This window comes from Gopherus flavomarginatus, chromosome 3 (assembly GCF_025201925.1).
Source record: "Gopherus flavomarginatus isolate rGopFla2 chromosome 3, rGopFla2.mat.asm, whole genome shotgun sequence".
In the NCBI taxonomy this organism is placed as follows: Eukaryota; Metazoa; Chordata; order Testudines; family Testudinidae; genus Gopherus; species Gopherus flavomarginatus.
In genome coordinates, this window is record NC_066619.1 from 30,840,421 (window position 1) to 31,124,329 (window position 283,909).

General features: G+C 43.1%; 7 protein-coding genes and 2 long non-coding RNA genes across 23 annotated transcripts; 4 read left to right on the plus strand and 5 right to left on the minus strand.

Annotated features, from left to right (window-relative positions):
• Window positions 1-32,125: 32,125 nt before the first annotated feature.
• Window positions 32,126-61,499, plus strand: ZNF131 (zinc finger protein 131). Of its 5 annotated transcripts, XM_050946986.1 has the most exons (9): window positions 32,126-32,221; window positions 36,273-36,349; window positions 39,183-39,321; window positions 40,653-40,754; window positions 41,334-41,478; window positions 45,174-45,537; window positions 45,640-45,862; window positions 53,957-54,087; window positions 59,712-61,499. In XM_050946986.1, the coding sequence occupies exons 3-9, from the start codon at window positions 39,198-39,200 to the stop codon at window positions 60,375-60,377; spliced, it is 1,755 nt and encodes a 584-aa protein (XP_050802943.1). In that variant the 5' UTR covers window positions 32,126-32,221; window positions 36,273-36,349; window positions 39,183-39,197; the 3' UTR covers window positions 60,378-61,499. The 5 variants fall into 5 exon arrangements, with proteins under 5 accessions (XP_050802943.1, XP_050802941.1, XP_050802942.1 ...); XM_050946984.1 differs by lacking the exon at window positions 36,273-36,349 and having other exon boundaries at window positions 32,144-32,221; window positions 45,174-45,862; XM_050946985.1 differs by lacking the exons at window positions 32,126-32,221; window positions 36,273-36,349 and adding an exon at window positions 36,351-36,436 and having other exon boundaries at window positions 45,174-45,862.
• A 6,104-nt stretch (window positions 61,500-67,603) lies between these two features.
• NIM1K (NIM1 serine/threonine protein kinase) lies at window positions 67,604-137,682 on the plus strand. Its single transcript, XM_050947054.1, has 4 exons — window positions 67,604-67,698; window positions 125,739-126,895; window positions 134,770-135,038; window positions 136,829-137,682. Exons 2-4 carry the CDS (start codon window positions 126,604-126,606, stop codon window positions 137,576-137,578), a joined length of 1,311 nt encoding a protein of 436 aa, XP_050803011.1. The 5' UTR covers window positions 67,604-67,698; window positions 125,739-126,603; the 3' UTR covers window positions 137,579-137,682.
• A 2,626-nt stretch (window positions 137,683-140,308) lies between these two features.
• Window positions 140,309-156,020, minus strand: HMGCS1 (3-hydroxy-3-methylglutaryl-CoA synthase 1). 5 transcript variants are annotated; one of them, XM_050947014.1, is made up of 11 exons: window positions 150,828-150,922; window positions 148,017-148,474; window positions 147,372-147,497; window positions 145,756-145,920; window positions 144,904-145,072; window positions 144,597-144,767; window positions 143,298-143,404; window positions 142,800-142,925; window positions 142,110-142,273; window positions 141,608-141,714; window positions 140,309-140,726 (listed from the first exon to the last, which is right to left on the minus strand). In XM_050947014.1, the coding sequence occupies exons 1-10, from the start codon at window positions 150,842-150,844 to the stop codon at window positions 141,622-141,624; spliced, it is 1,596 nt and encodes a 531-aa protein (XP_050802971.1). In that variant the 5' UTR covers window positions 150,845-150,922; the 3' UTR covers window positions 140,309-140,726; window positions 141,608-141,621. The 5 variants fall into 5 exon arrangements, with proteins under 5 accessions (XP_050802971.1, XP_050802970.1, XP_050802973.1 ...); XM_050947013.1 differs by having other exon boundaries at window positions 140,309-141,142; XM_050947016.1 differs by lacking the exon at window positions 150,828-150,922 and adding an exon at window positions 155,913-156,020 and having other exon boundaries at window positions 140,309-141,714.
• A 9,901-nt stretch (window positions 156,021-165,921) lies between these two features.
• CCL28 (C-C motif chemokine ligand 28) lies at window positions 165,922-222,032 on the minus strand. Of its 2 annotated transcripts, none has more exons than XM_050947183.1 (5): window positions 221,955-222,032; window positions 194,662-194,722; window positions 176,709-176,796; window positions 170,467-170,596; window positions 165,922-168,669 (listed from the first exon to the last, which is right to left on the minus strand). In XM_050947183.1, exons 2-5 carry the CDS (start codon window positions 194,677-194,679, stop codon window positions 168,507-168,509), a joined length of 399 nt encoding a protein of 132 aa, XP_050803140.1. In that variant the 5' UTR covers window positions 194,680-194,722; window positions 221,955-222,032; the 3' UTR covers window positions 165,922-168,506. The 2 variants fall into 2 exon arrangements, with proteins under 2 accessions (XP_050803140.1, XP_050803139.1); XM_050947182.1 differs by lacking the exon at window positions 221,955-222,032 and adding an exon at window positions 208,154-208,497.
• A 4-nt stretch (window positions 222,033-222,036) lies between these two features.
• TMEM267 (transmembrane protein 267) lies at window positions 222,037-231,004 on the minus strand. Its single transcript, XM_050947162.1, has 3 exons — window positions 230,838-231,004; window positions 229,394-229,781; window positions 222,037-222,372 (listed from the first exon to the last, which is right to left on the minus strand). Exons 2-3 carry the CDS (start codon window positions 229,703-229,705, stop codon window positions 222,037-222,039), a joined length of 648 nt encoding a protein of 215 aa, XP_050803119.1. The 5' UTR covers window positions 229,706-229,781; window positions 230,838-231,004.
• A 1,943-nt stretch (window positions 231,005-232,947) lies between these two features.
• Window positions 232,948-236,279, plus strand: LOC127048009 (zinc finger and SCAN domain-containing protein 29-like). Its single transcript, XM_050947085.1, has 2 exons — window positions 232,948-233,740; window positions 235,679-236,279. The coding sequence occupies exons 1-2, from the start codon at window positions 233,218-233,220 to the stop codon at window positions 236,179-236,181; spliced, it is 1,026 nt and encodes a 341-aa protein (XP_050803042.1). The 5' UTR covers window positions 232,948-233,217; the 3' UTR covers window positions 236,182-236,279.
• LOC127048064 (uncharacterized) lies at window positions 233,764-235,007 on the minus strand. Of its 2 annotated transcripts, XR_007773539.1 has the most exons (5): window positions 234,953-235,007; window positions 234,427-234,794; window positions 234,322-234,374; window positions 234,007-234,111; window positions 233,764-233,901 (listed from the first exon to the last, which is right to left on the minus strand). It is a non-coding gene; the product is annotated as an uncharacterized LOC127048064 (long non-coding RNA). The 2 variants fall into 2 exon arrangements; XR_007773540.1 differs by lacking the exons at window positions 233,764-233,901; window positions 234,007-234,111 and having other exon boundaries at window positions 234,151-234,374.
• Window positions 236,280-245,584: 9,305 nt separating the features above from the next.
• LOC127048060 (uncharacterized) lies at window positions 245,585-248,351 on the plus strand. Its single transcript, XR_007773535.1, has 3 exons — window positions 245,585-246,218; window positions 247,072-247,183; window positions 247,898-248,351. It is a non-coding gene; the product is annotated as an uncharacterized LOC127048060 (long non-coding RNA).
• A 1,305-nt stretch (window positions 248,352-249,656) lies between these two features.
• Window positions 249,657-272,649, minus strand: C3H5orf34 (chromosome 3 C5orf34 homolog). 5 transcript variants are annotated; one of them, XR_007773523.1, is made up of 14 exons: window positions 272,555-272,649; window positions 271,732-271,959; window positions 271,119-271,208; window positions 268,931-269,595; window positions 267,916-268,017; window positions 262,449-262,572; window positions 260,992-261,083; window positions 260,620-260,689; window positions 258,668-258,838; window positions 257,839-257,966; window positions 254,759-254,836; window positions 253,390-253,430; window positions 250,614-251,027; window positions 249,657-250,221 (listed from the first exon to the last, which is right to left on the minus strand). XR_007773523.1 is itself a non-coding variant. In XM_050946964.1 (13 exons), exons 2-13 carry the CDS (start codon window positions 271,924-271,926, stop codon window positions 250,837-250,839), a joined length of 1,914 nt encoding a protein of 637 aa, XP_050802921.1. In that variant the 5' UTR covers window positions 271,927-271,959; window positions 272,555-272,649; the 3' UTR covers window positions 250,289-250,836. The 5 variants fall into 5 exon arrangements, 4 of the variants coding, with proteins under 4 accessions (XP_050802921.1, XP_050802919.1, XP_050802920.1 ...); XM_050946964.1 differs by lacking the exon at window positions 249,657-250,221 and having other exon boundaries at window positions 250,289-251,027; window positions 257,839-257,933; XM_050946962.1 differs by lacking the exon at window positions 249,657-250,221 and having other exon boundaries at window positions 250,289-251,027.
• Between the last annotated feature and the right edge of the window lie 11,260 nt (window positions 272,650-283,909).

Genomic DNA, 283,909 nt, shown 5'->3' on the forward strand with positions numbered 1-283,909 from the left:
ATCTGATATGACAAGGAATGAGAGGCTGTCAGCACTTCTGCTTTGGTAAGGGAGTTAGACTACAGTGATGACTTGTAATACATTGGATCGTGAGATCAATGACTGAAAGGAATCAAAAAGATGCTGAAATCTAACAATGGTTTTGAGAACTGGGATCTAAAATCCATCTTAAGTCCTTCCTCCGAGCCTGATTCTCCTCTTTATTTAAGATGGTTTTATACCAGTGTAACCTTTTGACCACAAAAGAGTTACTCCTCATTTACTCTAATATAAATTAGAACAGAATCAGACCCTCAGATTTTATTCAGTCCTTAACCAGGTGAACTCCCATTGACTCACAGGGCCTGATTCTCTTTGCTTAGTGGTGTAAATTGAGAGTAACTCCTGTAAAATCAATAGATTTACACTTGTGCAAAACTGGAGTCAGTGAGATTAGAATCAGGACAATGAGCTCAATAGCTGAAGTAACTCCTGAATGAAGGAAGGCAGGATTTGCCCTTATGTGCTGTATCATGGGAAGTTTAAGATAACATATGATAACCAGTCTCATACTTCTCAGAATCCAGGGGAAGCAGAGAAAGCTGGTATCCTTAGATATGGACCTAGAGGCAGCTCCTGCAAACTCAGCATTAGACACAGGCTGATATGTAGTGACACAGTTATGTAAGAACCCAGCTATCAAAATTACATGAGCCCAAGTATAAAATGAACTTCCTTCTCCAATCATCTGACTTGTTTTTCTGTATGAAAATTCTGATTATCATGGGCGTTCTTATTGTACTTTGGTTTATCTGTATCACAGTGTACTTGCCAACATTAGTCTTTTCATTAGGTGTGTCTCCTGAGACATAATCTTTGCACTTGTTATAAAAAAAAACAACTACCAGAACACAAAAGTTCTGGACAAAATTTTGTTCAGTTTTCTTTTTGGGTTTGTTAAATTTCTGCAGCTTGATCTGCAATGGTGTCATTAGCCTACAAATTGCACAAAGCACCTCTCTGGTTGACGGTTGAGACCCCTGATGAACCTCTCATTTGAAGGGAGACAGATGAGCCTGGCTGTTGCCCAGGGGAGTACAAGACCAGGGCTAGCAGAACAGCAGATACTGTAGGTCTTTCACACATTGACTGTGTTGTTTCCAATGGTTAGTGATACTCAGAAGTCATGTGGTCAGGAGAGAGGGCTTCTGAGCTCATTCTGTTCAGTCTGATTCTGCTCAGGTGTCTCACGTTGTAATAACCTTTACATATACTTCTAAGTATATAACTAACAGACTTTTACATTTTAAGAACACTTTTTAACTACTGAATTTTGGGAAACTCTCACGGGAGAGTGCATTAGCAACTTTATTAGAAGCTCCTGTGATGTGTTGAATTTTAAAATCAAAATCTTGGAGAGCTAAACTCCAACGAAGAAGTTTCTTGTTGTTTCCCTTGGCAGTATGAAGCCACTTTAGTGCAGCATGGTTAGTTTGTAGTTGGAACCGCCGTCCCCAAACATATGGGCGTAGCTTTTCCAGGGCGTACACAATGGCATAGCATTCCTTTTCACTGACTGACCAGTGACTTTCCCTCTCAGACAGTTTCTTACTGAGAAACACGACAGGATGGAAGTTGTGATCTGTTGCTTCCTGCATGAGCACTGCTTCTATACCACGCTTAGATGCATCCGTGGTTACTAGGAATGGCTTGGCAAAGTCCGGGGCCCTGAGCACAGGGTCAGACATGAGCATCGCCTTAAGCTGGGTAAAGGCCTTTTGACACTCATCAGTCCACTTAACGGCATTTGGCTGGGTCTTTTTGGTCAGGTTGGTTAATGGGGCAGCGATTTGGCTGTAGTGTGGTACAAATCGCCTGTAGTATCCGGCCAAGCCTAAGAAGGATTGGACCTGTTTTTTTGACCTTGGGACAGGCCACTTTTGGATAACATCCACTTTGGCCTGTAGGGGGTTTATGGTTTTTCGACCCACCTGGTGCCCCAGGTAAGTCACTCTGTTTTGGCCTATTTGACACTTTTTGGCCTTAACAGTTAGTCCGGCCTGCCTGATGCGCTCAAAGACCTTTTCCAGGTGTAGTAGGTGTTTGGGCCAGGAGTGTGAAAAAATGGCCACATTATCGAGGTAGGCAACTGCAAATTCTTTCAGTCCAGCTAGTAGACCATCTACCAGCCTCTGGAAGGTGGCGGGTGCATTTCGAAGGCCGAAAGGAAGGACATTGAATTTATACACCCCCGCATGGGTGACGAATGCTGACCTCTCCTTGGCAGGTTCATCTAGCGGTACTTGCCAGTACCCCTTGGTTAAGTCTATTGTAGAGATGAACTGGGCACGTCCCAACTTTTCCAATAGCTCATCGGTGCGTGGCATTGGATAGTTGTCCGGACGAGTTACAGCATTTAGCTTACGGTAGTTCACGCAAAAGCGTATTTCCCCATCTGGTTTGGGTACCAGAACCACTGGAGATGCCCATGCACTGGTAGATGGGCGGATTATACCCATCTGTAGCATGTTCTGGATCTCCCGTTCTATAGCAGCTTGGGCATGAGGAGACACCCGGTAGGGTGGGGTTCTGATTGGGTGAGCATTACCTGTATCAATGGAGTGGTATGCCCGTTCAGTCCGTCCTGGGGTGGCTGAGAACAATGGGGCGAAGCTAGTGCACAGCTCCTTGATTTGTTGCCGCTGCAGACGTTCCAGGGTGGTTGAGAGGTTCACCTCTTCCACGCCATCGTCTTTTTTCCCGTCGTAGTAGACACCGTCAGGCCACTCAGCATCATCTCCCTGGACTGTAAACTGACAAACCTGTAAGTCTCTGGAATAGAAAGGCTTGAGAGAATTAACATGGTACACTTTAGGCTTTAGTGAGGAATTGGGAAATGCTATGAGGTAGTTTACAGCTCCCAGGCGCTCTTGGACCGTGAATGGCCCTTCCCATGATGCTTCCATCTTATGGGCCTGTTGCGCCTTCAAGACCATAACCTGGTCTCCTACCTTGAAGGACCGATCTCTGGCATGTCTGTCATACCAGGCCTTTTGCTCTTCTTGAGCATCCTTTAGGTTCTCTCTAGCAAGGGCTAAAGAGTGTCGGAGGGTGCTTTGTAGGTTGTTTACAAAGTCCAGAATGTTAGTTCCTGGAGAAGGCGTAAACCCCTCCCATTGCTGCTTCACCAACTGTAATGGCCCCTTAACCTCGTGACCATACACAAGTTCAAATGGTGAAAACCCTAAACTGGGATGTGGTACAGCCCTGTAGGCAAACAGCAACTGCTGCAACACTAGGTCCCAAGTATTGGAGAATTCGTTGATGAATTTTCGTATCATGGCCCCCAAAGTTCCATTGAACCTTTCAACCAGGCCATTGGTTTGATGGTGGTACGGGGTGGCAACCAAGTGATTCACCCCATGAGTTTCCCACAGTTTTTCCATGGTCCCTGCCAGGAAATTAGACCCTGAATCTGTAAGGATGTCAGAGGGCCAACCTACCCTGGCAAAGATGTCTGTTAGGGCCAGGCACACAGTGTTAGCCCTGGTGTTGCCTAGAGCTACTGCTTCTGGCCATCGGGTAGCAAAGTCCACTAAAGTCAGTACGTACTGCTTTCCTCTGGGCGTCTTTTTTGGGAAAGGGCCCAGAATATCCACAGCTACTCGCTGAAATGGGACCTCAATTATGGGGAGTGGCTGGTGAGGGGCCTTGACCTGGTCTTGAGGCTTTCCCACTCTTTGGCATACCTCACAAGACCGGACATACTTGGCAACGTCCTTGCCCATCCCCTCCCAGACTTCCCCAACCGGTCCTTGGTTCTGTTCACCCCAGCATGGCCACTGGGATGATCATGGGCTAAGCTTAAGAGCTTCCCCCGGTACTTAGTTGGAACCACCAACTGTTTTTGCGGCTGCCATTCTTCCCGGTGTCCACCAGAAAGAATTTTCTTGTATAAAAGTCCTTGGTCTATAACAAACCGGGATCGATTAGAAGAGCTGAGAGGCGGTGGGGTGCTCCGTGCCGCCGCCCAAGCTTTCTGAAGGCTGTCATCCGCTTCCTGCTCAGCCTGGAACTGTTCCCTTGAGGCTGGGGTCACCAGTTCTTCCTCAGACTGTGGACTTGGGCTTGGTCCCTCTGGAAGCGATGTAGGTGATGGGGTTGTTTCCGTTGCTGGTGAACCGCTCTCCGCTGGTGCACCTGAGGGTATTTCAGGCTCTGGCTGAGCCTTTTGGGTATGGCTGTCTGTTGCTTCTGCCAGTTTTGGCTCGCTGGCGCCCTCTGGCGTTGAGTTTGAAGATGGGGTTGCACTTGCTGGTGCTGGTTGCTGTTCCAGTTCCGGGCCTGGGACTGGAGATGCTGGGTCTGTTTCAGTGGTAGGCATGGAATCCGGGTCCACTACCTCTGCCTGGGTCTCTGGTAACACAGACGGGGCCTCTGTGGACAGCTCAGGAACAGGAATGGGTCTGGAAGCTTGCCTGGTTTGGCTACGTGTAACCATTCCCACTCTCTTGGCCCGCCTCACCTGGTTGGCCAAGTCTTCCCCCAGTAGCATGGGGATAGGATAATTGTCATAGACTGCAAAAGTCCACATTCCTGACCAGCCTTTGTACTGGACAGGCAGTTGAGCTGTAGGCAAGTTTACGGCTTGTGACATGAAGGGGTAAATTGTAACTTTGGCCTTTGGGTTGATGAATTTGGGGTCAACGAAGGATTGGTGGATAGCTGACACTTGTGCCCCCGTGTCTCTCCACGCAGTAACCTTCTTTCCGCCCACTCTCAAATTTTCCCTTCGCTCCAAAGGTATTTGAGAGGCATCCGGGCCTGGGGATCTTTGGTGTGATGGTGGTGTAATGAATTGCACTCGCATGGTGTTCTTGGGACAGTTGGCCTTGATATGTCCCAGTTCATTACACTTAAAGCATCTTCCATCTGATGGGTCACTGGGCCGAGGTGAGTTACTGGAGACTGGTGAGGTTGAAGGGTAGGGTATCTGTGGCTTTACTTGGGTGGTATGTGGGGTCTTTGGCTGTCCTCGGTTGTAGGGTTTATGGTCTGTGTGCCCCCTGGGGTAATCGTTCCCCTTGACAGTAGCTTTCTTGCTTTCTGCCAGTTCCATCCATTTGGCTCCAATCTCCCCCGCCTCAACGATATCTTTGGGATTTCCATCTTGTATGTACCGTGTGATGTCTTCAGGAACACCATCCAAGAACTGCTCCATTTGTATGAGGAGGTTCAGTTCTTCCAAGGTTTGAATGTTGTTTCCTGTTATCCAGGCCTCATAGTTTTTTGCAATGCAGTAGGCGTGTTTGGGAAATGACACCTCGGGTTTCCACTTTTGGGTTCTGAAGCGCCGACGGGCATGATCTGGAGTTATCCCCATTCGGTATCTGGCCTTGGTTTGAAAAAGTTTATAGTCATTCATTTGCAGCTTAGGCATTTCAGCTGCCACCTCTGCTAAAGGTCCACTGAGCTGTGACCTCAATTCTACCATGTACTGGTCTTCGGGAATGCTGTACCCAAGACAGGCTCTTTCAAAATTTTCCAAGAAGGCCTCGGTGTCATCACCTGCCTTGTAGGGGGGAAATTTCCTGTGCTGTGGAGCAATATTTGGCGCCGGGTTGTTAGGGTTGGCTGGCACATGCAGCCCAGCTTTTGCCAACTCCAGTTCATGTTTTCTCTGTTTTTCCTTCTCTTCATTCTCTTTTTGTTGTTTTTCCATTTCTTTTTGGTGCTTTTCCATTTCTCGGCGGTGGGCCAACTCTTCTTCTTCTTGTTTCCTTCGGTGGGCGAACTCTTCTTCCTCTAGTTTTCTTTTGTGTGCTGCCTCTTGGGCTGCTTGTTCTCTTTGGTAGGCTGCCTGTTCTCTTTGGTAGGCTGCCTCTTTGATCTGTTCTTCTCTTTCTTTCATCTCCATCTCTTTTTGTTTTATTTCCAGTTGTCGCCTGTGTTCAGCTTCTTTGATTTGTTTTTCGGCCTCAATTTTTGCCTTAGAAGTCATGATTCCTGTTTTCTTGTGTTGGGGTGCCCTCCGGTGTTTATCTTCTGAACTGCAGGTTCTCTGTTGCCTCCTGAAGTCTGCCTAGCAACAGTGCCTTTAGCTAATTTTCCTTTTCTCTCTCTAGCTAATGTTCAATGAAGGGAAACCAGAAAAACCACTTTATTTGCATGCATATAAGTGCTGGTACTTGCCTCCTAATGGGAGGGCTATTGCATGACAAAAGACCCTCAACAGTCCCTTAATGGCTTCTCGCTTAACATGCAAGCCACAAACTGCCAGAGAGAGCAGAAAAAAAAAATTCTCTCTAGTTCCCTTTTAAAACCAACTGTTTCTCTCTGCTAAAAAGCCCTTAGCAGAGAAAAGAAAAATATAATATTTCTACTGGCTTCTGGATTCTGTCTATATCCCACCGCTGCCACCATGTAATAACCTTAGTCCCAGATTTGGACCTTAGCGTCCAAAATATGGGGGTTAGCATGAAAACCTCCAAGCTTAGTTACCAGCTTGGACCTGGTACCTGCTGCCACCACCCAAAAAATTAGAGTGTTTTGGGGCACTCTGGTCCCTCTGAAAAACCTTCCCTGGGGACCCCAAGACCCAAATCCCTTGAGTCTCACAACAAAGGGAAATAATCCTTTTTCCCTTCCCCCCTCCAGGTGCTCCTGGAGAGATACACAGACATAAGCTCTGTGAAACTACACAGAGTGACTCCCCCTCTCTGTTTCCAGTCCTGGAAGCAAAAGTACTTTCCTATTCCCCCAGAGGGAATGCAAAGTCAGGCTAGCAATCCAACACACAGATCTCCCCTTGACTTCTTCCTCCCACCAATTCCCTGGTGAGTACAGACTTAATTTCCCTGAAGTAAAGAAAAACTCCAACAGGTCTTAAAAGAAAGCTTTATATAAAAAGAAAGAAAAAATACATACAAATGTTCTCTCTGTATTAGATGATACAACACAGGGTCAATTGCTTAAAAGAATTTTGAATAAACAGCCTTATTCAAAAAGAAGACAAATTAAAGCACTTCAGCACTTATATTTATGCAAATACCAAAGAAAAGAAACCATAGAACTTACTATTTGATCTCTTTGTCCTTACACTTAGAAACAGAAGATTAGAAAGTAGAACTACTTCTCCAAAGCTCAGAGAAAGCAGGCAGACAGAAAACAAAGACCCAGAGACTCAATTCCCTCCACCCAAAGTTGAAAAAATCCGGTTTCCTGATTGGTCCTCTGGTCAGGTGCTTCAGGTGAAAGAGACATTAACCCTTAGCTATCTGTTTATGACACACGTTGCAGCTGTAGCTGATTGGAGCTCAAGATGGGGCTGCTCCCTGGCCCAAGAACAATATCCTGTGGTAGCAGAGCAGCCTGACAGCTCCTTGGCCTAAGATGAATATGATGCTTGGGAGATCTCTGGAAAGCAGTGATGCTAAAAAAGACTTGGTCAGACCTGTGAAACTTCATGCTGTCACATAGACAAGCCTGTGCCCCACGCAGAGAAGCAACTGTTTCCTGAAATAGCTCTGAGCTGAAAGATCATCATCCTATTGTTATCATTACAATATTGCATTGCTGTATCATGAAATGTGATGTAGCAGTGATGCTGCAATCTAGGAGATCTCAGCCACAGTCTTGCACCTAGCGAGGTGATAATTAATCCGTGGTGTTGATGCAACTGCACTTGGAATGCTACGTGCAGTACAAGAAAGATGCTAACAGTCTGGGAGGGATCCAGAGAAGTGTAAAAAAGGTAATCCAAGGCCTGTAGAAACTGACAACAAAGAAGAGTTTAAAAAACTATAATCCTCAAAAGAATTTAGGTGCCTAACTAATGGGGTCTACACATCCGGGAAGATCTTGGCCTAAGGAACTGATCTTGCAAGGTTCAGAGAGCTGTACACTGCTGCAGGAAGTGCTATACACCTCACAAGATCAGGCCCTGAATGTACCATATCTGTCCACAGTTACATGCACTCAACTCCCATTGGAGTTAATGTACCAGATAGTTCTCATCTCTCACTAGGTTCTCCTTGGGCTGTGATGAAAAATCAGCCTACCTAGTTTCTGTCTCTAAACAACCACAAAAAAAGTTATTTTTCTTCATGAATTTGTCTGTTACCTCAGCCCTCATGCTGCTTAACTTTCCTAGATGCACAGCCTCAAACCCAAAGTTCACCCTCTGCAGTGGAGACTGCAGACTTTAGGACCAGATCTTCAAAGGATGCAAATTGGAAATTACACGTGAAGTTAATGGCGCTCCATTGATTGACCGCAGCTGAGAATCTGCCCTATATGCACTCTATATTGGATATTGGTTTTGATGGTGTTTCCCAATTAACTGAATATGTCATCATCTAGAAGGCTGCATGCATGCCAGAAAAAAGTTCTGTGTGCCTTTTCGTAGGGTTAAAGTGTGTGCATTGCAAGTGACATAAGCAATGAGGCCATAGCCAGAAACACCAGGCCTTTCGGAGTCATCTGTTAGTCATCGGCCGTTCAAGAGTACCCGTCACTTTGGCATTTAAAAAAACCTATTTGTGCTGCATTGTGAGCTGCTGAACCACTTTGTGAATGGAGCACAAAAATAAATAAGCCAAAATGGTTATCAAAAGCAGCACTCCCTGCTAGTGCAATGCTCATCGCACGAGCATGGACCCACAGCCACCTATTCCAGCCGTAATTAAGATAGACCTCCTAATATCATGATGGCCTCTGAACCTAAATCTGATGTGAATGGTAGAGTTCTGCTGTGCAGAATCAAGGACACCTCAAAGATTTACTCTACAGTTAAGACTTACAGTGGGAACATTGAACTGTTTGTTAAAGAGAACATTTTTAACCCTGAGCTCCGTGTTTTTAGCGTGCACGAGTTCCCAGGTTCACTTCACCAGAGGTTAGAATCTGAGCAGACTGGCAGCAGAAGCCTCTTTCAATAGGCCAGACCTTGAGAGTTGTTGAACACCTTCTGTGAAAATTTGGTTGTGACAGACCCACAGCTGATGTACATGAGCATACGTCTACTGCCATCTTGGGAGCTATGCTGATTTTCACCTGCTGACTTACAAAATCTCAATCAGAGCTGTGGGAGTTTAACATCTCTCTGGATTTGGCCTGTGTTAATAAAATAATCTTGCCTTACATACTTTGCCTCTGATGGCAATACTTTGGCAAAAAGAAAAACAACACAACAATTAAAATATGAATCTTTGACAAGTGGCTGCATGGTATCTGCATTTTTCAAAGCTATCAGCACTCATAATACAGAATGGGCACTCCTCAAATCAGTTAGATAAATGGCACACCTTGTAGAAATGTTAAATATTTATCTATCTAATAGAATGCAGTAGCTCTGCCTTTTGGTTACATAATACATATTTGATAAGTTTGTATTTACCACATAAGTGACTGGTCTGAAGCCCAGTAACAAGGCTCTCATTGGCTTCAGTGGACTTTGGTGTAGAGCCTAAATCAACAACTCCAAAAGGTGGGTCTCTATTGAAGAGCTTGTCCCTGGTCCTACTGGAACTGTTAACTGATGTGTATTTGTTTTGTTTAAGTTTTTAGGATATATAAACTGTAGAGAATATAGAAATATTAGCCATATTTTGATGCTGTCCCTCTCTCCTATCTTTCACATGTCTCCAATCTCCTGGCTCCTGGGTCTGTCCATGGACCAGTCAGAGTAGTCCTGTGTGAGTTACAACAGTTTTACACTTGGCGTCAATGGCTCTCTGTGGGGCTGCAAGAAATTCCAGAATCAAGGCCATGGTGTGCATATGCCTACGCTCAGAGGAGGCAGCGGTAGTACTCCCTCTAATCAGACAGGGAGGGAGAGATTTAACCCCTTCCTGGCAATCTTGGTTGAGGTGTACACATGGCATCACACTTCCCCATGGGACTCACTAATCACTCCTACACCCCGACATACACATCACTGTGGCATTTAGTGATCACCAGTGCCCATCACCCCAGGTACATAGCCTTTCTTTAACATCTTGAAACACTTCAGTGAGCATTTTAACTTTCCTAATGATTCTGAGTGTGAGGCTGTCTCATATCCTCTCCTCTGCCTGAAGATCCGAAAGGTGAATGCTTCTGTTTGATCTGCTCACCAACCCATTCCCAAGGCATCAGCTCAACTTGCAAAGCTTGAACACTGGCTGATACCCTGCCCTGAAGAGGAACAGCAGCAGCAGCATGGAGCACCCTTGCAGAGTGAATGGCTACTTCCATAGCTGCCCACAAATCTTTCCTGACCCAGTCGGACATAGGAGCGTTTATGGAGCTGTAGAAGATGCCTGTGTAGCTTGCTGGCCTGAAGAAAACAGCAGTGACATAATGAGCCCTACTCAGTTCATCCCATTCTAGTTTTCCTTCCCAGCACACACAACTGGATAAAGAGCAGTTAGAGATAGCAAGTGAACGCTTCTATAAGTATCAGGCATATAATGTTCTTTAATGTCTCCCAGTCAACTGGTAAACTGCTTGTGTCTGCAAAAAATCCCCAAGCTCACAGCTGTGGTTTTGAACTAGTTTAAAGCTGCATTTCTCTGAACTTTTGCCAGTCAGCACAAGAAACAAACAGAACACGATTTCTGCTGATCCTGCATCATGGGGTCTTTGCCAAACTTCCTGTCAGGACTTGTGGGAGGGAAATAAAATGTGTTTGTGAAATGAACTGCTTGTCATCATTAAAAACTAACAGTGGGAGTAAAATCACAGGCTGTTTGCGGTACAACTACCACCCATCCAATGGGCGAGATATACCACAAAACTAAGTACATTAGAAATCACATTACTTTATTAATAGTAATAATTAACAATAAATAGCATTTATATTTTTCCTTTAATTCCGAAAGATCCCAAAGATCTTGATCCTGCACCCACTGAAGTTAATCATAAAACACCCATTGATTTTAAGTACAAACCTGGTCCCAAAGTGCATTACAAATGCAAATAATATATTACAAATAGATCATGAGGGAGTTCAGGTTTCCTGATACCAAATGTATGGCTGGGTCCTGCATCCTTTATTCAGGGAAAACGCCCTGTGCAGTCAGTGGGAGATTTGCTTAGTGAAGGCTGCAGGTCTGGGTCCATACTTTGTGTAGTCAGGAACTAAATTCAGCCCAAGTTTAACAATCATAGCTCCCATTGACTTCAATGGGTGGTGCATCTCCTTACACCAGGACTGGATTTGGTCCCTGGAATTTACTGTTCGATGGAAAATTCTGACATTTTGGAAAAAAAAATTCACTCTGAATTGTGATGAAAGCCAAAATGTCCTGTGAAACAAAAATTCTGAAAAACTTAAACCAAAATTTTTCAGAATCATTTCATTTTGATAAAAAAGTGTTGCTTTGCTAAGGTAAAATGTCTTCTTTCAAATTTGTATCCAGTGTTATTGTAACTGTGTTGGTCCCAGGATTTTAGAGAAACAAGATGGGGGAGGTGCTATCTTTCATTGGACCAACTTCTGTTGGTGAGAGAGACAAGCTTTTGAGCTACACAGAATTCTTCCTTGGGGCTGGGAAATGTACTCAGAGTATCACACAGCTCAATACAAGGTTGAACGGATGGTTTGGCATAAGTAGTTAGCACATACAGTAGAACCTCAGAGTTACGAACGCCTCTCGAATGGAAGTTGGTTGTAATTCAGAACTGTTTGTAACTGAACAAAAAGTTATGGTTATCTTTCAAAAGTTTACAACTGAAGATTGATTTAACACAGTTTTGAAACTTTACTATGCAAAAGAAAAATGCTGCTTTTAGCCATCTTAATTTAAATGAAACAAGCACAGAAACAGTTTCCTTAGTTTGTCAAATCTTTTTTTAAACTTCCCCTTAACTCTTTAATAATTTACATTTAACATTTAACTGTATTTGCTTTGGGGGCTGGCAGTAGGGGTTGTCTCTGCTGCTGCCTGATTGCATATTTCCAGTTCCAAATGAGGTATGAGGTTGACTGGTCAGTTTGTAACTCTGCTGGTCATAACATTGAGGTTCTACTATATTCTAAGGGATCATTCAAGGTGAAGTGGCCTGTTAACTATCCTGTAGTCCTAGGACAAAAAGGGAACAGATAGTGAGTTATATATTATTGTAATAAGCCATAAATCCAGTGTCTTTATTAAGACCATGATTTTTAGTGTCTAGCAAAGTCATTAATTAAAGCTCCCAGGCATGACTTTTGAAAGTGTTGTGCAGGTTTCCTTTGAATCAGATATTCAATTGCTTTGTGAAAATTATTCACTGACACGTGATATGATGTTTTTGTCTTTTATCATTGTCCTGTGTTAGTTCATTCGAGACAGTAGTGATTTTGTGTTTTCACTGACATAGTTGTTATGTTGTGATAGGCATGTCTCTCTTATTTCATCTTTATCATTTTGAATCATTTTGGTTTGATGTTTATATTATATGAAAATAATAAACATATATGTGAAATATAATATTAATATTTCATATAATGTAAAAGTCCAAAGGAATTGAATCAAAATGCTAAAAATAAACAAAAATATTTTGACTTTATTGACACAAAACAAGAAAGATGAAACAATTTGTTTATACCTTTCCCCATCAAAAATGTTGTCAGAATTGACACAGCGCCACAAAACATTTAGGTGAAAGAGCATTTTTCAATAGAAAACTGGTCAGTTGAATTTTTTTTAGTCAGTCACAGCAGAACCAGCGCCAGCAAGCAAATATCAGGAGAAGTTTTTGTAATCAGGGCATTCAAGATAGCATTTGCATCACTTTGCAGAGATGATACATGGCGTTAGATGAGAAGGGACGCTATGTTCAGACTTTGGTTTTGTTAGTGCATTTAACTGATATGTAGCACTGTGTTACTGTTGTGCATTGCATTACTGACAGATAACTGTAAGAAAGTAGGAGTAAGATACATAGCATGCTAAAATACATAGACACTGCAGTAAAGGTTTCCAATGTAACTAAATGTGGAGTGTTGCCAAGAAAATCTATGGAGTAGTTTTACAAGTCTGATAGTTACTTTACTGACTTCAGTGAAATTAGTCAGAGGGAATTTTACCTGTGGATTTAAGTGCTTTCTTAACATTAAAATCGTAACCCCTTTGACTCCAGTTGGATCTGCAAGAGCTCACTATCTCTGAAAATTACACCGGGCATCTCAAGTTGTGCACGCATAATCAGTGGTCACTTTTGGACCTTAATCTTGCATTGTCTCAGTTTCCCCATTGTAAAATGGAAATAGTCATATTTTCCACTGCACTCAGGTGTTGTGAAGCTAAATTCACTAACGTTTGTGAGGTAGTCAGGTATTATGGTATTGAGGACTATAGAAAAACACCTACAAATGATTACAAAAACAATAATGTAAATAGATGTTTGCATTTAAACACAAGGTTAGTGCAGTACAGGTCTGAATCTGTGGAAGAAGCAAACATTAGGCAACAAAGGAAGGGAAGAGAACCAAAACAAAGGGGATCAAGGTGAGCAGGACAGGGATTAATGCGAAGTGAAGAGAAAGGGACAACAACAAAAAAACATTGTCTTGCACAGGTGAGCAAGCCACCCGATAGCTAGACCTTCCCTGGATTATAATTTATAATACCTATGACTTAATTTCCTAAAAGTGCACCAAAACACTGTCAATAACAGCCATGTTGTATGGAAGAAGGACGCTCTAGTGGTTGAAGCACAGCATTGGCACTCTTAAGGAGTTCCATTTGTAGCTCTGCCACTGACTTATGAATTGACCCTAGGCCTGGCAATTAACTTCTCACCCTAGAACAAAGGGGTAACACCACCTCCCTACTTCAGAAGATGGCGATTATGAAGCTTAATATTTAATGTTTGTAAAGCACTAAGCATTTTTCTAGAGTTTTCCATAAGAACTTAAATATTAATGATTAAAATAAAAGTTTATAAATATTTAGAATAATCACTCTGAGGCAAATCTTAGAAACTGCACACAAGCCAGGTACTTGGGCTGTGTGTAGAAGTGCCCTTCAGGGGAAGGAATCCTGTCCTCCAGGCTTGTGAGCAGCAGCGTGTAGTGGGCAGGTATGTCCAGGCTGCAATTAAAAACCCACAGCTAGCCCATGCCAGCTGACTTGAGTTTGCATAGCTCAGGTTAAGGGGCTGATTAACTGAGGTGTAGATGTTTGGTATCAGGCTTTAGGACCCTGCGAGGTGGGAGGGTCCCAGAGCTTGGGCCTGAGCCCTGTAAGCAGAAGTTAGCTGGCATGGGCCAGCCACAGTGTTTAATTGCAGTATTGACATATCCAGGAAGTCTGACATGTCTGAGGTAGTTAGTTGGCAAGTCATTGAACCAAAACACTTTCCATTCCCCTGGCTTCTTTCAAATCCCTTCTTATTACTGGAGTGCAGGCAGGTGCTGCAGAGCTGTGCTCTGGCAATGTGCATTGGGTGCAGTCCCACTTAGGAACTCCCCACATCCTGCTTCTCACCCCAGTTCTATTTCGTTCACGGCTCTCCACACCAGCAAGTAGTGGGCAAAATTTGCTCATATGGACCTAATCAGTCCTTATTTGAGCAAATCCACATTGCTTGCAATGAGAATACTCCATTAATATTAGGTCTGGGCCCTGCAAAGTTCAATATAATGATTCCATGCCATCGTGGTTGTTCACAAGGAGCGCACCATACCCACAACCCTTATGATATGAAGAATATTTCAGCTCTGTCTCCCAGCTCCTCCACCTCTATGACCCATGGGCCCAGGAAATGAAAAGTTGTTTTTCTCTGCTGACAGCTGCTTTTCACTTCCAGCAGCACTGCCCTGGTTGAAAGGTGAATGTTCCACCTCATAGTGAAAATGGCAACAGTGAAGCCACATTTACTAAATTTCAGGTCAGGTGCAAAATATGTCACTTGTTTGAGAAGCAATTATTTCATGAACACATTCCTCACCTTTTGGCATAATGCTCATTTTCCTCACTTTGCTTTATTCTAAAAGTGGCAAATACAAAAGTATTTTAAATGTCACAGGCGAAAAGGTATTTCTCAACTATGTCCAGTATTGTTCTCCAAAAGGATTTTCTAACCGTCACCTCCCATGTGGCATTTTGTTTTATAAATGTAAAATTCAATAAAATTGAGAGAAACGTTATACAATAATACATATGGATTATAGAGGGGTTTCATGCTGAACTGTGGTTCTGTTGAATTCCCTGTCAAAGCTGCCATTGGTTGGAAATATTTATTGTTTTGTATGCACTGCCAGTGAAAATTGTCTAGATTTCTAGTGTAAATAAGGTTCTCTGTGAGCTGAGTCCCTGAGGCCACATCCTGCTCCCCCAATCCCCTCACGGACAACGCTCCAAACACTGCAGAGAGCATGGAGAACTCCACAGTCCCCATTCACCGCAAAGCAGTGCTCTGGGGCCACTCTCTGTGTGGCCCAGTGGAGGGGGAATTTGTGGGCTGCCCAGGGAAAGGGCATGAGCCTGGGCAGTGTATCACACAGCACAGATCCACTGGCCTAAAGCCTTACACGTGTGGGAGGAGGCTGTACATCGCAGCCCACATGTACTGTGGTACAGAGGAAAACCCGACTGTACTTGAAGCCTTTGAACTGAGGCTGCAGATAGGGAGTTCTGAACATAAGAACATAAGAACGGCCATACTGGGTCAGACCAAAGGTCCATCTAGCCCAGTATCCTGTCTACCGACAGTGGCCAATGCCAGGTGCCCCAGAGGGAGTGAACCTAACAGGCAATGATCAAGTGATCTCTCTCCTGCCATCCATCTCCATCCTCTAACAAACAGAGGCTAGGGACATTTCTTACCCATCCTGGCTAATAGCCATTTTTTGACTTAACCACCATGAATTTATCCAGTTCTCTTTTAAACACTGTTATAGTCCTAGCCTTCACAACCTCCTCAGGTAAGGAGTTCCACAAGTTGACTCTGCGCTGCGTGAAGAAGAACTTCCTTGTATCTGTTTTAAACCTGCTGCCTATTAATTTAATTTGGTGACCCCTAGTTCTTGTATTATGAGAATAAGTAAATAACTTTTCCTTATCCACTTTCTCCACATCACTCATGATATTATATACTTCTATCATATCCCCCCTTAGTCTCTTCTTTTCCAAGCTGAAGAGTCCTAGCCTCTTTAATCTCTCCTCATATGGGACCCTCTCCAAACCCCTAATCATTTTAGTTGTCCTTTTCTGAACCTTTTCTAGTGCCAGTATATATCTTTTGAGGTGAGGAGACGACATCTGTACGCAGTATTCGAGATGTGGGCATACCATGGACTTATATAAGGGCAATAAGATATTCTCCGTCTTATTCTCTATCCCCTTTTTAATGATTCCTAACATCCTGTTTGCTTTTTTGACCGCCTCTGCACACTGCGTGGACATCTTCAGAGAACTATCCACGATGACTCCAAGATCTTTTTCCTGACTCGGTGTAGCTAAATTAGCCCCCATCATATTGTATGTGTAGTTGGGGTTATTTTTTCCAATGTGCACTACTTTACATTTATCCACATTAAATTTAATTTGCCATTTTGTTGCCCAATCACTTAGTTTTGTGAGATCTTTTTTAAGTTCTTCACAGTCTGCCTTGGTCTTAACTATCTTGAGCAGTTTAGTATCATCTGCAAACTTTGCCACCTCACTGTTTACCCCTTTCTCCAGATCATTTATGAATAAATTGAATAGGATTGGTCCGAGAACTGATCCTTGGGGAACACCACTAGTTACCCCTCTATTCTGAGAATTTATCATTAATTCCTACCCTTTGTTCCCTGTCTTTTAACCAGTTCTCAATCCATGAAAGGATTTTATCCCATGACAGCTTAATTTACATAGGAATCTTTGGTGAGGGACCTTGTCAAGGCTTTCTGGAAATCTAAGTACACTATGTCCACTGGATCTCCCTTGTCCACATGTTTGTTGACCCCTTCAATGAACTCTAATAGATTAGTAAAACATGATTTCCCTTTACAGAAACCATGTTGACTATTGCTCAACAGTTCATGTTTTTCTATGTGTCTGACAATTTTATTCTTAACTATTGTTTCAACTAATTTGCCCGGTACCGACGTTAGACTTACTGGTCTGTAATTGCCAGGACCACGTCTAGAGCCCTTTTTAAATATTGGTGATACATTAGCTAACTTCCAGTCATTAGCTAACTTCTGGATTTGTCCTTGAGCTGTATATGTCTACTTATTAATTGCAAGCCAAATCTACTTGTGAAATCTTACTCTGTTGCCTGTCTCCCATGTTTGGAATTCTCAGGTTCCAAAGTCACAGTTCATCTATGATAGTCATTTTAAAAATGTAGCAGTCAGACTTTCGCTCTACCTGTTGATATTAAAGTCCATAGGCCAATGAGTTTCTAGTTAGATAGTAATGGAGTCACATGGCCTGAGAGAAAAGGCTGGGATTTAAGATTAACTATTATGTGTCTGCATGTATGTAGACCCGCTCCAGCCCTGAAGGAGTTGGAAAAGCCAGGGCCAGCTGTAGGCACCAGCGCTCCAAGCATGTGCTTGGGGCAGCACTTTCCAAGGGGCGGCACCACAGCTCCTTTTTTTTTTTCTTTTTTTGTGCTTGGGGCACAAAAAGCCAGGAACTGGCCCTGAGCAGAGGTGAGCTGCGGTGGGGGGGGACCCAGGGAGGGCCGCAGGAAATAACCCAGGGGGAGGAACTGCTCCCCCCCAGCTCACCTGTGCTCCACTGCCGCCTGCTCCCCTAAGTGCACTGCCGCTCTGCTTCCCCACGTCCCCGGCTTGCTGTGTGAATCAGCTGTTTTGTGGCAAGTCTGGGAGGGAGGGTGGGAAGCAGAGTGGTGGTGGCGGCGCGCTCATGGGAGCAGGCAGAGTGGAGGGGAGCTGCGGCGGTGGGGGGTGCAGGGAGGGCCACATGAAGTAACCCTGGGGGGGGCAGAGGAACCACTCCCCCCTCCAGCTCACCTCCGCCTCCTCCCATGAGCATGCCACCACTCCGCTTCTCCCCGCTCCCTCCCAGGCTTTCCTGGGAGGGAGGGAGTGGTAAGAGGGGAAATGCGGCATGCCCGGGGCAGGAGGCGGGGCTGGGGATTTGGGGAAGAGGTTGGAATGGGGCGGGGAAGGGGTGGAGTTGGGGCGGGGCCGGGGGGCCACAGGAAAAATTTTTTGCTTGGGGAAGCAAAAAACTTGAAGCCAGCCATGGGAAAAGCCCAGGAGAGAGAGAGCTGGGGCTGGGGAAGGGAGCAAAGCCCCAGCTGATTGGGGGAAGTGGCTGCAGCTGGAGCCATGCCCCAAACAGACTAACCAGGCCTTATAAGAAAGCCAGGGCAGCCAGAAGCTCAGGACAGTCTCTCTCTGCTTGTAGAGAGAGAAGAGCCTGGCTGCTAGGGAGCTGAGCAGGGTATTGGGAGTAGAGCAGGGTTGGGGGAAGGCTAGAGGAGCTGGGGAGCTCTGGCCTAGGAAAGCCCCAAGCTGTAGGCCTAGCTGAGGGCCTAAGACCAGTACCGGGGTTGCAGTGGGGCAGCCCAGCTATAGAGAGAGGCAGCAGGTCCAACCCAACCTTGCCTGTGATGAGTGGCGTATACTGCAGTCTGCCCCAGAGAGTGGAGCTAGATGGTGACTGGCAGTAGCCTTCCACTGAGGCAAGATGGGGTTAGTGGGTGGGGGTTCCCCTGGGTAGGGAGACCCAGAGTGTGGGGGTACTGCCAGGGGGGCAGCAACCCAGAGAAAAGGGCACTGGCGTCCTGGGAGGGACACGGTGGCCAGTGGTAAGCCAGATCACCAACCTGCAGGGGGTCTCCAGGACGCTAGAAGAGCTAATTCCCATGGACGACCAGCAGGAGGCGCCGCAGAGGTGAGTCCACTCGCTTACGATGTATAACATATGAAATGGCAGAGCTGACAGAGAAATAGTCCAAAACCTTTCCTGTACCCTAACCTTTACATCATAAAATAAAGTAAATATCATAAGGATTCAAATTCCTTGCCCCATTATTATCTGAAATGACAAAACTGGAAGATACACGTTTCCTAGTTCAACCACCTTTTTTGCAGGTAGTGTTTCTGGCTCTGGAAATCTTTGTTCAGAAAGTATCAGAGGGGTAGCCGTGTTAGTCTGGATCTGTAAAAGCAGCAAAGAGTCCTGTGGCACCTTATAGACTAACAGACGTTTTGGAGCATGAGCTTTCCTGGGTGAATACTCACTTCGTCAGATGCATGTAGTGGAAATTTCCTGGGGCAGGTATATATATGCAGGCAAGCTAGAGATAATGAGGTAGTTCAATCAGGGAGGATGAGGCCCTGTTCTAGCGGTTGAGGTGTGAAAACCAAGGGTATGTGTGTACCATCACATACAGTCCCCAGCTAAAACCTCTCCAACGCATCATCAGGGACCTACAACCCATCCTGGACAATGATTCCACACTTTCACAGGCCTTGGGTGGCAGGCCAGTCCTCGCCCACAGGCAACCTGCCAACCTGAAACATATTCTCACCAGTAACTGCACACCGCACCATAATAACTCTAGCTCAGGAACCAATCCATGCAACAAACCTCGATGCCAACTCTGCCCACATATCTACACCAGCGACACCATCACAGGACCTAACCAGATCAGCCACACCATCACCAGTTCATTCACCTGCACATCCACCAATGTAATATACGCCATCATATGCCAGCAATGCCCCTCTGCTATGTACATCGGCCAAACTGGACAGTCGCTACGGAAGAGGATAAACAGACACAAATCAGATATTAGGAATGGCAATATACAAAAACCTGTAGGAGAACACTTCAACCTCCCTGGCCACACTATAGCAGACCTTAAGGTGGCCATCCTGCAGCAAAAAAACTTCAGGACCAGACTTCAGAGAGAAACTGCTGAGCTTCAGTTCATCTGCAAATTTGACACCATCAGCTCAGGATTAAACAAAGACTGTGAATGGCTTGCCAATTACAGAACCAGTTTCTCCTCCCTTGGTTTTCACACCTCAACCGCTAGAACAGGGCCTCATCCTCCCTGATTGAACTACCTCATTATCTCTAGCTTGCCTGCATATATATACCTGCCCCTGGAAATTTCCACTACATGCATCTGACGAAGTGGGTATTCACCCACGAAAGCTCATGCTCCAAAACGTCTGTTAGTCTATAAGGTGCAGCTTTTGTTCAGAAAGAGGGAAAAATATTACGAAAGTTGTAGTGTAGTCTTACTAATGATAATATGGTACCATTTTCTCAACACATTTATCACTATCTGGTCACATTTTAGTATTTAAAACATTCTTAATAGAATCACTTGTATAAGAACTGATGAGGATTCCTCACAAACTTGCAGATTTCTTCAATTCGTTACAGAGATCTGTAACAATCTTCATTTCCTAAAACACTTTGTGCAAGCAAGCAACCAAGGACAAAACAATTCTGCCATCTCCAAAACTGCAAATCCTGGTATTGTCAAAGAATTTCCTTGTGAAAAATCGCATTTACCTCTGAAGATGCAATATTGTATATTACAGTTCATGATCAGGGATTACAAACACACACACATATATATTACAGTGAACATGCCTATAAAAATGACATGTTATCTATGTATCTTCTCTGAATTACCTATGTCCTTTCTACACTGGGCAGGTTTGCTGTAAAGGTCTACCATCCACACACTGAGCCAGGCATTGCCTGCTGAATTTATAAGATGTGTTAATAAAAGTAAATAACATCGAAATGTTTAGCACTTACAATGGCTTCAACTCATCAGGCTGCAGACAGCACTTTTCAAACACTAAAACATTGTATTGTTCCTTTTTTAAAGGTCTCATGGTTGTACAGTATTTACATTATTCTAAGCCTTTTTACCTTTTTCTGGATTGACAAGACAGAAAAAAGGATTGTTTAAAAGAAAATACCACCCTTTGGAGAAAAATGCTAGAATTGCTTCCTCCTCCCCCTCCCTTGTTTTGTGAGCACAACTGCTCAACAAAGGGAATAAAAATAAGAAGACCCAATGTTGACCTCACACCAGTAGAAATTGGGAGTAACTGCACTGATGTCAGTGGAGTTAACCAGTGTAAAACTTGTATATGGGAGATCAGGATCTTGCCCAGAGTTTGAAAAACAGCAGAAACAACTGAGTAAATATAAATGCATATCTTGTGCTAACCACACATTTCCTTTGAAAAATCTAAAGATAACAAAAGAACATGCTGACTCCTTTGCCTTACAGATGTAGCAGTTGATGATAGTCAACTTTCTTAAACAATTCAGTAAATAAATTACAATTTTCTAAACATTTCCTTTTACAGTATAACCATAATTTTGACTATCACTAATTCTACACTCCTCCTCTACTGAAATAGAAAGCACAGACTGTGGAGGAGAAAGTGAACTGAGATTGACCTCCTCTCTCCCCCATCACTTAACACTGTATGAGGCATAGCTCACACACGTCTCTTATTTCCTTCTGTAAACAATTTAAACTGCAATCTGAAACCTGGAATCTCTTCACTATAAACTGTTACTAAGGGGTTTTACAAAAAAGTATTTCCTCTGGCTTAACAGCATATGTCTGGTTTGCACTGGGGATGAAAATAAATCCAAGTCAGCCACAAAACAGCTATTCCAAGGTATGCATGAGACACATCTTGAGCTTTCAGATAACAAAAAGATTCATCACAAGTACCTGAGCTCACTACAAGGGTAACTGAGTGAAATTTTATGGCCTGTGCTGTACAGAAAGTCAGACTAGACAATCTAATGCTCCAATCTGACTTTAAAATCTACTAATCACTGCTTCTGGGAAGTGGTAGCCATGAAATTCTAGACCACAGATTGTATGGGGCTTCTAATTCAGCTCATTAATTCTTCACATTTCCTTAGATCAGAGAATTTTTGGCAACAGCTATGTCAAAATAAGTAAGGGAACTTTGACTACACTTTTTCTCCCTGTTACATAGATCATAGAAGTAGAATGTTTAGGTTGCTTTAAATGTTCATAGTTATCTCTCGCCATTGATTTTTTTTTTCATGTTCTATCCGCCACTCAATGGGAGAGGCTCATCACACTCAAGCCATATACTTTCTTCAGTGTTCTCAGAATCATCTTGCACCTGAAGGCAAAATCTTTCCTTACTGAGGATTGATATGTTTCCAAGATCCAGTTGAGTCCAGCTGCCCAGGAGTGTTAATGCATCGTACAAATGAATACAGCTTTCTCTGGATTTTTGCTGATGGCAGTTGGGGGAAGGTCATATGATCCTGTAGTAAAGGAGTGATAGAAAAATATAGAAGTGGTTAATGGTGACAAAAGTATCAATGGTAGGCTTGCAAAAGGAGGCAATGGAGGTTGGAAGGAGGTTTAATGAAGTAGGTGATTTTGTTCATATAGGTATAGAATAAACTTACTGAGCATAAAGATTAATGAGGTATTTCTCAAATTAACAGTTAAATTATAAAAGCAGCGAAGAATCCTGTGGCACCTTATAGACTAACAGACGTTTTGGAGCATGAGCTTTCGTGGGTGAATACCCACTTCCTCAGATGCATGACATCTGAGGAAGTGGGTATTCACCCACGAAAGCTCATGCTCCAAAATGTCTGTTAGTCTATAAGGTGCCACAGGATTCTTTGCTGCTTTTACAGATCCAGACTAACACGGCTACCCTCTGATAGTTAAATTATATTGGCTTCTAACAAACACCGTACAACATAAAATATATTTAAGCTCTGGCTCTGATTCTCAGGAGCAGTCAACCTATAAATAGCCCACGACACAAGGAGGGGCAAAGGTGGCACAGTGTACCTCAGTTATTCTTGGACCAGCCAGAGGCTTGGCTTGTTTGGCCCCCAGGGCCAGTTAGAGCAGCTTCAGGGCCTATGGCCTCAATGGGTCATTGCTACCCTGAGGTAGCCAGAGCTCAGTGGCACTTCAGCTCATCTTCTTTTAACCATGTCCACATCGCTGGCTGTGAGCAGGATAGCATAGAGATGTACACTGTCCCTACACCATGCTGGGACTCCTCAATGGCTGGATCCACCAGCTTTATACGCCCATGGTGCTGATTGAGCCTATAAAAGGTTGTAGCTCAATGATGAATTGTGCGCAATATCTTTTGTAAAAATAAATTAGTATTTGCTTGTGTGTATGATTTTATGGGCTTCCTAGTAAACTAGGCAGTGGGACTTGACACCTATCCTTTAGCTCTCTGGCCCTGGTTCTCCATCTGGTTCAGTCTCAGTTCAGCCCCTTTCCAGGTGTGTATTGCAGGGGAGGTAACACTTCCATGTACAGTCCCTTCCCTGGGCCTGTCTAAATTCCTTTTTCTCAGGGCATAATGGCTTCCCCAGTGGCTGTTGGGGGGACTCCCCAAGCCTGCCCATTACTTTGAGCCCCAACCCAGGAACTCTCTAAGTACCAGCCACATGCCATGACCCTTTAACTAACTGTGTTTCCTTGGGCCACTTCCCCTCAGCCCTTATCTTTGTCAAGTCCCAGGGGCACCTTCCATGTTCCCCCAGTTCCTTCCAGCAGACTGAATTCACTGTGGCCCCTTTATATGAGCCTGCTGGGCCCTGATTGGCTGCTTCCATAGCCTCTTTCCGGATTGGATTGGATTGTGTCCCATGCAGCTGCTCTAGGGAGCTTGGAAGACCCTCTCCACTGCCCATTTTCTGGGCCCAGTTAGCCAGCCTGTATTCTACTTTGGTTCCACAGACTGCCAGGTATATCAGCTGACAGCTCCTTCATGGAGCTGCCATGGGCATGTACCTGGCATGGTTCATCCTCATCCCCAATACCTGTCCTTTTTGCGGAGTGAGGAAGACCCTGGCATATGTCTGTTTGGAGTGTGCCAGGTGCACACTCCTCCAGAACCTTCTCCTAAGGTTCTGGTTGCACTTTTCCCTGAACCTCCTGATCTATGCACATCCAGTCCGTAGCCCCATGAAGTTGTGAGACCTCCTTGTCAACCTCCTCCTAGTGTTGGCAAAAGTGGCCATATAATATCAGCAGGGGTATGCTGGGCAAGGCGGGTGCTCTGCAACTGTGGGGCCTACTTTTTTTCCTCCTTTGGCTCTTGTATCCAGGCAGACTTCCTCTGGGCAGCATCGGTTGGCTCCCTCAGGCCATGTCTACATCTAAAATTTTGCAGCGCTGGTTGTTACAGCTGTATTAGTACAGCTGTATAGGGCCAGCGCTGCAGAGTGGCCACACTTACAGCAACCAGCGCTGCAAGTGGTGTTAGATGTGGCCACACTGCAGCGCTGTTGGGCGGCTTCAAGGGGGGTTCGGGGAACGCGAGAGCAAACCGCGGCGAAGCTGGTCTCCTTTCCCGGGTTTGCTCTCGCGTTCCCCGAACCACCCAGCAAACCGCAGGGAAGGAGACCTGCTTGTTCGGGGAACGCGAGAGCAAACCGCGGCGAAGCTGGTCTCCTTTCCCGGGTTTGCTCTCGCGTTCCCGGAACCACCCAGCAAACCTCAGGGAAGGAGACCTGCTTGCTCGGGGTTCGGGGAACGCGAGAGCAAACCGCGGCGAAGCTGGTCTCCTTTCCCAGTTTGCTCTCTCGTTCCCCGAACCCCCGAACAAGCAGGTCTCCTTCCCTGCGGTTTGCTGGGTGGTTCGGGGAACGCGAGAGCAAACCCGGGAAAGGAGACCAGCTTCGCCGCGGTTTGCTCTCGCGTTCCCCGAACAAGCAGGTCTCCTTCCCTGCGGTTTGCAGGGTGGTTCCGGGAAACGCGAGAGCAAACCGCGGCGAAGCTGGTCTCCTTTCCCGGTTTGCTCTCGCGTTCCCGGAACCACCCAGCAAACCTCAGGGAAGGAGACCTGCTTGCTCGGGGTTCGGGGAACGCGAGAGCAAACCGGGGAAGGAGACCAGCTTGATTACCAGAGGCTTCCTCAGGTATGCTGGGATACCTGCTTATTCCACGGAGGTCAAGAAAAGCGCTGGTAAGTGTCTATATTTGATTACCAGCGCTGGATCACCAGCGCTGGATCCTCTACACCCGAGACAAAACGGGAGTACGGCCAGCGCTGCAAACAGGGAGTTGCAGCGCTGGTGGTGCCCTGCAGATGTGTACACCTCCTAAGTTGCAGCGCTGTAACTCCCTCACCAGCGCTGCAACTTTCTGATGTAGACAAGCCCTAAGACACCTTTGAGGAGCGGCGGGTGCAGTCTGAGGTTCTCTATATAAGAACAGCCATACTAGGTCAGACCAAAATTAATAGGCAACAGGTTTAAAACAAACAAAAGGTATTTTTTCAAACAATGCACAGTGGAACTCCATGCCAGAGAATGTTATAAAGGCCAAGACTAAAGTGGTTCAAAAAAGAACTAGATAAGTTCGTGGAGGATAGGTGTATGATGGGCTGTCACCCCTGGGATGCAGTCTGAGAGCTGTGGAAACCGCTGGGCCCATCTAACCACTCAATTGGGTTGGCCCTGCTCATACTACTTGGGGACACAGCCAGCCTAACCCAGGCCCTGTTATCATCCAACATGACAGCAGGTGGCACAACACATCCAAGCTACCTGAGAGCTGCTTCACCCAAGCCACTCAAATACATGCAACAGACAGCAGCCAATTTCCCAGCTTTCCAGACTGACACCCCCCACTGGAGTATAAACCCAAAATTATACCCTCTTGCATTGCACAGGGAACTGTACAGCGCAAGGTCATAAAATTTCCTCCCTCCCTCAATGTGGAGAGGAATATGCAACAACCTTTGCCCCACGTTATGATTCCCACAAATTTCACTCCAACTCTCTGGTTTAAATAAAGCACAAACTAGTTTATTAACTAAAAAAGATGGATTTTAAGTGATTGTAAGTGATATTAAATAGACCAAAGGAGATTACCTAGCAAATAAACAAAAAAAGCAAACTAAGCTTAATATATTAGATTGGATATGAATAGCACATTCTCACCCTGAGAGATGTTACAAGCAGGCTGCAGATTCTTAAGGGGCCAGCTGCACTTGCTTTACAGCTTAGAATCCCCAGGTGTTTGATTCACAGGCTAGGAATCCCTCTAGCTTTGGTCCAGCACTTCCCCCAGTTCAGTCTTTGCTCCTCAGGTGTTTGCAGGAGTCTTTTTGAGTGGAGACTGAAGAACACCAGATGATGTCATTCCCTGCCTTATATAGCTTTAGCATATGGTGGGAACCCTTTGTTCCAAAGCTTTGTTCCCAGACCAGTCTGTGGAAAAATACTAAAGTGACCAGATGTCCTGATGTTATAGGTATAGTCCCGATATTTGGAGCTTTGTCTTATATAGGTGCCAATTACTCCTCTACCCCGACCTGATTTTTCACACTTGTTGTCTGGGCACCCTAAAAAATACTGATATCCCAAGATAGAGTCCAGGGACATGTGGTCTCATCACATGACTTTGTACAGTCAGAGCAGCCATTACTTACAGACTGTCTGGAGTGTTCTCAGGAAGGCTTCCCAGGTGGGAGATAAGCTTCTCCTGAGGCCTATTGTTTTTTCCTATTGGCCCATTGCCTTGAATAGGCCCTTCTCCATCCACTATCTAGACTGAATTCATTTTGTCTAGTGGGCATTACCCAGGTGTAACTACATTTGAACTATAGATACATAGTCACTATTCATAACTTCAGATACAAAAAAATATACCTGCATACTGTCAGGGTTCCTTCTCCACTCTGAACTCTAGGGTACAGATATAGGGACCTGCATGAAAGCCCCCTAAGCTTATTTCTACCAGCTTAGGTAAAAACCTGGTATGCTGCCACCACCAAGTGATTTAACAAGAAATAGGGAAAGGACCACTTGGAGTTCCTCTCCCCACAAAATATCCCCCAAGCCCTTACACCCCCTTTCCTAGGGAGGCTTGGGAATAATATCCTAAGCAATTGGTTACAAAATTAACAAAGACCCAAATCCCTGGGTCTTTGGACAATCGAAAAATCAGTCAGGTTCTTAAAAGAAGGATTTTATTAAAAAGAAAAGGTAAAAATCATCTCTGTAAAATCAGGATGGAAAATACTTTACAGGGTAATCAGATTCAAAGAGCCCAGAGGAACCCCCTCTAGCCTTAGGTTCAAAGTTACAACAAAACAGGGATAAACCTCCCTCTAGCAAAGGGAACATTCACAAGTTGAGAGAACAAAGATAAACTAATACACCTCGCCTGGCTTTTATATGAAATAAGAAGTTTGAAATATGAGAGACTTGTTCAGAAAGATTTGGAGAACATGGATTGATGTCCAGTCCCTCTTAGTGCCAAGAAACAAAGAGCACAAACAAAAGCCTTCCCACCCCCCACAAAAAACATTTGAAAGTATCTTGTCCCCTTATTGGTCCTTTGGGTCAAGTGTCAGCCAGGTTACCTGAGCTTCTTAACCCTTAACAGGTAAAAGGATTTTGGTGCCTCTGGCCAGGAAGGATTTTATAGTTATGACACATACAAATAGGATAATCATATTCAGCAAATCATAAATCATCTGACTTATCTTGCATAAAATACATTATAATTATATCATAAGCATATAATCATAATATCACTGCGAAGAATATGGGGTGCAGTGTCACAAGGTCTGTCAATTGCTATTAGGTAGGATGGGAAGGGATGGTGTCCCTAGCCTCTGTTTGCCAGAAGCTGGGAATGGGTGACAGGGGATAGATCACTTGATTTCCTGTTCTGTTCATTCCCTCTGGGGCCCCTGGCATTGGTCACTGTTGGAAGACAGGATACTGGGCTAGATGGACCTTTGGTCTGACCCAGTATGGCTGTTCTTATGTTCCACCCCATCACAGGGTTCTAAAGGAATTCAGTAAAAATACTGGGCAGGTCTAAAGATAACCTACCATAGATAGTTAAAAATTGATTAGCCACCAATAAATAAAATAATTGTTATGTAACTCAAAGATAGTCAAGTGGATATAGCTTCAACCTCATCCACTATGCTAACTGCAAAAGACAAGTACCATCTGTGATGTTCCAGATAATAGCAAGGAAAAAATTTTGGAGGACAATGGGAAGTATTGCGGGGGATGGCAGCTGGGTGGCCTCTGATTGCTGGACAGCACATCTTGAGAGAGGTCTGTCAAGTCCTAGCCTCGCTCTCATTCTCTTAAATTAAATTCTATCTTGTGGGTGGACTGGTATAAACATCCAACATCCAGCTGTCCCAAAATGGGGCAACTAGGAGGGTAAACCAGGAGGTGAGAAGGAAAGAAATAACATCTATGAAAGATGGGGAGGAGAATAAGATAGAAGGACAAAAATATAGACTAATAAACATCAGACAAACTTACCAAGATAGGGAGACGGGGATGAGCTTAAACTTGTTGTGGGAATGGTCAGTACTTCCTAATTATTATACAGCATTTTGAGCCCACAGTACTAGGTGTCTTAGTTGTATTTCAGTCAGCTTGATTACATGCCATTCACAATTCTAGTCTTTCAATAAAACTTAGACTCATTGTGATATTGAACAAACCTTTAGTTGCATTATTGTAAAAACAACTGAGTGCTATCATGAAAGGACTCATCATTCCTAATGCAATTCAGTAAATTAGAAAACAAGAAGGGGATGGTAGACAACTTCTAGCCTAACCAGATCCATTAACAAGATATTACTGAATTTCATTGCACCAGGAAATCCGCTATGCAGTAAGTGAGGAAACAGAAGGAACATAAATTTGATTTTGAATCACAATGGATCCAGGATATCTCTGGATCAAGAACTGAAACTGGCAGTAATAATGAAAATAACTTTACGAAACAGGCTCAGCTGGAGTTTTGGTTTGGTTTCAAGTTTGTAGCAGGGAAAAGGAGAAATGATGAAGAAAAGGAGGGGGGTAAAAAAATTAAAATTTCTTGGCTGAAGAGATGTAACTGCTCAACAGAGATACTTGGCCAAATCTATAGAGTATGTAAATTGACATAGCTCCAGTAACTTAAATAAAATTATGCCAGTTTACACCAGCTGGAGATCAGGCCTTTCTGTTTCTCTATGACCACATTTGAAAAATTAATTAGTCAGAGTTTGATTCTTCACTGCTTTCCACCTTGTCTGGTCATTTATACCTATGACAAGTGAGTGCCCAAAGGGTGTAAAATACTCCACAGTGAGAACTGCATGGACACTGGTGGTGATACTGCACCAGCATAAACAGGAGTAATTCCACTGAAGCCAATGACAATGGTGTTAAATGTATATGGTGAAATGATGTTAGATCAGAATCTGGCTGTGGTGGAAGTGGCGATGCTCTATAATAATTTACGATTACTGTACTGTGACCAGGTTATTGTGGTGTTTACTGTATGGATTATGATGATTTAACTGACTGTTGGGAAAACAAGCAAGAAATGGGAAAATGGCTTGAGAGACGCCCATTTGCCAAAACTTAAGGGACAATGCAAGAGCTATTCGCTTTTATGTTCTGCCTCTGCAGAGCTCACCTATCTGGTTTTGGGCAGCAGAGTCCAATCCTGGGAAAGTAAGAAGACAAAGGACTTCTGAGTACTGTATCAGCAGACTCAGGAAGGTAAATGGGGGAAAAGCAAATACATTTATTTAGCTGCTGTATTTTATGTCATTTATAATTACTCAAGAAAGCAACTATATATGTTGTCATTTCCAAAAGACTGAATTGTTTTTGCTTGTTTGTCCGTGTACATGTAAAATGTGGAAACTACATATACAAAATAAATGGGGTCCTTTTCAAGACTGAATCCTACTTTATGAGACATTATTTGTAAAGTACCAGTGTCAATGCAGTTGCAGTCACAAATTATATACAATAATTTGGTCATCAGGAAATTATCAGAGCCATAAAATCATTTCCTTATGGTTGAACTATTGCTGGTTTGACATTTTTCCCAGTACAGTACCAAGAATTGCATCTCTCCCGCTGAAGGTTAGTAATTTGACAATTACAATTTAGTTGACACAAATAAAGCTATGGCAACCATTCTGCGTTTTTGTTATGAACAAACAGGCTATTGAACAGCTGCTGGAAGCTGTGAATACCTAGGAATGCAGGTTTTGCCAAGGACTATTTAAAAATGTTCAGTTGAATTTCACTGAATTTTCATTTTGTTTGATGTTAGTAGGATTTGTTCACTAACTTAACACAGTTAAAGTACAAGAAATTATTCCATCTGTTAATGGGAAGCAGGGCCCCAAAGTAAGGGAGCCCAGGCAGCTATGGCCCTTGGGAAAGGAGCAACAGCCAAATGGCCATTAAAGATGAGTTCATTAACATCAATTTTGCAAGTGAGCACATACGAACTTGTCATAACAGCCCAGTCTGTTGGAATACTTATGAATGTGCTCCTTTTTTGTTAATAGCCTAGATGTGCAGCCTTAATACCTAGCTTCACGTTGCTGGGATTGTGACAGGGTGTGGGATGGTCAGTTGATTGTCATTTATAGTGCCTGTGATATTGCAATATTGTGCAGTAGCTTCAGGGACCGTTGTGGTATATTTATGAATTATTTATATATGACTGTGTTCTACTCCATGGGGGAGGATTACCACAACTCCACAGGGATTATTAAACAACTCCAGAGAAGCACCACCTTTTGGTGTAGTTTATATAGAATATCAGAGTTGGAAGTGACCTCAGGAGGCCATTTAGTCCAACTCCCTGCTCAAAGCAGGACCAATCCCCGCCCCCCCCCCCACACACACTCTGGTACTGGTTCAGACTGGGTTTTCCAAAACTAGGAAACAAAAAAAAAAAAAGGTTTTTGGTATAAAAGGGTGACCTGGAACTGACTTGCAGTCTTCCTTTGATTCAGTAGACAGGACCTTTGGTCCTAAACCGACCTCAACTCTGAAGAGCTCGAAGGGGTGTTGGCCTCTCAGGTTCCCCACGTGATTTCTGGTATGTTCAGTAAGAGTGCAAGAACTTTTTATTGTATTTTTGTTTTCTCTGTAATGCTTTTGTCCTATGAATAAATATACTTTGCTTTGGAAGAGCTGTGTGGTAATTTGTAATGGCTGCCCCACACTGGTCATTGTCCTCAAAGAAAGCACAGCCCAGAGTTGGTCTTTAGCAAATTGGCTTGCTGAGGCTATCACAGTGCATGGGACAGGGCTGTGCAGCCCTTAAACCCCAGTTAGAAAGGACTGGAACACAGGGCCCTGCCCAGAGACAGGTGACTGCTGGAGGCTTGAGACCTGGCTGGGCACTCCTGGAGGGGGAAATGGGAATACTCCTGGGCATTGAAATGTTATGTCCTTCTGAGTCGTCTAAGGCCTGCTCTATAGTAGGAAATTAGGTTGATATAAATACATCACTCAGGCGTGTAAAAATCCACACATCTGAGCCACACAGTTAAACCAGCCTAACACCAGGCACAGACAGCACTAGGTTGACAGGAGAGTTCTCCAGTGGACCAAGCTCCCATTTCTCATGGAGATGAAGTACCTATATTGACAGGAGAAACCCCCATCGCTGTAGGTAGCATCTGCACAGAAGCTGTGCAGCTGCACTGCTGCAGCAATTTAAGTGTAGACAAGCTGTCAACACGGCTTATAGCTACTAGTAGATGCAGCTCGTCTTTAATCCCCCTCTCCTGGAGGAATAATGTGCTGTTTAATGGGTGTGGTGCTACAGGGGAGAGGGTTAGGCACAGATGCCAATGCTGGCAGCAGGCTCATGGGCGGCCAGTGAACGTGGGGAGGCTGGCTCCCTACCCTTGCCTGAATGGGGGGCAAAACAAAATTAAAGTTAAAAAAAAGCAGAGCAGAAAACTTCAAACAAGCTGGAAATACTTTATCGCGGGGAAGGTTTTCGGCGGTGTAACGCCTGCGACTCGCGCACCGCTCAGCCAAACGGGCAGCGATGGGCTGCTGGAGTTGGACGAGAACGGGGACTGTGCCCTGTCACGACACACGTGGACCTTCGCCAGGGAACAGCAGCCTCCGGGGCACATTTACCCGCCGTCCCGCTTCCATAAAGCAGAATCCCCCGCCACAAACAAGGGCGCGGGCCTGGCAACTCGGGCGGGCGACACCGCTGGGAACCCCACTTCTCCCCACGTCATCCCGCAGCTCCCAGAATGCAACGCGACACACCATTCCTGGCGGGAGACTACAACTCCCAGCGTTCCTCGAGTCAGCTGGTCCCAAGCGTCCTGTTGCGCTGAAGGTCATCGCTCCGTCACTTCCGGTTCGCGGTGTAGGCCGGGAATGCGAGTCGTGATTGGCCGGCGCCAGCCCCGCTTTTCGGCGAGCTAGGGGAGCAGGAAGCGGCAGAGCCGGCGAGACGGGGCGAGGGGCTCCTCGCGGTGAGTACCAGGCGGAGCGCTCATCTCCCTTCGGGGCGCGCGCGTCTCCGGGGTGCGACCCCGGCCGGGAGAGGGATTGTAAAGGGATCGATTTAATGCGCGCTTTGATGACGTAATAACGACTACAGGGCCCGAGGTGCCGCCAAGTGCCTGGTTCGGGCTGTTCCTTCCGCCCGCATCGCGGTGGGGGCCCGGCTGCGCCCAGTCCCCCCTCGTAGTAGCGTGGTAGCCAGTCGTTTCTCGCTGACTTAACCGCCACCCGCGGGCGCTCCACACGCCTAGGCCTTCCGCCTTCCCCAGTTTCTCCGTATCCTGCCGTGGTGTCACCCACATCTCTGTGATTGGCTGGAGTGTATTTGATTGGCAGCAAGATTTCCCCATTGGGGGCGGGAGTTGAGGCCATGTGACCAGCAGTGGGCTGGGGCGCTGAGGTTCGAACCCTGTGAAGCTGTGTTCTTTGGGCACGTGGCAGCGCCGCCTGGCTCCGCGGGGCGTGAGGCAGGGGTGACACGTGACCTCCCTCACTGTGCTCCATGTTACTGGGGGTGCAGAGGGGGCGACACGCTCCCCTCCCAACTGTGCTTCTGGGCGCGGGGGAGGGGGTCACGACTTGGAGGGTGTGAGACGTGGCCTGTGCCACTGTGCTCAGTTCCTGCTGGGCAGTCACAAAGTAGAGAGGGGATATGACCTGTTCCTGCTCCCCTTGCCTACTGCATCCCTGCTGCAGGGTCACAGCACGATGGGGACCTAACACATCCCACCTTGCCTTATGCGCCATCCTTGCTGTGGCCTTGCCATGCAGAATAGGACATAATGTGCTTCACCATGCTCTGTCCCTGCTGCAAGGGGTCATAGTCAATTACCTCCTATCTCAGCTGCTTTGTGAGGGGAGATGATGCAGAAGGAGTATGACACCCATCTCCCCTCTGTTACCCCCCATCCTTAGGGAATAAAGTGAAATATACAGAGCTCTGTTCTTCCGTGATTTAGAGAATTTACCTTCAGAACAATGAGCTGGGAACAAGCCCAGTTTGGAAAGTTTTGGGGGGCTTTCAGACAGTTTTGAAGATAGGAAGCATTCTACCTCTTACCTCCCATTATGGAGATCACTTAATGTTCTTTGTTTCTGGGGATACTTTACATATGTTCTGCATTTTTGCACTTTGGTATCGCTTGGGGATATTTTGCATATAGTTTGAACTTCCACAAGAGAGAGACCTGGTGCACCATGTAATGGACAAGAACCTTCCAAAGCATGCAGTGAAGCATGGTTTCTTTGAGGTAAATTCACTGGTGATGTAGGTTGGTGAAACTCCATTAGTTTCAGTGAAGTTGAGACTGCTTATGACAGGAATTAATTTGTTCCCATTGCTGCATTTTTTTCAGTTTGTAAATATCTGCTGACCTGCAGCTATAAAGATAAGAAAAATACTAAATAAAATACAAAAAAAATCCAAATGAGTTATAATAGTGATCTGATGCCATGTGAGGAAAAGAACATTGTCATTACTGTCCACTCAGGCCAAACATGATAAGGCAGCGGTAGGCAACCTATGGCACGGGTGCCGAAGGCGGCACGTGAGCTGATTTTCAGTGGCACTCACACTGCCCAGGTCCTGGCCACCAGTCCGGGGGGCTCTGCATTTTAATTTAATTTTAAATGAAGCTTCTCAAACACTTTAAAAACCTTATTTACTTTACATACAACAATAGTTTAGTTATATATTATAGACTTATAGAAAGAGACCTTCTAAAAACGTTCAAATGCATTACTGGCACGCGAAACCTTAAATTAGAGTGAATAAATGAAGATTCAGCACACCACTTCTGAAAGGTTGCTGACCCCCGTGATAAGGCATTACTATTGTGTTCTATGGAAGTGGTAAAATATGCACAGAAATAAGGGGACAATGGTGTTAAAAAGGGGTTATATTACTTGTTATCTGAGTACAGCAAAGGAACTGTTTCTTCTTCACTTATCAAGCTGTCAGCTCCCTCCTCCGATCGACCCATGATGCCAGCCTATATTGCCCACTTGCTAAATTTTCAAACAAGAATTTCTGTGCTTTCTCCCATGCTGCCCCTTACATTTGAAGGAGTTTCCCATATACATGTGCAAAGTTACTCCGTTGTCCTTCTTCAAAACCCTCCTTGTATCTCTCCTTTTCCATGATGCCTATGGGCGTGAGACGCATCTATCATGCTGACCAATATTATTTCGTTCTATTTCCCCATCTCTCTGCATCCATCTTTTGGCTCTTTTAAACTTAGATTGAACTCTTTGGAGCAGGAATTGTCTGTTTTGTTTGTACTGCACCTAGCACAATGAGGTCCTGGTCCATGACTAGAGTTTCTAGTAATAATAATAAAAGTGTTATAAATTTACACCAGCACATACATATTTGACAATAAGTATTTACTTAAGTTATTCTGAGGTGGATTTGAGCTACCAATTACTACAAAAGATCTTCAGTCAGACTACTTTGTGGTGAGGTTTGATCAGATCATACAAATTAAGCACTAGTAAATAAGTACTTGTTTGGGAGACTTCCTAGGAAAACTTGGGTGGGGAGACAGAGTAGTTGACATTGATTTTGGAGTCAGTACTCAACACCATGCAGCTTTGTTGAGGAGATACTGCACTGCTGGAGATGCTTCTGCAGATGATAGAGAAAAGTCATTAAAGATTCCATCATGTGTTTTGTAGCATGAAGCACTGATACGCACCATATATCAAATAGACTAATTTAAATCCTTATTGGCTGCATATGCAGTGCAATGTATAAGGCCCAAGGAGACTCCTGGTAGATTGTGTGAGGACTTGCAAGCTTCAAAGTCTTGTAGCAGCAGCCTCGCTAACTTGAACTAATTTCCATTTCTGAGATAAGAGTAAGGTGTAATCCCTGTGTAATACACTGCTGCATTTTAATAAACAGTGAGAGAGAATCTTAAGCACTTGAGTCATAGAACTAGAGATACAACTGCAGCTGGCAGGAAGACCGCAGCACCCTAGAATAATCTCCACTTACTGCATAGACCCCTCAAATTGTATAGAAATAGGATATTTTTAGCGCCATTACTTAGTTTTTATAGATTCTTCATTGTCTCCTTTGAGTCTGGGAAATATTTGTGTCAGAAAAACCACTGTCACAATTGGCACTAGTTGGCACTCTTACTGGCAGTGTCATCAGTTTGTAAGGATTGAATGAGCATGGAGAATGGACTAATCTCTTACTCTGAGAGGTAGTCCGCCTGATGTGAGGGGTAGCTTTCACTCCCACTATGTTTACTGGACATGCTGTTTGGATAAATCAGTGGCTTTTGGCTTCCAGGGCTATTGGCCTGACACCTCTCACATAAACCAAAATCACACTTTTTTCTTTTTTATTATGAATGAGCTGAGTTTTGCAGATTATCTGTACTTCCTTTCACAGGAGTGGTGATAAGGAGCATAGTTTTAGCTTTAGTTAGCATTTTATCTGTATATTCCCACCCTTCCACCTTGGAAAATGAAAAATAATTTCACCCGTCAGTTAATTCCATTTCTGTTATACTGTGGTCTAACAAGAAAAGCTGCTGTTTAGAGAATAAATGTGGTATCTTTGGTGTCCTGTCAAAATTTCTGCTTTGATCATTCATGTTGTCTACCTAAATTCAATTTCCCCCTATTGGTACACTGAATACTTTACTTGGTATTCCAAAGTTTTGTTGTTTTGTTGTGTGCTTGTTATACTGTTGCTGTGCTTCAACTCAGAGGTTGCATTTCACTGGTATCATTTGGGATTTGGGATCTTTCAGGATGACGGTCACTATTAGTTTATCTATCTGCTGTGTTTTTTAGTTTACCTGTGAGAGACGCAATGATTTATGAAAGCCACAACAGACACATTGTTAATGAGGATCAGGAATAATGCAAGTCTTTTCCAAAATAATTTCAAAGCATTGTATTACTTTATGATAAATTATCACTTGCTATCAAATGCATTTCAACCTATGAAAATAAATCCTTCATAAGGTGTGAGTATGATCACCTGGCTTATGTAATTCACAGGAATTGGGGTACTCCTGACAACTCTGAGAACTAGTAATGGAAACATGGAGCTTACTTGTCAGACTGATTCTTAACCGGTGAGGCTTGTACTATTACTCCATGGATGAGGAAAATGCAGCAATGAGGAAAAGATACAAAAAGTTTGGAAAAAGCAATTTCTGGAGGTTAAACTGCTTTTGAATATATGGAAGTTATAAGAGCTGGGATTTGGGTTTGTTTCCTGTGGTTTTACATTAGCAGAATCCTTGTGGCATTTTACCATTCCAAGTTGCCTGTCTATTGTGTATCTTAGTTTCTACTTCTTATAATAGACATAGTGATAACAAACAGAAATAGATTTATTTAAGCAAACATTTTTATTTTTTTCTGTTTTGAGTTGGACATATTCTAAATAGGGCATTTTCCTTAAACAAACAAACAAAAAAATCAAGGAGGGATCTGTTCTATGGAGAAATAGGATAGCAACAGCTTTCCACCAACTTGGCATCTGCAAAGCCTAATCCTATGCCTTGAGACAAAATGTCTCCTTATCATAACAATCGAGTTTTGTCCCCAGGCTTCCACTACACCTTTTTATTTCCATCCCACTCCACTCCAAGACACAAGCGTGTTAAATACTTCCTCACCTCCAGCAGCCATGTATGTGGTCTTGTCTACACTTGAAATGCTACAGCACTTCAGTGTAGATGCTACCTATGCCAATGGGAGGGGTTCTCCTGTTGCAATAGGTCTCAGACTGGGGGTCATGACCCGTCAGGGGGTCACGAGGTTATTACGTAGGGGATCGCAAGCTGTCAGCCCTCAGCCCCTCATTTATAATAGTGCTAAATATTTTTTTTTAAGTATTTTTGATTTATAAGGAGGGGTCACACACAGAGGCTTGCTGTGTGAAAGGGCTCACCAGTACAAAAGTTTGAGAACCACTGCAACAGGTAATTTACCTCACTGAGAAGCATAAGTTAGGTCAATGGAAAAAAAATTCCGTTGATCTAGTGCTATATACAAGGGCGGTTAGGTTGGCTTAACTGTGTAACTTGGGTATAAATTTTTCACACCCCTAAGTGATGTAGCTGAGCTGACCTACCTTCTTAGTGTAGATCAGGCCTGAGAGTTAGCAAGCTTGGTAATGTCAGATGGATAGTAGTGGGTAGGCTCAAGGAATCTGCTCATGTTCAAAGGAGGAGGCCCTCTGATTCTGGTTGAGGAAAATCACGCATTTAGATTAATTATGAAGACTTTCTTCTAATCTTTCATGGAACTCTGTGGATCTCCACTTTGTGCACTCACACCATATGCTTCTGTCACAGCAGCCACCATGATACTGGAGCTGGCAATGCATCTCTAGTTTAATGTAAGATACTCTTTCCTCTGTTGTTCTCCCACTTGCTATTCCCCCAGGTACTTAGCACCGAAGTACAGATTAATCACAAACTATAGATATGAAGTTTCATGAAGGAAACATCTTTGATGTGACTATTGCCTGGCATCCTATCCCCAAGCAGGAGAAAAGGTACAAAGACTCCATAAAGACACATTCAAATTTGGTATCTTTGTCTTCTGTCTGGAACCAATTGTTCTTTGAGCTGAATTAAGTTCACTCAAAAGACATTAAGTTCCTGCATTGGTTCAGATTTGCTTCTGAAGAAAGTTTGGGGCTGCAGCAGAGGGCTTTCCTTTTGACGCCCTTCAGTAGTGGGAGTCTTCTTGAGAACTCATTTTATACAGTTCCAGAACTCAGAAAAGCCTTAGGTTAGGTGCAGAGGCTTATTCCAAATTTCTTTGCTGCTGTACCCCACAGAATATTTCTGCTTAAATAGAGTCTTAAAGGACTTAAGAAGGAGATCCTCCTCTCAGATTCACGTGGTTGAACTGAGCAGAATGATTTTATACTTCTAACATATGAAGAGTCCCATGGACCTCTGTGTGAGAGCCACACCTCTAGGGGGAATAGAACATCACAGATGGGTACTGTCATGCAGATCTGAAAGAAGAATTTTGCCTAAAGTTATTTGGTTGAAATGCTTGCAGTTGTAATTATCTGGACTGTCTCTCCAAAGATAGTAACACATACCCAGCATATTAACATCCATTGTCCATGTTTTAGGGTAGATTTTCATGATCTTTTCTGGTTGGTGACCCCTTACAGTCAAAAACTTTCACAGCCCTCTTCCATTTACTGTAAAAGTATCAGATAAGCCTGTATGACTTATTTGTGTGTATATTTTGAGAGGTTGACAGAGAATAGTAGATCCTGAACGGTAGGATTGTGCGGGAAGTGGGGGAGTGAGATTTTCTTTGCATTAGATAGTAACCAAATTTTCAATTCTTTGTAACTCCCCTGAACTCATAGATGAAGAAACGTTTCCTTAATGGATCCCTACTTCCTTCATTCCTTTACCTTCTTTAAACATCTTCTCTTCACTGAATAGAAAATTAACTTAATCTGTGAGAGTATTGAAGAGCCAGTCTGCCATCAAATGGGTTAGCAGACTTCCTCAAAGTAATCGTATCAAGATGCTGGTATTATCTTGCCAAACTTTTGCTGAAATTGTGATAATCAGTTATGTCCCTCCCCCACCCTTCTGATTGCTTTCAGGGAGGCAGATTTCTTTCCAATTCATAGAATGAAGAAGTAGACTTGCAAAAGTTTTAGTCTCTAATGTCTATAATAAAGCCCTGTTTCTTTTTTGTTTACCGTAGTACCTCCTATCTGCCAGCTAAATTGCGTTACACCTATTGTTGATCTAATCTGGTAGTTATTAACAATCATATTACTCTATTTCATGGCCCTTTTTTAAGCACTGAATTTAATTAAAGCATTATGCTAATTAGTTCATGTTTGTATGACACATTGAAGATGTAAAACATTGAGTACTGCAGTATTCTTACTTCATTATTAATCTTTTGTAGACCAGTCCATTCACTATGGAAGCCGAAGAAACGATGGAATGCATTCAAGAATTCCCAGAACATTATAAAGTTATTTTGGACAGACTGAATGAACAGCGTGAGCAGGATCAGTTTACAGACATTACTCTGATTGTAGATGGTACGTACTGTCATACTGAATCTGCTGATACGCACATGCTTTGGAATTCTTCATTTTGATTGCCGTAGATCAGACAATTGAAAATAAAGCATCAATGTATTTTATTCTCAGCCTGCACAGAACACAGACTAATGTCTTCCAGTTTTATATAGCAGTACTACAAATTGCAAGTAGACTTTCATCCTGAATGATGTAGAAGATGGATCCTTTCCCTAATTTTCAGATGTTATGCTGAAATAATCAGCAGCATTGAATAATAGTGGTGTTTGTTTACTAGTGTTCATAGCAAAACAGAAATTCAAAATTGAATTTCTTAATGCTTTGTCTAAACCAGCCTAGGCAGGAACACTTATGCCCACCATCAGCAGGTGTAGATAGAAGTGGGGGGAATAGCGAAACTCTTGTAACCTCATTTCCCTTCTTTAAAAGGACAGTCTGGTTGAACTCAGTTCTTTTCCTGTCCCTACCAGGTGGAGATAATTCTCTGTTACCAAAGAACTAAGATTTTTGTTTTGTTTTTCTACCATCTTTCTTTTGGTGAATTCCCTGCCTATAACCCAGTCCTTTTCTATCAGGATTAGTGTTTTACAGTGGAGTATTTAGTTTAGGGTTTTTTCCTTCCCTTTTCACTCACCTGAGCACTCTGAAGAGAGGAGACCGCCTAGATTTGGTGTGTTTGGCCTCTCAAGCAAAAATGTTCCCACATGTAAACAGTCCTTTGATTTTTATGTATCCTAATAGTCATCATTCAGTCATCAATACCTACATATTCTAGTAATTGGAACCTTCTCTTTGTTACATGGAAGAAGTTGAAGCTCTGACTTTGGGTGAACAGACCCTTCTATCCTTAGGACTAATGGAAATAAAGTGTGACTGATGTCTTATGAACCACTCTTATTAATCTGAGTTAATAGAGCTTCTTTTCCAAACAAGGAGTTGGATATATATTGATAGAAACTGTTTTGGAATAATTGTCCTGTTTGTCAATTGTGTTTTATTAATTATTTCTAAATAGGTGTTAAAGATTCTGTTGTGGAGGGGGTTGTGTTTATGTTTGTTGGGACTTTCATACCCGGGAACTGGAGGACTCTTGCATAACTCAGCCTGAGGAGAAGCAATTAAACATGCTGAAAACTATATGGGTCAGTGAAGGCCCAGGAAAATGTCTGCAGTAGCATGCCATGCAACAAACAGCATGCTCAGATTGCACTCTGCTACAGTGTCTTCACATACTGAATTCTGCAGCTTCCTTTATTCTGAACCCATTAACGTCTAGCATGAATGCATGTATGTTGACTCAAAACATTTCATTTTTATCCATTTCCTTTTAGGTCACCATTTCAAAGCTCATAAGGCTGTCCTTGCGGCCTGCAGCCAGTTCTTCTACAAATTCTTCCAAGATTTCACTCAGGAGCCTTTGGTAGAGATAGAAGGTAACCGGTTGATATGACTTGTATGACCAAAATACTTATAGTTCTGTAATGTTAGTGATACAGACTAATGTGCAGGCTTTAGTGGTACTAATCACCATGTGAAGACGTAGCTCCATGGTGGTTGTGAGGTAGCTAATGCCACTAGAAGGCAGCTTCTTTCAAAGATAACATCTGAAGGAACAATTTTGAGGAGAGGCTTTTTTCAGTGGCAGTAGACACATGATGGAGACTGCTGTCTCTCTAAACTTCAGTACTAGCCACTTTAGTAGAAGGGGACTAGCAACCTTTCCAGAGAGGAAGATAATGATATGTTTTACATTATGGCACCCATAGTTCTACTATTAAACATGGCACAAACCTGAAGAAGCTGCATCAGACTCCATTGCGTGCAGCTGTAGACTTTCTGAAGCCTATGAGAACATCTCATGAAGATGATCTGCAAAAGCCAATAAGCAGGACATTGTGAACAAAAATCTAGATGGTGAAAAATTTGTTAGCAAAATTTACTGCTTATCCACGTGAAATGTAACAACTAAAATCTGAAGAACTGCAAAAAAATATATATTTACTTCTAAACAGGTGTAAGTAACATGGCATTTCGACATTTAATTGAGTTCACCTACACAGCAAAATTAATGGTCCAAGGTGAAGAAGAAGCAAATGATGTTTGGAAAGCAGCTGAGTATCTACAGATGTTAGAAGCTATTAAAGCACTTGAAATCAGGTAAGCGTGTAGTTTTTCCATTCATATTCTAGAAACATGGAATACAATATCTGAGGAAGATTCTTGGCAGGGTTGGTTGCCAATATTGTACGGCACTGTTTCTTCTCCTCCTGGAACCTGAGTAGTAGCGCTAGAGTCCTCATCCACCTCTTCTTCCCAAAGTCTGTAGCCTCTTCCTATGAGGGTGAGATGGAGACTGAGCCTCAAACTCTGTGAACTGGAACTTAGTGTCAGGGGACATGGCTCGCAAAGCCTGAGAAGGTGTGAGGAAAACAAAGTACAGCCCTTGGGTGCCCTTCCCTTCTCACTGCTCTCCAGAGGACCTTCTCTGCCTTCCCATTCTTGGAGTTCTGCTGTAATCTTCCCTTTGGCTATATGCACTGTTTCTCTCTCTATGAGAAGGAAGCCCATGACAGCCACCCCTACTTCCCATTCTGGAATTCACACAGGAGTTTCTGCAAGCTTGAGAAACATAAAGGGAAGCTGCTGTTTCCTTCTTATCCCACCACAAGGGTCTTTTCCACACCAGATAACAGTTCATTAACATAGCATAGTGGAGAGCAGACATAGGCCTATAGTTCCTGCAGTAGTAGTATTTACACTTACTGTCTTACTTTGCTTTATAAAAAATAAATAAATAAATAAAGCTTGGTCACACTGCAGACTAGAAGCAGGGTTTTCAACATCAATATTTATTTTAAAATATTTGCCCTACGCTTAAACTTTGCTGCCAGTAAATATAGGGAAGAAGTATGGTCTTGTGGTAATAGCTGGGATTGGAATCAAGACTGCACAACTTCACTCTTGGATTGAAAAGACACTATCAGGATAAAAATGCATATAAAAAAGGGCAAAAAAGTTACTTATATTGCAAATAGCTAATATTACTACAGTAGAACCTCAGAGTTACAAACACCAGGGTTACGAACTGACCAGTTAACCACACACCTCATTTGCAACCGGAAATATGCAATCAGACAGCTGCAGAGACCAAAAAAAAAAAAAAAATCAAATACAGAAATAAAGGGAAAATAGCATTTTTGTTTTTTATAGTAAAGTTTCAAAGCGGCATTAAGTCAATGTTCAGTTGTAAACTTTTGAAAGAACCTCCAGAACGTTTTGTTCAGTTACAAATGTTTCAGAGTTATGAACAACCTCCATTCCCAAGATGTTTGTCACTCTGAGGTTCTACTGTATTTACAGTTCCTTTACTTAGTACAGTTCTCTCAGCTTGGAAAATAGAGAGAGTGTAGTAGAGTTTTATTTAGGGCCAGTTTCAGGATCTAAGGCAATAATGTATATGTTACAATAAAGTTGCAATAAAGAATAAAGTTGCAAGGAAATAACTATTTGCTTTAAAAAACAAAAAAACTTGTTTAGTAGTTTTAGGAATATTTTAATCTTGGATTTAGTTTCTTCAAAAATAAGCTTTTTACAACATTTTGGCGCTAAATTTAACTGGACAGTGTCCAGTTAATTTCACTGTTTTTATCCATCTCTAAACAAAGTGTTGAGGCAAAAATATTTTTATAATGTTACTAAAGCGGGGCAGAATTTTTCAGATGAAACTTTTTTCACTGAAAAATATAGCTAATGGGCGAATAAAGCATTTTGAAAATTCATATAAATTTTGGCAAATTGTTCCAGCAAAAATAAAAAAAATTGAATGTTGAAACAAACCATTTCAACATCAAAAAGGAACATTTTGATTTTTCAGGCTACATTCACAAAGGAATTTGGGCCCATTGATGGAGGTGACATTGTCCTCCTTATGCCATATATTCATTGGAGCAGGGATGGCACATGGATATTCCCCCTCCTCCCAGGTGAGTGCCCTAACCACAGGCCATCACCTCCTCTGTTTTTTGAATTCCTTTGCTTTTTATTAAAAGGCCCAAACAAAATGTTTCTGACTTCCAATTCACTGAAAATTCTGGAAACCTGAACTGATATTTTTTGTTCTGAATTTTCAGAATTGCCAAAAATCCATTATTTGCACAGCTGTAATGTTACTATGAGCTAAAGTCCTTTGGCTTAAATGGGCGGGGAGTGTGGAGAGGGGATGCGTAGTGAGTTCCTTACCTCACAGATCTGCTAGAACGTGCATTTATTGAGCTTCAAGTGATACTAAAAAGCTCCTCTTTCCTCAGGCATTTCTAAGATACTGTTTTCAATTTTATATGGATTTTATTAGTTAAATGTTATATCAAATAAAGCAAAGTACATTTAGATTCTCAAATGAAATGTGTGATATAAATGCATCACATTTATGGTTTAAGGCCTCATTAACATTTTATATAAAGGGGAAAGGGATAGGTTGGCCTTCGCTCTTTGCCTCTCTGTAAGAGAGCTGGATGCTCTTCCTTATCCTGGCTTCTTACTTACAGGCTGGGCTATCAGGAATTAGGGTTGTGGTAAGGAAGTACCACTTTACCGCTCCACCATGCCAGCACTTACCCCTATGTTATCATTCTGTGGACTTGGAACCAGGACTTAACCCCTCTCCTCCCGCCGCAACCAAAATAGTTGAATTGGTATACAACTGAGTGCGGACCAGTCTTAGACACCACACAAATACCACCCGGTTGCTATTTTGAGAGCTAAAGTCCTTGAGCTGGCCCTTCGCATAGGGGTGAATTTCACATTTAGTGCTGGGAGGTTTCGGTGCGCCGGTACAGTATGATGGATTTTGCGCTGCAGGCCTTGCAAACCAAATCCCACCACCACCATCTCCTGCGGGGGCCTTTTGGCTTCTCCACTTGTGTTCATCTACAGCAGCCTGATGTTCCTGGGATCCAACACCTTTGCTCATGGCCCTGGACTGAGGGGGGATGTAGTTTTCACAAACATCTTACCAGTTGCAGTGTTTTCTTCTCCTTTGGGACAGATGCATAAAATATGTGCACAACAGTAGTTCTCTTTAAAAGATGACTTATTAAAATAGAGAAAAAAGTGGAATTACACTGTTTACTCAATATCTCTAGATTAACACTTCACATAACCTAAACTAGATGAGGCATTCTGAGCTCAGTTACAGAGGTGATGGACAATCTTTTATGTTTAAAGACAGCTCTCTTCTTTTACCACCCTGTCAGAGATTCAACCCCATGCTCTCTCCTAAGAGAGGCAGAGTGAGTTCCCTCTCCTCACTTCTTTTTGACGTATGTCGTCCTGGGATTGATTCATTACCATATCATGTGAGGTAGTCACCTTTTTCCCATTGCCCCCATTGGAGTTTCTCTCCCCTGAAGCCTCATGTGTAGCATTTTCCAGGGCCTGAGAGTTTCTGTCTAACCGGTGAGACTGATTGGTTTCTGATGGGCCTGTCCATTCATTGTTCTTGTGGATGGGTATTAGATCAGTCCAGAGTGGATGGAGTATTTAAAATCTAAAACAAAACCTTGGTCATCTCGCTTAGTTATCAAATAGGGACAATGGTCCAGATCCTCCATCACAGGCCACACACCATTAGCCCTGATGGTTCAGCAGTAGAGATTATGGATTAAGAATTAGTGCATTCCTGAATCTACAATGTAACCATCTGCATGGTGTTTCACAACATGCATTCTCTTCGAACACTTTATTACTGATTTATTACATATTTTGAATAATCTCGTGTAATTTCAGTATATTGCAGGAATTATTATGTAGGTGGTTTTGGATCCTTACTATGTTATATTACACACACTTTACAGGAACAAAGAAAATTCAGCACCACTAGAATCAAATTCAACACAAGGTAAAAATAAAACCAAAAAGAGGAAGATAGCCGAAACCTCCAATGTCATCACAGAAACATTGCCATCTGCAGAATCAGAGCCTGTTGAAATTGAAGTGGAGATTGCTGAAGGGACAATTGAAGTGGAAGATGATAGCATTGAAACCCTGGAAGAAGTAGCTTCTGCAGAACAGTCTATAAAGTATATACAGACTACTGGTACATCAGATGAGTCTGCTTTGGCTCTTTTGGCAGATATCACCAGCAAGTACCGTCAGGGGGAAAGAAAATGCCAGATCCAAGAAGAAGGTGACAATGCAACTGATCCTACATGCAAACAGGTAGAAGGTATTGAAATTGTGGAACTTCAGCTGTCACACATGAACAATTTATTCCACTGTGAGAAATGTAACCGTTCATTTAAATTGTTTTACCATTTTAAGGAACACATGAAAACACACTCCACTGAGAGTTACAAATGTGACATATGCAATAAAAGGTACCTACGAGAGAGTGCATTGAAACAGCACCTCACCTGTTACCACCTTGATGAAGGTGGAGCCAGCAAGAAGCAAAGACCTGGCAAAAAAATACACGTATGCCAGTACTGTGATAAACAGTTTGACCACTTTGGACATTTTAAAGAGCACCTTCGGAAACACACAGGTAACATTTCTGTATTTCTAGTATACATCTATTCCTTTGGGTTTGTGTTTGCCTGTTTTGTGGGACTGGGGGAAATAAGAGGGGAGCGTGTGCAAGATTTTTTTACAAATATTTTTCTAATGCTGTATACAATCATGAGATTGAAGAATGCTAGAAATGCTGAGCTTCTATGTGTGAACAATCTATTTACATAGCAGTGAATGTAGATCTTAATAAATGCAACTTACTTAAAATATTGACTCACAAATTTCACTTAGCCACCTACTGAAAAATAAGCCTCCTAAAGAAATAAATGTGTTCTTAAATTTAGTATATTGTATTTGTTTCAAAGAAACAACATGCAAAGAGTGACACTCCTCTGAAAAAACAAGTATCCAATTCAGGAATAAACTTGTGGAAACAAATTAACTTCCAGTTCATCAAAAAAAATTATATTCAGTAGGAAAATTAGTTTGAAAAAAAATAAGTCCACTAAGCAAACCTACTGCACTGTATCATAAACCAGCAGAAAATTCTTAACAAATGCCTATTAATATAGTAGTTTGGGTAAGCAAGTTATGCAAATATAGAAAACATACAGTAGAAAATTAACTCTTTTGACACTTGGTATGTGATTACTTAACCCAGTGGAGTTACACTGATTTAAAAAAGCCCTATGTGACTGAGATCAGAATGTTACCTTTAGACTACAGTGGGTCATTTACAGGAGGTAACTTTTGCTCTTTAAATTACTGCTTCATTCCCCCTCCCTCCCCGTACAGAGATTAAGTGCCTCTACCATGCTCCCTGTGGTCCTGCTGTTAAAAGAGTTACATTTTTATTACTTTACCATATTTGCAGTATTGAGTACCATACAAATACTTTATTAGCCCTGAGAACGTGTGACAATTTGCATGGGCCTTGGTCCTTCAAACACTTAAGCATATTTGTAACTTTACCCAAATGAGTAGTCCAGTAACACGTTCATGGGTAGATGTGGGGTAGCAGAACAGGTCTTCCAAGGCTACTATTCTAGGTTCTGACCTAGAACTTCTTTGCACCCTTATGTGAGATTCCTGGCCACTGGAGTAGTGGCTGCACTCCTGTCTACTTACAACTAATGTAGAAAGGTTTTGAAAAAACCTCTTCCAAGTCCAAGCAGTATGGAGAGGGCTTCCATTGCACACAACTCCATCTACACCCTTTTTGCCACCACGCACTGCTGAGCAGAGACATCAGTGGGCTTGTATACACCCTTCTATAGTGTGGTAGATTTCATCCATTATGACCAAGCTATGTATAAACTGATTATAGGTTTCTCTCTTGGAAAATGTTCATTACAGCTTTAAGGACAATATTTGGTCAGACTGCCAAAGTACCAGGTATGTTGTTACACCTAGGCCTGGTCTACACTGAGGTGGTGATCAATCTAAAATGCAACTTCAGCTTCGAGAATAGTGTAGCTGAAGTTGATGTATCTTAGATCGAATTAAAATTACTTACTTTGTGTCCTCATGGCACTGGATCGACGGCTGCGGATCCCCCATCGACTTTGCTTCCGTCTCTCACGCTGCTGGAGTTCAGCAGTCGATGGAAGAGCGATTGGGGATCGATTTATCACGTTTACACTACATGCGATAAATCGATTCCCAATAAATCAATCGCTACCCGCTGATCCAGCGGGTAGTATAGACGTACCCTTAGTTTGGTGTTCTAACAAAAGGGCTTAGTTTAATGCCATTATACAGCAAGTATGTAGAAGTCATTTCCCATTTATTAATTACTGCCATATCTTTCTGAATTTTCACATTAACAAAATAATTATTAGAAAGAAAGCAAAGTTGGAATGTAAAAAAGAGGCAAAGTAAAAGTAGTTAAACCCTTATGTACGTTGTGCTCAACTGGATAGTAGCACTCCACTATTGTCCATTGAGATCCGTGGAAAGACTCTAGTTGATTTCAGTCATCTTTGGATCAGGCCTAGTATTTGGAGAGTACAGTGTGGCACATAGTATAAAAACTGAATTTGAAGCAGAAGATGTAATTTTCTCCCCAAGGTATTTAACACTAATAATGTCATGCATTAACAATGGCAAGATAAAAGCATATATAATGAAGTGACAAATTGACTTCAGTTGCTACAAATTAACAAATTTCCAATTAGTACTAAAAACTGCATACAACTTAATCGTGGAAAAAGCATTTCTTTTCTAGGTGAAGTTATAAGGCCAGCCATCAGCTGTCCTTGTCATAAGCTTCTAGAATATGCTCTATGTATCTCTAAACCTAAACTGTTTTTGTTTAGATTAATCCTGTAATGTACTAACTTCCAGGATTGTCATGGTAACTTACCAGACCAGGAAAAAGAATCCACTCACTCATCTCCTCTTTTATCATGATTTCTGATAAAGAGAAAATAATGAAATTTCAGTTGCCCATCATAAATTGCAATGGAGTAGACTTTTACTGAGCTAAATTAAAGCTATGTATGTATAGTAGGGCTAATTTGGTACGACTCAGAATAAGAACAGTAGTTTTTTATTTGAATGAAAAAATGTAGCTTTTGTACCTAAGAGCAATTAACTCATTATTTTTGCCCAAGCATGATCTTGCTGCAAAACATTTGGGTCAGCTGACAAAAAGAGGGCCTTGAACACCTACAACTCCCACTGCCTTTACTGGGAATTATGGATGCTCAGTGTCTCTCACCATTGGGGTCTTCCTGAATTATTAACTAAATAAAATTGATGGGGGTCTCTAAATCAGTTTTGGCACTTGATTAACAAATGAGAGTTAAATAGTCAGATGCACTGTAACTAGGATTGAAAACTTTTTGGAGGGTTTTTGTTTGTTTTTTTAGGACTTAGACTATTTGAAAAAACTAAAAGATTTTTTTTTAAAATGACCCTATTCATATCCTGTATTTATGTACAATAGCCTTCTAAAAGATTTTTGTATATAAAAAACTCCATCATTTCTAATGCTAATAATTGGGTAGGGCAAAAAAGATAATGTACAAAATTGGGGAGGAAAGACAGGTAATGAACAAAAGTAGGAAATGAGATTTAGAGAAGCTTTATAAACTTCCAATCAAGGTGAAAATATTAAAGACAAAAAATAGTTCCTGCAACCTGCAGCCCACAGGCCGAACGCAGTCCGTCAGGGTAATCCGCTGGTGGGCCACGAGAGAGTGTTTACATTGACCATCCGCACACACGGCTGCCTGCAGCTCCCAGTGGCCACGGTTCACCATTACTGGCCAATAGCAGTTGTGGGAAGCGGTGGCCAGCACATCCCTGCAGCTCACACCGCTTCCCACAGCTCCCGTTGGCCGGGAACAGCGAACCGTGACCACTGGGAGCTGCAGGCGGCCATGCGTGCAGACAGTCAATGTAAACAGTGTCCTGCGGCCCGCCAGCAGATTACCCTGATGGGCCGCAGGTTGCCCACCACTGCTTTTTGCGGAAATAGATCATATTCAGGGAAAGCTGGTGGAGAGGGCTTCTTGAAGTACAATAATCAATTTCTGTTTCTACTTCAGTAGTGAATCTATATAGTAGTCATAGCACAACGAGTACTCTGTCAAACTTGGATAAGATTGTCCATAAAAGCATGTGGGGAAAACCTGACAATTTGTGAAAACTTCAATTAATATTCCTAGAAACTCTACTTTATAAATAGTGTCACATATGTTTCTGAGAAATCCAAAATAACTGGGTTCACTGTAACTTTCCACTATCTAGATCTAATTTAAATATTAATACAGTAACAATGAGCAAGAGCGTAGTTCTAGTTTCACTTGACAAGCAGGTTGCAAACTTTTTGGGGGGGACTGAAGGGGCATCAGACTTCGCCACAGTTGTTCATGATGTTGTCATCTTGAGATTATTACTACAATGTGCTGTACATAAGAATATACTTGAAGACTGTTAAAGAACTTCAGATATAATAGAATGAGACTGCCCACTTATTGAGCGGTGGTTTGCTCCGGGTGCACGTGTAAATGAGTCCTGGATTTGATTGGATTATAGATGAAGTTCAAAGTGCGGGTTTGGCCTGATTTAATTTTGGTCTTGGTCTCCACTCTGGAACTTACTTTCCTTTCCTACATATGCTCCTGACATTGCTTCTGCAAAGTCCAGAATTGTTAACCTGCAAGACTGATGGCAATTTGCTGCCAGGGAACTGCAGTGGAACAAAGGTCCCCTGGTGTAGTCTTGGCACAGGGCCTAGGCGTAGGTTATCCCTGACCCCCAGCACATCCCCTGCAATCCATATAACTCTTTGGGCTGAGGATGAATAGTTGGGGTCAATTCCTTGTTTCTCTGGGGTTTCCAATCCTCCTGCATAAGAGACTATTTGGGCTAAAGTTCATGTGCCCAACTCTGTGTCCACTGCCATTCTTGTCTGATTAGAGATCCTGGGATTTTGATTGTATGTTGATGGTGAATAGATTCCAACAGTTCCTATGAACATTAGGATTTTACTCTTTAATAATTCACTATTTTTATGTAATGGTTTCCTTCTGATTATTCTTATTTTTACTGTGGTTCTCAGTCTCATTTTAAAAGTGATTTAGGCACTCCCTGGGACTTGCACTCCTAAGTCACATAGGCACTTTTGAAAATTTTGGCCAAGTGACTGACGGCCATTTAAATTTCAGTCCTAGCTAGAGTAACTGCAAATGCTGTTGTACGTGTAAATGTCTTATCCTCTTTGGAATTTTACTGAACAATTTGTTTCAGATATTCTAGAATCATCGAAATGTAGGGCTGGAAGGGACCTTGAGAGGATATCTAATCCAGGGGTCCTCACACAAATATTTTGGGGGCCCTAGAGTGTGGCCACCAGCTCCTGCTGGTGGCTGCTCCAACAATTAATTAAGTATTTTAGGAAAAACTTTAGGGAAAACAAATAAATATCCACATATACCTGTCCAAATCGTTGTGATTTATTTATGTATGGTTGTTGGGGTTTTTTTTGTTTGTTTGTTTTTTGAAGACTCAGTAATAACAATGTGCAGTTGCCTCTATTCTTTACTGGATCTAAACAGAATAGAAACACAGATAAGGTGGTTTGTCTTTTTGTTGTTTTCTGTTGCTTTTTTTGGTTGCTTATTATTTTTAGACTTGCTAGCTAGTAAGTCTGCTGCTGTGAAAAGTGATACTTTTATGTTAATATTACTTTTCACAGCTTCCTAGCAAGCTATTAAGTCTGTTGTGAAAAGTGATATTAACAAACATACAAATCTAACATTTCACAGCAGATTTACTCAGCCCCGGCAAGCCCGGAGACAAATTAAACCCCAGATGGGAAGGTGGGTAGGGAGGTATTGGGGGTCAGGGGCAATGGTGGAATGGATGGGAGGATGGGGGAGGCAGCAGGTGCCAGGGCCAATGGAAGGTGAGCCGTTGGCAAGCACCCACTGCCATGGGGCCGGGGTCAGGGGCCGCGTTGAGCCTGGGGCCCGAGCCCAAAATCCCGTGGCCAGATCCCGAAGCACCGCAGCTAGATCCAGGGCTGAGCCCAAATCCCTGTGGCTAGATCCCAGGGCTGGGGCTGAGCCCGAAGCCCTGCAGTCAGGAGACAGAGCCTGCCACCACACGGCTGAAGCCTGGGGACAGAGCAGGCAGTAGGAGCCAGATGAGATGGGGGAGGGGTGGTGAGCCCAGGGTTGGAGCCCACCACCACGTGGGCGAGGGATGGAATCTGAAACCGCACAGATGGAATCTGGGGCCCGCAGCAAAGTCCGAGGTCCCTGGCCCAGACAGTGAGTTCCACATCCGGGAAGACGGGGAACTCACCATCTGCCTGCTCCACCAGAGTTTGTCTCTCCGGAAGGAGGGCAGGGTCCAAAGCCCTGCTGGCAGCCCTGGGGGAGGGGCCACTGCTTCTCCCCCACCCTCCAGTCACCATCCAGGAGGCTTTGGCCACGAGAAAAACCCCTGGTGGCCAAATGCAGTGGCCATATTTGAGAAATACTCTAGTTCATCCTCCAGCACTGAGGCAGGACCAAGTTAAACCTAAAGCATCCTTGACAGATGTTTGCCTAACCTGTTCTTAAATACTTCCAGTGACAAAGATTCCACAACCTCCCTTGGAAGCCAGAATTTAACTATCCTTGTAGTTAGAAATTTTTTTCCTAATATCTATCCTAAATCTCCCTTGCTGCAGATAAAGCCCATTACTTCTCCAGGCCCACTAAAGATAGGACAAGAACAATTGATCACTGTCCTCTATATCAGTGTTTGTCAATGACCAGTCTGTGGACGGGCACTGGTCCCTGAGATTTCCCTGACACAGTTTAGGAAGGCAGTAAGCCAATGCTTGTTATAAAAATGTTGAAAAACACTGCTCTGTATAACAGCTATCAACTTATTTGAAGACTGTTATCAGGTTCTCAGTCTTCTTTTCTCAAGTCTAAACATGCTCAGTTATTTTAGCCTTTCCTCATAGGTCAGGTTTTCTAAACCTTTTATCATTTTTGTTGCCCTCCTCGGGGTTCTCTCCAGTTTGTTCACATCTTTCCTGAAGGGTGGTGCCCAGAACAGGACACATTACTCCAGCTGAGGCCTCAGCAGTGCTGAGTAGAGTGGAACAATTACTTCCCATGTCTTAGGTACGACTCTCCTATTCATACACCCCAGAATATTAGTCTTCTTCCAGCTGCATCACATTATTGGCTCGTATTCAATTTGTATGCCACCATAAACCCCAGGTCCTTTTTAGCAGTACTGCTGCTAGTTAATTATTCTCCAATTTGTATTTGTGCATTTGATTTTTCCTTCTAAGTGCAGTAATTTGCACACCTCTTTATTGAATTTCATTTTGTTGATTTCATACCAATTCTCTATTTGTCAGAGTCTTTTGAATTCTAATCCCATTCTCCAAAGAGCTAGCAACCCCTCTCATCTTGGTGTCATCTGCAGATTTTATAAACATATTCTCCACACCATTATCCAACTCACAAATGAAAATAGTGAATAGTCCTACCCCCAGGATAGACTCCTGCAGGATCCCACTAGCTACATTCTTCCAGTTTGACAGGGAACCATTGAAAACTAGACTTTTGTCAGCAAGTTTCATGGGTGGATTATCTATTGAGTTTCAGAAAATGTCTTATTTTAAATTTAAAATTTTCCACTTTTTAACTTCATTGCATGCATATAATTTCACTTCTGTGTGATGAGAGAGACAAATGTTCTTTATGTACCTCAATCCTAGCGTCTCTAATTTTTTTTATCCTTTTCATGCTAAATAACAGCCATCTTTTGAATCTCTCCTGCTGTGCAAGTCTCTAATCATGTTTTTAGTCACTGCTTCTCACTGGATTTTTTCTGCTGTATCTGGTTGAAAATGAGCTGACCAAACTGTACGTAGCATTGAAGGTTAGGATGACTCGTGGAATTTGTTGCTCTTGTTGTTTTCTCCCCCTCCTCCGAAATGGTCTCTGCTGCCTGCTCATGTATCTTATGGTCTTATTTTCTGATTATCGCTGCATATTGGGAGATGTCACTCAATGAACTGCCCATGACAGCACCTAGATTTCTTTCCTGGAAGGTTTCAACCAATTTGTTAAGAGGAGCCATACTGACTTCGTGTAACTCTAAAACAAAAAATAGTCTTCACGGTTCTTGGTACATGATGAATATTTCTGTATGTTAAACTGGACATGAATGAGTAATGCAGAGTTCTGTAGGGTTATTAGTTCCAGTCAGTGCTTGTATTTCATCTCAGCAAATCAAAATAATACTTGAATGTAACCAAGCTCTTATCAAAAATTAGCTTTTCATGAAACTAAAGATTCCATTTAAAATGTAATCAGCAGTTATGTCAAATTCATCACAGCTCCCAGCTGTGGAAAAATTGTTCTACTCAACTATTGTTTTCTTTGCCCTTGTGGTTTTGTATAAAATGCATTAAATGAAGTGGCTGTTTCTATTAGAACAATCCCAGTGACTGCCTCTGATACCTTTAAAAGATTATATTCAAATCTTTAAATTATATTTACCAAGTTACTAAAATCTGTATACACACACACACCAAAAAAAACCCAACTCCAATAGAATTGATTTGTTTTGCTATACCTCTATAAATTCTTATCTGTCTTAACAGGTGAAAAACCATTTGAATGTCCAAATTGCCATGAACGTTTTGCTAGAAATAGCACACTCAAATGTCATTTGACAGCCTGTCAATCCGGTGCTGGAGCTAAAAAAGGAAGAAAGAAGCTGTATGAATGTCAGGTATGTAATGGGAGCAACAGGAGGAGAGAGTCTTGGTGGAGGAGAGGGGAAATTTAAACCGTTGGATGCCAAATAATTTTGTTTTTAAAACTACTGCAGTTGTTTAGATTAGAGAAGTAAGAAATGTAGGCATTGTTTCTCTTACTGCCAACACAAGGGTGTGGCTCCCACTGTTTAGTCATAGGAGTTTTTACCTACCATAGTGGATACCATTATTAAGACCAAGACAAGCCATCACAATTATTAACCACGGCTCTATTATTATTATGGGTATGGGTGGGAAAAGTATGGAACGGGTTTTTTGAGCTTCCCCTAAGCAGACCCTGGCTGACCTCTAACCTCTTCCATTCAGTCAGGCATATCTGCCCCATCCCCATGTGTCCCTGTGCCCTCACCCAGCCACTCCCGTCTCTGTGTAGCTCTGCCCCCCAGCCCCATGTGTCTCTGTGCCCTCACCCAGCCACTCCCCTGTCTCTACGTAGCTCTGCACCCCTCCCCCATCACCATATGTCTGTGCCATCTCCCAGCCCCCCATCCCTATGTGTCCCTGTACCCCTCCCCCATCCCCATGTGTCTCTGTGCCCTCACCCTGCCACTCCCCCGTCCCTATGTTGCTCTGCCCCATCTCCACCTGTCCCCACATCTCCCTCCTCGCGTGGCCCATTCAGCCCCTGCCTGCGTCTGTCCTCCCCCACTAGCCCTTTTCCTGACCTGGCCTGACAAGCTCGCTCTCTTCCCTCGCTGGCGGGGAGCTGCAACTTTGTTCTATCCCCGCAGCACCCTCTGGCGGGAGAAAGGTGGAACTGCAGCAACATTCTGGCAGAAGCTTTTTTCTGTGCAAAAAATTAGAAATCTGCAGGGTTCATTAAATGTGCACACGCACAGTGGCGCAGATTTCCTCCAGGAGTACTATTCATATATCAATGATATCAGGCAGTTATGTATGAAAACTTTCATTTTAATAAAAAAGATGCTTTCATCTTTTAAGTGAAATGATGAGTTGGAAGTATTCAGTATTTTCTATAAAACACTTCCTACTATACATGTTCTCCAGGTTTAAAGAGTGGAGAATTGAGTGCCTTTACAAAAGAAATCAGTTTCAATAAGTTTGAGGTGAGTTTAAACTCAGGTTTTCCTTAGAAAAAAGAGGTGGGGATTGCTGGTATAGGCTCATTTTACAACCTAGATTTATGGCTCTTATAACACACCTTACATTCCTTTTTACAATTAGGTTTCTTCCTAAAAGTGTTTTTGAGGTTTATCTGCTTGATGTTTGCTTGTCCTTGAGAGAGAGAAGCAGAAACCTTCTGGAATTTCTTTGATTAGGTTTAGGTTTAACATGTGGTAATATGCCTACCTAAATGTATGCATTTGTTGTATTTCCAATCATCCTGGCTGTAACATTCTAGTAGGTATAGTTTAATGTTCAGTAAATGTGCAAACCAACTTTGCCACAACCTAATACAAATAAGTTTTATAATTTTTATTAATATTTTTGCATCAATATTGAGTTCTCTCCCCCTGCAGTCCTAAAATGGTCACCTGGTTCATGAGTTGACTGAGCTCAGAAGGTGGGGAAGGAAATGAGAGAGGGGTGGTATATCTCAAAGAAGTACCACAAGTAAAATGGATACAGGTGTCATGTTCAGAGTTCTGTCATGATATTCAGACAAGAAATGTCTAGATCCATAATAGTGTCATTTTAAAACAAGAGTACTAATAAGGAGCTTCATAAACATTTATTAATCATCACAACTCTCCTGAGAGGTAGGCTAAGCATTATCCTTTTACTGAAGAAGAAGCAAAGGGAACCAGGCCCTCTCCACTTAAGCACATGCCTCACTAAGTACTCGTAGAATCCTGTAATACTCATGAAATATTACTGAACTTTTGTTGCTGTCCTCTTTAAATGCGCAGTTTACTGATTCATTGTTTACTAAGTCTTACCTATGTCACATAAACTTACAATAACCGCATATGCTATGTATGTAGCATAGGTAAAAATGCTGTCAGATATGCTCAAGGGTCTTAGCTACCCATCTGTATTACATATGAAAAAAAACATGATAAAGCACTCAAAAATTAGGAAATGCCAGCATTAAGGTTGCCTATGCTATCTTAATTGACCCCATCTGCATTATGATGGTCTTGAATTACATGGTCACATCATTTTTCCACAGGACCCCTGCCTTGTTCAGGGCATAAAATGATTGTTGCTCGTTTCATGAGAAGCTATTCAATATTTAGTCGTCTTGTTATCAGTGTGTGATACTAGGCCTTATTTACTGCACACTATTCAAACAAACCCTGCTCTGAATATGGAATTAATACATTTCTTCATGGGGTTTTCTGCGGTGTTCACTACAGTATCTGAGTGCTTCCCAAACATGAATCTATTGCAACACCCCTGTGAGGTGAGGGGCTTGTGTTATCCCTGTTTTACAGATGGGGAGCTGAGGCAAAGAAATTAAGGCCTAAAATATCATATCCATTAATTTTGGATGCTCAATATGAGACTAGGAGGATCTCGCTTTTCAGAGTATTTAGTGTTATACAGCACTTTACATGTTCAAAGCACAGCTCCCACTGACTTCAGTTGCAGCTCTGTGTGCTCAGCACTTCTGCAATCAATCTCCAGGATATCAAGCTGGGCATCCAGAAAATGAGGAACACAGTGACCACTCCTGAATAGTCTGGTTTAAGTGACATGACCAGCATTTCATAAAACTCTGGTGTAGTCAGGGATAGGATCCAGTTCACAAAGGCAACATTAAACGGCCTTACCCATAAGACCATCTTTTCTTTTACTGCAACCCCTGCCTCATTCCGTATACACGTTCCAGCTTCTGTAACAAATAAACTAGAGAGGTCCTACACACAACATTCTCCTACACTATACAACCCTGATTCATCCCTAGACCAAGTCCATCCTTTGCACTGAATGAGGTTGGGGTCCTGTTGTAAAAATAGTATGTGATGTAATTAAAGACATGTCATAATACATTTGAACAAAGGAGCCGAATTAAGATTGCTTGTGTGACCTTAATTGTGGCATTTCTTAACTTCTGAGTATTTAACTTTTTGAATAGTCAATTGCTTGACCACTCTTTAGTTGGTTATTAAATATGTTCAAGAGACCAAATAATCAACATCAGTCAGGTTTATTGCTAATAGCCAATCAGAGTCTAGTCAGGAAAAAGTTTCTGTACAATGCCAGTCTCCAGGTAGCTATCTTGTGCAGCATTGTAATATTCATCTTGCACAGAAGGTGTGCTCTCAGTGTTACACCTCTGAAGCTATCTTTTTATACCCTACATGGTTACAAGTAAAAGGTACTGTGTACATCAGTGTTGAGCAACCTGCAGGCTGCATGCAGCCCATCAGGGTAAGTTGCTTGCGGGCCATCAGGCATTTTGCTGACGTTGACCGTCCACAGGCACAGGCCCCTGCAGCTTCCAGTGACCACGGTTCGCCGTTCCCGGCCAATGGGAGCTGCGGGAAGTGGTGGGCCACAGGGACATGTTGGCTGCCGCTTCCCACAGCTCCCATTGGCCGGGAATGGCGAGCCGTGGCCACGGGGAGCTGTGGGGGGCCACGCCTGCGGACGGTCAACATCAGCAAAACGTCTCGCAGTCCGCAATCAGCTTAACCTGATGGGCTGCAGGTTGCCCACCACTGATGTACATCATCTGAAATGAGATTTAACCAATCAACTCTCAACCATGTTTTTTCTGATACTGTGGTCTACCCCTTAGTTCTTTGTTCTGAACATAGGCATTCCAAGTATCAATGGGCATGATGGCACCTCCTAGGTTTCTACTAGGGTAGAACAATCACATGTCTTGTCCTCTTCCATTGGGGCATTCCAGTAGTGGCTTGTGAGAATATGTCCTCCTCCTGACAACTTTCCTATCTACTTAAGCCAAAGCTTAGTTCAGCTAATGCAAGGTGTTATGGGATAATTTAGGCTATATAATTGTTATAAAATCTGTGCTTAATGTTATTTGTGCTTAATGAATGTTAATTATATAAGTGCAGATATAATACACATTCATAATATGACATACATGTATATGCTAACCAGCATATGTTGGTCAACACTTTACAATGTTCTTTTAGCATAGTTTTTGTGTATATTTTCCTGTTTTGTAAACTAACTGAAAAAAACAAAAAATCCACTATATAGCATCAGTTGACACTCAAATGATTCATCAGTAGAGTTGAAACCTTTAGATCTCCTGCACAGACTTCTGCCTCTTGAACAAATGGAATAACTGATAGCAGAAGTAGTAGGTTGTCATCCTCTTATATAGACCAGCATGAGATAGGAATGGGACACTTTGCCAATGTGCTTCACAGATATTTGCTGATAGCAGGGGAATGATGAGACTCAAGAATCTTGAATGTCTTTCCAGGCTCTGGAGGGGAGTATGTTCTGACATGCACAGATTCTTGTGCCTGTTCCCCTCCCCAAACGCGACATCTTTTCCATCTCTTCCTCACTTCTGGCTCTTGTCTCATTCTCTTTCCCTACCTAGTACCAGTCTCTGCCTCTTGGACTTATCCTCCTAGTTTCCTTGCCCAGCCAGTCCCAGTTGAGAGGATAGAGCATGCTCAGACGCCCTGGTGATAGTGCATGTGCAGTCTGGTCAGTTGTAGCAGCTGTGAGAGGCTTGCATGTGCTCAGTGAGGATAGAATCTTCTTTGATTTTAGCCATTAAAATGAAGCCTCTACTGACCATTGGTGACCTGTGACTTTTTCCCCCAGTCTTACAACTTGGCCAAATTTGGGCAGATTTTCATGAGGATGACAAAAGGCACATCCTTGACACACAGGCCACCCCCTGCCAAATTTCAGGTCCCTGCTCCAAAGCGTGGAGGTGATAGAATTTTTAAACCTGGGCAAAACAACGTACTATTCCCTAGCTGCATTCTTGGAAACAGCTGAACCACTTTGGCTGAAATTTTCCAAAAAAGTCAACCAGCAATAGCTGCCTGGCATGGAAAATTTCAGCCCAAATGGTTAAAGTTTGGCAAAGTTATGAGCAACTGAAAACAGGATCTTCTGATGCAAAGCATTGGACAACCTTAATAATGCTGCCAGCCCTCCCTGTAATATCATTTTAGAAAAAGTGCAACATGCTCGGTCTATCTGTTTCATAACTTTCACACATAATATTTGTACATATCATTTCTTCATGCAGTATTATAAACCAGATAGCCAGAGCTCTAACATAAGATCTTTGAAGGGGGAGGTGGGATTCAATATAAGAATTGTATATTTTTGTTAAACTGGGGAACATTAAAAACACAGTACCAATCCATAAATGCCAAGGTTGTCTGCATCTTTATGTATATGCACAAGGCCAGAATTAGAGAGGCACTGTCAACTTGAAATATAATCACTTAAAAAAAATTCAGGTACTAGATCTAACCCCAAGTTCTGCCAGTTTTTTGTTTTAACAACCTGGATTTTTTTGGCTGATGTCCATGTAACTTGTTCAATCATAATAGCAAGAAACTACATAGTAACAGTCCGTAAGCTTGATCCAGAATGTACAATGTGCCTTACTTTATCAGGTTTTTATTAGCATTATTTAACATATTACATCTTGTTGTTTCAGGTATGTAATAGTGTATTTAACAGCTGGGATCAATTTAAAGATCACTTGGTAATACACACAGGTGACAAACCCAACCATTGTACCTTATGTGATTTGTGGTTCATGCAAGGCAGCGAACTGAGAAGGCATCTCAGAGACATTCATAACATTTCAGAACGAATAGTGACAGAGGAGGTTCTTCCAGTGGAAGCTGTGGAAACTGAACCAGTGACATCAATGACTATTATAGAACAAGTGGAGCAAGTCCATGTACTACCAGTAATTCAGGTACAAGTGGATCCAGCACAAGTAACTGTGGAACAGATGCATCCGGATCTGATTCAAGATAATCACATGAAAAGCGAACAGATGGATGATCTACAAGAACAGGTACAGATCAGTTATGTAGAAGTGGAACACATTCAGACTGAACAAGGTGCTGATGAACAGATGGAGGAGCTACATGTTGAACATGTAAATCAGATACAAATGGAAGAGGTACAGGCAGAACTTATAGATGAAACAGATCTAGAACAAGTGGAGTCTGAAAACATTAATCAGGGAGAGTTAGAGAGCGAAACTTGTGAAATAGGTGATGTGGAGACAGTTAAAGAAGATCATGAACAAGCTGAAGATTTAAAAACTCAACGAATAGTGGACACACAAGATGAGCAAGTGGATGATTAGGACAAATGACTGTACTGTGCAGGTTTAGGGATGAAATACCAAATTATTTTTGTTAATTTCTACATTGATTTTTGTACCAACAGTGGTCTGCTCTCCAGCTCTCCATCACTGTCCTTAGGAAACCAGTAGGTGGACCAAATTTAGGATATTTCATATACAATTAAAATCATCCTATTGTACTTTAAAAAGAACTTTTCCCCTTTCATGTAATGCCACGGAGCAAAAACTATCCCAGAGATTGGCAGCTTTATGAGAAGTGTAATAGTCGGTTGAATAGACAGTCGTTTGCCCCATATGTGTGCAGTTGTTGACAATGAGAGACTTCACCCCTCTCATTTACAAGCCCTTGATATATACTTGCAGGGGGGGGGGTGGGTGTGTGTGTGTGGGTGTGTGTGTGTGTGTGTGTGTGTGAGAGAGATGGCAAAATGCTAGAATATGGGGATTCTGATGTATACGTGGATATTTAAGGACAGATGATTGACCCGCTTAGAAAACACACAGATGTTTGTCATCCAGCAGCAATAGCAGGAATTCTCCATATACTTTTTCCTAATATCAACAGCCTTCTTTCAGTCCAGTTTGAAAATGCCAGACTGATGGTAACAAGTGTTGTCACTAAAGTTCTTGGAGTGCAAAAAGTCTTGTGCCTTTTCAGAATTGACTAAACTTCCAAAAAGCTCCTAGAATGTTTAAGAAGCTAGTGCAGTAAAAGGCAATGTAGATAATGCTATAGTGCTTTATATTTTTCTTATAATTGTCAGCTACCGGCTCTTGCTTTGAATTTAGATGGGGGTAGAATGGAGCAAATTACACATTGTGACGATTGTTGAAAGGGCCACTTACAATAGGAAAAAATCAGCTGAATCCACGATAAGTGGAGCGGCTGAAAGATTGTACCATCTTACCACTTCAAATTAAAAATGAATGCATTTAAAAACAGAGAAAATGTGTGTATGATATATCAGGTTCCTGTTTTGAAATGAAATTTTCTCTGACACTTGACATAAAGATCTTGTGCTAAAAAAGAATTAAAGCCATAGGTATGAGTGCTAAACTGTGGATTTAAAAGTAGGAGTGTAAATATTTTAATCAGTATTATTGAACAATAAAACAATACCAACCATGAAAAAACTGTGACATTACTTGCTTCAGTCACTATATTAGGAAACAAATGTTTTAGTCTGAGTACTTGTACAGTACAATATACACAGCAGGTAACAATGCAATTCACGTATCAGAGGGGTAGCCGTGTTAGTCTGGATCTGTAAAAGCAGCAAAGAATCCTGTGGCACCTTATAGACTAACAGACGTTTTGGAGCATGAGCTTTCGTGGGTGAATACCCACTTCTTCAGATGCATGTGGTGGAAATTTCCAGGGGCAGGTATATATATGTTAGCAAGCAAGCTAGAGATAACGAGGTCAGTTCAATCAGGGAGGATGAGGGAGGTTGAAGTGCTCTCCTACAGGTTTTTGTATATTGCCATCCCTAATATCTGATTTGTGTCCATTTATCCTTTTCCATAGAGACTGTCCAGTTTGGCCAATGTACATAGCAGAGGGGCATTGCTGGCACATGATGGCGTATATTACATTGGTGGATGTGCAGGTGAATGAACCAGTGATGGTGTGGCTGATCTGGTTAGGTCCTGTGATGGTGTCGCTGGTGTAGATATGTGGGCATGCAACAAACCTCGATGCCAACTCTGCCCACATATCTACACCAGCGACACCATCACAGGACCTAACCAGATCAGCCACACCATCACTGGTTCATTCACCTGCACATCCACCAATGTAATATACGCCATCATGTGCCAGCAATGCCCCTCTGCTATGTACATTGGCCAAACTGGACAGTCTCTACGGAAAAGGATAAATGGACACAAATCAGATATTAGGAATGGCAATATACAAAAACCTGTAGGAGAGCACTTCAACCTCCCTGGCCACACTATTGCAGACCTTAAGGTGGCCATCCTGCAGCAAAAAAACTTCAGGACCAGACTTCAAAGAGAAACTGCTGAGCTTCAGTTCATCTGCAAATTTGACACCATCAGCTCAGGATTGAACAAAGACTGTGAATGGCTTGCCAACTACAGAACCAGTTTCTCCTCTCTTGGTTTTCACACCTCAACTGCTAGAACAGGGCCTCATCCTCCCTGATTGAACTGACCTCGTTATCTCTAGCTTGCTTGCTAGCATATATATACCTGCCCCTGGAAATTTCCACCACATGCATCTGAAGAAGTGGGTATTCACCCACGAAAGCTCATGCTCCAAAACGTCTGTTAGTCTATAAGGTGCCACAGGATTCTTTAATGCAATTCAGTTTAGCTCTAATGTAAAACATTCCTGCTCTTTGCAGTGTAATAAATAACTGTGGGCTAGATTGTGATCTTGGTAATGGCAATGGAGTTAGTGCAGATCCACTTTGACAGAATAACCCATTACTACATACAGAACTTCATTAAAGGATGTTGGCTTGACTTTTCAAAGGTGGTGGTACTTTCAGCTACCAGTGACTTTAGTGGGATTTGGCACTTTTGAAAATCAGACCACTTTTTCCTCATATCTGAAAATGAAAACTTATACAGACGATTTCTCGCAGAATTCTAGCAAGCCTGCAGACCGCAGACCTATCTGGTTCATTTTCCTGAAAGTGCAGAACTATTCCCTCTAGTATGCTCTCAAGTGCTTTATCTAGTCTCAGTCTAATGCTTGCTATCTGCCACTATTTCCCTTGAGCGAATATTCCACTGTAAACAGGGATATATGTAAGGTTCTGAAAGACAATTTGACACAACATATAGTGGGTGCGCTCTTTCTATTTATGCTGCTTTACACCCATAACATTATAATTGTCTCTCTTTTTTAAAAAAGAGGAGATAATCAGTGGGGTTGTGTGGATACAACTGAGGGCAGAACTTGGCTTATTGCTCTTCACAAAAGAGTAGAAAAAGGAGTCAAATCTCCAATTTAGGGTTTCTGTCAAATCACTGCAACCAGTTTCTATTAATTTTTAACTGAAAGTAAGTCACTGATTTTTCTAATGTAAATGTTAGGAATATTAAATCTTAGAAACATTAAATAGGTAAGCAGTTAAAACAATCTTCAGAAGTAATCTTTTTGTCAGGATTTGTTAAAATACATTGGTGCAGGCGCTTTTAAAATTTGTTTTCTAGTAACCACTAGAAAAAAAACAAACAGTAAAGAGACAAAAATGAATATTTATAATGGCAGCCTAAATGTTTTGTTTTGTAGATATTTATGTGCTAATGCAAATGACTGTGTAAAAATGGCAAAGTGTTATGTATGATCAGCATGTGCAATGTAAGGAGTCTCCTACTACTGCTTATTTTGGGGAAAGAGCTTACACAGGTAAGAGTTGTGGGGAGGGGTTTGTCATACACAGAAAGCAACACTTAAGTCCAGAGGTAAATTCTCCATGAGAGAGTGTAGGGTGTATCTAGCCTGTAGCAGGCATCCGCTGAACACCCACCAGCAGCAGATAGTTTACTAATTTACAGAAACCAAAGGCTGGTCTTGCATGATTTTGTAGGATGTGTAAAAATGACCAGGGCTGCTATCACTTCCCCAGGTCATATGATGCCACCTACCTATATCCTTCAGTCACTCCTGCTCTCTAGACACACATTGCTCACATTCCTGTTTATCCCCCCGCATATGCTCTTTGCTAATCAACATGCTCCTCCACAGGGTAAGGAGCAGATCTCCAGGGGGACACCATGAAATACCTGATTCAGTGGTGGTGAAGCAGTGCTCTAGCAATAGAGGCAAGAATCAGAGGGGGAAAAAGAAAGGGATTGGTTTAGATGGGGGAAATTTGAGTGGATAAATGTACAGAACAAAGGGTATTCCTACTTACATTTTTTCATAATGTAAGAACCAAGAAGACACATGAAATAAAGGCAGCTAATTTTCAAATTAAGGAAACGAAATACACTTATGTAATGCATAACCAGTATGGGGAATGGATTAGCACTAGAGCTGAGTTAAAGAACCTAGTCGAATTCAAGAAAAAAATTGACATTAATTTGGAATAACAGCCCACAGTCATATTAGGCTAAAACAAAAACTGATAATTGAGGGGAGCAGGCAAAAGTTCACTTGAGGGAAGGTAATCCGTCACATCCCTCTATCAGATTTCTTGTATCCTCCTGCAAAGTTACAAAATATCTGTACTGACCACTGTCAGAAATAGGGTACTCAACTAGATGGACTACAGTGTGACCTAGTATGGCAATTTGTGTTACTACGTAGGGACAAAGGGTAGATGGGAGAAGAGAGAGATGTCAAGAAAAAATCTGCAGAGGCATCTACCTCAGCTTAAAACTCCAGTGATTTTCCCCACTCCCCTCAAACAAACTTAACATAAATACAACAGAAAGAAGGGGTGGAGAATATATATAATTAAAGATTATTGTAATGCAGAAGCACAGGGGCTCTGAATGAAGATTGTGCAGGCAATCTTAATTCTGGTATTTTTTAACTTTTAGGATCTTGACTTTGCATCCTTGTTCTTTTAATGTAGGGTTTCAGGTGGGTGGGGGTTTTTTTGGTTTTTTTTTTTATGTAACTTCCTGGGTTTTTAATGAAGCAAATAGAAATTCCATCATAGTAACACCCATATGATTCTGTGGCAGGGTTGGAACCTTGAGTTCCACAGTACAGACCACTGCTTGATGAGATAAGAGTAATGCTAGCAGCAGTAGGCTATTATCCTCTGTGTGGGCCAGTCACTAGAGGGCGATGAGAGCAACATTTTTCCACCGAGTTTCACAGTTGTTTACTGACAGCAGAGGAATGTTGAGACTCAGGAAAGCTGAGTTCCAGTCCAGTTCTGAAGGCAGTGTGTTCTAGTGGTTACTGACTCTTCTGCCCCTGTCCCTCCAGCCTGTCCTTCCTACACCCAGAGCTGTCCCTTGGGTAGGGCAAATTGGGGCAATTGCTCTAGGCCCCTTGCTTTGGGTGGCCTGATGGGCCAGTGCAGTGGGTCCTGGAAGAGATGAATCCACACCTTCTGCCATGGGCTCTGCACTCCCCTAGGGATGGCCCTCCCTAGCTTTTTGGCCCAGCCTTCCCCATGACCCTACTCCCAGGAAAGGCTCCTCACAGCTCTGAATTCCGGTCAGGCTGTTTCCTTGCTGCCTGGGCTCAGCAGATTGGCAGTGGGAGCACAGGAAAAATTATTTCTCTGCTTTCAGTTCTTGTGCCCTGTGCTATAGCAGTGCTTAGCTGTTAGGAGGAGCAATTCCAGGCTAACTCCGGCTTGGCTCCTGCAGGATGGAGTAAACTGAGCATAGATGGAATCCTCTGAGTATTTACAGGGCTGGTGCAAGGATGTTTCACACCCTAGGCGAAACTTCCACCTTGCGCCCTCCCTCTCCCCATGCCCCCAGCCGTGAAGCACCCCCTCCCCGTGGCAGCTCTCTACCCTCTGCCCTGAGGCACCCCTGTGCCCCAGCTCACCCCTGCTCCGTGCACGAGCATGAGCACCCCGAGCACACTATCCCTGCTTCACTTCTCCCGTTTCCCAGACTTGCAGCGCCTAAGCTGATTGGCGTTGCAAGCCTGGGAGGCAGGAGAAGTGAAGCTGCCATGGCGTGCTCGGGGAGGACGCGGGGTGGGGTGAGCTGAGGCTGGGAGTTCCCCTGCGGGCCGCCCTCCCCCGCCACTTGCTGCAGGCAGCCCTCCCTGCTCCATCTTCCTTCGCCTAAATGCTGGCTGCAACTGGGGCAGCCGAAGATCCGGCTGCCGCGGTTGTGGCCAAAGAAAATGGTGTCTCCTCCATGGTTGCACCGGCCCTAAGTATTTAGCTGCCAAACTTTTAAGTCTGAGCATGTGTGAACTGAAATTTTCACAGGGTCATAACTTGGCCTGGTGTACTGTTCTTTTCTTTTAACCCCAAAGCTTAATACATTTATGAGCAACTGAAAACAAGGTCTGAGAAGGTGTTGGACAACTTTAACTGAAAGCATCACTAACTGCTTCACCTATAATATATAGACTACCACCATTTATAGAGCCTCAGCGAGCAATCTGGACTTAAAACTTGAGCAGATACTTGTTACCAGAACTCCTGAAGCTATGCTAGGGCGCATGCCTTTGGGGTAGGAATCAGAAAAGAATGGTAGATTTACAAGACTTCTGCAACATAAAACAATCATGCTTTTGTGGGTGCTGTCTAAACCCTCTATTGTGTTGAAAACACAAAGTAAACTACATGCACCTGTAACTATGTGATTTGTAGCCCTACTCAGTAGAGCAAGAAGCCTGATTTTGCATACAAAGCAAGTGTGAATGCCAATTTTGTAAACTCAAGTTGAACCCATGAAAACGAGGCCACAATTTGGAAAAAAAAATTCTCTTTGCCCGAGTTTCCTTATCTATAAAAATGGGGCTAATACCTATTTATCCGGGTTAAGGGATTGTTGCCAGGATGATTTTTTTTTAATGAAAAGTGTTGTTTATTATTAGACTGTTGGGGTGTTTTGAGTTCCCCGAATCAATGCTGATCTTCAGTCCTAGTCTCTGAAACTCCTGATGAAGCCCACTGCGTTAAGTGATCGCAGTACCATGACGACCATGTTTCCCCTTGCCTAGAAAGCGTTGCCTGTGTAACGCAAAGCGAGCGAGCGGAGCTGTCCAAGGTCGTCGAGGAAAACAGCGGCTCGCTGGCTAATTGCATTGTAGTTTCTTAAAGCACCTGTTTCCCCCACCCCGAGCAGCTCAGCCCTATAAAAAGATGCCCCTGAGCTTGGTCCTCCTTGAGTCCAACGCGTTTCACCAGTTGCCAGCCTGGGCTCCCCGCGCGGCGAGCGCTCCGCAGCCCTGCGGTAGCCAGGCGGGCTGTGCGGGATATGCGGTACGCGCCTGCCCCATCCCGCCGCTCCCGGGCTTGGCGAGGGCCGCCTCCCCCAGCCCGGGGGCCGCCTCCCGCTGCGGCCAATCAAAGCCGAAGGGCGCTTCCCACGGTGCAAAGGCGGCTGGCTCCCCGCGGTGCTGCTGCACGGGGCCTCCCCGGGCTCCGCTTCGCCATGCCCCGCGCGCGGCCCTCGGCCATCCCCGGGGGCTGCTGCTCTAGTAGCTAGCTCGGCCTTCCGCTGCCCGGCGGCCCGCCCTCCCCAGGGCCTGCCCCCTGCCGCCCGCCCTCAGTCCCTCGCAGCCCCCTGACAGCTCTGGTTCCCTCCCTCCCCGCGGCCTGCGAGCCAGCCTGGTGCCCCCGGCCGGCAGGGGGCGGCAATGAGTGCCCCGCGCGGAACCCGCCTGGGGCAGCCCTGCAGCCTCTCTGCGCAGGTAAGGGGGGAGCGCGCTCCATTAGCCTGGGATGCGAAGTGAGGCTGGGTGGAGCAGCCCCTCAAGTGGAGGGAAGGTGAGGAGGAGGGCGGCTGGAGCGGAATGGGTGTGTAGGAGAGGTGCTGGGGGGTGTCTGTGTAAATGGAAGGGCTGGATACGTTTGAGATAGAGGCAGCAGTGGCTGTGGGGGAGCTAAGGGGATGCATGGGGAGATGTTGGGATCTAGGAGGTGTCGGATTTGGAAGGGTGTGGGGTGAGACTGAATGGAGAGTTTATGCTGCACCCTGCAAAACTTTCAGATGTATTTCAAACAGTCCCTTGTTATATGTTAGCATATTGAGATGTAATTAATTAAAATAAAAAGTTTGATGCCCAAACACCCCAATATTAGGGGCTTTGTCTTATATAGGCAGCTATACCCTGGAAAAACAAAGTGTCCTGCTTTTTCACACTTGCTCTCTGGTCACCCTAGCTGCCCTTACAGGGCTTACTGAGGTCATTGCCTCTAGCATCCCTGGCTGCAGCATGTTCCACAGCCTGTATACCAAGCCAAGCATTCTTAGTGTTTGTGGAGTCAAAGGGAGACAAGGTAACCTCTTTCATTGGACTAGTTTCTGTTGGTGAGAGAGACAAACTTTCGAGTATACAGAGAGCTCTTCTTCAGGTCATTTCTGAAGTCATGTTTTTCCTATGGAAAACTTAAAGGAGACTGTTGGCCTTTTTAGTTCTGCAAAGCATTTTTGAGATGTTCAGTCATCTGCAGTCGAGGGCCCACTTGCTCTGGTGGAGTGTGACGGCTGCTTTGCACTGTCCCACCAGTACAAAGCAGCCTAAAGCCGGCAGAGCCGACCCAGATGGGAGGGTGGAATATCTCCCTAGCATAAGGGGAATTCTCTGATGGCATAGAGCTGGCGTAGTTGCTTCTGTCCTGTCCTCCTTCCTGATGCTGACTTCAAGAGTATGATCAAGGTTTTCTGGGATCTGTAGAGTAGTTATGGACTCCCCCAACTGATAACAAAAGGTCTGAACCGGCACACAGCGAGCCTAGTATCGGAGGACCGCAAAGGCCACCTTTTGCATGTCCTCTTCCTGAGCTGAGCTGTGTGTTCCTCAGACATAGTTGAGGATCTGGGCTTATAAATGTATCAAAGAAGAAAAGTTTGTTTACGTTGTAGCAGCGGGTGACTGCAGTCATTATAGTAGAGTTATTTAATAGTTTCCATTCTAAACCTCTTTCTTCATCTTACACCTTTCTGTAAATTCCACCTTTTGGGCTGAAATATCAGGGCATTGCCTCTGTCCCCCATTGATTTTCTGTGCAAAATATTTAAGCAAAAACAGTTCAGCTGTATTTGAAAATGAGAATGAAAATGCTACTTTCCTCACTATTAAAATGGAACAGTACTACATTTGGAACCTGAACTTGAAATGTGACATGCAAATAAACCCGCTTGAGGAGAAATGCCTTTGAGTGTTCCTGGGAAATTTGGTTTTGATCAAAAATTGTTTTTTCATGTGACTGAGATAAAACTCTTAAGGTCACATCCTGCTCAGGCACACGTTGGCTGTTTCTTGGGTATTGACATAGAGCAGGATTATGAGAATGAAGCTAATGAAAGAAGAATGAAAAACAGTTGCAAGATAATATCTGTGAGAATCTACAGTTGGAGGGGAAATGGCACTGTAAATTGTGATGCAGTATATGATTTAATTAAGGATTGTACTGTAATACATACAAGGGGACAGTAACTTTAGAGTGCTTAATCATGAATCTTTAATGGTCTAATGTGGTATTTTTTTGTATGTAATGCAATCCTTCCCCCTATGTTTCTATTTTAATTTTCTCAGTCGTGTAAAATAACTTAGGGGGTGAACCAAAGCTCCTTGAAATGACTGGAATGATTCCCACTCACTTCAGTAGGCATTGGATCAACTTCCGTTTGTCTGTTCATCTGGAGACTCTTGACCATGGAAATACTTTGTTGTTTTAGTAGTTGTTTGGTGTTGTCACGAAAAATAAGAAAGATCTGGAGTAAAACCTTCTTTCTAAAGGGTGCCTAACAATTTTATGTCAAATTTCTAATGACTCACGTAAGACTAATACCTTACTCCACAAGTAGTCCTGCTGATTAAATGGAACTATTTTATCCAATAAGGTGGCACTCTAGTTCTCAGATTTTCTTTCACAACTCTGAGGTTGTGTTATGAATCCTCCTTGTTAGGCAGAGCAGGATTAAAAGTAAATATTGTCTAAAACAAACTGACAAAAATATCTTTCCCTTTGCCCTATGCCAACCTGAGTTTAAAAAAAAAAAACTGCTGCAAAGAATCTAATCATGGGTACTTAAAAAAATCTGTACAATATATTCCCACATGCTGTGCTTAACTTTAGAATCCAGTACTATAATCTATAATAAACACATTTCTAGGTTGCTCAGTTTTCATCTACAATCTAAGTACTTTGGGGTAGCATTCCTTTATCTCTTATAGAATTACTGATCTTTTTGGCCCCTGTAAACCAGATAAAATTATTGTTCCCCTGACAAGATTTGCCTCTTCTGTTTCTGCAAAGTGACTGGTATATACATTTCCTTTGTATTACAGTACATGATATCATAATGAAATATTTCTACATTATCCATTTGTATCCACATTTATCCATTTATAATAGTTATACTGTCTGTGCTTGAGTCTTTATTCAGCACTTCCATTCCCTTCCTCCTTCCTTGCCCCTAACATTTTCTGAGTTACAGAACAATTTACGAGACTGGCCAATTGCATTCAGAGCAATCGTCATTCTGAAGAGACATCTAAGCAGCTTTCTTTGTCTGTTACTTATACTTTGTTTTTACTGCTGTTCATATGGAGAAAAAGAAAGTGCACCCCAATCTCTTCAAGCTATCTGTGATGTAATGTTCCAGAGAGTTGACAGAATTTCAGGATTTGTCACACAAGTACAGTGTTCTGACGTTTGAAAAGAAACCCTGCTATTAAAAATGAAGATAAAGGGCCAATGTCAAGATGGTGTATATTAAAAATTATTTCTTAAACCACTGCAGATTATTAAAACTGAAATTTTTTTTGAAATTGAAATTGTAAATCAGAAGTAACTGCACTGAAGTTAATCAAGTTATATTTGCATAAAAATGATGTAAACGAATAGGGCCCCTAATTTATGCGTTTAGGCCATCAAAGTATCTATGCACATGCTCAGCTTTAATGATGCAAGTAGTTCCATATATGTTAATGGGACTAACAACATGCTTAAAGTTAAGCACATGGTTAAATGCTATGCTGGATTGGGACATTATTAATATTTTATATATGTAATTGGTGTATATGGCAGCATCTGATTGATGCAGTTATTTACAAGAAGATAGCATATCCCTGCCCCAAGAAATCTAAAATCTAAGGCTCTGATCCTGCAAAGACATACACAGAAATTTAACTTCACACACTATGTGTAGACTCATTGAAGTTGTGTGTGTGTTTAGTAATTTAATTTTCCCAAGGGTAAGAGGGAGGATAGAAGAGGGTACAATATTATATTAATACTATACAAAATTATATTGTTTGTATGTTTATAATGTAACAAACATAATTCAATCAAATAAAATTTACTTTTAGTCATACATACCTACATCCTCTGGCACTTCCTATCAGTACCAATTCATTGGCACACTTCCAAAAAGCAAGACCTGGTTTCTTGATTTTTTTTAAAAATATATTTTTATCACTTTTCTTAAATGATTTTTTTAATCTTAAATAGTTTATCTTCTAACATTTTCTGAGATTCAGAACAGTTTCAGAGACTGATCAATCCAACTGCTGAAGTTGAGAGAGTGTAATTTTCCACTATTTATTTACCCTGACTGACATTTGTATATAGTATGGGCCAAACTCTGTTAGCTTTTCTCCCATTGAGAGCTCTTCAGTAAGGACGACTTTACTTAAAAATAGTCCCACTGACTTCAAGCAACACACATGATGATGCCAGTCAATTAGACTATTTGGGGAAGAAGGTAATACTCATTGTAAGGGTATCAGAAAATGGGTTTATATAAAAAGGGTCTCATGAAGGCAGCTATTTCTAGATTTTGATGTACTAGTTTAGGAATTGTGAGTTTGGAATCTTATTGTAACATGTTTAAAAACTGCAGAAGTAATCTTAAACTTTTCTTTAAATTATAAGATCTTTGGGGCAAGGACTATCTTTTTGTTATGTGTTTGTACAGCACCTAGAACAATGGGGCCCTGATCCATGATTTGGGCCTCAGTGTGCTACTGCAGTGCAAATAAATAATTTTGATAAACTATGTTGAAGGCAGTTAAATTACACCAGGCATGAATCCACCGCACTTAATGTGGTGGCATCACAATAAACTGAGTGTATATCCTTTTGCTTCCAAGGTCAGGTTTTCCTGTGGGCGCTACCCCCACGTTGTAGAGTTTTCTGGACTCTTAGATAACATGTCCTCTTGAACAAGTATGTCAGCAGTTCCCACTACACAACATGATGCAAGGCACAGGCATAACCAGATGTGACATGTCATCCCGGGTGAAGTGCTGAGCCAGCAGAAAATAAAAACAAAACAGTGGATTATTCTGAGCTATGTTTTAAAAATGTTTGTTTTTCATTGGAGCAAATATGAACACGAGCGTATAAATTGTAGCCATACTAATAGGGGAGAGTCCCATACAGCTGGGAACAGCACACACAGCATCTGCGTGTACAGCCTTGGTCTCTGGCAAACTACTAAAATTAAAAAATTTGGGGAATTGAAACCCTCACATCTTTTGCATTTTTAGAAGGGACCTAAACCATATCCTTGATACTCGCCTCCAATAATGGAATGATCTTTTAGAAATTCTATGGGGAGAAACTTACAATTTCTCGTTCCCTATGTGGGTTTTCAGTATGTAGGACCAGAATATTCCTTAGTGCTTGTATTATGCTTTAGTATTTCAAAGCATTGTACAAACATTAATGAATTCAGTTTCTCAACACCAATGTGAACTAGGTAAATATTTATTATCTTATACCAATGTGATATCTGAGTCACAGACATATTCAATGATAAAGATTATATTAAAGCTCTACAGGGAGTCAGTAGTGGAACTGGGAATAGAACCAGGCATCCTGACTCCCTTTCTATGGCTTATGAACAAACCCTCTTTACCTTCAATGAAGCCAGGATATTGGAAGAATTAGAACTCTGCTCTCTAGTTCTGTGAGTGGGAAATAGATACTCCTGTCCCTTGTTTGAACAAGCAAGGTGCACCTCTTTCCTCATAATTTATGTCAAGAGTACTGTATTATTTCTAGGGTTGTCAATAAATCACAGTTAACTCAAGTGATTAATGCAAAACAAATTAACTAGTTAAAAAAAGTCATGATTAATTGCAGTTTTAACCACACTGCTAAATGGTAATTAGAATACCCATTTAAATTTATTATAAATATTTTTGGATGTTTTTCTACATTTTCAAATATTGATTTAAATTACAACACAGAATACAAAGTGTACAGTGCTCACTTCATATTATTATTTCTGATTACAAATATTTGCACTGTAAAAAAGATAATAGAAATAGTATTTTTCAATTCACTTCATACAAGTAATGTAGTGTGCTCTCTTGTATCGTGGAAGTGCAGCTTACAAATGTAGAATTATTATTATTATTTTTACAAAACTGCACTTAAACAAAACAATGTAAATCTTTAGAGCCTACAAGTCCACTCAGTCCTACTTCTTGTTCAACCAATCTCTAAGACAGATGAGTTTGTTTACATTTATGGGAGATAATGCTGCCCGCTTCTTATTGACAATGTCACCTGAAAGTGAAAACAGGCATTCACATGACATGTTGTAGCCGGTGTTGCAAAGTATTTATTTGCCAGATATGCTAAACATTTGTATGCCCCTTGGTGCTTCAACTTGTAGGCTCTAAAGTTTTACATTGTTTTGTTTTTGAGTGCAGTTATATAACCAAAAAAATCCTACATTTGTAAATTGCATTTTCATGATAAAGAGATTGTACTACAGTACTTGTATGATGTGAATTGAAAAATATTATTTGTTTTGTTGATCTTTTTTTAGTGCACATATTTGTAATCTGAAATAATAATATAAAATGAGCACTGAACACTTTGTATTCTGTGTTGTAATTGAAATCAATACATTTGAAAATGTAGAAAAACATTCTGATTAGATTTATAAAATAAGAGCCTGTCTGAATGCTCTATTTCAAAATACGAATAATCTCATGGAAGTGAATTATAAATATACAAATAATAACTAAAGGTCTCACTTTCCTTCCTTCCAATGTTGCTCTTCTCTCCAATTGTTAATTGCAATGCATTTGCAAGTACTCTGCTATTTATTAAGGTCTAAAGGGAGCTAAAGATTATACTTATCTAGGTATCTGAAATAAAATCATCCTAAGTATGTCAGTGCCGATGATAAATCCTGTTAAAGATACATGGAGACAGACTTGTTGAGAGATGACTGGCAGGATAGATTGTCTGTTGGTTGTCGTGACAACCATGACTCCATGCAGCTGTAAAGCAGCATTTTAATCCATGCAGGTCAATCTAGTTTCAAGATTGGCTCATCAATATCAAGCCACTAAATAACAGGTGGGTTAAATGCCTTTTATTCTTTTTCTTAAAAAAAACCCCAAAACCTATACAAATAACAAATAAATTATATGACCCAAGAAGGTATTTACACTTTGAATTAATTTGTTAATCCAAATTATTATTATTATTAATTACAGCAGTAACCAAAATGTGCTAGGTATTGTACATATATATGTGAAGACAGAGTTCTCCCTCACCCCCAAAGAGTTTGCAATATAAAATATCTAGGGTTGGGGATATGCATAAAATCAACTAGAAACGTGGTGAGAGAAAGGATGACTGGTTTATGTCTTCTTACTACCATGGTTGCCTGTTGTTTGTTTTTGTTCAGTTGTTAGGTTTTTCATACATGAATGTCTGGCTCATTTTTTATAGGTGTCATGGCAGAAGTGGATGTTGAAAAACAATTTGATATCCTGATACAGCACAGCACATAAGCATATGTTTAACTTTAAATTTGTGAACAGTTTACTTCAATGGGATTACCCACATGCATAAAAGTAAGCATATACTTAAGTGCTTTTTCAAGGATAGAATGAGGAATGGCCTGGTGTATAAGCTCAGGAAGAGTGCTCTGTTCATAGTGCTAGTGGAGAAAAGTGGGTGGCAGGCAACATAACAGATACCATCTAATCAATAGGGTGGAGCAGAGTTATGTAGCACCTGGAAGGCCAGGACAAAAAACTTCAAGTCAAGGGGCTCAATTTATGTGATGAAAATGAAGCACTTTGTTTCCATGTGAAGCAAAAGAAAATAGGAGAGTGAGAAAAGCTTCTTAGACTAATTAGTCTGGTGGTTTGGCAAAGCTGCAGACTTTGGCAAAGTTAGAACAGCCATCTAGGAATCTAGATTCTTGGGTTTATTCCTGTCTCGGTCACTGGCTTGCTTTTTATCCTTGAACACATCACTTAGGCCATGTCTACATTACAGGTGCTACAGCAGCACAGCTCTGGCACCGTACCTGTGCCACTATAGCACTGTATTGTAAATACACACTACAGCGATGGAAGAGATTTTCCCATTTCTGTAGTAACTCCACCTCGCCTGTGAGTCAACTGAAGTATTATTCCATTAACTTAGCCGTATTTACACTATGGATTCACGGGCTTTATCTATGGTGCTCTGGGGGTGTGGATTTTTCACACCACTGAGCGTGGTACCTATGTCAACCTGAGCTTTTAAGCATAGACTGGGCCTTAGTAGCTCAATTTCCCCATATGCAAAGTGGGTATATTAATACTTATTGAACCTCACAGGAGTGTTTTAAGGCTTTATTAATGTTTACAACGCCCTTTGCAATCCTTTGGTATAAAAGACCCTGCAGATATGTACATTGTTGTTCTTTGTTATTAATATTTTATTAGTTAATAGTCTGATATAACACTGGCACTACTTAAAAATGTTCTGAGCTATCGGCATGGTCTTGACTCTAATCAAAACAATTGAATACAACAAGCATTAATAATTTAGGCTAAATACAACCTAATTTTCTGAAATGTAGAATACGTATGAGTTTTTCAATGAGATAAAATGTATAAAAAGTTTGAAGAGTCTGCTATTCTGTTATTCAAATCATTCAAGTCAATGAGTGCTGATTTTTTTTTAAATATTTTTAAATGTTTATCATGGAAAAGTAAGAAAGTTTGTCATCCAGAAAATGAATTAGAAAATTCAGTTGTCCTCAGAGGCACAATTATAACAAATTTCCTATGAAATTCATTAATTAAACTATAAAGTATGGGTGTTTTAGTCTTGTTTTAAGTAGAAATCTCAACTCAGCCTTAACTGTTTCCTTTTTCTTTTTAAATCCAGCTTCATGAAGAAGAGGAAAACAAGGGCCTATATTTTGTGTGGCAAAATGGCCACTTTATGCCACCCCGTTGGTGTAAAGAAGCCATGAGGGATCCCCACAGAATACATTAATTAAAGCCATAGAGCAGTTCTTCATAACAATGCTATGCCAGCCCTTCTCCAGTGCTGCTCTATATTGTCCATCTGGTAACTGCCCTCTGTGGCTTGTTCTGCCAGCATAGAAAAGGTGGATCATATTGCATTCCAGTCACACTTCAGCCTCCTTCTACACTGGCGGTGGGGGACAGTGTAGAGCCACTGTGCCAGCTGTATGCTATATTGAGAACCACCCTTCAATGGAGGGATTCTGCAAGGACCATTTAAGACCTCCAGTTATGGCCCCTTTATACAGTGGAGTGTCTGTTTTTCCATATTGAAACTGAGCCCTTGTTTTCCTGTCTTCAGACAAAAACATTCATTTAACTGAAGACAAGGTTAAAAGTATTGTCAGTCCAGGAGGTGCAAAAGTAGGAAGAGAGCACTGAAGAATTTAGAACAAGGTCCCTGCTTGAAGGGGACAGCTCACTGTGGATAAGGGTGGCACAACTGCGTCCATGGCATGTAGATCATTTTGCAACATCAGTTACATTAATTGTTAGCTTTTTTAACCCAAGTAGGTCTTCCGGGTTAGTACTGTTAGGTGGAGAAATTGATGATGGAGTCTGGTATTTCTTTGGTACAATCCTGTTTATTTACAATGTATGTACAAAGTCCTGTTTCCCTGAACAAATCAAATGGCAGGAGACTGTTTCTTTGCTCACACATCTAAGCCTCTTTCAACCAGCACTCTACCCGAAAGCTCTCTCTCTCTTAGCTTCTTCTCAGGTTCATGGTGCAAGTGCTTCTCCAGGGCTTCCTTGCTTCCTTCTCTGTGTGCTTCTGTGTTGTTTCTGCTGCTTTTCTCCACACACATCCAGCCACTCTGCATTTGCATTCAGCCCCCAGTGAAACCCGTTTGCCTGCATAGCTGAGATTCTTCACCACCCTTGCATGTGGCCTGTATTTTGTGAGAGGGCTCCCATTATCTCAACTGTCTATTCCATAAAGGAGCTTAATTGTATTTTTACATTTATCCTGAATAACAAATGGTTGTCACACACCTCAGCTTCAGCAAGGTTTCACCCAACCTGCAGCGTAGGAACATAAGAATGGCCTTACTGGATCAGACCAAAGGTCCATCTAAGCCAGTATCCTGTCTTCCAACAGTGGCCAATGTCAGGTGCCCCAGAGGGAATGAACAGAACAGGTAATCATCAAGTGATCCATCTCCTGTTACTCATTCCCAGCTTCTGGCAAACAGAGGCTAGGGAATCCATCGCTGCCCATCCTGGCTAATAGCCATTGGTGGGCACAGCAATATATTTCCCAAGGCACATAATTTAGAGCCATAGAGTGAAATGGGAGTTTTTTCATTGACCTCAATAGGGCCAGGATTTCATCCATAATTTCTTTTTTGCCATAGGAAAAATTTTGTTTTTGAATGGTTTATGTTGTCATAATCCAACGGTATTGTGGAGTCATTTTACAAACAGTACAGTTCAAACTATATTACTCTTTATGTTTCAGACATATTAGTGTAGAATGTCTTAATTTTCCATCCGTTTTACTTGAACAGAATTGATGCTCAGTGCAGGTTTTAATGATAGGTTTGATCTCTTATAAGGTACCTCCTCTGCTAAGTGAATGTACCCCACTAGATTTGTGATGTGCTGGTCAGTGTAGTGACCAGCCCCTGTGCTTGTGTGCAACCTGGAAATCCTGCCCTGATGCTGTACTCTTCTCCCTCCAACCCCTCTCCTGAACGGGATAGGTTTTAACCCTAGGACTCTTGTGTTCTTGTTACAATTAAAGCAAATGTGACTTAAAGGGGTGATCATATTACTACTTATATCTCTTTCCAGATGCTGTAGGTTATTACAATTTCATGGCCTTGGTGCCCAATTTTGTGATTGCCTGTTTATTGTTTCAGTGTAGCACTCTTTGCTGAGAGCTCTGCATGCCTAATTGCTTAAAGAGCAGGTAATTTGGGCAATAGTTTTCTTTTCTTTAAGGCACTGTATTTATTAATGATTTAATTCATTCCTGCATATCTATTTTGCCATGAGTGCAGGGGACTCTCAAGGTCCCTTCCAGTTCTACGATTCTATTGCTAATAAATTAATCATGTTCACATTATATAGATGCGTGCACACAGACACCATATTCCTTTCTTTTATGTTTTGTATTTATGACATTTAAAAATATACTAAACTCAATCCAGGGTCTAGTAATCGAGAAGATGTTTTCTTCCACACACCCTCTATGCCTCAAAAAAAGTAATAATGAAAAGATACAACTATCCATTGCTTAATGACTTCAGTGTGCAGAGATAGGAATTCAAGAAAGAAAAGGTTTACCTTTTAGAACAGGGAGCAAGGGGTGGAAGGGAGAGGTCTATATCAAGTTTATTCTGGGCCCATTTTATACTCTTCAGTAATGCATATAGCCCGGTTGGATAGAAAAGCTGTTCTTCTGTGTCAATGGGCAAGTACCTCTTCCTCTCTTTTTACATTACTCTCTTGAGTCCCTTGCAATATGTTCTCTTAGGAAGCATGGACTTAAGATGAGTCAGGCAGTAAATCTCTTGAGTGTTAGTAATTATTCTCTCAGCTGTGTATCAGAATTGGCCTTTTTGCTCCTTAAACTTGCTAAAGGCGTAGGGTTATGACAATTTCATCATGGTTATGGGAATTTTTCAGCGTCTCTTTCACTGCGATACCCTTCATTCAAATGTCCAGACTTCACAATGCTAAAGGCCCTACTGGCAAGTTGCCACGAATCCAAGTCTGCGGCTGATTTACATATAAATGCATTGCACACTTATGGTACCATAAATAAACACTAAATAATAATCATACTACATGTGCATGTCTCTTTAAAAACAGCTAGTGCTCATGGGCATATCCTTGTACCTTCCTGACAGAGCAATACGAACTTCTTCCTGTCTGAATTCACCAACAATAAACCCTTACCCAACACTGTGCTGTTACAGCACAAGGAAAGCTGCATTTCTCATTTTAGGATGCTGCAAGCCATATTTGTCACTAGGCTGCATTTGAGCAACCCTAATCTAGGGACTGATCCTGCAGGGTGCTGAGACCTGGAGCTCCCGTCAATTTAAAGGGAGTGGAGAGCTCACAACATCTCTCAGGAGGTGTTCAGTACCTTGAAGAATTGGCCAGCTAATAAACATCAAAGCAAGCATCTATCTAAAAGGCATCCTAATGGAAACTGTGTGCAGCCACCCATTAGATAAGCAACTGTGATTTATATCATCTTAATTTTGAAGCATAATCAGAGCTTTATGTGAGGAGGAGTTTTATCTTAGTAGCAATTCAGTGGTAATTACTCTGACATGTTCTTGCTTCAGTACTAAGGATTTCCTTTTCTATTTTTCTCTCAGGCCTGCCCACCAATTCCCTCCCTGCTCACCATTTTATCTCCCCGCTTCATTTGGCTGTTAGATGCCATTGAAACAACTGATGTCCTGCGAGGTTAAGAGAATGATGCAGGGACTCCCTCCAGAGCCAAAGAGCCAGACCTCTTGTAAGAGGCAGGGCTGGCAACTTTCCCAGACACAGATTACATCCCCTCTTTGGTGTTCTTGGCCTCTAGTGACCCAGCATTTGATGAGCTTCTGAATGCTTGTTTGGAAGAACAATGAAAGTGCTGATTTGCTTGGCCACCACAAACTGGTCCCACATTTTACATGAAAATACAGACTTCAAGAAAAAATATATAAATTGCAGGTTGTGAGGCAGGACTAAGCTGGGCATTGCTAATATTCATTATCCATATTGGACATATCAAAAGAAGCAAATTAGTGATTAGTTTTATATCTAAATAGGTACTGGGATCATCCCAGCCCATATCCTCACAGAGAGCTCTTCTTGCAGTCCTTTGGCTGCAGGCAAAACTCCTGATGACTTCAAAGGGAATTTTCTTATGTGAGGACTGTAGAATCTGGCCCATAAATGCTGATGAAGAATTGTTATAATTAGTTTGAAATGAAATCAGGTGATTAGATCATCCTTTTGGAAACGGTGTGTCTGATGGCTGGAAAGAAACAGGCTTGTGTGTGTGTGAATTACAGTAAATCATAACACATAACATAAATCACAACATGAATCGAAGGCACAAAAGGATAGTTTCAAGCAATAAGCTCTCTTAGAGCTCTGCTTCTTTTTCACTATCCACAGGGAAAAGGCAGTCACACTACCAGCTTGGGCAGCATCCGTTCTTTTGTCATCAAGTAGCAAATCTAGTCCTGGTTCTCTCTCTGTCAGGTTCCCAGTCTATAACTAGGAAATAGCTCCCTTTACAAGTATGTTGCAGAACATCGTTTCCTTCAGAGAAAACCCTGTTTTAGCAGTTCTTCATTCTTCTTTGGCATCTTCTGCTATCCTGTGTTATCTGCGAGCTTCTGATTTCACTAGTTAAATTATACTTTGCTCCTTCTTAGAGACTCTTGTGTGAATTGTAAATCTCTAATTGGTTATATGGTTCCCTGAATTCTTGAAAGAGCTGCAAACATGCTGAGCTTTATTAACCCACTGTGACAGAATGACCTTTAATGAAAAGGTGCTGTAACTGTAAGTGCCACAAAATCCTGGGATTAGTAGTATAGCGTTTTTCACTAGTAGAGCTCAAAGTGCTCTGAAAAGGAGGTGAGTAGCATATCCCCATCCCTCACTCTCTGTATTCAAGTGAAGAGCAATGATTCAGAAGCTCTGGCAGGATCCATAGTTTGACATTACTAGCCAAAGGGGAGGAAACTGGGAAGCTTCAGTCTTGATTACGGACAGGAGCAGAAGGAAGAATCCCAGCGGATGCCATCTTTCTATAATTGGTGGCTTTCCTTGGCCGTCATGCACTCCTATGTATAAATCTGGGTATCTAGACAGTAAATTATATATTTTAATTAAAAAACCACTTAAGATACATAATTCATGAATTCATGAATATGTATATATATTCATGAATTATGTACCTTAAGTGGTTTTTTAATTACAATTTAGGGTTAGAATAGTGCATATCTTAAATACCTAAAAACCAGAATTGTATACAGATATATTAAAAAAACCTGGCCAAGAACTCCCTCAGTCACAGCTTGTCTGCTCACTCCATATGACATCTTTGGTCCTTTGGTATCAGTTAATGCTGAAATAAAGGGAGCATGCACTTTTCTTGTGTACTGTATTCATACCTGGGAAAAGCTTTCTTTCAGCTGGCTGTTGTCATTTAGGACATCTTATAGATGATCAATTGTTTATTGTCAAACAAGTGTAACTGACTGGAAAACTGCATGAGAAAGAGAATGATCAGATTCTGTAGTAGTTTGGGAACCCATATAAAGTCAAAACTAGGGCTGGACAAATGGTTCAGCACAGAGATGAAGTTGTTGCAGGCTGGAGTTCAGCAGATTGTAACCCGTGATATGTCTGTGTTGTAATATGATGCCAGTTGTGTCATTACACCATCTCATTGGAACAACATCGCACAAGAGCCTACACTCTTGAGAATTGAGCCCTAAAGCATGAAGAGAGGAATGTCAGTCCCCTCCCCCAGGCTGCAGGCTTTCTCCACTCTAGAGCTGAGATTTAGCAGGTAGGCATTATGACATCATGATAGTTAGTCTGCACTACATTATTGCAAGGAGTGTTGTACTCTTAAACCAGTTTGTCAGTCAGGATTTCCTGAATGCTAAACCTGGCTTGGATACTGATTCTCTCTGCAGTCTTAGGCAACTCTGTCAATCTCATTACCTCTTTTTCCTAAGTGGTGTGAGGAGACACAAAAGCATGCTTACATTTTATCTGATTCTCATAACAAATACATCCTTCCAAATAACTGGATTATCTGTTGGACCCATTTAAGAGAAGCTGGGGAAGGGGGAGCCTTCTCTCTATTTTTTTATTAGGAGTTATTTCCATCATTCTATCTTGCTTGAAACGGTATTTCAAAAATGTCCAAATTTAATATTCTTTTTGTTTTTAATTTCAAAGAGACTTTTGCTGAAACTCTTAAGGTTGGGATTCCTAAAATGGGGCTGAGGGAGTTAAGGGCCCATCTCCCACTGAAAGTCAATGGGTGTTAAGCACCCAGCTCTCTTAGGCCCCATTCAAAGTCCAAATCTAAGGGTATGTCTATGCTACGAAATTAGATCGATTTTATAGAAGTCGATTTTTAGAAATCCATTTTATTCAGTCGATTTTGTATATCCACACTAAGCACATTAAGTTGGCGGAGTGCGTCCTCACTACAGTGGCTAGCATCAACTTACGGAGCAGTGCACTGTGGGTAACTATCCCACAGTTCCTGCAGTCTTTGCCACTCATTGGAATTCTGGGTTAAACTCCCAATGCCTGATGGGGCAAAAACATTGTTGCGGGTGGTTTTGGGTACATATTGTCAGTTGCCCTTCCCTCTGTGAAAGCAACAGCAGACAATTGTTTCTTGCCTTTTTTCCTGGGTTACCTGGGAAAATGCTATATCACGGCAAACATGGAGCCCACTCAGCTCACTGTCACTGCTGGTGTTGCATCAGAGAGGCTTTGAAAACCAGTTTCATGACTGGCCAGGCTTCAGTGTGACGGTTGTGTTTCTCCTTGATACAAACCCGCTCCCTTTGTTGATTTTAATTCCCTGTTAGCCAACCACCCTGTCATAAACAGATAGCTAAGGGTTAATGTCTCTTCCACCTGAAGCACCTGACCAGAGGACCAATCAGGAAACCGGATTTTTTCAACTCTGGGTGGAGGGAGTTTGTGTCTGAGTCTTTTGTCTGCCTGCCTGCTTTCTCTAAGCTTTGGAGAAGCAGTTTCTACTTTCTAGTCTTCTGTTTCTAAGTGTAAGGACAAAGAGATCAGATAGTAAGTTATATGGTTTCTTTTCTTTGGTATTTGCATGAATATAAGTGCTGGAGTGCTTTGATTTGTATTCTTTTTGAATAAGGCTGTTTATTCAATATTCTTTTAAGCAATTGACCCTGTGTTGTATCATCTTAATACAGAAAGCCCATTTGTATGTATTTTTCTTTCTTTTTATATAAAGCTTTCTTTTAAAACCGGTTGGAGTTTTTCTTTACTTCAGGGAAATTGAGTCTGTACTCACCAGGGAATTGGTGGGAGGAAGAAATCAAGGGGAGATCTGTGTGTTGGATTGCTAGCCTAATTTTGCATTCCCTCTGGGGGAATAGGAAAGTACTATTTGTTTCCAGGATTGGAAACAGAGAGGGGGAGTCCCTCTGTTTGGATTCACAGAGCTTGTGTCTGTGTATCTCTCCAGGAGCACCTGGAGGGGGGAAGGGAAAAAGGATTATTTCCCTCTGTTTTAAGACTCAAGGGATTTGGGTCTTGGGGTCCCCAGGGAAGGTTTTTCAGGGGGACCAGAGTGCCCCAAAACACTCTGATTTTTTGGGTGGTGGCAGCAGGTACCAGGTCCAAGCTGGTAACTAAGCTTGGAGGTTTTCATGCTAACCCCCATATTTTGGACGCTAAGGTCCAAATCTGGGACTAAGGTTATGATACACCCTCCCTCCTTCGAAATAAAGTAACTATTATTTTGAAACCATGCATTCTTTATTAATTAAAACAAAAATTAGATAACAGACAAGGTAGCCCGTGTGGGGTGGGGGAGGAAGGAAAGACAAGGCCACATTGCTTATTGTAGCCACACCAATAATCAAAGTGTTTGAATGACAGCCTTCTGTTGCTTGGGCCATCCTCTGGAGTGGAGTGGCTGGGTTCCTGGAGCCACCTCCCCCCCCCCGTGTTCTTGAGCGTCTGGGTAAGAAGGCTGTGGAACATGGGGAGGAGGGTAGGCAGTTATACAGTGGATGCAGCGGGGTCTGTGCTCTTGTTGGCTTTCCTGCAGCTCCAAGAGACACTACACCATGTCCATTTGCTCCCCCATTAGCCTCAGCATCATGTCCTGGATTATACCCATTGTAGCATGTTCTGGATCTCCCATTCTATAGCAGCTTGGGCATGAGGGGACACGCGGTAGGGTGGGGTTCTAATTGGGTGACCATTACCTGTGTCAATGGAGTGTTATGCCCGTTCAGTTCGTCCTGGGGTTGCTGAGAACAATGGGGCGAAGCTAGTGCACAGCTCCTTGATTTGTTGCCACTGCAGACGTTCCAGGGTGGTTGAGAGGTTCACCTCTTCCATGCCACCGTCTTTTTTTCCCTTTGTAGTAGACACCGTCAGGCCACTCAGCGTCATCTCCTCCCTGGACTGTAAACTGACAAACCTGTAAGTCTCTGGAATAAAAGGGCTTGAGAGAATTAACATGGTACACTTTGGGCTTTAGGAAGGAATTTGGAAATGCTATGAGGTAGTTAACAGCTCCCAGGTGCTCTTGGATCGTGAATGGCCCTTCCCAAGATGCTTCCATTTTATGGGCCTGTTGCGCCTTCAAGACCACAACTTGGTCTCCTACCTTGGAGGAACGCTCTCTGGTATGTTTGTCATACCAGGCCTTTTGCTCTTTTTGAGCATCCTTTAGGTTTTCTTTAGCAAGGGCAAAAGAGTGTCGGAGGGTGTTTTGTAGGTTGCTTACAAAGTCCAGAATGTTAGTCCCTGGAGAAGGCGTAAACCCCTCCCATTGCTGCTTCACCAACTGTAATGGCCCCTTAACCTCGTGGCCATACACAAGTTCAAACGGTGAAAACCCTAAACTGGGATGTGGTACAGCCCTGTAGGCAAAAAGCAACTGCTGCAACACTAGGTCCCAATTATTGGAGTGTTCATTGACGTATTTACGTATCATGGCCCCCAAAGTTCGATTAAACCTTTCGACCAGGCCATTGGTTTGATGGTGGTAAGGGGTGGCAACCAAGTGATTCACCCCATGAGTTTCCCACAGTTCTTTCATGTTCCCTGCCAGGAAATTTGTCCCTGAATCTGTAAGGATCTTGGAGGGCCAACCTACCCTGGCAAAAATGTCTATTAGGGCCTGGCACACAGCGTTAGCCCTGGTGTTGTCTAGAGCTACTGCTTCCGGCCATCGGGTAGCAAAGTCCACGAAAGTCAGTACGTACTGCTTCCCTCTGGGTGTCTTTTTTGGGATCCAGAATATCCACAGCTACTCGCTGAAATGGGACCTCAATTATGGGGAGTGGCTGGAGAGGAGCCTTGACCTGGTCTTGGGGTTTTCCCACTCTATAGCCCACCTCACAAGACCGGACATACTTGGCAATGTCCTTGCCCATCCCCTCCCTGTGGAAGGACTTCCCCAACCGGTCCTTGGTTCTGTTCACCCCAGCATGGTCACTGGGATGATCATGGGCTAAGCTTAAGAGCTTTCCCCGGTACTTAGTTGGAACCACCAACTGTTTTTGCGGATGCCAGTCTTCCTGGTGTCCACCAGAAAGAGTCTCATTGTATAAAATTCCTTATTCTACAACAAACCAGGATCGATTAGAAGAGCTGAGAGGCGGTGGGGTGCTCCTTGCCGCTGCCCAAGCTTTCTGAAGGCTGTCATCTGCTTCCTACTCAGTCTGGAACTGTTCCCTTGAAGCTACAGACACCAGTTCTTCCTTAGACTGTGGACTTGGGCTTGGTCCTTCTGGAAGTGATGTAGGTGATGGGGTTGTTTCCGTTGCTGGTGAACCGCTCTCCGCTGGTGTACCAGGGGGTATTTCAGGCTCTGGCTGAGCCTCTTGGGTGTGGTTGTCTGCTGCTTCTGCCAGTTCAGGCTCGCTGGCGCCCTCTGGCGCTGGGGTTGAAGATGGATTTGCAAGCACTGTCATCAGTGCTGGCAACGGTTCTGGTGCTGGCTGCTTTTCCAGTGTCTGGCTGGGACTGGAAGCACTGTGGCTGTTTCCATTGTTGGTATGGGATCCGGGTCCACTACCTCTGTCTGAGTCTCTTGTAACACAGACGGGGCCCCTGTGGACGGCTCAGGAACAGGAATGGGTCTGGAAGCTTGCCTGGTTTGGCTACGTGTAACCATTCCCACTCTCTTGGCCCGTTTTACCTGGTTGGCCAAATCTTCCCGCAGTAGCACGGGGATGGAATAATTGTCATAGACTGCAAAAGTCCACATTCCTGACCAGCCTTTGTACTGGACAGGTAGTTTCGCTGTAGGCAAGTCTACACCTTGTGACATGAAGGGGTAAATTGTCACTTGGGCCTTTGGGTTGATGAATTTGGGGTCCACGAAGGATTGGTGGATAGCTGACACTTGTGACCCCGTGTCTCTCCATGCGGTAACCTTCTTTCCGCCCACTCTCAAATTTTCCCTTCACTCCAAGGGTATTTGAGAGGCATCTGGGCCTGGGGATCTTTGGTGTGATGGTGGTGTAATGACTTGCACTCGGTTGGAGTTCTTTGGGCAGTTGGCCTTTATATGTCCCAGTTCATTACACTTAAAGCATCTTCCAGCTGACTGGTCACTGGGTCGAGGTGGGTTACTGGAGACTGGTGAGGTGGAAGAATAGGGCGTCTGTGGCTTTCCTTGGGTTGTCGGTGGGGTCCCTGGGGTGGGGTCCCCTTAGCTGCCCTCAGTTATAGGGTTTATTGTCGGTGTGCCCCCTGGGGTATTCGCTCCCCTTGACAGTAGTTTTTTTCTTTTCTGCCACTTCCATCCATTTGGCTCCAATCTCCCCCGCCTCGATTACCGTTTTGGGTTTCCTATCTAGGATGTACCTTTCTATTTCCTCAGGAATACCATCTAAGAACTGCTCCATTTGTATCAGGATGTGCAGCTCGTCCAGATTGTTAACCTTTGTTTCTGATATCCAGGCTTCATAATTCTTTGCAATGTGGTAGGCGTGTCGGGGGAATGACGCATCTGGTTTCCATTTTGGGGCTCTGAACCGCCGATGGGCATGTTCAGGTGTGATCCCCATTTGGTATCTGGCCTTGGTTTGAAAAAGTTTATAGTCGTTCATTTTCTCCTTAGGCATTTCAGCCGCCACCTCTGCTAAGGGTCCACTGAGCTGTGGCCTCAGTTCTACCATGTACTGGTCTTCAGAGATGCTGTACCCAAGGCAGGCCCTTTCAAAATTTTCTAAGAAGGCCTCAGTGTCATCACCTGCCTTGTAGGTGGGAAATTTCTTGTGATGTGGAACAATCATTGGCGCAGGGTTGTTAGGACTGGCTGGAGCATCCTGCCTGGCCCGCGCCAAGTCCGTTTCATGCTTTCTCTCTTTTTCCCTCTCTTCACTCTGTTTTTGTTGTTTTTCCATTTCTTGTTAGTGTTTCTCCCTCTCTCGTTGGTGGGCTGCATCTTTGGCTGCTTGTTCTCTTTTGTATTCTGCCAGTTTGAGGTTTTCTTCCCTTTCTTTCAGCTCCACCTCTTTTTCTCTTTTTTTCCATTTGTCGCCTGTGGTCTGCTTCTTTGATTTGTCCCTCTGCATCCGATTTTGCCCTAGAAGTCATGGTTCCTGTTTTCTTGTGTTGAGGTTCCCTCTAGTGTTTATTGTCTGAACTGCTGGCTCTCTGTTGTCTCCTGGGGTTGGCTTAGCAACAGAGTCTTTTTTTTTTTTTAAGTCCTTTCTTGATAACTTAGAAACAAAAAAAACTTTTAATTTGCATCTGTGTTCTGCTGGAGTCTATTGACTCACAGTTGGAGTTCTGTTGTTTAACAAACGACCCTTGTTAAACCTTAATGGCCCTGCCTGAGGCAATCTCTATGCACAGCCAGAACGGAGCAAGGAAAGAAAAAAAAATCTCTGGCTGTAGTTTTGAAAACCCTCTCTCTGCTACAAGCAACTAGCAGAGAAAAAGAAAATTATAATCTTACTGGCTTTTGGATTCTTATCTTTCCCACACGCTGCCAACATGTCATAGTATAATTCCCAAATCTGGACCTTAGCGTCCAAATTATGGGTACTAGCATGAATTCCCCTAAGCTTAATTACCAGCTTAGATCTGATAGGCTGCCACCAATCAGGACTTAGAGTAGAGCGCCTGATAAACTCTGGTCTCCCCAAACCTTCCCTGGGGACCCCAAGACCCAAATTCCTTGAGTCTCACAACAAAGGGAAATAAACCATTCCCTCCCCCCTCTTTACCTCCTCCCAGATCTTTCCTGCCTGGGTACATTAGGAGATACCCTGCTTCAACTCCTTGAAACACAACAGAGAGAGATCAGGTTTCTCTCCCCCTTCTCCCAGAGGCAATACAGATTCAAGTTCCGTGAATCTAACACAAAGAGGAAATTTACCTTTCCCTCTCTGCTCTCTTTCTCTTCTCCCTACCAATTCCCTGGTATATACAGACTCAGTTCCTTTGAGCCTTAACTAGGAGAAAAAAATCAGACAGGTCTTAAAAGCAAAACTTTTAATAAAAAAAGAAAGAAAAAAGTAAAAGGTTTATCTCTGCAATTTAGATGGTAAAAAGTTAGTCTTTTAGCTTATAGAAAATGGATAAAAAGCCTTATCCAGAAAAAATACAATTTAAACTACTTCCAGCAAACTACACATTTGCAAATACAGAAAAACAATGTAAAAGCCTATATTGTCTTTCTACCGTTGTACTTACAAATTGGAAACAGAAGATTAGAGAGCCTGGAGATTCTTGTGGTCCCTCTCAGAGCCCAGAGAGAGAACAGCCCAAGAACAAAGGACCCACACCCAAACTTCCCTCCACCCAGATTTGAAAGTATCTTGTCTCCTAATTGGTCCTCTGGTCAGGTGTTGCAGGTCACTGTTTGTTAACCCTTTACAGGTGAAAGAGACATTAACCCTTAGCTATCTGTTTATGACACCTGCCTCTGCTCTTCGCGCTCACTTAATTCTGTCCTGGCCTCTGCCACTGAATTAAGCTGTATCCTATCAGTGCAGAAGGACTGCATGAGCTCTCAAAACATGTCATCGTGAGTGCGTTTTTTTTCACCTTCTAATGTGCAATAACCTCAGGGACTGAGATGATAGGGGGAGTGTAGAAACATTCAACGCTCTACGATTCTGGGGGGACTGCACGATCACCTGTGCTGCTGAATTTGCCACACTGACCAAACAGGATATGAAATTCAGAAGTTCCCGGGGCTTTTCCTGTGTACCTGACTAGTGCATCGGAGTTCAAAGTGCTGTCCAGAGCGGTCACAATGGAGCACTCTGGGATAGCTCCTGGAGGCCAATACCATCGATTTGCATCCGTACTACCCCAAATTCGACCCAGCAAAGTCAATTTTAGCACTACTCCCCTCACGGGGGAGGAGTACAGAAGTCAATTTTAAGAGCCCTTTAGGTCGACAGAATGGGGTTGGTTGTGTGAACGCATTCACTTTTAAATTAACCTGATGCAGCTAAATTCGACCTAACCCCATAGTTTTAGACCAGGCCTAAATGCTTTGGGACAACCTTAAAGGGATTGCAGTTGGTTTCTAAGAAAGCCCAGGATTTACTTTTAAATCTAGAGTGAAGCAGCCAACGTTAGCAAATTTGCTGGGGCCTCACTGACGCTGAGATTCATGCAAATGAGATTTATATGCTAGTGTTAAAACTAGTTACTCAGGGAAAAGGTAAAGGGATTTCCTTCTCCTAAATAATGAGACTGTGCCTATGAGCCAGGTATCAAACTAGTAACCTTATGCTCACACTCTGAAGATTAAGGAACCAAGTTCTACATGATAGTTATGGGAAGGGTATAAAGTTTTTTTATATATATTTGCAAATGTTCACTGAACCCAATTATTTTTCTGAAGGTAAATGTGTTCAAACATGCATCCGACGAAATGAGTATTCACCCACGAAAGCTCATGCCCCAAAACGTCTTTTAATCTATAAGGTGCCACAGGATTCTTTGCTGCTCCTATGTTCAAACAATTTTTGTTTGGATGATATGTATTTTGTTTTGCTGGAAAGATATCAGAAAACACAAAAGCTGACTATGTTGGAAGGAAGAGAGAGCATCATGTGAGGAGAAAGTTAATATGCAAACTAACATACAACCGCTAAAAAACAGTAACCATCTCTACGGCAATCACTGCCGTGCATCTTGTTAGCATGAAACCCTTTTTCAGTAAATTCCCTTCAATCCCAGTGAATCTGATCAATGTGCACGTATAGAAATTGCATCTTATCTCCTTTTCTAAGAAACAAGACAATATAAGCTTTGGAATCAGATTTTTTTCTGTTTTCACCTGATACATATACCCTAGATTTCTAACTCTTGGGTTGATTCACTAGTGTGTTATTCCAGTTTTACATTGGTGTAACTAAATTAAGTTCAGTGAAGATACACTGAAGTCTAACTTGAGTAATGCAAGGGTGAAGCAGATACTGTGCTTCTACCATACTTGCTTAACAATAAGTCGAAAGAGAACTGTTTAATTCCTGGCTTATCTCCATCAACTAGAATACAAGGTAAAGGATGGAGAATGGATCCAATGTCCATTGAATTCAAGGAGACTCTTCCCATTGACTTCAATGAATATTGGATTTGACCCTAAGTGTGTATGTAGTGACTCCATAAAGCAAGAAACTAGCACAATGTGGAAGCAGGCATTTTTTTGTTTGTTTTTTGTGAGGTCTACAATCTATGGAAACTTCCAGTTTTGTTATATATTTAGCAAAATTCTTCTGAGTTATCCATAAAAAGTTGGATCCACTGCTCCAGTTTTGACACTGAAACAAACTTCCACAATAATGGTTTCACATTTTTCTAGTTTTCTTTTTTAATTCTCCCTCTCACTTTTTAATCTGTAATCACTCCTGGATGTTCTCACTGTGAAACAGAATTCTCATGTTCTGTGCTATTAAAATCAAAATCTTGCCTAAATAGTTACCAGAAATGTAAACTTATGCTAAACCTGACTTTCTTTCCTTTAATCCTATTGCATGAAAAACAATAGGATTCTGCAAAAGACCACAACAAAAAAGTTTCTTAACTTTTGATTACAGATTAAAACACAGTTGCCAGAGTAACTGTTGTTCTTTGATTGGATCGTTTGTATGGATCTATGCTCTTGGGACAGGTGCAGCTAGGCATGAAAACTCAGAATCTTTTAAAAAGCAGTGCCTCTTCGTCCTTGTGTAGGTTTCCAAGCATATAAAAAGGGGGAATAGGGAGTTGTCCTAACTGCCCTCCAGTTCCTTCCATTAATTCAGGCCTTCATAACCCAGAGCTCCAAAGAAATGGAAAAGGTGGATCGATACAGGTCATAATCTTGAGAACATGACAGTTGCTATTTGTTTCACTGAGTTTTAGGGCCGGAAAGCGACCTATTAAATCATCTAGTCTGACCTCCTGTATATCACAGACCATTAATTTAACCCAGTTACCCCGATATTGAGCCCAATAACTTGTGTTAGGTTATAAAGCGTTTCAGTGCTCAGAAGACTTAACTGACAGATTCAGGAGAGACAAAGGTGCCACCTTGTCCTGCAGGTGAGGTAATCCTAGATGATTCTAGCAGGTGATCCATGCTTCCTGCTGCAGAGGAAGATGAAACCCTCCCTCCCAAGTTCCCTGCCAAACTGACCTGGGTAAAAATTCCTTCCCAACAACAAATCTAGTGAACAATTTGATCCTGAGCATGTGAACAAGACCCACCAGCCAAGTATCTAAAGCCTGGTCAAAACTACTAATTTACCTTGGTATAGCTACATCTCTTAGGGATGTGAAAAATCCACCCCCCTGAGAAAGACAGCTATACTAACCTAACCCCCAGCGTAGACCAGTGCTGGGTCAACAGGAGAATTCTCATATCAACCTAGCTACCATCTCTCAAGGAGGTGGATTACCTACACCAACGGGAAAACCCTGCTGTTGGCATAGGTAGAGTCTTTACTGAATAGCTGCGGCTGTGCCTTTGCAACATTTTAAGTGTAGAGCATTTTTCTTAAGTCCTAAGAAAAAGGATTCTCTGTGCCAACTCAGAGCACTGGTCCACCCCATCGGGTGTCCTGTCTCCAGCTCTGGCCAATCCCTAATGTGTTAGAGGAAGGAAAAAAACTAGCAAACAAAATACATCTGGCCAATTGTGCATTAGGTGGGGAAAAAGTCCTTCCTGACCCCGCACATGCCTGGCTGATGCCCTGAAGCATTAAATTTAATTATAGCATTGTATTATTGAAGAGCTGCAAGTATTATGAGCTTGTTAGGGGCAGTGCAGATCTTTCTGTTCTTCCCATGGCCTGTGAACAGAGGGGATGAACCAAGGAATTCAGATTCCAAGGCCAAAAGAGCACACCACAACCATCCAGCAGACCCACTCCACCCCCAACAAGACATAGAATTTCTCCAAGAAGCTGGATTAAAGCATGCCTTTTAGAAAGATATCTACTCTTGGTTTTTAAACTCCAAGCAATAGTGAGTTCACCACCATGTCCCCTGGCAAGCTGTTCTGGTGTTAATTACTCTTGCTGCTATTTCAAGGTTGAATTTAGCTGACTTCAACTTCCAGCCACCGGATCTTGTTATGGTTTTGTCTGCAAGATTGGAAGGGCCCCCACTATCAGATATCTCTTCTGTGTGTAAGCCCCTATACACAGTGATCAAGGCTCCTCCCAACCTTCTCTTCTGAATAAGCTGAATAGGTTGAGCTCCATAAACCTCACATTACAAGGCTTGTTTTTAAGCTCCTGGATCATTTTTGCGGCTCTTTTTTGAGCTCTCTCCAGTATTTCCACATCCTTTGGGAAGTGCGGACACCAGACCTGGACACAGTATTCTAGTAGAGGTCTTACCAATGCTGTGTATAGAGGCAAGAGCACTGCCCTATCTCTGCTCGCTATTCCCATTTTTCTGCATCCAAGCATCCCATTAGCCCTTTTTGCCACAGCAGTGTACTGAGCTCCTATTTAGGCAATTATCTATGATGACCCCCAAGTCCTCCTTTGAGTCACTGCTTTCCAAGAGAGTCTCCCATCCTGTAAGAATAGCCTTCATGTTTTGTTCCCAGATGTATTCCCTTGCATTTGACTTTATTAAATTGCATTTTGTTGGATTGTGAACGTTTAGCCAGGTGGTTCAGATGAGTCTGTAACAGCACCTTGTCAACCCCACCAATCTTTGTGTCATCTTCAAACTTTACCAGCAAAGATTTTCTATAATCATTTAGATTGTTGATAAAAATATTAAACAGCATTGAACCAAATTTTTTTCTCATAGCCGTTAGGTGAACTAATCAGATGACATGGACTCAAGTGCCAGTCATATGCAGATGATCGCCACTCTATTTATCATTCACCACATGTCCATACCACCATCACCATGATGGCCCAGGGCTTGGACAAGATCAGCGCATGGATGAAGAACAGCTGGCACAAGCTGAACTCGAGCAAGATAGAGGTGATGATGGTGAGCAGAGGACAGCATTTTGAATAGTCTACATACACAGAACAATCTCCTTTGGCTGAAGGTGCACATCTAAACAACAGACTGAACAGACCTATTGTGGAAGTGCTCTTTGATTCCTCACTGACCCAAGCTCTCACATAGAAGCACCCACACATAATACTTTCTGCCACCCCTAGGTGGCTAGGAGACTCCATCCCATTCTGGTAGATGATGTCCTGGCCTCAGTTATTCATGCCTTCATCATCTCTTGTCTGGACTACAGCAATGTGACATACCTGGGCATGCAGCCTTCAGCCCTTAGGAAACTCCACCTAGTACAGAATGCTGCAGCATGTCTCTTCATTAGCATTGGATTGTGCAAACTCATCAAACCTCTCCTCCACTCCTTACACTGGCTTCCCCTAGACCAGGGGTTTCCAAACTTTTTGCCGGCATCACCCCATTTTCATTAATTATTTCCTCTTGGGACCCCAGACAGCATGGGGGATACCATTTTGAAGAGCAAAATGGCAATCTCTGCACAGCGTGATCTCACTCACTGGATGTGTGAGGTCACATTGTGTGGAGGAAGCCATTTTTCACTACAAAATAGTATTCTCCACAAAGCGTGATCTTGTACATATGGTGCATGCGAGGTCATGCTGTGTGGGAGTTGCTATTGTGTAGAGCTTGCTGGCGTCCTCCATGCATCATGACCTCACCCACACCATGTCAGGGTTTCCTCCCCACTCTGAACTCTGGGGTACAGATGTAGGGACCCGCATGAAAGACCCCCTAAGCTTAATTCTACCAGCTTAGGTTAAAAACTTCCCCAAGCACAAATTCCTTCCTTGTCCTTGGTATCATTGCCACCACCTAGTGATTTAAACAAACATTTAGGGAGGGCCATTTGGAGCCCTACTTCATCCAAAATATCCCCCCAAGCCTCTACACACCCTTTCCTGGGGAGGCTTGAGAATAATATCCTAACCAATTGGTTACAGAGTGAGCACAGATCGAACCCCTGGGTCTTTAGGACACTGAAAAACAATCGGTTCTTAAAATACGTTTATTTAAAAAAAGATAGAAGAATCACCTCTTGAAAATCAGGATGGAAGATAACTTTACAGGGTAAGAAAAAGATTCAAAACACAGAGGATTCCCCTCTAGGCAAAACTTTTAAGTTACCCAAAAAAAACCAACCCAGGAATAAACCTCTCTCTTAACCTAGAGAAAATTCACAAGCTAAAACAAAAGATAATCTAACACATTTCCTTGCTATTACTTACTATTTCTATAATATTAGATGTATCATTTCAGTAGGAGCTGGATTACTTGTTTGGGGTCTCTCTTTGTCTCAGAGAGAACAGCAACACAGAGCACAAAGCAAAAACCTTCCCCCATAGATCTGAAAGTATCTTCTCCCCTTATTGGTCCTTTTGGTCAGATGCCAACCAGGTTATTTGAGCTTCTTAACCCTTTACAGGTAAAGGAAGAATTTTATGTTACCCTTAACTGTATGTTCATGACACACCATAAGTGCAAGGTCACTCTGTGAGGAGCAAAGTGACATCTTCTGCACACTCGGGATTGCAGCGACCCTATTCGCTGATGGCACAACGCCAGTTGGGGCATGACAAAGGATGAATATAAAGAAATAACACAAGAATGTAGGGACAAAATTAGAAATGCCAAGGCACAAAACAAGATCAAACTAGCTAGAGACATAAAGGGTAACAAGAAAACATTCTACAAATGCATTAGAAGCAAGAGGAAGACCAAGGTCAGGGTAAGCCCATTACTCAATGATGGGTGGGAATAATAACAGAAAATGTGGAAATGGCAGAGGTGCTGAATGACTTCTTTGTTTCAGTTTTCACCAAGAAATGTGGTGGTGATTGGACATCTAACATAGTGAATGCCAGTGAAACTGATGTAGGATCAGAAGAGGCTAAAATAGAGAAAGAACAAGTTAAAAATTACTTGGACAAATTAGATGTCTTCAAGTCACCAGGGCCTGATGAAATGCGTCCTAGAATACGCAAGGAGCTGACTGAGGAGATAGCTGAGCCATTAGCGATTATCTTTGAGAAGTCATGGAAGACTGGAGAGATTCCAGAAGACTGGAAAAGGGCAAATATAGTGCCAATCTATAAAAAGCGAAATAAGGACAACCCAGGGAATTACAGATCAGTCATCTTAGCTTAGTTTAGCTTAATTTAGGCTAGGTGTACACTGGGGGGGTGGGGTCGACCTAAGATACGCAACTTCAGTTACGCAAATAGCATAGCTGAAGTCAGAGTATCTTAGGTCGATTTACCTGGCCATGAGGACGGCGGCGAGTTGACTGCTGCTGCTCCCCCGTAGACTCTGCTTCCACCTCTCGTCATGGTGGAGTTCTGGAGTCGATGACAGAGCAATCGGGGATCGATTTTATCACATCTAAACTCGACACAATAAATCGATCCACGATAGATCGATCACTATCCACCGATCTGGCGGGTACTGTAGACGTACCCTTAGACTCTCATTGACTTCAGTGGGCTTTGGGGTCAGCCCACAGTGCCTTCTAGCACCTAACTGGGATATTGGTTTAATCTGGCCCAGAGCCTGTCTACACTACACAATTAAGTTGATCCATGTTAGGTGAATTTACAGCCACCGCATGTCCACACTGCCCTCCATAGGCAACATGTGGGGGGGGCATGTGGGATCAAATGCCCTCTAGATTTCTGCTTGGCCTGCTAGGGGGCAGGGAGACAGGCTCTGTCCTTCTCTCGCTGCTCCTACTCCCCAACCCCGGGCATGTTTGGCTCCTGTCCTTGGCAGCTGAGCACTCGCAGCGCATGGAGGGTGCAGGACCGAACTGCTTCTCACGCCAGCTGAGGGTGGATGCTCTGGGTCACTGCTCTGTGCAGCATAGTGGATACCTGTGAGAAACTTGCTGGGATGCAGGTACAGTTTGCCCCCTCCTTTCCCCATTTGGGCGGCAGCTGGGCTCCCAGCTGGAGCCCTCCACCCACTTCAGGGTGACAGCCCAAGCTGTGAGCCTGGTGCAGGCTTCACAGCATGGAGCCTACCAGCCTTTCTTGTCAATGTCACAGCTGCCTCAAGCTCAGAGCAGCAGTCTAGCTCACAGCTGTGAAACTGACAAGAAAGGCTGGCTAGGAACCATGCTGTGAAACTGAGTCAGGCACCAGGCTCACAGCTGGGGCTGTTACCCAGTGGTGAGGAGCAGTGACTCCAGCTGTGAGCCTGGTGCCCACTTGACAGCTGGGGGGGGGGGGGAATGGAAGCTGTGAGGCACATGCCAGGCTCAATTTCATAGCAGGGAGCCAATCAGCTTTTCTTGTTAATTTCAGGGCTCCAGCTGTGAGCCAGGTGGCAGAGCTGAGCTATGAAATTGACAAGAATGACAGCCAACAGCTGATATAAGTAATGCAGCATCTACAAGGACACTGCTTTTCCCTAACTACACCAGCATAAGCCCTATGCCTCTTGTGGAGGTGGAGTTATTATGTTGCTATAGTAGGGCACTTACATGTGTGACAGGTTGGATCACAGAAACCCTCTTGGGAGCTGCCAGCCGATGTGCCCAGACTACCTCTGCTCCCGCTTTCCCTGCCAGCTCGGGACCCCAGCACCCGGTCTTGCTGAGCCAGACACTCCCGTCTGCTCCAACACAGACCCAGAGTCTGAATTATTTGCCCCAAAGCTGCAGGTTTACCTGAAAGCAGCTCACATAAGTGTGCTTGTCTCTAACACTCAGATGCCCAACTCCCAATGGGGTCTAAACCCAAATAAATCCATTTTACATTGTATAAAGCTTATATAGGATAAACTCATAAATTGTTCACCCTCTATAACACTGATAGAGAGACATGCACAGTTCTTTGCTCCCCCAAGTATTAATACATACTCTGAATTAACTAATAAGTAAAAAGTGATCGTATTAAATACAGAAAGTAGGATTTAAGTGGTTCCAAGTAGTAACAGACAGAACAAAGTAAGTCACCAAGCAAAATAAAATAAAATGCGCAAATCTGTGTCTAATCAAACTGAATACAGGTAAGCTCCTCACCAGTTCCAGAATGCTCCCTTTTACAGACTAATCTCCTTTTAGCCTGGGTCCAGCAATCACTCACACCCCTTGCAGTTACTGCCCTTTGTTTCAGATTCTTCCAAGTATCCTGGGGGGTGGAGATGTTCTCTCTTTAGCCAGCTGAAGACAAAATGGAGGGGTCTCCCAGAGGTTTAAATAGACTTTCTCTTGTGGGTGGAGACCCCCTCCTCCTTCCTATGCAAAGTCCAGCTCCAAGATGGAGTTTAGGAGTCACCTGGGCAAGTCCATGCATGACTCACAGTTTTTACAGGTAGCATCCCTTGTTTACCTTGAACGTTCTCAAGCACACTTCTTATGTGGATTGGAGCATTCCAAGATCCATTGTCCTTCAAGTGTTTCTTGATTAGGTACTTAATTTCAACATTCCTTTCTCCAGGAACTGACCAAATGTTCTACTAAGGTTATTTAGAAATCAAGCCAGTACACAGCCAACATTCATAACTTCGAATAATGATACATGCATACAAGTAGGATTAACACATTCAGTAGATCATAACCTTTGAGATATGTTACATGGCATATGTAGCATAAAACACATTCTAAGCATGTTTCCATAAAGCCTTATGGGAGGTACCGTCACGACATGGGCAGGAGCAAGGCTATAGTGTAGACACTGACTAATTAGGTCCATGTAAGACAACTAACTCTGTAGTATAGACCAAGCCTCAAAAGGAAGAACACCACCCAGTGAATTACATGCACCACTACTTGCAGCTCCCAGATTATGCTTAGAAATCCCTCATCTCATTTGATCTCATTGGCCTTGTGTGACCCTACTTAGCTGTGAAATGTGAAGAGGTTATCCACCCCTATTTTCCAAATTTTCACCTGTTCACAGATTCAACCTAAAATCCCAGTCAGATTGAAAATGCTGATATATGTTTAGATATATGCAGCCATTGCTAGTAGTACTGAAATGAGCATTGCTTTTAAACCCACCACAATAAGTGGTTTAGTTCTTTGCTTTAATATTTAAAGAAACAGAATTTCCACTCATCCTTTATGTTGCTGTGGGCATGTAGCTTTGTGCAAATACATTTTAAACAGCTATTCTACTCATCTGTGACCTCAGCTACACCCACACCTATGGCTTTCACATGTTGTTCTCCAGTTTCTAATTTAGTAAATTATAAACATTTTTTTAGTGTTGTATGTTTCTAAACAGTTGCCACCATGGTAACTTTATATATCTTTTTAATGTTATGACTTTAAAACCCACATGCTAAAAAGTATATAAAAAACTAGTATGTATAATTGCACTGCATATTTTGTCAGATTATTTTCTCAGAAACTAAAGTGAAACTATAGAGGGTTTTTTTTTTTAAATTTTTGTTTTGTCTTGTTTTCCCTTGCAACTTCTCTCCATCTAATTCTGCTCCACTCATGCAGCTGCCTTTCCGTGTGTTGGTGGCAGGTTGCTTTGAAGAGGCACAGCATTAAGGAAATCCAGGATGGATTAGTCAGTGAATGAAGTGCCAGAAGCACTGTTAATATCTATGTAAAAATAGCTTTTGCTATTTCAGAACTTCCATCAAGCAGTATTAGCTTGTAGATTCTACTGCGCTTAAAAGACTATGCCTTAGTTCTCACAATTTCTTTTGAAGTCTGGATTGTTAGCCAGAACTTTTATTCAAGATCCTGGGGAGGAAGGGATTCTGAGTGACTTTTTTAAAAAAGATTTTTACACAAACTTTTGATATTGGGTCTGTGGTACGATCAGTGTTTCTGCAATTACAAAAAATGGCTTATAACTTCATCAGGTAAGTGCAAATATCAGCAAGAATAAAATGTAAGGATCTTGAGTGTTTGTAGACGAATTGGAGGTGAAGTACGGTAAATTTAAACATACTACTGTGAATCTCTCCTACCCAGAAGTAAGTGTATACCATTCATAGGCTGATCAATAAGAAACTTTAGTCTCTTAAAAATAAAGGAACTGATTTTGATCTCACTTGTAACTCCAGAGATTCAGTCAATGGATTTACTCCCAATCTGCACTGTTACAAATTAGATCAGAATCTGGCCCCAAACCTTTAGGAAGAGATTGTATTTTATTTTCAATGTAAAAGTTTAAACAAGTAGCATCTGTCCTACCCTCTAGAAAAATATACCTTCAGGTGTTTTTTATTGTTGTGTTTTTTGTGGCAGTTCAAATACTCTATTGTACAAATTTAGCAACTCCAACATCCTTTGGAATAATATACATAATCCATGTGTTTAATTAGAAATGGCTGGTCTCCTACAGATTACCCCATTATTGCAAGATATTCAGGCTAATGTTGCTCTTTAAGGATGTAAATGTGTAAGAGTCTTCAGTTTATCCAAAAATATTATTGGACCTCAGTTCTAGGACAGATACTCAGCTGTTGTAAATGGGTGTAGCTCATTGAAATCAATAGAGCTGCAGCTATTAATAGTAGCTGAGTATCTGGCACTCTGTTTTGTTTGATTTTGTGTTTTGGCTGCTCCTTTTTATTGTTAATCAAAAAATCTCATTCAGATAAAGCAAACTGTTTTATTGGGATTTTTAAAGTGTGACATGGGGAAACTGGATGTCTGTAAGGATTGGTACTGGATTATGGAGCTTTTAACCTTTAGTTACTGCTCTAGTTTATAGGTATATCTAACTGAATGCCATTCTAGCTTATAGCTGTACCTCTGATTGGTACTTTCCAATAGTCCATCTTTGGCAATGTGCAACAGTGACTCTTTGGTGGCCAACAGAGAAAACGTTTTTGGCACTCCTGCCCCTATCCCAGAGCTGCGAGGAGAAAACACATGTGCACATACCTACAGAGCCCCCTGAAAGATAGCGCCCAGAGTGACTGCTCTGCTTGCCCACCCCAGAACTGTGTAAAGTAAGTTTTAAGGTCTCAGTCCAGCCAGCAGGTTCTACATCACAAAACTCTTGACATTTAATTGGAACCTTTTGGAAACTGAACTGTGCTCAAACCTTCAGAAGTGCTCCAGCCAGGACAGAGTGGAGGCACAGTGGCAGGGCAGTGTGGGCAAGCTTTCATCACTGCTGCATGTGCAGAAATTGTTCTGTGGATAAATACAGGTCTTCAGTCTCTAGTGCCATCAATTCAGCATCTCTTTGAAAAGAAGTAAAAAATGTCAGATGTGAGACTTCTGTTGAACTTGTGACTGAGGAATGTTATATATTTCAGTATTTTCCTAACACTGGAAAGTATAAAATTAATGTCTATGTCCAATATGATGAAATGAGACTAGTGTCCTCTTGGAGGTCAAATGTGAAATTATATGTTTATCAATGAGAAGGTGCAGTATTTGATCTGCCTGCTTGGACATTATTAGAAATTAAATGGGGAGGTTAATCTAATTCTTTGATGGATGGAATTTATATTATTATATAATAAATGGTGTTCAGATTCTGATAATCTTTTCTCATGTTGAATTGTTCCGTGAATAGCCCCATTGAAGTTAATGAGTCTAATTGCGAGGCCCTTACCCACACTGATGCTCAGTTATTCAGATGTAAGCAAGGGGATTATTGTCTGGACCATTGGGACTACTTGTGAAATCAGAAACTACTCAACATGAGCAAGGCTATCAGAATCTGGTCCCTAAGGATGGAAAGGCAGCAATTCAAAAAATGTTGTGGAAGTCATCTTCACAGGTTGATACTCACCAGATAAAATAATAGTTTCTTCCTTCATCCTCCATTCACTGCAATTCTTTCTTCTTTTGAGTATTAGTCATTATCTCCTCACTCTCTTTAAAAATTTTTTGCAGACAGGTCAATCAGCTAGCATAGCAGTTGTCATAAACATACAGCTAAGGGTAGCATAAAATCCCTCCTTTACCTGTAAGGGGTTAAGAAGCTCAAATAACCTGGTTGGTACCTGATTAAAAAGGACCAATAAGGGAAGAAAATACTTTCAAATCTCTGGGGGGAGGTTTTGTTTGTGCTCTCTTTGTTCTCTCTGGGACAGAGAGGGACCAGGTCAGGAAAAGACATCTCCTAAAACCCTACCTGAAATAAGCATCCAAGATTACAAATATTGTAAGTAATAGCAAGGAAATGCGTTAGCTTATCTTTTGTTTTAGTTTCTGAATTTTCCCTATGCTAAGAGGAATGTTTATTCCTGTTTTTTGTAACTTGGAAGTTTTGCCTAGAGGGGAATCCTCTGTGTTTTAAATCATATTACCCTGTAAAATTACCTTCCATCCTGATTTTACAGAGGTGCTTCTTTGACTTTTTTTTTTTTATAATAAAGTTCTGCTTTTAAGAACCGGATTGGTTTTTAGTGTCCTAAAAACCCAAGGGTCTTGTCTGTGCTCACCTTGTTTAGCTATTTGGTTGGTATATTATTCTCAAGCCTCCCTAGGAAAGGGGGTGAAGGGGATTGGAGGGATATTTTGGGATAACAGGAACTCCAAGTGGTCCTTTTCCTGAATCTTTGTTTAACTCACTTGGTGGTGACAGCGATACTGTCCAAGGACAAGGAAGAATTTGTGCTTTGGGGAAGTTTTTAACCTAAGCTGGTAGAAATAAGCGTACGGGGTCTTTCATGCGGGTTCTCACATCTGTACCCCAGAGTTCAGAGTTGGGAGGGAACCCTGACAGCAGTGCATTGCATAATGCCAAGAAGAGCCATTCTAAAGAACTTGGAGGCAACATGGCATTACTTCCCTTGCAGGGAACACATAAATATTTAACATGCACCCACATTAAGTTCCGCAGTTATTATTCATTGCTAAACCAGATGCTGCTTCTGGGGAGCAAAGCAAACTGTATCTTGGTTTGCTCATTTGGGGGAGTGTTTTTCATTGTCACATTAAAAAGATTCTAATCAAATTTGTTTTTACCAAGCCAAAAATTTCCAAGCATAATCAAATCTCAAGTCATGGACACAGAATTCCTTTGAAATTAAACTGCTTCTTTGATATTTGTTTTGTAGGCTTTTAAAAATGTACAGAATACCTAACCGTGATAAGGTCTGAACTTTTGTTTTTAATCATTTATTGTGATGTTTTATTAAATATGTCTAAATTTAGCTCAGGGAGGGCCTGGGGTGTGAAGTCCTCAATCACAGAAGAGGTACAGCTTGGGTATCAGCAGCACAAGCTTCCCCTCACTACCTGTTAATGTGTCCCAGCCCTGCTATAGAGGCATTATCTGTAGGGATGAGATAACAGTTCTAGGTAGCGAAGGTACTTAGGTGGATCCTATTACCATAGTACTGGAACTTCTAACAATCTTTTTAATATATGTATCCTCGCTATGCCCCTGTGAGATAGGGAAGTACTGATTTTCCCGTTTCACCGGTGGGGAACTGAGGCACAGAGGGACAGACTTTGAAAGGTATTTAGGCACCTTAGGATGCAGTTAAGGGACTAGTCAGGTTTTCAAATGGGTGTTTAGGCACCTAACTACCATTGATTTGAAACCAATGGGAGTTAGGCACCTAGGCTCATTTGAAAATCCCACCAGGTACCAATCAGCATCTTTAAGCACCTAAAAACTTTTACAAATCTGGCCCAGAGAGACTCCAATTGAAGTCAGTGGGGCTTACTAACCTCACTTGCTTAGAAGTTTTTGAAAATCCCACTAGATGCCTATCTTCATCTTTAGGCACCTAAATACCTTTGAAAATCTGGCTCTGAATGTCTTGCCTGAGGTCACACAGGAAAGTCTGTGGCAGAGCAGGGAATTGAGTCCAGGTCTCCCAGGTTCCAAGCTAGCACCTCAACTACTTCCTCTCTGTTCAGTCTCTATAGCCCCTTCAGCCTTTGGACTCCATATTGCTACAGCGTCCCTGTTAGTGCTAAGCACCAACCATGGTGATGGTTATTGTGATTTGTCCACTAATAAGTATTGGTCTGAAACCACCAACTCATTTTGTGAAGGCAGTTGAATGATAATCAGTTAATAACAACTTAATAGTGACCTGGGACGGAATAAGACCCCCAAGATGGGAAGGACTCTGTATTTAAGGTGACCATATATTCGGTTTTACTGGGACAGACCTGGTTTTTAATATGATATCCTGATGTTTATATTTATATCTTGTGTTTGTATTTACATCTGTCAAGCCATGTAATGGCAAATTAGGAATATTGGGACCACACTATCTTGAAATAACACCAATATGAAAGAAAATAGTGCATTAATGTTTTCTCTTATTATCCAGTCATTGCAAATCACTGCAGTAAATTAGCATTGTATGTCGTCTTCTTCTCCTCACTTGCATTGTCTGTTAAATGCACTATCATTTCCTTAAATAAAAACTGTTCTTATTAAAAGTTAAGTTTCTTTTTTAATAGAAACTGAAGTGTCCAATATGTTCTCTACCTGAATGATTTGGAATGGACTCATAGAATTCTATAACCTCCATTTGTTCTGAAATGTCATTCTTCTTCCTGAGTCCCTGTTTTCTCATTTGAAGCCATGGGCTAAACTAATGCCTGGTATAATTCTAGAGATGTAATGGAGCCAGGTGTAAGTTTGGTCCATTACTTAAAAGGCTAACAAAGACTTTTATTATATATCTGTTCCCTTTTGGATATATGTTTAATAGAAGCTACTTTTATGTTACAGGAGCAATTCCATTGCAGACTGACCAAGGTACAATTTAAAGCAAAAAGCAAAATGACTGTCAAGGTTAAAGTTTGAGGAGAGTAAAGGACATTTTAAAAGGCAGTGGACACAGCTTCCTTTTATTAAAATTAGTCCCGGGCCCCCACTGTGCCACTGAGCGGACTTTTAACAGCTCAGTCAGCAATGCCAGCCGAAGCTGCCAGGATCCCTTTTCGACCAGGAATTCAGGTCAAAAAATGGACCCCTGGCAACCCTGCTGTGTGAGCTATTGTTGGTTGCATGATATCTCTACGACCTTTGGTCTACAGTCTCAACACTGCCAATATGTTATTGCTTTGTAAAGCACCTTGGGAATTTATAGTGTAATAAGTGTATGGTCAAACCTGAGTACAGATATCACACTTGTCAGCTAAACTGCACACATGAAATATTGAAAATAGAGCAGGTCTGAGCCAGTCCAGTAGAACACAATGTCATACAGTCCCTGTGTTCTATATCTTTAGTATGAATGGTGCTACATGAAATGATATTCAGGATTTTTTCAGTTCCAGTGTTACCTGGAATTATCTGAACCCAAAGCTATGGTAACTAATCTGTTTTCCAGGCAGTGTCAGGAAAGAAATTAGTGGGGGATGCAGTACCTCCGTCTGATAAATGATTGGTACACACCAGAGTGCTTCCACTCAAAAATCCTTGTTTTTATTGAGTACAAATCACATATCAAAACTAGCAATACTCTAGAAGCACATATAGTTACCCAAAGTCTAAGGTGGTATTGAGTGACAGAAGCAGGATTCCAGTGGCCAGCCTTTCTCCTCGCCTTGGGAGTTTGATTCCAGTCTCCTTGCTTGTAAAAAAATCTAAACTTCTACAAAGTACACTGTCTAACCAAACTCTGTGTAGATTTTCTCTAAACTAGGCACACAACTATCATAATGGCCCCAATAGGCTAACAGTCACCCTAGTATCAGCAAATAAAAATGTATTATTCTACTCATCAGCAAAGCAACTTTAACAAAAAAAATTTTATAGACATAGGCACCCAGACCAAGGTCAGTTTTCCACCTCCTCCCCATGAATCTGTCCTTTCACTGTATCTATCCTGTTAGTAATAGTACAGCTTTGTGCAGCTGTTTTTGTTCTGTTTGCCTAAGCCAAGGCCAGATTTTCTGACTCTGTGGCATCCTCGCTTCCAGTTTTAAGTGCATAAGATGGCTGCAGGATGTGTCAAATCCAGGTCTCTCATAACACTGATAGCTGGCTCTATGGATCAGAAAATAGTCCAGAACCTATGTACAGCTGCCATGGTTGTTCCATCCACTATAGATCCAGGGACAGTGCTGAGCCACAATGTTCCCATTGCTATGCTTCAAAGGGAATTGCAAACATTAGTTTCTTCTTCTGCTGATCCAGAGCATATGTAACGGAGCTGCCTTATTGGTAGCTAGGAATTGCATTCTGTGTAACTGGAAGAAAAAATCAGTGCCATCAGTAGAGAAGCAGATGCATGTTCTTGATGTCTGAACTCCTGGAGTAGGCTATTTATAAAGTAAAAAGTTCTCCTGAGACTTTTGAGAAAATACAGAATCCTTCTTGTGGCTTCATTGCTCACGTTCATGATGATGACTATTGATTCAGAGGGGAGAACATTTGTTTTGTAAGAATATTTAGTCTAAAGGTTTTTAATATTTTATGACAGGTTTCAGAGTTAATATTTTATGTCTCTTATGTTTTCCTGTTTGGATTATTGTTGATAATATGTGAGTCCATAAGCATGCTTTGTATAAAGGGCCATTTCTATGAAAACAATTGGATCTGCATAAAACTATGCTGTCTGGTTTTCTAAATCCAAATAATTTCAGTTTTATCGCCCTGCCTCTTACCACCACCCTCCTTATCTTGACTGTTTTTAAATGGTTTTTGAAATATTATCTTTCATGCTTCAATAGCTCAGAAATAGCTAAATAGATTTTCTTCAAACCTTTCAAAACAATTCTGAGCCAAAAAAAATCTCAATCCGAAAGGTTATTTGTGAAGAAACTGATGAAACTGAAAATCGGGCTTGAATTTAATGTCCCATCTTGGTTGTAGGCATAGTGTGACTTTCTTGTAATTCCATTGGAATAATCCATTGTATTGTTTTCAGACAAAACATTTTTATCCAAGCGAAAAGGATAAAATGTTTTGAAAATCAAGACAAGAAAAGTACCACTGAAAATTTATGCTAGACAGGGAAGTTAAACTGCAATGCAGTGATACAACCAGAGTATGAATGGCTGCAGGATAGCCATGAGATTCAAGTGTCTATGTGCACCTTGGCTGATCCATTGTCTTCAGGCACTCATCAGAATATACCCATCGTTTTTCAGGGTGGGTATACTGTTGTGTACAATGTATGAAATGCATCTTTGGGTAGAAGACCCACACAAGGGTCTATGTACCATTTAAGCCCTCAAAATAGGGGTTAAGTGGGATTTAATTTGTTCACAACTAGATCTCAATGATGTTTTTTGACTGAAACTTTTTTGGCAAAAAATGCAGATTCAGCAACCTGTCTGGACCAGGGGGAGCATGCAGCTGTCCTCTGTGGTCTAGGGGATGTGAGTGTCTGGGCCGGGGAGGGCCCCACAGCGGGGCTCAGTGGAGGAGGAAGGGTGAGTGTCTGGCCTCCCTGAGTGGGCTGTGGGGATGAGAGGGCAGAGAAACAGGAAATGGGTTGTAATAGGGGTTTCTTTAACTCTCTACTCCGGGTGGGAAATTTGTGTGTGTTTGTATTGTTACAGACATACTTGCAGACAGGTATTTTGAAATAAATTTCCAAAATAATTGAAACTGGTATGATTCTATAGTGTTATTTAGACAAATTTAAATTTGAAAAATTTTAAAATATTATATGGAGAATTTTTAATTTTTTGGCACAGAATTCCCCCAGGAGTAACATTAGCAGTTTGTTAATTCACTTTGATCTAGTCCTGTTTCAAAGAGGACTAGATCAAAGCACATTAACAAACTGTTAATGCACATCAGCAGGGTTCACACGGACAGTTAGTCCACGGCAGGCTAACGCAGGCAGGGTAGATTCACACCCTAGTTTGCCATGAACTAATTGTTCATGTAGGCAAGCCCATACATTCCAAGCCCAGAAGAGATCATTGTGATCATCTGGTTTGACCTCCTGTATAACAAAGGTCATAGAATTTTTAATAATTTCTCGAACAAATATTTTTAGAAAAACATCCAATCTTGATTTAAAATTTGTCAGTGATGGAGAATCCACCATGACCCTGGGTACAGTGTTTCAACTTTTAATGACCTTCACTGTTCAAAAATGTACACCTTATTTCCAGTCAGAATTGTCTAGCTTCACCTTCCAGCTATTGGATTGTTTTATATCTTTCTCTGCTAGAGTGAAGAGCCCATAATGAAATATTTGTTCCTCATGTAGGTACTTATAAACGGTGATCAAGTCACCCCTTGCCCTTCTCTTTGTTAAGCTAAATAGTTTGGGGTTCTTGAGTCCCTCAATATAAGACACTTTTTTCTAATTCTTTGATGATTCTCATGGCTTTTCACTGAACTCTCTCCAGTTTATCAACGTCTTTCTTGAATTGTGGACATCAGACTGGATACAGTGTTCCAACAGCAGTCACACCAGTGCCAAATACAGAGGTAAAATAACCTCTCTACTCTGAATCGAGATTCCCCTGTTTGTGACCTGTCCTCTTTATTATTTACCATTCCCCCATTTTTGTGTTGTCCACAAACTCTCTGCATCCCTTATTCATGATGAATTTGTTTTTTTCCAGGTCATTAATAAAAATGTTAAATAGTGTAGGTCCAAGTACTGATCCACGTGGGACCCCATGAATGCACACCCACTCAGTGATGATTCCCCATTTACAATTACCTTTTGAGACCTATCAGTTAGCCCTTTTTAAATCCATTTAATATATGCCATGTTAATTTTATATCATTCTATTTTTAAATCAAATGTGTGTTACCAAGTCAAGTGCTCTATAGACGTCTAAGTATATTATATCAATACTATCTCCTTTGTTAATTTGTAATCTCATCAAAAGAAGATAGGCTCCAAGGATGTTTTAGTTTGACAGGATTCATTTTCCATAAAAGCATGTTGATTGGTTATAATTATATTACCTTCCTTTAATTCTTTATTAATCGAGTCCTGGATCAGCCACCTCATTATCTTTTGTGGGACTGATCTCAAACCCCAGTGTCCGAAGAGTTACTGAAAATCGACATTAATAGTCCAACAAGCTCCTCAACCAGCTCTTTTACAACTTTCAGGTGCAAGTTATCGGGACCTGCTCGTTAATAAATGTCTAACTTTAGCAGCTGCTGTTTTAACAATATCCTTAGTTACTGTGAGAGTGGAAAGATTTCATTATCATCATATGATATGATTACATTGTCTGTTTTTCCCCCAAATACAGAACAGAAATACTGATTGAACACTTCTACCTTTTCTGCATTATTATTGATAATTCTATCATTTCCATCTAGTAATTGACCAATACCATTAGTAGGATTCCTTTTGTTCCCAGTATACTTAAATAACTCCTTATTGTGCTTAACTCTACTGGCTATAAGATTTCGCCTTGTATTTCTTTGCTTCCCTTATCAAATTTCTACAATTCCTAGCTTCTGGTTTATATTCCTTACTATCAACTTCCCCTTTATTTCATTTTTATATATTATTTTTTAATATTTGAGCTGGCTTCACTTCCCCTCTAAACCACGCTAATTTTTAATGGGCACGGCCTTCTTAATCAATTGTGGCTTTTTGGGTATAAAGTAAAGTGTTCTTAAACAATTCCCAATTATCATTCACCTTTTTCTGATTAAAAGCTTCCTACCAGCTGATTTGGCTTGTAATTGTTTTCAGCTTTGTGAAATTGGCCCTTTTAAATCTCCAAATGTATATATTATGTCTTTAGGCTTTATTCTGTTTGCATATTATAAATATGATTAAGTCATTATTGCTTATACCCAAGATGCCATTAATTTTTAGTTAATTTCCTCTTTATCTGTCAGAGTGAGGTCTAATGTACATTTCCCACATGTTGGATGCAACACTTTTTGAGTTAGCAAACTGTCATCTATAATATTTTGAAAATTCCAAGGATGTTTTAGTTCTGGTACCATGAGACCTCCAGCATATGTCACTCAAACTGAAGTCCCCATGATCACACAGCTTTTTTTTCCATTATAAATAGGTACTTAAGGAACCAGTCATCCTGTTCCTAGCATGATTTGATGGTCTGTAGCAGACACCAATTAATACAGCGTCACATGCTTTATCTATTAGGACATTGGTCCATAAGTACTCAAGTCATTTTCTTCTGAGTTGTCAGTGACTCAGAAATAGGTAATACTATTTTAACATAGAGTTACCCCGCCTTTTGCCCACTTGATGCTTCCTAAATATGATATTCACAAACTTTGTTACTACAAATGGAGTTCCCCAAACACTTCAGTCCAAACACATTCTGGCTTATGTAAAACAATAAAACATGTTTATTAACTACAGAAAGATAGATTTTAAGTAATTACAAGTAATGAGGCATAAAAGTCAGTATTTGGTTACAATTAAATAAAAAAACACAACTAATAGCTAACTTTACAAGCTAAAGTGAATTCAATGCAAAGAATCTCTCTCAGCACATGTTCTAGCAGTCTTACTGGCTGAATCTTTCAGCCAGGATCAACCTCCAGTCCAATGATGCTTCCTTTGTCTTTCAAGTGTCATTGATGCCATGAATAGAGATGAAAGGAGAGATTATTGTGTCCCCTGTTCTCAATTTTTATAGTTATTTTCTTATTTGAAAATCATCTCCAGCTGAGGTTCAGGAGACAGAGAGTCCTTTTGTACAGGAATTTCCAGCTGTTCCATTGCCAAAGAATGTTCTTCCTGCCAAAGAACAGTCACTTAATCAGGTGATAGTCCTTTTGATTTTGTTGACACCTGGTTGAGGCATCAGTTTACCTTTTGTCTCTGAGGAACTGGTTTGTGCCTACTTTTCTAAACTTGGAACATGTCTCAGTAAAGTTCTGTAGTAGAATCTTATAACTTTACATACAATATTGCCACACGTATTTTACCAGAACAATAATGACCAGCAAATTATGAGTTTTCAGATGATACCTCGCAAGGCATACTTTGTAAAAAATGCATCATAGTCTTATAAAAAGGATGAATGTAAGGGTACAGACTGTCACACAGCCCTAAAGTTCATCTTTAGATGGAAGGCCAGTAGGAAGAGTGTGTTAGCCCACAGTGGAATCTATGAGCCAAATTGCACTGGACTAGATTGGTAAGATTTTAACAGATCTGTGGACAGATAGGACTTCAGTTAGCACCTTAGCCACCCAAAATCCACAGAAGTGAGCAGGGATTGAACTTCTGTCCTTCTGCTAACTCACAGGCTCCTAACACAAGATCTAAAAATGAATCTTATTGAGGATTCAATCCTGCAAGATGCTGAGCAGTCTGGCCCTGATCCAGCAAATTGCTTAAACAAATTTCCCACTGTCTTCAGTGAGCTCAGGAAGGGCCTTTTGCCCAGTGGTGATGATACTTGGTTTACTGAAGGGGCTTCAAATTCGTCTAGGGAACACTTCCTTCTAAAAATGAAGGGCCTGGTCCTGACTGCAGCCAGAGAGCATTATGGGTTGTTTTGTTTTGTTTTTTGTAGATTCATAGAGTATAAGGCCAGAAGAGACCACTGGATCATCTAGTCTGAATACCTGTATATCACAGACTGTTAAATCTCACACAGTTCCTCCTGTACTGGACCCAATAATTTGTCTTTGACTAAAGCATAACTTGTATTTGGCAAGCACATATTTTCCAGAAAGGCATCCCTGCTTGATCTGAAGACATCTAGAGATGGGGAATCCATCATTTCCTTTGCTAGCTTGTTCCAATAAAAATGTGTGCCCTATTTCTAATTTGAAGTTGTCTGGCTGCAGTTTCCATTACATCTGCGCAGTTACCTTAGTGAACCAAACTTGTAATTTCTTCAGAGAATGAAATCAGGTTTTTTTGACAAGACCTATTTTCCATAAAACTATGTTGACTGGATTTATTATATTTCTATCCTTTAATTTTTCATTAATTGAATCTTATATCAGCTTTCCATTATTTTGCGTGGGAATGATGTCAGGCTAACTGGCCTGGTCATTCCACTTGTCCTTTTAGAATATTGACACACCATTAGCTCTCTTCTAGTCTTCTGGAATTTCCCTGGTATTCCAAGATCTATAAACAATATCAGTGGGCTAGAGAACTTATCAGCCAACTGTTTTAAGACTCTTGGGTGCAAGTTATCCAGGCATTCTGATTTGAAAAATGTTTATCCTAGTAGATGTTGTTTAACATCCTCCTTGGTTATTAATGGATTAGAAAGTATTTCATCCTCGTGTGATAAGAGTACATCATCCTGCTTCTTTTCAAATACAGAACAGAAATATTTACTGAACACTCCTGTCTTTTCTGCATCATTATTATCAATTTTAGTATCTCCATCTAGTAATGGATCTATACCATGCTAGGATTTCCCCACCCCCTAATATACTTTAAAAAATCCTTTTTATTGTCCATAACCCTGCCAACCATGGATTTTCCCCTTAATGTCTTTAGCATCCCTTATCACTTCCTAATTTTTAATTTATATTGATTTCTGTCTATTTCTCCTTTATTCCATTTGACATATATTGCTTTTTGATTTCTAATTACTGTCTTCACTTCACCACTGAACCAGGAAGGGATTATAGCCAAAGATGTCCTCTTTCCTGAGTGTGGAATCATGGCTTTTCGGCCATCTAATAAACTCTTCTTAAGGAACTCCTAATTTTCATTCACATTTTTCTCTCTAAACTATTCCTCCCAATCAACTTCACTCATTTTCACAACAAGAAATTAGCTCTTTTGCCCATTGTACCCTCCCCACCCCCCACACTCCTCTGATTGGATCTGTCTTCTGTTTGCACATATTGGATGTAATATTGCTGGTCCCTAGGCAACCGCCAACTTCCAGTCCAGTGATTAAATCATCTTCATACCACTTGGCACAGCTCAGAAGGGATGGCACAAAGATGTTCTTATTGTTCCCCTAATTCTCGGTTGTTCGGGTGCCAGAGTGGGTCCCAGCATGAGTTAGGACAGTCTGAAGGCTGCTCTAATTTATGCAAGCTATCTACAGCCCAGTGGGTTTTCTTGTCAGCCATGGATTGATGGAGCACAGAGATGGACTGTGCTCCTTTCCCACTTTTCTCAGGAAGGACTGACTCCCATTGAGCATGCTATATAATAATAAACAAGAGTCGTGTACTGTACATATGACATATGCTGTGAAAAATACACAAGATCAGGGTAACTACCTGGAGATAAAACCAGAAAATTCTCACTGAACGGCTCCAATTCAAGGAAACAGAGATTAGCCAAAGCCAGGTACTCTGCTAATCCTTCCTTAGCATCGTCCATCTTATTCTTGGATAAATTCTTTGCTAAAGAAATCCTAGGTAAGTGGTCTAATGAATCTGCTTATTAAGACATTTCTTTCTTACATGCATGCCAAATGTTTAGGATTTCCAGCTTCCTGAATTAGGAAAACCTTCGTTTTATATTTTTAGTGAACTGGGTTGTATTGGATAGTGGAATATGGGGTGGGTCCTCTCTCATTAGAGCAGGCCAGAGCCAGTTCTGGAGCCCAGTGCACAATACACATAGCCAGACTATGCATAGTGGTCTCTGTGGGACCAGTGGAGAAAGGAATCATCTTCCTCCAAGCCATGAAGCAGCAGGAAAGCCACCTCATGATCACTACTGCATCTTCAGGACAGCAGTCTGTCTGCATGCTCCTTATATGGGAGAGACTGGCTAACAGACCTCCGTGGCCATGTGGCCACTCTCCACTTCATGCACTGCATTTGTAAAGGGCAATTCTGTTTATCCTAGGGTGACCAGATGTCCCGATTTTATAGGGACAGTCCCGATTTTTGGGTCTTTTTCTTATGTAGGTTTCTATTACCCCCCACCCCTGTCCTGATTTTTCACATTTGCTGTCTGGTCACCCTAGTTTATCCTGTGAGCTATACATCAGAATATTCAATACACTACTAGAGATTTCACTTTCTATTAAATCACAGTGTTGAATTTCTTTGAGTTACATCAGTGAAAGCCAGGATTAATGTTACGGGCTGCTTTAAAGCAGATCTTGCCAACAACATCCAGAGATTAAAAAATTGTCAAAGAGATATCACTTGAGGTTTAATAATTGCTATATGAAATCAAGACAAAATAATGGCTATTTTTCTTAATATTTTCGTAGCTGGGTACGAGTGGATAAAAACAAGTCACAAAGAAAAGCTCCGTTTGATTTTGATTAGTTTTCTGGCTGCATACTTGTTTCTTGAAAATTGGAGTGAAAGAGCAAACAAATCAGTAAGGGCAAAATTACACTTTCCATTGTACATAATCTGCATTCAATCTGAATTAAATTCACCATGCCTGTAGAGAGCAAGAAAAAGACCAATACACTATTTTAGTTTTTAAATGGACCTTATGTGTGACGCATAGTCCTTGTGCTGTTTGGTTCTCTGTACAGTGTAAATATCCCTGTCTGTGGGCAGAAGTGCCATTGACACCAATGGAAGCCACATACATGGAACAAGTCCTGAGGAACGTACTGTGCAAGAATAAAAAAGTTCTCTGCAACAACAGCAACAACAAAAAATAATGATCCCAGCCTGTGCCCCATGTCGAACCAGCTGATTAGATTATTCATGGTCCTGACTTTTGGCAGCAGTCTGTTTTAGACAGTTGTGGTAAGGTAAGTCAAAGAGCAATCTAGTGGTACACCAAATGCAGACCAGTTTTGCTGCATGTTTCAGTCATTTTCCTTTGAGGAAGGTGTCTAACTCATGTTTAGCATTTGCATTGTGGAGGTGGAAGATGCTCAAAACTGTCTTAGTCACAGCTTGTGGATAAGCTGTTCCAGGACTTTGAAGATGACACATAGCAGAGAGATTGGTCAGTAGCTTACCGCATTGTATGGATCCTTTCCAAGTTTTAAAGGGCAATCACTTTTCTTTTCATTCTCCAGGTCTTTGGCAGGTCACCCTCATTGACAACCTAAATCAGGAATTTGGATAACCATTGATGGGCATTGGTTCCAAGGTGTTTCAGAAACTCCGGTATAATGTTGTCATATCTTGCTGCCATTCTGGGTTTGATATTGCTCAGTACACTGTCTAATTCAGCACTTGTGAATGGTGCTAAGCACAGACAAAGCCAGAAGTCATTGAAAGCCATTTGTTTACATCCAAGGGCAGAATTTGGCCTAGAGTCAATTAATATACACCTCTACCCCGATATAATGTGACCCGATATAACATGAATTCAAATATAACGAATTGGATATAGCAGCTTTCTGAGGGGTGGGGGGGGCTGCGCACTCTGGCGGATCAAACGAAGTTCGATATAATGTGGTTTCACCTATAACGCAGTAAGATTTTTTGGCTCCCGAGGACAACATTATATCGAGGTAGAGGTGTACAATAGTCACAAAATCATGTCTATAGACTTATTTTGAAAAAATGTCTTCCTTACATTTGGAGGAGTGGATGGGTTTTCCTGTGCCCTGATGTATGCTTGTGTTACTTGTTAATGTGCACATTGAGGGTGTGTCTATACTGTAATTAGCATAATAGCTAACTTGGGCTCAGGGAACTCGGGCTAAGGGGTTGTTTAATTATGGTGTAGATGTTCAGGCTCAGGTTACAGCCTGAGCTTTGGGACCCACCGACTTCGCAGGGTCCTAGAGTCTGGGTTCCAGCCCAAGCCAAAACATCTACACCGCAATTAAACATCCCCGTAGTCCAAGCCCAAGTCAGCTGGCACCAGCCAGCTGTGGGTTTTTAATTGCAGTGTAGACATACCCTAAGGGGCCAGCAGACTGCTTTGATTTGACTCAGTGTTTGGGTATGAATCAGAGAACTGTTTGATGTTAGAGTCTGTGTATACTGTAGAGTAATCCTAGTCGTTCTAGGAGGTTTACAGCTTGACTGGGCAAAGCATTAGTTAATCGGCTGTAAAGATCACTCCTGCATGGACGGGGTAGAGGATATATCCAGCTCCATTTTTTTGTTGTTCTTTGATTGCAAGTTAGGGGCATAGTCATGCTATTACATTTTTAGCAAATCTCCCCAGGCTGACAGTGTTGCTTGCATTTTTTGGATTTAAACAAGGCGCTTAGCGAAGTTTGAGGACAAACATTCAGCAACAAGAGGTTTATGTGGCTTCTTCTGGCTACCTCAGCCATGAACTGAGCCAATATAACACAAGAAAAAGAGCAAAATTGGGCTGCTTCACATACATTCCCTCCGCTTAGAAGAACATGCTGTGTGGTAACACAAGAGAGTTTTTGTGATGGTCTCAGCAGGTCTGGTCCCTCTGGTAGTGTGCTTTCACTTCCTGTAAAAGCTAGGCCTTCAAAAATATAAATAAACTAAGGAATCAGTATTTTCTCGAATTACCCAAATCTGGACTGCTGAATTTGGAAACTGGAACCAGTGTTTTCTTATTAATCCCATCAAAAACTGCTATTTGGAGTTCAGTTCAATTCCTAACTTGGTTCACAGTAAGTAGAGGGACAACTTCTGCAACAGCAGAAAGAAGTCCATTTGGCAAGGATCAGATAGCTAAATCTTAATCTCTTGGTCTCTGGAAAATACCTCCAGGATCCTGCTATCTTTAGAGACTGTGGTGAGGGACACTTGTGAAGTTAGCCTTCAGACCTGTGATCTCAGAAGGAGGGGAGTCAATCACCAGTGACCTCCTAAAGATCTCTGTGGCACCAAAAGTCTGTACTGTATTAGGCCATCTCGTGTGTTCTTCTGCATTTACAGTTTAAAAATATATCTGTGCAGAAACTGCTCCATTTTCATTATACAACAAGCACATTACATGCCATGAAATTAAAAAACAGTGACCAAGGTTTTCAGACCAGGTGTGACAGATACGGCAATTTCTTCTTCTAGTGCTTGCTCAAGTCGATTCCATTTTTGGTGTGTGTGCACCCATGTGCACAGTTGTTGGCGATTTCTACCTTAGCAATATCCATAGGGCCGGCTGTGGCACCCTCTGGAGTGGCACTTCCATGTGGTGGTATATCAGGCACTTCTGGCCCTGCGCCCTCTCAGTTCCTCCTTACCGCCTGTGACGGTTAGTTGGACTGCCTTGCCTTGCTTCGCAAGAGCAGTAGCAGTTTTTCCATTGACTTTGTTTCGTTGTTGTTGTACATAGTTTCATTGTAGTTAGTTGATACTGTTAGTTAGTCAGTGGAGTCTCAGTTGGGACTTTTTGTTTAAACCCTGTGCATCATGCAGGAGGATCATGCCGATCAGTGAGCCTCACGAAAGCTGTCTTCAGTGTCTCGGAGAAAGCCATAGAAAAGACAGGTGCTGCATCTATAAAAACTTTTGCCCACAGACTCCGAAGGAACGAGATATCTGCTTGAGGGCGTTATTGTTGGCAGTCGCTCTTTGTCCGGCGTTGGAACCCTCCACCGCAGCACCCACGCCCAGCATTTTGGCCTCGGTGCGCAGTGCACCACCAGCACCGGACTCAGCCCATCACCGTTCCATCTCGCCTATGCCAAAGAAGAGGCAGAAGAAGCAAAGCCCTTCGGCACTGAAGGACAGAGAGGCTTCAGGCAAAGGACCTATGTCAGGCCATGCATCCACTGCAGGGCTTCACGGGGATACCGCTGAGGTCAGACCCCCCCAGCCCAGCCAGAGACTCACACCCTACCCCGGGCAGTGGCAAGGACTCCCAGCTAGTTATGGGGCCTACAGTGCCTGAAGTGGTTCTGACAGCTAAAGAGGAAGGCCAACTGGCACCGCAAGTGCCCGAAACGGCTCAGCTCGTGGCACCAAAGGGGAAAACCATCGGGATGCTGCAGAAACACAGACTGGCAGAACACCCCAGGTCACCGGATCGCAGGTGCAAGTCGCCGTCACTGTGACCTCGGACCCCAGCACCGCAACCGAGTTCCCTGGCCACATAGTACGCCCACATCTTGAATACTGCATTCAGATGTGGTCTCCTCATCTCAAACAAGATACACTGGCACTAGAAAAAGTTCAGAAAAGGGCAGCTAACATTATTAGAGGTTTGGAACGGGTCCTATATGAGGAGAGATTAAAGAGGCTAGGACTTTTCAGCTTGGAAAAGAGGAGACTAGGGGGGATATGATAGAGGTATATAAAATCATAAGTGGTGTGGAGAAAGTGAATAAGGAAAAGTTGTTTACTTGTTCTCATAATAGAAGAACTAGGGGTCACCAAATGCAATTAATGGGCAGCAAGTTTAAAACAAATAAAAGGAAGTTCTTCACACAGCGCGCAGTCAACCTGTGGAACTTCTTGCCTGAGGAGGTTGTGAAGGCTTTGAGTATCTATATACTCATCCCCCTGCAGCATCGCTAGTCATGTCTGCAGTGAGTGAAAGGGACAGACAAGGCCATGTCAGCAGAACACCAAAAAGTAAAGATGCCAGAAGACTAGACTTGGGCAGGAAAGTTTATTCAATGGCCAGCTTACAGTCTGGGTCTCTAATTAGGGTCTCTAATTACCAGGCCCTGCTGGGACATTATAACTCTAACCTGTGGGACTCTCTTAATAAGTTCATGGATGCCCTCCCACAGGATCGTGCCCAAGAGTTTGCCGCATTGGTGAGTGAAGGCACAGTGGTGGCCCAGAGAGTTCTCCAGATGGTCACATTGGTAGTGGCCATGAGACGCAGCTCCTGGTTGCAGGCTTCTGAGCTTTCCCAGGAGAAAGCAGGCCACTATCTAGTACCTCCCATTTGAGGGTTTGGGGCTCTTTTACGAGCTAACTCCAGGCTCCATGGGCTCAAGGCCTCCCGAGCCACTCTCTGCTCCCCGGGCTTGCACACTCCTTAGCAGTCCAGGAAGCTGTTCCGACCTCTGCCACCTCCTCTTCCAATGCAGTCCTGGGAGGTCCCGAGTCAGGCTCCTACAAGTGGAAGGACAAGGACAAAAGGGCCTGTAGGGAGGCAGTGTGGTTCCCCGGAGCCCCGGAGAGCTACGAGCTCTGCTGGACACCAGAGTGGGGAGAGCCAGAGCTCTCCCAGCCTGCCCCCCAGAGGGTCAGAGGCCGGACAGGAAGTATAAGAGCCCAACCCCAGAGCTCACTTGAGAGGCAGCCACTGGAGGCCAGACACCTCTGGCCCAGCTCCCACTGGGGAGACTCCAGCAACCAGCAGCGGACCTGGAGATTGGCCTGACCAGCTGATACTTGACAGATCAGCATGTGGGAGAGTCGCCGAGCCTACTCCTCGCCAGCTACAGAAGAGTCGCTGAGCTTACCCCTCGCCAGCTACCCCGAGGATCCAATGGTGATCGACTCCCCTGAGGACACCACCTTGCCTCAAGTACTTCCAGAGTGGGAGATGGGAATTAGCCTGAGTCTGGCTGCAGCACTGCCAGAACCCATGTCAGTGTGTTGCGGACAGGATCCCCACTGATGCAGCAGCAGGCCTTTGGCCACAGCTAAGGCCACGGGCTGGGAAGCAGTGGAGTGGGAGGGCCTGTGTCCCCCCCTGCAACCCAACGCTTGGGTGGTGTTTCCCCCTCTCCCAGGCCATTCGCAGCCTGAAGCCTGAGTGTACTATTTACTTCTGTTTGCTGAGCCCCTGCCTGAGGGCCTGATCCTTGAACTCCTTGCTGCCCCGCCCTGACCCAGGGCCTGGGCTTAGTGACTGCTAATGGTACCTGTGTTTGCTCAACCCCTGCCTAAGGGCCTGAGCTGTGACTCTTTACTGCCTTGCCCTGACCCAGGGCTTGGGCTTGTTGTCTGCTAATTCTTACCTGTGGGTGCTCAGCCTCCTGCCGGATGGCTTGAGCCAGGACTCCTGTGAACCGACTGATGCCCCAAGGGGCCATACAAGGACTAAGGAAGGTGGTGTGGTTCCCTGCCGCCCTGGAGTGAGACGAACTCCAACAAACCCTCTCTACAAGGCCTAAGAGACGCTACCTGTCCTCTTCCCACTCGGCTGCCCAACCTGACCCTCCCAGAAGGCAGGGAGGCCAGAAGCAGTCATTTTGAGGATGCGCTCAAGGATGATCCCCCAGCCAATGTACTGGATCTACTCCCCTCCTTCCTCAACCTCCTTTGCCCTTTCCAGTCAGCCTGGTCTGGTGTCACCTTGGACCGCTGAGTGTTCAGTACAATTTCTTCAGGATACACCCTGCAATTTATAGCCAACCATCCTTCCCAATCCCCTTCCCTGTCCCTCTTCAGGGACCTTTCTCATGAGCAACTCTTCGTTCAGGAGGTTGAAAACCTCCTGTGCCTGGGCGCAGAGGAAGAGGTTCCTCGAAATAGAGAAGGAAGAGGATTCTACTCCTGCTACTTCTGAAGGCAAAGAGAGGGGAGGCTCTGACCAATTCTAGACGTGCATCGCCTCAACGAGTCTTTCAAGAAGTTGAAGGTTCACATGGTCTCCCTGGCCTCCATCATTCCGTCCCTGGATCTGGGAGACTGGTACGCCTCCCTCGATTTAACGGACACACATTTCTATCTTCCTGGGGCACCAGCACTTCCTCCATTTCATGTTGGGCGAGCGCCTCTTCCAGTTCACAGTGATGCCCTTTTGGTCTCTCATCAACTGCAAGAGTCTTCACAAAGTGTATAGTGACAGTGGGCACTTCCCTGCAACATTGGGGAGTCCAAATATACCGTACCTCGATGACTGGTTGATAAGGGGCTGGTCCCCAGATCAGATGCAGAGGCATCTTGATCTGGTCTGTTCCACCTGTCGCGACCTGGGGTTGATAATAAACAAGACAGAGTCAATGCACAGAATTCATTGTAGCAGTCCTTGACTCCACTCGGGCCAGCGCCTTCCTCCCAGACTCTTGGTTCCAGGCCATAGCGAACCTTATCTTGGGCCTATGGACCCACTTGCTCACCACCACCCACACGTTCCTGAAACAGTTGGGCCACTTGGCAGCATGTACGTACTTGGTGTGGCATGCACGACTCCGCCTCAGACTCATACAGGTGTGGCTGGCATTGGTCTATGACCCCAACCGGCACAGCATGGACTGAGTGGTCAGGATTTAAGACAGTGTCCTGTCATCTCTCATCTGGTGGCAGGATCCCACGTCAGTGCTGGAAGGAATTCCAGCCTCATCAGTGGGCCATTGTCTCCAACACCTCGGACCTGGGCAATCTCTGGACTCAAGATTGTTGGTCCAGATCGTTCCCTGCATATCAACATCAGAGAACTCAGGTCGGTTCGACTATCATACTGCAAAGTGAGAAATGGAGGCAAAGGACACTGCCTAATGTACTATGGGCGAGCGGGATGGGGGATTTTTGCTCATGGTCAGTTATGTTTAAATCATGGTTATGATGTTTTCCCAAATTAATGCCAGGTTCCTTTCCCCTTTTAATAAAAGTTTTCTCTGCTATACACAGACTCAGTGCTTGCAAGTGGGGGAAGTATTGCCTCTTAGAGGCACCATGGAGTGGTGGTTAATTTTCCCAGATTATTGGGTGGGGGCTCAAGCCGGTTCTGTGTTGTATTGTTCAGAGGAACCCCTGGATATTGAATCCATCCCTTGTTGCTGCCAACTCCACCTAGCAGAAGGAATTACAGATGCCAATATATGGATTTAGAAGCCTACGTTTATGCATCCAAGTCTGAAAAATATTGACCTACATAGTATTTGCAAGTTAAAAATATTTTCATTCTTGGCTTTCTCCTTCTTCTGTTCATTCTAATGTGATGTAAGGCTTGAGCTGAGCCCTCAAATGCTGGTGGCGTCACTGATTGAGGGTGTAAATGTTTGAATAATGGGGTCAAACACTAACGTAACAGCAGTGCTGGCTTTGAAGATTTCCTAAAGTTTGATGCCTTCATTCCTTTTGTCTTGCTGGTGGCTCTAATATCACTAGTATTGTTTCTTAGCAATGAGCTAAATCAGACAGACAGCAGACTGGCCAACTGTTGTGGATCACTGAAGTACTTTGGGGCATAAGTTGCCTTTCAGAACATGTGACTCCTGGCTGTGGTAATGACAAACTTTCAGGCTGTCTGTCTCTTTCCTGGAATTAGTATTATTTATTATTATAGGCATCTGGGAAGTACCCCTCCACCACAGTATTTGGGTGCATTCTACATCAGTGGTTTTCAACCTGTGGTCTGCAGACCCCGGGGCGGGGGGATCCACAGACTATGCCTGAGGGGTCCATGAAAGGTTGCTATTACCATAAAACAGTGGTTTTCAACCTGTGGTCTGCAGACCCTTGGAAGTCTGCAGACATTATCGAAGATTTCCAAAAGGGTTTGCACCTCCATTCAAAATTGTTTACAGCTCTGCAATTGAAAAAAGGTTGAAAACCACTGTTCTACATGATTTAGATTAAAGAGTAAGTCAACATTGCCCACAGATGAAGAAAATATACACCATTAGCTCCTGCAGCACTGAAATAGCTCATCTTAAAGGACTGAGGAACCCTAGCCAGTGGGCTAAGTGCCAGGAGATTGCAGGTCCTGCAATTAGCAGGAGGGCTGGAAAAATAAATTAATTTTAGGCTGTGTTCTAAAAATGGTGATCTTTGGGCTCAAGCAAATATTTGGTAGGCGTAAATTCCAGAAGGACCTGGTGCTGACAATGCCTTGACCCAGTTTTCTCTTTGTCTGGACAGACAGAGAGCTCTGGGTTAAAGCATTCTCATAGCCATGATGTTGAGCTTCCATATACACCCCTCTAGCTGGCCTCTCTTTGCCCATAATGAACATTACACAAGAACTGTTCACATAGGTCTGTCTGACAGGCCATAAGAAGGATTTAATTCAGCTCTTTGTACAGCTGGTTGGTGCAAAAGCTTAGGTAATTCTTGCAGAAAATGGCCTTTACTGTTGACTATCCTCTGTGTGCCCCATCAGTATAAGTAGGCTGATTCTTTCACACAGGCTACCAAATGAGCTGACAGGCATAATGATGAGCTAGATTTCTGTGGTTAATTTTCTTTGCCATTAGCACCTTAGTGAATCTGTTTTTGCATTTCTGGTTTCTGCTCTCTGACTCCAACAAACATAATTTTGACAGCAAACAGAACTTCCATGTTGGCAGCCTCAGATAGCAGAAATATCCAGGGTAGAGCCTGGGTGTTGAGGGGAGCATACTTAAAATGGTTTTGCACCTCTGTTTAAGGACCCAGTAAGTGCTTTTAAAAAGAGAGCAAGCCCTACTGGTGCAGCATATGCTCTGTCCCCAGCATCAGACCTACAGCTGATTCTGGGTGGGCTGGGCCCTAGCTATGCTCCATCTAGGGTATGTCTACGCTGTGTGACAGACCCAGGCCAGTGTGGTACAGGAGTCTGGTAGAGGGCAAATATACTAGTCACTGGCTGAGTAGTTTTCAGTTCCCTGAGTGATTAGAGCAGAGGCTGCACTGGAGTAATCAGGGCATCTGGGTTTAAAAAGGAGCTCACTCCAGTCAGGGAGGGAGGAACTAGAGGAGAGGAAGTGTATGTGAGGAGCTGGGAGCAAGAGGCGCAAGGAGCTGAGAGTGAGAGGGTGTGCTGCTGGAGAACTAAGGAGTACAAGCGTTATCAGACACCAGGAGGAAGGTCCTGTGGTGAGGATAAAGAAGGTGTTTGGAGGAGGCCTTGGGGAAGTAGCCCAGGGAGGTGTAGCTGTCACACAGCTGTTACAAGAGGCACTATAGACAGCTGCAAATCCATAGGGCCCTGGGCTGGAACCCGGAGTAGAGGGCGGGCCCGGGTTCCCCCCAAACCTCCCCACTCCTGATCAGACACAGGAGGAGTTGATCCAGATTTTGGGGAAAATCACTGAAGTGAGCAAATCTGCCAATAAGCGCAGGACCCACCAAGGTAGAGAAGGAACTATGTCACAGCTGCAATTAAAAACCTGCAGCTGGCCTGTGCTAGCTGCCTTGGGCTAAGGGGCTGTTTAATTGAGGTGTGGATGCTTGGGTTCAGGCTGGAGCCTGTGAGGTGGGATGCTCCCAAAGCTTGGCCTGCAGCCTAAGGCCAAATGTCTACACTGCAATTAAACAGCCCCTTAGCCTGAGCCCCACAAACCCAAGTCAGCTGGTACAAGCCAGCCATGGGTGTTTTATTGCAATGTAGAGATGTCTCTAGTCACTCCCTATTCAGCATACCCTGTGTATGTGCTCTCATGTGCTCCTGAAGTGCAAGCCCTGACTGCTCCCATAGCAGTTGCACAAGGGAAGGAAGGGTGGGTTATCTGTGCCCTCTCACCACTCTTGTGCACCCATGCCAGAGAGCCAGAACCTAGTGATGAATAGCACCTATACTGCTGTGATGTAATAAAGATTTTGGTTGGGTTACTGTCAGGAGTTTAATTAAATAATAATACTTAGTTCTTATTGCACGTTTCAGCTCTTTACAAAGGCAGATGAGTATCATTTCTGGGCACAGAGAGGTGATGTGGCTTTGTGTAAGGTCTAACAGCAAAGCAGGAAGAGAAACCAAGTCTCCTAACTCCCAGTCTAATGCCTTATCCACAATACTTTCCATTTCTCCACCTATCCCCAGTGGCACAGGGAACTTGTCTTTGAGCCAGCCAGCTTCATCCTGCAATATATGCAGGACATGAATGGTAACACCCCTTTAAATGCAGCAAAGAATCCTGTGGCACCTTATAGACTAACAGACGTTTTGGAGCATGAGCTTTCGTGGGTGAATACCCACTTCTTCAGATGCATGTGGCGGAAATATCCAGGGGCAGGTATATATATGCTAGCAAGCAAGCTAGAGATAACGAGGTCAATTCAATCAGGGAGGATGAGGCCCTGTTCTAGCAGTTGAGGTGTGAAAACCAAGAGAGGAGAAACTGGTTCTGTAGTTGGCAAGCCATTCGCAGTCTTTGTTCAATCCTGAGCTGATGGTGTCAAATTTGCAGATGAACTGAAGCTCAGCAGTTTCTCTTTGAAGTCTGGTCCTGAAGTTTTTTTGCTGCAGGATGGCCACCTTAAGGTCTGCTATAGTGTGGCCAGGGAGGTTGAAGTGCTCTCCTACAGGTTTTTGTATATTGCCATTCCTAATGTCTGATTTGTGTCCATTTATCCTTTTCCGTAGAGACTGTCCAGTTTGGCCGATGTACATAGCAGAGGGGCATTGCTGGCATATGATGGCGTATATTACATTGGTGGATGTGCAGGTGAATGAACCAGTGATGGTGTGGCTGATCTGGTTAGGTCCTGTGATGGTGTCGCTGGTGTAGATATGTGGGCAGAGTTGGCATCGAGGTTTGTTGCATGGATTGGTTCCTGAGCTAGAGTTATTATGGTGCGGTGTGCAGTTACTGGTGAGAATATGTTTCAGGTTGGCAAGTTGTCTGTGGGCAAGGACTGGCCTGCCACCCAAGGCCTGTGAAAGTGTGGGATCATTGTCCAGGATGGGTTGTAGATCCTTGATGATGCGTTGGAGGGGTTTTAGCTGGGGGCTGTATGTGATGGCCAGTGGAGTCCTGTTGGTTTCTTTCTTGGGTTTGTCTTGCAGTAGGAGGCTTCTGGGTACACGTCTGGCTCTGTTGATCTGTTTCCTTATTTCCTCGTGCGGGTATTGTAGTTTTGAGAATGCTTGGTGGAGATTTTGTAGGTGTTGGTCTCTGTCTGAGGGGTTAGAGCAGATGCGGTTGTACCTCAGTGCTTGGCTGTAGACAATGGATCGTGTGATGTGTCCGGGATGGACGCTGGAGGCATGAAGGTAGGCATAGCGGTCGGTAGGTTTTCGATATAGGGTGGTGTTAATGTGACCATCACTTATTTGCACCGTTATCTCTAGCTTGCTTGCTAGCATATATATACCTGCCCCTGGATATTTCCACCACATGCATCTGAAGAAGTGGGTATTCACCCACGAAAGCTCATGCTCCAAAATGTCTGTTAGTCTATAAGGTGCCACAGGATTCTTTGCTGCTTTTACAGATCCAGACTAACACGGCTACCCCTCTGATACTTGACCCCTTTAAATGTGATACCTTAGATCTGCCAAAACTCAAAGCCTTGAGTCATTGGGGCATCTTCACCATCCTTACGTACCTCACAGACTCCACATACTTAAAGTGATAATCATTTTGTTGATCTAATTCTATTTAATCAGTTATGTAAGGATATTGCTCCTGTGTCTGAGCATGGGCAAGGGAGGCTAGAGGCAGCAGTTTCTTCAACATTTCCACGCCTTCTGTGCACAAACTGGTACTGCTGGGTATGCAAATGATTAACAGTGTCTGATAAAATTCCTCTTCCTGCCCAGTTATCAGCAGGTAGAGAGGAAAGAACATCTTACTATTATCATGTTAAGTGATTGCTTGTAAGTCTGTTTTAGTACAAGCTGTAATTTGTATGTGTATCAAAACCAAACAGCGTGGACTGTGGAAATAAAATTGGTAAATGATCTATGCTGTAATGTAACTCAGTGAAACATGAGGCTATTTATATAAAGGGTTTAATGACTTTCTTCATCTCTCTTCTTAGGAAGACAATGCGTCTTGCAAAATTTTGAGAAGGCTCAAGGCTTTAAAGAAGGCTTGTCTAAATAAAGGAGGGTTAAAGTGACATTGCAGTTACTTAATCCTGCGCTTTCCTTCCATGTGACTCGAACAAGACTGAGGTGCAGCTTTTCTTTTTCCCGGTGCACAGATTATACTGCTCCTAGCATCCTCCAGCAGCAGTTCTGCACATCAAAGTAGCAATGGAAATTAAACAAATCAGTGGCAAGCGTTTTACAGCAGGGCTACAAGGTAAAGGTCAGGCATTTCCAAATCACAGTGAAAAGCTTGCTGGCTGAAAAATGAATCAAAGGAAAATCCAACTTTCAGCTTTTGGACTGAGCCTTGAACCAAGAAGGATTGCATCAAATCCTACCGAAGGTTAGCTGTTCGAAGTGATCTGAAAGCTTTTGGACTTATTCAAAGTAGTTATTGAGCTACCAGTCTGAGATGTGCCTGTCAGTGTTTTCAGGGCAGCAAACTAGAACCTGAAAGTTAAAGAAGTGTCAAATGTATTGCATTTGTTTGCACTCCATTGAGAATGGACTCTTTTTGCTTTTATATGTGTACAGTTTACAGCTCTAATTATCAAGCCTTTTTTATCTTACAAATAAGAATTTAAAATTGCTCACTGGAGGTTAAAAGCCAATTTGCTTTTAACTTTACTTCTGATTTTGGCTAGAACCAGCAATATATATATGATGGCAAATTTGGTTGTTAAGTCATTTCCACATTGATCTTTGGACCTCTGGCAATTTTTGTTCAGATTATCACAATTCTATTATGTCCATGATTGTATTCCACTGGAACATCTTGTTAAACCAAATGGAAATGTGATTGCTCTGTGGACTATGACAACAAGCTATATGAATGGCGGAGGTCTTGGAAACCACCGATATGCCAGGTGGAATCGTGAGGACAGCGGAGAGGACTATGGGCGGGCTGAGTGCTATGGAGAAGATGAGGAGGGCAGGAAGCGCAGGCTGACCCCATTTGAGAAGCTAACCCAGGATATGTCCCAGGATGAAAAGGTGGTGAAGGAATTAACTCTGGGGAAGAGGATTGGATTCTATCGAGTGAGAGGGGAAATAGGAAGTGGGAATTTCTCACAAGTGAAGCTTGGAATTCATTCTCTAACCAAAGGTAGGCAATGCCATTTGCAACACGTTATGATTGTGGTGATGCTGTGTAGATATATGGTGCAGGGTTCTTTGGAATGAAAGGCACTGTGTGAATCCTACATACCTATACAGTTGTGGCAACATATATTTATAGGCAGGGACACAGTTAAATGCTTAGGACTAGATTATCCCTTACTCTTGAAAAGGGGAAGGATCTTTCCTCTGTCTAGCACCTCTGTGCCAGATTCAAGGAAAATTGTGGTCTCTGTGTTCCAGGGCTTGCACAGGCTGCATCCCTTGGCTTCCAACCACCCCAAATAAAATGGAGCCTTGGGCCTGCCCGCACATCACACAATACAGATCATTAAAGAGTGGTTCTATGTGCACATACCATTGAATTCCTTGGAGCACTTGGAAGGATTGTGCCTCTCCCTAGCGTCCTCCTGATCAGTATTGCTCTGCAAGCCTTGCTCCAAACCAGCGGAGCTAGTGTTAGCAACAGCGGGAATTTTTTACAGAAAGTTTCCTTAGTGTAGACGAGGCTGTTGCATACAGGTAACGATGAGCCTGCTGGGAAATGTTATGTGTGTTTTGCTCACTCAGTACTTTATTCCCCCAGCCACAAGTGAGGGAGATAGGTTGTCTTCCTAGAAGGCCACTCCCAACATGCAAGCTTAGCCGTTCTCAGAGAGGAATGCTAGGAGTATCCAGGCCTGGAGGAGATACTTCAGCTAGGTTTTCATAATTCACAGATTTTAAGGCCAGAAAGGACTGTAATGAGACCTGCTCTAACCTCCTGCATAACTCAGACCAAAGAATTTCACCCTGTAATTCCTGTGTTACTTCATTTTGAATTCCTTTTATGAATAAAGCCAAACTCTCAGAAGGGGGAAGTTTTTTGACCTGCTGCAGCTTATGTGGGCCCTGTATGGAGCAAGGTGGGAAAACCAACAGCCCAAACCGCACTGAAGCCAGTGGCATCTGCAGCCATGTGAGAGCTGAATTAAACCCCAAATGTCAATGCTAACCTCAGCTTTCCTTCTTTTTTGTTTTGAGTGAATGTGTCCATTTTAGTCCCTTTTTGTTGTGAAGTTAGCCCCCGGTACTAGGGCTATATGTCTGCATGGGGAAGTCACAGCTTGCTGTCTTTGCCACAGTGCAATGTGACCAATGCTACAGCAGTGAACAATAGCCCTTTTGGGGAAAACAGCCTTTTCAATTGTGTTTTGGTCAAAGCCAAAGGTCTCAATTTTTTCTCTTGGGCACCATCTTACTGTTCTTGCTTCCTGCACCAGTCCACATGAGTAGCTGGGTACCCTTAGAGCATCTAGCTCTACAGCTATGTCTACACTGCAATTGAACACCTGTGACTGGCCTGTGTCAGCTGACTCGGGCTCACGGAGCTCAGGCTACAGGACTGTTTCATTGCAGTATAGATGTTTGGACTCAGGCTGGATGGAGTCCAGGCTCTGGGAGCCAGTGAGCAGGGAGAGTCCCAGAGCCTCAGCTTCAGTCCTGGCCCAAACATCTACACCACAATTAAACCAGGGATGCCCAGAGGGGGGGCAAGTGGGGCAATTTGCCACAGGCCCCGGGCTCCACAGGGCCCCCCAAGAGAACAGCTGAGACTCCCGCCCCAGCCCTGGCCCAACCCTGCCTCTGCCCCTCTCCTGGAGCCTCAGTGCATCCAGGAGCGTCCCTGAACAGTGGTGCAGCGTGGCTCTGGCAGGACCCCTGAGCTCTGCCCCGCTCAGAGCCGCGTGGTAAGGGGGCGGGGCTGCAAGCTCCAGGCTGAGTAGCTCCTCCCCTTACCACGTAGCTCTGAGCGGGGAGGGGCTCAGGCCCCACCGGAGCCACGCTGCACCGCTGTTCAGGGATGCTCCTGGATGCGACGCACTGAGGCTCTGGGTGAGGGGGGGTCCGGGGGTAAGAGGCTGGGGACGGGGACGGGGGGGTTGGATAAGGGGCAGGGAGTCCCGGGGACAGGGAGGGGGCAGAGGTTGGGGAGGGGTAGACAGGGAACGGGGAGGGTTAGATCGTGGGCATTCTGGAGGTCTGTCAGGACAGGACTCAGCGGGGCAGTCAGGGGATAGGGAGCAGGGGTGGGGTCCCGGGATGGTGGTTGGGGAGGGTCTCTGGGGGACGGTGAGGGGACAAGGAGCAGGATGGGTTGGGGATTCTGAGGGGGGCGGGCAGTTGGGGGACAGGAAGTGGATGGGGGTCGGATAGGGGGCAGGGCCAGGCTGTTTGGGAGGCACAGCCTTCCCTACCCTAAAGCTCATTCAGCAATTTGAGGCTTGCAGAAGAGCCAAGCTGTTAGCTTTTCCATTAGGGCTACCATCCCTTTCACTTCTCAAATGCCAAATTATAATCTATATTTAATTTCAGTGCCATAGGGAGATTCGTGTCAGGAGAGGGTAGCTTCATTTAAAATTAGCCACTGGGGGAGGGATCACATGAGAAGAGCAATATCTTACACCACCTAGCTCCTTCCCAACCCTACCAAGGGAGACCCCCCTCCCCTGCATTCCCTGAGGCTTCAGAGGGATTAATTCAGTGGTTCTCAAACTTTTGTCCTGGTGACCCCTTTCACACAGCAAACCTCTGAGTGCGACCCTCCCCCTTATAAATTGAAAACACTTTTTTATATATTTAACACTATTATAAATGCTGGAGGCAAAGCGGGGTTTGAGGTGGAGGCTGACAGCTCGTGACTCCCAGTAATAACCTTGTGACCCCCTGAAGGGTCCCGACCCCCAGTTTGAGAACCCCTGGGTTAATTTAATGTTAGTACTTTGTGTCCATTCACATGCATGTGCTATTTTGAGCATTTCAGTTTTCACAACATAGGCTTATCCCAGATTCTGGAACAAGCTCAAATGCTCAGTTCATGGAGTATGTACATAAGCTGTACTAAAGACAAATCCACAGTAACCGTCTCCAGTTTGTGAGGGACCCCATGGAGCCAGTCTCTAGGAAACAGATAAATGCATGGAGGTTAAGTCCATTAATGGCTATTAGCCAGGATGGGTAAGGAATGGTGTCCCTAGCCTCTGTTTGTCAGAGGGTGGAGATGGTTGGCAGGAGAGAGATCACTTGATCATTACCTGTTAGGTTCACTCCCTCTGGGGCACTTGGCATTGGCCATTGTCGGTAGACAGGATGCTGGGCTGGATGGACCTTTGGTTTGACCCAGTACGGCTGTTCTTATGTTCTAACCTAAATGAACCCAAAGTTATGGAGACAGACATGAGTCAAGGAAGCCAGCAGAGTATCAGAAACCTGGAAAAATCTCTGACTGGATGGGCTCAGGTGTTTGGTCACAAGCTGAGGTGGTTCAAAAGTTTTGGCCCCTCAAGGATTGAGCTCACAACCCTGGGTTTAGCAGGCCAATGCTCAAACCACTGAGCTATCCCTCCCCCCTTTCCTTCTCTGCATCCACCCCTCCATCGCCTAGGCCCCCACTGCCTTCCCAGCCCACATCCATCCCACCATATCCCCCACTACATCTACCACTGATCCCTCCCCTCAACCCAGGGCTTAAATTGTCCTGGGCCTTGCTGAGAAAAGTGATATTAACAAACATGCAAGTATCATCTTTCACAGCCTTCCACATAGCTACTAAGTGTCCTGTGAAAAGTGATTGATATTACCAAACACAAATATCACTTTTCACAGTAATATTTTTGAATCTGCAAAAAAACCAAAAACCCTACATGAATACATTACAATTATGTGGATATGTATATGTGCTATTTATTTGTTTTTCCTAAAGTTAATCAAGCATTTTAGGAAAAAGTGTCAGGGCAGCCACCAGCAAAAGTTAGTGGCCCCACTCTCTGGCCACCAAAACACTTATTGCGAGAACCCCTGCTCTAGGATGAGCGATATAGGTGCCTGCATTGGGGATGTATAATGCTGGTCACATCAGCAAGTAAACCTTTACCACTTTGCCAGATATGTGACCCTAGTGGAGCGTTTCCTGCTGCTGAGTAAGACCTCTCTTACCTGTTCGAAGCACAGAATCAATATGGAGTTCAAGCATGAAGCTTCCAGGCAATGAGGTGGATGGACTGGAGGTTGGAGTGATGAAGATGACCATGGTCTTGCGTGATCAAGTTGGGGAGGAGTGGCAACGTGATCGGGGCATCTACTGATGGCTCCAGGAGTGTGGTGTACAAACATTGGCGAGGCCACGCTGATGCCAGCAGAATTATCTCTGCCTTGTCCTAGGGGACCTTGAGTAGGACCTTATGCATGAGAGGGATCGGGGAAAAGGTGTACAACAGATACCTCACCCACCCACCCCGTGTAGCAGGAATGCATCCATGATTGAGCCAGGGCTGTGTTTCTGTAAGGAGCAAAACATTAGGCACTTTCTTTTGCCCTGGGTGGCGAACAGATCGACCTGGGGTAACCCCCACCATTGGAAGATGGAGTGTATGACATCCGCCTGGATGGACCACTCATGATTGCGGAAAGATCTGCTGAGCTGGTCCTCCAGTGTGTTCTGAACTCCTGGTAGATAGGATGCTTCCAAGTGAATGGAGTGGGCTGTGCAGAACTCCCACAGCCAGAGGGGTTTCCGGCCTAGGGGAGAAGAACGGGCTTCACCCTGCTCATTGATGTAAAACATGGCAGTGATGTTCTCCATCATAACTGCCACCCACTGGCCTTGTAGCCAGGCCTGAAAGGTTCTGTGTGCTAGTTGTACGGCCCTCAACTCCTTGATATTGATATGGAGAGCGAGCGTATCCTGAGACCATAGGCCCTGCATTTGGAGATCTCTCAAATGCGCACTACATCTCAGAGCTGATGCATCCGTTACTAGGGACAAGGAAGGCTGGGGGATGTTGAAGGGTCTCCCTTGCACAAAGTCAAGCCACCATTGGAGGGACTCAAGTACTTGCTCTGGCACCATGATCACTTAGTCCAGGCTGTTGCGCCCTGGGCGATAGGCTGAAGCGAGCCATGGCTGGAGTGGCCTGAGCCTCAGTCTGGCATGCTGGACCACGTAAGTGCAGGCTGCCGTGTGACCGAGACTCAGGCATCCTCTTGCTGCAGTGGTCAGGTACCGCCTGAGGCCTTGAATAATGTCTGTTATGGCTTGGAATCAGGTCTCTGGCAAAAACGTTCTTGCCTGTACTGAGTCCAACACTGCCCTGGTGAACTCAATTCTTTGGGTCGGGAACAAAGTCGACTTGTTCACATTGAGGAGGAGACCCAGTCTCTCGAAAATGGATCTGACTAATTGGACTTGAGACTCCACCTCCTCCCTGGTGAGGCCCCTGAGCAGCCAGTCGTCGAGGTAGGGGTATATCTGCACCTGCCTACTTTGGAGGAAGGCTGCTATGACTGACATGTGCTTGTTGAACACTCGAGGCTGTCGACAGGGGAGGACTGTGGACTGATAATGATTGTGGTCGACGACAAACCCGAGGAATCGTCTGTGTGCAGGCTGTATAGCTTTGTGAAAGTACGTGTCTTTTATATCAAGGGCAGCATACCCACCTCCTGGATCCAGAGAAGGGATAATTGTACTGAGGGAGACCATGCAAAACTTTAACTTTACCATGAACTGTTGAGTCCTTGTAGGTCTAGAATGGGTCTGAGACCTTGGCTCTGGGAATTAGAAAATAGCGGGAATAGAATCCCTTGCCCCTGTGCTCCTGAGGAATCTCCTCCACTGCTCCTATGGCGAAGAGTGCCTGCACCTCCTCGATAAGGAGTTGCTCGTGAGACGGGTCCCTGAAGAGGGATGGGGAAGGTGAGGGGCAGCAGAATTGGAGAGAATATCCCACTTCTACCGTGTGAAGAACCCAGTGGTCCAGTGTTATTTGGGATCAAGCATGGTAGAAGGGGAATAGATGGTTAAAAAAGCATGGGGAAGGAGCCGGTGGTGAGGCAGGTGCTCCATCCTCAGGCGCACCTTCAAAAGGCCTGCTTTGGGCCTGACCAAGGTTTGGTCAGGCCCTGGCCCTGCCCAGGAAGGGAGTGGGAGAGCTTGCACCTGCCATTCCTGCCCCAACATCTGTAAAAATCCTGCTTCAGCCGAGGAGGATATGATCGCTGTTGTTTCAGTAGCAGTAGCCTGGCCCTGCATCAGGACTTGTGCTGGAATCGTCTTGGCAGCAAGCTGGACAGGCGGTGGGGCTTCTGTCAACGTTGTCTCGGATCCCCAAGGTGTAGGCCGGTCCTTGGATGGCTGAGGTGCTCAGGTCTCAGAGGTCACTGAGCGGGAGCCCCTGGAGAGGGAACCCTGGGCCTAATGGTAAGCCCAGGGGGTCCAAAAGGGCCATTGCATCGGAGGCTGCCACTGGGAATTCCATGCCATCAGTGTCTCCCTCTGTCGCCAGTCCAATCTGTGCCTACTGCGGCAGAAGTAGGAGTCCCCATCAGAGTCGGACAAGACCAATCTTGAAGGATATTGTGCTGGGCACTGGTGCCTAGGTGTCTGAGCTGGGAATCTGGTGCGGATAATCGGTGTTGAGAGTACAGTGCCGGGGATCGGTGCCGCTCCTCTCACAGTGCCAAGGATCTGTGCTGCTCCTCTTGCAGTGCCGGGGATCAGTGCCGCTCCTCTTGCGGGGCTGGGGAAGGGGAGCATTGCCTCACTGGTGCCGGGGAGCCATGCCCGGAACCCGGTGCCAGAGAACAGTGTCTTGGCGACAGTGATCAGGAGCAGCGCCAGGGCAAATGGTGCCAGACTGGCAATGGTGATCTCCTCAGCATGACCGGCTTGCCTCTAGACAGTGCCGGATGATGCAGCACTGGAGGCTTATCCCTGACGGCCGGGGCTAGAGGACTGTCATGTCATTGACATCCCTGGTGGCTTCAAAAGTGTCCACTGTGAAGGGCAGCTCTAGCTCCTCTACCTGGCTCTGCTTTGAGGAGTCGCTGGGCACCGGACTCGACGGTTCCCTCAGGGGAACCAAAGTCAATGGTGCCAACTCCTCCTGTTTGAGTACCAAGTGCTCCTTCACGAGACGGACTGGGGGGTGCGCCTGCCGGTCCCGCTGTCTTCAGCACCAGGGAGCGCCCCCTGTCAGTCTTCCTATGCCGCTTGTGTGGCACTGGTGAATGGGAGCAGTGCCAGGCCAAAGCTTGCAGTGCCAGGGAGCGCCAGTGGTGAGGGTCTCTTAGGCTAGAGTCGTTCCTCGGCACTGTGTCACATACTGAGGCCGGGGCACTCCGTACACACGTGCTCAGTGCCGCGTCTTGATGATCCACGGCATGCTGGGGATGAAGAGCAGATTCCACCAGCAATTGCTTCAGTCAGAAGTCTCACTCCTTTTTTGTCCCGAGGCAGAAAGCTCTACAGATTTTGCACTTATCTGTTTTGTGTGCCTCCTCCAGACACTTCAGACACGAGTCATGGGGGGTCATTCGTTGGTATTGGTTTGCTGCAGGCTCCGCAGGGTTTGAACCCTTGAGCTAGTGGCATGCCCCGGAGTCCAAGGAGGGAAGGGTTAGGGATTGGGAAAAAAAACCCCACTCCCCAACCTTATCTATCACTATATACACTATTACTATTAACTAAGAACTAAACTACAACTATCAGAAAGTACACTAAGGGAAGCACTTGCTAGGCAGGCGCCCGTAGTTCCAATGACAGTCACCAATGGTAAGAAGGACTGAAGAGGGGCTGGGTTGGCAGGGGCATATATTCAGTGCCATGAAGGCGCCACTCCAGGGGTCTCCACAGCCCACCTGAGGGGAGCTGCCAAGGGATAACTTTCCGACGACTGTGCACACACCTAATTGGAACCTATCTGAGCAATCACTCGTAGAAATGAGATTTTTAAACGTTTTCAGTTAAATGAGGATTGTTTTAAAGTAAGAGTGTTGATATAAATTTTGTTTGCCTAATACATTCAAATACATTTTTCTTTCCAGAAAAAGTAGCAATTAAGATTTTGGACAAGACCAAGTTAGACCAGAAGACTCAACGCTTACTGTCCCGTGAAATTTCCAGCATGGAAAAACTGCACCACCCAAACATTATCAGACTTTACGAAGTGGTGGAAACATTGTCGAAACTGCACCTTGTGATGGAGTATGCAGGAGGTGGGGAACTCTTTATTAAAATCAGCACAGAGGGAAAGTTAGCAGAAATGGAAAGTAAATTAATTTTCTCCCAGATAGCATCTGCTGTGAAGCACATGGTAAGTTGTTTTTCTGTAGGCCTAAGTTACCCTTCATTACTTTAGCAGACTTCATGTATGTATTTTTGTTTTGTTTTGCACCAAGTAGGAGTAGTGCTAATGAAAGGTTCCTGAAAGGCAGCGCTGGACACTAAAGTCCCCATAGAACAGATACCCCCATGTGCAGTGGCAATGTAGACTTCCCCACATCACTGTTCTTCAGCCTTTGTCTAGGGCTACCACTTTCAGGAAGAGACAGTGCTGTTGTCTCTATGCCCATTCAACTCTTGGCCTCTCTGTTTAATGCCTAACTATGCTGCCTTTGTGGTGTTTTTTTCCCGATATTGTCACCTCTTCTTTGGGTATTGGACTGAGAGCACAAAACTCATTTCACATACAGCAACACACCAGTATGACAACTTTCTTTGCTTTTGTGCAGCACTCTCATCCACATGTGAAGTCATGACCCAGGTCTTACATCTGTAAGCACACTGAAAGAGGTAGTCTATATCATGCCAACTATTGGAACCAAAAATCAGCATGTTAGAGCAGGTTTCTGTTTTTGTAGGTAATGGAAGTGCTAATAATGGGGAGAGAGAACACAGCAGATGAGCATAATGGCACTTGTTAGCACTGCCTTAGTTTTAGAATAAGTGATAGTCTAAAAAGTGATCATAGTCCCACTTAGAAGATCTTTATGGATCAAATTCAACCCTGGCCTAAACTTCAATAGAAGTCAATGGGAGTTTGGTCTGCTTTTTATCAAGACTAAAGACTAGAGCAGGGTTCGGCACGCTTTCAGAAGTGGTGTGCCAAGTCTTCATTTATTCACTCTAATTTAAGGTTTCACATGCCAGTAATACATTTTAACGTTTTTAGGTCTCTTTCTATAAGTCTATAACTAAACTATTGTTGTATGTAAAGTAAATAAGGTTTTTAAAATGTTTAAGAAGCTTCATTTAAAATTAAATTAAAATGCAGAGCCCCACCCCCAGACCAGTGGCCAGGACCCGGGTAGTCCTCACATGCATCTGAGGAAGTGGGTATTCACCCACGAAAGCTCATGCTCCAAAATGTCTGTTAGTATATAAGGTGCCACAGGATTCTTTGCTGCGACCCGGGTAGTGTGAGTGCCACTGAAAATCAGCTCATGTGCCACCTTCGGCACGCGTGCCTAGGTTGCCTACCCCTGGACTAAAGGTTGCTCAGGTATTCTCCACAGAAACATTCAAAAAGAGATTAAAGGATGTTCTGTTTGGATACAAGATAGGCCTTTATGCACTATCGCATGCCTTTTGGCATTAAAGTCTATCCCCACACAAACACAGCAGTAAGATGGAGGTATGGTTAAAAGTACTTATCAGTAATGTAAGGTAAAAAACATGGAAGATTATAAGTTATAAATTCCTTAAAAGAAATCTAAATATTAAGATTAGGAAATACAGGTAGTTTGTTCAGGTGCCTTTAACTGTACAACTATGATTAATGCATGTGTTGTTATGGTGTCAGATTACACTAAAAACACCTTGCATCTTTTTCTCCCCCACCTCTTTGGTGTTAGCACAGGTCAAAATTAAGTTTGTTTAGGCACCTAAACAACTGTAACCTAAACTTTCCATACTTTACATCTAGACTTTCCTATTCCAACTATAGGGAAACAGTGGAGGACCTCAGACCCACTGTATGGTAACTTGGCAAATGTTGACTTTTTAAATGGCAATTTCTGTATAGCAAAGCTACAGGGAAAAAATGAGCTGGAATAGCCTTTGCATATATACTAATACTTAGTTTGCTTTCCTTTTGCTCTATAGCATGATAACAATATCATTCACCGGGACTTGAAAGCAGAAAATGTATTCTATACCAGTAACACCTGTGTGAAGGTGGGAGACTTCGGATTCAGCACAATAAGTAAAAAAGAGGAATCTTTAAACACTTTCTGTGGGTCTCCTCCTTATGCTGCCCCTGAGCTCTTCCGAGATGAAAACTATGTTGGTGTTTATGTGGACATATGGGCGCTAGGCATCCTTTTATATTTTATGACAACTGGTACAATGCCATTTCGTGCGGACACAGTGGCCAAACTGAAGAAGTGCATTCTTGATGGGACATATAGCCTGCCCCCATACCTTTCAGACACTTGCCAGAAACTGATCAGAGGAGTTCTTCAGCCAGTCCCAACTGCACGATACTCTATTGAATGTATTATGAAGAACGAATGGATGCAAGGGATACAGCATCCAAAAGCCTTGGATCCATTTAAACTGGATCCGAAGTATTTAGCAGAGACTAGTACCCTCAAAGAGGAGGAAACTGAAGTGAAAAATACCTTGCAAGATTTGGGAATCACAGAAGAACACATTCAAAATAACCATGGAAGAGATTCTCGAAGCTCAATAACTGGTATCTATCGAATTGTTTTGCACAGAGTGCAAAAGAAAAGAGCCCTGGAGACTGTTCCTATAGTCACGCACCCAGAACCCAAAGAGCAGGATTTAAAGAAAGGTCACAGTTCACACCGTGGTATCAGACATACATCCAAGTTGTGTTCAATTTTATGAATTGCATACAGCAGACTTTACATTCAGTAACTTTAACAAGGGGTTTTATTCATTTCACAGTAAGCTTTGATATTACATTTTTGTAATTTTTAAATAAACCAAAACTGCCTTAAATCTCAAAATGTATTAGTTCATCCAGAGGACTGATTTGCTCACACAGACTTGTTTGTGTTTGCACTTCGGCCCACAGACCTCACATGTAAAACGGAAGATATACTAATGGATTAACAAATACAAGTTGTTTAATAGATGTTGTCTTTTAATAATTGAGTAGAATTACTCAATATACTTGGGCTGATCTTTTAGGACAGCTATTTATAATATATGGCCACTTGCAGAAATGTTACGTTATTAGCCTGATGTTAAGTCACAACAGAACAGTAATCTAAATGACTGCCAATTTGCAATGGACAAAATCTGGTTATTTAAAGAGACTGATTCCTGAACAGCAGTGAATATTTATTTACAAGGACTCTGTAACTATTACTTAAGACAAGACTGTTAGGTATTAAATGTTAGCGCTTCGTTTTTAGCTATTACACCTTGACAGACAAAGAAGCTCTAACCGTTTTTTCTTTTCTCATCATTAGTCCAGGATCAGCTTTTGAAAAATCCTGAAAATTGCTATAATGTATCACAGGTTATCCTGTATTTAAAATGAAACCCTAACATGATGCTCCACTAACTCAAATCAAACATTTGTCACCTTTATTTTAGTACCACTGTGAGAAATGCTGCTACTCCTGGGTCCACTCAGCTATGCTGCCATCTACTGAAATTTGTATGGTTTGATCATTGGGTAAATTAATAAGTAAGGCTATAATTTTGTCATGAATATTTTTAGTAAAAGTCATGGGCAATGAACAAAAATTCAAGGAAGCCGTGAGGCCCCTCGCCCCTGCCCAGTGGCTGGGAGCTTGGGTGGGTGGCTGGAAGCTGAGGGGGGGTCCCCTCCTGCAACTGGACTGCTGAGGGAGAGAGTCCTGCTGCTGGCAGCAGTGGCTGGGCAGCTGCAGGGCCCCAGTGTCATGAAGGTTGGAGAAAGTCATGGAATCTGTGACTTCTGCTACTCCATGACAAACTTATTAATAAGGCTACAAGTAATGAGATGAGGCATCAAGAATGCAGAACTATGGCATATCTAGCCCTGCTCCAAATGAAGGCCATGGGCTATTGCTAACAGACCCAGACTCCAAGTTTATCTGGCTTTAGCTTCACTTATAGATTCAACACTCATGTTCTTGCATAGGGCATTAAGGAAACATACCATGATGCATTGCTTCTGGCTCATGTTACTTTAGCAGTAAAGATTAGCACCGAAAGCCAAAAGGTTTTTTTTGTTTTACTTCTAATGGTCACTGGTATCAAAATCAACCACCAAATACTGCAACCCATATGCAAGAGTGGGGTAGGGTTGTTTTGGGAGTTTTCTGATAGCCTAGTCTTCTGTAGTAGTGGTCTCCTTGCCTTATTCACATTCCTATGTACCCTTTTAATAGACAGTTGCCCTATGCAATCCTTGTAAGTAAGATAGGCGACAAACATACCCCAACTTCTGCTTAAATCCAAAGTTTTGGGCTCTGCTCCCCTACATCAACTTAAATGCAAACTGTAAGAAAGGTTCCCCAATAGTTATACCACTATGAGCTGGCACAGTTAAAATAGCTATTTTGACAGCTAGAGGTAAGCCCCCGTTAGGTTAAGTAAAAACTGAAGTTGCACAGCTGCCGTTAGTAATACAAACGAACAACCAGACCTTAAGTTTAGATGCAGCTTTTCCATATTTACACTGGCATGGTAGGTTTTTAAATAGCTCTTTTTCTACATTAAAAATGAAGAGGGGTGGTTCATTTGCTTTTATGTAGTAAAGAGGAGCTTGGAATTTTTTTAAAAGAAACAGGAAACTGCAGTCACCGTAGTCACAGATGAGTGCAGAGCAAGACAGCCCCAAGCAGTCAAGAAAAATTAAGTCTTTTTCGAAACACTGAAGGAAAGGGGATGGGAGAAGAATTGCTGCAGACTACAGCTGTGTTAGAAATGGTTTGGGTTTAAAGAACAAGCAGTACATAATAGTGAAAGATACAGTCTCAAAACATGATTCTAAATATTTTTGGGTTAGTGTCAACTAGACAGTCTGATTCATTTTCCTCTTATTATTCCACTATAGAATGGAAAAGTGAAGCATTTATACTAGAAAACGTGCATAGGTTGGGTTCCCTGATCAGTAACCTGTACACTCTCCAGTGTTTGCTGGGTCATTAGATTCTTCCTAATCCATGTAAGAGATGTATTCCACACCAGTTCAGCACTGCACCAAACACCGTTTTGAGTATCTCTAAAACTTTATTTACAAAAGCAGCTGCTTCAGTGTTAGTGAGGATGGCAAGTTAATTTTTTTGTGCCAGTAGTTCTTTGCCGGTCCACTGCCAGCAACAGACTTTATTCTGTGATAAATTTGTCTTCTGGCAGTAAAGAGTTGCTCTTATGAAACTAAAAACCCAAACACTTGGAAAAGTATCTTCATGCATCACTTTCCGTAAAAGCACTTAGACCATTAGTCTACATCAGTTCATATTAAATGAAATTTTAGAAAGTTGACTGTACAAGTCCAACAAAAAATGTTATCAAATCCTCATGAGTGACATAGTGTATTATACAAACACTAGTTACACAAGAACCTGCATTTCACAACATGTCATTTCTGCAAGTTTATATTAGACAATTAAGTTTTGAAGTGGACAGTGAAATAAAATTAAACAAGAATTAACAAAAATTAAACTCAGTCCTGTACATTAGAACAATTTAAATATATTTTACAAACTAGCAAGGCTCTTGACAGCTCAGAATGGTCTCCCCACTAGTTTTGGGCATTTGCTCCTTGCATGATGAACAGCTTTCAGACTGGAAAGATGGAAGAAGGTTTGTGTGTTTTCCTGCAACAGTCTTGTTATAGAAGTACAAGGGGAGTGTGAAATATGAAATCAGTTATGGAGTTCAGAGTTAAAAACTGTCATTAAGAAAAATACAGTAGAAGAGCCAGGAGTCAAGGAGGAGCTGTCACATCTTTTCCCTTTGTGGTTTGTCAGTTTCAATGAACTCCCCCATTGTATTTGGAAATCGAGGACTAGAAGTCTGCGCTGTGATCATTCTGACAAAAAAAGAGTATTAAACCTAAATGCTTTTTAAAAGGTGCCAGATTGAAAGAATTAAGGAATTAAACCCTTTATTTGACAGATGCAGCTTTCTTCCCACTGCCCTGCCAAGAACTGCTCAGTGGAGGGACAACAAAAAAGACTCCAACTTCATTCAGTCCTTGGCCTCTGCTCATGTTGCCAAAAAAGTATAGTGGTGGGCTTTAAGGATGTGGCTAAAATTGATGTGATTCGGGCACTGGAAGTTAGATGGAGATCAAATCTATAAGGTGGTCACGGATTTTTGATCACTTAATACCTATTCCTATCTTAATTTTTTTAGCTGGGGAAGAAATGGGTATATTGTATTTAGAAAACTGACCACTTATTGTCAATGCAGTGAGGACCCCAACATTGAAAACCAAAGTGACTTCTGAAAAAGAAAGAAAGAGAGAGAGAGAGAATGGCTTTTGGTTAGTTTTTGGGGAGAGGAGGGAACCCATTCGTTTCCCCCCCCCCCCTTCCATTTAGAAAATTTTACTCCCAGGGTGAATTTGTGCATGCACATTTAAACCTATTTTAGAAGGTTTAACTTAAGTTGGGAAGTCAAGCAAAATTCCAGTTTTTCTGTGTCCACTTAACAAGATCTTGTAATTGGTACACCCATTCCTGAATCTTTTTTTAAAACCACACCAACATCCAGAGTTATGAAAGCCCTCAGAACCTTTGCCTTTTTCTTTTCCAATACATTCATGCTTTAGTGTTATGAAACCAAATTAAACAAAGCCTGTCAAGGAGTTTAAACAGTTTTCCATGCTCCAATTAGAATATTTCTGTACAGTGAAATTTAGATAATATTTAATCCCTTTTCCTTTCCCACCACACGCCCATTTCACACCTCACAGAGGTATATTAATGCTCTCCATTGGAAACAGAGACAGCAACAGCTTCAGATTCTGTGGTTGCAGGGATTCTTGGCACTTTCTTAGCAGGGCTCGGGATAAGCTGAGGAGGAAAAAAAAATTTTTTTTTAAACACAGAAGTTTCCAGTTCCTGCTTAGATTTCATTGCTTCTTCCTAGACTCCCAGCATTATCTCCCAGACAAAATTCATGCTACACTAGTTAGAAAGTTTGGTTTTAGGTATTCACATTTGATTGGATGTTTCTGCAGTCTTGGTTTATATACAAACTGGCTCAACCTCTCTTGCACCAAAACTTACATTCTGCATGTGGGATTTTTTTAAAATGTCTATCTTTGATTTTTTGGCTCCTATTTAAACAAATTAGATGGAAATAAGTTAGCAGCCCCTTGTCCTCCTTTTACAGGGGATTTGCATAGTGCCACCATATAGAAATAGTTTTGCTATTTACATCATTAACAAAAATACAGAATTTTCACCTCATGAACTATGCTTGGATGGACAACCTCAGCTCCTGCTTCCAAAAGCCCATCACCCAGCACTGGACGTCGAGCATAAGTTCTTCTGTGTTTTTCATCCACTCGCACTAGGTACCACGTTCCCTCGAAGAGATCATCCACTGAACACTGTGGAATGTAGTTGGCTATGAGGAAACCAGTAAAATATTGTTAACTGATTGCTGATGGTTAATAATGAGGAGTCACTTTAAAGATGGTAAGGCATCTTTTCTTGTGCTATATAGTTATGCCTGCCTACTGTAATTTTCTCTCCATACATATAAAGAAGTGGGTCACAGCCTATAAAAGCTTATGCTAATAAATTTGTTAGTCTTTAAGGTCCCACAAGGACTCTTCGTTGTTTTTGCTGAAACAGACTAACACTGCTACCCCCCTGAAACTTGATGGTTAATGTTTATTGTAATATTCACTGCCCCTTTCCAAACTGCAATAGCAGAAGAGCATGTGTACTAATACCAAAGTATGGCCTTCACTTTAGCTCAAATTGTGCCATGAACTGCTGCAGTGCTTAACTGAAATTAATGTAAAACTAGGAAGGTATGAAAGCCTCGGACTTCGATCCTTAACTGAATTCGTGGATTTGATAACAAATATCAGGAATTTACTTTGTTAATCATATTGTAATTTACTTTATATGGAAAATGCTTTTACCCAAGTGATGCGTTTCCTGTCTAATCTTCATGTTTTCAGCGAAGACATCTGGTGCAATACACTTTCTTGAGTCAAGTCTTGTTTTCAGATCAGATAGGTTAGCAGTTATTTTATCCAGAGAAGAACCTGGAACACACAAGACCTCCACTAAGTCAGTGCTAACATCATAAGTAAAGGTCAATGCACTAATATTTCAAAAGGACTTTCGTACAAACTGGAAGACTATAGTTGTATTTTAATATGCAATTTCCATGATCTCTGGGACACAAGATTACATTATTATAGCTTTAGTCATTATAAGTGATAAAAAGTTATAAAGCTAGCCTTTTAGGAGTTAAAACATGGTGAGACAGCATCTCAAAATTTAGTCTTTTCCCAATGGTACAGAAATATATCTATCACTGTTAGCCAGTCTGTTGCATTTCTGCTTATACCAGTGTTTTAGTGTAGCCAACTTTTCAGGTGAGAATGAGAAATGCTATAGTCAAATTAACTTACCAGGTGTGGCATCCTGCGTAACTCTAATGGAGTAGAGTGTAGCAGCAAAACCAGAGCCATAGGAGAACACACCAATTCTTTGTCCTGCTAGCTGCAGTGGGGAGTACCTGTACATCAAACAACAGAACTACGCTTAAATGCCAAATTTTAAATAACCAAGTATGATATTTAGCTTCCAGGAAGAAGCCTGCTAAGACCAGAGATTATTGGATAGCAGCTCACATCTCGGACTACAAGCCACAGTTCCTATACATAAAACAAGTGACACAAAGAGTGATCCTCACTTCTTGTTTTTTCACTTCTCATGGTGAGACATTTACACATTGCATTGCCTGTATTAGACTGTATGCATCTCAGGGAATGGGTCTTCTCACCTTCTAATTGCAAAGTGCCACATACATCTACAGCACTATATAATGATCTTTGAAACAAGATTTAGGACTCTGCGGTGCAGCTACCATCAAACTCATTTAAATGAAACATTACAATCCTCAGGTTATTTGCTTTTTCCATGCCTAAAGCGTATCACCACCTCTTAGAAAACTTAAAAGCCCAGGCCGAGAGAAAGCTGATGCTAAAGAGTGGGCTTGCTAGAGTTCCCTTTGGTATTGTCACAGGCTCAGTGGCTGCACCACAGCTGATGCTAGCTGGAACTATCTGCAAAGAAACAAAGGAAGTTGCTCTTGGGTATGCTTGTTTTGGTGGCGAAGAGAAGATGTCTTAATTTCTCTCTTCTTAACTTTTCTGGAGCCTGGGAGAGGGGTGCATTTGTAAATGAGAAGTTTAGTCAGTGGCTAATTAGTTTGGATAGTAGGGAAGCAGCTATTTCTGGATGCAACTCACGAAAGATGGACAGATGAAGTACAGTAACTCCTCCCTTAAAGTCATCCCAGTTAGTGTTGTTTTGTTTCGTTGTTATGTTGCTGATCAATTAGGGAACATGCTCATTTAAAGTTGTGTAATGCTCCCTTCTAACTTCGTTTGGCAGCCGCCTGCTTTGACTACTGCTTGCAGGAAGAGCAACCCGTTGGAGCTAGCCGGTGGGGGCTTGGAACCAGGGTAGACCCACTTCATTTGCAAGACTAATGTATCTAGAGCACTTTGCTATACTTATGTTTGGGTTTTAAAAAACAAACAACAAAACAAAGTGTTACCTGAACTTCATCCAAGGGAAACAATTTTTGGGGGACAGTTTGTTTTGGTTCCAGTAAAGCTGTTGAAAAGCTCTAGAAACATAACTTATTCCCAAGAGTTAACAGATCAAGTCACAACTTCTAACTTTTCTGGCTTTATACTTACTGTGCTAGAAGAGAAACAAGGCAGCCATAGACTGAAGGGGTGTACATGTTTCCATTTTGATTGGATAGAAGTAATGAAGCTTTGGTTTTCTGATTAAAGAGTTCAGCACTAGCTTTCAGAAACGCCTTCTCCACATCTCTGTCAAAATAGGTATCCTCCAGTTTTACATCCCTATTTAAAAAATAATGAGGTTTAGAAACTGCTGCTACTCACTGAAACAGCTGAAAGGGAGAAACCTACAGGATATGTAGCACATTTTAGATTCCCTTCTTTCGAGGACTAATTAAGTGATAGTAGCAGTTCTCACCTGAAAGCTTCCAAGCCACTATAGATACCATTTTCTGTTTTAGAGTTCTGGTCACTAAGAAAGTCATTCAACAACAGTCGAGCCACAGATTTCTGTACAAGTTTACAGTACGGAGAATGGAAGATCATGAAGCCAAAGTCATTCAAAGTAAAGTCTCTGTCACTTCCTTCTGGAAAAGGCAAAAAGAGGCACAGTAAGTTGTAACAATATGTGTACAATTGCTCACTTAGCCACTTTTTAAAAAAAAAAAAAAAAAAAAAAAAAAAGACAAGCTATAGTATGGTAGCATCCAGAAAGTTACCGTAGAACCTAGCCTTTGCTGGCAAGTTACTAGAAGCACTGCAGTTATTTGCCTTTCAAAATATATGAATAAATAAAATAAAAAGTTCTTCTGATAACAATTGGCAAGTTGTGCCTGTATTGTAAATTGATGTATGGTTGTGGTGCTACATAAAAAAAGAATGGTATTTTGGCACATTGGTAAGATTTAGCAGAGGCAGGAGGTCGTTATTTATCTCCAAAACAGTACTGCTCAATAAATATGAAACAAAATGCTTATATTTATTCTGTATAGTTGTTGAACAATTGAATACAAATGTCAGTGTCACAGGATTAAGGGATCATTAAAAAAGCAACACACACTTACATCCTGTCAGGCAAGTTACATTGGAGGTAGAAACTAGCTGAAGTCCTGGTCACAATGTTGCTTCCCTGAGGTTTTATTTAAAATTTCCTTAGGCTGGATATACAGATATATGTGGTTGTACATATATTGCATTCTCATTATGTGCTATGGCAAATAGAATTGCAGATTGCCACCGATGCCTGTAAACATTTTACAGTAATACATACCTTTTTGCCACTGAGCACGGATTTTGTTGCGGTAGACAAAATAGCAGCGATCTAATGCACTGAGGTAGCACTGAATAGATAGTTTACCATCAACTACAGGATATTCAGACACCATATCTGGCTTATAAAAATCATATGCATGCTGCATGTGGGTCCCACGCAGTCCTATTTAACAAAAAAAAGTGCTTAAGAGACTCACTTTGTAAGTCAACCTGAATACACGTCACCCCAGGTTAGTGGCATGCAGATAAAATTTGGTGCTGGCCAGACAGCTTAGTAGTGCACTCTCTCATCCATGGTGGTTTGACATACAGCTCCAGATCACTCAATACCCAGGTGAGAGTGGAAGTGCTGGCAAAACACCAGGCTAGATTCACAAAAGGATTTAGGTGCCTTAGTCCCAGAATCAGGCCCCACTGTGATCCACAAAAAACTTTCACATCAGCTGTTGCCAAACCTTCTAGATGTCTAAACTCACACAGCACCTGAATTTGTGCAGTAAAAGTTCCCTAGGTGCCTATGTTTCTGTTTGAGCATGTGAACTGCAGCCCTACTCTGGACCTTTTGACACCTAAGCCCCAATGTGATTCATGAACTGAGGGAAAAGAGGCATTTCTCAACCTAACTCCCCTGTGGGGTCCAACTCAGCAGGTGTCCTCAGACTTCACCTACAACATAAGGCCCATATAAGCAGGCATACACCAATCTGGCATTGGGGATAGGGGATGACTCCCCCATTACTTTTGGCCCAATGGTTAGGATAGTCACCGGGGTTGTGAGAGACCTCAGTTCAAAGTCCCATCTCCACCAGGAGGGGAGAAAAGGGATTTGAACGTGGATCTGGCCCCTCTCAGGTGAGAGAACTAGACACACTATTTCAGTTGAGGCCTAATCAGCACGGAGTAGCACTTGCTTACAACATTCATGCTAATTCATCCCAGACTGATGTTTTCTTTTTTTGCAACAGCGTTACACTGTTGTTGACTCATATTTAGCTTGTGGTCTATTATGACTGCCAGATCCCTTTCCACAGTACTCCTTCCTAGATAGTCATTTCCCATTTTGTATGTGTGCAACTGATTATTCCTTCCCAAGTGCAATACTGTGCATTTGTCCTTATTGAATTTCATCCTATTTACTTCAGACCATTTCTCCAGAGGTGCCTAAGCCAGGTTTTGTTAATCCCAGTAATTTTCTAGGCTCCTAGAAGTTGGGTGTGCTGAAGCGTAGTGACACTACGCTTCAGCACACCCATGAATCTAGCCTATCCTGCCTGTAACAAGTTGATTTTCATCATTTGACAGTCCCACCCAGTGAGAAAACTGCGCTGACAGGCACTAGATTAGACAGTACAGCCCTTGTATTTCCATTGGTGAAACTCTGAAGGAAGGCAGGCTGTACCTCCTACTCCACCCGCAGGTGAATCCCAACAGGAGCAGCAAAAAGGCAAGTCTAGATCGAGATAGAAGGTGCCAGTTCTAACACCAGAAAAGTTAATCTGACTCCCTGGAGGCCTGGAATGACAGTAACTACAGTACAGGACATCCTGGAGTTGAGGGTGTTCTGCAGGCCCCATATATGGTATCCGTTTTAAAATCTTTCCACATGACACTCACCTCGCTCAAAAATTAAAGGAGCATTTGGACCAATTAACATAGCAACAGCACCAGCTCCACCAGTTGGCCTGGCATTCCCAGTGGCATACACAGCTATGTCTCCAGCAACAACAAGCGCATAACGACCTGGAAAAGATAAGAAATAACTATGGAAAGAAGTCCTTGGGAAACTTCATTTTTAGCTTGCAATGCTTAGTTTTTCAGTTTCCAGGAAGAGATGGTTGCAGGATTGTGCGAGCTCTAATAGCTGACACTTCTCCAAATTTATTTCTGCCTTTTATTTTCATTCCTTGGAGCATTCCAGATTTCCAAGAAAAGATCAATGATAAATAAGTGTCTCAGAATCACTTTGTAAAGCATATACAATACATCTAATTTCACATTTACACAAGATGTAACCTAGACATGTAAGTCATCTTGGAAGTATACATTTTCTGTCTAGCGTATTTCCCAGGAAACCTCTCTCAAGTCCAGTGTCTGTTTTACTTAGCATTTTTTAACTATAGAAAGGAAATCTTATGAAGTATTTTTAAAAGGCTTGCTATCCAAGCCTAAAGTTATGTGCTGTGTATTTAAGGTGGTTACCAGGAAGACTACTGGACAAAGACTTAAGATGTAGCTTTCGAACAAAGACATCAAACTTACCATCCCAAGAACTGGACTCAACCCAGTTAACAGCATTAAAGATAGCAGCAGTGCCTCCATAGCATGCATTTATTGTGTCAATCCCTTCGACATCTGTATTACCAGAATCCTCAAAGAGCTGCATCAGGACAGTCTTCACAGATTTTGACTTGTCAATGATTGTCTCTGTTCCAACTTCTAATCTCCCAATGCAATCATACGAGAGACTATTCCTCTCCATAAGCTTCTGTACCACAGTCAAGCAGAGCGAGTTGATATCTTCTCTATCTGAGCAGAATCCCATCTTCGATTGACCCAAGCCAATGGTGTACTTCCCAGCATCCACACCATCAAATGCTTCCAATTCTGTCTGGTCAACATACTGAGAAGGAAAATAAATCTCCAGGGCAACAATTCCCACATCTTTTGGCCAACAGGCTTCAGCATTCACAGGTAGAGACCCAGGCATTGTTGTAGAGCTTGAAGGAGGAGAAAAAAACAAAACACCACCAAAGCTTATTTAGACACATTCACTTTAATAAGTAATTGTGCAGTAGATTTCTAATTTCCTACAAACTCCTTGAAAAACTATTTCCTAAATATTCTCTCTAATGCTGTTTGCTATGACATGTCCTATCCTCTCATACCAATATGGGAGTACTCATCTTCCTTAGAGGTGCACTTCACAAATATGCTTAACTCCCCAAAAGATATTATCCTTTTTTTTTTTAAACAGTGTAATTAAATTTAAAATTAAGGAAAAAAAATTAAGTTTCTATTTATGTATTGCTAGTTATTTATTTTCTCCCCATTTTATTAGTGGATGCTTTGTACTTGTTTGATTTCATAATTGTCAGCTGAATTTCTGGTCTGACATCACTAAGAATTTTTGTAATTATTAAAAATACAAATTTAGTCCCTGAGGATGCAAACACTTATGCGTATTAATAAGCCCACTGAAGTCAACTGGATGATTCATGTGAGGACAAGTCTACCAACAGAAGGTGGCTACAAGCAGAGGTCTGCCATAGAGATCTAGGCTCAGAGGTCTACCCATAGGGCAACTACTACATGTAGAATTTTTTTTTAACTGAAATCTAGGTTAAGTAAACAAGACACAGAATGTAATTATACTGGTATTCTAATTTGTCTACTCAGGAGCAGAAACTCTTTCAGTTAGTCACCTTTTGAACAATGCAAATCAGGGGATCTTTGCAGTACTGATGCCACCTTTATTGTGGAAAGTGTTTCCCTGATAAATTAATAAAATGAAATTGTCACTGCAGTAACAATAGGTACCAACGTTTAATCTGAGATCTTGATCTTTTGAATTGTACATCCCTCCTGGAGACCTGTCATAACCCTTTACAGATACTTGGATCAAGATGTGCATTGTGGGGAGGGACTCATCAGCTCTCTGTGTCTGAAGAAATAAACATCAGACCCCTTCATAACAGGAAGACGACCAAAGCAGACAATTCCATGAAGGCCTTTGGATCCCAGCCACCTGCCTATACACTGCCTGTAATAAATAAAGTGTGAGGATAACTCCCTTTAATGGACACCCAGCCAGCCAATTAGCTGTAAAATCCCTCTTGGTAGCTATTCTTAACATGCTTTACCCCTGTAAAGGGTTAAAAAGTCCCCCAGATAAAGAAAAAAAAAGTGGGCATCTGACCAAAAGAGCCAATAGGAAGGAAGAACTTTTTAAAATTGGGAAAGAAACTTTCCCTTTGTGTCTCTCTGGGTTGAAGGGACAGGGCAATCACGCTATAAGCAACTAAGCCAGGTATGATTATAAGTCATCAGATCGTGCCTAGAACTATTTATCTGAACTCCAATGTGTAAGTAGATCAGAAGGTTTAGCTAGATGTGATTAGAGTTATTTCTTTTATTTCTTATTGGTTTGTGGACTCCTCTGTGCTAACCCCAAATGCTTTTGTTTGCTTGTAACCTTTAAGCTGAACCCTGAAAAAAGCTATTTTGGGTGCTTGATTTTTGGAATTGCTGTTTTAAAATTTAGCAAAAGCTTAAGTTCCAGATATATTTTCTTTCTTTTTGTTTTTAATAAAATTTACCTTTTAAAGAACAGGATTGGATTTCTGGCGTCCTAAGAGGTTTGTGCATGTTTGATTAGCTGGTAGCCACAGCTAATTTCCTTTGTTTCCTTTTTCAGCTCTTCCCCGGAGGTGAAGGGTGAAAGGTCTTGAGAGCCCCACTATTAATAAATAATTCATACCTAGCTCTTTTATAGCACGTTTCATCACTAGTTCTCAGAGCGCATTACAAGAGGAATCAGTGTCATTATCCCCATTTACAGAGAAACTGAGGCAGAGTGGTGGACTTTCTTGCCCAAGGTCATCCAGCACGCAGAGTTCCTGAGTCCAAGCACAGCGCTCTGTCCCCTAGGCAACATGGCACTCAGACACGCTAGTCAGTATCCAGCCTCGGGGTCCTTCTGACTCCGGGTTATGGATGCCCCAAAATGGACGCAACTCCCCACCCCTCCTCTGCCCGCCCCTCCCACAAGCACTGCCATCTGCAAAGGGCAGCAAAGAACAACAGCTGCACAGCACCCAGCCTCCCCGGAGCCATGCGGCCAAGCCTGCCAGTATCAACCCGGCACTCGGCTCCGCGCAGCACGGGGCAGGCCCGGCCCATGCCCGCAGCCGCAACCGCGAGGCCCAGAGCAGCCGGAGCGGGCCCGCGGGCTCAGCCGCCCCCCAGCAGGGCCCGGGAGCAGACCCCGCCTAGGATAGGCTGCGGCTCCTCAGCCACCCCCGGGGGCTCCCGTCGCCTACCGCGCCCCTCCGCAGCGGCCCCCTCGCTTACACGTTACGGAATCCCATCGCCGTCCCGCGCAACGGGCCGGACGGGCAGACCCGAGGGCGCAAGCGCGCGCTCGGCTGTCACCTAAATGCGCACGCGCGCTCTTGCAGCAACCCACGCGGCAGCCCCCAGCAGGCTACTCCACCCCTGGTAGTGCTGTGACGTAGCGCCGGTTAGTGGTGCAGTGCAGAGTCTGCCCTGCCCAGCCCGCGCGCGGCGGCGAGCACAGCGCCTGCTCCTTGGGGGCGAGGGGCCGCGAAGTGCTGCGCTGTGGGCGTGCAGACAAGCCCCGGTCCTGCCCGGCAGCCTTCCCTTTGTGCGGGGTCGTGGGAACGGAGGGAGACAATAGTAGCCGCCGCCCCAGGGCTGCGTGCGACACACCCGAGGTGGCTGCTTGAGTAGCTATCACCCCCCCTCCCACAGCTGGTATTTCTGCTGCAGCCTCTGGGTCACCCCACCTGAGCCGTGTTGTGAAGTAGGAGGGGATCCCCAGCTAGCTGAGCCTGAAGCTTTCCCTAGCAGTAGGACCCACAGTAGAAGAAGCTTTTTTTATTTTGATGGAAATAGAGGCTATGCAGTTTCCATTAAAATAGTCATCCACAGTGGTATGCCCAAATATTGCGTACTGTGTGCAAATCTGATTGTCCCATTTCAAAAAAGATATAGTGGAAGTGGAAAAGGTTCAGAAAAGGGCAATGAAAATGATTAGGGGTACAGAATAGCTGCCATCTGAGGAGAGAGTAATAAAATGGGGACTTTTCAGCTTGGAAAAAGAGACGATGGGATATGATAGAGGTCTACAAAACCATGACTGGAGTGGAGAAAGTAAGGAAGTGTTGTTTTACTTATAACAAAAACTAGGGCCCATCAAATGAAATTAATAGGCAGCAGGTTTAAAGCAAGAGGAAGTATTTTTTTCCCACACAACACACAGTCAACTTCTGGAACTCCTTGCCAGAGGCTGTTGTGAAGGCCAAGACTACAACAGGTCAAAAAACAAAAAACACCACAACACATCACTAGATAAGTTCATGGAGGATAGGTCCAGCCTATTAGCCAGGATGGGCAGAGATGGTGTCCTTAGCCTGTGTTTGCCAGAAGGTGGGAATGGATGACATGGAATGGCTCACTTGACAATTACCTGTTCTGTACATCCCCTCTGGAGCACCTGGCACTGGTCCCAGCATGGCCATTTTTATGTATGTTTAGGGTGTAGTGCTATGCTGTGAAGTGCAGGCTACACCTGGATCCTACAGACACAGGGGGTGTAGATGAGTCATCACTGTGTGTAGTAGGAGCAAGGATCAGCATGTTTTTCCCCTCCCCTGCCTTCATTCCACAAAGGAAATAGTAGCCTGACCTGAACAGGCTAGGATGTGACAAGGTAATTAGGCACTGTAGAAGTTAGAAGTTGGCTAAGTCTATGTTGCTCAAGCTTTTTGATACCAGGGACTGGCTTGCTGCTTTTCTAAACAATATAAAGGGCATTGGTCCATAGCCCAGACGTTGAGAAAAACTGGGTTAGGTCCCTGACCACCTAAATAAAAAGGTGTGGTTCCTGCTGTGAGGTGCTGGCACTCTCCATTAGACAGAGAGGACAAGTAGGAATAACCAGAGAGGGAAAGGCTGAGATATAACAGGTTATAACAAGACGTCTTTGTTTAGCTGAAGTGAATTTATGTAGTAACACCTACCTGTACTGTGTGATAAAGGGAAGGCACAGACTAGTCTTTATGAAAAAGTTGCATGGATAGAATCCAATTTGTTAATTTAAATCTATAGTGCCCTATTTAGGCCTGATTTACATTAGATGGTTAGATTGACATAAGCTGCTTCACATTAAGTGAAGGTACTTCCACAGCTAGGTTAAATTTGGCCCCTGCCCAGGGAAGTGCCTCTCTAAACTGCTTTAGAAACACTACCTCTCTGAGCATCCCAGAATCACAGTCAAGGTAATTAGGTCTATGCAATGTCAGTGTAGACACTATATTGCTTATGTCAACTGTTACTGGCCTCCAGGAGCCATCCTACAATGCCCCACATTGACAATACAACTGATACAAGCACTCCTGGTGAGGGCATGCACTGTGGACATAAAGAGCTAAGTGTGCACACACAGAAGCAATTTAATAAATTGTGGCTGTAGGTCAACACAATTTTGTAGTGTAGATATGGCCTTTGGCCATGATCCTGCAACCATTTATACAGGTTCTTCATTTAAACTACTTAACTTGAATAGTCCCCTTTAAGTCAATAGTTCTACTGGAAGTATGTGTTTGCAGTATTAGGGTTTTAGTTTAGAGTAAGAGTACAGAGGCATGGCCAGGCAGCTCTGCGTGCTGCCCTGTCCACAGGCGCTGCCCCACAGCTTCCATTGGTCACAGTTCCCAGCCAATGGGAACTGCAGGAGTGGCTCTTGGGGTGGGGGCAATGTGCGGAGCCCCCTGGTTGCCCCTACATGTAGGTGCCAGAAGGGGGACATGCCACTGCTTCTGGGGGCTGCATGGAGTGAGGCAAGCCCCCTATCCCACTCCTCAGCTGGAGCACCAGAGCGGGGCAAGCCCCAGACTTTGCTCCCCAGTGAGAGCTTGAAGGCCAGATTAAAATGTCTGGAGGGCTGTAGTTTGCCCATCCCTGCTCTAACTCCTACTACAAGCATTCCCTTCAGGAATGGAATGAGGCCCATTAACAGGAAAGTATGGGTAGGGTTTGGAAGATTATAGTGCTGCTTGTAATGTTCCTATTCTATGGTAAAAAGACTTCAGCCTTCATAAGTGAATGTTCAGCATCTTTCAAACCAGCTTTATTCAAAATGACAGCAATATTAAATTAAGTCTAACTTTTGTATTTAATAGGCTTGGAAGACAAGATGACATAACTGATACCAAAACTGATGCATGTAATAACCCTTAGAACAAATCTAAAACAGGCAGCCAAACCAGTTCTTAGAAAGATGAATGCCATCAGTATCAAAAGGAATTTGTGGCACTGATGATAATTAGTTATGTTCCCTCACACTACTGGAAGGCCTTTTTTAAAGAATCTCTGAGGCATAATGTGCAAACTACAACAGTCCTTGCCTTGGTTGCAAAATGCTACTAGCTCAGTTTTTCCATAATGGGAGACACATCATATGGTGGCACACACTGTTTTGTTTTTTAAATTAGAGCAAGCTCTGCTAGTTTGCTTGAGATCATTCTCTAGACTTTTTAAATGATTTTTATAAGAATCTGCTGAAAGCTACAAAACAGAATAAGATTTCATATCTTTGGTTCTTGCAGGCAACACAATTGGTCATTCACTTTTTTCCTTTTATTCCTGAAATGTTTCATAAATAAAACTCAATAAAAACTATTATTTTCATTTCTGAAGAAATACTGCTATGATGAATTTGATAATCAGTTAATATGCTCTTTAACTTAATGTAGTTCCTTTCTCCACCTATTTCACCTATCAGTGTGCATTGAATACGGCATGTACTACGCACTGACCAAACCACAAGCTGATATTTCTACCAAACATATCAGAAAGGTTATCTGCAGATATTCAAAGATTTTAAGAAGGCTGCTGTTAAACCATGAAGTATTCATGAGGTACAGCACTCTTCTGGTTACAGCTAAGGTTTTAGGCAGCAATATGCATTTATAAAAAGTGTAGTGCATGTACAATTTCTCAGAGAAATATTCTCTTCCCATATCAGGTTTTATATTGCTAATGTAGCAAATACAGGATTTCAGTTATTAAAAAGCCCCTTGCATAGCAACACATAGGCTCAATTCTGTGATTAGGTTTGATCCTGGGCACTCCACAGAGTTAGAAGAAAAGCAAGGGAGACACTTAGCAAGCCTACTATATGATCAATGGTAAAGAGGGCTGAAGTAAGGAGATGAAAAAAAATGGTTTTGGGACCTGGAGTTCTGACCACAATGAAGTGGAGCAATAGCAAATGTATTTATGGCACACACAAGGCTTATAGGGTAGGAAGAGTCAGTGACATTATCCACTAAAGTCATGCCTTGCACTCATTCCTGCTTTTGGTTACCTGGTCAGTTCAGTTCCTGAATCACTGAAGCCAGATACATTTCTAGAGTTCGTGTAGAAAAGACATTCAGGTGAAAATTCAGCTACATGTTTTAAACGTGTGACTGAATTTCAGTAGGACAGTGCCTCCGACTCCTTTGATTTATTTCTTTTTCTTCTTTAAGACATACAAAATCCCTTCAATTTTCTGCCTCCAAAAGCCCCATACTTGTGCAAGCAAAATTCCCAGTGACATCAATGACATTCATACCCAGGTGGATCAAAGATAGAGTATGACAATCTATATAGTTTTATTAGCTGAAAAGCATTCTGCAGAGGTTCTGGCCGCACAAAACACCATGCAGTAAAAGACGGTCCTATACCTTACAGTGATAGCCACTGCGGATACTAGGGCAGTGACTACTGTGATCTGCGCCTGTACAAGCCTGGCACATTTTGTATAGTACTATAATACACAAAGCCACCACCATCGCCTCGTTGGCCTATAGCCTTTGTATTCATAGTATGTCCCTATAGCTTCCTTGATCCGCTATGAGGGGGATACACTAAATCTACGGAGGATGCCTTTTATTGCCGACCCCAAGTACCTGGTACCTGGGCTGGACAGGCACCGCGGGGTGAGCCAGCGCCCGCGGTTCTGATGCCCCGATTCTGGGGGACCGGCTCCTTGGCATGCCAGACACGGAGAGTCCCCATTTAATCCAGCCACAGACCGCGCAGCCAAAGGCAGGGCAGCGCCCACCCCAGTCTGTGCGAGGCAGCTGGGCGCCCCTGGCCCGCCTTGCGCACGCCGGGCAGCCGAGGAGATGTGACACGGCGCTGACGGATGGCATCCAGGCGCCTGCACCCAGCCCACCACCGCAGCCCCTGCCCAGCCCGCCGGGGGGCTAGTCTCACTGAACGCCAGGCAGCCGCCAGCCCCGCCGCACGGAGCGGGACGGGGGCGCGGATCTCGCGGGTCCCAGCCCCGCGCGGAGCCGGACATCTCAGTCTCGCCCCGAGCGAGCGGCTGGGGTGGCGGAGGATGCGCCTCTGCCCAGCTCTCACCTGCGTGATGCGCCGGTCCCTGCTAGCCGCTTCGTTCTCTCTCCCTCAGCCACTGGACGGGGCACGGGAGTAGGGGCGGCGCCTTTAAACCAGCCCCGCCGCCCAAGCAGCCGCTTGCAATGTGAGCGGCAGCTCGTCCGCCCAATCAGGGTCCCCCCGTCGCTGGGTCCCCCTTTGTCACCACTCCCAACCAGTCAGCGGACGGCGATCGGGTGGTGCTGGCGCATGGTGTGAGAACGTGACGCGGCCTGGGCAGATTGCTGTTCGCCAATGGGAGCGCGGCTCAGGGAGAGGCCGCCCAGTGGGAACCCCGCGCAGGGCCCAGCTGACCAATGGGAGGCGTGCTGCCGACTACGGGTAAGAGTAGTGTGGCCGCGCGAGTCCCTGGCGCACAGAGGAGGATGTTACCTAGCAACGGGAGTGAGTCTCAGCCCAGGCGGAGGGAAACCAGAGCCTCATGTTGCCTTAAGGGGAGAGGCGCGCCCCTGGGTAGGGGAGCTCTGGGAGCGCTCATAGAGAGGCTGCTATGGGGGAAAAGGGGAAAGACATAAAGGTGGACAGGGTCAGGAGGTGGCAGGCAGGGGGATGGATGGAGGTTCTCATGGAGATGGATGAGGCACAGGCTTCCTTAGGGAAGGGATGGACCAGAGACTCCCAACGGCAAGAGGAATAGCAGTGGGTGGGGGAGGAGGCAGGTGCCAAGCATAATTTCTGTGAGTTTAACATTAGGATCATTAGGCACCTAAATGCACTAAATCTTATCGGCACCTAAGTCCCCATTTCGATCTGCAGAACTTCTGCCGAACCCTGTAGGTGCCTAAAAATACTGTGTCTAAGTTTTTCAGAGTAAAGGTTCCCTAAGTGTTTATGTTCTTACCTCTGGGCCTGCCTAGTGCTGCTTCCCTTAGGCATCCAAATGCCTAGATCCCTGCCTAAGCCCCAAAGTAATTTACAAACTGGGGGAAGACAAGTATTGGCAGCCTAACTCTGTGCAAGACCCAGTCTGACATGCTTAGAGGTTACCTATCAGGTCAGCACCCAGCCATAATACTAGGGTGGAGAATAGGTGGTGCACACACCATAACTTTTAACCCAACAGTTAGAGCATTTACTGGGAATGTGGGAAACCCAAGTTTAATTCTGCCCTTCTCTGCCTGAGGGTTTGAAAGGATTTGAACTAGCAGTCTCCTGCTGCACTATTTAAAAGTGCTGTCTAACCCCTGAGCTATGGGATATTCTAATGTAGCATTCCCTCAGTCCCTCCTGTTGAAGCTGTTGCACTCTGGATATATAATGAAAGAATGATGGGAACGGGGACTGGACCCAGGGTCTCAACTCCCTGATGGACTACAGAGTCACGTTCTCTCCCAATGACTGATCCACTGTGGATAAATACTTAAAAAATCATTAGGCTAGAGAGAGAGAGAGAGAGAGAGAGAGAATGACTCCCAACTTTTGCATCAGTGGTAAACATCCATGCAAGATTCAGAATTTGTAATACCGGTCTTCCCACATAAATTACATATCACCTAGCTGTTGCACTAATATTTTTTTCCAAATGCAATCTTCTGGTTCTTTAATCCAAGAACTGAAAACAACTGAAGTGAAAGCTCACTGTGACACTAAGCACCCCTGTATTCACACCCAGCATGCTGTTGTAATAATCTTTGTACAAAATATGCCTTGTGTTGTATAATTTGAAAACTAACAACTCACTGATCATTAATATTCTTTCATGATGTACATACATGGTGGGTCTCAAGAGTTATGACTGAAGTGTGCATAAACCAGGTATGTTGGGGAGCTGGTAAACAGGTCTGCACTAAACAAAGACATGAGTTTTCCCTAGCTAGGAGTTGCTTCCAAAGTATTTTGAAGGACAAGGAGAATGTATTTACATATCATGTAAACAGACCCATCAAACTAACAAGGGACGGAGGCAAACCTCAAACTAACACACGGAGGAAAAGACAGCATGGCATCTACACCCAGCAGGAGAGAGAGAAGCTTGGTCTGGGTTTTACTTTTCAAATAATGCATTGCAAAGGTTTCCTGGACTAAAAAGACAAGGGAGGGCTGAACCTCAACTGATAAATGATTGTATACAATATTACTGAATTTATATATTTTTAAGCCAGAGTTGGGCTGTAGGCAGGCTCCTGGGGTCAGAACTGTTGAACTAGGACTATCTGGCATAGGGTTGCCAACCCTCCCAGTTTTGCCAGGAGGCTCCTGGAATCGGGCTCTGTCTCCTGCTACTGATGCCAAACTGGGAAATTATAGGCTGCTAAAAGTCCAGCAGCACAGCGGAGGTAAAGCCTGCCTGTCCTGGCCCCGCGCCATTCCCGGAAGCGGGTGGCACACCCCTGTGGGGGGACCAGGGGTCTCCATGCACTCCCCAAGCGCCGACTCCACAGCTCCCATTGGCTGGAAACTGTGGACAGTGGGAGCTGCAGGGGTGGTGCCTGCACGCAGGGACAGCACGTGGAGCCCCATGCTCCCCCTCATCCCCCCAGGGGCTGCAGGGACATGCTGGCTGCTTCCGGGAGCGGCACGTGGACGGGGCAGAGCACAAAGCCTCCTGGCCCCACTTACCTCAGGTGGCTCCCAGGCGGCAGCACAGGGGCTAAGGCAGGCTCTCCCCCAGGCTCAGCCCAGAGCCCCCTCTCACACTCCAAACCCCTTTGCCCCAGCGCAGAGCCACGCCTCCTGCATCCCTGCCTCAGCCTGGTGAAAGTGAATGAGGGTGGGTGAGAGCAAACGATGGAGAGAGGGGGTATGGTGTGAGCAGGGCGGTGGCCTCGGAGAGGGGGCGTGCCTAAGGGAAGGGAGCAGAGCGTGTGTGATTAGACAAAGAATCCTGTGGCACCTTATAGACTAACAGACGTTTTGGAGCATGAGCTTTCGTGGGTGAATACCCACTTCCTCAGATGCATGTAATGGAAATATCCAGGGGCAGGTATATATATGCTAGCAAGCAAGCTAGAGATAACGTTATCTCTAGCTTGCTTGCTAGCATATATATACCTGCCCCTGGATATTTCCATTACATGCATCTGAGGAAGTGGGTATTCACCCACGAAAGCTCATGCTCCAAAACGTCTGTTAGTCTATAAGGTGCCACAGGATTCTTTGCTGCTTTTACAGATCCAGACTAACACGGCTACCCCTCTGATACTTGTGATTAGACAGTTGGCAGCCCTAGTCTGGCACTCCACCACTCATCCTGGTAGGCTGGTTGTGAGCAGCCCAGGTTGGGAGCTACAGCAGCAAAGCATTGTGTAGCACCCAGGGTTACAGGGCAATTGCTGACACAATCCCTCACTGGTCTGGGTTACACCCTGCACCCAACTCTGTGACATTCACACAGAACTTTTCTATTTTCTGTAGGTTCCTTTGGTGGATTTAGTTCACACTCATTGTATGGAGAAGATCAAATTCCATTTTTAATTATGTTCTATAAATAGGTAAAAAATAGAAACTTTCATTCAAAAAATAGTTTAGATCAGGGGTCGGCAACCTTTCAGAAGTGGTGTGCCGAATCTTAGTTTATTCATTCTAATTTAAGGTTTCGTGTGCCAGTAATACACTTTAATGTTTTTAGAAGGTCTCTTCCTATAAGTCTATAATATATAATTAAACTATTGTTGTATGTAAAGTAAATAAGGTTTTTAAAATGTTTAAGAAGCTTCATTTAAAATTAAATTAAAATGCAGAGCCCCCCGGACTGGTGGCCAGGACCTGGGCAGCCACTAAAAATTAACTCGCGTGCCGCCTTCGGCATGCGTGCCATAGGTTGCCTACACCTAGTTTAGATTCTGAAAATGCCATGCAGACCGCAGATATATCTTGCAGCTTGTATTATACCTACAGGCTATATGTTTGACAACTCTATTTCAGTTTACTTCTAAGAGGATGACTGCCTAGTCAGAAACATTAATTTTTTTCATACTTTGTTTAGCTTTTAAAAAAAGAAAAAAGGAAGCATGTTTTTTCAGTCTGGACTTCAAAAGTTGTACCTACTTCAGCATCTCATCATATACTTCAGTAATGTGGGTTCCTTCACTTTCAAAAACTTTAACTGATATGGTTACAAATTCTCATGTACCTGTCCAAGAAAAACATTAGACATTCAGCAAGAGTACAGTAGTTGTCATCGCTGAATTCAAGAAGAGAGAACGATTTTTTTTTGCAGTTCATAGATGCATTGCCAGCAATATGTGCAGTTTTGTTGTGCAGTTTTAAGGGTTTTCTTTTCCAGTTTGGGTTGAATTTTTATGCATTTAATTTGAAAGAGGTGTTTTCAGTTTGAGATAGGGAGCTGGGTGCCAAGTAATTTCAACTCAAAAAGACTAAAGTTACAACCTAGACCAAGAGGAACAGAGATCAGGAAGTTCAAATTATTAATAATTGTTTTTCTGCTATAAGTTTCTTTCTATGCCTTCGGAGCTGCCATGACTTAAATGAGAAAGAGAACTTGAAGTTATTTATTATATTTAATTTATTTTGTAAATAAACTAATAAAACCAGGAAATTGAACAGTGTTAGTTCAGTTACACTTTTTCTATTGTCACTCTTGAACTTCAACTAAAATTATACCCAGCTGCCATTGGGAAACTTTTTCAGAAATAGTGGTTAATTATATCCAAAAAAACAATAGGTGGATCCTGTAATAGATAGTTCTTACAGTTGATTGATGAGGAAGAATTTCAATATCTAATTACAGTCAGTTTCAGTAACAAAAAGTTAACCAAACCCTTGGCAGTTGTATTGCAAGATTTCATCTCATCATTTTAGGTGGCATCTTCTTGCAGCTGTGATAAATTTGGCCTATAGATTCCAGAAGAGACAGAAAGTCCAAATTATATTCAGTTTACAAATGTAAAGGTGCTTGTTTTTTAAAAATTTAATTGTAATTTAACTATGTAAATTCAGCCTGATATCTGAACGTCAAACTGGATTCTCTCTTGCTCCCCAGTAATACCAGATCAGATGTACAAAGGGACTTGAGAGCCTAAAGCCCAGTTTTAAACACCTGTGTGTGTACAACAACCCCTTTTCCGCTGCCATCTCACCCTATAGATATTGAACTCACTCAGTGCTTACATTTTCACTGTAAAAGTTCCCTGGGTTTCTGTCACTGGGCATGTGCATTGCTGCTTCAGGCAGGAGCTTGGGCACCAGTCTCATGCCTAGGTCCCAGCACATTTCTCAAACCAGGTGAAGATAAGCATTATGGTACCTAGCTTGCCTGCAGGGTAGGTTTTGCTCAGAGCATACCTAGTTCCACACAAAATGGCCACTGAGGATGAGGGCCATCCATATAACCTTTAGCCCAGCAGTTAGTGTATTTATCTGGGATGTGTGAGACCCACATTCAATTCCCCCATCTACTTGATGAGGAGAAGGGATTTGAACAGAGATCTCCCACCTCTCAAGTGTATGCCATAGCCATTAGACTTAGGCTATTCTGATGTGGTTCTCTCTCAACCTCTCTTGTTGAAGCCATTCCACCTTAAATAAATATTAATTGGGCCAGAGACAGTGTAAGAAACACTCTATATTCCAGTGGTTAGGACACTCATCTGAGAGGTGTTGTTTCAAAACCCTTCTCCTCAGGCTGAGGTGGGAACTGAACCAAGGCCTCTCCCTTCTAAGGTGAGTTCCCTAACCACTTGGCTCAGGTTTATAAGGGAGGCTGGTGTTGCCTCCCCCGCCCCCCCAATTCTCCTTTTTGCATGGAATCAGGTAAGCACCTTGTCATGGAGTGTATAGACCAGGGGTCGGCAACCTTTCAAAGTGGTGTGCCAAGTTTTCATTTATTCACTCTAATTTAAGGTTTCACTTGCCAGTAATACATTTTAACCTTTTTAGAAGGTTTCTTTCTATAAGTCTATAATATAGAACTAAACTATTGTTGTATGTAAAGTAAATAAGGTTTTTAAAATGTTTAAAAAGCTTCATTTAAAATTAAATTAAAATGTAGAGCCCCCCGGCCTGGTGGCCAGGACCTAGGCAGTGAGAGTGCCACTGAAAATCAGCTTGCGTGCCGCCTTCAGCACCCGTGCCATAGGTTGCCTACCCCTGCCTTATAGCAAGGGATTCAAAGATCTCAATTTGTTTAGCTTCAAAAAGAGAAGGTTAAGGGGTGACCTGATTACAGTCTATAAGTACCTACATGGGGAACAAGCATTTAATAATGGGCTGGCTCTTTAATGTAGCAAAGAAAGGTATAACATGATTCAATGGCTGGACGCTGAAGCTAGGCAAATTCAGAGTGGAAATAAGGTGTAAATTTTCAACAGTGAGAGTAACCATTTACCAAGGGCCACGGTGGATTCTCCATTCTTGACAATTCTTAAATCAAGATTGGGTGTTTTTTCTAATGGATCTGCTCTAAGAATTATTTTGAGGAAGTTCTATGGTCTGCATTATACCAGAGGTCAGACTAGATGATCACAATGGTCCCTTCTGGCCTTGGAATCTATCAATCTATGGGGGCAGGGGTGGGGGAATCAATGGACGTTAAACACTTAAATACCTTTGAGGATCTGGGCATAGGTCCCTATCTGCATCTTTTGAAAATCTAGCTCCAAGACCCTCCACTCAGCAGAAAAAACATACATTAATAGGCCACAGGACCCTCTTTTCCTCTGAAAAAACAAAATGCAGAGACAACTTTATTGAAAGAAAACTATTGATTTTAATTTTGTTTCCAAGTAGATAAATAGCAAAGCTCAAAAAATAACATAAAGGAATGGACAAAACTTACTTCACTTCACTGGACTCACAGAAGTGAGCGAGATTTATCCAATGGAGCGTTTTGTTAGGAAGTGGACAAGTGAGGTTTATCCCAATGCTCAAATACTGTTTTAATAGGTGACAAAATGTCTTACTCCAATGGTTTACACTAGCATGTGGCATTTAGAGTTCACAATGGGTTATTTTTTACACATCTGTGTGCCAATGTTCAAGCGTGTTGGAGAGGGCATGTGAGGTCACATGCCCCCCAGATTGCTTGGTCATATGGTGTGACCGGGCCCTCTCCCTGCAGAGCAGCTGAGCCAGCAAGCTGCATGGGGTAGGGACAGGCAGAGGCAGGAGCAGAGGAACAGCTGGGAGCTGCAGGAGGGGCCATTGCTTTCTGGAAGGGGAGGAGTTGGCGGGGGAGGGCAGCAACTGAAGCTGTTCTGGCTGTCAGCAGGCATGAGGTGTCCATGCTGATAGATATAATTTACACCTAATTCCTGCCCCAAACAGCATACACGTTAGACCAACACATTCACACTCGATTACTGACATGTAACTTACACCACCTCACATGTCACTTTTGAATTTGCCCTACTGAGTCCAAAGGAGACAGGTTGTAAGTTGTACTTAGTCTCAACATTGAATTGGTCCTGATAATGTTGCTTAATGGAGCAAGTACTGGGCAGGGACTCAGCAGACCTTGGTTCTATTCCTATCTGCTACTGGCCTGCTGGTTAGTCACTTCACTTCTCCATACCTAAGTTTCCCCATCTGTAAAATGAAGATAATTATTTGTAAAGCCCTTTGTGATCTACTGATGAAAAGTACTGTATAAGAACAAGCTATTATTAAGTGAAAATATTTTAGTGGTGTCTAAGGACTTAGCTCTATGTGATTCTTACAATGCCAATGGCTTTGAAAACGTAAGTCCTCATGTCTTTTTCTAACTATACCAGTCATCAGCAAGTGGGAAAAGCGGGTTTAGGCACTCTCCCCACAGAAATGTCGCTCAGCAATTGTCTATTAGATGGCTTTTCTTAAATGTTATACACAGTTTTTGTTGGTAGAGGCTGTTTTATTTTAGAGAAGAACCAAAGGCAGATCCAGCTATGAATCAGTAATTTCTCAACACAAAAATTCAGGAGATGAAGACAGAGGAATCTAGCGACAGAGGATATGCAACATAAATAAATAAAGTACAAAGACAATCACCTGTAAAATCCTTTATCTGGCAGACCTTACTCCCTACACCAGAATTGGCATTCCATTATAACATTGGGCCAAATCCTCCCATTGTATTTTGCCCTCAATACAGCAGAGCTGTTTTTGCAAAACCTGTTGGGGTGGCGGCCCTGCAGGCTGGAACATGCCCTCTCAGGCAGGCAGGTTCCAAACCATAAAAGAATTGTTGCATCCTCAAAATGCTGAGCATGTTGGGTTCACTGACAAAAACACTTCTGATGCCTAGCAGAATGCCCCATGCCCCGTCTGCCAACCAGAACTTCATGGAACTTCCCACAGGCCCATATTAACCTCTCCATTTGCTGAAACACCCATCACTCTTCTTCCCTCTCTGGGCAAGAGAATGGGAATAGTTGTTTGGGGAGGGTCCTCTTCTCTGTTTCACTGCTACTCACCTGGATAGGATTGCATCTCCAGGGCGTCTTGGGTGCCTTCTCTCCCCTTGCTTGTGGGTTCCAGGACTCTACTCCAAGTGTCTGCTGCTGCCTGCTGCCCCTGCTGGAGTTGCAGCTTTACCACTCCTCATTCTACCTCTACATCCTCCACTCTTCTCTTCTCTCACAGCCTGCCTCTGCACACTGCTGTCTTTGATCAACCATGCTTTCTTGGTTTGCATGTACAGTGTGAGAAGACTGAATGACTGCAGGGGAGGAAACAAATCAAATGGGCTCATAGAGGACCTAGGACATACCTGAACCAGCGTTGTGAGACAGGTGCATAGGTCAAATCCTGTGAAGAGCTGAGCACCTCCTATAGAACCTCAGTGGGAGATGAGGACACTCAGTAGGAACAAGCCATTGATGGAGACCACTTACTTACACAGATTGATAGGAAACCCAAAGAGGGCCTGAAAGCCACCATAACCCTGGCCAAGAAAAATGCCTAGCTCCAAAGGGAAGAGTCCAAAGATACGTGTGGCAACTGGCAGCAGAACACAGGCCAGGGAATACTCTCATGGCCACGGGAACTAACAAGGTACATTATATAGGGCTCAATCATACATTGAAGTGAATAGGCATTGAGAGTATTCAGTACCTTGCAGCACCAGGCCCTACAGCATTGCTTTCATCTAATATGTTCAATATATTCAAGTAGTTACTCAGGGCCAGCCCTACTGGTGGGCGACATGCATGACTTCCCAGGGCACCATGGTCAAGAGGGTGCTGGCGCCCAGGCAGATTAAGAGGTGAGAGGCCTGTCAGCTGGGCTCCACTAATGGATGGCTTTGTTGGCCCACCCAGTGTCGCGGCTCAGCAGAGGGGACAGGCAGGTAGGACCAACTCTCGCTGGGGAAAGGCTGAAGTTGAGGGGGTGTTGTTGCAATTTGCAGCTGGGGAGGGTCTGCCCCAGGGCGAGCTGTGGGAACCCCAGCAGGCACAAGGGAGCACCCTGCAGGAGAGGCTGGGGCCAGGTCTGGCCTTGCCCCGGGGCTGTGCCGTGTGCCAGTCCCCACTGGGCTGGGTGAGGCAAGGAGAGCACCAGAAAGAGATCTGCTTCTCCCTGGTGTCTCCTGCACTCATCCCGGGCTGCGTGGTGCAGCCCACCTGCCAGAGCAGCCACTCACCTGCCTCCAAATGCCCATGGAGCAGGAGCGGACAGGGCATACTTGGGCTAGTGGTGAGCACTCCTGGGGGCATACAGCGATGTCTGGGGTTGGGCAGTGCTAAGGAATGGAGGCAACAGGGCTCCCTGGGCAGGTTTCTGGCAGCTCAGGGCAACAGACCCCATGCCAGGTGTGTGCTGTGCTGGGCTTCAGTTAATGCCTCACAGTGCTGCCACCCCCACACACCCCCAGTGCTTCACATGGCTGTCAGCCGGGCGTTCTCATCGCTGGTGCCAGAGGCTTGGATGCTTCAGTCAGCCAGTGCTGAGCATATGGGCTGCCCGTGCCGTTTGCGGTGGTCTCAGCTATAGGTGAACACAGTCCCTACTATAACTTAAAAAGCTTCTCCAGTGAACTCAAGATGTGTGACCATACTGTGTATCTGTACTTAAACTCAGAGAAAGGGCACAACAGTACAGCTTTACCCAGGTTGCCATCTTCCTTCAGGCTGGCCCTGTAGTTATTTATTCAAGTCAACCAATGGAAAAATGTGAGGTAGAGCAGATTTGTTGCATACATCAGGCTCACATCTGTATAACACAATATAATTTACAACATATATAGCTATGTCATTCATGTTTACAACATGTTCCATATTCGGTAGTCTCAAAATGGTATTTTTATTATATTTAGCATATACTGTACATGCTGAAAACATACCGCAAAAATAGCCTTTTCAAATCATGTACGTACTATGGCTGAGGCATTTTCCCTGGCCTAGGTCTGTGTTGTGGGCTCCATTTAAAAGAGTCAGATTTCTAAAGGTATTTAAGTGCCTAAAGATGCAGATAGGCAATTCTGAAAAGCCCACTAGGTTCCCATCAAAAATCACTGGTATTCTGGCATCTATGTACTTTTTAAAAAGACCATTAGGCTCCTATTTACATCTTTTAAGCACCTAAATACCTTTCAAAACCTGCCCCACAGTGACTATTTGTACCCTGGCTAAAGGTTCACCAAGCCAGAACTTTTTGTTCCTTCTGTCTCAATAAACAAAGCTCAAAGTTTGTAAGCACCAGATCCTCACCTCTGATAAAAATCCTCCGGAGGCACCTCTCCAGTTGTACAAAGGCTTTAATCGGACAGCTGAGGATTTCCCCAGAATGGTGGAATTCTCAGGTGGTGTAAAGCTGACTATGCCAACTTTGCTCCACCTGCTTTCCCACCTTGGTGTAGAAGGTATCCAATGGGAAGCATTTCCAGGTGCATCAAGGGTTGGGGAACAACCCTGGGCCAGTAGAACATTTTCTAGCAGGCGTAGGTGAGAGTTATGGCTGCTCTAAATTGTGCCAGACGTGGATTCAGCCCTCATCGTCCTAGAGGATTGGAGGAAGAGTAAAGGTGGCCTAGAGCTACCATCCGCGCTGCTCCCCCTGCACTGAATTGAGGATCCAGTCCTTAGTTTTTTCTTACCTATTGCTATTTCAGGTGTGAATTAGTTTCTTCCAGCATTGTGCACATCAGCAGCTGAAGGAGCTGGGCTGTTATTTAGCTGTTTTTATTTTGTTTTGGGGAGACTTGCTTGCTTCTTGTATCTACCATCCTACATGATTTATCATATGTTAGTAGTTTTAGTTGTTTGTATTAATAACAACTGCAATGTACTTTACACAGTCCCTACCCTCAGGGAACCAACAGTCTAATTTTAGATGTGCTGCAGTGAGACCAAAAACAACTGGAGAAGAGAGAAAAGATTTATAACACCACATGATAGTAATTTAGGATTATTATAGGTATACCCTGATGAGCATAGTGCTCTTACTTGATTTTAAATCTCTACCTTCCTTCACTCATTACTTCTTCTCTCACGTTATGTTGGGGCAGAAAGAGTGCGTGTGACTGACGTAGCTTAGTATTTCTAGGCTGTGTGGAAGTAGTAAGTCTTCATGAGGGTTTTGAATGAGGAGGGAGAGGACCTGATGATTTGAGTCTGGAAGGCTGCTCCACGCATTAGGAGGCAGCAGGAAAGATGGCAGTGGAAGGAGGGACATGTCCTGTCTAGCAAGGCTGGTATCACTGGCAATACTAAGATAATGAGGTGAGACAAAAGAAACAAGATCAAAGGTGTAGGCTGGGGCAAAGAGGTGCAGGCCTGTGATGGCCAGGATGAGAAATTTGGTACAGTAGGCAGGAAGGGGCTGAGGGAAGCACTTGAAGAGGGGAGTAACATGATCAGAAAAAAGAGTAATGAAACTGGGGAAGTGATCTTTGCAGCAGAATCTTGGACCCCATAATTTTGAGTCTGAGGAGCAGGGAGGACAGTGGTATTGCCAGCAATAATGAAGAAAGTTTAGAACCAAAGGAAGCTTGACATGGGGAGAGAGAGGTCATTTTTGGTCATCTTGAGCTTGAACTGGTGGCAGGCCATCCAGAATGTTATGTCAGAAAGAGCAATCAGATACACAACTGAGAAGCAGAAAGCAGGTCACGTGAGAAGAAATCAGTTTGTGAGCCAGCAGCAGAAAGATCATAGCTGAGTCTGTGCAAGCAGAGAAGGATAAGGTATAAAGAAGAGGAGGGTGACAAAGGCAAGACCCTGAGATAAGCAGAGGAGGGGGAGAAACTCCCTAAGGAGTTGTTAAAGCAGCAGTCAGAGAGTGAGAAGGATATGAAAGCCAAGTCAGGAGAGGGTGTCAGAAATTAGAAGTATTGACAAATACAGAGATATCAGAGGATGAAGTGGAGTGAAAAGCACAAGATGTTGCCAGGAAGATATTGTTGTTCCTAATGCATCAACTTTTGCCTTTATCTGGCCAGGATGATTCCCAAAGAACAAGATCCTTTCAAGATGCATATTAAAGGTGGTAAAGGATGTGTACAGCTGACATCTGTCACTGCTCGCTCTGGGAATTTAGACATTTGGGAAACTATTTTTAAAGCTGTAATTGCAAAATGTTGAGCAGTCATTGTATGTGAACTCCTAACCAAACATTTGTCTATTGCAGAGAACACAATGCAGCATTCACAGGTAACTCTGTCCTGGGTGTTGTTTCAGCACACTACTGCTTCACCACAATTTGATTTTTCCTTTTGGTGTTCCTTTTCTTCCCAGAATGAAGATTTCCATTTCTTCTATGATCTTTGATTCTGTTCCTTTTCATCCATTTCTTAACGGTTTTATTATGGGAGCTTACACATAACTTCTTGTGCTTTACATGAAGGCTGCCAGAAGAAAAAGAAGTTATGTTGTCTATTGCAAACTCATTTAAAAAAAAAAAAGCAACTCTTAAAAGGTAACTAGCCATATTTGAAAGCAACAAAACTACTCTCATCTCATGTTTTGGAAGACCAACTTTTGATCACCATATTATCTTCCAAACAGAGCTAGGCACATATCTGATTTTTTTTCTGTTGGCTTGTTTGCTGTCAATACTGCAAAAATAAATAAAATGTTCAGTTTGGTTTGAACCATACTCAGACATTTTTGGCTAATAGAGGAAGTCCATTTTGGGTCAAATGCAATGCTCCATTAGATCTGAAATATTTTCTTTCTGGGCATTTGTAAAGGACTGTATTTTAGGAGAATGAAGTAGTGGTGATGCCACCAGGGCTTTGGAGCTGTGCTCTGGCTCTGCTCCAGCTCCAGGCAAAAACCTGCAGCTCCACTGCTCCAGAGCTGCTCCGCGCTCCAGCTCCGCTACAAAGCTCTGGATGCTACCCTCCCATTCTAGCCCAGTAGTTAGGGTCCTCATCTGGGATGTGAGAGGCTGAGGTTCAAATCACTGCTCTAAAACAGTGATTTGAACCAGGTATCCCCCATCCCAGGTGATTGACCTAACTGCCAGTCTACAGAGCCATTCTCACTCTCTCTGGTCCAATATTATTCAAGTATTTTATCACAAGTAGGACATCTTCCACAGAGAGATTGAAAGACATCCATGCTGGAGTACCCTGTATCCGATGAGCAGGTCACCTAGCTGGGAGGAGGAGACCCAAATTCAAGTCCTTGCTCCAATGACTAGTAAATTCTTTATAAGACATAGAAGAGCTTCAACAGCACACATTGAGATCTAGCTAGAATGACCTGGGAGGGGAGTCCTGGGTTCAAATCCCTTTTCCAGAGCACAGATTCAAAGCTGGGTCTCCCACATCCTATGGGAGTGGACTAAAGGGATGAGAGGGGCACACACACCCCATTTTGTGAACTGTGCCTAAGTGTCCTTGAGAATCTAGCCCCGCCCCCCCTTTTTTGGCCAAAACTATTCAATGAATTTAAATCAAATTAACAAATAGTTTTGGGTCAACCAAAACTGCATTTTTCAGTAAACAAACTATTCATCCAAAACGTTTCTTCCAGCTTTACCTTCCAAAGCAAAAGTAGCTTTAGTGCATAATTATTCAGTAACTCCTGACCTGAAAAAGTACAGAGCAGAAGGGAAGCATCTTTGCTGAGGCTGAAGATAAACACAGTGCAAATTAGTGCATTGGGAATGAAGTGACACAGTCAGGTCTGTTCAAGTGTTATAAAAACAAAAGACTTACAAAGCCGAAGATGAACAGGAATATTTCCACGATTTTTAACTTAATTTAATTTATTTGGATTTTAAGCACTCCCTTGAGATACTACTGACCAAACATTGTGTTATTTTGCTAGTACATGACAGCAAAAAGTGAAACTGAGTAGGAATGACTGTAAAAAAGAAGAAAATCTGGTTTGCTAAGTTTATGCTCATTTTCCATGCTGAGTGAAGTGCAAAAGCAACAAAACATTAATGGTGAAATATAAATTAGATTTTAAACAATTAATTCAGTTTTAACAATCAAAGGTATAATGCAGAGAAGGAAAGTTTTTAAAATATACAGGGTCTGTTTCTCCACTGTGACATCAGTTTTATGCCAAAGAAATCAATGGAATGATACTGGTATAAAATTGGAATAACTCAGTAGAAAACCAGGCCCAATAATTTTTAACTTTTGACAATGTCTCTTTAATATATGATCACACAGAACTTCACTTACATCACAGCTGGTATGTTGCACACTCCATCATCTTTCTGGATTTCAAATTTTAGAACTTTTCTTAGAAGTCTTCTGGATACATGGTGCGATACTTCCGTGCAACAGTTAAAGGATACCAGAAATAGAGTAGCTGAAAGAATCAAAGGGGAAAAAAAAAAGTCTTCAAGGTTGAAATGAATGGGACATTGTGTTGCCCATCTTGTCAAATCCATCTTGTTTAGTGAAAGATTGCAGTCTTTGCGATCAGTCAGTATTTCTTCCTCCTGTGTCTTATCACCACCACCACCACCACTCCTTCAGGTAGTGTTTCTTCCAACTATCCCTGTGGATATGTATTTAAATACCATCATCAGGAGATTTAATAAATAGCTTACACTTCTGGAGGGACAACTCTGAAAGCAACTGTGATGCTGGTAAACCAAGGCTATAGGTGTTAGTTAAGAACTGACAAATTCATAGCTGGAAACCAGAAAACACCTATTTGTTAGTTTTGTTCAAAATAGGTATTAGTCTTATAAGAATGTATTTAGTGTTTAATTCTATGAAATGCTTGTAAATTGCTGCATGCGCTAATCTCACTTGTTATGTCTGTATTCAATACTACAAAGAAATATGTAAGTTTTGCTTTTTAACTTTGAAAATATTTGCTCTGAACTTGTGAACCCAGGCACAGGAATCATCCCCTTGCCCATAGAGAAGGAATATCAAAATCAGATGGGCCATTAAGGAACATCACAATACAAAGGATTGGTTAATGGCCCTGTCACACTTTGGAAGTGCTGTGTGCCAGGTGGCAAGAGTCTGTGGACTGTCTGTGACTCCACAGTAAGGGCTTGGCTACACTGGAAACTTCAAAGCGCTGCCACGGGACAGCTGCCGTGGCAGCGCTTTGAAGTGAAGGTCGCATCCACCTCCTCATGGGGATTAGCTTGCAGCACTGGGAGCCGCGCTCCCAGCGCTGCGGCACTGTTTACACTGGCGCTTTGCAGCGCTGTATCTTGCAGCGCTCAGGGGGGTGTTTTTTTTCACACTCCTGAGCGAGAAAGTTGCAGCGCTGTAAAGTGCCAGTGTAGCCAAGGCCTAAGACTGATATAGCTGTCCAGGAGTTCACTTTTGTTACTGAGTAGGTGAAATCTAATTATAGACCATGCCACCAGTTTGGATGTCCATCCTGCTGTAGACAGCCTGCCCTGAGGTAGGCACTGACTGTTGTGACCACAATGTGACAGCAATCACTAATGACTGTGTGTTTGGGTCTGATTTTAAAACTGATCGTGCAGAGGCAAATCAGGATCAACACTTTCAGTCTTTGAAGCTGCCACTGCTAGTACAACTGTTTTGAGGGCTTGAAGCCCCAGGAATGAAGCTTGGCTCTCCGCTCTGGAACCACCTTCTGCAGCTACTCTCCTTATCAATCTGCAGACAGCTTCCCTGGCTGACAAACCACCTAGAGAGCCAGAAGAGGTTTGTTGATGGAAAGGGGAAGCATGTATTTTGCCCCCAAGATGATATATCCTTGAGTTATGAGACTGAGGGGGTCCAGTACTGGGATAAGCCTGTGTGCCCCCCTCCCCAGTATTTCCCTCTAATGGAGAGATTGAAGGGAGAAGGGGTACTGCAAAGTGTTCAGTGGAGATCAGAAAACCCAGAGAGGACATGTAAAACGCCCCCATTATGGCCTGCTTGGACTTGGGAAATGTACTTCCCTTCCCCTCTCCTGGGATCCCCTTTATTCAGTATCATTCAGCTCCCACCAAGGTCTCTTTTTTCTCACCCACAAGGTTTAGTGTCCCACAGGCCTCCTTTAAATTCTGGCCTTCCTGGCTCATAATTCACCCTTCCAGTTTAGAGGTTGCACAGCCCTCCTTCCTGGGCTGTGTTGGTTGACTTCTTTCCACCAGCCGCCATCTCTGACTGGGCTTGGAGCTTCCTTTGATTCCCCTGCACAGTCTAGTCAGGATCCCCCCTCCTGCTCTGTCAGGCAGATTTTTTAGTGGGTGTAGAATTTGTGTGTTTTGTAAAGACCTGGAACAAGCATGGGCAAATAAGGAGTAGCTTTCTGTAAGACATCACTCTGAAGGATATAGGAGTGTGGGATATTGTTGTGATTTCACAATTAAAAAAAAAATTTAAGAAAAGGGACCAGGAGGGGTGAGGCTAGTTAAGGAACCCACCGTCCTTGCTAAATTGGTAGTTGACCAAAGCCTGCTACGACCGAGGATATATTCACCTATGCAATTTTTCCCCGACAGACGGGTAGGAGCAAGGACTCTTATCCTCCCCCTTATGGCCCAGCACCTCTCTGACCAGGGGTGTGTATAGCTAGACAGTTTGTACAAACAGTTTATATCTGTATAGTTTTCCCTGACAGATGGGTCGGAGCAAGGACTCTAATTCTCCCCCTATTGCCCGGCACCTCTATGACCAGGGGTGTGTACACCTGAATGATCAATCACTTTATACGTATGGGATACCTTTTATTAGTATTTAGCAGTATTTTCAACAATCACAGTGCACATCTTCCCCTTTTCGCAATTCTCCACCAAAAATGTTATGCTTATAGGAAGCACATGGGATCTTTTTCAGGGGAAAAGGCAATATAGTGCAGTGGCTGAACTAGCAGAGAGACTTGTGCCCTCTTCTTCGTGCACCCAGGAAGACTTGCCCTTAAGTTGGATTTTGGTTCAGTCTAGTCCAGTTGCTAAAAGAAAAGAAAACTGAAGTTTGGCCTGGCCTTTTTCATTCCTACAGGCATTCCTCCCGCCTCCTCCTCCCATGTTTTGCCTGCCTCTGTCGCTGTCAGCAGCACAGACAGCAATCCCTTTCTTTACTGCTTCATCCAGGCCAGGATTTACACTCAATGTGGTAACACAGTCACAAGATGTATTCCTCAACCAGCAAGCTAGAGCTAGTGGCTGTGTGGGATTAGCAGCTGCAGTGGCAAATCTCCAGCTTCTTGCTTCCTCTCTGTCACGAGGGACATTGCCCTGTTGGTGTCATTATTTCTACAAATTATATTATCCATGTTGATCCTTCCTCTTGCCTGGGGACTTTCACCAAGGAGACATCAACGGTTTGTTAGAAGCTTTGTTCCCTTTATTTATAAAGAGCTGAATCATACAATCATGCAGAAGAATCCACCAGATGGCTATCCAAGAAATTCAATGCAGTTCCTCACCATACAGAGCTCCTAATTTACGATGACAGACCCAGGGAGGAGCAAAGAGCCCTTCAACCACATCTACATCCCAAAATTTGCTGGAAAATCCCAGGGATTTTGCACCATCCAGTTCCAAAGCAGTATTTCTTGGCCTTCCCCATGACAGCAAAACCCACTGAGATACTGTACCAGTCAATACGTGTGGTCAGTTTTCACCCATCTCTGATGGGAGCTGAAAGCCACTTAGGGAGGATTTCTTGTTCCGAAGCCTTGCTGGAATTTCCAACTGGAATTCTGCACTTTTTCCAGGGCATAAGAACAAAGGAAGAAGCAATAGCTCTGGCCACCCTCCAACTGCTGTCAAGAAGCTACATTTCTGGGTGGGCCATATGATGGAGGAGGTAGATAGGCACAAATGAAGGGGTGAGGGTAAGGAACGGTAAGAGAAAAGCAAGGAGGAAACTAAGCAGGAGGTCAAAATATGAAAGCAAAGAAAGAGGAAAAAACCCACATCTCCCTCAACCATCTGGTTGGACCCTGGCAGATCTCCCTGCGTGACCCCAGTAAAGCCCAGGAGTGGGAACCCAACCCCCCAATTTTATCTTTAAACACGTAACCTCTAATCTACCTCTTTTTGCAGATCCCACTTCTTTATGCGATTGAGCTACTCTTTTCCCAGGCAAGCATTTCCACATGTGTTAAGTTTGAGTTCAGACGTCACTAAAATTTTTGCTTTAGAAAAGTGATTTAATGTTTGCAGTGCCCCAAATGTGCTAATGTTCTTGCAAACACATGTGAGACTCATCCCTGCCCTGCAGAGGTTACAATCTGATCCTGCAAACACTTACTACTGAGTATGACTTACAATGGGACAATGAGACTATAAACCACAGTAAGCACTCCGTTTGGTACAAGCAGGTAATTGTAATGATGCAAGTAGATCATGCAAACAACTCAGTTGATTAAGTGTTTGCAGGATCTGGTCCTAATTTAAAAACATACAGGATCACATAAGTAATTTCTACTTTGAAATATAATTCTCCTCCCTTGCCCATTCATGTTTATTGCCATTTGCTTAACTTTAGTTGCTTAACTCACTCACTCTCGCTTTATGACTGGCAGTTTGGTGGAAGCCCTTACCACTTATTTTTAACCCTTCCTTATTTTCAATATATTTGAGGGGGTGGCAAGGTGGTTCTTATTTTCCACAAGTTTTTTAAAATTTTTCTTTTTTGTATCTTAATTAAAAATTATTGTTCCAACCCTTTACCATTTATCATGTATTTGCTAATCTTAAGCAAGTAATAGTCTCCCAAACGTCTCTTCCTTTGGCTGGGGCAGTCACATCCCAGAATACCCAAAAGACACAACCAGCACTTCTCCAACCTGAAATGCAATAAACCAAATCTGAATCCACTACCTTTGAAATACTTTGAAGATTCCTTATCCATTAGGCTGCCTTGATTCATGAGACTGCACAGGTATTATTTTGGCCACCAGAGGGCTCTCGTGTATTCCACTGACCAGAGGTCAAATATACGGAAAACCACAAAGAAAAGAAACCCACATAAAATTGAATATTAAGAGCTAGGTCTTATTCTTACATCTGTGCCACACCAGTGAGGTAAATGCGGTGTAGTGGAGGCAGACTTTGGGCTCAAAGCTATAAAATTCCTACTGTATTCTCTAGTTCCAAAATGGGCTAGTATGTTTGCTAGACTTTAAGGAAATTTGCCTTTAATTACTGATTTGTTGTTAAATGCAGAGTGTGTTTGCCTTAGTCACCTAATTATTTGTCTCATACATACTGATCCATCTGGTATACAGAATAAAAGAACAAATTTAAGACAACTCCCTCTATGCCCTTATTTGAACACCCTGCCCCCTAGCATGGAAGCACATGCATTCCCAGCAAGTACATCCAGATTACAGCTCACACAAGCCTGCGCCATCCAACAGGTGCAGAGGCCATTTTGGCAGGGTAGAATTTTAAGGCACATTTTACCCATTTGTGACATGATCCTGCAAGGTGCTGAGGGCTTGTCTATACACAGTTAGTGCACAGCAAGCCAGGGTATAAATCTGCAATGCCCTAGCTTGCTGGGCACTAACTGGCTGTCTGAACCAGCTACCATGCACTAAAAGTTCTGCAGTGTGGTTTGATGTACTGCTATTTAAAACTCTACTCTCGCTGAAGTCAATGGGAGTTGAAAACACTCCGAATTTCACAGGATCAGGCTCTTGGATCACCTCCTGAATTTGGTAAAGATTTTAACATCACAGAGTTTAACAAGATTATTTTGTAATATAAAATTACAAGGAAAACAATAAAATATTGACTAGATGGGCTAGAAAATTCAAACAAAGTATGTGGACTCAACTCATGTATGCACCTAGCATAGCTGTCAGTAAGCATGATGCAAAATGGGAGATTTAATCTATTGTGCAATTTGCTACAGTTAAAATGTGAGACGATGAAAATCAGTTTTTCTACATTTTAGCTATAAAATCCTATTTAAACTTGGCACCTATCACACACAGTATACATGACTTTAGAAAGTGCTGGTTAAGTCTGCAAGTAAAGTGTCCTAGAGACCCTCCTGCATGTGAGTAACTTCAATAAGATGAATTGTCCCAGTTGCTCTGAAGTGCAGTTAAAATGGTAGCATTTGTTGTCACAAATACCTTGTTGTACTGGTCCTTTCTAAAGACCTGGCATTTCCTGTTTAAACCATTTTACAAAAAAAAAAAAAAAAAAAGTTCCCCAGTCTAAATATCCAACTGCCCTTGATTTTACAAATGGTAATTAGCTAAAATAGAGTGAAATCTTAACCCCAATGAAGTCAAGGAGAGTTTTGCCACTGATGTCAGTGGAGTCAGGATGTCATGCTTAAAGGTCTCCCAGTTTTCTGTATAGAAATTAAAACCAAAAGTGATAATCTCCAATTACTCACAATGCTATGGATATAAAACAGCTCCAATTCCACATAGAGACGCTTTGCCTTATGTTTTTGGTTGTTTTTTTTTTTAAAGATAAACCTATTATAAATGTAGCAAATAGATAATGTACAGGATGACTTACCCTCAGATGTTTGGACAACCACAAATGCAAAAGCAGCAAAGAGATTGACTAACTTCAAATCCATTCCTTCCAACTGCTGCAGCTCTTCCTGTAACAGACCAGGTTGTAAACTACAGGAAACAAAGGTGATCCTACCTCCTGGACTGCAGTAAAAGAAACTAACTTTAAAGCCCCACCCTTCACAGATGCTGCAAGTGGGCTTGAACCTGCAAGGTACTAAGCAGTCTGGCCCAATCTAGCAAAACACTTCAACCCATGCTCAAAGTTTTATTGACTTTAATAGGACTACTCACATACTTAACTTCAAGCAGAGGCTTAAATACTTTACTGGATCAGGCCAGAGTATTCAGAATCTTGCAGGATCAAACCCACTTCTGTGTTCTTACTTCTCTATCTCTGTGATGGATCTGGCAGCTGCCAGTGCTTTGGCATTAAAGGTGCTAAATAACTGTGGGTTAAGAAGAACCAAAGAATCAGAGTTTATCGTTGCTTTATACAATTCACATGAGGGCCAAATTCTGTTGTCAGTAACAAACATGCAACTCCATTAAAGTAAATGGGCCAAATTCAGCTGTGACACAAACAGGCACAACTCCAAAGAAGTCAGTGGAGTTGCGCCAGTGCTGAATTTGGCCCATTTGTATGGGGAGATTTTGGCAAACCAGTAAAGTGCCTGAAACCACTATCGCTTATTGCTAAAAGCGGTCAAGTCAGCAAGCTGTAAAGTGGCCATGCAGCAGGCTTAGCTTAACCAAGACAGGAGGGGAGGTGGTTTTGGGTGCCACAAAAAGGGCAGCTTGACCCTGTGTTCTTCCTGATAAGAATTATGTTGAAGTTGCTGATACATGCATTTTAGGGGCCTCAAGGTTGCAAACTCTGGAAAAAAAAACCCCACACCTGGTTAATCAATAACACTGCTCTACAGCCAAAATGCTTCTGAAATAAATGTAGTCCAACTTTAGTAATTCTGGATCACTGAGAACGAAAATGATGCTTAAAATTGTTGATTGGCTCTAGTTTTCAAGATATGCTATTGGGTCAGTATATACGACCCTTGACTTGGGAATGGCGGAGGATAAGTGAGTTGTAAAGGGAAGGAATCTCAATTTAAACCAGAAATGACTAAAATACATCTTTGACTGGATCTATGAATAAATCTATGACTGAGTTTGGACAGTACTTGCTTTTTAGGCAAAACAATGAATGATGCAATCTGAAGCTGGTATTGCATCATACATGATATGAATTGCATCATGTTATTCCTAGAAGTCATGGATGATGCAATCATAACGAAGCTTACATCACTCTGCTGAACAAATTGCCCTATATCAGCTCTAGAAATCATACAGTGTCGTGCTCTCTTATTTGTCAGTGTTTGATTTTGCAAAGGGACACATTTCTGTTTAGCCAAAGTGAGCAGAGATGCCTCGTACTCGTGTGAACAGTGCAGATAACTTCTGCTATGTTTGTGGTGAAGTGACTTTTGCATCTTAAAAGCGCAGTATAACCACTATGGTTAAGAAAGCCTATCACCTTTATTTTGGTTGCAAAATTGGAGATCAGGACAAGAGGTGGGCCCCACACATATGCTGCAACACTTGTGCAACAAATCTTCACCAGTGGTTGAACAGGAAAAGGAAATCTATGCCTTTTGCAGTGCCAATGATTTGGAGAGAGCCAACAGATCATACCAGCAATTGTTACTTCTGCATGGTGCTCCAATTGGGAAAAGTGTGTCAAAGAAGAAAAAGTGGACTGTGCATTATCCAAACATTCCATCAGCTATATGCCCAGTACCCCACGGAGAAGGACTGCCGGTTCCTGATGCACCAGAATCATTCTCACTTGAGTCAGATGAGGAAGAGGAAGAGGAAGAGGATGAAACTTCTGGCCCTGAACCATCAATGTCACAGGACCCACATTTTCTCCCATCCTCCTCCTCTGAACCACACCTCATAACACAAGGTGAACTGAATGACCTTGTCAGGGATTTGGAACTACCCAAGAGTAAGGCAGAGCTGTTGGGCTCCAGACTACAGCAGTGGAATCTCCTGGCAGGCTATCAGGGCAAATGGAGCCCATCAATGCTTGCAGACTTTTGCTGGACAGTGACAAGAGATGCTCCATTTCATTAATACAAGAGACAAGCCAAGAAGCACCGAGTAGACACTGAATAGGACTAAACTATGTACATAATAGTTTTTTGCCTTTTGTTTCATAATAAATTTTATTTATATAACCCTTTTGCTGATTTTTAAAGTGTTACATAAACAGGACAGGTGAAATATTATCATGTAAAGCAACCATAAACACATGAAAAGACCTAGGTTTACAATTTATGATTAAAACTCTACCTACACAATATACATAGACGTAAAATGTAAAAACTTAAATATCTTAGAAACAGTAGCCAATCAGTTGTTTTAATTGTCATATTTGAATTCAGCACATCAAAATACATAATAAATATCACTTTTTATCTCTGAAGCAGACGACTTCTCAAAAATTGTAGACCAGTGTAATCAGAAGGAAACCTCTTGCTTGACCATTGAAACTGCTTGCTTAACAAAGTTTCTTTAAGGGTATGTCTACACTATGAAATTAGGTCGATTTTATAGAAGTCGATCGTGTATGTCCCCACTAAGTGCAGTAGGTTGGCAGAGTGTGTCCTCAATACCGTGGCTAGCATCAGCTCACGTAGTGGTGCACTGTGGGTAGTTATCACACAGTCCCTGCTGCCAATTGGAATTCTGAGTTAAGCTACCAATTCCTGATGGGGCAAAAACATTGTCACGTGGGGTTTTGGGTACATGTCGTCAGTCTCCCCTTCCTCTCTCCTTGAAAGCCATGGCATACAAATCGTTTCACGCCTTTTTTCCAGGATTACCTGTGCAGACACCATAGCACAGCAAGCATGGAGCCTGCTCAGCTCACCGCTGCTGTTGTGAGCATTGTAAACACCTCGCGCATTATTCTGCAATATGTGCAGAACCTGGCTAGGAGATGCCAGCACAAGGACGATTGTGAGGAGGACATGGACACAGACATTTCTGAAAGCACGGGATGTGGCAATTGGGATATCATGGCAGCAGTGGGGCTAGTTGATACAGTGGAACACCAATTCTGGGCCCGACAAACAAGCACAGACTGGTGGGACTGCATACAGGGCCAGCTCCAGGGTTTTTGCCGCCTCAAGCGAAAAAAAAATAAAAAGCCATGATTGCAATCGGCAGTAGTTCCACTGCTCCGCTTTCTTCTTTGGCGGCAATTTGGCGGCAGGTCCTTCCCCCCGAGAGGGGCCAAGGGACCCACCACCGAAGAGCCCGATGTGCCGCCCCAAGCACCCGCTTGCTCAGCTGGTGCCTGGAGCGGCCCTGACCGCATAGTGTTGCAGGCATGAGATGATTCCCAGTGGCTGCAAAACTTTCACATGTGTAAGGCCACTTTCATGGAACTGTGAGAGTTGCTTTTCCCTGCCCTGAGTGCAGGAATACCAAGAGGAGACCTGCCCTGACAGTTGAGAAGCGAGTGGGATAGCCCTGTGGAAGCCTGCAATACCTGACTGCTAACAGTCAGTTGGAAATCAATTCAGAGTGGGCTAATCTACTGTGGGGCTGCAAGGCAATCAGTAACCTTCTGCTAGCAAGGCTAGTGACTCTGGGAAATGTGCAGGTCATAGTGGATGGCTTTGCTGCAATGGGGGTCCCTAACCTTGGTGAGGCGATAGATGGAACCCATATCCCTATCTTGGCACCGGACCATCTTGCCAACCAGTACATAAACTGCAAGTGGTACTTCTCAATGGTGCTGCAAGCACTGGTGGATGACAAGGGACATTTCACCGACATCAACATGGGATGGCTGGGAAAGGTGCATGATGCTCAAATCTTTAGGAACTCTGTTTGAAAAGCTGCAAGAAGCGATTTACTTCCCAGACCAGAAAATTACCACTGGGGATGTTGAAATGCCAATGGTTATCCTTGGGGACCCAGCCTACCCCTTAATGCCATGGCTCATGAAGCCATACACAGGCAGCCTGGACAGTAGTAAGGAGCAGTTCAACTATAGGCTGAGCAAGTGCAGAATGGTGGTAGAATGTGCATTTGGACGTTTAAAAGTTCGCTGGCCCTGTTTGCTGACTAGGTTAGACCTCAGCACAACCAATATTCCCATTGTTATTGCTGCTTGCTGCGTGCTCCATAATATCTGTGTGAGTAAGGAGGAGACATTTACGGTGGGGTGGGAGGGTGAGGCAAATCGCCTGGTGGCCAATTTTGAACAGCCAGACACCAGAGCGATTAAAAGAGCACAGCTAGGTGCTCTGTGCATCAAAGAGGCTTTGAAAAGCAGTTTCATGACTGGCCAGGCTACAGATGTGACAGTTGTGTGTTTCTCCTTGATGCAAAATTGCCCCCTTTGTTGAATTTACTTCCCTGTAAGCCAATCCCTCTCCCTCCTTCGACCACAGTTGGCAAAGGAAATAAAGTCTCTATTGTTTTGAATCCATGCATTCTTTATTTTTTAAAAAGTGAGATCACTGACAAGGTAGCCTGGATGGAGGGGGGGAGGAGGGAAAAACAAGGCCACATTGCTTATTGTAGCCACACTACAAATTAAAACTGTTTGAATGACAGCCTTCTGTTGCTTGGGCCATCCTCTGGAGTGGAGTGGCTGGGTGCCAAGAGCCCCCCCCCCAATGTTCTTGGACGTCTGGGTGAGGAGGATATGGAACTTGGGAGGAGGGCAGGCAATTGTACAATGGATGCAGCAGTGGTCTCTGCTCTTGTTGCCTTTCCTGCAGCTTCACCAGATGCCTGAGCATGTCCGTTTGCTCCCACATTAGCCTCAGCATCTCCTCCTGTGTGTTTTGATCATGCTCACTGAATGCTTTCCTGCCTCTGCCATTGAATGCCTCCATGCATTCAGCTGTGCCCTATCAGTGCGGGAGGACTGCATGAGCTCAGAAAACATGTTATCGTGAGTGCATTTTTTTCACCTTCTAATCTGTGATAACCTCAGGGACGGAGATGATACTGGCAGCATAGAACCATTTGCACCTACAGGGAGGATAAAAAGGGAGAGTTAAATTTAAGATACATTTCTGAGAACAAAAGGGAGACTTTTTCACAGTGAATCAAGAAATTCACAGCAGACAGCACATGTGCTTTAGGTACATCATCGCATTTTGCCTTTTATATTGAGCTCCTGCAGGTATGGTGACACATCACACACGGCTGGGCAACAGCATTTGGTTTCCAGGCAGCCATGGTAAGCCAAAGCATATGCGGGGTTGGCTTCTTCCACCCCCGTAACATCTGGGAATGGTTTCAAACTGCAGCGCCCTCTCTTCCCATAGCAAGCAATGCCAGTTGGGTTTGCCATTTAAAAGGAGGGGGCTGTAGTTTTGGGTTGGATGTGCAGCACACCCCTCCCCCACCACGTGGCTAATCTCCAGGATGATCCCTTTTAGCCAAATGCAAACAGCCCAGCATGACCGGGGTCCTTTTACTGTTCCCTTACAAAAATTTCCCTATTTCAACCAGATGACCATGAATGATATCACTCTCCTGAGGCTGAGACAGAAAAGTAAAGACCGAATGTTGCATGAATGCGACCATAACCCTGGACCATTCGCTGCCATGCTTTGTACTGCAATGATTCCAGTTGCTTCTGGCTTGGAATGGTAAAATGTCCTACTGTGGAGGACAAAATAAGGCAGCCCTCCCCAAAAATCTTCTGCAAAGGCTTTCAGAGAACCTCCAAGAGAGCTTCATGGAGATGTTCCTTGAGGATTCCCGCTCCATCCCCAGACACATTAACAGACTTTTCCAGTATCTGTACTGGCTGGGAACGAATCCCAATTTTTCACGGTAAATCAAACATTAAACACAATTGCTTTTAACCACTTTTACAAATGTGCACTCACCAGAGGTGCCTTCTCTGCCTTCAGGGTCTGAGAACCCACTTTGGGAGGGTATTGGCTCCAGGGTGATGAAAAGGTCCTAGCTGCCAGGGAGAACAGATTCTCTGCTTGCCTGCTGCACATTCTCCTCCTCCTCCTCTTCCTCATCCACAAAATCTCCTCCGTGTTGCAGGAGACTCCGCCCTGGCAGGTGTCCATGGACAGTGGTGGGATAGGGTAGGGTTCCCACCTAGAATGCCATGCAGCTGATCATAGAAGCGGCATGTATGTGGCTCTGACCCGGAGCGACCATTTGCCTCCTTTGTCTTGTGGTAGGCTTGCCTGAGCTCCTTAACGTTCACGCAGCACTGCTGTGTGTCCCTGTTGTAGCCTCCCTCCACCATACCATGTGCTAGTTTGGCATATATATATATTAGCATTTCTTCTTTTTGATCAGAGTTCTGCCTGCACAAATCTTCTCCCCATACAGCAATCAGATCCAGCATCTTCCATTCGCTCCATGCTGGAGCTTGTTTGTGATTCTGGGACTACATTGTCACCTGTGCTGCTCAGCGCATCACACTGACCAAACAGGAAATGAAATTCAAAAGTTCCCAGGTCTTTTCCTGTGTACCTGGCTAGTGCATCGGAGTTGAAAGCACTGTCCAGAGTGGTCACATTGGAGCACTCTGGGATAGGTCCCGGAGACCAATACCGTTGAATTGTACAACACTGCATCTGCACTACTCCAAATTTGACCCAAGAAGGTCGATTTTAGTGCTACTTCCCTCACCGGGGAGGAGTATAGCAGTTGATTTTAAGAGCCTTTTAGGTCGATGGAATGGGATTGGTTGTGTAGCCGCATTGCTTATAAAATCGACCTAATGCAGTTATTTCAACCTAACCTTGTAGTGTAGACCAGGGCTAAGTGACATGTCATTGTATTACTTAATGTATAAATAAGGGGGAAAAGTTTGAGGTAGTTGGACGGGTCTCTCCCTCTGGATGCATCTTGTGTTCTCCACCGGCAAACGGGTTGCCGTTGTGTCACTTGAGAGCCACACTCAGTTTCGGTAATTATTGAGGGCTGGGAGTGTTTTACTAGCCTGTTGCAGACGTGTGTAAGTGCTTGAGACTAAGTAAAGTTTAGCTTTAAGTGAAAACACTTGTGTTGTCCTGTTTGTGCCAGCCATCTATCAGTCAGATGGCCGTCTCCCCCCGATTTATTTCCTGACACCACCTCATACAGAGTAAAAGTTACCAAGAACTTTGGGTTGAAAGGACCTCGGGTAACACATTGACTTCCAAAAGGTTGCATGGCCATAAGTGAGGGCAGAATTGGACTGCCCCATTTCACCCTACCTCTTACTGCCTTTCTGAACTGTTAATAACAGCAGTAACTGAACTGGAGACCGAAGTTACACTGTAGGAGCACATCTTCTCTGCCACCACAGAACCAGAGCATCCCAGGTGAAATTATACTTCTGACATCAGTCTGTTTACATTCCCTGCACTCTTATTTCTGAACCAAATATAGAATTTCCATTTGGTGGGGGAACTAGGGGTGGAAGAGGAGAATATTTTGTGGCAGCAATAGAACATCCAATCTGAACAAAAAGTGGGGTTTTTTTTGTTTGTTTTTTGGTTAATCACTTCAAGCTAAACTGGGAGACTAGTTTCTTTCCATATTTCTGTGGGTTGCATGAAAGAAGGCCATTTCCTGATGCTTGCACATAGAGGAAGTATTTGCCTACAGAAAAAATCTCCTGATCTAACTTTCTACCATTTCTGGTGCACAAAATGTTCAGACAAATAATTTGAAACAGTTCATGCTTAATCACCACTTGTGCAGAATGATATCACTGCATAAGAAGGAAAGCAGTGCTGTACCTGTTCAAGAAAAATGTTTCCTTTCCCCCTTGCAACTAGAAGTTGCCTACTTACCCCTCCCTCTCAGGTCTTTCTTGAAACTTAAATTGAACAAGAACAACTAAATTTAATAATCAGAGGGGTAACAACGTTAGTCTGGATCTGTAAAAAGTGGCAAAGGATCCGGTGGCACCTTAATAAACTAACAGACATATTGGAGCATAAGCTTTCATGGGTGAATACCCACTTTGTCAGAATACCCACATGCACCTGAAAATTGGGTATTCACCCACAAAAGCTTATGCTCCAATACATCTGTTAGTCTATCAGGTGTCACAGGACTCTTTGTTGCTAAATTTAATAAGATTCTTATATGGTGCCCATCACCGATCAACAAAAACAGGCAATCTGTGAAAAAACTGAAGAGGAAGTTTTCCCACCTACCTGTTAGTGCCTCTCCTCTGCTAAAATGTATCCATTTGCCAGTCTCTCTCCAGTCTTGTAACATCACCCTTCTCACCTCACTGTGCCTCTACACCCTTGTTACAATAAACACTTCCAGCTTCTTAGGCTCTCCCTCTCACCACAGTGCTGCCATCTGCTTCACAGCATCTCTTGTCCCCTCTGTGCTCCCACAGACTTCTTTCTCCCTCCTACACTCCCCTACCCTTTGCACTGCAGTGGCTCCAGGTTTACTTCTTCCTTCAGTCTTTTAATTTGAGGTCACAAGAGCTGGTTGGAAGTTTCCCAAAAGAACGTTACTCTTGTCAGAAACTGCCAATTCACTGAAAGCAAAAAGTTTCATGGAAATGGATCACTTTTAATGACATTTCGTTTTGAAAAGAGAACACATTTGATTTTTCATTTTGAAATGACATTTTATAGTATGAAAAAATGTAAAATGTCAAAATTGGAAAAATACTTTGATTTTTTATGAAAACAATTTGATCTGAATTTTTTTCCTCCTTTAGAATTTCATTTTTCCAGACATTAAAAAAATTGTTATTGTTCTGTTTCAGAACAAAGAACAGTCAAATTCAGAGAATTTCTTATGAAATGGAAAATCCGCTTCCTGCCCCGTTCCAGGTGCTGATTTAGTAGGCAATCCCTATTGAGCAAGACACAGAAGTACACAAAACCGATGTGGAAATATGTGTATGTTTTTCTTAAGAAGAGAGATATGATAGAACATGTTCATTTACTTTTGGCATGAAGGAAGTTACTTATGTGTAACTCAGCAAGTTGATATGCACAAGTCACGCAGCGAGCACCTGCTCTGTAATACTGTTTGTGCAATAGAAGCCAGAAAGGGACTTACAACATTTAGAAACCTTTGCCAATCTGCATCGGTACCAAGATAAGGACTTGCAGCAGTTTTGTATACATTTTAGCTGTTCTTTACCATAACACACAGAGAAACAAATGACTGAATAATAAGAAGAAACCTGATAAAGTAAATGTTACAGCATTAGTCCCCAGGTTAGGAACTTGGTTGTAACAGATTTAAAGGAGGTTCTGTATGCCAGCTGCTGGACATAGACGGGCCCCTTGGGTGCTCTCTAGCTCACAGAATAACTGAACAGCCATGTCCTTAATGCTAAGGATCTGCCCCAGCTCCTGTTGAAATCAATAGCAAAAGTCTGAGATCAGTGGGAGTGGAAACAGATCCCTGCATAGGGGGTTGCAATGGAAGAAAGACAATGGAGGACCACGTTCTCAACAGTTCCATAAAGTTCCATATAGCATGAGATCAACAGTGTTTCCTGTGCATTACTCAGATATATGTGCATCTCCAGTGTTTTCAAGAATACAATTAACTGGTTTTACTTTTCTGCAGGGATACATTTTATTTCCGCTAGCAGACAGAACTACTGCATGCAGAATAAAACCAACTGCTTCAAAAGTGTTACTATGATTTTGCTAAAGTTTCACAGTATCATGTTCTTGCAGAGTTTGCAAAGCCATTTTTCTGTATTTCCAGGAGCCAAAGCAAACAAAATGTTTACTTGCTTCAACAGCAACCTGCAGAAAAGGAGATGGGGTTGGTTCAAACACAATACTTTTTTTATCCTTTAATATGGAGATATACCTATCTCATAGAGCTGGAAGGGACCTTGAAAGGTCATTGAGTCCAATCCCCTGCCTTCACAGCAGGACCAAGTACTGTTCCTGACAGATTTTTGCCTAGATCCCTAAATAGCCCCTTCAAGGATTGAACTCACAACCCTGGGTTTAGCAGGCCAATGCTCAAACCACCGAGCTCTCTCCCTACCCCCTTTAGAGCTACTATATTAAGGAGCTTATGCTAGCAATTTTAAGTATCATAAAACTATTTATAGGTGGATACTTAATAGTAGATTTAAAACCAACACAACCCATGCTTATGTCACTGAGAAATTTAAGAACAAAATCAGAACCGAGAAACAATATCAGAATGTGTTATTGCACACTCATAACTATCACAGTCTAACAACCAACTATCACAGGAGAACATGTGAACCAACACCACCTTTTCCCAGAATTGTGCTAATCAGGCATAATGTTAGACATCTGATTGATTCAAAAATAACTGATCAACTGATTGGTCAAATATTTTAAAGCACTAGTTTATTAGAATAGTAACCACCATAAAAACAACAACAAAAAAGAGAGTAAGAGTTATGGTCTCCAATAAGCTTAGCCTTTCGATAGTTACAGATGCCTAATTTAAAAAACCAAGTTACTTAACTGAGCTCTTATAACTCAGAAAAATGTGAAACAATGAAATGAAGCTCTAAAAAAAAAGAAAGAATAATAATTATTACCTTTTGAGCAGTTACATTAGTTTTCAAATGTGAACATTATTCAAGACTGAACAGTTGAAAATGAAAAGAAATTAAATTACACTGAACTAAAACAAGCACTTAGTAACTATAAAAGAAAAACACAATTAAAATGCATTTATGCTTGTTAGGCAGCAGGTGAACTCTTCAAGCAGCTTCTTGGCCATGCATATTTTGTTTTTGTGTTGGGTGAGGATTTTATATGATAACTCTGACACATACCAGGGTATAATCCAGGTTAATGAGTAGCTGTGTCACCCTTGGTCTGTAATCTCAGGTGCCCTTTACAATGCCTTGCTGCTGTATCCTCCAACCTGGACTGCTCACAAACTGACTCCAGCGTGTAAGTCACTCCCAGCTATGTCTGTGTGCGTGCTACAGCCAGCCAGCCAGCCACACCTTGGCTCTTACCAGCCTTGGTTATGCTGCAGGGTGACCCCAACAAACACCCTGTCATGGATTTTCCTCCAGAAACGTAGGTCCTGTACTGCCCAGCCCTCTCCTGGCCAGTAGAAGTATACTGAGTATGTTATCCCTTTAAAGGAATATGCACACAACTTGTTACCCCAGAGTTACCCAGACACTTCAACTTGAATATACTGCATTAGATAAAACAATAAAACAAGTTTATTAATTACAAAAGAGAGATTTTAAGTGAATACAAGTAATGAGACACAAAAGTCAGAAATGGTTACAAAACAAATAAAGATAAAATGCTTACTGGTGCCTAATTTAACTCTAGTAGATTCAAAGCTAAGTTTTCTCACCACATGCTTTCAGAAGTCTTATTGAACAAACTCTTTAGGTCAAGACCCTTCCCCCAGAGTCCAATCGATGCTTCCTTTGCCTCTTCAGGTAGAGTGAATGCAATGGGTCAGGAAAAGAAAGAGGGGTTCAAGTCAGGGGCTATGTGTCTTAGCTTGTTTAATGTGCTTTGTAAACTGCTATGTACATTGATGGGCTGTCTACATACATACAGTTTGGTCTGCAAGATCCCAGCCAGTCAAGATGATCAGTTTTCAATGTATTCACCTTTTCCCCAACAGGTGGCATTAACTTATAGCAAAGTGAGTGATCAAGACATTTTAGTAGGCTTGCTAAACAGACGGTACAATAAGGCAATCAAAAAGGTAGGCCACTGCCTACATCAGGGCATTTTTGCTGGAGTATTTAACAATAATTGACTGTGCTCAAATACTAAGTGGTTAGTTGACATTATTTGAGTGGTCAATTGACCAGCTTGCCAAGCCTAGGCTGGCAAAGCTTTAGTTACAATTTTGATTAAGGGGATGTAAATAATCTGTTTGTATGTTGGCTTGTGCTCCATACGATGCTAAAAAGAAATCACTGAATGGCAGACAAAAAAATATCCAGCAATTGGATTCTAACCTGGTACTCATAACAATTGTCATGGGAGTGGGGGGAATGAAAAGCAAACATTTAAACTCTACATCAAGTCCTTTTTGAACGTTTTAATATTGTGTGTGTGTAAATGGAGTGCTGGTGAGGGGGCCAGATTCACAGCTCTTTGAGTCTGAAGCCTTTTCTCTTTTGAGAACAGGGAAAAGCAGCACAGACTTCCCCACGCTGCCATGGGCAACGTGCCTCAACTTGGAACCGCAAGGGTGAGAATTGTTAGCTGTGGAACTGAACTATCTGTGGTCTCAGGCTTCCAACAAGGATGCTAATTAGTGCCAAACAGGATGTGGACTCTTGAGTACTAGGTACAGAACTGAAACTACCAGCTCATTGTAATGAGGCCATGAACAGCTGTCAAATGACAGTTTTTGGTCACTACTAAATTAGGTAGGATTTGAAACAGAGACTATGAGAAGAAAGGTCTCAGATCCCATTGCCAGTCACAATTACTTCACCACTTTACTGTCCTATTAGAGCTAATGTTAATCAGCTGACTGCTCTCCTATGTTCCAAAATTACTTAAAAGCAATGAGCAGACAGAGGTGTATAGCTTACAGTTGTGTCCTGCATTTTCCAGACAGTCCTACAGTTATCCCTCTACATGGGAGGGCTGCTTATTGTGTTCCCACGCAGCAAGACACCTCCTGCAATCCCTCTGAGCAGTGCTGCCTCACCATCAATGCCTACAGCACCTGGTGAAGTAGAGAGCTGACTGGAGGAGCATCACCAGCAATGCATGACAACAGGGAGAGTTCCCCTGCTCAGCGCTCCACTTTGCTCAGATGTTTCAGAAGTGTAGTTCTGGGTAGATGCCCTGCAGGAGCAGGATCCTAATGGGCAAAGCATACTGTTTGGACACTGACAGAGACCAGAACTGGGGTGGCAGAAGTACCCGACAGAGGCCAAGAGAGGGTTTGGAAGTGATCATGGTAAAAGCACTTGGGGATTGAGCCAGGAGGATGGTAGAGAGGGGAAAACAGGTCGGGCCGCAGAATGCTGGAAAGGCAAGGGATAGGAAAAAAGGGATGTGTAGAGTACAGAGAACACTGGTGGGGGGAAGGAAGGATTGGAGGGGGCTAAGAGCGTGTGGGGTAGGAGAGCAGAGACTCAAGAATGGAGGATAAAGAAATATCCTGTTCATAGAAGATTTTCATTGCATATCTACTCAAACACAAGCACAAAATGATACAACCTGCCTCTCTGGTATCTATTCAATTCAAAGTCCGTAAGGAGTTGATATCTGGACTTTGATTAAATTTCAGTTCCTCAGACATGTTTCATATCAAGGATTTTCTCAATGTTTATAAGGAAATATAAGCACCTGCGAACTGGGACCTGTGGCTATTCATGTGAAGCAAAAAGAGTAATACTGCTGTTAGCTAAAAATGGGCACATCTCCAATCTGACATTTAAAAGCAACTCAGGCTGAGCTACTGCCAAGCAGATTTGGAACAGCAGCATCACTCACTGCATAAAGAATTGAAGCAAAATGAAAACTGGAGATTAAAATAGCTTCTCAGTCCAAGCAAAGAAAACTCTCCAGGGTTACACAGAATGGCTGATGGAAACTAGATGACGAAAAAAAGGCTTTGTGTCTCTGGTTCTAGAATCTGGAAAACTTACAGTTGAGATTGGATCCCAGTAATATTGTTTCCCAGCTCCAACTATTTGAAGTACGATCACAAATTAAAAATGAGATGGTGGAGTGTGCTGTTACCTGAAAGACAGAGGATTTGTGGGGCAGCAGCAGCTGGAAACCTTGGTGATATCCTTTAAGAGTAACCTTGTCAATAGACTCCAGAGCCATACAGCTGGCCTTGGAAAGAACCCAGTGCCTGGATACAGGTCCTCACTATTCACAGGCAGAACCAAGAATATTGTAGCTTATATTTCATAGTCACAAAAATAGACTATGAAAATGGAATAAAATTCAATAGCTACAAACTTTCCTATGATTTAAGGCAAATTCTTCTTGCTACTATACCTGACACATTCTTTTAAACAAAGAATGTAAAAAGTCTTGCCTGCATGAGTGTGGGTTTTATTTCCATAATCTGGACTACTTCTCTGAACTAGAAAGAACGAACGAAAGAACAAAAGAAAGAAGACAGGAAATTAAACAAACAAACCTATGTTGAAAGAACATTACTAAGCTGCGACATCAAGCACTCAAAAGGGCACTGAATGGATGGTGCTCATTTAACAATCAGCTGTTCAATATTTTGTTTTCTCCTCATTGTTCAGTATGTGACCTCCATGCCTTATTTAGAGCACATAGACTCTGCTCGAAGAATCATTCATTTCTTCATGGGCTTTTCTAGGGTGTTCAACACTATAATATCTGAGTGCTTCACAAATAATCTATCTTCACAACACCTTTGTGAAGTGAGGATGATGGGAGTTGAGGCACAAGAAGATTACAGTAAAAAAATATCCACTAACTTTGGGTCTCCCATTTGAGATGACAAGGACCTGATTTTTCAGAGTACTTAGCATTATATAGCACTACATATGTTCAAAGCACAGCTCCCATTGACTTCATTAGGCATGGAGTGTGCTCAGCCCTTCTGCAAATCAGACTCCAGTGTATGAATTTGGGCACCCAGAAAATGAGAAAAAACAAAACCAGTAGATCTCCTGTGAAAAACTTGGTTTAAGTGACTTGCCTAGCATCAAACAGGCAGTCTGTGGTAGAAGTAGGTTTGAGCGTTGGCTTGCTAAATCCAGAGTTGTGAGTTCAATCCTTGAGGGGGCCATTTAGGGAACTGGGGTTAAAAAAAAAAAAGTCCAGGGATTTGTCCTGCTTTAAGCAGGGGGTTGGACTAGATGATCTCCTGAGGTCCCTTCCAACCCTGATATTCTATGAATCTAAGCAGGGATAGCATCTAATTCTCCTGGGTAGCATTCAACTGCCTTTGTTAGAGGGCTTTCCCTTCACTCCCTTCCCTGGTTCTTGTCATGCAGAAATCCTAAGCGCAGGCAATGTGGTTTGCCTTGAACTAAAAACCCCAATAACATATTCCAAAGTCCTTCACACTAGTTGGGCTTATCTCTACACACCGATAGAGTTTTCCCTTTCCCCTCCCCACTCCCAATTACAGTTCTATACCCTAATAGAACCTCTTCTTCTTCTTTTAACCCCTAGCTCCACACACCGATGGAGCTCCCTCTTTCCAGTATCCTGTTTCCAGCTTTGATGCTGCAGAGCATTTACCTGCATCCCCCCTTCCCAGCTCTGACACTGCAAAGTCTTGCCTGTGTCCCTGTTCCTTATTCCCCTATTCCCAGTCCCCCATTACCATTCTCCTTCCCACTCTCATTCCCCATTCCCTTTCCCCCTCCTTCTTACAGGCCCAAACATACCTGCAATGCACACCCTTAGTCACACCTGTTATAACTTATGGTCATGTTCTGTTCTGGAGGGTCAGGAATTGAGGTCTTCATCCCACCCCTTTTGTACACCAGGGGAGGGGTAAGAAGTGAGGTTGTGCTTTGGTCAGGGTAGGTATTTCTCTGGTCTTAGTGTTTTACCTCTCCCCCACCCCCAAGCCCTCCTTGCCCGTCCCATCTGGCTGCCTTACCTTACTTTGAGATAAGGAGTCAAGTGTGCGCTCATATTTAAAATTTTTGTTACAGCTAATGTTAAAAAATTATTAAATAGATAAGTTGAGAAAAGAGTGTCTGTACATCTGGGCATAGTGCTTAGATTATCCACAAATACAAAATTTGTTTTTAAAAGTCATATGATACATAGAACACAATCAGCAGTAACCCACATTTAGGTGAATAGATTTAACAGTACAGTTTAGATATTAGAATCTGATTACTTGGGTAGATCACTCATGAAAAGTTGTACAGAGATTTGGTTGTGGAAAGCAAAATATATAAATGAGTGGAGACTGTCCCTCAGTAATTGAGAATTAGATAGGTTGTCCATTTAGATTAAAAAAACTCACAGTCCATCAGGAAAGTATTTGAGTTACTTTCCAGATTGCACTACTCATAGGCACTCTAGCTCATTCCTCCTGCTATTGCCGATGTCCAGTGATGTTTTCTATATAGATGTCCCTTGACCACCTGACAGTGTCTGACACCATGAGTTGCCGTATCAGCCGAACACAGCATTGACCAACTCCACATTCTCTCAGCATTCGCTCGTTACCGCGGACCCATACGCCGATGATCAGCACATGAATTTGGACCTCATGGTCCCCTAGCTCTCAGAGTGTTGGCCAGAGGGGCATATTTTTCCAGCTTTTGAGCTTGGGCTTCATGAAAGGCTGGCGTCCTGTTTCGAAAGGCACTGTGATGTCCACCATGATGACCATCTTCTGGTCCTTGTTGGTGATGACAATGTCTGGTCACAGTTGACTGTTGGTTCCAGGGATGGCAGAGTTTACGGCAACCTTCCCCACGGATGGTGGAATGGCTCTGACCAGGTGATCCTGGATGGCATTGTGTCAAGTTCTCGAATGGGGCTTGCAGCTACACAGGACGTGATGTAACCGCACTTCCTGCATCGCTCGTCCTGATTCCCATGGTGGACGGCTCCATTCAGCGGGACGCAGTTGAGCTGGGCCCAGTGGATGAACCTCAAGTTGGAAAATCAGGTGAAGCTGCCCCTGGGGATGAAATTGTTGCTGAACATCACCTCAGACATCACCTCAAAGGCCTTGCCCTGGTTCGGCTTCCATTTCAGGTTTTCCACGTGTTGGCAGTGGATGGTGTCCTTCAGGGTCCTCTCCAGCATAGTTCTAGCTCTTGGAATGATGATGGTGCACTCCATGTTCTTCACTCCCAGCTCCTGGTGTTCCTCACACCATGTCCAGTGGCAGCCGATACACTTCTCCAGTCATTGCGTAGTGTTGCGGGCACGAGTTCAGAGAGAAGCAAAGTCTCCCCTGTCTCTTCCAAATTCGCCTTCCAGCGAGTCGCTCAGGTAGGTGACTACATCTTGGCTGGAGTGGGTCCTGGTGATTCACTTCTTCATGGCATCCTGCAGAGCACTTTCTGCGATGTTCCTCACCATGGCATCTGGGCGCGTCAGAAGGCGTGAGTGATCACTGTAATGTTGCAGAGATCACCCATACGAGGGACGATGACACCGCTCTGCCTGTGAGAGATGTACTCCAATTTATTGCTGGCCCTCTGGGGAAGAAACATCCACTTCTTCATCAGCTGCCCAATGGTGTGGTCTGCCTTGTTCAGAGGTACCTTTGCCATGGCACATCCCCTCAGAAAAAATGAGATATGGGGGATCAGGAAGGTGTTCAAGGCATTGATCTTCTGCCACGGTGTCAGTAGGGAGGAGTCGATCCTTGCCAGGATCCTCGTAGGATCTCCGCGATGGTATCCTCAGGTGTCTGCTGGACACGGAAACCCGTCATCGTGTTGAGATGTTGGTATACTTGCCCGTCCTCAAAGATGATCATGGCTTCACTCTGGATCTGAAATGGTGTTGCCTGGACTGAATCCCTTCTACTGCCATCGATATGCAGAGATGCACATTTCCTGGCACTGAAGTGGAGTCCCATCCAGTTGGCAGCCTAGCTGGTGATGTCAAACATTTGTTGGAGACTCTTGGAGTTGTAAGCGATCAGGACCAGATTGTCTGCATAGGCCAGGATATTCACTCTGTTACACTCCCACCATACCCTGTAACACTTTTAGCTCCATCCCTTATCTGTCCCATTGTACTAAAAGCCCCATCTGGTTGTGGGAAATGCAACACACAGCATCTTTGTCCTTCATACATATTAGTAAGGAGGTAAGAGAATTAAAAGTCAAACCCAAAATACTATCTCAGGCTAACAAACAGGCTTACATGCTAATAGCCTTAATCTTGAAACCATCCTATCTCTTTTTGCCATCCCCTGACTCTTTCATGACACACCTTCGAACTTTTTCAACAAATGAAGAGGGGTTCAACAGACAACTTTACCTCACAACCTTGATTCATCCCCAGTGTAAGTCCATCCTGTGCACTGAATGAAGCAAGAGACCTGTGGAAAAAACAGTATGTGATCATGCAATTAAAGACTATCATAATGCATATGCACAAGAGGCTAAATTAAAGTTGCACAGCCAATTTTAATTCTGGCACTTTCTGACATTTGAGTGCTTGATGTTCAAATCTTAATAATGCTCTTTTAACATAGGTTTTTGGTGTGGGTATATAGCATTTTACAAGCATTAATCAATTATTTCTCAGAGGTCTACTGAGAGCTAGGTAAGTATTATTACCCACATTTTACAGTGAGAACCTGAAGGAGAGAGATCAGGAGACTTGGCTACAACTACATAGGGAGTTGGTATAAGAGCAGGGATTAGAACTCAGCAGTTCCTGGCTCCCAGTGCCATACCTCAGAGCACTGGACCATGCTTTCCTATTAATTTGTAGCCAATGTAATAGACTTCAGTAAGAATAGAATCATGCAGTATGATTGCTGTTGCTGCTTCATTGGAATGTGATGTTTCTCACATAGCCCTTACCAAACAATTTATTTATGAACATCAAGCTGATTTTCATTCATTCATTTTGCCACACACCTTCCCAGGTTATATGGCTCTATGTGGTACAAAGGACTGGCTGTTTCACAATCATTTCTTCTACCTCTCAGTTTTGGAATAGATTCATATCTCTTTGTATTATTTTCTCTCCAGTCTCTCTCTGAAGTGTTGCAAATCCATATCATACAAATCGGAATATGAATTTACTGCTGTCTCTCAACAACTCTTTACTCCATAATTTCATCCAAATCTATCATATCAGCTGGTGAGAAGATGGGAACTTCTGTTCAGGATACAATGGAAGACTGAAGGGATGCAAAAGGACCAAACATTTGCTAGCAATTTACCTGAAGCTAAACAAAAACCAGCACTGCTTCCTTTGTTTTCAGACACATATACAACACATTTTCTTTTTAAACAGGTACATAGCCTGAGGCCAACCAAATATATTACCATTCTCTTCCAGAGAATTACATGTACCAGATACAGTTATCCACTTTAAAATGTTACTTATAATATGTAAATACCAATTTTTTCTCTTCAAAACTTAAGTGGGCTTTGTGATGGACCTTGGCACTGGGATTAATTTTATCATCTCTTTATATATAAATGTATTGATAATTAATTGCACATTATTTATGTTCAGTATGATAAGGTATCTCCCCAGCTGTAAAAGTTTGCACAACTATCAGTTCACATGTTTTAAAACCTTAAGCAAGGAATGTCAGACAAGAGGTGAAATGCAAAACTGGTTTGATGTTAATGTGTAGGAAAGTAGATAAGCTTTATGCAAATTGTTTTTTATTGGTACTTCCAGGGAAACAAAAGTAAAACTACACTGTAAACCCTAGACACCTCAGATCTATACAGCCATGAAAGAATATATCCTCTGATGGTCATGGGGTGAGAGAGGCAGTAAAATAGACCATTAGAAGTGCTAATAATGCCTCAGTAGCTCTAGAGTTCACACTTTGGTAGAATATTAATATAAATTACAGTCCACTCTGGTTTATATTAGGAATTACTCAAATATTCTGTGCATCATTGATTGGAAAGGGACTAGAACCACCTGAGCACTAAACTTGCTCCACCGGAGCACTAAAAACAGTCTACAGACCACAACTTAGGCAGCTTGTCAAAGGGGGTGGAGTCTGATTTGAAACCCATTAAAAAGAATGGAAAGAGTCCCATTAATTTATCTGGGCTTTAGATCAGACCCAGGGAGAGGGGTGGTCTCTGATGTTGGCAGGTCACTGAGCAACGGAGAGTCTGATTTCTTGTCTAAACTGGTATCTTCAATGACATCAATAAAGTAATTCTTGGCAGGAAAAGTTCAGAGCTGTCCAGAATGAGGAAATGTCACCAGGGAAATAACCTACTTTCTCCCTTCAGTACAAAAACATTCCTCCTTTTGAGATACTTCCTTGTTTACCTTGCAGCAGTGGGTATCAAGTGCTAGCCAGCAGTTCACTAACAGAGCTTGCATATAAGGATTCTGTAACTGTTCTGTGCTTTTGCACTTGATCATCTGAAACCTTTAGTGTAAGCAATTTATACTATGTGGTAAAGTAAGCAATCTAACTACGAAGCCCTTCAGCAAATTGGGAATGTAGAACAAATGGACAAAGAAAAAAAGAGAGATGAATCTCTGTCCTTAATACCCGATTGGATGAAACCCCTCTTTTTAGTATCATTTGTCTTTTCCTAGAAAAGGTATACCTATAGCCTACTGTGTATGCTTTTTAAACAGATACTGATGTGCTGCCCATCTGCTTAGTGTGATATTTAAATAATAATTGTGTCACCCTATTGTGAGAATGGTTTCAACAACGGGTCAGAAATTTTTCTTCTTTGCAAAAGAGTGCCCGTAAATCATCCAGCATAAGCAGAGTGAGATACACTATAACTGCTGACTGTACAAGAATTCTGGGGAAAATGCACTCATGGGAGACAGTCTTGGTGACTACAGAGTCCCAGTTTATTAGATGGATATGAAATCAAACCAAGAACTGATTAAAAGAAAAAAAAATCCTGCGACATTTATCAGAATACGTTTGAGACATAAACAGGAAGAACCTGCTTCCTCTTAATCCAGCCACAGCAGGATTGAGCTATACATATTAGAATCAGTTTTTCATAGTAACTGACCACTCATCTTACTCCATTCAGGCATTGCTTCAGCTGCAGAAAAGTCACAGGGAAAAAAAATCACTGACCATTGGGTTAAAATCCTTTTCACAGGATTTAATGTCAATATAGCATCTTTGAATACTCCAAAGACCTTTCTTAGGTTCATAGACTCAAAGGCCAGAAAGTTCCATTGTGATCACAGAACTGGGTGACTGCGTCTCAAAATGGCTGATAAAAATCAGATAAGTGCTAAGTAATGCATACTGGAAAACATAATTCCAACTATATATACAGAATGATGGGGTCTAAATTAGCTGTTAGCACTCAAGAAGGAGACCTTGGAGTCATTGTGGCTCAAAACATCTGCTCAGTATGCAATGGCATTCAAAAAAGCTAACAATGTTAGGAATCATTAGGAAAGGGATATATAAGAAGACAGTAAGAATCATAATACCACAGTATAAATCCATGATATGCCCACATCTTGAATATCGTGTTCAGTTCTGGTCACTCCATCTCAAAAAAGATATATTAGAATTGGAAAAAGTCCAGAACTGGGGAGGCCAGCTAACTGCATCACAGGTGGGGTTGGACCCATCTCCCCTTAAAGGGTCAATCACCTGGTGACAATTAGGAAAAAATGGTTACTTATCTTTCATAACTGTTGTTCTTTGATATGTGTTGCTCATGTCCATTCTGTGTTAGGTGTGTGCACGCCCATGTGCACAGCTGCCGGAGATTTTTCCCTTAGAAGTATCCATAGGGCCATCTCCAGTGCCCCCTGGAGTTCAGTGCTCATGCATCGGTACATGGGGCACCGTGGTCCCATGACCTCTCCGTTCCTTCTTGCTGTCAACTCCGACAGAGGGATAGGTGTTATATCAATATAATAAAAACTAGCAGGATCTTATTAAGAGGGATAAGGCAAAGATGCACATTCATTGTAAATATAATAATAAAGCAAAAGATAAAAGTAAACAGCGTTGTTTGACTACTTATTCCTATTACTACTTATTCCTTATTCTCACACGCAAACACACATATAAATATATTCATTCACACATTCATTCATTCAAGTTCTGTATAGGTGTTATAGTTACCAGCCTAGAAGTTGCTCATGCCAAGTTACTGGCTAGGTATCTTGGTCATGAGAATGGAGCAGAGTCTGTGTCAGATGCACCTGATGCTCCTGGAGGTTGGCAGCAGAACCAGAGACTCAAAATCCTCAGTCTTTAGAGTCCATACTTATAGGAATTAATTCCTATGTTAGTTTATGGGAGCTGTTTTATCCTGCTGTTGCTGACTCAATCAGCAGATGGCACATTACTGGTGGCTCCACACTGTCCAAAGTTTGTGTTTCTCATCCTTCCAGGTGTCAGGGTGGATCTCAGTTTACCCTTTGGGGGTTGTCTGGTGGTCCACTTGACACATTCTTCAGCCGATGGATACTCACTTTCTAGGCTGGCACCTCCCTAATCATTCATGTACATCAAGCATTCATCAACATACATTCCATATCTTAACCATATTTTAATTTACTGTCTCCACTACTTTCGGAGTGTGTGCTAATTTACAATGAAGTTGTCATAAACAGATAAAAAAAGTTAATAACACAGAAGTACTTTATATCTCTGACTGTAAAGGGTTAACAAGTTCAGTAAGCCTGGCTGTCACCTGACCCGAGGACCAATCAGGAGACAGGATACTTTCAAATCTTGAGGGAGGGAAGTTTTTGTGCTGTGCTGTTAGTTTTGGTTGTTGTTCACTCTGGGGGCTTAGAGGGACCAGATGTGCAACCAGGTTTCTCTCCAATCTCTCCAATACAGGCTCTTATAAGGTCAGAATAGTGAGTACTAGGTAGATAAAGCGAGTTAGGCTTATGTTTGTTTTCTTTATTTGCAAATGTGTATTTGGTTGGAAGGAGTTCAAATGTGCATTTGGCTGAAAGGAGTTCAAATTGGTATTTTGCTGAAAAGATTTTAATTTGTACTTGTATAGTTAGGCTGGGAGGGTGTTCCCAGTGTCTATAGCTGAAAGACCCTGTACCTATTCCATTTTAAATTTACAAAGATAATTTTTACTGTTTTTTCTTTCTTTAATTAAAAGTTTTTCTTGTTTAAGAACCTGATTGTTTTTTTATTCTGATGTGAGACCCCAGGGGACGGGGTCTGGATTCACCAGGGAATTGGTGGGGAGAAAGGAGGGAAGGGGGAGGGAGAGGCTGATTTCTCCCTGTGCCAGGATTACTGTCTCTCTCAGGGAGAATCTGGGAGGGGAAGAGAGAAGGAGGGGGGAAGGTACATTTTCCTCTCTGTTTTGTGATTCAAGGAGTTTGAATCACACAGTGATCTTCCAGGGTAACCCAGGGAGGGGAAGCCTGGGAGAGGCAACGGTGAGGGAAAGGGTTTACTTTCCTTGTGTTAAGATCCAGAGAGTCTGGGTCTTGGGGGTCCCCGGGCAAGGTTTTGTGGGGACCAGAGTGTACCAGGCACTGGAATTCCTGGTTGGTGGCAGTGCTATGGGTTCTAGGCTGGTAATTGAGCTTAGAGAAATTCATGCTGGTACCCCATCTTTTGGACGCTAAGGTTCAGAGTGGGGAATTATACCATGACAGAAGTGAAAGTCACTTAACGGCTTATAGCATTTGTTTACATGGTATCAATTACAGCTTAAGGCTCACAGCATTCACTTCAAGAACAAAGTCAATTAACCTGTTTGTAAGTTTTACATAGTAATAGAGTATCTTTCACAGGACAGATACAATCAATGTTTTCTGCAGACAGGACCTTACAAGTTTTAACAGAAGAACTAAAAGATTTTTGTTCTTGATGAAACTGGGGGGTCACTGTCACTTGGGGGAAATCACTGTTAGTACCTTCTTTAATATCCCTACATAGGAGGGTAGGTAATGGAATGGACATTATCAGCACATCTCAAAGAACAGCAGCTATGAAAGATAGGTAACCATCTTTTCTTCTTCTTCAACTGCTTGTTCATGTCAATTCCATGTTAAGTGACTCACAAGCAGAACCCCTGGAGGTGGGCTTGGAGCTCAAGGACATGCTGTTTGCAATACTGCTCTACCAAAGCTGGTGTCGTCCTGCGCCTGCCGAATGATGGTGTACTGGGGTGCAAAGGTATGGACCGAAGACCAAAGGGCAGCTCTGCAGATGTCCTGGATCGGTACCTGTGCAAGGAAGGCCACTGACCAAGTTTGCGCTCTGGTGGAATAGGCAGTCTGGTGGAACGGTGGTGACACCCCTGCTTGTTCATAGCAGAACTTGATGCAGGCAGTTATCCACGAGGAGATTCTCTGAGAAGACTCCAGCAGACCTTTCATCTTATCCGCCACTATGACAAAGAGTTATGCTGATTTCCAGGAGGATTTTGTCCCTTGATGTAGAAGGACAAGGCCTGCATAACATCCAGAGAATGTAACTGAAACTCCTCGTTAGTCTTGTGAGGCTTTGGAAAAAAGACTGGTAGGAAGACGTCCTGATTATTGTGAAACTGACACCACCTTAGGTAAGAAAACTGAACCTGGTCCTTGTAAAACACCGTATAACGGGGTTCAGACATCAAAACTCTGATCTCAGAGACCCATCGGGCTGAAGTGATTGCCTCCAGGAAGGAGGAGACCTTCCATGAGAGAAGCAGCAGAGAACAAGATGACAGCAGCTCAAAGGGGGGGCCCATGAGCCTTGACAGCTCCCAAGGAGGGATAGGGTCATGAACTTGCAAGTACAGCCTTTCCAGAACTTTCAGGAGTCTTGATTGTCATGTCATGCGAGAAGACTGATCTACCTTGCACCAGAGGGTGGAAGACTGAGATGGCTGTCAAGTGAACTTGATTGACAAAAGGGCCAGGCCTGGTGCTTGATATGAAGCAGTTAGTCTATGATGGATTATAGTGAGAACCAGAAGGGAGAAAAAGACTGTCAAAGGCCAAACAGGTGAAGCGTTTCCACTTAGATATGCAAGTCGCCCTGATGGAGGGCTTCCTGCTACCCAATAGGATGTGCTGGACTTACACTGAGCAGATCTTCCTCCCCTTCCCCTGTGTTCAGCCACACAGAAGCCACAGATTCAGGTGCAGGGACACTAGGTTTGGGTGAAGCAGACAGCCTTGGTTCTGCGAGAGCACGTCTGGTCGGAGTGGGAGTGCTAACAGGGTTGTTATCGAAAGTTCCAGCCACATGTGGAACCAGAGTTGGTGAGCCATGCCGCAGCTGTCAGATTTATCTTTGCCTTGTTCCGTTTGACCTTCAGGAAGGCCTTGCGAACCAGGGGTACTGGCAGAAAAGGTGTATAGTAGTCGGACAGGGAACATCTGGCGAGCCCGCATATCAAGCAAAATTGCTTACGTTTTCTGTTCTGTCTGGATACAAATAGGTCCTCGTGGGGAGTCCCCCACCTCTGCAAGATCACATTGACAACCTCTGGGTGGAGTGACCACTCGTGGCAAGAAGAGAAGGATCTGCTGAGGAGATCTGCCACATATTCTGGGCACCCGGGAAGTGCAACGCCACGAGATGAATGGCATGCTGCACACAAAAGTCCTATAACTGGAGACTCTCTTGACACAGGACCGACGAGCAAGCTCCACCTTGCTTGTTGGTGTAGAACATGCAGCAGTACTGTCCATTAAGATCTGCACTACTCTGCTCATCAAGTAGGGAAGAAACACCTGGCAGGCCAAGAGTATCGCTCTGAGCACCCCGACATTTATATAGAGGGAAGAGATCCTCCTGGGACCAGAGACCCTGCAAACTGAGGTTGACAAGGTGGGCCCCCCACCCCAGATCCGAAGTGTCTGAGACTAATGTCACTGATGGGGATGGGACTACAAAGGGAACCCCTTCCAACGCTGATTGTGAGTCCGCCCACAAAGTCAGGGATGACAGGTCCTATAAACTCTGTTCTCTGAACTGGGGTCAGAGTTGATTTCTGTTTGTTTATAAGGAGGCCCAGCTCTTAACAGGTGGCTCATACTAAAGTGAGGCTGTGCTGGACTCGTGATCTGTCTCTGATGAACCAGTCATCAAAGTATGGACAGATCTGCATGATTTGACATCTCAAGTAAGTGGCCACCACCACCATGCACTTTGTGAAGACCCTCCAAGCAGACGATAGGCCGAAGGGCAGTGCCATGAATTGGTAATGGTGCTGACCTATCATGAATTGGAGGAATCTCCATGGAAAATAGAAACATGGAAATAGGCATAATTTAAGTTGAACGTGGCATACCAGTCTCCTGGATTCAGAGAGGGAATGACTGAGGCCAGGGAGACCATGTGGAACTGCAGCTTCTTGAGATATTAGTTGAGGCGATGCAGATTTAGAATGGGCCTGAGGCCCCCTTTGGCCTTTGGGATTAGGAAATATCGGGAGTAAAACCCCTTCCCCTTCAGTTCTTGAGGAACTTCCTCTACAACTCCTACCCATAGGAGCGTTTCCACCTCCTGCATGAGGAGTTGTTCATGAGAAGGGTCCCTGAAGAGGGACAGGGAAAGGGTGTGGGAGGAAGGGGTGGAGGAAAACTGCAGGGTGTATCCAGCTGTTATGCTGTTGAGCACCCAATGAGTTGAGGTAACCTGGGCCCACGCAGTGAGGGAAGAAGATAAACAGTTCAGAAATAAACCGGGGGAGGGATCCTGAGGCACACCCTTCAAATGCCTGCCGTGGGCCACCTGGCTGTTGTGCAAAGCCCAACTGGGAGGTCGAGGAAGATGGAGCAGGTCAGCAGAATTTAAAGTCTCTGTCTCTTTTCTTATACAGTCCTTGCAAGGTGGACCTGAGAATCTAGGCAGTGGTGGTAGATGGAAATGTCTCCTAATGTCCAGGCCTAAGGAGCACACAGTGGCCCTGATGTCCTTCAGGACGTGCAGCTTGGTATCTGTCTACTCTGAAAACAGAACATGGTCCTCAAAAAGGTAGGTCCTGAATAGATTGCTGCACCTTGTAAGGACTGCGGCCACGAACTGTGCCACATGGACACAGCTGAGACCATTGACCTGGCCCCCAAATCAACAGCATCCAATATTGACCGGTGCCGAGGAGATGGAAACCAACATTGTGAGGCCAGGAAAAAGGCTCTGGCTACTGTCTAGAACTTGTCCATAATGACCAGAAATTCTTGCCTCGAATCCTGAGACAAAGAATCCTTAAACTTGGCTACGTAGTCCGGCAATGCCGGAGTTGGAGGCTGGCTGTCGAATACATTTTTCTCCCAAACAAGTCCAGCTTATTTGCATCCTTATTTTTGTGTGTGGTGCTCTGCCTGTCCTGCTCATTCATGGCAGACACTACCAGAGATCTAGGGGTGGATGAGAGTACAAGTACTCATAACCTTTGGCTGGAACATAAAACTTCTTTTCCTGCCCTTTTCAATTTGGAGACAGAGAAGATGGGGTCTGCTAGAGGGCCTTGACCAATTTCAACATCACTTCGTCAACTGGCAGCACAATCTTAGAAGTGGCCACAGCCACCAGCATGTCAGAGAAACATCTGTAGACTCCTTCAGCTCCTTTGCCTCTAATTCTAAATTTGAGGCAACTCTTTTAAGGAACTCCTGGTGAGCCCAAAAGTCATCTAGTGGGAGCCGGTGAGCAGGACCAGCGACTGCCTCGTCTGGAGATGATGAAGACAATGGTAATGCTGGGGGAGTGACTGGAATCCTCTTCAATCAGGGTAACTTCCCCCAGAGACAAGGTCTGCATCTTGGTACCGGCATTGGAATCAGGCTCCTGCATCTGGGCAGGCGAGTGATGCCATGATCTGCTTCTCAGATGTGGCTGTTGATGACCTATAGGAGTAAGGGGAGTAAGGCCCTGGTATTAGAGGAACCTCCCACAGGTTCCAATATTGCCAAATGTGCTGGTCATTGCCCTAGTGGCCAGACTCCCACCACAGGGCCAGCACCAAAGTCTGGTGCATACAGCGACCAATGCTTCTATGGTTGGGGAGGACTCCTCTCTTGGAGACCATGGTGGGGCTGTCAGTGCTCCTCTACTGGCTATGATGGGGAGCTGGGGAGTCGTGCTGGAGGGAAGGGGGTCCTGCGATGTGGCTTTGTGGATCAATACCATGGAGGCAGGGATCAGTGCTGAGATGGTGGAGAGCGTGGAGGAGTTGGGGATTGAGGAGTCGGGACCAGTGCTGGAGTCGGTGACCCATGACGAGAGGTTGGCAACCAGTGCCAATATAGCAGAAATCAACATTGTGAGGCCAGCAATACGTGTCATGGAGCCAGTGACTAGGAACAAGCAGGGATGGCTTTATGACCCACAGGGCCCCAACTGGAATACTCAGCAGCAGTCCGTGGTTTCGGTGGCATTTCAGCAGCGAGGGGTCTGCTCCAGGTCTTCCACAGCACCGAAGGACACTCCACCGCTGAAATGCCACTGAAGACCCCTGGAGCGGGGCCCCTTAGGCCTGGGATAGGGGCCCTCTTCAGCACAGGGCCTAATTCTGGGGAATCGGCGGAATCGGCACAAAGCCCGCCATGGGAACAAGGAGCTGGGGATGGGGGGGTCACAGAGTTGGAGACTGAGGTCACGATGTAGGAGGCATCAGAGGAGGCGTAGGCTTGTGACAGGCAGCATGCAATTTGAAACCCAGAAACTGAATCATGCCCCGTTCCTGAAACAACATCCCTGATGGAACCACTATCTATCCTAACTTATCTAACTACTAACACTAAAATATAACTATATACATGAATTGTATAATGAAAAAACACTAGGAGCTCTTGCAAGTGGCAAGAAAGAGAGGAGTTCCAGCAACCATCATGGGTGGCAAGAAGGAATTGAGAGGGTGTGGGCCTGGCGGCACCCCATATACTAGAACATGAGAATGGGGTTTTAAGGAGTGCCAGAGCCGGACCAACAGATACCACTAAGAGAAAACTCTTCGGCAGCCATGTAAATGGGCACAAACACCTAACACGGAACTGACATGAGCAAGCACTCTAAGAACAACCATTTTTAGACAGAAAAATTAGTTTTTGGAAAAGCAAAAATTTTCCATGAAAAGCAGACACTTCTCGTGAAAACTTTCATTTATTATTTATTTTAAATAAAAAGATCACTCAAAAAGTAAAATATTTTGGCCAAAAACTGAAATATTTGGCTTTAAAAATGCTGCCATGGTGCCTAATGAGAGTTGTAGCTCAGTGATGTTACATCTCTATTCTCTATGGGCCACGCTTCCTGGCTGAACTACATCTACCACTTTCCTTTTCCAAAATGGGAGATGTAGTCTGTTCTGGGAGACTGGCCTGTAGAGGAGAACAGAAGCTTGAGGCATGCAAACTACAGCTCCCATGAGGCATCATTTTCAAATTGAAATATTAAAATATTTGAATTTCTGCTCAAAAAGTAAAAAATTTGTGGAAAAAAACCTCTAACTTTTCAACCTCTCTATTCACTATGTATTCACCTCCAAACAAAACCAAAGCATCTAAAAAGTATTCCTAGAAAATAATCTGTGCAAGTTATCAGTGTAAAAGAAGACCACCAGAATTTTCTAGGCGCATTACAAAAACACCAATGAAGGTTTATTAAAAATATACTGACTGAAAAAATAATTCAATATTTTGATTCTCCATTGCTGTTAATGGAATAGCTGAAATATTAAATGTGAAGAAAAATATTTATTCACTGAGCCTTGGCATTTTTGGGATCTGCATAGGGAGTCTGTATGTCTATTCTTGACCGTTAACCATTTTTGTAGAGGAGAGTGCTGTGTAATGAAATAGATTAAGTCTCCTCTCAGTTTTGCATGTCACAAATGAACTACTGCTGGTCTCAACCTAACTCCTGCTGGATAGTGTCTACTTCATACAAGCAACTGACGAGCTATAGTTATTTGGCAGTTACTGCTCACAGTTTTGCGCTGCTAAGAGCAGAAAAAGCAGAGTTGCTGGAGATTAAAGACAAAGAGCAATCTTCCTCGACTGGGAGAATTTGCAGATCTCCTGTACTCAGGGCCGGCTTGGGGCGGCAAAAATGGTAGAGCTTGGCCTGACTGTACTTGCACTGTGGGCATAATCCAAAGCCCAGAGAACTCTGTCGGAGTTTTCCCATTGACTCCAGCGAGCTTTGGCTCATACCCTACAATCTAGCTTTAGCCAGTGTTGTCACTTCTCATTTTGATGAGTGCTACTCCCACGTCTTTACAGGTAAAAAAACCCCACTCATGCAAGCAAACTGACTCTTGCTGAATTTAGTCACTTTAAAGCACCAGAGTGCATAACCCTTATTCCTTATATTTGAATTTAGTGTTGAGACTTATGATGCAAACTACAATTATAGGTACAAGGTTATGAAAGTTAATCTACATCAGTAAAATAGTCTTTTAAAAAGTGTTGCATTCTAACAGCAAATTAGCACAGGTAATCACCATTTCAAGAAATATATTCCACTTGCCCCTGAGGAAGCACCAGTACCTACTGCCAACAAAATAAAACCACAGCTTTTTGCAGCGAGTACCATTAAGTATCAGTACCACATATGCACTGTTGGCCCCATATTGATACAATTTAAAATACAAAAGAGCTGTAATGAGCTTGTGACATTGTCTGGACTGGCTCACAAGGATGAGTGCCAATCTTAGGGCAGACTGTTGAGAAATAGGCAGGGGCATGCCCAGAGAAGCCCCCCAATCAGTGGTGGCACAGAACTCCTCTGGGCTGGGGCGGGGAAAGTGAGCTCGTCCGGCCCCGGGCTGGGGGGGATGACCGCTCCACCAGCCCTAGACTAAATCAGCTCTTCTGGCCGCACGGGGGTGGAAGAGAAGGGGAGGGGAAAAGGAGGGGAGCCAGCTTCTCCAGCCACAGTGGAGGATTGCGGGGAAGAGAGGCAGCTCCTCTGGCATGCGTGGGAGGGGAAAGGCAGTTCCTCTGACTGCGGGAGGCACAGAAAGTGCCCCTCCAAAAGCAGCCAAGTTTTTATTCCTGTGCATGCCCCTGGAAGTAAGGCACAAACCCCAAATTGATTGTGAGTCCTATACTTAGATTTCACCAACCAAGTAGCAAGTATGAACATCTCAAGCACTCATTTTTATTTCCTTCCCCAGAGTTCAAACTGATGGGAGTGTTCACCTGGAGGTCTCTCTTAGCTGTGTGGGTGTGTGGGAGGGGAGCAATCAAAAGTCTGTACTTTCGTGTTTCACAATGGCTCATTAGCTTTCAATGGGGCCTTCTTGTGTGCAACACCAGCACTTTACATTAATTAATGCTTCTTTCTTGTTTGGTGAGTTACACAATTACAGTGGTTTAAACTGCAAATACTCAATATAACTTTACACCATGGGATATAAATAATATAAGTGAGATTACTACATGCAATGTCCTGCAATCATTTCATAAACACTAACCACATTCTTATAAACACAATATCTGTTTTAACAATGCTAACACGGTTGAGCCAAACTGTTTTCCAGCTCTGCATTTGTCAATGTTCAGTGAGACCCAGTGGCCTTGGCATGAGCTGGCACTTGGTATGTCAGTGTCACAGAGGTCAATAAACAGTTTCACTTTACCAATCGTAATGCCCAAGCCTTTTTTGTTTTAAATCCCAGCCTATAGCAGGTCTTACCTTAGTATTATTCATTCATTATATCAAATAGTAATCTACCATCTTTACATGAATACTTTACAGATCTACCTTGTGCTACATACACGTGTCTCCTTTCATCTAATCCCATATTTCAACTCGTCTCTCCAATATCTTCACCTGGATATTTTTGCTGTTAAAATAGAAGTTTAACAAGGCCAAAACTGAAACTTTTACCTTTCTTTCGAAGCCATGTCCACTCTTCCCATTCTTTGTCACTCTTGAATGAGTTACCATCATCCCAATCACTCAAGTCAAAACATAAAATCCATCTTTCATTCTTTCCTCTCCCTTGACACAGACAAGCTGTGTTCAAATTTTGATGTTCCTTCCCGCATAAAATTTGTAACAAACAGCATTCTCTATTCACACAACCAGACTGCTTACTCATTATCTGCTGTCTTGACTAGTGTGATTGTCTCCTCTATATCTACAGCCTCCCTATCTCTCACATTGCACCTGCTATTAGAGAGCTTATTCCTTCACTCTCCCACTTCCCTGGGCCTTCTCGCATGAACAGAGAGCAACACTACCCGAAGTCCAAAGGTGCAAACAATTCAATGTTTATTTGGGGTGAACTTCCAGCAAGCTTAAATCCAAGTTCCTTTTCCCTTACTTTTGAATCCCAACTTACTTCCCGTTTGCTCCTAATTTATATAGTAATAGTCACAGCTATACCTTAACCAATCATACTACTAAAATTTACCTAACCAATCCTAACATATTGTAACACGATTAGCTAACCAATTATATCCCACGACCTTTGTTTACACCCAGCAAAATTAATTATACAGCAGACAGAAACAATCACAGAACCAGAGACCATGCAAATAAACATACAAAACAATACAGAAGCGAGGATTTCACAACGACATCTATACAGACATACGGGTTTTCCAGCTGTGTCTATTGATAAGTGAATTCTTACCAGACAGAAAACTATCAAACTAAATTTCCTTTCACATCTTCTTGGCTCTTCCCTTTCTCTGGAGGTGATAGATCGGATCATCTTTCTAAGAGCCCCAGACTGCCTTACTTCAATATGACTAAACAGGGACTGTCACAGTGAGAGAAGGCCCTTACACAGATAGATAGAATCAAAATCATTGCCTTTCTTTTATACCTCTGTAACTAGCTAAGTGATAAGAATACACCTAAATTCTTAAAGTATAGGCCTTTGCAGACAGGCTTGAATATCTGTATCCTAACACCCACTCTCTTCCCAGTCTATATAAAATGTAGCTACCAGATTAATCTTTCTTGCTTGTTGTTCTGACCATGTCTATCCCTTTCTGAATCCCTCCACTTTCTACCCAATCTATCCCTAAATCTTTTTGTCCCGACTTCCAAGGCCCTTTGTAGCTTTGCTCTTCCCTGAATTTCCAAGTTTGCCTCTTCTTGCACTGCTTCTCTGCTCCACCACCAATGCCAGTTTCAACTGCCACTTAGGCACACCTCATACAAACAACTTTGGACTTTTTTATTACTCCTTATGCTTGAAATGCCTCCACCACAATTTGTATGAGGGCCTCAAAAATCTCCTTAAAACTCATTGATAGTTTTCTTTTTACAATGCTTACAAGAAATTATTAGTTTGCGGAGGAGTGTCACAAGGCGTCCTGGCCCTGTGAGGAGACACTGTGACATCAGATAAGCCCAGGTCTGAGGAGTTAATCCACCCCCCGAAAGTACATGTAGCATAGCTGATGTTTACATAGTCAATTAAAAATAAAATGTATGTATACACAAACACAACAGATGGAAAGTGATAACTTCAGTATCAAGCCTCCAAGAAATGCAAGCGGGCTGAGTTGCAATAAGCAAGCACAATCATCATTACTTTTGTCAAACATCTTTAATGTTCCAATAGTGTTACAAGTAAAATAAAACTGACTTGCAGTACAGTATTCACTCTTATGGCCAATTTAGAGGGCTTAAAACCAAAGTTGACAACAGTTAACAGATACAGTGTAATATTTAAAGAAAATCCTATTTAAAGAAAATCCAATTACAGATTTCCTCCACTTAAAGAATGCAAACAACAGGATTCTGTAAACGCCATTAGGATGGTGATAAAGTGAATGGGAAAAGATGCAATACATTTAAGAGATTGATTCAGCACATTTTAACCTGACAAAACTCTACCTTCATGGTCCCTTACAACATATGCTAACTACTTAGGCTAAACAATCTGTTCAATCTTGCATTTTGCTTAGATGCTGGGAATTTTTTACCCAGATCTTAAGAGCTATGTGTAGCTCAAAAGCTTCTCTTTTTCACCAGCAGAAGCTGGCCCAATAAAAGATATTACCTCATCTACTCTGTCTCTCAAACTCCCACTGACTGTTTTCAATACAAGTTTTGCCTGAAAAAAGGGAGTAAGATCGTGCTCTGAAAACCAAATTCTACTTTCCGCTACACAGGTGTAAATTCCAAGTAAGGTAATACTAACAGAATAGAATTCGGCTTATGGTGAGTATAGTTTACATAAAAAGGAGAATTGTAGGCTGATTCTATTAGCTTCTGTTAACTGACGGCTCTCTTTGATATATTTACGTAGCTCATAATTTCATTTTTATTTTAGGGAATTATTACAATGCAAATGCACATTTACAAGCTCCAACTAGGGCCGCCCTTAGGATTTATGGGGCCCTATGCACTATTATTAACCTGGTGCCCCTATGCCTGATGGAAGCCCGGGCTCGCATATGTATTTTAGATAAGGGTGGGCTTTTGAAGGCTTAATTTAAAAAACCATATGTCTGAAGATCCAAGCATTTAAGGCTAAAGATGAATATTCAGATTGTGCATTTAAAGATCTATGCAAGGATTTTTTTAGAGATGTGATTTTATAATCTTCAGCAACACACTAACGAAATATTTTTAAAGTAAATTTTAAACTAAGGTCTTGTAGACTAACATGTTCTGAGTAAATATTATAGTAATTCAGAAACTGACAGGATATAGCTGGGGGTTGACAAATGGCTTCATTACCACTTGAATGGCTCTTTAACAGTTTCAGTGATGTGCTAATAGGTCTGGCAGGCTGAAAGCCTTTTTCCCTCTTAAGTACTAGAACCCCTCCAGAAGAAGGGTATGGCTACACTTAGGCCTTGGCTACACTGGCACTTTACAGCGCTGCAACTTTCGTGCTCAGGGGTGTGAAAAAACACCCCCCTGAGCGCTACAAGATACAGTGCTGTAAAGCCTCAGAGTATGGCTACACTTATAGTTGTACAGCGCTGGGAGTTACAGCTGTCTTCGTACAGCAGTGTAGGGAAAAAACTGCAGTGTGGCCACACTGACAGCTACCAGCGCTGCAGTGTGGCTACATTTGCAACGCTGTTGGGAATGGTACATCGTGGGCAGCTATCCCAGCGTTCAAGTGGCTGCAACGTGCTTTTCAAAACAGGGGGGTGGAGTGGAGTGTGACAGGGAGCGTGGGGGAGACAGAGAGAGTGGATTTTTGGAGCTGACGCTGTGTCAGCTCCCTGCCTTGCAAGTTCTAAAGACTGGAAGATACACAGCACCAACCTTCAATCATTTTAAAAGTTTTGACCCCTTTCCCCACCCCTCTCTTATTCACTAAATGCAAATTATGCACTCCTAAATAACCTTCAGACCATATAAGCAGCTGCTCAACACGGACTCTCCCCGCCCTCTCTGCCGTGTGACTTCTCTCTTCAAGCAAACAGCTGTGAACCTTCCAAAGCAATTCCCCTGCCTGCCTCCGCTCGATCGAGCAAACAGGAGCTGTGTTTGTTTTTTAGATAAGCAGCTCGGGGGAGCTCGGAGTTCAGCCAGTCTTCCGGTTTGTTGTGAGCAGGCGCTCTGGGATACCTCCTAATACCCTGGAGGCCAATAACAGCGCTTTTGGTGGCCATACTTGATGAGCAGCGCTGCATCACCAGCACTGCAATCGTTACACCCCAAGCAGGCCAGGTGTACAGCCAGCGCTGCAGCCAGGGAGTTGCAGCGCTGGATGTGCCTTGCAGGTGTGGACAGTTACTAAGTTGCAGAGCTGTAAACCCACCACCAGCGCTGCAACTCTCCAGTGTAGCCAAGCCCGAAGACTCACCAGGCTGCAGCAGCCAGCAGTGGTGGGAGCCTGCAGGAAGGGTCAGAACAGGGATAGGAAGAGGTGGGAGGGTAGACACAAGGATCCAAGGGGTGCTCCAAATTTTCAGGTGCCCTACGCAGCCGCATATGCTTAAAGATGGCCTTGGCTCCAACCTTGACAATTTCAACACAATTAAATTCTCTTTAAAAGTATTTTAAACACATGGTTCCCCTCTCCTCAACTGCTTTTTTGTTTCCAGGTAGGAACATGAAGTAGCTTTTTCATTGTCAAAGGGAATGCTATTCCAAAAACTGGTGAATGCCTGAGCCTGGATAGTTAACAATATACTTAATTCAATTTAACTCAATACATGAAAACACAGCTTTGGGCAAGGCAATGATCAGTGAACTGTCATAATTTATCGCAGATTAATTTAAGGCACAATCAGTATTAAAGTTCTTTAAAGCAAAAATTGTACCAGAACCCATAAAAATATCAACTGCATTTTAAAATAGAGTAGCATGTAATTTCTGTGGGGATGTATGTCTTATTTTCTAGTAAGGCCATTGGATAAGTAAAACAATTGTTATGTCCTATTTACACAGTTTTGTTGCAATTTTTTTTAAATAGTTGTAAAACTGAATATATATTTAAACAGAAGAGCAAGTTACCAAAATAGAGAAACAGTATATACCCCCCAAAACAGTTTATTTGGAGGGAAATAAATATTTTTGCACTTTAAAAATACAACCAGGAATTTTAGCATTTATGACAACCTGTGATGATTCTTTGTACACTACAGTAACTGTTAGACTAACACCTGGGAAAACCTTAGTGGTACGTATCCCACATTTTAAATTAAGCTACTATTCTGCATTTGCTATACTATTTTCAGTGAATATAAGACTGGTGCACTCTACACATTTATACTTACTTTTACTGTAAAGAGTACAGTAAATTTCAAATACATTAATTACGTCACCCACCTTGTCTCTCTAATATTCTGGGACTGACAAGGCTACAACAACACTGCATTCAAATACATTAAGTTACTTATAGAGTGAAACACTTTCAAATAGTTAATGCAGTCAGAAAGGCTTTTGTCACCATCTGGCTGGACTACTTCACTGCAATCTACCTGCACATAAAGCAGTCAGCCCTCAGGAAATGACAACTAGTACAGAATTGAAAGTGACATCCTGTCTTCTTAGCAGCCTGGCATACCACAAGCACAAACCTATCCTCTTCTCTCTACATTGTCTACTCATAGAATACAATGTCATATTCAAGGGATTGATCCTTATCTTCAAAGCTTGCAATGGCCTGAGTCCAAGTTACCTAAAAAGTTGCCTAAAGCTCCAGATGAGAAGCATGATTTGACACACTTTTCCTCAGCAAAACAGATTTGTCTACCACAAAGGAAAAACTTGTTTGTGCAGGAGATACATCTTTCTTGGGAACTGGTCCAAGACTGTGAAACAAACTCTTGGTCTAAGAACAACCACAATCTCCATCACTTTCCATGTCCAAGTGAAAGGAGAGCTTTTCTGGCTTGACCTTTGCTAATACACAGAGATAGTGATGTGCACATATAACATATTTAATTTCTTTTAAAATTCCTCAGGACAGGGAGACTAGAAAGAGCCACATGTGACAGATGATATTTATGTTGCTTAATGCACCTTTGCAGCTGTGAAAACATGTTCACCATTTTTTAAACATTTAAGATGTCCACAGTTAAACTAAAATGACACTGTTAAGTGATTTCTCTCTCTAGCAGTTTAACACAGAAGAAGAGAATGAGGAGTACTTGTGGCACCTTAGAGACTAACAAATATATTTGAGCATAAGCTTTCATGAGCTAAAACCCACTTCATCAGATGCATGCAGTGGAAAAGACAGTAGGAAGTTATATATACACAGCAGACATGAAAAAAATGAGTGTTGCCATACTAACTATAATGAGAGTAATCAGTCAAGGTGGGCTATTATCAGCAAGAGAAAAAAAATTGTAGGTGATAATGAGGATGGCCCATTTCCAAGAAGAGAGAACAGGTTATTCACCCCACACAGTGTGGTTTGTTGAGATGTATCCCACTATGGGTGCTCCACTCTTGGTGCATGTGCCTTGATTGGAGATTTTCATTAGCAGTGTCCATTCAACCCGCTCATGCACCACTGGTATCCTTTTGCCCTGCACTGAGGCTGTATGGAAAACCACTCTCTTAGTTCCTTCTGCACTACCGAATCTCGGAGGAAATTCCAAAGAAGAGGGGAAAGAGGATAGGTACTGGAGCACTTGTAGGAACACACATCTAGAAGAACCACAGTTACTGCACAGGTGAGTAACCTTCGAGTAGTGTCCCCATGAGTGCTCCACTCTTGGTGACTCCTGAGTGTCCCCAGTAGGAGGGGGATTTTGGAATGGAGTCCATCACAGAAGAGAGAACTGCATTGCCAACTGCAGCATCATATCTGGAGACATTGACCGGGTCAGTGTCTAGAGAAGGTATATAGCGAAGACCATGTAACGACTCTGCAGATTTCTGAAATAGGAACATTTCTAAGGAAAGCCATAGATATAGATCACACTCTACTCGAGTGCACCAAAAAGCTGATGGGGATGAAACATCAACAACCTGGTAGGAAACTATAATACACTCAGAAATCCATTTAGAGAGTTGCTGGGTAGAAATGGCAGAGCCCTTTGACCTGCCTGCAATTGAAACAAACTGTCTATTGGATTTACAAAATGGCTTCGTTCTCTCCAGGTAGAAGGATAATGTCCTCCTCACATCTAGAGTGTGGAGAGCAGTCTCCCGGTTAGAAGTATGCAGTTTTGGAAAGAAAACTGGCAGGTATATGGTCTGATTCAGGTGAAATATGGAAATTACTGTAGGGAGAAACCTGGGATGTGGCCATAAGGACACCCTATCCTTAGGAAATATGGACAACACATCTGTCTATCCTTGAGTTAAGGGAATATCACAATAGCCTGACAACACAGATAAGCAGCCACTACCGATAGAACCTCCAAGAACATTCTTGGAGCTGAGAACAAGGAGCACACAATACTGAAAATGATCCTGGTCTACTCTAATCGGAGGAATCTTTTGTGAGATGGGTGCATTGCTATATGGAAGTATATGTCCTGGAGGTCGAGAGCCAAACAACAATCCCCTGAATCTAGAGATGGAATTATAGCCACTACGGCCACCATCCTGAACCTCTGGGATCTCATAAATTTGTTTAGACATCTAGAATTGGTTGCCACACTCCATTCTTCTTTGGTATAAGGAAATAGTTTGAACAGAAAATCTTTCCCCTGTACTGAGCAGGTACCATTTCTATTGCACCTAACAGAAGAGGAGTTTATTTGCTGCCTTAGCAGGGGCTTGTGAGAGGGGTCCTTGAAGAGGGACAAGGAACGGGAATGAGGAGGGACGAAGGAAGGAAAGTAATGGGGATGGCGTAGCCCAATGATATTACTTCCAGCACCCATCTGTCTGAGGTGATATAGTCCCAGGCATGCTGGAAACGGGAGTGTATTTCCAAATGGGGGAAGATGAACAAAATAATGAAACTGGCAGGCTAATGAGGGAGGGAATTCGAACCTTCAACTGTCCCATCAAAACTAATGCTTTGATGATGACATCTGTTATGAAGCCATGTCCGATGGATTATACAGTTTCTTCCTCTGGAACCTGCCTTTCTTCCTGGGGTTCTGCGGGTCTCTGGAATCTGGAGAATTGTACAGGGTGGGATCTTAGTACCATTTGTGATCTGCTGAACTTACATTGATTTGCAGGAGTACAGATGCCTAGCAAGTGTAATGTGACCCTGGAAAACATGTAACGACTCGTCTATGTTCTCCGGAAACAACTTCCATCCATCAGATAGGAGATCCTTGACTGGGAAGCCAGACAACTGTAGCCAGGAAGCCCTACCCATCACCGCCGAGAAATAGAATGGGCTTTGGTGTCTGCAGTATTGAACGCTGCCTGCAGCAATGTTCTTCCCAATAACTGTCCCTTAGCAATACTGGCCTCAGATTGTTCCCTTTGATCTAGAGGAAGATGTTCAATAAATGACCCATATTTCATGTAGCTGGTGAAGTTGTACTTGGCCATCAATGCTTAGTAATTTGTAACGAGTAATTGCAGCATAGCCAATGAGTAGGCCTTCCGTCCCAGGAGATCCAGGTGTTTTTGGCCTCTGTCATATAGGATGGATTTATAATGGTGTTGTTTGCTCCACTAGGTAACCGTATCAACGACTGGAGAATTGGGAGGTGAGTGAGAGAAGAAGAATTCAGAGTTCTTGGTGGGGATAAACTATTTCTTGTGGGACCTCTTACAAGTGGGTGCTATGTAGCTGGGGTTTGCCAGATAGCATGTTCCAGTGGAGTCTCGTTAATAGAGAAATCAACTCTAGAGGGTGTTGGAATGCAGAATGTCCAACAGCTTGTGCTTGGGTTCTCCAACTTCCTCAAGGGGTATCTGCAGAGAGTCTGCCACCCACTTAACATGGTCCTGGATTGGCTATTGAAGAAAGAGGAGGCATCAGGGCCTCATCTGGCAAAGAGGACTGAGATGGTGGTTTGAAACATGGCTTCTTTGTCCACCCTGGCCTCCTGCTACTCAAATGTTTCCTCTGTTGCTGCGGGGGAAGCAGCTTAGTTCTCCCTATCATCCCAATGGGATAAGGTCAGGCCCTAGAAAACAGGTGATAATAGGGGTCCCAGCATGGCCATACAGGGGAAGGGTCGCATCCAGGGTTGTTCTCACCAAGAATGATGAGATCCCAGAGCATCTTCCCTGCCCCTTCAGGAGAAGGGGTTAGGGTCAGGGTGTACTGGAGAACCCTGCACTGAAATGGAAGCAGCAAAGGGTAGGTCATCAACAACATCCTCTTTTTCTAATGGAGGAATTCCTACAGAAAAGGGGGGCAATGGAACTGGGGAAGCAAAAAGATCCAGAGACCAAGAGGTTCTTGGTAGCAAAAGATGTTCACTACCTACCAGCAATGGAGACTCTGGTTGAACAGTCACTGCCAAGTCTCTCTAGTATCTGAAGTCCTGTGGTACTCAATGACACTGTTTGTCCTTGTTCAATGGTACCAGAAGCTTAAGGTGCTTTGAAGCTGGCATTGAAGAGGTTGGCAGCTTACATGATATTGAGACACTTGGTAAGGGCATCAAGAGATGAGTCTGAGTTGACAGTATAGATCTTCTATGTTCGGTGCTGTCTCCAACCAAGGGTGCCAGGGTCTTCCTAGAGCCCTGTTTAGCCTTAGAGCTGTGTTTTCTAACATCCCCCCTGAGGGAGAAATTATCCATCCCCCCTCCTTTTCCCCCACCAATCCCTGGTGAGTCCAGATCCAATCCCCTTGGATCTTAAAACAAGGAAAAATCAATCAGGTTCTTAAAAAGAAAGCTTTTAATTAAAGAAGAAAGGTAAAAATCATCTCTGTAAAATCAGGATAGAAAATACTTTACAGGGTAATCAGATTCCTATAGACCAGAGGGGCCCCCCCTAGCCTTAGGTTCAAAGTTACAGCAAACAGAGGTAAAATCCTTCCAGCAAAAAGAAACATTTACAAGTTGAGAAAACAAACATAAGACTAACATGCTTTGCCTGGCTAATTACTTACAAGTTTGAAACATGAGAGACTGATTCAGAAAGATTTGGAGAGCCTGGATTGATGTCCTGTCCCTCTCAGTCCCAAGAGCAAACAACAACACAAAGAACACAAACAAAAGACTTCCCTCCACCAAGATTTGAAAGTATCTTGTCCCCCTATTGGTCCTCTGGTCAGGTGTTAGCCAGGTTTACTGAGCTTCTGTCATAGTATATTTCCCCAATCTGAACCTTAGAGTCCAAAAAATTGGGGTACCAGCATGAATTCCTCTAAGCTCAATTACCAGCTTAGATCTGATACACTGCCACCACCCAAAAATATATAGTGTTTTGGGGCACTCTGGTCCCCCCAAAAACCTTCCCCGGGGACCCCCAGACCCAAATTCCTTGAGTCTTACAACACAGAGGAATAAACCATTTCCCTCTCCTTCTCCTTTCTTCCTCCCAGATCTTTCCCGCCCTGGGTACACTAGGAGATCACCGTGATTCAAACTCCTTGAATCACAACACAGAGAAATCAGGGTGGTTCCCCCACCTTCTCTCCCCCTCCCTTCTCCTTCCCTGTTAAGTAAAGACTCAATTCTCTTGAGCCTCAACAAGGGGAAAAAATCAGACAGGTCTTAAAAGCAAAACTTTTAATAAAAAGACAGAAAAAAAAGTAAGTTATCTCTGCAATTTAGATGGTAAAAGTACAGCGTCTTACAGCTTATAGACACTAGAAAGAAGCCTCCCCCCAGCAATATGCAATTTAAAATACTTCCAGCAAAATACATATTTGCAAATATAGAAAACAATCAAAAGACTATAACCGCCTGTTCTACTTAATACTCACTGTTCTGAATATATAAGAGACTGTAGCAGGAAGATTGGCAAGAAACCTGGTTGCACGTCTAGTCCTTTCCAGGACCCAGAGAGAACAAAGCAAAACCCAAAAAACACAAACAAAGGCTTCCCTCCACCGAGATTTGAAAGTATCTTGTCTCCTGATTGGTCCCCTGGTCAGGTGTTTGGTTCCCTGTTTGTTAACCCTTTACAGGTAAAAGAGACATTAACCCTTAACTATCTGTTTATGACAGGGCCACACAAGGCTGTTTGTGGAAGCTCAGCCTCCCCCTGCCTTTGATACCCTCCGCCCATTGCAGCATTTGTTGCATTTAAAGGGAAAGATTCACATGCTGTGCAAAGCACTCCTAAAGAAGCTTCCTCTTTTCATGCCATACTGCTCCCTCAAATTTTCTTTCCAAGGAGGATACTCACTTTAAGACTTATAGGTTTCACGCTAAGCAGAATAACTGCATCAACCTTCTTCTCACAAGCCTAATTATCGTATTATACTCAAGTGGTGCTTAGTCTTCTGCTTCTGAGAGAAGATTGGTGGGAAGTAATTCTTCAGAATGGGGTGCAGTATGCACAGCTGCATAGCACAGGAGGTCTATGCAGCCCCCCATGAGTCAGCAATAGCAGAGGTAAATTTAGAGAGCTCTAAAATGAAGAAAATACAGAAGTTGTTCTTTACTGTTTGTTCCTATTATTTTAAACAAATCCAACTCTACAGTTTCTCTTCCATAAAAACAACATCTCAGGCTAGATCTTCAGATGGTGTAAGTTAGCACAGCTCCACTGAAGTCACTAACTTACACCAGCCAAGAATCTGGCTCCTTACGCCTATAAATAAATTGGAATTTGTTGTTTTAAGAGTTTTTAAAGAAGAGGTTGATGCAAATATTTCACAACTTATGCTACCCACTAAAACCTAACACACATAGTTCTATTTTGGGGATTTTCTGAGAGATTTCTACAGAATGAAAAAGGTTACTTTGAATAAGCTCATGGTGCACATTCCTGCCGTTTTCATGAATTTGCCATACACTAAGTTGCATTTTACCAGCATAAAATAATAACATTTCAGTATAATGAGGTACTTTTGTTTTTAAGTAGAGGAACAATATTATATTTAGTAGAAGCTGCTGCAGCTAAAAAAGCTTCACAGTAACAGGTAATAGATACAGTAGTAAACTCTTAATATAATAGCTATATTTCTGGAGTCATTTCAATTTTCTTAGGATTTAAACTGAAAATTCTTAAAAGCTTATACTTTCCTGCAGCAAATAAGCCTTTAACACAATTGTTTAAATATTAGATACAATTATTAATATTTATTAGTATTAAATAATGCAAACCTTCTGTAATTTCACAGACACAATACTCCTAAACTAATTGTTTTCTCTTTTCTAACCAAAAATCCCAGATAAGAGTTTTTTGGAAATTGAGTATCAGGCAACTATGCAAGAGAAGTGCTTGGAATACATTTTACTAAATAGCAGTCACTGTTCAAACTTAGCAAAGAATCCTGTGGCACTGCTTTTAGAGATCCAGACTAACATGGCTACCCCTCTGATACTGTTCAAACTTAAGGGTTCCCAAGACAATCAGTAGCACATCCTGAAAAAACAAACAGCATTATTTTTCCAGCCAGTTGAGTACAAGAAATTAAAAGCAGCAAAGAATCCTGTGGCACCTTATAGACTAACAGACGTTTTGGAGCATGAGCTTTCGTGGGTGAATACCCACTTCTTCAGATGCATGTGGTGGAAATTTCCAGGGGCAGGTATATATATGCTAGCAAGCAAGCTAGAGATAACGAGGTCAGTTCAATCAGGGAGGATGAGGCCCTGTTCTAGCAGTTGAGGTGTGAAAACCAAGAGAGGAGAAACTGGTTCTGTAGTTGGCAAGCCATTCACAGTCTTTGAATTTTGAAGACTGTGAATGGCTTGCCAACTACAGAACCAGTTTCTCCTCTCTTGGTTTTCACACCTCAACTGCTAGAACAGGGCCTCATCCTCCCTGATTGAACTGACCTCGTTATCTCTAGCTTGCTTGCTAGCATATATATACCTGCCCCTGGAAATTTCCACCACATGCATCTGAAGAAGTGGGTATTCACCCACGAAAGCTCATGCTCCAAAACGTCTGTTAGTCTATAAGGTGCCACAGGATTCTTTGCTGCTTTTACAGATCCAGACTAACACGGCTACCCCTCTGATACAAGAAATTAGACTCAAATGGGGTAAACTAACAAGTTACAAAAAACAGCTGTTAGATATTTCTCAGGCCATGTCTACATCTAAAATTTTGCAGCGCTGGTTGTTACAGCTGTATTTGTACAGCTGTATAGGGCCAGCGCTGCAGAGTGGCCACACTTACAGCAACCAGCGCTGCAAGTGGTGTTAGATGTGGCCACACTGCAGCGCTGTTGGGCGGCTTCAAGGGGTTTCGGGGAACGCGAGAGCAAACCGGGAAAGGAGACCAGCTTCGCCGCGGTTTGCTCTCGCGTTCCGCGAACCACCCTGCAAACCGCAGGGAAGGAGACCTGCTTGTTCGGGGAACGCGAGAGCAAACCGCGGCGAAGCTGGTCTCCTTCCCCGCTTTGCTCTCGCGTTCCCCGAACCGCCGAGCAAGCAGGTCTCCTTCCCTGCGGTTTGCAGGGTGGTTCGCGGAACGCGAGAGCAAACCGCGGCGAAGCTGGTCTCCTTCCCCGGTTTGCTCTCGCGTTCCCGGAACCACCCTGCAAACCGCAGGGACGGAGACCTGCTTGCTCGGGGTTCGGGGAACGCGAGAGCAAACCGGGGAAGGAGACCAGCTTGATTACCAGAGGCTTCCTCAGGTATGCTGGGATACCTGCTTATTCCACGGAGGTCAAGAAAAGCGCTGGTAAGTGACTATACTTGATTACCAGCGCTGGATCACCAGCGCTGGATCCTCTACACCCGAGACAAAACGGGAGTACGGCCAGCGCTGCAAACAGGGAGTTGCAGCGCTGGTGGTGCCCTGCAGATGTGTACACCTCCTAAGTTGCAGCGCTGTAACTCCCTCACCAGCGCTGCAACTTTCTGATGTAGACAAGCCCTCAGAAGGGGTATACAGCACTGAATTCTAATACTTAGTACTTTTGTAGTGCTTTGCATCTTCAAAGTGCTGTGCAAATGTTAATTATAGAAAAAAAGTGGGTGCTCAAAGGGAGAACGTATTTCCCAAAGTGGAGGGTGACCAGAGGAATGGCACTACTATAGCACAGATAATAGTAGGAGGAGGAAATTTAAATATTTAGGAATGACTGAAATTTATATATTAATTAGCTATTACAGAACTGACATTGAAGACTACAGATGTCATGAAGAGGATGCCTGGAAATTATATCAACACCATTCAGACAACAGATTTCTGTAGCCACAAATAATTGATTCTGGAATTATAAATGGCTCGGTGGCTTCAAATTTACCTAATTTAGAAATCATGAGGAATGCACAGGGATCAACTTCACTGTAATCTTCAAAACAAGTGACTTCCAAGGACTATCATCCTTAGACATCAATGCGAATTCCATGTTTTATAGACATTAGTTCTCCGGTCCCTGTTAAATACATAACAAATGAACACAGATGAGGTAAAGATGCTGTGATTGCCACATAAAACCAGTATGGCAAGGGAGCAGTTTTTCCGAATGGACAGATCCAGAGGCCATGACGAATTCCATCACGGACATGGTGAGAAGTCCAGGATATGCACAACATCCAGGGAAGAAAGCACCATGAGTCCTTAAGCCTGAAAAGGTGCATAATAAACTTTAATGTCACAGCCACAACAGGAATCACAGTAGAACAATGAAGAAGTGGTCTTTGTGGAAGAGTCAGAGCAGCCTGTGGAAAGGAAAAATACAGTTGGCAATCAACACCATCATGACAAGGTAAAAATGCTTCTCAGATGTTTACAGATGAAATATAAAGTGAACAAAAAACATTTGCTTCCCACAGAAGTGCAAATACAAACGCTTTTCACTATTATCTTTATTCATTTCTCCCTCTCAGGATTTGAGCCAACTGTTCTTATCTAGTATGCTGCTGTGGTGAAATTCAATATCCAGCATATAAAACAATTAACAGGAAATACACAACTGTACAATATACTATTGTCAAAAAAACCCAAAACGCACCTTGTATAAAACTAAATTTACTGTGCTGAAATACATTAATTTGTCAATATTAGATATACCTTATTTACTCATGGAGGTAATTTCTAACAAAACAAAATGAACAAAATGCAATTAAAAATACCCACCAGCTCATTTTGGCTGTCTTTTTAGCTCGGTATTCCTTGTTTACGGACAAAGAATATTTTCAAATGCTAAAAGTTGTTTACGTGTATAGTTAAGATCAACTTGAAAAGTTTTAAGATCAATTGTTGGCTAATAACCATTACACTGAACTTGCTTAATATTAACTCAGTTCAACAACAAGATGATACTGGCTTCTGTTGAGGTATTTATCAAGATAGAATAATAAAAGTGTGAGATTTTGCTTAAGGTGAGATCAAATGGACTGTTTGTCACAAGAGGATCAATAAATGTTCACCATGTCTGAATGTATTGGGGAAGACATTGCAAATTAGAAATACCTATTAGAAATACCTAGAACTTTCTCCATTATGTGTGCAGCCATACATTTCTTTAGCGTATCAATTTTTTCAACTAATATTCTAAAAGGGAAAGAAAAATAGCAGTTCAAAAGAACTACTGATCTCTCAGGCAATCAGGAAGCAAGGATTTGTATCTTCATTGAATAGCTTGCAACATGAATTCAGGTAGAACTTATTAATAAGGCAGGATGTGTTCACTCTAATGAAATGCCTTGTATATAACCCCTCCGCACTCCTAAAGAGGATTTTGGAGCAACTAAAGAAGAATCTTTCCCAGGTTTTACATAGAGCTCACTGTATGCTAGGATAAGACTTTGGGAGTTAATCATTGGTTTGTAACTATCCATGTAGGTTGAAACATGATCAATAAAGCTAACACATATGTACATTTCAATACAAAGTCTCCGTACTTTGATTTAAGGAGCTCTCAAAAATCTGTTAATTTTGGTAATTGTTTTTATAGAATGTAATCGCACACAAAAGTCCTAGACGGGCACTCAACAAATTTAAATAGAAATTAAAAACATAATACTATAATAGACCTCAGAGCAAGTTAAAAATATAGAAACTTTGTCTTGCCATATGACTGTCAGCCCTTCAATAGCAAGAATATTCTTTTTCTATATAACAAATGGTAGTGGCAAGGTTCCAAAGAACTGGCCCCTCAGTCCACATGCAGACAGACCACTAGCAAAGGCTGATCAGTTATCATAGAATCATAGAAGATTAGGGTTGGAAGAGACCTCAGGAGGTTATCTAGTCCAACTCCCTGCTCAGAGCAGGACCAACACCAACTAAACCATCCCAGCCAGGGCTCTGTCAAGCTGGGCCTTAAAAACCTCTAAAGAGAGAAGTTCCACTACCTCCCCAGGTACCCTATTCCAGTGCTCCACCACCCTCCTAGTGAAATAGTGTTTCCTAATATCCAACCTAGATCTCCCCCACTGCAACTTGAGACCACTGCTCATTGTTCTGTCATCCACCAATACCGAGAACAGCTGAGCTCCATCCTTTCTGGAACTCCCCTTCAGGGAGTTGAAGGCTGCTATCAACCCCCCCCTCACTCTTCTCTTCTGCAGACTAAACAAGCCCAGTTCCCTCAGCCTCTCCTCGTAAGTCATGTGCCCCAGCCCCCTGATCATTTTCATTGCCTTCCACTGGACTGTCTCCAATTTGTCCAAGTCCATTCTATAGTGGGGGCCCAAAACTGGACGCAATACTCCAGATGTGGCCTCCCCAGTGTCGAATAGACGGGAATAATCACTTCCCTCGATCCGCTGGCAATTCTCCTATCAAGTTATTTAGTGCTTTGTGGTGATCAAGAAAGAGTAGGCTGTACTGTGTGATCTTCTCAACATGACCAGCTTCCTACAGAAGAAGCTTGCATATGCAGGCATCAGCAGAAAAGGATATAGGGTTAAACAACAGAATACCAATTGAAATTAAATATTTTTCTACATTTTCAGATATATTGGATTTAAATTATAACAGAATACAAAATGTACAGTGCTCACTTTATTATTTTTTAAATTTTTATTACAAATATACAATACAAATATTTGCACTGTAAAAATGATGAACAAAAGAAATAGTATTTTTCAATTCTCTCTCATACAAGTACTGTAGTGCAACCTCTTTATCTTGAAAGTGCAACTTACAAATGTAGGGGTTTTTTTTGTCACATAACTGCACTCAAAAACAAAACAATGTAAAACTTTAGAGCCTATAAGTCCACTCAGTCGTACTTTTTGTTCAGACAATCACTGAGACAAACAAGTTTGTTTACATTTACGGGAGATAGGCTGCCTGGTTCTTATATACAATGTCACCTGAAAGCGAGAGCAGCCGTTTGCATGGCGCTTTTGTAGCTGGCATTGCAAGGTATCTACGTGCCAGATATGCTAAACATTCGTATGCCCTTCATGCTTCGGCCACCATTCCAAAGGACATGCTTCTATGCTGACAGAGGGAGAACTGTATGTCTCCTGCTTTGTTTTACATGATTTCTGCTATATATTTCATGTTATAACAGTCTCGGATGATGACCCAGCACTTTCACTGCAGATTTGACAACACACAAAGAAGGTACCAATGTGAGATTTTTAAAGATAGCTACAGCACTCAACCCAAGGTTTAAGAATCTGAAGTGCTTTCCAAAATCTGAGAGGGATGAGGTGTGGAGCATGCTTTCAGAAGTCTTAAAAAAGCAACACTCCGATGCAGAAACTATAGAACCTGAACAACCAAAAAAGAAAATCAACCTTCTGCTGGTGGCATCGACTCAGATAATGAAAGTGAACATGCGTTGGTTCACACTGCTTTAGATCGTTATTGAGCAGAACCCATCACCAGCATGGATGCATGTCTTCTGGAATGGTGGTTGAAGCATGAAGGGACATATGAATCTTTAGTGCATCTGGCATGTAAATATCTTGTGACGCCAGCTACAACAGTGCCATCGAACACCTGTTCTCACTTTCAGGTGACACTGTAAACAAAAAGCAGGCAGCACTATCTCCTGCAAATGTAAACAAACTTGTCTGTCCGAGCAATTGGCTGAACAAGTAGTATGATTCAGTGGACATGTAGGCTCTAAAGTTTGGCATTGTTTTATTTTAGAATGCAGTTTTTTTGTACATAATTCTACATTTGTAAGTTCAACTTTCATGAGAAAGAGATTGCACTATAGGACTTGTATTAGGTGAATTGAAAAATATTTCTTTTGTTTTGTACAAAGCAAATATTTGTAATAAAAATAAATATAAAGTGAGCATTGTACACTGTATTCTGTGTTGTAATTGAAATCAATATATTTGAATATTTAGAAAACATCTAAAAATATTTAAATAAATGGTATCCTATTACTGTTTAATCATGATTATTTTTTTTAATCGCTGGACAGCCCTAGAAAAAATAAAAATTTATTTCATATAATTGTTATAGTCTGGGCTAAGTCTTGTTGAAATTGGTGGTGTAGCAGCCACCTTTCATTCATAGATAAGCGTAAAGAGCCACTGATCTCATTTATGAAATCAGGTAGTTGAAACTACAGGAGCATCACCCAAAACACAGGCACATGGCAAAGTCTGTGTAGAAGCTGAACCATGTGGCGCAAGGGATTTCCCTGGGGACTGATACTGTGAATGCAGCGGATTGACTGGTGGAGCTGGATGTGAGCATGACAGAGAAATACACAGAAAGACACAGAGAAGGAGCAGAAAGCCAAGGAGACATCTATAACAAGCACCGGGAGCATGGCCCTGAGAAAAAACCTACAGGGAATACTTTTTGGATACAGTAGAGAACGTGCTTTTAGAATACAGTGGTGGCTGAAACTAGGCTTGGAACTGTAAGTAGAGAAACACTTTTCTGATTCCTGTTGTGTTCAGTGAAACAGGACTTGGTATATTCTTTGTAAATGAACAGAACTGCATCCAAGAAATATCTCATTCCTTCAATAATTTCTCTTCCTAACAACAATAACTTGAGAGATGCTGAATTTTGGAAACTGCTCTCAAGTCAAAAAAGGGATAGTAATGCTACACAGAACTGATCCATTCCTAAATGAAAAAAATCATGTTTGTAATTTTTGTTGATTCAAATCTTTAGTGTAAAAGGATCTCATACCCGAGTGTGGGCTTACTCCAAGTGCTGACATCAGTGTTAAAAGTAAAGGATATTCCATTATAACAATTCCTGTCCTTCATATGAAATGTTAAACTGAGCAGCTATCCATCAATACGTACCCTGGACAGTAACAACTATCCAAGACATGTTTCAATAGTAGTAAATGATAAACCTATTGAGCAAAATTCTCCATGACTAATCTATTTATCTGCAGTTAATATATTATCAACACTTAACTCATTACTCTGACTTATCTAGAAAATGAAATGTGCCACTTCAAGCAAAATTTTGTAACGAGAATGAGTAAAAGGTTTTCTTAGATACTTTTAGGTACTTCAGGAATGCCCACTTCTAATAGTGAAGAAAATACATTACCATTAACTTCAGCAGTTGCATGATAAAGTGCCCACTGACTTCCAGTTTATGATTAGATCCTATAGATTTATGTTGAAGAAAGAAATTAACAACATGACATCTGACCAGTGTCAGAGGATGTTATTCTTTATTCCTTTCTTCATTAGTGGAGGTACTTTTCATTACTCAAATCTTGAGATGAAGAGTCTCAATATAGTTCCTCTATACTGTAGCTAATGAAAGAATTGTTCTTGTCACAATCCTTTCATAAGCATACTGTTTTTCATTAACTATTGTAATACTGGGTGTTGAATTTTCATAATATATAATGACTGTCAGAGTTGGAATGTGAAAAAAACAAATACTCTTTTACTAGACTACAAAAGAACAGCAAGGACATTTAAAAATAAATAAAGTATAATCATTCACAAAAGCAGGTTCAAGCAGAGTACTGTAGTTGTAAACAGGAATGATAGCACAAGCTAGAGTATTGTACATGCAAATATTATCCTTTCTGCACTGACATATACTATTGGTGAAAAGAAAATAAGTACTTGTGGCATCTTAGAGACTAACATATGCTCAAACAAATGTTAGTCTCTAAGGTGCCACAAGTACTCCCGATCTTTTTGCGGATACGGATTAACACTGCTGCTACTCTGAAACCTGTCACTACTGGTGAAGTCTGCCATCTACTGGAAATAGTTAAGAAAAGACTTATTTTCAAAATATTCCTGTTTGAGAAAAAAAGCTCAGGATAGCAAATAGATTCTTAAAAAAAAAAAACAAAAAAAAAAACAAAACCTAGGTTTTTAAAACAATTAGTATTTAGTGTTTCACATATACAAAGCAGGTTTTAAAAAATAAGTGGATGTACAGATGACAAGTGTTCATTAAAATAGGATCTAAAATAAATTGTATTTAAACTGTTTGACTAGATTTCAGGTTGTTCATGCCCCAGTTTCAAATAATGAGTTAAGTGTACTCTGACAATTTTGTGGTTTTACAATATCTTTATACAAAATCAAAAGCGTTCTGCCTTTTCTGTGATATGAAAGTCCCACACAAACATACAGGGAAACTGATCATCCAAAGCGTATAGTCAAATGCACAAAGTACACAAACTGAAAAAAATTGAGAATTTCCGTCTCTAATCTTTTATTTATAGCAACTGTAGGTGTATCCTGCAACAATAGGAAGTACAACATTTTCAAGCACAAGTATGATTTTAAAATCTGTTACAAATAATAGTGCCTTTTACACAAAAAGTTCCTTACAAATTTAATTCAGAAAATTCCATTTTCCTAAGCTGAAACATTTGTATATTGTTCTTTACTTTCTATTAGATTTAACTAATGTGTTACATAGAACACTCAAATCTGGTTCTCTCCAGCAAGGCTGGCACAAGAACTTTGTTCTGACAGAAACAGCCCTGAAAAAAGATCACTATCTATTATACATATACATTCCTTCATACTGTTGTCATATTTACTCCTCTTATTAATCCAAAGAAAATCAACCTAGTGTCAAATCCTTCTTGAGTACACCCTAATGGTAGTTGGCTACAAACATCAAATTGTTAATTAAGAGTGAGATTTTTCAAATGCTGGTCTCCATTTTTCCGCCACAATTTCAAGCACAAATAATTGCAACATACAAGTGACTTTAAATGTTGCCTACAAATAGCTGTGGTCCTAAAATTAAGCCTGTAATTTTTTACCACCACCACCACCTCCTCCTTCTGCAGGTGCAAAACAGAGCCCTAGCTAAGCTTAATTTTCAATCTGTCAATGCCTTCTCTTATTTAAACTAAGTAACAGTTGGACGTTCTGTCATCTGGCTGCTTTTACTACTTATTCTAAAAGAAAAAAAAAGGGACAATCCCATTTAAATAGACACAAAGTATATGAAGCTGCACACAAGTGTAACTTGGCTAACAAAGCAAGTGATATACAAATGTTAGGAACTATATGCATAGAATCTCAAGAATTAAATATCTACATCTAATACCACACATTTATTAAGAGAGAAAAAAATGCCATGTTGGGCTTTTATACTTTAAATTGCAGTGAGATGTAAATGAAATAAAATACAGCTTTTTATATATGTCTTAAAAACATTTAAATGAAACCAATTAAATACATCAAGGCAATGAGACCTCTAACTGCAAACTTTAGGCTCCAAGAGGTGATATAGTGTTTAGAAGTAGGTGGAAATGCAAAAATAATTAAGAAAACAAAGTGAACTTTGATCTACTTTGCTTACCTGTAATGAAAGGGAGCGAGCTAGAAAAAAATGGTCGACATCAATGACAGAAGAGAGGAAACCAGCTAAAATGACTTCACTAAAGTCACTCTTCTTCCTGAGCCCAATCACTATCACCCAGGACCATATTCCCACCACACCATGCACTGCATTATCAGAGAGAGCTCGGAGCCAGTCGTGTTGCTGAATGAAAGAGAACTGCAGAAGTCTGTCTGCTATGAAGCAGAATATTCCCAATCCTAAACTGGAAATAACTGAAGCTATGCTGAAAGTTTGGAGAAGAGCATGAGCCTTTTCAGTCTCAGATGCCATAGCAAGTAACTTGTCACTGTACACAAGATACCATCAGGATACACGCAGTCCATTGTCCTTTTAATCTTCAGTCATTCTGTAAATTATCAAAGAGAAAAGTCTTAATAAGAAGTGTCAGCTAGCACTAAATACTTGCTAAACCCAACTCTATCTGCAGCTGTAATAAAACATATCCTAACAGAAAATTCATTGCACAAAATCTAAGATTCTCTAGAAATATTAAATACAATTAACTTAATTCATTGACCCAAACAGTATGGCTCCTAATCACAATTTTTGTGCTGTTTTAATGAGAATAAACAAATACTTTAGTACACTCATGCTTTGACTCTATCTTTTGACATTTCCAATTTCATAAAACAAAATGAGAGGATTTTCCTGCAATATTCAGGACAGATAGCATCATGAAGCCAATATAGTTCAGTCAAAGAGAACTGAGGAGAACTTTACTCCTTTCAGAGGAAATCTAAATATGCTGCTCTAATTAGCACTCAGCAGCAATCTCTACTGCTGTTTCCAGCACATTCCCTCAATCTATCAACCAGGGGCAGCTCTACGTATTTTGCCGCCCCAAGCACGGTAGTCAGGCGGCTTTCAGCGGCATACCTGCGGGAGGTCTGCCGGTCCTGCGCCTTCAGCGTACCCGACGCCAAATTGCCGCCGAAACTGCGGGACAAACGGACCTCCCGCAGGCATGCTGCCGAAGGCAGCCTGACTGCTGCCCTCATGGCAACCGGCAGGCAGCTCCCTGCGGCTTGCCGCCCCAGGCACACGTTTGGTGCGCTGGTGCCTGGAGCCACCTCTGCTATCAACAGTCACCTTCGCAGTTCTTGAGAACGCCAGGCTAACCCAAGTAATTCTACTTTTCACGTTGAACTATGGGATCAAAAATTCGTAAAAGGGAAATCATATTATTAGTGAAAATTGCTTTCTATCATTTAGAAAAATTCTTTATCAAATTATTTACACTTTGAAGCTGTTGCAAAGCTTTCTGCTGCAAGGGTACTGCACCTTGGGAACAACTAAATTTCCTTAATGACTCATTAAACAACATCTCAAAACCACATACAATAATTAGCACAAGGATGGAATATAACATTAAACAAATAATAATATGAAGAACGCCCCCTACCTTATGTAGCTGGTGAAATTTGTTCTATTCCCTAGCTCTGTTGTATTCAAAACTGAAAAACTGCCTCTCCCAACACAATCTCTGTTCCTCTCCACTGGCCGCCTTGCCAGCGGCTCATTCAGCTCACTGCCTCGCCAGCAGTTCGTTCACCAGCTGACTGTCAGTCACCTTCTTCTGCCTCCTGATTCTCTGCTGTGACATCTGCTCACCAGTCTGAGGGCTTGTCTACATCAGAAAGTTGCAGCGCTGGTGAGGGAGTTACAGCGCTGCAACTTTGAAGGTGTACACATCTGCAGGGCACCACCAGCGCTGCAACTCCCTGTTTGCAGCGCTGGCCGTACTCCCGTTTTGTCTCGGGTGTAGAGGATCCAGCGCTGGTGATCCAGCGCTGGTAATCCAATGTAGACACTTACCAGCGCTTTTCTTGACCTCCGTGGAAGGAGGAAGCCTCTGGTAATCAAGCTGGTCTCCTTTCCCGGTTTGCTCTCTCGTTCCCGGAGCCCAGAGCAAGCAGGTCTCCTTCCCTGCGGTTTGCTGGGTGGCTCCGGGAACGAGAGAGCAAACCGCGGCGAAGCGGGTCTCCTTTCCCGGTTTGCTCTCTCGTTCCCGGAGCCCAGAGCAAGCAGGTCTCCTTCCCTGCGGTTTGCTGGGTGGCTCCGGGAACGCGAGAGCAAACCGCGGCGAAGCGGGTCTCCTTTCCCGGTTTGCTCTCTCGTTCCCGGAGCCCAGAGCAAGCAGGTCTCCTTCCCTGCGGTTTGCTGGGTGGCTCCGGGAACGAGAGAGCAAACCGCGGCGAAGCGGGTCTCCTTTCCCGGTTTGCTCTCTCGTTCCCGGAGCCCAGAGCAAGCAGGTCTCCTTCCCTGCGGTTTGCTGGGTGGCTCCGGGAACGAGAGAGCAAACCGCGGCGAAGCGGGTCTCCTTTCCCGGTTTGCTCTCGCGTTCCCGGAACCCCCCTTGAAGCCGCCCAACAGCGCTGCAGTGTGGCCACATCTAACACCACTTGCAGCGCTGGTTGCTGTAAGTGTGGCCACTCTGCAGCGCTGGCCCTATACAGCTGTACTAATACAGCTGTAACAACCAGCGCTGCAAAACTTTAGATGTAGACATGGCCTTAGTGATTATCAGCTCTTTGCAGGCTGGGCAGAAACACTGCCCCACCAGAGGTGATTGCAGCTCTCATTTAAGCACTTTGACATAAAGGCTTCTAATGAAGTCTACTTAGCTCTATCTTTAACAGTGGGGAGGAACAGACCGGGGACCCTTAGGAAGTGTTCACACCTCCTGGCTGGGAAACCGCCTCCATCTCTCTTACTTTCACAGGGGTCTGGCATTCGAGCCCCTGGTTTACAAATTCCTTTCAGCTGAGGGTGACCCCTCAATTGGGACACACTCAGCACAGTTCTGCTCCTTTTGTCTTACAATGAAGACAACATTTCACTACCCCTGCATGCCATACTAAAGCGATCTGTAACCCAACACCAGCCAAAGTAGATCACTTGGAGCTACACAACTCCTGTCTGCTAGATATCTATGCAGAGTAGTGTTCATGTAAATACAGTTTGCTCCTGAAATCTCTCCCCCTCCTGAAGTAGCTATCAGGGGAGAGTTCATTCAGACTCTGCTTATATATCTGAATGTACTTTCATTGTCCTCTGCCTGTAATCAAGCCAGACTGAATCCATATTTCTTTGTCTAGGGCAGGATGAATTTATGCACTGCCTCCCAAATGCATTTTAAGAACATATTTCCAGGATACATGCATAACTCTTTGTACTCAACATGTACATACATCACACAATCATTTCTGGAACCAGCATGTCACCTGTTTACATATGATATCTCACATGATACCTTTTAAGTACACAGTATGACGCACATGTTGAGTGTAGTGAGTGTGTCAAGCCTGATATGCATTACAGTATAGTGGGCCACCTGCCTGTGGACATTTAGGGGCTCTTCAGGTTATACACCTTCACCACCATACTGAGGGCTTGTCTACATCAGAAAGTTGCAGCGCTGGTGAGGGAGTTACAGCGCTGCAACTTTGAAGGTGTACACATCTGCAGGGCATCACCAGCGCTGCAACTCCCTGTTTGCAGCGCTGGCCGTACTCCCATTTTGTCTCGGGTGTAGAGGATCCAGCGCTGGTGATCCAGCGCTGGTAATGCAATGTAGACACTTACCAGCGCTTTTCTTGACCTCCGTGGAATAAGCAGGTATCCCAGCATACCTGAGGATACCTCTCTGGTAATCAAGAAAACTCCTCTGCCCTGTGCTCACCTGACCCCTCCTTTAAATCCCCCGGGAAATTTAAAAAATCACCTTCCTGTTTGCTCAGTCAGGCGTGGAGTGCAATTAATCAATCAATCATTCAGCGACCATGCCTCCACGCAACAAACGAGCCCCAGCATGGACCAATGCAGAGCTGCAGGATCTAATTAGTGTGTGGGGAGATGAGGCTGTTCAAACACAGCTGCGCTCCAGAAGGAGAAACTACGATACCTATGGTCAGATATCGCAGTCCATGCTGAGAAGGGGCCACGAACGGGACGCCTTGCAATGCATAGTAAAAATTAAGGAGATGAGGAGTGCATACTGCAAAGCCCGTGAGGGAAACCGACGCTCAGGAGCAGCCCCCACAACCTGCAGGTTTTACAAGGAGCTGGATGCCATACTTGGGTGTGACCCCACCGTGAATCCTAGGAGCACGATGGAGAGTTCAGAGCAGGGAGAAGTGGGGGATGGTGTAGAGGATGAATACAGTGATGCTACTGGCGTTGAGGGGGACACCCCAGAGTCTCAGGACACAGGCAGCCAGGAGCTCTTCTCCAGCCCTGAGGAGACTAGCCAGTCACAGCAGCTGGAAGCGGACGTTGATGAGGAAGCTGAGGATCGTGCTCGTGGTAAGTAGATTGCAATGCTCTGTCCGTCCCCCACCCCCCCTTCCAAGCGTGAAACCTGCCCTGCGGTGTGCTCTGTCCGTCCCCCACCCCCCCTTCCAAGCGTGAAACCTGCCCTGCGGTGTGCTCTGTCCGTCCCCCACCCCCCCTTCCAAGCGTGAAACCTGCCCTGCGGTGTGCTCTGTCCGTCCCCCACCCCCCCTTCCAAGCGGGAAACCTGCCCTGCGGTGTGCTTCTTCCTCACCGATCCCCCCTTCCAAGCGGGAAACCTGCCCTGCGGTGTGCTCTGTCCGTCCCCCACCCCCCCTTCCAAGCGGGAACCGTGTCCTGCGGGGTGCTTCTTCCTCACCGATCCCCCCTTCCAAGCGTGAAACCTGCCCTGCGGTGTGCTCTGTCCGTCCCCCACGCCCCCTTCCAAGCGGGAACCGTGTCCTGCGGGGTGCTTCTTCCTCACCGATCCCCCCTTCCAAGCGTGAAACCTGCCCTGCGGTGTGCTCTGTCCGTCCCCCACCCCCCCTTCCAAGCGGGAACCGTGTCCTGCGGGGTGCTTCTTCCTCACCGATCCCCCCTTCCAAGCGGGAAACCTGCCCTGCGGTGTGCTCTGTCCGTCCCCCACCCCCCCTTCCAAGCGTGAAACCTGCCCTGCGGGGTGCTTCTTCCTCACCGATCCCCCCTTCCAAGCGTGAAACCTGCCCTGCGGTGTGCTCTGTCCGTCCCCCACCCCCCCTTCCAAGCGGGAACCGTGTCCTGCGGGGTGCTTCTTCCTCACCGATCCCCCCTTCCAAGCGTGAAACCTGCCCTGCGGTGTGCTCTGTCCGTCCCCCACCCCCCCTTCCAAGCGTGAAACCTGCCCTGCGGGGTGCTTCTTCCTCACCGATCCCCCCTTCCAAGCGTGAAACCTGCCCTGCGGTGTGCTCTGTCCGTCCCCCACCCCCCCTTCCAAGCGTGAAACCTGCCCTGCGGTGTGCTCTGTCCGTCCCCCACCCCCCCTTCCAAGCGGGAACCGTGTCCTGCGGGGTGCTTCTTCCTCACCGATCCCCCCTTCCAAGCGTGAAACCTGCCCTGCGGTGTGCTCTGTCCGTCCCCCACCCCCCCTTCCAAGCGGGAACCGTGTCCTGCGGGGTGCTTCTTCCTCACCGATCCCCCCTTCCAAGCGGGAAACCTGCCCTGCGGTGTGCTCTGTCCGTCCCCCACCCCCCCGTCCAAGCGTGAAACCTGCCCTGCGGGGTGCTTCTTCCTCACCGATCCCCCCTTCCAAGCGTGAAACCTGCCCTGCGGTGTGCTCTGTCCGTCCCCCACCCCCCCCTTCCAAGCGTGAAACCTGCCCTGCGGTGTGCTCTGTCCGTCCCCCACCCCCCCTTCCAAGCGGGAACCGTGTCCTGCGGGGTGCTTCTTCCTCACCGATCCCCCCTTCCAAGCGTGAAACCTGCCCTGCGGTGTGCTCTGTCCGTCCCCCACCCCCCCTTCCAAGCGGGAACCGTGTCCTGCGGGGTGCTTCTTCCTCACCGATCCCCCCTTCCAAGCGTGAAACCTGCCCTGCGGTGTGCTCTGTCCGTCCCCCACCCCCCCTTCCAAGCGGGAACCGTGTCCTGCGGGGTGCTTCTTCCTCACCGATCCCCCCTTCCAAGCGGGAAACCTGCCCTGCGGTGTTCTCTGTCCGTCCCCCACCCCCCCTTCCAAGCGGGAACCGTGTCCTGCGGGGTGCTTCTTCCTCACCGATCCCCCCTTCCAAGCAGGAACCAAGGCATCCCACTAACATGGGAGAATTTTAAGCAAAAGTACTCACCCCATTGCTAGACATGTCTTAGCTTTTTTGAACTCTACAGTGTTATGTGAGGTATGTGAGAGGGATGCTACCTACAGTTTCCAATGTCCTTCAAAAGTTGATAATAAACAATGATGCCCCTGTGTATTACATGTCTCTATCTCTATTTTTTCTAGACAACTCGAGTAATGCGGCTGTGTCACCGGCCTCACGTAGATTGCAGAATTTGAGGCGCAATCCTAGGAAATCAAAAGAGGAGCTGATCAAGACCGTTCTGAACCACTACAACAGGGAAAGTAGGAAGACTGAGGAGTGGAGAAAAAGTGTACAGGAATGGAGGCTGACTGAAAGCAGGAGACAGGAATTGTCTGCCAAAAGAATAGCCAGGCAGATGATGAGACTCCTGTCTCGCCAAACCAAGTCTTTTGAGTCTCTTGTAGCCATGCAGGCAAATATATACCGTGATAACCCACAGGCTTCCAAAAGCAATGTTCCTTGTCCCCCTGTGTATCCTCAAAATAGCTTTATGCAGCACCCAGTTCCTTATTATCATCAGCTGCCCCCAACACCTATAACATCACCTAGTAACCAAGATATGTTTAATTCTTTCCCAGTGCACTCCACCCCCATCATTCTGCAGCAAAGTAATGGTGAGTTGCATCAGACGGTTACAATTTAGTAAAATAGGAAATAGTAAAACCTCTGAATGTACTGTGAACCACCCATACCCCCTTACCTGTTTTTTACTGTATGACAAATAAAAGGTTTTGGTTTGTATTTCTTTCCATATGTTTTATTGGTGATAGAAATGGCTAATTATACACAGCAAGGTAAAGCAAAGCACAACACATGCACCAAACATTACTGCTGGCTCTCAGCATCAAATTGCTCCCTTATAGCATCCCTAATCCTTGAAGCCCTTTCCTGGGCCTCCCTATTAGCCCTGCTCTCTGGCTGAGCAAACTCATTCTCCAAACGTATAACCTCGGAGGTCCATTCCTCACTGAACCTTTCACCCTTCCCTTCACAAATATTATGGAGGGTGCAGCACGCGGATATAACTGCGGTAATGCTGCTTTCCATCAAATCTAGCTTCCCGAACAGACTGCGTCAGCGAGCTTTCAAACGGCCAAAAGCACGCTCCACAGTCATTCTACAGCGGCTCAACCTGTAGTTGAAACGTTCCTTGCTCCTGTCAAGCTTCCCAGTATATGGTTTCATGAGCCATGGCATTAATGGGTAAGCGGGGTCTCCCAGAATCACGATGGGCATTTCCACGTCCCCTACTGTTATATTGTGATCTGGGAAAAAGGTCCCGGCCCTAAGCCTCCTGAACAGGGCACTGTTCCTAAATATGCGTGCATCGTGCACCTTTCCAGGCCATCCAGAGTAAATGTCAGTGAAATGCCCACGGTGATCCACAAGCGCTTGCAGAACCACAGAGAAGTACCCCTTGCGATTAATATACTCCGATGCCAGGTGGGGTGGAGAGATAATAGGAATATGCGTCCCATCTACTGCCCCTCCACAGTTAGGGAAGCCCATTTCTGCAAAGCCATCTAAAATGTCCTGCACGTTACCAAGAGTCACGGTTCTTCTTGTCAGTGTTCGATTAATGGCCCTGCAAACTTGCATCAGCACCATTCCAACGGTGGACTTTCCCACTCCGAACTGGTTCGCCACAGATCGGAAACAGTCTGGAGTTGCCAGCTTCCAGATTGCAATAGCCACCCGCTTCTCCACAGAAAGGGCATCTCTAAATCTCGTGTTCATGCGCCGCAGGTTGGGGGCGAGATCATCACAAAGTCCCATGAAAGTGGCTTTCCTCATACGAAAGTTCTGCAGCCACTGCTCGTCATCCCATGATTGCAGGACGATGTGATCCCACCACTCAGTGCTGGTTTCCCGAGCCCAAACGCGCCGGTCCACGGAGCAGAGCACGTCTGTTATTGCCACTAGCATTGTACTGTCTGCATATTGATGCGATTCAGTACCATCGTCCGACTCCTCAATGTCAGTCACACGCACATTTAGCAGCCTAAGGATTAGATCCACAGTAAGGCGAGATGTGCTGGCAATAGTCATTAGTAAGGTATTCAGTACCTGAGGATCCATTCTTGAAAGATAATGCAGAAAAACCGCTTTAGAGTCACAATGCTGCCACAGTGCTCCGCATGTGTACCAAAGCAACGCTGGCCGTTGGAACAGGAACAGGAAGCAGAAGGACAATCACACTTCCTTCCCCTTCCCACAAGCCCCAGCGCCGCTGTGGGACGAGGTGCCCTGTGGGATAGCCGCCCACAATGCATCACTCCCAACAGCGCTGCAGTGTGGCCACATCTAACAGCACTTACAGCGCTGCTAGCAGTAAGTGTGGACACTCTGCAGCGCTGGCCCTATACAGCTGTCCTAATACAGCTATAACAACCAGCGCTGCAAAGTTTTAGATGTAGACATGGCCTGAGGAACTATAAATCAAGGCTCCAACAAAAAAACTCAGACTTAATTTTATTTTGTTCCTGCAAAAGACCCTAATTCTGACACATAAGAATCAAACCTAACCACAAAAACACCTAGCAATTCAGAATGGTGAAGTCTGAAAGAACACATCTAACCCTCTGCTTTTAAGGAACTAAAGGCCAAAATCATAGACCAGGGAAAAAATGCCATCTTAAATTTAACATCTACTAGAAAATCCCATTGAAGACTACCCACTCCATCCCCATAGCAACACAAAAAAGCAAAGAAAACCTCCAGAAACTGAAAACTTGCTGTTCATAACATATTAACTGAGATTCTGAACCATACCACTACGCACATGCAGCTTAACCTAACCCTCCACTGACAAAGAACTAGAGATGCTCTCAGCCAAGCAACAGAGGCATCTGTGTTGGCAGCATCAATATTAGTAAACAATTCTGTAGAATTCTGTAGAAGTGTGTTTACACTACACACTTATTAACATACATATAAAAACATAAGACAAGGAGAAAACTAAACTTTTTTTTTTTTTTAAGTATTGAGTCAATACAGAACCTCAGATTTAAACTACTACTGGAATTACTACAGAATGGAATTAGTGTGAAAGCATTTGATACAATTAAAATAAACATAACAATCCAACTGAGAGATAAAAGACATGCAAAAAGAAGTCTTCAAGCAAGAATGATGAGTAAGGCAGGGATGCAGCCTCAGACTTACCCTATTCAACATTTACATGAGTGACCTAGCTGTTCTGTTAAAACAGCCTGCTCTTGCAGAACCACTACCGAACAAGACAAAAATAACTGCTGTCTCCAGATGATGTAGACTTTCTTTGCTACAGAACCCCCACAGGACATATCACTGCTCTAAGTATTAGATAATAAATATCAAATGAAATCTGGGCCTCCCTTCCAAGTGGTTATTGCAAACAGAGCAAAGGGAATAAAACCCTAGTTGAAATCCTATAACTGAAGATATACAAACAAGTATTATGTGTACAAAGGTATTATCCCAAAAGTGGTTGAGAACATGCAGCTATAGGCTCCTAAAAATATAGATCAGAATTAAGATAATGCTAATGTACCAAAAAAGACACACTTCTGGTAATGTGTCAATGAAAGCAACATACACTCTATCCATCATAGCATTAGAGTACCAGAAAACCCCATTTCACATAGTGGGAATATCAAGTTGGGGTAGGGAGGTGATATTACCTCTGAATATGGTACTGAAGAGATCACTACTGGAATACTGCCTCAGTTTTGGTGTCCACACTTTAAAAAAGGATACTGAAAAACTGGAGTGGTTTCAGAGAAGAGCTACAATAATGATTAGAGGGTTTGCAAAATACATTACTTAATGATCTCAATCTAGTTATTGTGAGAAAAGAAGATTCAGACCAGATCTACAATTAAAAATTTGGTCAGTGTAGTAATATCAGTTACGGGTATCATTTTTATGACATTTTTATACTGGCCAAAGCCTTATTCTAGATGCAGTTATACCAGCAAAGAATTGTTTTTGCCAGTTTAGCTTATTTCATTCAGGAAACCAGTATAAGATATACACGCAGCCTTCTGCTGGTATAAACTGTTTCTGCACTAGCAGGGTTTGCTATTTATAGTGTCAAAACTTTGCCAGTGTAGCACAGCTGCCTCGATCCCAGTCTATAAGTACGTCATGTAATGGCAGACAGCTGAAAAGTGACAAGTTCTTAAAGTGCTTATATACCAATGCTAGAAGTCTAAATAATAAGATGGGTGAACTAGAGTGCCTCATATTAAATGAGGATATTGATATAATAGGCATCACAGAAACTTGGTGGAATGAGGATAATCAATGGGACCCAGTAATACCAGGGTACAAAATATATCAGAAGGACAGAACAGGTCATGCTGGTGGGGGAGTGTCACTATATATGAAAGAAAGCATAGAATCAAATGAAGTACAAATCTTAAATGAAACCAAACTGTACCATAGAATTTCTATGGATAGTAATTCCATGCTTTAATAAAAAGAATATAGCAGTAGGGATATATTACCGACCACACAACCAGGATGGTGATAGTGACTGTGAAATGCACAGGGAGATTAGAGAGGCTAGTAAAATAAAAAACTCTATAATAATGGGTGATTTCAACTATCCCCATACTGACTAGGTACATGTCACCTGAGGAAGGGATGCAGAGATAAAATTTCTTGACACCTTAAATGACTGCTTCTTGGAGCAGCTAGTCCTGGAACCCACAAGAAGAGAGGCAATTCTTGATTTAGTCCTAAGTGGAGCACAGGATCTGGTCCAAGAGATGCTGGACAGCTTGGTAATAGTGTAATAATTAAGCCCAACACTGTAGCACTGAATTTCAGAAAGAGGGACTACACAAAAACGGGAAGTTAGTTAAACAGAAACTAAAAGGTACAGCACAAAAAGTGAAATTTCTGCAAGCTGCATGGAAACTTTTTAAAGACATCATAGTAGAGGCTCAACTTAAATGTATACCCCAAATTAAAAAACATAGTAAGAGAACCAAAAAAGTGCCCCGGTGGCTGAACAACAAAGTAAAAGAAGCAGTGAGAGGCAAAAAGGCATTCTTAAAAAGTGGAAGTGAAATCCTAGTGAGTAAAATAGAAAGGAGCATAAACTCTGACAAATGAAGTGTAAAAATATAATTAGGAAGGCCAAAAAGGAATGAAAAACAGCTAGCCAAAAACTCAAAAAGTAATAGGGAAAAAAGAAGTATTTTAAGTACATCAGAAGCAGGAAGCCTGCTAAATCATCAGGCCACTAGACGATCGAGGTGCTGAAGGAGCAATCAAGGATGATAAGGCCATTGTGGATAAACTAAATGAATTCTTTGCATGGGTCTTCATGGCTGACGATGTGAGAGAGATTCCCAAACCTGAGCCATTCTTTTTAGGTGATAAATCTGAGTAACTGTCCCAGATTGAGGTGTCATCAGAGGTGGTTTTGGAACAAATTGATAAACTAAATAGTAATTAAGTCATCAGGACCAGATGGTATTCACCCTAGAGTTCTGAAGGAACTCAAATGTGAAATTGCAGAACTACTTACTGTAGTCTGTAAGCTATCATTTAAATCAGATTCTGTACCACATGACTGGAAAAGCAGCAAAGAATCCTGTGGCACCTTATAGACTAACAGACGTTTTGGAGCATGAGCTTTCGTGGGTGAATACCCACTTCGTCAGATGCACGTAGTGGAAATTTCCAGGGGCAGGTATATATATGCAGGCAAGCTAGAGATAATAAGGTAGTTCAATCAGGGAGGATGAGGCCCTGTTCTAGCAGTTGAGGGGTGAAAACCAAGGGAGGAGAAACTGGTTCTGTAATTGGCAAGCCATTCACAGTCTTTGTTTAATCCTGAGCTGAGGGTGTCAAATTTGCAGATGAACTCCTACCAAAAGGAGGCTGCCAGACAACTCTCCAACATCAAATTCTACAGGCCACTTCCCTCAGATCCCACTGAGGAATACACTAAGAAACTGCACCATCTACTCAGGGCACTCCCTACACTAACACCGGAACAAATCAACATACCCTTAGAGCCCCGACCAGGGTTATTCTATCTACTACCCAAGATCCACAAACCCGGAAATCCTGGACGCCCCATCATCTCGGGCATTGGCACTCTCACTGAAGGACTGTCTGGATATGTGGACTCTCTACTCAGACCCTACGCCACCAGCACTCCCAGCTATCTCTGTGACACCACTGATTTCCTGAGGAAACTACAATGCATTGGTGACCTTCCAGAAAACACCATCCTAGCCACCATGGATGTAGAGGCTCTCTACACGAACATCCCACACACAGACGGCATACAAGCTGTCAGGAACAGTATCCCTGATGATGCTACAGCACAACTGGCTGCTGAGCTCTGTGCCTTTATCCTCACACACAACTATTTCAAATTTGATGACAATATATATCTCCAGATCAGTGGCACAGCTATGGGCACCCGCGTGGCCCCACAATATGCCAATATTTTTATGGCCGACCTGGAACAACGCTTCCTCAGTTCTCGTCCACTCACGCCCCTTCTCTACCTACGCTACATTGATGAAATCTTCATCATCTGGACCCATGGGAAGGAGTCTCTGGAAAAATTCCACCATGATTTCAACAGCTTCCACCCCACCATCAACCTCAGCCTGGACCAATCTACACGGGAGGTCCACTTCCTAGACACCACGGTGCAAATAAGTGATGGTCACATTACCACCACCCTATACCGAAAACCTACCGACCGCTATACCTACCTTCATGCCTCCAGCTTCCATCCCGGGCACATCACACGATCCATTGTCTACAGCCAAGCACTGAGGTACAACCGCATTTGCTCTAACCCCTCAGACAGAGACCAACACCTACAAAATCTCCACCAAGCATTCTCAAAACTACAATACCCACATGAGGAAATAAGGAAACAGATCAACAGAGCCAGACGTGTACCCAGAAGCCTCCTACTGCAAGACAAACCCAAGAAAGAAACCAACAGGACTCCACTGGCCATCACATACAGTCCCCAGCTAAAACCTCTCCAACGCATCGTCAGGGACCTACAACCCATCCTGGACAATGATCCCACACTCTCACAGACCTTGGGTGGCAGGCCAGTCCTTGCCCACAGGCAACCTGCCAACCTGAAACATATTCTCACCAGTAACTGCACACCACACCATAGTAACTCTAGCTCAGGAACCAATCCATGTAACAAACCTCGATGCCATCTCTGCCCACATATCTACACCAGCGACACCATCACAGGACCTAACCAGATCAGCCACACCATCACTGGTTCATTCACCTGCACATCCACCAATGTAATATACGCCATCATATGCCAGCAATACCCCTCTGCTATAACGGACACAAATCAGATATTAGGAATGTCAATATACAAAAATCTGTAGGAGAACACTTCAACCTCCCTGGCCACACTATAGCAGACCTTAAGGAAGCCATCCTGCAGCAAAAAACTTCAGGACCAGACTTCAAAGAGAAACTGCTGAGCTTCAGTTCATCGGCAAATTTGACACCATCAGCTCAGGATTAAACAAAGACTGTGAATAGCTTGCCAATTACAGAACCAGTTTCTCCTCCCTTGGTTTTCACCTCTCAACTGCTAGAACAGGGCCTCATCCTCCCTGATTGAACTACCTTATTATCTCTAGCTTGCCTGCATATATATACCTGCCCCTGGAAATTTCCATTACATGCATCTGACGAAGTGGGTATTCACCCACGAAAGCTCATGCTCCAAAACATCTGTTAGTCTATAAGGTGCCACAGGACTCTTTGCTGCTTTTACCGATCCAGACTAACACGGCTGCCCCTCTGATACTTGACACATGACTGGAGGTTCACTAATATGATCTCAAATACAGGCTGGTAAGCCTGACTTCAGTACCGGGCAAACTGCTTGAAACTATAGTAAAGAATAAAATTGTCAGACATATAGACGAATATAATTTGTTAGGCAACTTTATTCTTCCTCCATGGTCCAGTAAGAGCGTCTGCTCCTGGGCTTCTTGCTCCCCAATTGTCACTTCTCTTGGGCAGAGACACACATATCTCTTTGCCTCCTAACAAGGTTATTTCCAGGCTTCACAATTTACTGCCTATACTGTGAATTTCCCAGCAAAGTCAGACTGACGAAGCCGGCCTGCTCTGATTTTCTCCTCAGAGGCTACAAATAGCATAATTGCCACAGTTGTAAGTTACCACACAGCCCTCTCTAACCAAGTACATTTATTCCTAAGGTAAAAGTATTACAGAAAAAAATATTAAAGACGACAAAAGATCCTACATGTGACACATGCTAATAACATTACCAGAGATCGCCTCAACTCCAACAAGGGCTCTGACTGATGAACAGTTGTTCAAACCCCAACAAGGGGTTTTTCTATGGCCATGAGCTCACAACAGCTGTTAGCCCAGAACAAACATACTCATAAATCTTAGAGTCACTCTTCTATCCAGTATAGGCCTCTGATCTCATCCTTATGTTACAGGTGATCAGCAAACAATAGGTTTCCTCTCAGATTGCAGGTTCAAATGAATGGATCCAGGGGTGGGTAACTTGCTTTCCCCTCCAAAGTATTTTCTTGGAAACTCACTGAACTAAAAGTTCAGTCTTGTCTGGTCTACTGTTTTAAAAAGAGTTCACTGAAGAAATCCTTGGCAAGAAGTAGGAGGAGGTGATGGTGGACATCTTGTGATTTTTAGCCCAGTGGCTAGAACACTCACTGTGGATGTGGGAGATCCAGCTCCAATTTACCCCTCTCTCTGTAGTCCAGTAGACTGGACATGCACCCGAGAGGTGAAAACACCCTAGGCCCAATCCTCCTGCTCCTATCACTCTCTTCTATTATTTATCCACATTGGAAGAGCTTCAACAGTAGTGACTGCAAGAACACCACATTGGATTATCCAAAAGCAGAGTGGTTAAAGCTCTCTCTTCAGGTGGAAGACCCCTGTTCAAATGCTCTCCACCCCTTTGTCTCCCACATACCAGGTTAGTGCTCTAACCACCAGGCCAAAAAGCAAAACGTGGGCAACACGAATTCCTTGGGCTGTTTTGTGAGAAGTGAAGCAGGAATCTAACTCATTCACGGAAGAAACAGTTTAGGTGCCTAAGATGCCTAACTCCAGTCTGCGGCAGGTTCTTGTTTATGGATAGCTAGCACCTAAATCCAGGCTGCAGGGAGGCACCTATCTCAGAGGGAGAAGCAAGGTATAACACCCTGTTGTTGGCATCTCCAATTGGCTAGTTTAAGCAACTCCCCATTTAGCATCCTAGCTTTTGTGGATCAAATTGTTAGATGCCTCTCTCCCCCCCGCCCTCTCCATGGGGAGCCTAGGTGCCTAACTCAGCTTTATGGATCACAGTGTCGTTCCTATGATTTTCTAGGCACCTAAAGTCAGGTGGCAGAACCACTGCAAGCAGGGGATGGCTGGGCTGCACATGGGGGGAAGAGTTTATCAGCCTGACAGAGGCAGTTCTGAAGAGTGGTCAGTAAATCTACTACTACCTGGCTCCACAGAGCAGAGCTAAAGCCCAGTTGTCCCGGGGGCCGCTAGTCTCTAGTGATGACAAAGCAGCAGCTCAGCACTTGTTCTGCCCCAAATCCCTAGACTCGGTTCTCGGCTGCTCCGAGCAGAGCCTGAGTACGCTGTGAAGGAGCCCAGCTTCTGGTGCCAAGGGAAGGGGCGTGTGGGAACCTCCCTAATCCCACGGAGGGCGGGTGACACTGCAGTCTAATTAAGGCAGCACAGGAATCTGCAGCAGTGCTGAGTCCCTGAGGCCATGCAGCCAAGAGCGCGTGGGGGGAGAAGCGCCAGCTCCCTCCGATAGCCGAGCCCGGCCTGACACCGGAGCCTCGGCCCAGTCCAGCCCTCCACTCCCCTATCCTAACATCGGGGCGGGGCGGGGCGGGGCAGGCCCCGCCCGAACTGACCCCAGCCCCGCCTCCCCTGCCCGGCTCATGCCGCGATCCCGCGCAGACCTTTCTCCTCCCAGCTGCTCCTGCGTCTCTCCCAAGCCAGCGGCTCCGGCGCGCACGTTCCTGCTGGCGGCCCGGCTCTCCTCCCGGGTGGGGGCGCTGCCGCCGGCGGTCACAGGCGGGGCCCGCGTATCACTACAACGACACAACGGGCGGGCCGCCCGCTGAAAGGCACAAAGCACTCTGGGATAGCGGCTGGCGGACTGACCTCCAGGAGCCGCCCGACCCTGTGCGGTGCCCTGCCTGCGGGTCGCGCCGCGGAATCCCGGTAAGTGTCTCGCCGCAGCTGGGGTGGGGCAGTGACTGTTACCGCGGCGCGGGAAAAGCTGAGGAGCTGCCAAGGCAGACGGTGCCTCCCTCCAGCTGATGACAGCGCCGGATCCCCCCGGTCCCGCCCCCTTGGCTCTGGGCGGATGGTCATTGATTATGCAGCGTTCCTCTGTAAAATGTTTCCTGGAAGATGAGCACTGCCGGCTAGGTCAGAGAATGTAAACACACCGCCAGTCCCCCCCCCCCGCCCCCCCTTTCCGGCCAGCCTACAGTACAGCCAGCACTTAAAAGCCACGTTAATGGTGCGCTGTGCTCTGGAGGCAGCCACCTGGCTGAGGAACAAGAGCAAGAGAAGCTTGTGAAAATCAGCGTCACAGAACAATACGGTTAGACAGGACTGTAAGGGTCATATGGTCTAATCCCAGCCACTGCCAAGGTGTAGGATGTATTGTGTCTAAACTATGCAAGACAGACGGCTAACCTGTCTCCTGAAAACCTCCAAGGAAGGACATTTCCCAACTTCCCGCGGCAGGTTGTTCCATTGTCGTACTGTACTTAAGAAAAATTTTACTGAAAGTTAATCTAAATCTGCTATGCTGCAGTTTGAAGCAATGGCCTCTTAGCTGCACTTTTAATAGGAGTGAGCAACTTTTCTCCATCTTCTTTATGCACAGCCTTTTCAGTATTTAAAGACTGGGATCTTATCCCCACTTCATCTCCCCTTTTTCAAACTAAACATACCCAGTTCCTTCTGCCTTTGGTCATATGGCTTGCATTCTATCCCTCTGATCTTTACATCATCTAAGCTCCAAGTAAACAAGGTCCCGACCCGCCAGCGGCTTACCCTGACGGATGGGGAGTCAGTCTTTTGCTCCCTACTGTATTTTAAAATTTGGTGTCATAAACTCTCAAAAATTTTGCTAGAATTATTTTAATGTAATCTGACAAAAAAACTATTGTTATAATAACTGAACAAATCTGTATTCACCTTCAAAATTAGTCAATATTTAAAATCAGTAAATGGATATTTAAAACAAGTAACTTAGAACACTATGAGACTTGAAAAAAAAGTCTTAAAATCCTTCAAAATCTGAATCCGTCTCTGATTCACCAAACAATTCATTAAATTCTGCTTCAGTCACAGCTACACCTGCATTGTCATTGTAGATGTCGGCCGTGTCGTCTTCAGACTCAGATTCCTTCTCATCATCAGACTCTGTTGTGTAATCATCAAATATGGCATCATTTCTGACCCCTTAAGTGCATTGCTGATAGAAATTTCATTTCAGAAATGCTGTATCATTTCCAAGGGAATGGACACCCACGTATCCTTGATCCACTGGGCAACCTGATTGATTTTGGGCTTCATAAGATTCCTGCCTTTTGTCAACTTCACCATACGTGAGCACATCCATTCAGACCACATTTTGCATAGCCTGTCTGTAAAGCATTTGTTCAGACAGACATCAAGCGGTTGTAGAACTGAAGTTAAGCCTCCAGGTATTACAGCCAAAGTAGTTTTCATATTTTTGGCCACATTTTTCACCTCATCCGTCTTGTGTGCCCTGAACATGTCTCAAACGAGCATAGGTTTCTTGAAAAGTGCTCCTGGTCTCTTATTCCACACTTTTTCCAGCCATTCAATAGTCCCACTTTCATCCATCCATCCCTTTTTGTGTGCACGTACAATGACAGGAAATTCATGTTTTTAGGCAAGGTTTTTCTTTAAAAATAACAACAGGAGGGAGCTTTGATCCATTTGCCAAACATGATAAAACCACTGTTAAATGGATTTTTTCCATGGCCAGTGGTTTTAATTAAAACTGTTTTTTCACCAACACCAGTTACCATTCTGTTGCTTGGGATCGAATTTCATCCGTGTTTCATCCATATTTCCTATTTATGACAGTTCAAATGCATTTTTCTTTTGATATTTTATAATAAACCTTTGGAAAGATTCGATTTTTTCTTCCAGATTTCTCAGCAGCTTTTGCACTTTGTTCACTGACAAAGACAGAGATCATGATGGTTCATGAAGCGAGTACACCAACCCGCTGATGCAACAAACATTAACAGCTTTACTGACTTGTATTTGTCGTCTTTTGACATTTGCAGAGCATGCAGACGAATTCCAGTTCTAGTGACAATGTACCCATTTTGTCGACATTCAACAACCTAATTACTGAGATCTTTCTCCAGCTCAGCAAATGAAGCACACTTCATTGGATGTTTTTTCTTGCTTCTTGGCATGTCTTTTAGTGTTTTATTTTTTCGTCATTCTCTTACTTGCTTCTCATGAGCAGCGGTGTAATTATTGTTTGCTTCTGCATATTCAACAACTAAGATTGAACGCTGTGTGATAAGCAGACCATTTTCTTTTGATTTCACTGTTCATTTTAAATACTAGTATGAAAACAGATTATTATAGTTATAGATTTTGTAGGACTTTACATAGGAATTTCACCTGCTTTATCACTGTCAAGTTATTCTTTTTTTTTAATTTCAAAGCAGCCCTGTAGATTGGCATGTCTGTGGCGATAACAGGCTATTTCAATTTTATTAGCAATTCCATCGATTCTGTATATTATATTTTCATATTGGCTCGGGACTTATAGGTTCATTAGTAGAAATGCATGAAGAGATCAAATTACACAGTAGCAGACTGACACCTGTGCTATAGTACTAATGTTCATTGTATTTTTCTGATTGGCTTGTAAGATTGTCATAGCATTCTTTCTCAGATCTGAACCTTAGAGTTCAGAAAATGAGATACTAGCATGAATTTCCCTAAGCTTAATTACCAGCTTAGATTTGATAGGCTGCCACCACCCAAAAATAGTGTTTTGGGGCACTCTGACCTCCCCAACCTTCCCTGGGGACCCTAAGAACCCAGACCCCTTGGGTTCTTAAAACAAGGAGAAATAACCCATTCCCCCACCTTCCCCCTCTCAGAACTTCCCTCCCTGGGCTATCCTGAGATACTGATCTAACCTCTTAAATCACCATACAGAGAAGCATCTCCCTTCCCTTCCACAAAGAGGCAAACAGATTCAAGGAAAACAGAGAGAGATTTTATCTCTCCCCCTCCCGTCTCCCCACCTGTCCTGGTGAGTTATCCCAATCCCCTGGGATAAAACACGGGAAACAGAGAAAAAACAATCAATCAGGTTCTCTAAAAAGAAATCTTTTAATAAAAGAAAGGAAAAAGTAAAGAATTATCTCTGTAACTTCAAGATGTCAATATACAGGGTCCTATAGCTTACAGATACCAGAAAGAGACTTTCCCCCCAGTACCAATACAAATCAAAATATTCCCAGCAACTACACATATAAAAGTTAACCAGCCAGATCCACAATTGCAAATAGAGTAAAACAATTTAAAAAAAACAAACCTAAACCGCCTGTTTTTTACTCACTATTTGAAAAGAGACTTAGAAAGCCTGTAGGAATGTCTGGTCTCTCTCAGACCCTCGGAGAGAAGAACAAAGAACTCACACCCAAACTTCCCTCCAACCGAATTTAAAAGTATCTTGTCTTCTGATTGGTCTTCTGGTCAGGTGTCCAGTTTCCTGCTTGTAACCCTTTACAGGTATAAGAGACATTAACCCTTAACACTCTGTTTATGACAAAGATGTAGCATTTTGTGAACTGCATGGGTCAAATGTCATGCAGATCTGCATCACTGCTCTTTTAGGATTCATTTCAAGCCAATCTAGACCACTAAACAAAGCCTTTGCAACTTTAAAAGGCTGCAGTATTGACATCAATAAATGGGTCAGCAAACTTTGGCTCCAACTCTTCAGGGTAAGCTGCTGGCAGGTTAGGGCGTTTTGTTTACCTGGCCGCCACTTCCTGTAGCTCCCAGTGGCTGAGAATGGCAAACTGGAGCCACAGGGAGCTGAGGAGCTCCATGCCTGCGGATGCTCCAGGTAAACAAAACAATGTATTAGATATTCAATTAAATGATTCCATAGAGTTTAAAATCATCAAATTTTGGTTTAGACCCGTTTATAAGCCAACCCCTGCTTTTCAATGTGTCATTTTTTTACCAAAAATATTCAGCTTATGAACAAGTATGTACAGTACTAAAGTTGGTTGCAGGCTGAGCCATAGGGCATGACACGGGGTCCCAAGTGCCTTTTCAGGAAGATTACACACACCTCCACCATTATGTTCCAAAGTATCAATGCTAAAAACACAAAAACCTTGTTCATGCTGAAAATTGTTACAGAGCATTTTATGAACTATTGGAGTGTTGTGGGTTTTGGAAATAATGTTGATAGCGCAAGCTTCTTTTCATTAGTGGTTTAACACAAGACTAGATAAAGCAGCTGAGAATATTCTGGAGGGAATAATCCTGTCTGGCTGATAAGGTTAGGAACAGAGAAGATGATCTAGAAGACTTTTTCTTTATCTACAGTATGTAGAAGTATGATAACCTAAAAAGAAAATAAGTTTTGTTTAGGTAGGGCACTATAAGGCAATATTCATTGCATGAAAAACAAATGAGGGTTAGTGAAACTTTATTTTCAAAATGTTCTTAAAATACTATTTTACAGTAAAAGAATAGAGCAGAAATAGTTGAGGGACCATCTTGAATATTCCTTTGATCTCTTAAAAATAAAACATTTAAAAGTGTTTCATATTTAAAAATTGCTTAACCAGATTGATAGCCTAGTCAGTTATTTACCAGTAACTCAATTGCTTAAAACAATTATGTATATAAATCAAACATGTTGGAATTTAGAAACATTCACTGTCATTTTAATTTCTACTAAAGGTGGCAATTTTACTCAAGCCCTGTAAATAAAACCGGACAACATAAATATACCTCATTTCTGTTCTATCCTTTGTATGTCTGTATGGCAGATTAGAATTCTGTTGTTAGAGTAGGAGAGTGTCAATTATTCAGAACAAAAATTACAGGTTTCCAACTCTTAGGGCCTGATCTTTCATTCTTTGCACACCCAAAAATCCCACTTGATGCATAAGACTGCAGGATAGAGCCCATAAACATTTAAATAATGCTGGTCTTTCACATGCTTGCTCAAGCGTCACTTCCTAGAGGAGGCTAGGAGAGATTCAATATCTTGGATGACTTTTGACGTTTTTTCCAAAGCCTCCGATATGCTCCTTTCACCGATATCCTCAGGTAAACTGTTTTCTGGTTGTCTATCAGTAATATGAGATGGATTATTTTTCATAGCCGAAGTCTTGTTTGGAACATTGCTGTTCTGCAGTAAGACTTGCAGTTGCTTTGTTAAGGAAATTTCTGTTTTGTCTCCCATCTAATAATGAAAGAAATTATTTTAAAATATTTTAACCATTGTTCTCAATTAGGTGGTTTGCCACTGCATACTGCAACCAATAAATAAAGCTATGAAATCAAATAAGTGAAAGTTCTTTAATATTTCCAAATCTTATTCCAATCAAATCTCTACATAAAATGAATATTTTCCTGTATATATCAAAGTGTATTTAAAAGAAAAGCCATCAAGGAAGATGTCAGATTGTGCTGTCTAAAGGAATTAATAATGCATGTTAAAAAACTGAAGTAAATTAGGGGTAATTACATGGGGTTTTGAGTATATGGATGTCATAAACAGATAGCTAAGGGTTAACGTCTCTTTCACCTGGAAAGAAGTAATCTGAAACACCTGACCAGAGGACCAATCAGGAAACCAGACTTTTTCAGGTCTGGGTGGAGGGAAGTTGGTGTCTGAGTTCTTTGTCTTGTGGCTATCTCTCTCTCGGCTATGAGAGGATCTCTGTTTCCTGCCTTTCTAATCTTCTGTTTCCCAGTTGTAAGTACAAAAGATCAGATAGTGATTTATATGGTTTTTTTTGTATTTACATGGTATAGTTGCTGGAGTGCTTTGAATTGTATTCTTTCTGAATAAGGCTGTTTATTCATATTTCTTTTAAGCAATTGACCCTGTATTTGTCACCTTAATACAGAGAGACCATTTTTATGTATTTTTCTTTCTTTTTATATAAAGCTTTCTTTTTAAGACCTTTTGGGAGCTTTTCTTTAGTGGGGAACTCCAGGGAATTGGTGGGAGGAAGAAGTCAGGCTAGTAAGTTGATTCCATTTAACCAATTCTAGCTCTCATCTCTATCTTTTTCCCTTTATGAATAAACCTTTATATTTTAGGTTCTAAAGGATTGGCAACAGCGTAATTTGTGGATAAGATCTGATGTGTATATTGACCTGGGTCTGGGGCTTGGTCCTTTGGGATCAAGAGAACCTTTTTCTTTTACTGGGGTGTTGGTTTTCATAACCATTCATCCCCAGGACGGGTGGCACTGGTGGTGACACTGGAAGACTGAAGTGTCTAAGAAAATTGCTTGTGTGACTTGTGGTTAGCCAGTGGGGTAAAACCAAAGTCCTTTTTGTCTGGCTGGTTTGGTTTGCCTTAGAGGTGAAAAAACCCCAGCCTTGGGCTGTGACTGCCCTGTTTGAGCAATTGGTCCTGAATTGGCACTCTCAGTTGGGTCTCGCCAGAACCACATCGTCATTGAAAAAGGGTGTAGCAGCTCTGTCTAATCAGGGTAATACCCTAGCCAGGGCACAAGGAGAGCAAAAAGGTGATTTTATTGTGTTACCTACTGACAGTTTGACAACTTGTAGCAAGAAGGAAAAGATTCCTGAACCTGTTCATGGCCAAGGAAAGGAGAAGGCTTCTAGCCTGTTAGCTAGAAAGTCTATAGGTTTGCATGGAAGGGGATTGTGTAGGAATCTGCCTAATGAACCAGAGGAAAAAAGTCAGGGGAAAATCTGTGTGTGTTAGATTTACTAGCCTGACTTCTTCCTCCCACCAATTCCCTGGTGAGCACAGACTCAATTCCCTGGAGTTCCCCACTAAAGAAAAACTCCAACAGGTCTTAAAAAGAAAGAAGAATACATAAAAATGGTCTCTCTGTATTAAGGTGACAAATACAGGGTCAATTGCTTAAAAGAAATATGAATAAACAGCCTTATTCAGAAAGAATACAATTCAAAGCACTCCAGCAACTATACCATGTAAATACAAAAAAAACCATATAAATCACTATCTGATCTTTTGTACTTACAACTGGGAAACAGAAGATTAGAAAGGCAGGAAGCAGAGATCCTCTCATAGCCGAGAGAGAGAGAGCCACAAGACAAAGAACTCAGACACCAACTTCCCTCCACCCAGACCTGAAAAAGTCTGGTTTCCTGATTGGTCCTCTGGTTAGGTGTTTCAGATTACTTCTTTCCAGGTGAAAGAGACGTTAACCCTTAGCTATCTGTTTATGACAATGGAGTAACAGTTTTTTTGCAGCTGCCTTAACAATGGAGCAAAATTGAAGCACTTGATAACTTCGTTATCTATTCCAAGTAGTCCAAGAAAAGGTTAATAAAAAGATACAATATAAGTTTGAACAATAGAGCTATTCCCTTCTGAGGATTTGTGTGTGTTCTGCCAGTTTTTTGGAGTTTCCAGTGGTGTAACATGGGGAGCATCCCTAGGATAAATAACTGGGCAGAAACTTTAAAAAAAGACCTACACAATAAAAGGAATAAAGGGACACAGTCATTAAACACTCAAAATATGCTAAAGAAATATTTGTTGAAAGGATACAGTTAAATCTTTGTATTTTCTCAAGTTCAGCAACAACAGACCTGTTAAAAGAAGATTTAAAACTTATTTTATATAGCAGGATAGATTATGATAAAATTTCTCGTGTATTTTTGCCTTTATGATTTTATTTCCTTATGCAGTTGTATAGATGACATGTACAAGTAAAAGAATGATTTGCTTTTTCCTCCCCCCACTTCATATTTTTGAGGTCAACAAAACTGCTCATGTGGATAAAGTTAAATATGTGCAGTTGTTTGCAGGATGAGCTCTACTTTGAGAATATTCTCCCCTGCCAATTTTAATTCAATCTATATAGAGATTTTTAATGCCAAATTATATAGGTGTACCAGTATTCTTAAATATCAGCACAGTGTTAGGGAATAGCTTACATATTCATTAAAAAGGACACAGCTAGAAGTCTAGTTAATTTAAAACTTCAGTTGGAAGTACTACATCTGCCCCTAAATCCCTCTGCCAATTACTGTGGGGTTGTGATCACATTTCCCTATTTAAAAGAAAACAAAACGTTTCTTCTATTGTGTAAAAAAGACACACGTACAAAGGGAAAACTGTACATAAATTGTTTATATAAAATCCTGTGATGTGCTCAAAGAAAACGAGAAGATTTTTTCCTTAACTGTCTCTAAGATAGTAATTTTAGATGTTACTTGTAACAGTTCAGAAAAATAATTCAGACAGAAGTATGATTAAATAGTCCCTTTAACTACGGTTACAGATACTGTAGAAGCACAAGATGCGCTCCTGTGGAGTCAGAACAGTGGCTATTAGAACAAAAACTTTAGCAACAGGAAGAGTACAAAGCCAGCACCAAAGTAAATGTTTATAATCTGTGTTCTTAGTGCTTATTACCTATGCTATCTGAGCACTTCCCAAAATGATGGGAGTGTACACAGAATCTAAAATATGAAATGACGTTCTTCTGATTATAAGATTTTTATAGTGGACCATCACAAGGAAGCATATATTTTGGAACTAGAATTTTCTGGATTTCCTATGCTAGTATGGAAGTATTTTGTTTTTTAATAATGATGATTCTCTTAGCCCAGTTTCTCCATTTGATCCTGCAACAGTCAAAACACCGTTTAATATTTGTCTTCTACTTTGGCAAGAGCTTCAGCATTATGGCTTCAATACAGAAACAGAAAATAGATATGAGGAAACAAGCCTCTGTTTAAACACAAGTTGCTTGTATAGTTTAATATATTGTAAGAAAAATTATGTGGAGTCACAAAATATAAATGGGTTTAAATTTTTCATCTTTAAAAAAGTGCAGTGTGTCATATTTAGAGTTTAAAACTTTGGTAGTTTCCTTCTTTATTATGAATAGCAAGTTATACGTGATGAATACCAGTTCCTCTCAGTTGCAGGAAGAGTCTCTGCCTCATCATTCAAACTTCTGCACCATGCTACTATAATTCTGATGTACCTGTATTAAAAACACAATTCATAAAAAAGAAAATAACCATTTAGATCAGACAAATACCCTTTAATTAAATCTGAACAGAAAGTTGACAGCATTAAACAATAAATCTGGAGTAGGATATGGAACAGACTAGAGCTAACCTCCAGGATATTCTTATGTGAATTTGATAAAAGAGGAAAACAAGAAACCCTCCAGAATCAATAAGTGATTACCTAGTGAAGAAATTTGTCCTTTTATGAATCCCACATATAAATGAAAGAGAACCTTACTGTATAACTGAGTATATTAATTATGTTTAAAAAAAACAAAAGAAACATTACTTTGCATTTAATTTGTTGCTTGTAAAGCACTTTTTAGAATTTCAGGTGATAGAAGAGAAGATTAGATACTGGAGATACAAAGGGACAGCTTAGTGGTTTAAAGCATCAGATTTGATATGCCCAAACTCACTGGAACAAAAACTAGTTTTGAATGCTATATGGTCAATTAAGCCCTTAAACTTAATTCATGGAATTCCTATATTATGAAGTTCCATTCAGTTTGATATGCATGTGTTTTGAATGCGACTTTAAAACCGAGGAATTGTCTGCTCTGCATGGATATTGAGTCCACAGGAATTTTTGTAAGAATACAGTTGCCACAGGCATAGGCGCTGACTCCATGGGTGCTCTGGGGCTGCTGAGGGTCTTGGCAGACCACTTGATATTTCCAAATATTGTTTGTACCATTAACTAACTGTTCTAAAAGTGCTTTGGATAAAAGTGCTATATTAAAAAAATCTTAATAATTACCATATATTTGTTCTACAAATAACAGCACACAACTCATATTTTAATATCAGTAGTCTTACCTTTCTAATGCGATGGATGTGCCCTCTCTCCCCCGCCGCAGCAGCCTGAGCTGGGGCTGGGAAGGAGGTGGGGTCTCTCCCTCTCTCCCCCACTGCAGCAGCCCATGAGCTCGGGCTGGGAAGGAGGGGTGTCTTTCCCCTGCCACAAAGCTGAGGCTGAGAAGGGCCCTCTCTCCCCGGCAGCTGTAGCCCTGGAACTGCAGAAAGTCGCCTCTTTCTCTGGCTGCCACACCCCTGCACATCCCAAATTCCAGCCACCCCACTTCCCCCTCCTACCTACCCCATATTCCCCCCCAAGGCCACCACCTCAGCTTACATGTGCATCTTCTCCAGGGTCCAGGCACCTAATTAGTGGAGCCATACCTGTGCAGCTCCACTAATTAGGTGGGTGGCCCTTCATCCTCTTCTGTGCAGCCACGCAGGCACACACCTTAGAGGGACCTCTCTGCGGACCACCTGAATAGAGCTCCTGGACCACAGTTTGAGAACCACTGAATTAGACTACTTGTGTCATCATGGTGAGTAGAATTAGCCTTAAGAAATTTATGGAAATGATGCAAGAAAGTTAACATTAAAATAATTCAAGAATTGCTATGTGATCAAATTTGCTTTAATATTTGTACAAAAATAATTCTTAGAGAATTAGTTAAGCAACCTTTTTGAACCATTTAAGTAGCTGTGGATATTGAGTATACCTAAGCAAAGAACAAGTGCTCTCCCTAGCCCTTTTGCTTAGGATACATTATTTGAGCCCCTACCCCCCCCCAAAAAAAAAAGAGGGGGGGAAGTGGACAGTATCAGGGACTTTCTGTATTAGCACCATAAAATGTACGTGTATAACAAGTTCGAGGCCAAGAGAGAAAAAGGGTAAGATGGAGTTTAAACTGTGGGGAATTCAAAGATATTGGTAACAGCACAGGCCTCTTGATTTTTCATTTTTGTATCTCTCCCTCTCTGAGAAATATGCAAGGCCAAACTGCTAATTGTGTTAACACATCCTAAGACAGAAAGTCTGTTCTCAAAGACTGATAAGGCTTTGCAAAAACAACTGTAATTGTTCTTCAAAACAGAACACAGCTACCCGCTCTTCCTTGCTTTTAACTTGTTTGCTATGTATGTTAAAGTTTAAGTCGATTTGCAACATCCTGAGAGTTGTCAGAAGTTAAAAAAGAGACAGTGAAGTAATAAGTGATAACTGTACGTTAAAATAGAGGATGTATGTGGATGGATGCTTGATTTAGATAAAGGATGAATGGTCAGGGAGGTGCCAGCCTAAGAATTACAACTTCAGTCTCGATTGGCCGAAGAATGCGTAGCACGGAGATAACCGGATGACCCCGCAGGGCAAGTCAGAATCCACCCAAGTGCCCTCCTCTCCCCCAATGGAGGGCTGAAGACTTGAAGAACAAGATAACACTCAGCTGTCAGGGATGTGCCACCTGCTGATTGATAATCATTTCAAACAAACATCAGCACGATGAAGCGATTCCCATAAACCTGTACAAGGACAAAATCCTTTAAGAACAGAACCAAAAACACAGGGACTTTGAGTTTGGTTCTGCAACCACCCTCCAGGAGCATCGGATGCGCATCTGACAAAGACTCTGCTCCACCCTCGTGTGCAGGCTACCTGGCCAGTACTCTACTGTGAGCAACCTCTAGGTTGGTAACTATAACAACTCTGCAGAACTTGTATGAATGAGTGTGTGAATGAATAAGGAATGATAGTGAAATAATATTGAATTGCATATCCTGACTTCTCACTCTCTCTATATTTACAATAAATCTGGCATTGTGTCTTATCCCTCTTATAAGATCCTGTTGGTATTATTTTATTAGTGTAACGGGGGGAGGGCGCGCAACGAAAAGTAGTGTCACAATTAAGACCCCTTGGCAGTCCCTCTTGAGTGCATCCCTCAGGTGACAGGCTCTGCTTCCTTCAATTCCTAATAGCTATTATTCAGAATGATGGAAAAATGATTAAATTAATAAGTGAATATCCCATCAAATTAGTTGTCTGAAGCCCCGAGCTGTGCAATCTGGATCTTTGCTAGCCAGTCAGGTACAACCTTTTTCACAGTCTATTTTACAGTAACACATTCAACTTTTACTGAATTCCTGATTTTGTTAAATTTGTTCCATGCATCAGCTATACCTTTCATAGATTCCAGGATCTTTTATCTGGATTAGCTGCTGTGCCCCATCAGGAGAAATTACTTTACACCATCCTGTGGTACCACCTTGATTTATCTTGGAAGAGAAAGACAAAAGAGCATCATTGTTCTGCAGCGGAATCAAAGAGGTAGTCCTACTTTAAATATCAACAACATATGCCAGTTCAAAATGAAATATCTGTAAATGCTTCACTTAAAACATTTGTATCTGGCTATAGATGTAAGGTACGGTCTGGCAGCATGATCACAGAAACAAGAACTGGGAATTCCTGGTGCCAAGCATTGCCCAAACACTGATTTCAATGTGCTGTCTGAGAATAATGGAAAATTCAACCCCTTCACTTCCTGTCTGACCCCATGTGAAGAAATGTCCAGTCTTTCAGAATATTTAATTCCTTCTACTTTCATCTGGAGAATGAGGTTATAGATTTGTCTTCATTCTCAAGTTCTGTTATTGTTGGAGTAGCAACTTCATACAAATGAAACATAATTTCTTAACAAATCTTACTCTGCATGTACTGAGTCACATCTGCTGATGCTTCCCTTCCCCCCCCAGTACTTTTTTACTTCAGTCAACATTCTAACGCAACAGAGAGCTACAGAAGAGTGAGTTGTGACAGTGAACCATAGTGTATAACCAATGTGACTTACAAACTCAGGGCAGATGGAGGCTCCCCACTGCACAATTTGCTTTTTATGCACATCAGAACCAAGTATAAAACTTTCCCTAGACTTCACATTTATTAATTAAACACCACCTTCAGATAGAAAGATTTTAAAAACAGATATTTCCCTGCTCCTGAGAATTACCTGTGTTCTTCCATAGCAAGAGTTGAAATCCCAAACCATATTCAAGGTCATCCCATCACAAAACAGAGCATGGACTTTATTATCTGAATATGCAACAAGTCTCCCCACATTGGGAATAACTGTTTCATGCAATGGAACTGGCAGCATTTCTCTTCCATCTGTCCCTGGTATCTAATGTGAACCAAGTGTTCAGAAAAAATAAAATTTACTATATTTAAAGTTATGTCATTACTAATATTTAACTTGTACCCAGATTCACAGTGCAGCTTTGTTACTGAGACACCAGCAACCTGCTTCCCTGCCTGGCTGCTCTCTGACTTGCTGACATCCCCTTACACTCAATGGGTTCAGGCCCCACCAGCTAATCCTAGGTCTTTGTTCTTAGCTTATACCCACCTGTAGGATACATGTAACATTAAAGAATTAAAGTTATCTTAAGTTTAGTTAAGGGTGTGACTTAACCAACAAAAGGATAGAGAAGCAGAGCACCACTTCACAAATTAGCAATCCGGAGGGTAAAAGATTATGATCCTGACTTCAGCACTAGATATATGTGTGTTTGTCTTATAAAGAAGCCCCCAGTCATCAAGTAAAAGAAGACCATGAGAATAATAATTAGTATTGTAGTGTGGGAAGGATGTATGATGGGGTGGACAAACTACGGCCCACCAGCTGTTTTAATCCAGCCCTCAAGCTCCTGCTGGAGACTGGGTCTGGGGCTTGTTCTGCTCTGGTGCTCCAGCCGGGGAGCAGGGCCGGGGGCCACTCCATGCGGCTCCTGGAAGCAGCGACATGTCCCCCCTTCGGCTCCTACACATAGCGGCAGACAAGAGGCTCCACTCTGCATGCTGCTCTGCCCCAAGCGCCGCCACTGCAGCTCCCATTGGCCAGGAACTGCGGCTAACGGGAGCAGCAGGGGCAGCACCTGCGGACGGGGCAGCACGCAGCAGAGCTGCCTGGCCATGCCTCCACGTAGGAGCCGGAGGGAGGACATGAATCTGCCTCCAGGAGCTGCTTGAGATAAGCGCTGCCCAGATTCTGCACTCCTGAGCCACCCCCACCCCCGTGTCCCAACCCCCTGCCCCAGCCCTGAACCCCCTCCTGCCCTGTGAACCCCTCTGTCCCAGCCTAGAATACCCTTCTGCACCCCAAACCTCTCATTCCCAGCCCCGTTCCTGAGCCTGCACCCCCTCCCACACCCCAACCCAAATATCATGAGCATTCATGGCCCACCATACAATTTCTATACACAGATGTGGCCTTTGGACCAAAAAGTTTGCCCATCCCGATGTATGGCTTCAAAAGTAATTTAATAAAATAAAGAGCTGTAGTAACAAGACAAAGGAAAACTGTCTTAAAAGAAACAAGTCCAAATCTTCCCACTGTTCTGCTTAGGGGTGGGAGGGAGAAGGTACGAAGGGGAAGGCCAAAGGAAGAAAGGAAGCTGTAAATCTTATTTGGATTAAAACTGGAAATAAGGGTGAATTGTCTCAAATTGGTTTTTAGCTGAACTCAGTAATTGACAATGACATTACTTTTTATACCCTTTTTAACAAACAGGTCAACTCTTACTTCATTGCTAATACCTGCCTGACCACGCTGAAGCTGACCAATATGAATCTAAGCACCCACAGGTTTAACTCATTTGTAAATATCTCGATCAAATGCTTATAAATGTTTAGTATTGTTTAGACATAGTAAGTTGCTTATTAGTCAGGCTTTTTAGGCATGTTTAGAGCAACGGTACCAATACCATTTGGCCTTTGGATGTAATAAAGGAATTTATGGCTAAATTAGTGTTTGGTGGTTTCCCATAATCAATATTATGAATTTCAAATATTACTAATTCCAACACCATCTCTCTTTTTCCCAGAAGCTGTTGTCTATAGACCCTACTAAACACAGGCTAACAGTTCAAGTGTTAACATACTTACAAAGCTTCAGTTACATACCATTCTCCAGCAGCAGATACTGTAATTATGGGTTAATGAAAGTTTAGTCTTGTGACAGTATTGGAGAATTCTGAGAAGGAAAAAATACATATCTCATATGCAGAAAACATGCTGCACTGCACAAATACTTGCTGTAGCTTCATTTACACAGTTATTGTTAAGGATCTATTTTGGAACCTATTTCATTATGTTTATATATTTTTCTGGTGCTGTTGATATAAATTACTTTGATTTATTTCTTATGCTCAGAGCTAAATTTGAAGTCTAACTAGAACAATATGGTAATCATTATTTGTCATCTTTGTTACTGAATGCCCTTCCAAAGGCTAAAGCAATTAATATAACAAAAATAAAACAGAAGAAATAATTCACCTGGTTGCCTGGGTAATAATGGAACAGATAGAGTATGGACTTTCTGGTGTATCAGGAGGCAGACTGTTTGCTGAATACATTTTTTTTTCTCTCTAGAACATAACAGAAAATAGAAGAGTTATTTATAGATATTGTGGTATTTAAGAACTAGCAAGATATTAAGTTTTGGGCAGTCCTTCGCCCAGTGAATAAAAAGATTTTGAAGGTTGCCACCCCTGTTTTGAATGGTTCTTTTGAGGCCCACCAGACATCTTATTCAGCATGGGAGGAGGCATTACCACCACCACCACCACCACCACCACATCAAACAAACATGATGTCATTGTCATCTCCTTGGACCAAGGCCTTTCACCAAGGCCCAACTGTGATGCTAAGTTCCTATTATCTGATTTTGAAAGGTATTCTGACCAGACCAAGTAAGGAGATAGCCCTAGAAATAGTTATGTTTGGTTCTGTGTTCTTAGCAACTGCTAAGATGTGAGCATAAGGTTCATGTTAGCCACACAACCCCGTGAGTCAATTTCCATCCCCCCACACTTCAAGTTCTCATTTTAAGAGTCTGGTTTAGACAACCAGAACAAGTTACACTTTGTAACACTCTGCTGTGACCATCTTAGAAACTGATTCACTGTGGAGTTTTTACTGAGTCTGCAGTTGCCAACTCAAGTCATTTGCTGTGCCACCTGTGATCATTTAGCAACTGAATTCCATCCTAGACACACAAGCTGCATTTTCCTATATTTTCTGTTCTTTTCCCATCCACCCCTTTATTATTTATAGTATGGCAGCACCAGCTAAAAATCAGGATCTCTCCAAACCCATTGTGCTAATACTTGAGACGGGCTCTGCCCCAAAGAACATGAAATAAATAGATAAGGAAGGATGAGAGGGAAAACAGAGCGAGAGAGAGGTGAAGTGACTTGTCCAAAGTTCACTAGGTCAGTCGCAGAACAAGGAATAGAAACCAGGTCTGCTGGGTCCTATCCACTGCACCACACTGCCTCTTTTATTTGTCTTGTTTTATTAAAGGAGATCAGAATGTAGTAAAACAGCTTAAGAATAGAGAGTCCACTTAAAATGGACTCTCTGGACCTTTGATGCTATTTTAAAAAAAAAAAAAAACTTTCCAGAATCAAGTTTTTAAACGGGAAAAATCCTAACAGAGAGAAAAATAGGAAATATAGGACCACAATATCTACTTTCTTGAGTTTTTGAGATAAATGTTCTAACTAGATTTTTCTCTAATTTACAAGTGATAAAAATATATTATTGAAAAATCTTCAGAGAAGCTGTCACGCAAAATACTAAAATGTGACAAACTAGAACAATGTCTTAGTACAAACTGTTCTGTTAAAGCAGTTTCTTCACGTGAAATATGCAGATAACCTCGAATGGAAAAGTAGAGTAGTATTCAAGTAGTAAAACAGTTTGGGTTTTTTAAGAAGGGCAATTCCCACCTGTCTTGTTTCTTTGTGAACTGAATAATGTGTAAAATAGTTTCCCAAAAATGCTCCTTCTGACTTGAAAACTGATCCATCTCCAGGATAAATTTCTATAAAGTTTTCAATCTCATGGATAAACCTAAGATCAGAAGACAGGACACAAAAGGAGTTAACTATCAGTATTGCCAGTTAAAGGGGGGGAAAATATGGTAATTTACTCGATGTGAATACACATCCTTTCACCAAAGCCTCCACATAAAAAGTTATTTCCTTGTTTCCCCATCAGTAGTCTCACTGCTTACTTTTTATTTTCCCCTTTAAAAAGGAATCTTAGCACTATCCAATTTAAAAAAAAAAAAAAAAGAGCTTTTTTAGTTTCTTAAATATAAGTAGATATCCCATAAAAACATAATTCACCCACAGGTATTGGAAATGGAATATAGCAATGATGGAGGAGTGAGGTGTATGTCCACATTAGGGGGGAAGTTCTGATTAACCCCCGCCAGAGGCAGGAAATTCAGGGTGTGTCTACACTGCAAGTTGTACCCAAAACTTTTGTCTTTCGTGGGTACTTAATCCTCCCCCCCCAGCAAAAGACAAAAGTATTGCCAACGCAAGCGGCAGTGTGAATGTGGCTTTGTTGGCAGGAGCGCTCGTGGGGCTGGAAGTATTTTTTCGGCAAAAATGCCGACAAAATACCACAAAAGAGGGTTCACACTTGCTGACTTTTAGCAACAAGGCTGTGTCGACCCAACCTTGTCACTAAAAGCTGCGTAGCGAACATAAGAACGGCTATACTGGGTCAGACTAAAGGTCCATCCAGCTTAGTATCCTATCTACTGACAGTGGCCAATGCCAGGTGCCCCAGAGGGAGTGAACCTAACAGGTAACGATCAAGTGATCTCTCTCCTGCTATCCATTTCCACCCTCTGACAAACAGAGGCTAGGGACACCATTCCTTACCCATCCTGGCTAATAGCCATTTATGGACTTAACCACCATGAATTTATCTAGTTCCCTTTGAAACCCTGTTAAAGTCCTAGCCTTCACAACCTCCTCAGGCAAGGTTGACTGCGCACTGTGTGAAGAAGAACTTCCTTTTATTTGTTTTAAACCTGCTGCCCATTAATTGCATTTGGTGGTTCTTATATTATGGGAACAAGTAAATAACTTTTCCTTATTCACTTTCTCCACACCACTCATGATTTTATATACCTCTATCATCATCCTCCCAAGTCTCCTCTTTTCCAAGCTGAAAAGTCCTAGCCTTTTTAATCTCTCCTCATATGGAACCCGTTCCAAACCCCTAATAATTTTAGTTGCCCTTCTCTGAACCTTTTCTAATGCCAGTATATCTTTTTTGAGATGAGGAGACCACATCTGTACACAGTATTCAAGATATGGACTTACCATGGATTTATATAAGGGCAATAAGATACTCTCCGTCTTATTCTCTATCCCTTTTTTAATGATTCCTAACATCCTGTTTGCTTTTTTGACTGCCACTGCACACTGCGTGCATGTCTTCAGAGAACTATCCACAATGACCCCAAGATCGCTTTCCCGATTAGTTGTAGCTAAAGTAGCCCTCATCATATTGTATGTATAATTGGGGTTATTTTTTCCCCAATGTGCATTACTTTACATTTATCCACATTTAGACAAGCCCTCAGATTTAATGCTACCTTAGCAACCTTACCACCGCTTCCTTGTATATATTTTGATATGATACAGGATTTTTCATTACATGATCACGTAATATTATGTGATCTATGACTAGACCAGGGCCCAATCCTGCAACTTAATCTGGGTGGCAGTGCACTCTGTCCACAGAAAGCCACACTGAAGTCTAAATGGCTTTACATGGGTACACGGCTTTACATGGGTACAGGTGGAATGAATTGCAGAACTGGGGCCTCAATAGTCAGTCTGCTCATGTGGGTTAAACATTGGAAAGTTCAGAAATATTTCACACTCACTGTTACTTGGCAAATAGATATTCTAGAGAAAGAATGAAGCTTTAAAGTATTTGCTTTCCCACTATACTACTGTGAAGGACATAATACCAAATTCTGTTTCAGTTGTCAAGACACTGAAATAAGATTTTCAAACAAGTTCCAGAGCGGTAGCCATGTTAGTCTGTATCAGCAAAAAGAACGAGTACTTGTGGCACCTTGGAGACTAACAAATTTATTTGACAGGTTTCAGAGTAGCAGCCGTGTTGTTCTGTATCCGTAAAAAGAACAGGAGTATTTGTGGCACCTTAGAGCCAACTTTTTCCAGGTGGCAGGCGCCGGATGATGAGCCACCAAGGACCGTGGCTGGTGGACAAGCATCCGCCAAAATGTCGAGAAGCAGCAACATCAAGAGGCATCGCTGCTGAAATGCTGCCGAAAATCAGTGGCATTTAGGTGATGACGCCTCTTGATGACACCGCTTTTCGGTGGCATTTTGGCTGATGCTTGTCCACTGGCCAGTGTGCAGGTGCACAGATGCCACAGCGGGCACCGTTGTGCCCGCAGGCACCGCGTTGGGACCACTGCCTTAGAGACTAACAAATTTATTTGAACATAAGCTTTCGTGGGCTAATCTCTGTGCGCTCTTGGTGCTGAGAAATGGCAAAGCAGCACAGCAGTCTGTCCCTCTCCCACTGCAACAGCAGCCTGCCTACGCTGTGTTCCTAGTGCAGGGCAGAACAGGAGCATTCTAGTGATTTGCTCTTTGTTTGTTCCCCAAAGGGAGCAGCATACAGATATTTCCCGGAGCTTTGAAAGGGAAGGGGCACATGCCTGGAAGGCTGCAGAGATCAAAACACTGAGCAGAGCAATCAGGGCAGGCATTGTGGGATACTGGTGGAAGCCAGATCTGTTGACAAAATCAGCAGTGTCTACACTGGCTCTTGGTCAACAATAAAGGGAGGGGGAAAGACAAAAGTCTTGTAGGGGTGGAAGTTGTTTCTCGCCAAAACCGAGTGTTTTTTTGCGACAAAAGTCCCATTGTTGTGTGTACGCTCTTGCTGTTTTGTCACCAAAAGGCAGGTTGTCACAAAACTTGCCAGTGTAGACAGCTCTAATTTTAAAGTAAGGGCTTGTCAAGCAATTAATCACACTGATAAATAATAATAGGATACCATTTATTTAAATATTTTTGGATTTTTCTATATTTTCAAACATATTGATTTCAATTATAACAGAATAAAAAGTGTACAGTGCTCACTTTATATTTATTTTTGATTATAAGTATTTGCACTGTAAAAAAAAGTAATTTTCAATTTACCTAATACAAGTACTATAGTGCAATCTCTTTATCATGAAAGTTGAACTTACAAATGTAGAATTATCTACAAAAAACCTGCGTTCTAAAATAAATCAATGTAAAATTTTAGAATCTCCAAGTCCGCTCATTCCTACTTGTTCAGCCAATCACTCAGACAAACAAGTTTGTTTACATTTGCAAGAGATAATACTGCCCGCTTTTTGTTTACGTCACCTGAAAGTGAGTTTTCATGGCACTGTTGTAGCCAGTGTCACAAGATATTTACATGCCAGAGGCGCTAAAGATTCATATGTCCCTTCATGCTTCAACCACCATCGCAGGGGACGTGCGTCCATGCTGATGACGTGTTCTGTCTGATAACAATTCAAACCAGTGCAGACCGACACACATTTATTTTCATTATCTGAGTCAGATGTCACCAGCAGAAGGTTGATTCTCTTTTTTGATGGTTTGGATTCTGTAGTTTCCGCATTGGAATGTTGCGCTTTTAAGACTTCTGAAAGCATGCTCCACACCTCGTCGTCCCTCTCAGATTTTGGAAGGCATTTCAGATTCTTAAACCATGGGTTGAGTGCTGTAGCTATCTTTAGAAATCTCACACTGATACCTTCTTTGCATTTTTGTCAAATCTGCAGTGAAAGTGTTCTTAAAATGAACAACATGTGCTGCTATAACATGAAATACATCTCTACCCCGATATAACGTGACCCGATAGAACAAGAATTCAGATATGTGGTAAAGCAGTGTTACGGGGCACGGGGATGGGGGGGGGGGGGTTGTGCACTCTGGCAGATCAAAGCAAGTTCGATATAACACGGTTTCACCTATAATGCGGTAAGATTTTTTTTGCTCCCGAGGACAGCGTTATATTGAGGTAGAGGTGTATAAAACAGGCAGAATGTAGATAAAACAGAGCTGGGGACATACAATTCTCCCCCAAGGAGTACAATCACAAATTAATGCATTTTTTTTTAATGAGCGTCATCAGCATGGATACATCTCGTCTGGGATGGTGACCAAAGCATGAAGGGGACATATGAATGTTTAGCATATGTGGCACATAAATACCTTGCAATGCAGGCTACAAAATTGCCACGCAAATGCCTGTTCTTGCTTTCTGGTGACATTGTAAATAAGAGTACAGCATTATCTACTGTAAATATAAATAAACTTGTTTGTGTTAGCAATTGCCTGAACAAGAAGTAGGACTGAGTGGACTTGTAGGCTCTCAAGTTTTACACTGTTTTATTTTTGAGTGCAGTTATGTAACCAAAAAAAAAAAAAATCAAACCCAACCTACATTTGTAAGTTGCACTTTCATAGCAAAGGTTGCTCTACAGCACTTGTATGAGGTGAATTGAAAAATATTATTTCTTTTGTTTATCATTTTACAGTGCAAATATTTATTATCAAATATACACTTTGATTTCAATTACAACACAATATAATGTATATGAAAATGTAGAAAAACATCCAAAATATTTAATAAATTTCAATTGGTATTCTATTGTTTAACACACAATTTTTTTAATTGATTATTTTTCTTGAGTTAATTGCATCAGTTAACTGATGCGATTAATGGACAGCCCTATTTTAAATTATTTGCATATAAATCTATACAGTTAGTTCATAGTAGAGTTTGGCTGATTGCTAAATCTGGATTTATTTAGAAACTGGGACCAACATATTAAAATTTGGTTGCCTGAAATTAGCCCTAAACAAGCAGCATAATTTTCAGAGGAGCCAAACTCCTTAACTCTGGCAGCTGTCCATAGGAGCTAAATACTCTCTCCCTCCACGGCTCCAAAAAAACCAGTCCTCTTATTTAAGAGTTTTAAATGTGGCCTGAAAGTCCTAATTTTATTTGTACAATACATACCCAGCCCACAATTTTCAAAGACAAGAAATTCTGAAGCACCTTTTTAAAAAGTTCATATAATTAAAGAATGATTGAATAAAACATTTTTCAATTCAGTAACATACGTTTACTCCCAAGCTAATACCACAATGGCCAAGTCACAGTCTACGAAGTTTTATTTCAGAGTAATGAACCCCGATAAATACAGCAAAAACATGTTCAGAATATTAAATGTAACTCCTAAGGAAGTAAAATAGAGATTTGAATCTGGAAATTTCATTTTTTAAAAGCTTAATTACCACAGAAGTGCATAAGCTTCCAAAAGTGAACAAGTTATTTATTTCTTACCTGTAAATAATACCCTGGCACCAAACAATTTTTATTAGCAGAGGGTGTGAATTATGTTCAGTGTCTTGCTTCCTCTGTAGAAAGAGGTCACAGAAACTCCACCTGGGCAAAAGTCAAAGACAGAAAAGCTGTAGTAAGTTCCCAATTCATCAGTATTATTAATATTTTGCACTGTTCAAAGAAGCCAGGGAAATCTTGATATAACTTGCTTAATTTTTCATAAAATATTTTTAAAAATGCAATACTCAACTCATTTAAAGAAGCAGCACATTCAGGAACTGCAAATGGATGAACTGAGAACTAGCCAACTACTCAAGAAGTTATTCTTCAGTCAATGAAAGATCTCAGAGTAAATTGGTGTGAGAGACAGTGTTCAAACTTTGTGACCCTTAAAAAATTTGTTTCAAGGAAACTCAGTCTGCTCAATTATTACCATTTAACCTGACTTTCTAAGTTATAGCTGTACTTTCCCTCTCATACTTAATATGGAACAAGTGACTTATAATCAAATATGAATCATGTTTTTGTGAACAGCCAACAAGAATGGATGTGTACAAACGAACATAAACACACACACACACACACCTTATCCTCTTCCTTTTTCTGAAAATACAGTTTTTAAAAAGAGTAGTCCATGCCACTGGCAAACTTCCCAAGCATTATTTTCCCAAAACTCAAAGTAGTTTTAATGTATTTTTTTCAATATCCCCATTACTGTCACTTGCATATTTGTCAAATTAGAGGTTCTCTCTCGACAATATACCAAATATTAAAAGTTTATCATTTTTCTTCAGATTACTATTACAATTTCTCACCCCAGTCTATGTATTGTCGGTCTTATGAATACCATATTTCATGAGGTGCCTAAGAAAAGGTGTGTTCGTTACATGTTTTATTTTAAATAGACATTTATGATGGTTAATATTCAATCAGGCTGTTGAAGCGCTGACATTCAGATCTTCGGAACTGCAAAATATATTGCACAAAACTAAAAAGCAAACAAATTTCCTGTTACCTGTGTAGGTGTGGTGCACTACAGCTGAGTGGCAAAGCTCTAGGCAAATGAGAAACTACCTTTGTTTTTTCAGTTTCCTTTAAAACATCAGATCCTGCAGTTCCATTTCTAGTGCATTTATTCTCCACATATGTTTTACATATGTTATCAGTGTGCGATTGATAGAACATTAATGCCAAAGATAAAGGGTATTTCCATTCTTCTGGATATGAGAAAACAGACCAGCGCTGCATAACCCACACGTATTCAGATGAACAGCGTGTAAGAGACAATGGGGTCTCATCTTGTCCTTTTAGTTGGTTTAAATAGTCCTTTGATTTGTCCAGTTCCCTGCATTTGTTTATAGCCCAGCAATTTTCCTCTTTCTTATTCTCCATTCTCATTTGTTTAGGAAACATTTCTGAGATAACACTTCTGCTTGATTTTCCATGCTGACCTTTGTTTTGATTATTGCTGTTTTTTTCAGAGAAAGATGAAGACGCAGTACACTTTTGGCTTACTTTGCATAAAAACTCCACTGAAAACTCTTGCTGCAGTTCTGACATGCAGAGATAAGCACGACCATCTAAGGATGAGATTTTTACACTGCCATTATCCATACATTCTACTGCATCAGTAGCATTGGGGCTAGGCCAATTGATTTCGGAGATATCAGAGAGAAGACTCTAAAAAGAGGAAAATGAACAGAAGGTAGTAGAATCTATTTTAAGTGATCTTAGTTCTTCTGAAAGGTGACAGTGATGAAGAGTGAAGGTTCCTATTTATCTATAAAATAAGACATCTCACTTCACTTCTCAAGTGTGCCTCTACCTGTTCAAGCAGAACCATACTCAGTGCTAAAAGGAGTAATTTAATTACTATGCTCATTTAATCCTTGTCCTCTCTGTTGAGACTGCCAACAAGTAGGCTTGGCAGACTTTGATAATTTTTTTAAAAAATGATTTCAATGGCTAGAGTGAGTTAATTTTTAGCATTGTTTTTAATCCATTTAAATTTTCACAGTTGTGCAAAATTATGGGAAGGGAGGTCAGACAGTAGTTCTTTAATATCAGTAGATGCTGGGACTCAAAAAATTAAAGCTTTTTAACCATTAAAAACACAATTTTTCAATATCACATGTCAAAATATACAAAGTAATTATCCTTTAATCAAAGTTCTCAAGTGGCTTTTTTTAAACTTTTCCTGTCTATAAATTTCAATTATGATTGATAGAAATATGTTTATTTCAGTTTGTGTACAGTGAAGTAAACATTTTTTAAAAAAATTTAATCCTTCCAATCTTACCAACAGGGCAGTGGCTTTGGTGATTTAGTGATGTGGATCTCTTTTGGAAAGTATCTAGAATATATTCCCGAAGAAAATTTTAAAATATAATAATGATGAATTTAGACCAGCGGTCCCCAAGCTGAAGGACCATGGCGGCGGTCGAGCATCCGCTGAAATGTTGCCGAAATTCCGGAGGCAATGCCTCTCGATGATGTTGCTTGTCAGCAAGCGGCATCATCGAGAGGCGTTGCCGTCAAAATGCCGCCGAATTTAGGCGGCATTTTGGCGGATGCTCAACCGCCGGCCAGGACGTGGGTGCATTTAGATGCACCCGCGGGTACCACATTGGGGACCCCTGATCTAGACCTTTGTGGTATCACATTTCAGAGGTACCTGAAACCATACTTATTAAACCTATTTGCAAAAAAGGGGTCAAAATTTGATGTTAGATCAGTTACACCTCAACTACCTAGCTACATACAAGTACAACTTACATTCTTCAACTTGCTTCAACTTACATTCTTGTATAACTTTTTCCACTGTGCCCATCATTTTAATATTGGGTGCTTTTACCAAACTAAATACATTAAATAAAATAGGTCCCATCCTTATTTCCAGGATGAATTACTTGTTCTATTCATTCCCCTGAAGCTCCTGGCACTGGCCACTGTCAGAAGACAGGATATTGCGCTAGATGGACCATTGGTCTGACCCAATATGGCCACTCTTATGTTCTTATGCAACTTAAAAATCAAAATTTTCTAAATCTAATTTATCAACCAAACTGCATTTTACAGAACTTAAAAAACAAAACAAAACACATACTACCAAAGTAAAACAAACTAGAAAAAAAAATCACTGAATCAGACTCTCACTGAAGTTTATTTTGCAAAAGTATTATTAGGTATGCAAAAAAACTTACATTTTTCCTTTCAGAAGGTATGATACTTGAAGGTAAATACAAGGAAGTACAAAACTGGTTCCGGAAACCTATTGCTCGTAGGAGTTCCTCCTGAGGAAAGGGTATGAGACACATGATCATGGAACTGGCTACGCAGTGGAAACATTTCACTAGTTGCTTTATCTCCTCTTTTTGGGAGGAAAATAGTGATTTAGAATTCAGCATTACTTGTACAGTGATAACCAACAATGCCATCACAATTGCTCTACAAGGCAGAGGCACTGTATGAACTACCAAACGCCAAGGCACTGTATGAACTACCAATCAACATTAAGAGGTCTACATAGCCTTTTGGAATACTAAGGGCCAGATGTATAGAAAAGCCCATGGTGGATGAACAATATATTTGAGAAGAACATGTTAGCTGACTGACAATGTTTACTTGGATTGCTAACACTGGAGGTTCATTCAATGTTTCAACTACCTTTTTTTTAAGAACATTTTTATGTTGTTTGGTGCTATAATGGAAGGAATAATAATATGCCATGGTACGACCTTCTTATCCCACCTGCTCTTCTCCTTTATTTTTGCTCTATGTGGAGATAGCATAGAAAAAGAAATTTAACTCACGTACTCTGTAGGTACTAATAACAAACTGAGTCCTTTGGCGAATCCTTTCAGCTGGCTGCAGAGGATGGGCAGAGACAGGAAGTGCCTTTTCAAACAGGAATTCAGAGCCACATGGAGAAAGCAGCAGTCTGGATCCATCTATATAGTGCACCTCTACAGAGTCATCCTCATAAAGAATCATGAGACTTTCAGGATTCATTGCAGTAAAAGGAGAATGTTTGTCGAAAAGAGCCTGCATTAAGGGACAACAGACTTAGGCTATAAGGATAGTCTTCCCAATACACATGTACAACTAATGAAACAGGAGCAGATCTATAAAAAAGGATTAAATTCCTAGATCCACAGTTAACAAATCTATCATGTCATGGGGTGCTGGTGCAAGTTTTTACATAGCATGCATAGACAAAACAAACAGCATAAGCTCCATTTTATATGTATAAATACACATATACCCACCCCTTATTAAAGTATCGTTTACAGCTTCAGTGTGTCCTAGGACAAATATCAACAGTTCTGGAAGAAAGCAAGTATCGAAACTTCAATTAATTCTGCTGCCAAGGCTGAAACGCTCAGTGTAGGCTTAGTTAAGGTGCCTTTTGCTTAACCACACGTAGCATTTGCTTATTAACGGTACTTGGTGGTACACAACATCACGAGGACAGCAGGGGAGCGCGACGATGCTCCTAAGCTACGCTGTGCCTTTTCCGCAGACTGTGACTATACTGCGGGGAGGGGGAGGGGAACAACAGTAACACACTTTTCTACGGGAGTCGTTTCAGCCTCAGCACTCAGGGGAGTTTAGCTGTACTGTTCCCAGGGCCGCTTGCAGAGTCAATGGCAGATCCCCACAAGCACGGCCCAGGCCAGCCACAACCCTGCCCCGCCGGCCCAGGCGCAGGCCGCTCCGTATCAGGGCGCCGAGCAGCGCCTCAGACTGTGCAGCCGGATCAGACCGGGAAGCGCCGCGCGCCGAGAGGCCAGCGAGCCTGGTTCGGCCGCTCCCGCTTAAGCGGCGGCAGCTCTAGCGGGCTGGAGTCGGGGCCCAATGAGAAGAGGAGCGGAGCGGGGCTTCGTGTAGTGGGCGGGGCTTGCAGACCCCGCTGGCATGGCGGGGGTCTGGCGCGAGGCGGCTGCGCGTGGTGCCCCAGGCTCTCGCGGAAGCGCTGCACTGCCCGCTCTGTAGCTGGGCGCATGCGCAGGAAGCCGGCCGCGGCGGACCGGCCTGCCAGTGTGACCTATTCAGCGGCTGGGGCGTTACCCATGCGTTCTCCTCGGGTCATTTCATTTTGCACTTTCCAGTGTTTCCCAGTGGTCGCTGCCCTTGTCTTCCGCTGAGGTGCCGCTGCAAGGGTGGCCATCGCTGCTTGAACTAGGGATGCGGAGGGTAATGCACCATGTGACTTGAAGTGATTTCAATTATATACAGGGTAGGGTGACCAGATAGCAAGTATGAAAAATCAGGACCGGGGTGGGGAGTAATAGGAGCCTATATAAGAAAAATCAGGACTGGCCCTATAAAATCAGAAAATCTGGTCACCCTAATACAGGGTTGCAGTTTGATTCAATGGCTCTCACCATCCCCACTCAAAATTGTTCCAGCACACTCGGGATAGCTCGCCAAAGCAGGGTTGGGTATGCTCTTAGGTCTGGGCTGAGCACCGCGAGAGAAGAGAGCTGCCGTGCATGAGGCTGAGGCCTGGCCCTGCAGCCTCCTGCAGGAGCTGTTCATGCAGCTGAATGTGTGAGGGAGCACAACGGAAACAGGGAATGGAACATGGTTGCAAGGAAAATACACCCATTCTATGTTCCTACACCTCTCTTATGCTATCACACTGCTGATCAACAGTAGATGCCCCATGAGGTACTTTAATTATGCAAGAAAACACTGATCTTGAAGACATCAGCATGTGACATGTCTATATATAATGATACTAGACCTAGTCCATCCATTGATAGAAATTATACCATTCCTAAAGCTAGTTTTCAGAGTCTGGCTGTTTTACATATATGGGATGGATATGGCAGGTCTGCTGATAGGTTACTGTGAAATAATCAAAATAGTTGTAAAGCATGCAGAATAGTAGAAGCTGTTACTGCAGAAATGTCAAAAGAGAAAGAACCAAAATGGTAGGCTTTCAACCACTGCCTCACCTATGCAAAGTATATTCTCCACAATTGTGCTAACTCTCCATTTCTGAAATGAAAGAAATTACTGGGGATACATGAACTGAAACCAAGTTTGCAAATCAGCTTTTCAGTAATGAATGTGACATCACTGGATTATTCCAATATTCAATGTATTACTTACAGCCCCAGCTCCTGGAGGCATGTGACTATATGCTTTCATTTTTTATAAAATAGTCATCTTCTGTCCCTCATGCTTGCATAGGAAAGCTTGAAAACATGATAGGGTCTTTGTTGTCTCAGATATCAACCTTATTAAGGACAAAAGAGATACGAGAGGGACCAGAAGGTGTGAGGATGTCGACGACAGGGTCAGATTCCTCCACGACCTCCCCAAACTGTTTGCTCAGGTTCTGGGCAGCACGACATAGGAGCTGCTGGAGGGCCCTGTTGTCATCCAGACCTGGGGCCGTCGACGTCTCTGTCACTGCTTCATCTGGGGAGGATGAGGAGGAGAGGCCTACTCACTCCCTTCAGTGCCCCGTGGGTCTTGCCGCACGTGTTATTCTGAAGCTTGTGGTGCCAGGGCCACTGGAGGTGGAAATATTGGTGCCGAGGCAGGCAGTGCCGAAGTTGTTGGTTCCAGCAGTGCTGATATTGTCAACGCCGGTAGCACCAATGCTGCAGCCACCAGCAGTACTGCTGATGGGCGGGTTGGTGCCGGAGCTGTAGGAGACAACAGCGGTGTCGGCGGTGCTTCTGTTGGCCATGCCGCTGCTGGTGGAGCTGGCGGTGCCTGTGGGGGATGAAGGACACTGATGCAGACCTGGACCTTGGGCCCTGGACCTCTCCCTGGTGATATACCCAAGATGTCCAAAAGGGCCTGTCATAAACAGATAGTAGGAGTTAATAGAACAGAAGTACTTTATATCTCTTTTGCCTGTAAAGGGTTAACAAAATCAGTGAGCCTGGCTGTCACCTGACCAGAGGACCAATCAGGGGACAGGATACTTTCAAATCTAGAGGGAGGGAAGTTTTTGTGTGTGCTGTTAGTGTTTGGTTGTTCTCTCAGGGTTCTGAGAGTGACCAGAGGTGCAACCAGGTTTCTCTCCAGTCTCCCTGATACAGGTTCTTATAGATTGAAAATAGTAAGTACTAGGTGATAAAGAAAACAAACATAAGCTTAACTCGCCTTATTTGCAAATGTGTATTTGGCTGGGAGGAGTTCAAATGTGATTTGGCTGGAAGGAGTATTTTGCTAAAGGGATTTTAATTAGTACTTGTATAGTTAGGTTGGGAGGGTATTCCCAGTGTCTATAGCTGAAAGGCCCTGTAACATATTCCATCTTAAATTTACAAACATAATTTTTACTATTTTTTCTTTCTTTAATTAAAAGCTTTTATTGTTTACTCTGGTGAGACCCCAGGGGACGGGGTCTTGATTCACCAGGGACTTGGTGGGGAGAGAGGAGAGAAGGGGGAGAGAAAAGTTAATTTCTCTCTGTGTTAGGATTACTTTCTCTCTCAGGGAGAGTCTGGGAGGGGGAGAGAGAAGGAGGGGGGAAGGTGAATTTTCCTCTCTGTTTAAAGATTCAAGGAGTTTGAATCACAGTAATCTTCCAGGGTAACCCAGGGAGGGGAAGCCTGGGAGAGGCAACCATGGGGGAAAGCGTTTTCTTTCCTTGTGTTAAGATCCAGAGGGTCTGGGTCTTGGGGGTCCCCGGGCAAGGTTTTGGGGGGTCCAGAGTGTACCAGGCACTGGAATTCCTGGTTGGTGGCAGCGCTACAGGTACTAAGCTGGTAATTGAGCTTAGAGGAATTCATGCTGGTACCCCATCTTTTGGACGCTAAGGTTCAGAGTGGGGAATTATATCATGACAGGGCCACTGCGTGGAAGGTTGCAACTGAGGAGGCCACAGTGCTGAGTAGGGCTGGTGTTGCAGCGGGATCTGGACCTCCTGCTCCTATCTGAATGATAGGATTCTGCCTCTGACTCTGTGGTCTCCAAGTAGGACCATGGAGGAGCAATACTCTGGGCTGCCAGAGAGCAGTGCTGAGTGGTCGGGGACCGGTGCGACTCCCCTGCATGGGTAGGCCGTGCCAGGGTGAGATGCGCCAGAGATGGTGATCTGCGTGCCATCACTGCTGATTTGATTGGAACTGGGGCCAGGCAGTCACCGGTGACTTGTCTCTCCTTTGTGGGGAGGACGGCGCTATGAGGAGTATAATGTCCCTGGCTGCCTTGAATGCCTCCATCATTGAGGGGAGCTGGAAGTGATCACCTTGGAGCACCGGTTGAGAGTTCAGACTTGACTGAACCCCAGGCAGGAAACAACAAGGCCCTAGAAGGCTGGAGAGATGAGGTGGCTGGCTTGAGATGTGGTTCGATGCCATAGGTCTCTTCAAAGGGGGAAGAGTGACTCCTATCCATCCTTTTCTTCTTTTGTGGCACTGGGGATTGAGAACGGTGCCGCACCAAAGGGGGTTTCTTATGTGCAGAGCCCTGGCGGTGCTGGGAGTCAAGTCCTTGCTCGGCTACCGAAGCACTGCAGACTGATGAGGAAGTGCTTGGCGTGGGTTCTGCAGACCCAGCGAAGACTGAAGAGGACACTGCCAAGCACTTGCAAATTGGAATACCTGAATTTAAGCCTGTTCTATAAATTAGTTTTATTTCACGCCAGGTGCTATTTTGTAGCAGTCTATGTGTGGGCATAAAATTGGATTATTAATCTTTTTAGGATTTTTGTTTTCTCTAAAATACCAGGAATGTTTGTTTTAAAGGAAGAATGGTTCTGTGCTTATGGCATTGGACTAGGACTCAGAAACAGAGTTCTTATCCTGAGTGTGTTGTAAATGGTGTCACTTTATCATTATCTCCACTTTCCAGATAAATAGCGCTCTACTGATTGAATTTACTGTAAGAACTACCTGTTGCTGAGTTGGTGGCTATGGAGCAATTGTGACATTCTGTGGTCAACTTGGTGAAGAATTTTATAGTATGTTTGAGATGAGGTGGGGGAGGGATAGCTCAGTGGTTTGAGCATTGGCCTGCTAAACCCAAGTTTGTGAGTTCAGCCCTTGAGGGGGCCACTTAGGGATCTGGGGCAAAAATCAGTACTTGGTCCTGCTAGTGAAGGCAGGGGGCTGGACTCAATGACCTTTCAAGGTCCCTTCCAGTTCTAGGAGATTGGTATGGCTCCAGTTTGGAACAAATCCAACAATATGTTAAGTGTAAGTACTGCAGTAGCAAGGATTATTGCAGCCAAAGCTGCAGTATGGTCTTGGGTGCGAAGGAAAGCTTTCTATCCCTTATATAGTGGTAAGAGCCAAAAAGATAAACTTAATGTGTGGGACTGCATTTGGCTCAGAGAGAAGAAATGCTGGAAAGTTGAACCGTCACAAGGAGGATATACAGTGAAAAAGATAGATAGATCATACTAGCTAAAACAAAATATTTACAAGAATCCAGTAAAATCAACAAAAGAAAAACTGGGACAATTGGCATTGAAAAGCTATTCCCATAATTTTTTTTTAAACAAGTTAGTTACACATATTTGTGAAACCTGACACGCTGAACCATTTTTTGTTTCTTTCTGTAACTAGCATCAATGGACTATTGTTTAAAATAAACATTCAATAATTTAGCACACATAGATTTTGACCTATGTCCACAAAGAAAGATGAGTCCAGGAGTGGGAAGCGTTAAGCAGAAGCATTTTTAAAAAGGCAATTGGAAGAAAGTAATTTCTGAAAAAAGGATCGTTTCTTTCGTAAATGACAAACATTCCAGACGGAAAAAAAACACACACTTCGGAGCAGCACATTAGCAGTATCAGCTGGATTTTGTGTGTTCCAACTTTGCATTCTGCATATGTAATTTTAAAATCCCTTTGCATACCTTTGGTAACTATGCAAAGATTTCTGACAAATTTAGCAAATACCATTCATTTCTATTTATATGTGAAGTTTGAAATAGCAGCTGTTTGAATTGGTGTAATCAAGTAATCTACCCCCTGTCATAAACCTAGTCCCAGATTTGGACCTTAGCGTCCAAAATATGGGAGTTAGCATGAAAACCTCCAAGCTTAGTTACCAGCTTGGACCTGGTAAAGCTGCCACCACCCAAAAAATTAGAGTGTTTTGGGGCACTCTGGTCCCCACAAAAACCTTCCCTGGGGACCCCAAGACCCAAATCCCTTGAGTCTCACAACAAAGGGAAATAAACCTTTTCCCTTCCCCCCTCCAGGTGTTCCTGGAGAGATACACAGAAGCAAACTCCGTGAATCTAAACAGAGGGAGTCCACCCTCTCTATTTCCAGTCCTGGAAACACAAGCACTTCCCTCTTCACCCAGAGGGAATGCAAAGTCAGGCTAGTAAATCTAACACACACAGATTTCCCCCTGACTTCTTCCTCCCACCAATTCCCTGGTGAGCTGCAGACTCAATTCCCTGGAGTTCCCCACTAAAGAAAAACTCCAACAGGTCTTAAAAGAAAGCTTTATATAAAAAGAAAGAAAAATACATAAAAATGGTCTCTCTGTATTAAGGTGACAAATACAGGGTCATTTGCTTAAAAGAATATTGAATAAACAGCCTTATTCAAAAAGAATACAATTCAAAGCACTCCAGCAACTATAGACATGTAAATACAAAACAACAAACCATCTTTGTACTCACAACTTGGAAACAGAAGATTAGAAAACAGGAAATAGAAAAATTCACTTCTCATAGCCGAGAGAGTACAGGCAGAAGACCCAAGAACAAAGGACTCACACACAAAAAACCCTCCACCCAGATTTGAAAAAGTCTTGTTTCCTGATTGGTCCTCTGGTCAGGTGTTTCAGATTACTTCTTTCCAGGTGTAAGAGACATTAACCCTTAGCTATCTGTTTATGACACCCCCAGGTTGGTATTTTCAGCATTTGCACTTGAAAATGAATGAATATATTTCCTCAAGTTCCCCTCCACTCCTTGAATGCCATTTCTGCTTCCTCACCACCTTTCGTTTTCCAAGAGACATGATACCTACAAAAGCACTGCCAGCTGATAGGAGCTAGACAAGTGATCATTTATAACTACTGCATTCTATACAAAATATGCTCATTTTCCTTGTTACCACATGCCCCCTTCCTCCACCGACACACCTGTTTTGTCTACCTATTGAAATTTGTAAAATAAAGAGGCAAGAGTGTTAGCTCTCTAGGGGGTAAGAAGTGTCTTTTTACTTTGTTTCTACAGTGCCCAGTGCAGTGAAGCCTCAATCCCTGATAGGACTATTTATTTCTAATGTAAATAATCACATCGTTTACAGTATCAAATCCATAATTCTGGACATGTCTCCCTCACACACAAAATATCATTCATATAAACTTTTAAAATATGCTTTTAAAATTTAGATCTGGCATTTAGGAATGAAACCATTTTTTTCCAAATACTTTTAAATAAAATTGATTATTTACCAATTTCCACTTCCTGCTTGTGTAAGCAGTGGGGGGAGGGGGAGAGGGAGGCTTCATGATCTTATCAGCAGAAGAGTGCAGGCAGTGTCCCAGTGAAGAGGACAGGGCACCACCCTGTAAAATACCCTTTACAGATCTAAGTCAAGTCTCCCAATTTGACTGAGTGTCTCTTGATTTTTGGCACCATCTGTTGGACTCCTGAGCAGCTGCTTCATTCTTTCAATTATGAAATCTGTGAACCTCAAGGAAAGGCACATTAGGCAGTCTCTCTATAATTGGCTTCTTCCAGGTAAGGTCTCTATGGATAAAGCACTGGAGGATTAGCCATATAAATACCAACATAGGAAGGCTCTACCAGTAGGTGTCTAGATCACAGCCACCAAGCTGCTGCAGCTACCACACATGAAAGAAATGTGACATAGGCCTGGTCTACACTACGCGTTTAAACCGAATTTAGTAGCGTTAAACCGAAATAACCCTGCACCCGTCCACACAACGAGGCCCTTTATATCGATATAAAGGGCTCTTTAAACCGGTTTCTGTACTCCTCCCCGGCGAGAGGAGTAGCACTGAAATCGGTATTGCCATGTCGGATTAGGGTTAGTGTGGCCGCAAATCAACAGTATTGGCCTCTGGGCGATATCCCACAGTGCACCATTGTGACCGCTCTGGAAAGCCATCTGAACTCGGATGCACTGGCCAGGTAAACAGGAAAAGCCCCGCGAACTTTTGAATTTCATTTCCCGTTTGGCCAGCGTGGAGAGCTCACCAGCACAGGTGACCACACAGAGCTCATCAGCACAGGTAACAATGAAGTCTTCTGAGAATCGAAAAAGAGCTCCAGCATGGACCGCACAGGAGGTACTGGATCTGATCGCTCTATGGGGAGAGGATTCCGTGCTAACAGAACTCCGTTCCAAAAGACGAAATAAAAAAACATTTGAAAAAATTTCCAAGGCCATGATGCAGAGAGGCCACACCAGGGACTCAGTACAGTGCCGTGTGAAAGTTAAGCTCAGACAAGCCTACCAGAAAACCAAAAAAGCAAACGGAAAGTCTGAGGCAGGGCCAAAAACATGCCGCTTCTACGCTGAGCTGCATGCAATTCTAGGGGGGTCCACCACCACTACCCCACCCCTGTCCGTGGATTCCGAGGTGGGGGTGGTAATCTCAGCCATATTTGAGGATTCTGCGGACAGGGAAGATGAGGATGAGCTTGCAGAGAGCACACAGCACTCCGTTCTCCCCAACAGCCAGGAGTTTTTTCTCACTCTGACAGAATTACCCTCCCAGCCCTCCCAAGCCACTATCCCACACAATGAAGCCATGGAAGGGACCTCTGGTGAGTGTACTTGTGTAAATATAAAACATGGTTTAAAAGCAAGTGTTTTTAATGATTAATTTGCCCTGAGGACTTGGGATGCATTCACGGCCAGTACAGTTACTGGAAAAGTCTGTTAACATGTCTGGAGATAGAGTGGAAATCCTCCAGAGACATCTCCATGAAGCTCTCCTAGAGGTACTCCAAAAGCCTTTGCAGAAGGTTTCTGGGCAGGGCAGCCTTATTCCATCCTCCATGGTAGGACACTTGACCACGCCATGCATGTAGCAAGTAATCTGGTATCATTGCATGACAAAGCCTAGCTGCGTATGGTCCCAGTGTTTGCTGGCATTGAAGCATCATCTGTTCTTTATCTCGCTGTGTTATCCTCAGGAGAGTGATATCGTTCATAGTAACCTGGTTGAAATTCCAGAATTAAATTAAGGGGATAGAGATGGCCATTCCTACTGGGTTGTTTGCCTGTTGCTTAAAAGAAATCCTTCCTTGCAGGTAGCCAAGCAGGGGGGAGCGGGTGATTGGCGCTGAGCTTTTTAGTGTTTGGGTAGCAGGGATCTTCCCTGCAACCAGCCACGCAGTATGGGGAGGGTGGCTAGCAGCGATCTTCCATGATACCAGGCACGTGGTGGGAGAAGGGGTAAAGCGATCATCCCAGAGAATTGGATGGGGAGGTGGTTTCTGCTGCTGCAGGTTAACAGAAAAGCAGCAGCACTGAACAGGCTTTGCTTGCTGTTTGGTAAAGGAGGGCGCTGGATATAAGAAGGCTGCAGAAGACAATGGCTTACCGTGGCCGCATGCAAGCCGAATTCTGCTGCCCGGACCTGCGTCTGTGAAATCTCTAACACCAGAGCCGCAGGCACTCAATATTAAGATGCAAAATGCGACCTTGTAGTCAAATCACATGTGCTATGTAAGGTGAATAGTATTGTTCACTGTGAAAGAGTATAACCATTGTTCTGTAAAATGTATCTTTTTAAATACTCCTCTCCCTTTTTTCCCCTCCCTCATGCAGCTGCAAATTTTTCAAGCCTCCCTACTCCATCCCAAAGGCTATCTCAGATAAGGCGGTGGAAAAAAAGACATGAGACGAAATGTTCTCAGAAATCATGGAAGTGACCCGCAATGAAAGAGCTCATCTGAACAAGTGGAAGGACATGGTATCAAATTACAGGAAAGATGCCAGTGAACATGAGGACAGGAGGGACGCTCGAGATGAGAGGTGTAGGCAGGAAGATCAGCGGTGGCAGGATGCAACTCTGGGGCTGCTGCGTGATCAAACTGACATGCTCCAGCATCTGGTGGAGCTCCAGGACAGCAGCAGGATCAGAGTGCCGCTGCAGCTCCTGTATAACCACCCTCACCATGTTCCGCATCCTCCTCACTCAGCTGTGTAAGAACACATGGAGGGAGGCTCCGTGCACCCGCCCACTCACCCCCGTGGACAGTCCAACCAAAAGGCTCTCATTATTATGACATTTTTTTAAGTGGCCTTTTCCTTCTCTCCTATCCTCCTCCCAAACCACACCTGGGCTACCTTGTCAGTTCTCTGCCTCTTTTTATAATGAATTAATAAAGAATACATGATTTTTAAATGATAGTGACTTTATTTCCTTAAGCAAGCTGTAATCTAAGGAGCAGGATGGGTTGCTTACAGGGAATGAGTCAATCAAAGGTGGGGGAGGTTCATCAAGGGGAAACAAACAGCAGTCACACCATACCCTGGCTCGTGATGAAACTCGTTTTCAAAGCTTCTCTGATGCGCACCACTTCCTGGTGTGCTCTTCTAATCACCCTGGTGTCTGGCTGTGCGTAATCAGCGGCCAGGTGATTTGCCTCAGCCTCCCATCCCACCATAAAGGTCTCCCGCTTACTCTCACAGAGATTATTGCTGTGTGCTGCACAGCAAGCAACGGGGACATAGGTTTGGCTGAGGTCTGAGTGAGTCACTAATGTGCGCCAGTGCACCTTTAAACGGCCAAATGCACATTCTATCACCATCCTGCACTTGCTCAGCCTGGGGTTGAACAGCTCCTGCCTACTGTCCAGGCTGCCTGTATATGGCTTCATGAGCCATGGCATCAAGGGGTAGGCTGGGTCCCCCAGGCATTTCAACATCCCCAACTGTTATTTTCTGGTCTGGGAATTAATTCCCTTGCTGCAGCTGTTTAAACAGAGTAGTGTTCCTGAAGATGTGAGCGTCATGAACCCTTCTGGCCATCCCATGTGGATGTTGGTGAAACATCCCTTGTGATCCACCAGTGCTTGCAGCACCATTGAAAAGTACCCCTTCTGGTTTACGTTCTGGGTGCCCTGGTGCCAAGATAGGGATATGGGTTCTATCTATCGCCCCACCACGCAGTTAGGGAATCCCACTGCAGCAAAGCCATCCACTATGACCTGCACGTTTCCCAGTCACAACCTTTCGTAGCAGCAGCTTAATGATTGCTTTGGCTACTTGCATCACAGCAGCCCCCACAGTAGATTTTTCCACTCCAAACTGATTCCCAACTGTCTGGTAGCTGTCTGGTGTTGCAAGCTTCAAGAGAGCTATTGCCTCTCGCTTCTCAACTGTGAGGGCTGCTCTCATCTTGGTATTCTGGCGTTTCAGGGTAGAGGAAAGCAAGTCACAAAGTTCCATGGAAGTGCCCTTACGCATGCGAAAGTTTCACAGCCACTTGGAATTGTCCCAAACCTGCAAAACTATGTGGTCCCACCAGCCTGTGCTTGTTTCCCGGTCCCAAAATCGACATTCAATGGCTAGAACCTGCCCCATTACCAGCAGGATCTCCAAAGTGCAGGGGCCCGAGGTTTGAGAGAATTCTGTGTCTATGTCCTCACCACTCTTGTTGCCGCTCCACCGTAGCCGCTGCCTCCTCGCCTGGTTTTGCAGGTCCTGGTTCAGCATGGATTGCACATGAATGCGCGAGGTGTTTACAAAAGTCCATGATTGCTGTCTTGAGCTCAGCAGGGTCCATGCTTGCTGTGCTATGGCCTTTGCACAGTTCACCCAGGAAAAAAGGCACGAAATGGTTGTCTGCTGCTTTCATGGAGGGAGGGGTGATGCTGTACCCAGAACCACCCGCGACAAATGTTTTTTGCCCCATCAGGCACTGGGATCTCAACCCAGCATTCCAATGGGTGGAGGAGACTGCGGGAACTATGGGATAGCTACCCACAGTGCAACGCTCTGGAAATTGACGCCAGCCTCGGTACATGGACACACACTGCCGAATTAATGTGCTTAGTGTGGCCGCATGCA

Excerpts from the sequence above, each read along its gene's own strand:
- ZNF131 (XM_050946984.1), top strand. The coding sequence starts at position 39,198 with ATGGAAGCCGAAGAAACGATGGAATGCATTCAAGAATTCCCAGAACAT. Across the intron at positions 45,863-53,956 it reads GCACCTTCGGAAACACACAG|GTGAAAAACCATTTGAATGT; the intron begins GTAACATTTCTG and ends CTGTCTTAACAG. Across the intron at positions 54,088-59,711 it reads AGAAGCTGTATGAATGTCAG|GTATGTAATAGTGTATTTAA; the intron begins GTATGTAATGGG and ends TTGTTGTTTCAG.
- NIM1K (XM_050947054.1), top strand. The coding sequence starts at position 126,604 with ATGACAACAAGCTATATGAATGGCGGAGGTCTTGGAAACCACCGATAT. Across the intron at positions 126,896-134,769 it reads AATTCATTCTCTAACCAAAG|AAAAAGTAGCAATTAAGATT; the intron begins GTAGGCAATGCC and ends TTTTCTTTCCAG. Across the intron at positions 135,039-136,828 it reads CATCTGCTGTGAAGCACATG|CATGATAACAATATCATTCA; the intron begins GTAAGTTGTTTT and ends TTTGCTCTATAG.
- HMGCS1 (XM_050947014.1), bottom strand. Across the intron at positions 144,768-144,903 it reads AGTGGCTTGGAAGCTTTCAG|GGATGTAAAACTGGAGGATA; the intron begins GTGAGAACTGCT and ends TTTTTTAAATAG. Across the intron at positions 141,715-142,109 it reads ATCCAAGCATAGTTCATGAG|CTTATCCCGAGCCCTGCTAA; the intron begins GTGAAAATTCTG and ends TTTCCTCCTCAG.
- CCL28 (XM_050947182.1), bottom strand. The coding sequence starts at position 208,185 with ATGGGAAGAGTGGACATGGCTTCGAAAGAAAG. Across the intron at positions 194,723-208,153 it reads GACATGGCTTCGAAAGAAAG|GTCTCTTGCTTCATTCAGTG; the intron begins GTAAAAGTTTCA and ends TTTTTTCCACAG. Across the intron at positions 176,797-194,661 it reads GGATGAATCAAGGTTGTGAG|GAAGAGCTGCAGCAGTTGGA; the intron begins GTAAAGTTGTCT and ends GGTCTGTTACAG.
- TMEM267 (XM_050947162.1), bottom strand. The coding sequence starts at position 229,705 with ATGGCATCTGAGACTGAAAAGGCTCATGCTCTTCTCCAAACTTTCAGC. Across the intron at positions 222,373-229,393 it reads CTCGCTCCCTTTCATTACAG|GCTGCTCTGACTCTTCCACA; the intron begins GTAAGCAAAGTA and ends TCCTTTCCACAG.
- LOC127048009 (XM_050947085.1), top strand. The coding sequence starts at position 233,218 with ATGCCTCCACGCAACAAACGAGCCCCAGCATGGACCAATGCAGAGCTG. Across the intron at positions 233,741-235,678 it reads AGCTGAGGATCGTGCTCGTG|ACAACTCGAGTAATGCGGCT; the intron begins GTAAGTAGATTG and ends TATTTTTTCTAG.
- C3H5orf34 (XM_050946962.1), bottom strand. The coding sequence starts at position 271,926 with ATGAATCCTGAAAGTCTCATGATTCTTTATGAGGATGACTCTGTAGAG. Across the intron at positions 261,084-262,448 it reads TTCACAAAGAAACAAGACAG|AGAGAAAAAAAAATGTATTC; the intron begins GTGGGAATTGCC and ends GTTATGTTCTAG. Across the intron at positions 257,967-258,667 it reads CTTGCTATGGAAGAACACAG|AACAATGATGCTCTTTTGTC; the intron begins GTAATTCTCAGG and ends ATTCCGCTGCAG.